At 47.5% G+C, this 259,446-nt stretch overlaps 1 protein-coding gene across 1 annotated transcript; it reads right to left on the reverse strand.

The window, feature by feature from the left end:
- Positions 1 to 37,067: 37,067 nt before the first annotated feature.
- On the reverse strand, positions 37,068 to 197,642 carry LOC106592522 (ectonucleoside triphosphate diphosphohydrolase 1). Its single transcript, XM_045687877.1, has 10 exons — positions 197,295 to 197,642; positions 160,871 to 160,995; positions 71,395 to 71,512; positions 70,696 to 70,846; positions 68,703 to 68,862; positions 64,709 to 64,912; positions 64,070 to 64,327; positions 63,213 to 63,320; positions 61,680 to 61,817; positions 37,068 to 37,402 (listed from the first exon to the last, which is right to left on the reverse strand). Exons 1-10 carry the CDS (start codon positions 197,308 to 197,310, stop codon positions 37,190 to 37,192), a joined length of 1,491 nt encoding a protein of 496 aa, XP_045543833.1. The 5' UTR covers positions 197,311 to 197,642; the 3' UTR covers positions 37,068 to 37,189.
- Between the last annotated feature and the right edge of the window lie 61,804 nt (positions 197,643 to 259,446).

The following is a 259,446-nucleotide window of genomic DNA, read 5'->3' on the forward strand; positions in this document are numbered from 1 at the left end:
CCTCAGTGGTGGGACTGGCTACATGTCTAAAGATGATGGGTTATAACTCTATACCTCAGTGGTGGGACTAGCTACATGTCTAATGATGGGTGGGTTATAACTCTATACCTCAGTGGTGGGAATGGCTACATGTCTATAGATGGGTGGGTTATAACTCCATACCTCAGTGGTGGGACTGGCTACATGTCTAAAGATGGGGGTTTTATAACTCTATACCTTTTTGGTGGGACTGGCTGCATGTCTAAAGGTGGGTGGGTTATAACTCTATTCCTCAGTGGTGGGACTGGCTACAGGTCTAAGGATAGCTGGGTTATAACTCTATACCTCAGTGGTGGGACTGGCTACATGTCTAATGATGGGTGGGTTATAACTCTATACCTCAGTGGTGGGACTGGCTACATGTCTATAGATGGGTGGGTTATAACTCCATACCTCAGTGGTGGGACTGGCTACATGTCTAAAGATGGGTGGGTTATAACTCTATAACTCAGTGGTGGGACTGGCTACATGTCTATAGATGGGTGGGTTATAACTCTATACCTCAGTGGTGGGACTGGCTACATGTCTAATGATGGGTGGGTTATAACTCCATACCTCAGTGGTGGGACTGGCTACATGTCTAAAGATGGCTGGGTTATAACTCTATACCTCAGTGGTGGGACTGGCTACATGTCTAAAGATGGCTGGGTTATAACTCTATACCTCAGTGGTGGGACTGGATACATTTCTATAGATGGGTGGGTTATAAATCTATACCTCATTGGTGGGACTGGCTACATGTCTAATTATGGGTTGGTTATAACTCTATACCTCAGTGGTGGGACTGGCTGCTTGTCTAAAGATGGGTGGGTTATAACTCTGTACCTCAGTGGTGGGACTGGCTACATGTCTATATATGTGTGGGTTATAACTCTTCACCTCAGTGGTGGGACTGGCTACATGTCTAATGATGGCTGGGTTATAACGCTATACCTCAGTGGTGGGACTGGCTACATGTCTAAAGATGATGGGTTATAACTCTATAATTCAGTGGTGGGACTGGCTACATGTCTATAGATGGGTGGGTTATAACTCTATACCTCAGTGGTGGGACTAGCTACATGTCTAAAGATGGCTGGGTTATAACTGTATACCTCAGTGGTGGGACTGGCTACATTTCTAAAGATGGGGGTTTTATAACTCTATACCTCAGTGGTGGGACTGGCTACATGTCTAAAAATGGGTTGGTTATAACTCTATACCTCAGTGGTGGGACTGGCTACATGTCTAAAGATGGGTGGGTTATAACTCTATACCTCAGTGGTGGGACTGGCTACATGTCTATAGATGGGTGGGTTATAACTCTATACCTCAGTGGTGGGACTGGTTACATGTCTATATATGGGTGGGTTATAACTCTAAACCTCAGTGGTGGGACTGGCTACATGTCTAAAGATGGCTGGGTTATAACTCTATACCTCAGTGGTGGGACTGGCTACATGTCTAATGATGGGTGGGTTATAACTATACCTCAGTGGTAGGACTGGCTACATGTCTAAAGATGACTGGGTTATAACTCTATAACTCAGTGGTGGGACTGGCTACATGTCTATAGATGGCTGGGTTACAACTCTATACCTCAGTGGTGGGACTGGATACATTTCTATAGATGGGTGGGTTATAAATCTATACCTCATTGGTGGGACTGGCTACATGTCTAAAGATGGGTGGGTTATAACTCTATAACTCAGTGGTGGGACTGGCTACATGTCTATAGATGGGTGGGTTATAACTCTATACCTCAGTGGTGTTACTGGCTACATGTCTAAAGATGGATGGGTTATAACTCTATACCTCAGTGGAGGGACTGGCTACATGTCTATAGATGGGTGGTTTATAACTCTATACCTCAGTGGTGGGACTGGCTACATGTCTAATGATGGGTGGGTTATAACTCCATACCTCAGTGGTGGGACTGGCTACATGTCTAAAGATGGCTGGGTTATAACTCTATACCTCAGTGGTGGGACTGGCTAAATGTCTAAAGATGGCTGGGTTATAACTCTATACCTCAGTGGTGGGACTGGATACATTTCTATAGATGGGTGGGTTATAAATCTATACCTCATTGGTGGGACTGGCTACATGTCTAATTATGGGTTGTTATAACTCTATACCTCAGTGGTGGGACTGGCTGCTTGTCTAAAGATGGGTGGGTTATAACTCTATACCTCAGTGGTGGGACTGGCTACATGTCTATATATGGGTGGGTTATAACTCTAAACCTCAGTGGTGGGACTGGCTACATGTCTAAAGATGGCTGGGTTATAACGCTATACCTCAGTGGTGGGACTGGCTACATGTCTAATGATGGCTGGGTTATAACTCTATACCTCAGTGGTGGGACTGGCTACATGTCTAAAGATGATGGGTTATAACTCTATACCTCAGTGGTGGGACTGGCTACATGTCTAAAGATAGGGGGTTATAACTCTATACCTCAGTGGTGGGACTGGCTACATATCTATAGATGGGTGGGTTATAACTCTATACCTCAGTGGTGGGACTAGCTACATGTCTAAAGATGGCTGGGTTATAACTGTATACCTCAGTGGTGGGACTGGCTACATTTCTAAAGATGGGGGTTTTATAACTCTATACCTTTTTGGTGGGACTGGCTGCATGTCTAAAGGTGGGTGGGTTATAACTCTATTCCTCAGTGGTGGGACTGGCTACAGGTCTAAGGATAGCTGGGTTATAACTCTATACCTCAGTGGTGGGACTGGCTACATGTCTAAAGATGGGTGGTTATAACTCTATACCTCAGTGGTGGGACTGGCTACATGTCTATAGATGGGGGTTTTATAACTCTATACCTCAGTGGTGGGACTGGCTACATGTCTAAAGATGGGTGGGTTATAACTCTATACCTCAGTGGTGGGACTGGCTACATGTCTAAAGATGGGTGGGTTATAACTCTATACCTCAGTGGTGGGACTGGCTACATGTCTATAGATGGGTGGGTTATAACTCTATACCTCAGTGGTGGGACTGGTTACATGTCTATATATTGGTGGGTTATAACTCTAAACCTCAGTGGTGGGACTGGCTACATGTCTAAAGATGGCTGGGTTATAACTCTATACCTCAGTGGTGGGACTGGCTACATGTCTAATGATGGGTGGGTTATAACTATACCTCAGTGGTGGGACTGGCTACATGTCTAAAGATGACTGGGTTATAACTCTATACCTCAGTGGTGGGACTGGCTACATGTCTATAGATGGCTGGGTTATAACTCTATACCTCAGTGGTGGGACTGGCTACATGTCTATAGATGGGTGGGTTATAACTCTATACCTCAGTGGTGGGACTGGCTACATGTCTAAAGATGAGGGTGTCATAACTCTATAACTCAGTGGTGGGACTGGCTACATGTCTAATGATGGGTGGGTTATAACTCTGTACCTCAGTGGTGGGATTGGCTACATGTCTAAAGATGGCTGGGTTACAACTCTATACCTCAGTGGTGGGACTGGCTACATATCTATAGATGGGTGGGTTATAACTCTATACCTCAGTGGTGGGACTGGCTACATGTCTAAAGATGAGGGTGTTATAACTCTATACCTCAGTGGTGGGACTGGCTACATGTCTAATGATGGGTGGGTTATAACTCTATACCTCAGTGGTGGGACTGGCTACATGTCTAAAGATGGCTGGGTTATAACTCTATACCTCAGTGGTGGGACTGGCTACATGTCTAAAGATGGGGGTTATAACTCTATACCTCAGTGGTGGGACTGGCTACATATCTAAAGATGGGTGGGTTATAACTCTATACCTCATTGGTGGGACTGGCTACATGTCTAAAGATGGCTGGGTTATAACACTATACCTCAGTGGTGGGACTGGCTACATGTCTAAAGATGGGTGGGTTATAAATCTATACCTCAGTGGTGGGACTGGCTACATGTCTAAAGATGGGTGGGTTATAACTCTATACCTCAGTGGTGGGACTGGCTACATGTCTATAGATGGGTGGGTTATAACTCTATACCTCAGTGGTGTTACTGGCTACATGTCTAAAGATGGATGGGTTATAACTCTATACCTCAGTGGAGGGACTGGCTACATGTCTATAGATGGGTGGTTTATAACTCTATACCTCAGTGGTGGGACTTGCTACATGTCTAATGATGGGTGGGTTATAACTCCATACCTCAGTGGTGGGACTGGCTACATGTCTAAAGATGGCTGGGTTATAACTCTATACCTCAGTGGTGGGACTGGCTAAATGTCTAAAGATGGCTGGGTTATAACTCTATACCTCAGTGGTGGGACTGGATACATTTCTATAGATGGGTGGGTTATAAATCTATACCTCATTGGTGGGACTGGCTACATGTCTAATTATGGGTTGTTATAACTCTATACCTCAGTGGTGGGACTGGCTACATGTCTAAAGATGGGAGTTTTATAACTCTATACCTCAGTTGTGGGACTGGCTACATGTCTAAAGATGGGTGGGTTATAACTCTATACCTCAGTGGTGGGACTGGCTACATGTCTAAAGATGGGTGGGTTATAACTCTATAACTGAGTGATGGGACTGGCTACATGTCTATAGATGGGTGGGTTATAACTCTATACCTCAGTGGTGGGACTGGCTACATGTCTAAAGATGGCTGGGTTATAACTCTACACCACAGTGGTGGGACTGGCTACATGTCTAAATATGGGTGTGTTATAACTCTATACCTCAGTGATGGGACTGGCTAAATGTCTAAAGATGGCTGGGTTATAACTCTATACCTCAGTGGTGGGACTGGCTACATTTCTATAGATGGCTGGGTTATAAATCTATACCTCAGTGGTGGGACTGGCTACATGTCTAAAGATGGTTAGGTTATAACTCTATACCTCAGTGGTGGGACTGACTACATGTCAATAGATGGCTGGGTTATAACTCTATACCTGAGTGGTGGGACTGGCTACATGTCTATAGATGGGTGGGTAATAACTCTATACCTCAGTGGTGGGACTGGTTACATGTCTAAAGATGGCTGGGTTATAACTCTATACCTCAGTGGTGGGACTGACTACATGTCAATAGATGGCTGGGTTATAACTCTATACCTGAGTGGTGGGACTGGCTACATGTCTATAGATGGGTGGGTAATAACTCTATACCTCAGTGGTGGGACTGGTTACATGTCTAAAGATGAGGGTGTTATAACTCTATACCTCAGTGGTGGGACTGGCTACATGTCTAAAGATGGGAGGTTATAACTCTATACCTCAGTGGTGGGATTGGCTACATGTCTAAAGATGGCTGGGTTATAACTCTATACCTCAGTGGTGGGACTTGCTACATGTCTAATGATGGGTGGGTTATAACTCTTACCTCAGTGGTGGGACTGGCAACATGTCTAAAGATGGCTGGGTTATAACTCTATACCTCAGTGGTGGGACTGGCTACATGTCTAAAGATGGCTGGGTTATAACACTATACCTCAGTGGTGGGACTGGCTACATGTCTATAGATGGCTGGTTTATAACTCTATACCTCAGTGGTGGGACTGGCTACATGTTTAAAGATGGGGGGTAATAAATCTATACCTCAGTGGTGGGACTGGCTACATGTCAATAGATTGGTGGGTTATAACTCTATACCTCAGTGGTGGGACTGGCTACATGTCTAAAGATGGCTGGGTTATAACTCTATACCTCAGTGGTGGGACTGACTACATGTCAATAGATGGCTGGGTTATAACTCTATACCTGAGTGGTGGGACTGGCTACATGTCTATAGATGGGTGGGTAATAACTCTATACCTCAGTGGTGGGACTGGTTACATGTCTAAAGATGAGTTATAACACCCTCTATACCTCAGTGGTGGGACTGGATACATGTCTAAAGATGGGAGGTTATAACTCTATACCTCAGTGGTGGGATTGGCTACATGTCTAAAGATGGCTGGGTTATAACTCTATACCTCAGTGGTGGGACTTGCTACATGTCTAATGATGGGTGGGTTATAACTCTTACCTCAGTGGTGGGACTGGCAACATGTCTAAAGATGGCTGGGTTATATCTCTATACCTCAGTGGTGGGACTGGCTACATGTCTAAAGATGGCTGGGTTATAAATCTATACCTCAGTGGTGGGACTGGCTACATGTCTATAGATGGGGGGTTATAACTCTATACCTCAGTGGTGGGACTGGCTACATGTCTAAAGATGGCTGGGTTATAACACTATACCTCAGTGGTGGGACTGGCTACATGTCTATAGATGGGTGGGTTATAAATCTATACCTAAGTGGTGGGACTGGCTACATGTCTAATGATGGGTGGGTTATAACTCTATACCTCAGTGGTGGGATTGGCTACATGTCTAAAGATGGGTGGGTTATAACTCTATACCTCAGTGGTGGGACTGGCTACATGTCTAAAGATGGGGGGTTATAACTCTATACCTCAGTGGTGGGACTGGCTACATGTCTATAGATGGGTGGGTTATAACTCTATACCTCAGTGGTGGGACTAGCTACATGTCTAAAGATGGGTGGGTTATAACTCTATACCTCAGCGGTGGGACTCTCTACATGTCTAAAGATGGGTGGGTTATAACTCTATACCTCAGTGGTGGGACTGGCTACATGTCTAAAGATGGCTGGGTTATAACTCTATACCTCAGTGGAGGGACTGGCTACATGTCTATAGATGGGTGGGTTATAACTCTATACCTCAGTGGTGGGACTGGCTACATGTCTAAAGATGGGTGGGTTATAACTCTGTACCTCAGTGGTGGGACTGGCTACATGTCTAAAGATGGCTGGGTTATAACTCTATACCTCAGTGGTGGGACTGGCTACAATTCTATAGATGGGTGGGTTATAAATCTATACCTCATTGGTGGGACTGGCTACATGTCTAATGATGGGTGGGTTATAACTCTATACCTCAGTGGTGGGAATTGGCTGCTTGTCTAAAGATGGGTGGGTTATAACTCTATACCTCAGTGGTGGGACTGGCTACATGTCTAAAGATGGCTGGGTTATAACTCTACACCTCAGTGGTGGGACTGGCTACATGTCTAAAGATGGGTGGGTTATAACTCTATACCTCAGTGGTGGGACTGGCTACATGTCTAAAGATGGGGGGTTATAACTCTATACCTCAGTGGTGGGACTGGCTACATGTCTAAAGATGGCTGGGTTATAACTCTACACCTCAGTGGTGGGACTGGCTACATGTCTAAATATGGGTGGGTTATAACTCTATACCTCAGTGGTGGGACTGGCTACATGTCTAAAGATGAGGGTGTTATAACTCTATACCTCAGTGGTGGGACTGCCTACATGTCTAATGATGGGTGGGTTATAACTCTATACCTCAGTGGTGGGACTGGCAACATGTCTAAAGATGGCTGGGTTATATCTCTATACCTCAGTGGTGGGACTGGCTACATGTCTAAAGATGGCTGGGTTATAAATCTATACCTCAGTGGTGGGACTGGCTACATGTCTATAGATGGGGGGTTATAACTCTATACCTCAGTGGTGGGACTGGCTACATGTCTAAAGATGGCTGGGTTATAACTCTACACCTCAGTGGTGGGACTGGCTACATGTCTAAAGATGGGTGGGTTATAACTCTATACCTCAGTGGTGGGACTGGCTACATGTCTATAGATGGCTGGGTTATAACTCTATACCTCAGTGGTGGGACTGGCTACATGTCGATAAATGGGTGGGTTATAACTCTATACGTCAGTGGTGGGACTGGATACATGTCTAAAGATGAGGGTGTTATAACTCTATATCTCAGTGGTGGGACTGCCTACATGTCTAAAGATGGCTGGGTTATAACTCTACACCTCAGTGGTGGGACTGGCTACATGTCTAAATATGGGTGGGTTATAACTCTATACCTCAGTGGTGGGACTGGCTACATGTCTATAGATGGCTGGGTTATAACTCTATACCTCAGTGGTGGGACTGGCTACATGTCGATAAATGGGTGGGTTATAACTCTATACGTCAGTGGTGGGACTGGATACATGTCTAAAGATGAGGGTGTTATAACTCTATATCTCAGTGGTGGGACTGCCTACATGTCTAATGATGGGTGGGTTATAACTCTATACCTCAGTGTTGGGACTGGCTACATGTCTAAAGTTAGCTGGGTTATAACTCTATAAATCAGTGGTGGGACTGGCTACATGTCTATAGATGGGTGGGTTATAACTCCATACCTCAGTGGTGGGACTGGCTACATGTCTAAAGATGGGGGGTTATAACTCTATACCTCAGTGGTGGGACTGGCTCCATGTCTAAATATGGTTGGGTTATAACTCTATACCTCAGTGGTGGGACTGGCTACATGTCTATAGATGGCTTGGTTATAACACTATACCTCAGTGGTGGGACTGGCTACATGTCTATAGATGGGTGTGTTATAACTCTATACGTCAGTGGTGGGACTGGCTACATGTCTATAGATGGGGGGTTATAACTCTATTCCTCAGTGGTTGGACTGGCTAAATGTCTAAAGATGGGTGGTTTATAACTCTATACCTCAGTGGTGGGACTTGCTACATGTCTAAAGATGGGGGGTTATAACTCTATACCTCAGTGGTGGGACTGGCAACATGTCTAAAGATGGCTGGGTTATAACTCTATACCTCAGTGTTGGGACTGGCTACATGTCTAAAGATGGCTGGGTTATAACACTATACCTCAGTGGTGGGACTGGCTACATGTCTATAGATGGGTGGGTTATAACTCTATACCTCAGTCGTGGGTCTAGCTTCATGTCTAAAGATGGGTGGTTTATAACTCTATACCTCAGTGGTGGGACTGGCTACATGTCTATAGATGGGTGGGTTATAACTCTATACCTCAGTGGTGGGACTGGCTACAAGTCTAAAGATGGCTGGGTTATAACTCTATACCTCAGTGGTGGGACTGGCTACATGTCTATAGATGGGGTGTTATAACTCTATACCTCAGTGGTGGGACTGGCTACATGTCAATAGATTGGTGGGTTATAACTCTATACCTCAGTGGTGGGACTGGCTACATGTCTAAAGATGGCTGGGTTATAACTCTATACCTCAGTGGTGGGACTGACTACATGTCAATAGATGGCTGGGTTATAACTCTATACCTGAGTGGTGGGACTGGCTACATGTCTATAGATGGGTGGGTAATAACTCTATACCTCAGTGGTGGGACTGGTTACATGTCTAAAGATGAGGGTGTTATAACTCTATACCTCAGTGGTGGGACTGGCTACATGTCTAAAGATGGGAGGTTATAACTCTATACCTCAGTGGTGGGATTGGCTACATGTCTAAAGATGGCTGGGTTATAACTCTATACCTCAGTGGTGGGACTTGCTACATGTCTAATGATGGGTGGGTTATAACTCTTACCTCAGTGGTGGGACTGGCAACATGTCTAAAGATGGCTGGGTTATAACTCTATACCTCAGTGGATGGACTGGCTAAATGTCTAAAGATGGGTGGTTTATAACTCTATACCTCAGTGGTGGGACTTGCTACATGTCTAAAGATGGGGGGTTATAACTCTATACCTCAGTGGTGGGACTGGCAACATGTCTAAAGATGGCTGGGTTATAACTCTATACCTCAGTGTTGGGACTGGCTACATGTCTAAAGATGGCTGGGTTATAACACTATACCTCAGTGGTGGGACTGGCTACATGTCTATAGATGGGTGGGTTATAACTCTATACCTCAGTCGTGGGTCTAGCTTCATGTCTAAAGATGGGTGGTTTATAACTCTATACCTCAGTGGTGGGACTGGCTACATGTCTATAGATGGGTGGGTTATAACTCTATACCTCAGTGGTGGGACTGGCTACATGTCTAAAGATGGCTGGGTTATAACTCTATACCTCAGTGGTGGGACTGGCTACATGTCTATAGATGGGGTGTTATAACTCTATACCTCAGTGGTGGGACTGGCTACATGTCTAAAGATGGCTGGTTTATAACTCTATACCTCAGTGGTGGGACTGGCTACATGTTTAAAGATGGGGGGTAATAAATCTATACCTCAGTGGTGGGACTGGCTACATGTCAATAGATTGGTGGGTTATAACTCTATACCTCAGTGGTGGGACTGGCTACATGTCTAAAGATGGCTGGGTTATAACTCTATACCTCAGTGGTGGGACTGACTACATGTCAATAGATGGCTGGGTTATAACTCTATACCTGAGTGGTGGGACTGGCTACATGTCTATAGATGGGTGGGTAATAACTCTATACCTCAGTGGTGGGACTGGTTACATGTCTAAAGATGAGGGTGTTATAACTCTATACCTCAGTGGTGGGACTGGCTACATGTCTAAAGATGGGAGGTTATAACTCTATACCTCAGTGGTGGGATTGGCTACATGTCTAAAGATGGCTGGGTTATAACTCTATACCTCAGTGGTGGGACTGGCTACATGTCTAATGATGGGTGGGTTATAACTCTTACCTCAGTGGTGGGACTGGCTACATGTCTAAAGATGGCTGGGTTATAACTCTATACCTCAGTGGTTGGACTGGCTACATGTCTAAAGATGGCTGGGTTATAACACTATACCTCAGTGGTGGGACTGGCTACATGTCTATAGATGGGTGGGTTATAAATCTATACCTAAGTGGTGGGACTGGCTACATGTCTAATGATGGGTGGGTTATAACTCTATACCTCAGTGGTGGGATTGGCTACATGTCTAAAGATGGGTGGGTTATAACTCTATACCTCAGTGGTGGGACTGGCTACATGTCTAAAGATGGGGGGTTATAACTCTATACCTCAGTGGTGGGACTTGCTACATGTCTAATGATGGGTGGGTTATAACTCTTACCTCAGTGGTGGGACTGGCAACATGTCTAAAGATGGCTGGGTTATAACTCTATACCTCAGTGGTTGGACTGGCTACATGTCTAAAGATGGCTGGGTTATAACACTATACCTCAGTGGTGGGACTGGCTACATGTCTATAGATGGGTGGGTTATAAATCTATACCTAAGTGGTGGGACTGGCTACATGTCTAATGATGGGTGGGTTATAACTCTATACCTCAGTGGTGGGATTGGCTACATGTCTAAAGATGGGTGGGTTATAACTCTATACCTCAGTGGTGGGACTGGCTACATGTCTAAAGATGGGGGGTTATAACTCTATACCTCAGTGGTGGGACTGGCTACATGTCTATAGATGGGTGGGTTATAACTCTATACCTCAGTCGTGGGTCTAGCTTCATGTCTAAAGATGGGTGGGTTATAACTCTATACCTCAGCGGTGGGACTCTCTACATGTCTAAAGATGGGTGGTTATAACTCTATACCTCAGTGATGGGACTGGCTACATGTCTAAAGATGGCTGGGTTATAACTCTATACCTCAGTGGATGGACTGGCTACATGTCTATAGATGGGTGGGTTATAACTCTATACCTCAGTGGTGGGACTGGCTACATGTCTAAAGATGGCTGGGTTATAACTCTGTACCTCAGTGGTGGGACTGGCTAAATGTCTAAAGATGGCTGGGTTATAACTCTATACCTCAGTGGTGGGACTGGCTACAATTCTATAGATGGGTGGGTTATAAATCTATACCTCATTGGTGGGACTGGCTACATGTCTAATGATGGGTGGGTTATAACTCTATACCTCAGTGGTGGGAATTGGCTGCTTGTCTAAAGATGGGTGGGTTATAACTCTATACCTCAGTGGTGGGACTGGCTACATGTCTATAGATGAGTGGGTTATAACTCTATACCTCAGTGGTGGGACTGGCTACATGTCTATAGATGGGTGGGTAATAACTCTATACCTCAGTGGTGGGACTGGTTACATGTCTAAAGATGAGGGTGTTATAACTCTATACCTCAGTGGTGGGACTGGCTACATGTCTAAAGATGGGAGGTTATAACTCTATACCTCAGTGGTGGGATTGGCTACATGTCTAAAGATGGCTGGGTTATAACTCTATACCTCAGTGGTGGGACTTGCTACATGTCTAATGATGGGTGGGTTATAACTCTTACCTCAGTGGTGGGACTGGCAACATGTCTAAAGATGGCTGGGTTATAACTCTATACCTCAGTGGTGGGACTGGCTACATGTCTAAAGATGGCTGGGTTATAACACTATACCTCAGTGGTGGGACTGGCTACATGTCTATAGATGGGTGGGTTATAAATCTATACCTAAGTGGTGGGACTGGCTACATGTCTAATGATGGGTGGGTTATAACTCTATACCTCAGTGGTGGGATTGGCTACATGTCTAAAGATGGGTGGGTTATAACTCTATACCTCAGTGGTGGGACTGGCTACATGTCTAAAGATGGGGGGTTATAACTCTATACCTCAGTGGTGGGACTGGCTACATGTCTATAGATGGGTGGGTTATAACTCTATACCTCAGTCGTGGGTCTAGCTTCATGTCTAAAGATGGGTGGGTTATAACTCTATACCTCAGTGGTGGGACTGTCTACATGTCTAAAGATGGGTGGTTATAACTCTATACCTCAGTGGTGGGACTGGCTACATGTCTAAAGATGGCTGGGTTATAACTCTATACCTCAGTGGATGGACTGGCTACATGTCTATAGATGGGTGGGTTATAACTCTATACCTCAGTGGTGGGACTGGCTACATGTCTAAAGATGGCTGGGTTATAACTCTATACCTCAGTGGTGGGACTGGCTACATGTCTAAAGATGGCTGGGTTATAACACTATACCTCAGTGGTGGGACTGGCTACATGTCTATAGATGGGTGGGTTATAAATCTATACCTAAGTGGTGGGACTGGCTACATGTCTAATGATGGGTGGGTTATAACTCTATACCTCAGTGGTGGGACTGGCTACATGTCTAAAGATGGGTGGGTTATAACTCTATACCTCAGTGGTGGGACTGGCTACATGTCTAAAGATGGGGGGTTATAACTCTATACCTCAGTGGTGGGACTGGCTACATGTCTATAGATGGGTGGGTTATAACTCTATACCTCAGTCGTGGGTCTAGCTTCATGTCTAAAGATGGGTGGGTTATAACTCTATACCTCAGTGGTGGGACTCTCTACATGTCTAAAGATGGGTGGTTATAACTCTATACCTCAGTGGTGGGACTGGCTACATGTCTAAAGATGGCTGGGTTATAACTCTATACCTCAGTGGATGGACTGGCTACATGTCTATAGATGGGTGGGTTATAACTCTATACCTCAGTGGTGGGACTGGCTACATGTCTAAAGATGGCTGGGTTATAACTCTGTACCTCAGTGGTGGGACTGGCTAAATGTCTAAAGATGGCTGGGTTATAACTCTATACCTCAGTGGTGGGACTGGCTACAATTCTATAGATGGGTGGGTTATAAATCTATACCTCATTGGTGGGACTGGCTACATGTCTAATGATGGGTGGGTTATAACTCTATACCTCAGTGGTGGGACTGGCTGCTTGTCTAAAGATGGGTGGGTTATAACTCTATACCTCAGTGGTGGGACAGCCTACATGTCTAATGATGGGTGGGTTATAACTCTATACCTCAGTGGTGGGAATTGGCTGCTTGTCTAAAGATGGGTGGGTTATAACTCTATACCTCAGTGGTGGGACTGGCTACATGTCTATAGATGAGTGGGTTATAACTCTATACCTCAGTCGTGGGTCTAGCTTCATGTCTAAAGATGGGTGGGTTATAACTCTATACCTCAGCGGTGGGACTCTCTACATGTCTAAAGATGGGTGGTTATAACTCTATACCTCAGTGATGGGACTGGCTACATGTCTAAAGATGGCTGGGTTATAACTCTATACCTCAGTGATGGGATTGGCTACATGTCTAAAGATGGCTGGGTTAAAACTCTATACCTCAGTGGTGGGACTGGCTACATGTCTAATGATGGGTGGGTTATAACTCTATACCTCAGTGGTGGGACTGGCTACATGTCTAAAGATGGGGGGTTATAACTCTATACCTCAGTGGTGGGACTGGCTAAATGTCTAAAGATGGCTGGGTTATAACTCTACACCTCAGTGGTGGGACTGGCTACATGTCTAAATATGGGTGGGTTATAACTCTATACCTCAGTGGTGGGACTGGCTAAATGTCTAAAGATGAGGGTGTTATAACTCTATACCTCAGTGGTGGGACTGGCTACATGTCTAAATATGGGTGGGTTATAACTCTATACCTCAGTGGTGGGACTGGCTACATGTCTATAGATGAGTGGGTTATAACTCTATACCTCAGTGGTGGGACTGGCTACATGTCTATAGATGGGGGGTTATAACTCTATACCTCAGTGGTGGGACTGGCTACATGTCTAAAGATGGCTGGGTTATAACTCTATACCTCAGTGGATGGACTGGCTACATGTCTATAGATGGGTGGGTTATAACTCTACACCTCAGTGGTGGGACTGGCTACATGTCTAAAGATGGGTGGGTTATAACTCTATACCTCAGTGGTGGGACTGGATACATGTCTAAAGATGAGGGTGTTATAACTCTATACCTCAGTGGTGGGACTGCCTACATGTCTAATGATGGGTGGGTTATAACTCTATACCTCAGTGATGGGATTGGCTACATGTCTAAAGATGGCTGGGTTAAAACTCTATACCTCAGTGGTGGGACTGGCTACATGTCTAATGATGGGTGGGTTATAACTCTATACCTCAGTGGTGGGACTGGCTACATGTCTAAAGATGGGGGGTTATAACTCTATACCTCAGTGGTGGGACTGGCTAAATGTCTAAAGATGGCTGGGTTATAACTCTGTACCTCAGTGGTGGGACTGGAAACATGTCTAAAGATGGCTGGGTTATAACTCTATACCTCAGTGGTGGGACTGGATACATGTCTAAAGATGAGGGTGTTATAACTCTATACCTCAGTGGTGGGACTGCCTACATGTCTAATGATGGGTGGGTTATAACTCTATACCTCAGTGATGGGATTGGCTACATGTCTAAAGATGACTGGGTTATAAATCTATACCTCAGTGGTGGGACTGGCTACATGTCTATAGATGGGGGGTTATAACTCTATACCTCAGTGGTGGGACTGGCTACATGTCTATAGATGGGGGGTTATAACTCTATACCTCAGTGGTGGGACTGGCTACATGTCTAAAGATGGCTGGGTTAAAACTCTATACCTCAGTGGTGGGACTGGCTACATGTCTAATGATGGGTGGGTTATAACTCTATACCTCAGGGGTGGGACTGGCTACATGTCTAAAGATGGGTGGGTTATAACTCTATACCTCAGTGGTGGGACTGGATACATGTCTAAAGATGAGGGTGTTATAACTCTATACCTCAGTGGTGGGACTGGCTACATGTCTAATGATGGGTGGGTTATAACTCTATACCTCAGTGGTGGGACTGGCTACATGTCTAAAGATGACTGGGTTATAACTCTATACCTCAGTGGTGGGACTGGCTACATGTCTAAAGATGGCTGGGTTATAACTCTACACCTCAGTGGTGGGACTGGCTACATGTCTAAATATGGGTGGGTTATAACTCTATACCTCAGTGGTGGGACTGGCTAAATGTCTAAAGATGAGGGTGTTATAACTCTATACCTCAGTGGTGGGACTGGCTACATGTCTAAAGATGGGTGGGTTATAACTCTATACCTCAGTGATGGGATTGGCTACATGTCTAAAGATGACTGGGTTATAACTCTATACCTCAGTGGTGGGACTGGCTACATGTCTATAGATGGGGGGTTATAACTCTATACCTCAGTGGTGGGACTGGCTACATGTCTAAAGATGGCTGGGTTATAACTCTACACCTCAGTGGTGGGACTGGCTACATGTCTAAATATGGGTGGGTTATAACTCTATACCTCAGTGGTGGGACTGGCTAAATGTCTAAAGATGAGGGTGTTATAACTCTATACCTCAGTGGTGGGACTGGCTACATGTCTAAAGATGGCTGGGTTATAACTCTACACCTCAGTGGTGGGACTGGCTACATGTCTAAATATGGGTGGGTTATAACTCTATACCTCAGTGGTGGGACTGGCTAAATGTCTAAAGATGAGGGTGTTATAACTCTATACCTCAGTGGTGGGACTGCCTACATGTCTAATGATGGGTGGGTTATAACTCTATACCTCAGTGGTGGGACTGGCTACATGTCTAAAGATGGGGGGTTATAACTCTATACCTCAGTGGTGGGACTGGCTAAATGTCTAAAGATGGCTGGGTTATAACTCTGTACCTCAGTGGTGGGACTGGCAACATGTCTAAAGATGGCTGGGTTATAACTCTATACCTCAGTGGTGGGACTGGCTACATGTCTAAAGATGGCTGGGTTATAACTCTATTCCTCAGTGGTGGGACTGGCAACATGTCTATAGATGGGTCGGTTATAAATCTATTCCTCAGTGTTGGGACTGGCTACATGTGTAATGATGGGTGGGTTATAACTCTATACCTCAGTGGTGGGACTGGCTACATGTCTAAAGATCGGTGGGTTATAACTCTATACCTCAGTGGTGGGACTGGCTACATTTCTATAGATGGGTCGGTTATAACTCTATACCTCAGTGGTGGGACTGGCTACATGTCTAAAGATGGCTGGTTTATAACTCTATACCTCAGTGGTGGGACTGGCTACATGTCTAAAGATGGGGTGTTATAAATCTATACCTCAGTGGTGGGACTGGCTACATGTCAATAGATTGGTGGGTTATAACTCTATACCTCAGTGGTGGGACTGGCTACATGTCTAAAGATGGTTAGGTTATAACTCTACACCTCAGTAGTGGGACTGGCTACATGTCTAAATATGTGTGGGTTATAACTCTATACCTCAGTGGTGGGACTGGCTACATGTCTATAGATGGGTGGGTTGTAACTCTCTACCTCAGTGGTGGGACTGGCTACATGTCTAAAGATGGCTGGGTTATAACTCTATACCTCAGTGGTGGGACTGGCTACATGTCTAAAGATGGGGGGTTATAACTCTATACCTCAGTGGTGGGACTGGCTACATGTCTATAGATGGGTGGGTTATAACTCTATACCTCAGTGGTGGGACTGGCTACAAGTCTAAAGATGGCTGGGTTATAACTCTACACCTCAGTGGTGGGACTGGCTACATGTCTAAAGATGGGGGGTTATAACTCTATACCTCAATGGTGGGACTGGCTACAAGTCTAAAGATGGCTGGGTTATAACTCTATACCTCAGTGGTGGGACTGGCTACATGTCTAAAGATGACTGGGTTATAAATCTATACCTCAGTGGTGGGACTGGCTACATGTCTATAGATGGGGGTTATAACTCTATACCTCAGTGGTGGGACTGGCTACATGTCTAAAGATGGCTGGGTTATAACTCTACACCTCAGTGGTGGGACTGGCTACATGTCTAAATATGGGTGGGTTATAACTCTATACCTCAGTGGTGGGACTGGCTACATTTCTATAGATGGGTCGGTTATAACTCTATACCTCAGTGGTGGGACTGGCTACATGTCTAAAGATGGCTGGTTTATAACTCTATACCTCAGTGGTGGGACTGGCTACATGTCTAAAGATGGGGTGTTATAAATCTATACCTCAGTGGTGGGACTGGCTACATGTCAATAGATTGGTGGGTTATAACTCTATACCTCAGTGGTGGGACTGGCTACATGTCTAAAGATGGTTAGGTTATAACTCTACACCTCAGTAGTGGGACTGGCTACATGTCTAAATATGTGTGGGTTATAACTCTATACCTCAGTGGTGGGACTGGCTACATGTCTATAGATGGGTGGGTTGTAACTCTCTACCTCAGTGGTGGGACTGGCTACATGTCTAAAGATGGCTGGGTTATAACTCTATACCTCAGTGGTGGGACTGGCTACATGTCTAAAGATGGGGGGTTATAACTCTATACCTCAGTGGTGGGACTGGCTACATGTCTATAGATGGGTGGGTTATAACTCTATACCTCAGTGGTGGGACTGGCTACAAGTCTAAAGATGGCTGGGTTATAACTCTACACCTCAGTGGTGGGACTGGCTACATGTCTAAAGATGGGGGGGTTATAACTCTATACCTCAGTGGTGGGACTGGCTACAAGTCTAAAGATGGCTGGGTTATAACTCTATACCTCAGTGGTGGGACTGGCTACATGTCTAAAGATGGCTGGGTTATAAATCTATACCTCAGTGGTGGGACTGGCTACATGTCTATAGATGGGGGGTTATAACTCTATACCTCAGTGGTGGGACTGGCTACATGTCTAAAGATGGCTGGGTTATAACTCTACACCTCAGTGGTGGGACTGGCTACATGTCTAAATATGGGTGGGTTATAACTCTATACCTCAGTGGTGGGACTGGCTACATGTCTAAAGATGGGGGGTTATAACTCTATACCTCAATGGTGGGACTGGCTACAAGTCTAAAGATGGCTGGGTTATAACTCTATACCTCAGTGGTGGGACTGGCTACATGTCTAAAGATGGCTGGGTTATAACTCTGTACCTCAGTGGTGGGACTGGCTAAATGTCTAAAGATGGCTGGGTTATAACTCTACACCTCAGTGGTGGGACTGGCTACATGTCTAAAGATGGGGGGTTATAACTCTATACCTCAGTGGTGGGACTGGCTACATGTCTATAGATGGGGGGTTATAACTCTATACCTCAGTGGTGGGACTGGCTACATGTCTAAAGATGGCTGGGTTATAACTCTACACCTCAGTGGTGGGACTGGCTACATGTCTAAATATGGGTGGGTTATAACTCTATACCTCAGTGGTGGGACTGGCTAAATGTCTAAAGATGAGGGTGTTATAACTCTATACCTCAGTGGTGGGACTGCCTACATGTCTAATGATGGGTGGGTTATAACTCTATACCTCAGTGATGGGATTGGCTACATGTCTAAAGATGGCTTGGTTATAACTCTATACCTCAGTGGTGGGACTGGCTACATGTCTATAGATGGGGGGTTATAACTCTATTCCTCAGTGGTTGGACTGGCTACATGTCTAAAGATGGGTGGTTTATAACTCTATACCTCAGTGGTGGGACTTGCTACATGTCTAATGATGGGTGGGTTATAACTCTATACCTCAGTGGTGGGACTGGCAACATGTCTAAAGATGGCTGGGTTATAAATCTATACCTCAGTGGTGGGACTGGCTACATGTCTATAGATGGGGGGTTATAACTCTATACCTCAGTGGTGGGACTGGCTACATGTCTAAAGATGGCTGGGTTATAACTCTACACCTCAGTGGTGGGACTGGCTACATGTCTAAATATGGGTGGGTTATAACTCTATACCTCAGTGGTGGGACTGGCTACATGTCTATAGATGGCTGGGTTATAACTCTATACCTCAGTGGTGGGACTGGCTACATGTCGATAAATGGGTGGGTTATAACTCTATACGTCAGTGGTGGGACTGGATACATGTCTAAAGATGAGGGTGTTATAACTCTATATCTCAGTGGTGGGACTGCCTACATGTCTAATGATGGGTGGGTTATAACTCTATACCTCAGTGATGGGATTGGCTACATGTCTAAAGATGGCTTGGTTATAACTCTATACCTCAGTGGTGGGACTGGCTACATGTCTAATGATGGGTGGGTTATAACTCTATACCTCAGTGGTGGGACTGGCAACATGTCTAAAGATGGCTGGGTTATATCTCTATACCTCAGTGGTGGGACTGGCTACATGTCTAAAGATGGCTGGGTTATAACTCTATACCTCAGTGGTGGGACTGGCAACATGTCTATAGATGGGTGGGTTATAAATCTATTCCTCAGTGGTGGGACTGGCTACATGTGTAATGATGGGTGGGTTATAACTCTATACCTCAGTGGTGGGACTGGCTACATGTCTAAAGATTGGTGGGTTATAACTCTATACCTCAGTGGTGGGACTGGCTACATGTCTATAGATGGGTGGGTTATAACTCTATACCTCATTGGTGGGTCTAGCTACATGTCTAAAGATGGGTGGGTTTTAACTCTATACCCCAGTGGTGGGACTGGCTACATGTCTAAAGATGGGAGGTTATAACTCTATACCTCAGTGGTGGGACTGGCTACATGTCTAAAGATGGCTGGGTTATAACTCTATACCTCAGTGGTGGGACTGGCTACATGTCTATAGATGGGTGGGTTATAACTCTATACCTCATTGGTGGGTCTAGCTACATGTCTAAAGATGGGTGGGTTTTAACTCTATACCCCAGTGGTGGGACTGGCTACATGTCTAAAGATGGGAGGTTATAACTCTATACCTCAGTGGTGGGACTGGCTACATGTCTAAAGATGGCTGGGTTATAACTCTATACCTCAGTGGTGGGACTGGCTACATGTCTAAAGATGGGGGGTTATAAATCTATACCTCAGTGGTGGGACTGGCTACATGTCAATAGATTGGTGGGTTATAACTCTATACCTCAGTGGTGGGACTGGCTACATGTCTAAAGATGGCTAGGTTATAACTCTACACCTCAGTAGTGGGACTGGCTACATGTCTAAATATGGTTGGGTTATAACTCTATACCTCAGTGGTGGGACTGGCTACATGTCTATAGATGGGTGGGTTATAACTCTATACCTCATTGGTGGGTCTAGCTACATGTCTAAAGATGGGTGGGTTTTAACTCTATACCCCAGTGGTGGGACTGGCTACATGTCTAAAGATGGGAGGTTATAACTCTATACCTCAGTGGTGGGACTGGCTACATGTCTAAAGATGGCTGGGTTATAACTCTATACCTCAGTGGTGGGACTGGCTACATGTCTATAGATGGGTGGGTTATAACTCTATACCTCATTGGTGGGTCTAGCTACATGTCTAAAGATGGGTGGGTTTTAACTCTATACCCCAGTGGTGGGACTGGCTACATGTCTAAAGATGGGAGGTTATAACTCTATACCTCAGTGGTGGGACTGGCTACATGTCTAAAGATGGCTGGGTTATAACTCTATACCTCAGTGGTGGGACTGGCTACATGTCTAAAGATGGGGGGTTATAAATCTATACCTCAGTGGTGGGACTGGCTACATGTCAATAGATTGGTGGGTTATAACTCTATACCTCAGTGGTGGGACTGGCTACATGTCTAAAGATGGCTAGGTTATAACTCTACACCTCAGTAGTGGGACTGGCTACATGTCTAAATATGGTTGGGTTATAACTCTATACCTCAGTGGTGGGACTGGCTACATGTCTATAGATGGTTGGGTTATAACTCTCTACCTCAGTGGTGGGACTGGCTACATGTCTAAAGATGGCTGGGTTATAACTCTATACCTCAGTGGTGGGACTGGCTACATGTCTAAAGATGGGGGTGTTATAACTCTATACCTCAGTGGTGGGACTGGCTACATGTCTAATGATGGGTGGGTTATAACTCTATACCTCAGTGGTGGGACTGGCTACATGTCTAAAGATGGGGGATTATAACTCTATACCTCAGTGGTGGGACTGGCTACATGTGTATAGATGGGTGGGTTATAACTCTACACCTCAGTAGTGGGACTGGCTACATGTCTAAAGATGACTGGGTTATAAATCTATACCTCAGTGGTGGGACTGGCTACATGTCTATAGATGGGGGGTTATAACTCTATACCTCAGTGGTGGGACTGGCTACATGTCTAAAGATGGCTGGGTTATAACTCTACACCTCAGTGGTGGGACTGGCTACATGTCTAAATATGGGTGGGTTATAACTCTATACCTCAGTGGTGGGACTGGCTAAATGTCTAAAGATGAGGGTGTTATAACTCTATACCTCAGTGGTGGGACTGCCTACATGTCTAAAGATGGGTGGGTTATAACTCTATACCTCAGTGATGGGATTGGCTACATGTCTAAAGATGACTGGGTTATAAATCTATACCTCAGTGGTGGGACTGGCTACATGTCTATAGATGGGGGGTTATAACTCTATACCTCAGTGGTGGGACTGGCTACATGTCTAAAGATGGCTGGGTTATAACTCTACACCTCAGTGGTGGGACTGGCTACATGTCTAAATATGGGTGGGTTATAACTCTATACCTCAGTGGTGGGACTGGCTAAATGTCTAAAGATGAGGGTGTTATAACTCTATACCTCAGTGGTGGGACTGCCTACATGTCTAAAGATGGCTGGGTTATAACTCTACACCTCAGTGGTGGGACTGGCTACATGTCTAAATATGGGTGGGTTATAACTCTATACCTCAGTGGTGGGACTGGCTAAATGTCTAAAGATGAGGGTGTTATAACTCTATACCTCAGTGGTGGGACTGCCTACATGTCTAAAGATGGGTGGGTTATAACTCTATACCTCAGTGATGGGATTGGCTACATGTCTAAAGATGACTGGGTTATAACTCTATACCTCAGTGGTGGGACTGGCTACATGTCTAAAGATGGCTGGGTTATAACTCTACACCTCAGTGGTGGGACTGGCTACATGTCTAAATATGGGTGGGTTATAACTCTATACCTCAGTGGTGGGACTGGCAACATGTCTAAAGATGGCTGGGTTATATCTCTATACCTCAGTGGTGGGACTGGCTACATGTCTAAAGATGGCTGGGTTATAACTCTATACCTCAGTGGTGGGACTGGCTACATGTCTAAAGATGGGAGGTTATAACTCTATACCTCAGTGGTGGGACTGGCTACATGTCTAAAGATGGCTGGGTTATAACTCTATACCTCAGTGGTGGGACTGGCTACATGTCTAAAGATGGGGGGTTATAAATCTATACCTCAGTGGTGGGACTGGCTACATGTCAATAGATTGGTGGGTTATAACTCTATACCTCAGTGGTGGGACTGGCTACATGTCTAAAGATGGCTAGGTTATAACTCTACACCTCAGTAGTGGGACTGGCTACATGTCTAAATATGGTTGGGTTATAACTCTATACCTCAGTGGTGGGACTGGCTACATGTCTATAGATGGTTGGGTTATAACTCTCTACCTCAGTGGTGGGACTGGCTACATGTCTAAAGATGGCTGGGTTATAACTCTATACCTCAGTGGTGGGACTGGCTACATGTCTAAAGATGGGGGTGTTATAACTCTATACCTCAGTGGTGGGACTGGCTACATGTCTAATGATGGGTGGGTTATAACTCTATACCTCAGTGGTGGGACTGGCTACATGTCTAAAGATGGGGGATTATAACTCTATACCTCAGTGGTGGGACTGGCTACATGTGTATAGATGGGTGGGTTATAACTCTACACCTCAGTAGTGGGACTGGCTACATGTCTAAAGATGACTGGGTTATAAATCTATACCTCAGTGGTGGGACTGGCTACATGTCTATAGATGGGGGGTTATAACTCTATACCTCAGTGGTGGGACTGGCTACATGTCTAAAGATGGCTGGGTTATAACTCTACACCTCAGTGGTGGGACTGGCTACATGTCTAAATATGGGTGGGTTATAACTCTATACCTCAGTGGTGGGACTGGCTAAATGTCTAAAGATGAGGGTGTTATAACTCTATACCTCAGTGGTGGGACTGCCTACATGTCTAAAGATGGGTGGGTTATAACTCTATACCTCAGTGATGGGATTGGCTACATGTCTAAAGATGACTGGGTTATAAATCTATACCTCAGTGGTGGGACTGGCTACATGTCTATAGATGGGGGGTTATAACTCTATACCTCAGTGGTGGGACTGGCTACATGTCTAAAGATGGCTGGGTTATAACTCTACACCTCAGTGGTGGGACTGGCTACATGTCTAAATATGGGTGGGTTATAACTCTATACCTCAGTGGTGGGACTGGCTAAATGTCTAAAGATGAGGGTGTTATAACTCTATACCTCAGTGGTGGGACTGCCTACATGTCTAAAGATGGCTGGGTTATAACTCTACACCTCAGTGGTGGGACTGGCTACATGTCTAAATATGGGTGGGTTATAACTCTATACCTCAGTGGTGGGACTGGCTAAATGTCTAAAGATGAGGGTGTTATAACTCTATACCTCAGTGGTGGGACTGCCTACATGTCTAAAGATGGGTGGGTTATAACTCTATACCTCAGTGATGGGATTGGCTACATGTCTAAAGATGACTGGGTTATAACTCTATACCTCAGTGGTGGGACTGGCTACATGTCTAAAGATGGCTGGGTTATAACTCTACACCTCAGTGGTGGGACTGGCTACATGTCTAAATATGGGTGGGTTATAACTCTATACCTCAGTGGTGGGACTGGCTAAATGTCTAAAGATGAGGGTGTTATAACTCTATACCTCAGTGGTGGGACTGCCTACATGTCTAATGATGGGTGGGTTATAACTCTATACCTCAGTGGTGGGACTGGCTACATGTCTAAAGATGGGGGGTTATAACTCTATACCTCAGTGGTGGGACTGGCTAAATGTCTAAAGATGGCTGGGTTATAACTCTGTACCTCAGTGGTGGGACTGGAAACATGTCTAAAGATGGCTGGGTTATAACTCTATACCTCAGTGGTGGGACTGGCTACATGTCTAAAGATGGCTGGGTTATAACTCTATTCCTCAGTGGTGGGACTGGCAACATGTCTATAGATGGGTCGGTTATAAATCTATTCCTCAGTGTTGGGACTGGCTACATGTGTAATGATGGGTGGGTTATAACTCTACACCTCAGTAGTGGGACTGGCTACATGTCTAAATATGTGTGGGTTATAACTCTATACCTCAGTGGTGGGACTGGCTACATGTCTATAGATGGGTGGGTTGTAACTCTCTACCTCAGTGGTGGGACTGGCTACATGTCTAAAGATGGCTGGGTTATAACTCTATACCTCAGTGGTGGGACTGGCTACATGTCTAAAGATGGGGTGTTATAAATCTATACCTCAGTGGTGGGACTGGCTACATGTCAATAGATTGGTGGGTTATAACTCTATACCTCAGTGGTGGGACTGGCTACATGTCTAAAGATGGTTAGGTTATAACTCTACACCTCAGTAGTGGGACTGGCTACATGTCTAAATATGTGTGGGTTATAACTCTATACCTCAGTGGTGGGACTGGCTACATGTCTATAGATGGGTGGGTTGTAACTCTCTACCTCAGTGGTGGGACTGGCTACATGTCTAAAGATGGCTGGGTTATAACTCTATACCTCAGTGGTGGGACTGGCTACATGTCTAAAGATGGGGGGTTATAACTCTATACCTCAGTGGTGGGACTGGCTACATGTCTATAGATGGGTGGGTTATAACTCTATACCTCAGTGGTGGGACTGGCTACAAGTCTAAAGATGGCTGGGTTATAACTCTACACCTCAGTGGTGGGACTGGCTACATGTCTAAAGATGGGGGGTTATAACTCTATACCTCAATGGTGGGACTGGCTACAGGTCTAAAGATGGCTGGGTTATAACTCTATACCTCAGTGGTGGGACTGGCTACATGTCTAAAGATGACTGGGTTATAAATCTATACCTCAGTGGTGGGACTGGCTACATGTCTATAGATGGGGGGTTATAACTCTATACCTCAGTGGTGGGACTGGCTACATGTCTAAAGATGGCTGGGTTATAACTCTACACCTCAGTGGTGGGACTGGCTACATGTCTAAATATGGGTGGGTTATAACTCTATACCTCAGTGGTGGGACTGGCTACATTTCTATAGATGGGTCGGTTATAACTCTATACCTCAGTGGTGGGACTGGCTACATGTCTAAAGATGGCTGGTTTATAACTCTATACCTCAGTGGTGGGACTGGCTACATGTCTAAAGATGGGGTGTTATAAATCTATACCTCAGTGGTGGGACTGGCTACATGTCAATAGATTGGTGGGTTATAACTCTATACCTCAGTGGTGGGACTGGCTACATGTCTAAAGATGGTTAGGTTATAACTCTACACCTCAGTAGTGGGACTGGCTACATGTCTAAATATGTGTGGGTTATAACTCTATACCTCAGTGGTGGGACTGGCTACATGTCTATAGATGGGTGGGTTGTAACTCTCTACCTCAGTGGTGGGACTGGCTACATGTCTAAAGATGGCTGGGTTATAACTCTATACCTCAGTGGTGGGACTGGCTACATGTCTAAAGATGACTGGGTTATAAATCTATACCTCAGTGGTGGGACTGGCTACATGTCTATAGATGGGGGGTTATAACTCTATACCTCAGTGGTGGGACTGGCTACATGTCTAAAGATGGCTGGGTTATAACTCTACACCTCAGTGGTGGGACTGGCTACATGTCTAAATATGGGTGGGTTATAACTCTATACCTCAGTGGTGGGACTGGCTACATGTCTAAAGATGGGGGGTTATAACTCTATACCTCAATGGTGGGACTGGCTACAAGTCTAAAGATGGCTGGGTTATAACTCTATACCTCAGTGGTGGGACTGGCTACATGTCTAAAGATGGCTGGGTTATAACTCTGTACCTCAGTGGTGGGACTGGCTAAATGTCTAAAGATGGCTGGGTTATAACTCTACACCTCAGTGGTGGGACTGGCTACATGTCTATAGATGGGTGGGTTATAACTCTACACCTCAGTAGTGGGACTGGCTACATGTCTATAGATGGGTGGGTTATAACTCTACACCTCAGTAGTGGGACTGGCTACATGTCAATAGATTGGTGGGTTATAACTCTATACCTCAGTGGTGGGACTGGCTACATGTCTAAATATGGTTGGGTTATAACTCTATACCTCAGTGGTGGGACTGGCTACATGTCTATAGATGGTTGGGTTATAACTCTCTACCTCAGTGGTGGGACTGGCTACATGTCTAAAGATGGCTGGGTTATAACTCTACACCTCAGTGGTGGGACTGGCTACATGTCTAAATATGGGTGGGTTATAACTCTATACCTCAGTGGTGGGACTGGCTACATGTCTATAGATGGCTGGGTTATAACGCTATACCTCAGTGGTGGGACTGGCTACAAGTCTAAAGATGGCTGGGTTATAACGCTATACCTCAGTGGTGGGACTGGCTACATGTCTAAAGATGGCTGGAACATCTCCTTATGGGATGAAGATGTAACATATTCGGGTGAATTAATGCTGATATTAGTGAGGAAGGAAAAGGTTACAGACAGACTGCTTTCAATATGATCCTAAAACCTCTGCTGCATACAGGTAGGCATATGATCCTGCTGCATACAGGTAGGCCTATGATCCTGTTGCATACAGGTAGGCCTATGATCCTGCTGCATATCGTTAGGCCTATGATCCTGTTGCATACAGGTAGGCCTATGATCCTGTTGCATACATTTAGGCCTATGATCCTGCTGCATACAGGTAGGCCTATGATCCTGCTGCATACAGGTAGGCCTATGATCCTGCTGCATACAGGTAGGCTTATGATCCTGCTGCATAAAGGTAGGCCTATGATCCTGCTGCATACAGGTAGGCCTATGATCCTGCTGCATTCGGGTAGGCCTATGATCCTGCTTGCTTTGGACTCCAGTGAACTGACAATGTGACATGATATCCCTAGTTGATATTGACTGCTAACATGAATGACTTTCAGCTCAAAATGTTGGTTCAAAACGCTATTTATTTCTGTATGTTACGTTTTGAAAATGCAACAGCATTTATGGCTGTAATGACAGGCTACATTTGAGCAGCGATTGTGCTTCTTCTCCCTGTGCGTGCATGTGCGGGGGTCGCAAGCTTTGAACCACTCCTTTTTGGGGGTCACAGGTCAAAAGGTTTGGTAATCACCGAGCTACCGAACAGATTGCTGATTTGCTGTACAGCTATAGGATCAGGTGCTGTGCAAATGTCAAATTGTAGGGAGAGAGGATTGCCATAAATAAATATGCAGCTCCAAAAATTGTTTGGTGAACAATAATTTGGATAGTTTGCTTTGCAAGCTCACCAGCAGTGAGCTTGCATAGGCCTACTGCTCTTTTGGTATGTCAAAGCTCTGACGAAGGCCGTTAGGCCGATACGTAAGCTTATTATATATCAGTGATACTATCAAGAACAGTGTGCGGTTTCCTTTTTTTCCTTCATCCCATGTCAAAATTGCTTGAAATCGATACTTTACTTGTGAAGCTTTCATTTGGAAACTGTTAAATTAAATGATTACATAATCAAAATGTGTTATACTCAAGATAATGAAAAGGGCTGTCTGGTAGCCTCAAAAAATAGAAAGCTTTTGTTACCTTGGGACTGACTATACAGTTCTATCTGCATAGTTCTGAGATATTGTGTTACCTTGGGACTGACAATGTGACAATAGCATTTACTTTAACATTTCTGACAGTGTAGTGTTTTTGCTGCTTGCATACCATTATTGCTGGCTAGATTAGCCTACACCATACTTAGAGGAAGATGGCAAAGACGTGTTCTGATTGGTCCATCTGTATTTGTTCAGGCCAGTAATTGGATTGCAGATATAATCATATTGCACCAAGTTCAAATGGGTTAATGCAGATATAACCAAGTTCAAATGGGTTAATGCAGATATAACCAAGTTCAAATGGGTTATATAGCACCAAGGTCTCCACTTGTAGATAGAACCTTCTAGTCCCAAGGTCTCCACTTGTAGATAGAACCTTCTAGTCCCAAGGTCTCCGTTTGTAGATAGAACCTTCTAGTCCCAAGGTCTCCGTTTGTATATAGAACCTTCTAGTCCCAAGGTCTCCGTTTGTAGATAGAACCTTCTACTCCCAAGGTCTCCACTTGTAGTGTCATGACGTTGGCCTGTGGGTAGGTTTATGACCCCCCCATAAATACATTTCTCCCTTCCCTCTCTCTCTTGACTCTACAGAAGGACTCCTGAATAGCCTTTGTTAAACATAGAGAGTCGGGGAACATCAAAAGGTGGGGGGAAAGGAACCATATTTCGGTAATCCAACCAGTTGTAAATATGCGTTGGTACTTAATGAATATGATGTCAGTTCGGTTGTCATCTGAGACATTATGACTGATGACAGGACGACATAAACTGTACCTGGGAAAGTGTACACATTCTAGTTATCAGATTCACATGGAATTGTTGTGCAATTTAAATATGAAACTATTTGTGAAAAGATTCAATGTAATTTTAGCTTCCAAATGAGAGAATTGGGTTTTTATAAGGTTAAAACTCTGCTCACTCAGTGGCCCGCCCATGTGAACAGACATGGGTTGTAAACTATGAAACACACCCTTCTCTCCCTCCACCTTATAAGCCCTTGACGAAAACATAACTTTCTGTTCCGATTATATTATGGCGACAGTCCTATGTTGAAAGTGTTCAGATAATAAGCTGTTCTGGGTACATTAGGGCGAGAGCCCTACGTTAGAAGGACAAAGACCACCTACAGAACTAAGCCAACCTCAGCAAGAACCTAACGAAATTACCATCGAATTTCAATGTGAAGGTGACGACCTCCATGCCGGAAGGATGAATTTCGACTATACCAGCCAGAATATAGAATGAGCATATAGCATGGCAACTTGGTGTGAACTTTGAACTCTTATTCACTCCAGAAGTGATACCTCCTAGCCGTTGAGTTAGCAGCGGCCACTGTAAATGTGGGCTAGGAAAGGACGGAAGACCTATCCCGTCTACCACACAACAACGTTACTACAACATATCCAGTTTACCACCAGAGACACTCTTCAAAGGACAAGGAAGATCTCTGTTGGGCAACACGGCCTTCCATCTACACCCAACCTATTGAAGCGCAGCTCAGAGTAAATATTTATAGCATTTTCCTTTTCCAAATGGGCCGTAATTTAGAATGCATAAGATACTGTATTTACGATAGCATAGCTTCTCCCTTTGTTACTCGAGTATTCACGCTCTTTCACTCAAACCCTACCCCCTCTCTTTGTGTAACCAGCCGTCATATCTGTTCCGTCCACCAGGGACGTTTTCTTTATGACAATTTGTAATCAATGTATGATCCATTCGGTATATGTGATTCTGTGTGATTAGTTAGGTATTAAGTAAATAAATGATTAAACCCAATGTTGTATTGCTGATTGAACTTGTTAGCCAGAGTTCGTGAAGATAACCAAGAATTTACCACTTTCAGGTGAGACTAAACAAGGTGATGACTAGGTATTGACTGCTATTGATGTAAAAGATTATCAGGTCTTTAAGAGTTTATTCGGAAGATAACAGCTCTATAAACATTATTTCGTGGTGCCCCGACTTTCTAGTTAATTATCTACCTGATTAGCTTAATCAGGTAATATTAATTACAGGGAAATTATTTTATAGAATAGCATGTTATATTACTTAATCCGGCATAGCCAAAGACACAACAGTAGATAGAACCTTCTAGTCCCAAAGTCTCAGTTTGTAGATAGAAACTTCTAGTCCCAAGGTCTCCATTTGTAGATAGAACCTTCTAGTCCCAAGGTCTCCATTTGTAGTTGAACAAGTCATTGCATGTATATATTTTTTTTTACTTGACTTGAAAAAATGTGTGACTCGACTTGCTCTTAGAATGCATGACTTGGCCTGGACTCGAGACTCGACCCGTTCTACTTGGGACTCGACTTGAGACTCGTACCTTGTGACTTGAGACTTGCTTGTGACTCAAATAATAGTGATTCTGGCACACACACAAACACATATATACACACCACATTATCAGTGTGTGTGTACCGTTTTCAGTCTCTGTAAAGATGACTTTGATAATGATATTACCTCTCTCTCTCCTGTCTCTTGATGATGGTCGTGGTGATGCTTGTAAGGATGACTTTGATAATGACAGTATACCAGATGCACTAGATGTTTGCTCAGAGAACAGTGGTATTGGAGTTACAGACTTCAGGAAGTTTCAGACGGTTCTGTTGGACCCTCGGGGGACCACTCAGTCTGACCCTCTGTGGGTGGTCCGAGGACACGGAACCGAACTGCTACAGACTGCAAACTCTGACCCTGGCATCGCCTTGGGTACGACCCCTAAACTCTAACCTAAGACCGCATTAACGCTGATCTGGGTGTTGTGTGGTTTTCATGTGCGTGTGCGTGCCTGTGTTTGTGCGCATGTGCGTGCCTGTGTTTGTGCGCGTGTGCGTGCCTGTGTTTGTGTGCGTGTGCGTGCCTGCATTTGTGCTCGTGTGTGTGCGTGTGTTTGTGCGCGTGTGTGTGCCTGCGTTTGTGCGTGTGTGCGTGCCTGCGTTTGTGCGTGTGTGCGTGCCTGTGTTTGTGCGTGTGTGCGTGCCTGCGTTTGTGTGCATGTGTGTGTGTTCTCAGGTTTTGATGAGTTCCGTGCGGTAGACTTCAGTGGGACATTCTACGTGAACACAGACCGTGATGATGACTATGTAGGGTTTGTGTTCTCCTTCCAGTCCAGCAGACGGTTCTACGTTGTCATGTGGAAACAGGTCAGTCAGGGGTACACACACACACACACACACTGACCTCAAACCCTGCCCGGTCAGCCAGTCCTGACCTCTTACCTCAAACCTGTAACTTCAAACCCTGCCAGGTCAGCCAGGCTTACTGGGAGAATAGTCCTTCCAGGGCGTTTGGGAACGCTGGTGTCTCTCTCAAAGTGGTCAACTCAACCTCAGGCCCTGGGGAGGCCCTCCGCAATGCCCTGTGGCACACAGGAAACACCATACAGCAGGTACACAGGAAACACCACACAGCAGGTACACACAGGAAACACCACACAGCAGGTACACACAGGAAACAGCACACAGCAGGTACACACAGGAAACACCATACAGCAGGTACACACAGGAAACACCATACAGCAGGTACACACAGGAAACAGCACACAGCAGGTACACACAGGAAACACCACACAGCAGGTACACACAGGAAACACCACACTGCAGGTACACACAGGAAACACCATACAGCAGGTACACACAGGAAACACCTTACAGCAGGGCAGGTACACACAGGAAACACCACACAACAGGTACACACAGGAAACAGCACACAGCAGGTACACACAGGAAACACCATACAGCAGGTACACACAGGAAACAGCACACAGCAGGTACACACAGGAAACACCATACAGCAGGTACACACAGGAAACACCATACAGCAGGTACACACAGGAAACAGCACACAGCAGGTACACACAGGAAACACCACACAGCAGGTACACACAGGAAACACCACACTGCAGGTACACACAGGAAACACCATACAGCAGGTACACACAGGAAACACCATACAGCAGGGCAGGTACACACAGGAAACACCACACAACAGGTACACACAGGAAACACCACACAGCAGGTACACACAGGAAACACCATACAGCAGGTACACACAGGAAACACCATACAGCAGGTACACACAGGAAACACCATACAGCAGGGCAGGTACACACAGGAAACACCACACAACAGGTACACACAGGAAACACCACACAGCAGGTACACACAGGAAACACCATACAGCAGGTACACACAGGAAACACCATACAGCAGGTACACACAGGAAACACCATACAGCAGGGCAGGTACACACAGGAAACACCACACAACAGGTACACACAGGAAACACCACACAGCAGGTACACACAGGAAACACCATACAGCAGGTACACACAGGAAACACCATACAGCAGGTACACACAGGAAACACACACACACACCTCTAACCCTATAGTAAATCCCTGTGTGTGGGTCCTTAGGTTCGCACACTGTGGCACGACCCCAACAACATGGGCTGGAAGGACTACACTGCCTACCGCTGGCACCTCATCCACCGACCCAAGACCGGTTTCATAAGGTACTTAACTCCAAACCCATAACTCTAACTCTAACCCCTAACTCTAACCCTTAACCCCTAACCCCTAACCCCTAACCCCTAACCCTAACCCTAACCCTAACCCCCATCTCTAACCCCTAACATCTAACCCTAACCCCTAACTCTAACCCCTAACTCTAACCCCTAATCCCTAACCCTAACTCTAACCCCTAACTCTAACCCCTAATCCCTAACCCCTAACTCTAACCCCTAACTCTAACCCCTAACTCTAACCTCTAACTCTAACCCCTAACTCTAACCTCTAACTCTAACCCCTAACCCTAACCCCTAACTCTAACCCCTAATCCCTAACCCTAACCCTAACCCTAACCTCTAACCTCTAACCCCTAACCTCTAACCCTAACCCTAACCCCTAACCCTAACCCCTAACTCTAACCCCTAACCCCTAACCCTAACCTCTAACTCTAATGCTAACCCTAACCCTAACCCCTAACCCTAACCTCTAACTCTAATGCTAACCCTAACCCCTAACCCCTAACCTCTAACCCCTAACCCTAACCCTAACCCTAACCCTAACTCTAACCCCTAACCCTAACCCCTAACCCTAACCCCTAACTCTAACCCCTAATCCCTAACCCTAACCCTAACCCTAACCTCTAACCTCTAACCCCTAACCTCTAACCCTAACCCTAACCCCTAACCCTAACCCCTAACTCTAACCCCTAACCCCTAACCCTAACCCTAACCCCTAACCCTAACCTCTAACTCTAATGCTAACCCTAACCCCTAACCCCTAACCTCTAACCCCTAACCCCTAACCTTTAACCTGTTGGGTCTAGGGGGCAGCATTTGCACGTCTGGATAAAAAAAATGTACCCGATTTAATCTGGTTACTAATCCTACCCAGTAACTAGAATATGCATATACTTATTATATATGGATAGAAAACACTCTAAAGTTTCCAAAACTGTTTGAATGGTGTCTGTGAGTATAACAGAACTCATTTGGCAGGCAAAACCCTGAGACATTTTCTGACAGGAAGTGGATACCTGATGTGTTGTATTGACTTTAAACCTATCCCATTGAAAAACACAGGGGTTTAGGAATATTTTGGCACTTCCTATTGCTTCCACTAGATGTCACCAGCCTTTACAAAGTGTTTTGAGTCTTCTGGAGGGAGATCTGACCGAACAAGAGCCATGGAACGATGATGGCCCATTAGACACCTTGCGCGCGAGTTCATCTTGGGTACCCTCGTTCCAATACGTTATAAAAGAGTAAGCATTCGTCCACCTTGAATATTATTCATGTTCTGGTTAAAAAAGGCCCTAATGATTTATGCTATACAACGTTTGACATGTTTGAACGAACGGAAATATATTTTTTCCCCTCGTTCATGACGAGAAGTCCGGCTGGCTTACATCATGTGCTAACGAGACGGAGATTTTTGGACATAAATGATGAGCTTTTTTGAACAAAACTACATTCGTTATGGACCTGTGATACCTGGAAGTGACATCTGATGAAGAGAATCAAAGGTAATGGATTATTTACATAGTATTTTCGATTTTAGATCTCCCCAACATGACGTCTAGTCTGTATCGCAACGCGTATTTTTCTGGGCGCAGTGCTCAGATTATTGCAAAGTGTGATTTCCCAGTAAGGTTATTTTTAAATCTGGCAAGTTGATTGCGTTCAAGAGATGTAAATCTATAATTCTTTAAATGACAATATAATATTTTACCAATGTTTTCTAATTTTAATTATTTAATTTCTGACGCTGACTTGACTGCCGGTTATTGGAGGGAAACGATTTCCTCAACATCAATGCCATAGTAAAACGCTGTTTTTGGATATAAATATGAACTTGATAGAACTAAAAATGCATGCATTGTCTAACATAATGTCCTAGGAGTGTCATCTGATGGAGATTGTAAAAGGTTAGTGCATCATTTTAGCTGGTTTTATGGTTTTGGTGACCCTGTCTTTGACTTGACAAAACATTACACACAACTCTTGTAAATGTACTGTCCTAACATACTCTAAATTTATGCTTTCGCCGTAAAACCTTTTTGAAATCGTAAAACGTGGTTAGATTAAGGAGATGTTTATCTTTCAAATGGTGTAACATAGTTGTATTTTTGAAAAATTTGAATTTTGACATTTATTTGGATTCAAATTTGCCGCTCTTGAAATGCACCTGCGGTTGATGGAGTGCACCACAGGTGGCACGCTAGCGTCCCACCTAGCCCCAAGAGGCTAACCTCTAACCCCTAACCCCTAACTCTAACCCCTAACCCTAACCCCTAACCCTAACCCCTAACCCCTAACTCTAACCCCTAACTCTAACCCCTAACTCTAACCCCTAACTCTAACCCCTAACCCTAACCCCTAACCCCTAACCCTAACCCCTAACCCTAACCCCTAACTCTAACCCCTAACCCTAACCCCTAACCCCTAACTCTAACCCCTAACTCTAACCCCTAACCCTAACCCCTAACCTCTAACTCTAACCCCTAACTCTAACCTCTAACTTCTAACCTCTAACCCCTAACCTCTAACTCTAACTTCAACAGTAACTCTAACCCCAACAGTAACTCTAAATTTAACCTCTAACCCCAACAGTAAATCTAACCCCAACAGTAACTCTAACCGCAACAGTAACTCTAACTTTAACCTCTAACCCCAACAGTAACTCTAACCCCAACAGTAACTCTAACCCCAACAGTAACTCTAACCCAACAGTAACTCCTAGCCTCATCCACCTACCCAACACTGGCTTCATCAGGTATCTAATTAACCTCTGAACTTTGGCATCTAATCTCTTTGTGTATGTCCAGTCAAACATATGACTATTTTACAGCCATTTAAAGATAAGACTCTCGTTAATCTAACCACACTGTCCGATTTCAAAAAGGCTTTACAACGAAAGCAAAACATTAGATTATGTCAGCAGAGTACCAAGCCAGAAATAATCAGACACCCATTTTTCAAGCCAGCATATAATGTCACCAAAACCCAGAAGACAGCTAAATGCAGCACTCACCTTTGATGATCTTCATCAGATGACAACCCTAGGACATTATGTTATACAATACATGCATGTTTTGTTCAATCAAGTTCATATTTATATCAAAAACCAGCTTTTTACATTAGCATGTGACGTTCAGAACTAGCATACCCCCCGCAAACTTCCGGGGAATTCGCTAACATTTTACTAAATTACTCACGATAAACGTTCACAAAAAGCATAACAATTATTTTAAGAATTATAGATACAGACCTCCTCTATGCACTCGATATGTCCGATTTTAAAATAGCTTTTTGGTGAAAGCACATTTTGCAATATTCTAAGTACATAGCCCAGGCATCACGGGCTCGCTATTTAGACACCCGGCAAGTTTAGCACTCACCATAATCATATTTACTATTATAAAAATTTCATTATCTTTTGTTGTCTTCGTCAGAATACACACCCAGGACTGCTACTTCAATAACAAATGTTGGTTTGGTCAAAAATAATCCATCGTTATATCCGAATAGCGGCGTTTTGTTCGTGCGTTCCAGACACTATCCGAAATAGTAAAGAAGTGTCACGCGCTTGGCGCAATTCGTGACAATAAAATTCTAAGTATTCCATTACCGTACTTCGAAGCATGTCAACCGCTGTTTAAAATCAATTTTTACGACATTTTTCTCGTAGAAAAGCGATAATATTCCGACAGGGAATCTCCTTTTCGGCAAACAGAGGAAAAAATCCCAAAGGCGGGGCGGTCGGGGTCACGCGCATAAGCTAGTGTCTCTTGATCGGCCACTTGAGAAAGGCGATAATGTGTTTCAGCCTGGGGCTGGAATGACGACATTCTGTTTTTTCCCGGGCTCTGAGCGCCTATGGACGACGTGGGAAGTGTCACGTTAGAGCAGAGATCCTTAGTAAATGATAGAGATGGAAAAGAAGTTCAACAAATGGTCAGACAGGCCACTTCCTGTAAAGGAATCTCTCAGGTTTTGACCTGCCATTTGAGTTCTGTTATACTCACAGACACCATTCAAACAGTTTTAGAAACTTTAGGGTGTTTTCTATCCATATGTAATAAGTATATGCATATTCTAGTTACTGAGTAGGAGTGGTAACCAGATTAAATCGGGTATGTTTTTTATCCAGCCGTGTCAATGCTGCCCCCTAGCCCTAACAGGTTTTAAGAACCTGTTCATATAGTCAATACAATCGTGCTATAAACCTGTTATACACCTTTTATAAACCTGTTATACACCTGTTCATATAGTCAATCTGTAATTTTTACATCATTTGAATATGTCAGGTGAGTATTTCATTTGAACATTCTTTCAGAGGGACAGTAAATGACAGCCAGTAAGGTCAGTTTGTTTTATATATCTGAACTTTACTGGAGAATAACAAGCATGACAACATGAGATACATTTTTATAAACATCATGTTCACACACACACACACACACACGTGTCCATATGGTGTCCAGTGTGTCTATATCATCTGTGTCTGGGAGTCGCAACGCGGCCACAGGAATCGGAGACAGAGGAAGAGGAGGAAGAGGAGGAAGAGGAAGAGAGAGATGAAGAACAGGAGGGTGACGTAGCCAGCGTGAGGAAGAGGAGGAGTGTCTGGAGCCTCGGCTGGAATCATATTGGTCAGATTCAGCATGTAGCCCAACGTCCAGCCTGCATCACTACCTGAAATCTATACACACACACACACACACACACACACACACACACACACACACACACACACACACACACACACACACACACACACACACACACACACCACAGTCAGTGTTGAAGACATATTTCAGAAAGGTCAGGATATAGAATCTAAACGATTGGTATTTTTGGTATTTTATTTGGATCCCCATTAGCTGTTGCAAAAGCAGCAGCTACTCTTCCTGGGGTCCACACAGAACATGAACTACATGGACAGAACTACATCCATACATCCACACAGCCTACACATCCACACAGCCTACACATCAATACATCCACACAGCCTACACATCAATACATCCACACAGCCTACACATCAATACATCCACACAGCCGACACATCCACACAGCCTACACATCCACACAGCCTACACATCAATACATCCACACAGCCTACACATCCATACATCCACACAGCCTACACATCAATACATCCACACAGCCTACACATCCATACATCCACACAGCCTACACATCAATACATCCACACAGCCTACACGTCAATACATCCACACAGCCTACACATCAATACATCCACACAGCCTACACATCCATACATCCACACAGCCTACACATCCATACATCCACACAGCCTACACATCCACACAGCCATACATCCACACAGCCTACACATCAATACATCCACACAGCCTATACATCCATACAGCCTACACATCCACACAGCCTACACATCCACACAGCCTACACATCAATACATCCACACAGCCTACACATCCATACATCCACACATCCATACATCCACACAGCCTACACATCCACACAGCCTACACATCCATACATCCACACAGCCTACACATCCATACATCCACACAGCCTACACATCCACACAGCCATACATCCACACAGCCTACACATCAATACATCCACACAGCCTATACATCCATACAGCCTACACATCCACACAGCCTACACATCCACACAGCCTACACATCAATACATCCACACAGCCTACACATCCATACATCCACACATCCATACATCCACACAGCCTACACATCCATACAGCCTACACATCAATACATCCACACAGCCTACACATCCATACATCCACACAGCCTACACATCCATACATCCACACAGCCTACATATCCATACATCCACACAGCCTACATATCCATACATCCACACAGCCTACACATCCATACAGCCTACACATCCATACATCCACACAGCCTACACATGCACACAGCCTACACATCCATACATCCACACAGCCTACACATCCATACATCCACACAGCCTACACACCAATACATCCACACAGCCTACACACCAATACATCCACACAGCCTACACACCAATACATCCACACAGCCTACACATCCACACAGCCTACACATCAATACATCCACACAGCCTACACATCCATACATCCACACAGCCTACACATCCACACATCAATACATCCACACAGCCTACACATCCACACAGCCTACACATCAATACATCCACACAGCCTACACATACACACACAGCCTACACATCCATACATCCACACAGCCTACACATCCACACACAGCCTACACAATATGAGATGCAATTATGGCTCTATATATTACTGTATGCTTTATGGAATTTGTTCTGGATTAGAGGACTGTGAAAAGACCTCTGGTGGGGTAAGTGTGTGCGTCAGAGCTGTGTGTATGTCACGGTTGTCGTCGGGAATGGAGGACCAAAACGCAGCAGGAATGTGGATGCTCATCTTATCATTTATTTAAAATAAAGAGAACACCAAAAACAACAAAACAAAGAACGCACAAACAACAAAACAGTCTTGTAAGGCTCACACAGGCAAAACAAGAAACAATCTCCCACAAACACTAAACCAAACAATTACCCATATATAGGACTCTCAATCAGAGGCAACGAGAAAGCACCTGCCTCCAATTGAGAGTCCAATCCCCCATTAACCTAAACATAGAAATACAACTAACTAGACTAAACATAGAAATACATTAGCATAGAACAGTGCCCAAAAACCCCGGAATACATAAATCAAATACCCTATTACAAAACCACCACCCTGAACCACATAAAACAAATACCCTCTGCCACGTCCTGACCCAACTACAATAACCCCTATTACTGGTCAGGACGTGACAGTGTAAGCTGACTATGCAAACAATTTGGGATTTTCAACACATGAACGTTTCTTATAAAAAGAATAAGTGATGCAGTCAGTCTCTCCTCAACTCTTAGCCAAGAGAGACTGGCAGCATTGTATTAATATCAGCCCTCTGATTACAATGAAGAGCAAGACATGCCTTTGTTCTGGACCAGCTGCAGCTTAACTAGGTGTTTCTTTGCAGCACTTGAACATATGATGGGACAATAATCAAGATAAGACAAAACTAGAGCCTGCAGGACTTGCTTTTTGGAGTGTGGTGTCAAAAAAATCAGAGCATCTCTTTTTTACGGACAGACCTCTCCCCATCTTTACAACCGTTGAATCCTTTGACCATGACAGTTTACAATCTAAGGTAACGCCAAGATATTTAGCCTCCTCAACTTGTTCAACAGCCACACCATTCATTACCAGATTCAGGATATATGCTGAACAGAAATATAAATGAAACATGCATCAAGTCTCACAAAAGAAGGTGGTGAGTAAAGCCCAGTACATCCCTGGGGCTCCCTGCCATCCAGGACCTCTACAGAGGGTGGTGAGTACGGCCCAGTACATCCCTGGGGCTCCCTGCCATCCAGGACCTCTACAGAGGGTGGTGAGTACAGCCCAGTACATCCCTGGGGCTCCTTGCCATCCAGGACCTCTACAGAGGGTGGTGAGTACGGCCCAGTACATCCCTGGGGCTCTCTGCCATCCAGGACCTCTACAGAGGGTGGTGAGTACGGCCCAGTACATCCCTGGGGCTCCCTGCCATCCAGGACCTCTACAGAGGGTGGTGAGTACGGCCCAGTACATCACTGGGGCTCCCTGCCATCCAGGACCTCTACAGAGGGTGGTGAGTATGGCCCAGTACATCCCTGGGGCTCCCTGCCATCAAGAACCTCTATAACAGGCGGTGTCAAAAGAAGGCCTGGAAAATTGTTAGACTCCAGCCACCCAAGCCATTGACTTTTCTCTCTGCTTCCGGAGCATCAAGTCTCACACTAACAGGCTCCTGAACAGCTTCTATCCCCAAACCATTACACTGATAAACAGATAACAGAATGGATACAGGCCTATCTCCTATCCCCAAGCCATTAGACTGATAAACAGATAACAGAATGGATACAGGACTATCTGTCTTCACTGTATTTATTTTTATTTCACTGACTCTATGAACACTCACTGGACTCTTTGCACACACACACACACACACCCACACCCACACACACACTTCATATACACTGCTCCAAAAAATAAAGGGAACACTTAAACAACACAATGTAACTCCAAGTCAATCACACTTCTGTGAAATCAAACTGTCCACTTAGGAAGCAACACTGATTGACAATACATTTCACATGCAGTTGTGCAAATGGAATAGACAACAGGTGGAAATTATTGGCAATTAGCAAGACACCCCCAATAAAGGAGTGGTTATGCAGGTGGTGACCACAGACCACTTCTCAGTTCCTATGCTTCCTGGCTGATGTTTTGGTCACTTTTGAATGCTGGCGGTGCTTTCACTCTAGTGGTAGCATGAGACGGAGTCTACAACCCACACAAGTGGCTCAGGTAGTGCAGCTCATCCAGGATGGCACATCAATGCGAGCTGTGGCAAGAAGGTTTGCTGTGTCTGTCAGCGTAGTGTCCAGAGCATGGAGGCGCTACCAGGAGACAGGCCAGTACATCAGGAGACGTGGAGGAGGCCGTAGGAGGGCAACAACCCAGCAGCAGGACCGCTACCTCCGCCTTTGTGCAAGGAGGAGCAGGAGGAGCACTGCCAGAGCCCTGCAAAATGACCTCCAGCAGGCCACAAATGTGCATGTGTCTGCTGAAACGGTCAGAAACAGACTCCATGAGGGTGGTATGAGGGCCCGACGTCCACAGGTGGGGGTTGTGCTTACAGCCCAACACCGTGCAGGACGTTTGGCATTTGCCAGAGAACACCAAGATTGGCAAATTCGCCACTGGCGCCCTGTGCTCTTCACAGATGAAAGCAGGTTCACACTGAGCACATGTGACAGACGTGACAGAGTCTGGAGACGCCGTGGAGAACGTTCTGCTGCCTGCAACATCCTCCAGCATGACTGGTTTGGCGGTGGGTGAGTCATGGTGTGGGGTGGCATTTCTTTGGGGGGCTGCACAGCCCTCCATGTGCTCGCCAGAGGTAGCCTGACTGCCATTAGGTACTGAGATGAGATCCTCAGACCCCTTGTGAGACCATATGCTGGTGCCGTTGGCCCTGGGTTCCTCCTAATGCAAGACAATGCTAGACCTCATGTGGCTGGAGTGTGTCAACAGTTCCTGCAAGAGGAAGGCATTGATGCTATGGACTGGCCCGCCCGTTCCCCAGACCTGAATCCAATTGAGCACATCTGGGACATCATGTCTCGCTCCATCCACCAACGCCACGTTGCACCACAGACTGTCCACCACAGACGCCACCTCATCAGGAGCATGCCCAGGCGTTGTAGGGAGGTCATACAGGCACGTGGAGGCCACACACACTACTGAGCCTCATTTTGACTTGTTTTAAGGACATTACATCAAAGTTGGATCAGCCTGTAGTGTGGTTTTCCACTTTAATTTTGAGTGTGACTCCAAATCCAGACCTCCATGGGTTGATAAATTGGATTTCCATTGATTATTTTTGTGTGATTTTGTTTTCAGCACATTCAACTATGTAAAGAAAAAAGTATTTTATGAGATTATTTCATTCATTCAGATCTAGGATGTGTTATTTTAGTGTTCCCTTTATTTTTTTGAGCAGTGTACAATGCACCTACTCTGTTGATCATACATCCTGATGCCTAGTCCCCTTCCCCCTGTACATACTGTATCTCCTGACCCTGTATATAGTCCCCTGGTCCCTATACATACTGTATCTACTGACCCTGTATATAGTCACCTGGTCCCTATACATACTGTATCTACTGACCCTGTATATAGTCCCCTGGTCCCAATACATACTGTATCTTCTGACCCTGTATATAGTCCCCTGAGCCCTATACATACTGTATCTACTGACCCTGTATATAGTCCCCTGACCCCTATACATACTGTATCTACTGACCCTGTATATAGTCCCCTGACCCTATACATACTGTATCTCCTGACCCAGTATATTTTCCCCTGGTCCCTATACATACTGTATCTACTGACCCTGTATATAGTCCCCTGACCACTATACATACTGTATCTACTGACCCTGTATATAGTCCCCTGGTCCCTATACATACTGTATCTAGTGATCCTGTATATAGTCCCCTGGTCCCTATACATACTGTATCTACTGACCCTGTATATAGTCCCCTGACCCCTATACATTTTGTATCTACTGACCCTGTATAAAGTCCCCTGGTCCCTATACATACTATATCTACTGACCCTGTATATAGTCCCCTGACCCCTATACATACTGTATCTACTGACCCTGTATATAGTCCCCTGGTCCCTATACATACTGTATCTTCTGACCCTGTATATAGTCCCCTGGCCCCTATACATACTGTATCTACTGACCCAGTATATAGTCCCCCGGTCCCTTTACATACTGTATCTACTGACCCTGTATATAGTCCCCTGACCCCTGTCATGACGTTGGCCACTTTGAGTACAGGGAGGACAGTTGACCCCCTCTCGCCTTGCACCATCCCCCAACTATACCTTCCCCCACCCAGGCCCTGTGTGAAAGGGTTGTAAAAACTCTAAGAGGAGAATCTCTTGCCACATGGCCCATAGAGAGACACAGGAAATTCTTCCAACTTACAGAATTGGGGAGCCAAGCGACATTTGTGTTCTGGAGAAGGTATGAAAGATTGGTGAAGAATCCAGCTACGAACTGGTCCGCTTGGTACAATTTTGTGATACTCAGAAGAGACAATATAGCCATATTACCATAAAACGGTTTATATAATAGCCTCAGCCTTGAGACTTGCATCCACATGGTTGTATAGAATGTATTAATAAGGATAAAGCTATTTGTAATACATTGAGATACTATGTACTGATGTTAATATGATAGAATTATATTTCTGTACCAAGCTTAACTCAGTCATCGGCACGCCCCCATGGACACAGACAGGACCAGGTGTCATGTGACATGTTCACTATAAAACCATAGCCTGATCTACTTTCTTCAGACCCGGCCTCCACTCCATTGCGAGTTGGCCAATAGGTTTGACCATCCAAGTACTCTACTGAAAGTGAACTATACCACGTGGTTAACTTTTAGACTATCGATACCGACAGAATAAGAACAAGTCTTTGATATTAATTATTAGTCTGCAGCTAAGTAAATTATATCATTGAACGCGAAGACCAACGAAACATCCATTCTATGACGACATTAATGAATGACGCTTTGAAAGATCCATTCTAACCGAGAGAGAGAGAGAGATAGAGAACTCTCCAACGGAACGACGCTCCAACAAGGATCTCGACGACACACTGAGCGTAAATATATATTGATTGCAATTGTTCTCAAATGAGTGAGCGTTCATGTGCTAAGGATTAGCATGTCAATTGTTAATATTAATGAACTTTGTGTGTCCTCAGCTGACCGTTTATGACCCTTTGTTAACCTGTTAGGGCTAGGGGGCAGTATTGACACGGCTGGATAAAAAACATACCCGATTTAATCTGGTTACCACTCCTACCCAGTAACTAGAATATGCATATACTTATTACATATGGATAGAAAACACCCTAAATTTTCTAAAACTGTTTGAATGGTGTCTGTGAGTATAACAGAACTCAAATGGCAGGTCAAAACCTGAGAGATTCCTTTACAGGAAGTGGCCTGTCTGACCATTTCTTGAACTTATTTTCCATCTTTATCATTTACTAAGGATCTCTGCTCTAACGTGACACTTCCCACGTCGTCCATAGGCGCTCAGAGCCCGGGAAAAAACAGAATGTCGTCATTCCAGCCCCAGGCTAAAACACATTATCGCCTTTCTCAAGTGGCCGATCAAGGGACACTGGGCTTATGCTCGTGACCCGACCGCCCCCGCCTTTGGGATTTTTTCCTCTGTTTGCCGAAAAGGAGATTCCCTGTCGGAATATTATCGCTTTTCTACGAGAAAAATTTCGTAAAAATTGATTTTAAACAGCGGTTGACATGCTTCGAAGTACGGTAATGGAATATTTAGAATTTTATTGTCACGAATTGCGCCATGCGCGCGACACTTCTTTACTATTTCGGATAGTGTCTGGAACGCACGAACAAAACGCCGCTATTTGGATATAACGATGGATTATTTTGGACCAAACCAACATTTGTTATTGAAGTAGCAGTCCTGGGTGTGCATTCTGATGAAGACAACAAAAGGTAATCAAACTTTTATAATAGTAAATATGATTATGGTGAGTGCTAAACTTGCCGGGTGTCTAAATAGCGAGCCCGTGATGCCTGGGCTATGTACTTAGAATATTGCAAAATGTGCTTTCACCAAAAAGCTATTTTAAAATCGGACATATCGAGTGCATAGAGGAGGTCTGTATCTATAATTCTTAAAATAATTGTTATGCTTTTTGTGAACGTTTATCGTGAGTAATTTAGTAAAATGTTAGCGAATTCCCCGGAAGTTTGCGGGGTTAATCTAGTTCTGAACGTCACATGCTAATGTAAAAAGCTGGTTTTTGATATAAATATGAACTTGATTGAACAAAACATGCATGTATTGTATAACATAATGTCCTAGGGTTGTCATCTGATGAAGATCATCAAAGGTGAGTGCTGCATTTAGCTGTCTTCTGGGTTTTGGTGACATTATATGCTGGCTTGAAAAATGGGTGTCTGATTATTTCTGGCTTGGTACTCTGCTGACATAATCTAATGTTTTGTTTTCGTTGTAAAGCCTTTTTGAAATCGGACAGTGTGGTTAGATTAACGAGAGTCTTGTCTTTAAATAGCTGTAAAAAAGTCATATGTTTGAGAAATTGAAGTAATAGGATTTTTAACGTTTTGAAAATCGCGCCACAGGCTGCCAGTCGCTGTTATGTAGGTGGGACGCAAGCGTACCACCTAGCCCATAGAGGTTAAGTCATTTAGCAGACGCTCTTATCCAGAGCGACTTACAAATTGGTGCATTCACCTTATAATATCCAGTGGAACAACCACTTTACAATAGTGCATCTAAATCTTTTAAGGGGGGGTTAGAAGGATTACTTTATCCTATCCCAGGTATTCCTTGAAGAGGTGGGGTTTCAGGTGTCTCCGGAAGGTGGTGATTGACTCCGCTGTCCTGGCGTCGTGAGGGAGCTTGTTCCACCATTGGGGTGCCAGAGCAGCGAACAGTTTTGACTGGGCTGAGCGGGAACTGTGCTTCCTCAGAGGTAGGGAGGCGAGCAGGCCAGAGGTGGATGAACGGAGTGCCCTTGTTTGGGTGTAGGGCCTGATCAGAGCCTGAAGGTACGGAGGTGCCGTTCCCCTCACAGCTCTGTAGGCAAGCACCATGGTCTTGTAGCGGATGCGAGCTTCGACTGGAAGCCAGTGGAGAGAGCGGAGGAGCGGGGTGACGTGAGAGAACTTGGGAAGGTTGAACACCAGACGGGCTGCGGCGTTCTGGATGAGTTGTAGGGGTTTAATGGCACAGGCAGGGAGCCCAGCCAACAGCGAGTTGCAATAATCCAGACGGGAGATGACAAGTGCCTGGATTAGGACCTGCGCCGCTTCCTGTGTGAGGCAGGGTCATACTCTGTGAATGTTGTAGAGCATGAACCTACAGGATCGGGTCACCGCCTTGATGTTGGTGGAGAACGACAGGGTGTTGTCCAGGGTCACGCCAAGGCTCTTAGCACTCTGGGAGGAGGACACAAGGGAGTTGTCAACCATGATGGCGAGATCATGGAACGGGCAGTCCTTCCCCGGGAGGAAGAGCAGCTCCGTCTTGCCGAGGTTCAGCTTGAGGTGGTGATCCGTCATCCACACTGATATGTCTGCCAGACATGCAGAGATGCGATTCGCCACCTGGTTGTCAGAAGGGGGAAAGGAGAAGATTAATTGTGTGTCATCTGCATAGCAATGATATGAGAGACCATGTGAGGATATGACAGAGCCAAGTGACTTGGTGTATAGCGAGAATAGGAGTGGGCCAAGAACAGAGCCCTGGGGGACACCAGTGGTGAGAGCATGTGGTGCGGAGACAGATTCTCGCCACGCCACCTGGTAGGAGCGACCTGTCAGGTAGGACAGGCGTGGGCGGCGCCGGAGATGCCCAGCTCGGAGAGGGTGGAGAGGAGGATCTGATGGTTCACGGTATCAAAGGCAGCAGATAGGTCTAGAAGGATGAGAGCAGAGAAGAGAGAGTTAGCTTTAGCAGTGCGGAGAGCCTCCGTGACACAGAGAAGAGCAGTCTCAGTTGAATGCCCAGTCTTGAAACCTGACTGATTAGGATCAAGAAGGTCATTCTGAGAGAGATAGCAAGAGAGCTGGCCAAGGACGGCGCGTTCAAGAGTTTTGGAGAGAAAGGAAAGAAGGGATACTGGTCTGTAGTTGTTGACATCGGAGGGATCGAGTGTAGGTTTTTTCAGAAGGGGTGCAACTCTCGCTCTCTTGAAGACGGAAGGGACGTAGCCAGCGGTCAAGGATGAGTTGATGAGCGAGGTGAGGTAGGGGAGAAGGTCTCCGGAAATGGTCTGGAGAAGAGAGGAGGGGATAGGGTCAAGTGGGCAGGTTGTTGGGCGGCCGGCCGTCACAAGACGCGAGATTTCATCTGGAGAGAGAGGGGAGAAAGAGGTCAAAGCACAGGGTAGGGCAGTGTGAGCAGGACCAGCAGTGTCGTTTGACTTAGCAAACGAGGATCGGATGTCGTCAACCTTCTTTTCAAAATGGTTGACGAAGTCATCCGCAGAGAGGGAGGAGGGGGGAGGGGGAGGAGGTTTCAGGAGGGAGGAGAAGGTAGCAAAGAGCTTCCTAGGGTTAGAGGCAGATGCTTGGAGTTTAGAGTGGTAGAAAGTGGCTTTAGCAGCAGAGACAGAAGAGGAAAATGTAGAGAGGAGGGAGTGAAAGGATGCCAGGTCCGCAGGGAGGCGAGTTTTCCTCCATTTCCGCTCGGCTGCCCGGAGCCCTGTTCTGTGAGCTCGCAGTGAGTCGTCGAGCCACGGAGCAGGAGGGGAGGACCGAGCCGGCCTGGAGGATAGGGGACAGAGTAAATCAAAGGATGCAGAGAGGGAGGAGAGGAGGGTTGAGGAGGCAGAATCAGGAGATAGGTTGGAGAAGGTTTGAGCAGAGGGAAGAGATGATAGGATGGAAGAGGAGAGAGTAGCGGGAGAGAGAGAGCGAAGGTTGGGACGGCGCAATACCATCCGAGTAGGGGCAGAGTGAGAAGTGTTGGATGAGAGCGAGAGGGAAAAGGATACAAGGTAGTGGTCGGAGACTTGGAGGGGAGTTGCAATGAGATTAGTGGAAGAACAGCATCTAGTAAAGATGAGGTCAAGCGTATTGCCTGCCTTGTGAGTAGGGGGGAAGGTGAGAGGGTGAGGTCGAAAGAGGAGAGGAATGGAAAGAAGGAGGCAGAGAGGAATGAGTCGAAGGTAGACGTGGGGAGGTTAAAGTCACCCAGAACTGTGAGAGGTGAGCCATCCTCAGGAAAGGAACTTATCAAGGCGTCAAGCTCATTGATGAACTCTCCAAGGGAACCTGGAGGGCGATAAATGATAAGGATGTTAAGCTTGAAAGGGCTGGTAACTGTGACAGCATGGAATTCAAATGAGGAGATAGACAGATGGGTCAGGGGAGAAAGAGAGAATGTCCACTTGGGAGAGATGAGGATTCCAGTGCCACCACCCCGCTGGCTCGATGCTCTAGGGGTATGCGAGAACACGTAGTCAGATGAGGAGAGAGCAGTAGGAGTAGCAGTGTTATCTGTGGTAATCCATGTTTCCGTCAGCGCCAGAAAGTCTAGGGACTGGAGGGTAGCATAGGCTGAGATGAACTCAGCCTTGTTGGCCGCAGACCGGCAGTTCCAGAGGCTGCCGGAGACCTGGAACTCCACGTGGGTCGTGCGCGCTGGGACCACCAGGTTAGAGTGGCAGCGGCCACGCGGTGTGGAGCGTTTGTATGGCCTGTGCAGAGGAGAGAGAACAGGGATAGACAGACACATAGTAGACAAGCTACAGAAGAGGCTACGCTAATGCAAAGGAGATTGGAATGACAAGTGGACTACACGTCTCGAATGTTCAGGAAGTTAAGCTTACGTTGCAAAAATCTTATTGACTAAAATGATACAGTACTGCTGGCTGGTGGAGTAGGCTAGCTAGCAGTGGCTGCGTTGTTGACTTTGAACGTGTAGCTGGCTAGGTAACCTCGGTAGTTTCAGTACTACACCTTGTCATGATACAAAGCAATTACAGGGAGTTAATTGATAAACATGTTTTCAGTTTAATGGTACCCCAAAGACACGACATATATGGAGCCCCCGTGCGAGGAATCTAAGATAGAATTGGACTTTGCTGTGAAATTCTATATATCAATTGTGCAAACAGAATTGTACAAACAGCCTGCTATCTAAACAAAGTGATTGTGTATTTTCCATTGGGTGAAGCTATTTAGAGTGGCTCCGGTCTTATGTCGATAGCAGTGAGGGATAAATTCCAGATTTAGTCCGTTAGGCCAAACGGTACTATTTCTGTCGGTCAATATTATCTTCTAGAGTAAGGTTAGAAATTAGAAGTTAACTGTCCGGTAACTGAGCCGAATAATTTGCCTACCGCACTAAGACAGTATGGGCAGACCGTATGCGTATCTGTATTTAAGTACCGTGTCGCTCCGGTCAGCATAAACGCTAGCAGAATATGCTGAATGGGGTTAAGGTGAGACGTCACTAGAAAACCCACCCTTTCCATAGTGAAAGGACCCTATTTTGGTGCTTGGAAGGATACTCCTGAACCAAGTAGCAATAGCTTAGCATTACGGGCAAGCTAACAGAGAGGGAACATTTCTTCTCCCTGTGCCACGTTTTAATCTCTCCGCCTGGCGCGACGGAAGTCCCGACCTTTGTACTTCACCAGGTGGTGAAGAATTGCCAGTACATCTCTAGGGGAAATCCAAACGTGGAGCACGGTAAAATATCCAGCCAATCACAATTGACTGGATATGACGTCTCACTCAATTTAACTAACAAGTGAAATTGCCAGATTTACCTTTTCAAGTGGATCTTTTAAATAATATCCAAAATTGATTGGGTGTCTACAATGAGACATGATTAACTTTTTCTAAACTTAACTTAGATGAAGCAATGCTCTCAGGTTAATTGAAAGTTAATTCCCAGATAGCCTATACAGGTTTGATATATCATAAATAGATTAATCAGTAAAATCTGCTTTACTAAAGCACATTCAGTAAAACCCATTTCTGACAGGAGTGAATCCCATGTGGCTTCAGCCCCAGGGAGGAGCGTACCCTAGTGGTGAAGGGTCCCAACCTTTGACCTACGGTTTACACTTATGATATCCAATCAATGGAGATTGTATGGATTATCGTCTCATTCAATTTAATAAGTTAAATTGTCCAACATACCTTTCTAGGTTCTTCCAATTAAATGAGACAACTTAAACTTTGCATATTAACCTGGATGAAGCAACCTCTCAGGTAATTCAAGTTTAATACCCAGATAGCCTACCCAGGTAGGACTAATCATTGGCATTGATTAATTCAATTTGCTTTTGCAAATTCATTCACGTCCAACTTCCACAATACTGTACAGTACTGATGGTTCATTAACGTCTATAAATAGATTAAAATCGTCTTTGCAGCTCCCCACATTCCAAAACCAAATTTTGGAAAATTAGGAAAAACATTTTTTCCTTTCAAATGTTCTAATAATGTGCAAGCTATCAGAGGGGGTGGTCCCCACTCGCCCGCTAATTAGTGAACCTCCACCCGTAAATGGATTGATCTCTGACCTCAGCAGCGATAACAACCCTAATTATGCCATTAGTGGAAAAGCAGACAACAATGTTTTCCAAAATCAACCATCGTGCGCAGGCCTCATAAAGGTTCTCTCCAGTCTAGCTCTGATGTCTTGCCATCCGAGATTGCCATCTGTCCAATACCGCAGTGCACAGCTGAAGCACGAGCAGGTAATGGTAGACATAAAGGGACAGGTGGAGAGAACCGGGAAACCAATGACCAATGCAGACAAGGGAAAAATTCTGCTAGCTATGGAACTGCGTTCGAAAACTGAACAATTAAATGTAATTGCAAAAACGTATGACGATGAACAAGCACAAGCTCTTCAACAAAATCGTTTTCTACAGGAACAAAATCATATGCTACAGGAACAACTCGATTTAGCCAAAACTAAATACGATGATGTCCACGCCAAACTAGATAAATTTGAAGAGTTATCTACAAACAGGAGCGCTCAACTTGACAACATGCATGCTGTTTTGTTGAATGTTACTCAAAATAACACGGTTCTCCTCAAAGCACTGCAGACCAAAGACGATCAGTTAATGAACACAGTGACAAAGTTGGATGATAAATCAGCAGAACTTATTGAAGTCGCTGACCAAATGAATGATGAGAGAATTCAGGTGATGAGGATGGAAATATTGATTTCTAAGCAAGCAGAGGAAATCTCATCACTGAATCTCTCGCTCCGTACTCAAGACCTCTATCTGCAAACCATGACAGATAAGTTTGAGACCGAAAGGAGCAGGTGAGACACTCACGTGTCCAAAATCAGTACTCTAAGCGCTCAAGAGGACTCTGCAATGCAGCAGAATTCCACCCTTAGGTACCATCTGGAGGAAATCCAGAATGGTCACGCTCTACAGCGCGACTACCCATCCAAGCAACCGGAGCCCTGTACTCACAGGAGTGAAGACAATAGGTTTCAGACCTTGCCTCCCTCATGTGTCCCTCAGTCTTCTCCTCTTGGCCCTTCGGCACTGAGTAATATGGCGCCTCTTGGTCAAAAACAACAAGGCTTGGCTTCTTCTCTTGGCCTTTCGGCCCCAATTTCTCCACAGGATGAAGCCAACCCTCTCCGCCCGCTTGGCGCGGAATACCTTGACAAACTCGTCAAGAATGTCCCCACCTTTGACCCCGTTCCAGGTCAGCCAAACGATACTGAGACGTTCCTAGCTGACATAGAGGATGCGTTAGATAGCTACCCGAACGCTACGGGTTCTGACAGGGTTTACCTGTTGAAGCGAACGTCGAATAGACACGTGACGAGGTTCATTCGCCTACAACAGCAACACGTGCTAAATGACTACGCTAAACTTGCCACAGCTTTGAAATTAGAATTCAGTGGTTCTGCGACTGGCAAACACGATAGCTCACTGGCTAACACCGTCAAACAAGCTCGGAACGAACACCTACAAGCTTACTATCATAGGCTTCGTTCAGCTTACTTTGGCCTACTCACTGAAACAGGAATGGAAGAGCTGTTACCATTCAAAGAAATGTTTCCGTCGAACATGTATCCCACCTTCATTACCTACTTGGGCCCTGCCGCCCACGTTGGCTTGCCTATCTTACAACTCAGAGAGCTTGCAAGCACAGCTTTTGAGGCATCAAAAGTTCACAACGCTAAGAGCCCTGACCACTCGGTTTTGAAGTTTAACCAGGAGCACTCACTCCAGTTAGAGGGTGCATTATCAGGTATTGGAGCGTCGAGAGATGACGCACAACAACAGTTTCTACCACGAAACCATGATTCCAATAACCTCTGCGGTCGAAATAACTGTAAAGTACGTAGCCATCAACATGACTACCGCTACAATCGACCCGTTCGCTACGTTCCTGCACCCAACCCACAAACAGTGTCAGAGCACAAGGGTAACAAAGGGTTGAAGGACGATCAAAACGTAGACCAATGTTCTCCAGAAGTCCCACTACGGGAAGAACTTAAGCGAGAACAATTTGAGAAAAGGGTAAAAGATAAGTCACAAGGACTAGACAGGGAATTACCGGACACTAGGTCCGCAGGAATTAACACCCATAGCATGGATGTTAAAGTTCAAATTTCTCCCGCTCTCATTCAAGACCCTATCCAGGGCCGGCTTGATCAAGAAACAAGCCCCCGGGCTCTGTCTATAGACTCTGATACAAAAGTTGCGAAGATAAAGGTCAAACGCTTCGTTAACCTCTCTGGGCTAGGCGGGACGAATTCGTCCCACCTACGTAACAGCCACTTGAAGCCTGTGGCGCGATTTTCAAAACCTTAAAAATCCAATTACTTCAATTTCTCAAACATATGACTATTTTACAGCTATTTAAAGACAAGACTCTCGTTAATCTAACCACACTGTCCGATTTCAAAAAGGCTTTACAACGAAAACAAAACATTAGATTATGTCAGCAGAGTACCAAGCCAGAAATAATCAGACACCCATTTTTCAAGCTAGCATATAATGTCACAAAAACCCAGAAGACAGCTAAATGCAGCACTAACCTTTGATGATCTTCATCAGATGACAACCCTAGGACATTATGTTATACAATACATGCATGTTTTGTTCAATCAAGTTCATATTTATATCAAAAACCAGCTTTTTACATTAGCATGTGACGTTCAGAACTAGCATACTAGCAAACTAGCAAACTAGCAAACTTCCGGGGAATTCGCTAAAATTTTACTAAATTACTCACGATAAACGTTCACAAAAAGCATAACAATTATTTTAAGAATTATAGATACAGACCTCCTCTATGCACTCGATATGTCCGATTTTAAAATAGCTTTTTGGTGAAAGCACATTTTGCAATATTCTAAGTACATAGCCCAGGCATCACGGGCTAGCTATTTAGACACCCGGCAAGTTTAGCACTCACCATAATCATATTTACTATTATAAAAGTTTGATTACCTTTTGTTGTCTTCGTCAGAATGCACTACCAGGACTGCTACTTCAATAACAAATGTTGGTTTGGTCCAAAATAATCCATCGTTATAACCGAATAGCGGCGTTTTGTTCGTGCGTTCCAGACACTATCCGAAATGGTAAAGGGTCGTGCGCATGGCGCAATTCGTGACAAAAAAATTCTAAATATTCCATTACCGTACTTCGAAGCATGTCAACCGCTGTTTAACCTCTCTAGGCTAGGCGGGACGAATTCGTCCCACCTACGTAACAGCAACTGCTATCCTGTGGCGCGATTTTCAAAACCTTAAAAATCCTATTACTTCAATTTCTCAAACATATGACTATTTTACAGCCATTTAAAGACAAGACTCTCGTTAATCTAACCACACTGTCCGATTTCAAAAAGGCTTTACAACGAAAGCAAAACATTAGATTATGTCAGCAGAGTACCAAGCCAGAAATAATCAGACACCCATTTTTCAAGCCAGCATATAATGTCACCAAAACCCAGAAGACAGCTAAATGCAGCACTCACCTTTGATGATCTTCATCAGATGACAACCCTAGGACATTATGTTATACAATACATGCATGTTTTGTTCAATCAAGTTCATATTTATATAAAAAAACAGCTTTTTACATTAGCATGTGACGTTCAGAACTAGCATACCCCCCGCAAACTTCTGGGGAATTCGCTAACATTTTACTAAATTACTCACGATAAACGTTCACAAAAAGCATAACAATTATTTTAAGAATTATAGATACAGACCTCCTCTATGCACTCGATATGTCCGATTTTAAAATAGCTTTTTGGTGAAAGCACATTTTGCAATATTCTAAGTACATAGCCCAGGCATCACGGGCTCGCTATTTAGACACCCGGCAAGTTTAGCACTCACCATAATCATATTTACTATTATTAAAGTTTCATTACCTTTTGTTGTCTTCGTCAGAATACACAGCCAGGACTGCTACTTCAATAACAAATGTTGGTTTGGTCCAAAATAATCCATCGTTATATCCGAATAGCGGCGTTTTGTTCGATGCGTTCCAGACACTATCCGAAATAGTAAAGAAGTGTCACGCGCTTGGCGCAATTCGTGACAATAAAATTCTAAGTATTCCATTACCGTACTTCGAAGCATGTCAACCGCTGTTTAAAATCAATTTTTACGACACTTTTCTATTAGAAAAGCGATAATATTCCGACAGGGAATCTCCTTTTCGGCAAACAGAGGAAAAAATCCCAAAGGCGGGGGCGGTCGGGGTCACGCGCATAAGCCAGTGTCTCTTGATCGGCCACTTGAGAAAGGCGATAATGTGTTTCAGCCTGGGGCTGGAATGACGACATTCTGTTTTTTCCCGGGCTCTGAGAGCCTATGGACGACGTGGGAAGTGTCACGTTAGAGCAGAGATCCTTAGTAAATGATAGAGATGGAAAAGAAGTTCAACAAATGGTCAGACAGGCCACTTCCTGTAAAGGAATCTCTCAGGTTTTGACCTGCCATTTGAGTTCTGTTATACTCACAGACACCATTCAAACAGTTTTAGAAAATTTAGGGTGTTTTCTATCCATATGTAATAAGTATATGCATATTCTAGTTACTGGGTAGGAGTGGTAACCAGATTAAATCGGGTATGTTTTTTATCCAGCCGTGTCAATGCTGCCCCCTAGCCCTAACAGGTTAAAATCAATTTTTATGCCATTTTTCTCATAGAAAAGCGATAATATTCCGACAGGGAATCTCCTTTTCGGCAAACAGAGGAAAAAAATCACAAAGACGGGGGCGGTCAGGTCACGCGCCTAAGCCCAGAGTCCCTTGATCGGCCACTTGAGAAAGGCGATAATGTGTTTCAGCCTGGGGCTGGGATGACGACATTCAGGTTTTTCCCGGGCTCTGAGCGCCTATGGACGACGTAGGAAGTGTCACGTTAGAGCAGAGATCCTTAGTAAACGATAGAGATGGCAAAGAAGTTCCAGAAATGGTCAGACAGGCCACTTCCTGTAAAGGAATCTCTCAGGTTTTGACCTGCCATTTGAGTTCTGTTATACTTACAGACACCATTCAAACAGTTTTAGAAACTTTAGGGTGTTTTCTATCCATATGTAATAAGTACATGCATATTCTAGTTACTGGGTAGGAGTGGTAACCAGATTAAATCGGGTATGTTTTTTATCCAGCCGTGTCAATACTGCCCCCTAGCCCTAACAGGTTAAAGCCAAGCCCACTCAAAATCGGAAAAGTCAATCTGCTTCCACCTTGAACAGAAATGGCACATCACGTCGTTGCGAACGACCACTCCACTTTGTGGGGAATATGTCCACTAACCACGAATCTAAACGGCCATACCTGGAAACAGTCCTGGAGGACTGCTTAACTTGTCATGCTCTAATGGAGTCGGGTGCGACAATATCACTCATCTCTCAAACATTGTTTGATGATCTCAAAAGGGCTTTGAAGCCAACTAAACGTTGGTTAAAAGTGGAACGATGCGACACTAAACTTCGAGGGGTCACTCAGACTACCTCGCCTCTCACATTGAGAGTCATGCTGAAACTACACTTCCAGGACGTATCGCTCGTTCACCCTGTGTATGTTACCAGCCTCGAAACTGTAACCCTGCTACTTGGAGCAGACTTGATGGATCGGTTACTCCCATTGATGGATTGGAAAACCAACCAGGTATGGTCACAGGCCACAGTGCCTTCTCCACTGACCACACCGTCTCCCCCTAACGCTAGCTGCAATGCAGTCATTCACGAGGGGTATCTGTCGAAAGCACCCCTTGGGAAAAAGATGTTTAGAAACCTCTTGGTACAGAATCCGATCCACGGAGATAGTACGATATCTCGACACATTACATCAGCCAACCTGATTGACCATTCTTTTCATGATTTCGAGCCAGCTGTCTCTGTGAATAAGCAACTTCCCTCCTCCTTGCAGTCGTGCAATACGATAGTTGAGATGAACTCTTGCCCTTTGGACACTTCCGCAAGCACTGCGGCCGTCTCAGTAAGAAAAACATTGAGGTGCAGAGTATACTCTGTTTCCGATGATACACCTTCTGCTTTGTTGGGGACTGTCACCCCTTACAATGACACTAATGGCGTCAGTCCAGCAACTGACCCGATGACTCCCACTGGTGAAACACTTTGCGATATCACAGACCAATATCCTCGTCTCAGTTCGCAGGTAATGAAGAGGTTGCCATACGTGGACGCGGTGGTGACTGACATGCCTCGACAGCCACTGAGCGTTTTGAAGCACAAACACCAGGAGATTTGGTTGGAAGGTTACAGCCATTCTCATAACAACGCGGCCGCTGACAACTCGTACATAGGGTCCGATCTTCTCGTTTGCGCATCAGACACCAACACCACCCGCTGGTGGGGGGGTCCCGAGACATAAAGTGGGGGAATAGTAGCCCAGACCCATGATGAGCCTCATCGAGGCCGGTGGGGGGGTCAAGACTACGGACAACACCGTACGAGGCCGCCAGAGCATAAATCAAATCTAGTTGTAAACTCCCCTATGAGAACAGTGAGGAGCAGACAGGCCCCTAGACGGGGATTATCTTAGAACACATCTAAGATAGTACTGAGGTGTACCACACTGGTCGTAAAGGAAGTCCAGTGGACTTGTCCACCTCCAAAACAAATGGCATCAATAGTCATTCCTTGCCATGTGTAGGTTCAACTATAATACAACTAGTAAAATGCTCCAATCATGTGTTCCGGTAGATAATATTTCAGAATAAATCGGTAGGATAACTGGTCCCCTTGAGTACCAGTACCAATACTAGCAACAGTCAGTCCAGCTACAGTCAGTAAGAAGGTTAGAGATTTAACCAATCAAATTACCATTGACAACAGCGACATAGGAGTCACTCAGAGTGCAACACGTGGAGGGGAATCTCCAGCCACTCTTCCAATGGTTAACACACATGTCACTAATAAATAGGACCCTCCATTCAGGAGGAAAATTATTAGAAGTCATGAACCATGATCACACCACGTATGACTGGTCCAATACTTAAAGAGTACTTCCGTCGTGAGGTTAACTCCTCCGTGGATAACATAGCTATGAAATAGACTTCATACCTATCGCCACTACAATAGCTGAAGACACAGTGACTTGTAGAAAAACTACTACAGACTCCCTTGACACCAATTCTGACTGACCTCCAGGCATTGACCTGAAAATTACCTGACTACGTCAGACTCATTCTGAACAAGTTGTAATCTGCCCGGATACTTGGTTTTCTTCCTTTGACATGCGCGCTTGTGTAAGCATAAGCGCACATGCACAACGGAACATCCAATTAGGATTTATGCTAGGACCACTTAAGGGCCCAAGCAATATACCAGCCTTAGTAAAGTTGAACATTTACTTCTAGGCCTTTGACTCTACAGCACTCACCAGTTTTCTTCCCAGAAGTCCATAGGTCATCCCTGTAGACTGCCCAAAACTAGTGCATTACAGCTGTAGACTTATCATATAGTTATCAACTTAGGATAGCGCCTAAGCAACACACTAGGTAGGAAAAACCCTAGATATGGCATTAGAGACAATGCCCTGATAATAATTTTGCCAGAACATTGGACGTATATAGAATGCAGTCCAATTAGATGATTTTTTTTGTGAGAACTATATTTTGTATATTTTTTGTTTTGTTTATGCTTTCATTCCTTTTCGGTTCAGTTCCTTTGACACTTAGGAAGTGATAGAGCCATAAACAAAGTCCCCATACAACCATCACTTAGTGCCACAACGCCGCTCATTGGGGAATGAATGTAATTATATATATTTCATGAGTGTGTGTGCGTTGTTAACATATGCCTAAGTTACTGCGCAGATCTTCCAGTCTGGACGACGGGTCCAGAACGGCGACCCCAAATCCGGACACCCACAGCCTATCCTTGTGGCGGCATGCCCGCTGTCAGAGAGCCTACCAAGGTAAACCACCAGAGGGGGGGACCGCAACGGCGATCACCAACCAGGACATCCCCTGGCCCTTCCTGGGGTACTTTGCAGCTTCCAGGGAACCTACCAAGGTACACCACTAGAGGAGACCGCAACGGCGATCACCAACCGGACATCAACTGCCCATCCTTGTGGTGGACTGCTCAGCTTCCAGAGAGCCTATAACAGTTCAACCACCAGAGGGGAATGCAACGATGATCTACCAACGGGACATCAATGGTCATGATTTTATGTTGATTTGTAACTTGCAGGATAAACAAGATCCAAACCACCAGGGGGGGTATGTCATGACGTTGGCCTCTTTGAGTACAGGGAGGACAGTTGACCCCCTCCCGCCTTGCACCATCCCCCAACCTACCTTCCCCCACCCAGGCCCTGTGTGAAAGGGTTGTAAAAACTAAGAGGAGAATCTCTTGCCACATGGCCCATAGAGAGACACAGGAAATTCTTCCAACTCACAGAATTGGGGAGCCAAGCGACATTTGTGTTCTGGAGAAGGTATGGAAGATTGGTGAAGAATCCAGCTACGAACTGGTCCGCTTGGTACAATTTTGTGATACTCAGAAGAGACAATATAGCCATATTACCATAAAACGGTTTATATAATACCTTCAGCCTTGAGACTTGCATCCACATGGTTGTATAGAATGTATTAATAAGGATAAAGCTATTTGTAATACATTGAGATGCTATGAAATGATGTTAATATTATAGAATTATATTTCTGTACCAAGCTTAACTCAGTCATCGGCACGCCCCCAGGGACACAGACAGGACCAGGTGTCATGTGACATGTTCACTATAAAACCATAGCCTGATCTACTTTCTTCAGACCCGGCCTCCACTCCATTGCGAGTTGGCCAATAGGTTTGACCATCCAAGTACTCTACTGAAAGTGAACTATACCACGTGGTTAACTTTTAGACTATTGATAGCGACAGAATAAGAACAAGTCTTTGATATTAATTATTAGTCTGCAGCTAAGTAAATTATATCATTGAACGCGAAGACCAACGAAACATCCATTCTATGACGACATTAATGAATGTCGCTTTAAAAGATCCATTCTAACGGAGAGAGAGAGAGAGAGAGAGAGAGAGAGAGAGAGAACTCTCCAACGGAACGACGCTCTAACAAGGATCCCGACGACACACTGAGCGTAAATATATATTGATTGCAATTGTTCTCAAATGAGTGAGCGTTCATGTGCAAAGGATTAGCATGTCAATTGTTAATATTAATGAACTTTGTGTGTCCTCAGCTGACCGTTTATGACCCTTTGTTAACAAGACACCAGCCATGCCTGTTTTAGCCCACTAGTGCACATTACTCTACCAATTCTTTGTGATGATAATTACTGTTTGTATACTTTATGTAAATTACTTAGTTTAGTAAATAAATGATTTTAAGACAATTGATGTATGGATGACTCTTAGTAAAGACTGGGTTCGTGCAGATACAACAATTTACGACGTTTGGAATGAGACTGGACGCGAGGTAAAATACACCATTTAAACCAGAAGATAATCGGCCTATACTATAACAGAATATAATATATAATGTTATAATATAGGAAAGTTATATTAGGAAAATTATAGCTTTGTAATCTGAATATTTTCCTTGGTGCCCCGATCTCCTAGTTAATTACAATTAAACGATTAATCAGTTTAATCGCGTGATAATAATTACAGGGAGTTAATTGATAAACATGTCTTCAGTTTAATGGTACCCCAAAGACACGACACTGTATATAGTCCCCTGGTCCCTATACATACTGTATCTACTGACCCTGTATATAGACCCCTGGTCCCTATACATACTGTATCTACTGACCCTGTATATAGTACCCAGACCCCTATACATACTGTATCTCCTGACCCTGTATATAGTCCCCTGGTCCCTATACATACTGTATCTACTGACCCTGTATATAGTCCCCTGACCCCTATACATACTGTATCTACTGACCCTGTATATAGTCCCCTGGTCCCTATACATACTGTATCTACTGACCCTGTATATAGTCCCCTGGTCCCTATACATACTGTATCTACTGACCCTGTATATAGTCCCCTGACTCCTATACATTTTGTATCTACTGACCCTGTATAAAGTCCCCTGGTCCCTATACATACTGTATCTCCTGACCCTGTATATAGTCCCCTGACCCCTATACATACTGTATCTTCTGACCCTGTATAGAGTCCCCTGGCCCCTATACATACTGTATCTACTGACCCTGTATATAGTCCCCTGGTCCCTATACATACTGAATCTAAAGACCCTGTATATAGTCCCCTGGTCCCTATACATACTGCATCTCCCGACCCTGTATATAGTCCCCTGGTTCCTATACATACTGTATCTCCTGACCCTGTATATTGTCCCCTGGTCCCTATGCGTACTGTATCTACTGACCCTGTATATAGTCCCCTGACCCCTATTCATACTGTATCTACTGACCCTGTATATAGTCCCCAGGTCCCTATATATACTGTATCTACTGACAATGTATATAGTCCCCTGGTCCCTATACATACTGTATCTACTGACCCTGTATATAGTCCCCTGGTCCCTATACATACTGTATCTCCTGACCCAGTATATAGTCCCCTGACCCCTATACATACTGTATCTACTGACCCTGTATATAGTCCCCTGGTCCCTATACATACTGTATCTACTGACCCTGTATATAGTCCCCTGGTCCCTATACATACTGTATCTACTGACCCTGTATATAGTCCCCTGGTCCCTATACATACTGTATCTCCTGACCCTGTATTTAGTCCCCTGACCCCTATACAGACTGTATCTACTGACCCTGTGTATAGTCTCCTGGTCCCTATACATACTGTATCTACTGACCCTGTATATAGTCCCCTGGTCCCTATACATACTGTATCTACTGACCCTGTATATAGTCCCCTGACCCCTATACATACTGTATCTACTGACCCTCTATATAGTCCCCTGGTCCTTATACATAGTGTATCTACTGACCCTGTATATAGTCTGGTTTCTTTATCATGTTCTTCCTATTTCTACTGTGTTTTGTTCTACTTTAGTATATTGTGTGGTACTGGACTGATATTATTACTGCATTGATGGGAAAACAGCAAAAAAAGGCATTTCATTGTACTTCATTGTGCACGTGACAATAAAACCGTGAAACTTGAAGGCTGATAGCATGACATAAATGCATTTTTAACTACTAACAACATACCAACTCTTAACAGTCATCAGCTATCAGATAACATGTTCATACAGGCCTGTTTATATTGCCAGGTGTGTGTGTGTGTGTGTCTGACCTTCTTGATGAACGTGATGTCTGTCCATGTGTCTGAGGTGAAGTTGTAACCGTCAGTCAGTAGAGACAGGATGTAGCTCCCAGAGAAACAGTACTCTGCCAGATACTTCTCCTTCACATCAGGGTGCTGCTGCTGGATCTGCACACGCACATTACACACCGAGGGCAGTGAGGACTGTGACTGGGAGAAACTGCATGTGTGCTTATGTGTGTCTGTGTATGTATTAATTATGGATCCCCATTAGTTCCTGCCAAGGCAGCAGCTACTCTTCCTGGGGTTTATTATGGATCCCCATTAGTTCCTGCCAAGGCAGCAGCTACTCTTCCTGGGGTTTATTATGGATCCCCATTAGTTCCTGCCAAGGCAGCGGCTACTCTTCCTGGGGTTTATTATGGTTCCCCATTAGTTCCTGCCAAGGCAGCGGCTACTCTTCCTGGGGTTTATTATGGTTCCCCATTAGTTCCTGTCAAGGCAGCAGCTACGCTTCCTGGGGTTTATTATGGATCCCCATTAGTTCCTGTCAAGGCAGCAGCTACTCTTCCTGGGGTTTATTATGGACCCCCGTTTAGTTCCTGCCAAGGCAGCAGCTACTCTTCCTGGAGTTTACTATGGATCCCCATTAGTTCCTGCCAAGGCAACAGCTACTCTTCCTGGGGTCCAGCAACAATACCAGCAGTCATATACAATTTAAAATATTACATAACATTACATTTCATACAAATTTTCCAACACATTAAGTGTGTTCCCTCAGGCCACTACTCTACTATCACATATCTACAATACACTGTGTTCCCTCAGGCCCCTACACTACTACCACATATCTACAACACACTGTGTTCCCTCAGGCCCCCACTCTACTACCACATATCTACATCACACTGTGTTCCCTCAGGCCACTACTCTACTACCCCATATCTACAACACACTGTGTTCCCTCAGGCCACTACTCTACTACCCCATATCTACAACACACTGTGTTCCCTCAGGCCACTACTCTACTACCACATATCTACAACACACTGTGTTCCCTCAGGCCACTACTCTACTACCACATATCTACAACACACTGTGTTCCCTCAGGCCACTACTCTACTACCCCATATCTACAATACACTGTGTTCCCTCAGGCCCCTACTCTACTACCACATATCTACAATACACTGTGTTCCCTCAGGCCCCTACTCTACTACCCCATATCTACAACACACTGTGTTCCCTCAGGCCACTACTCTACTATCACATATCTACAACACACTGTGTTCCCTCAGGCCACTACTCTACTACCACATATCTACAATACACTGTGTTCCCTCAGGCCACTACTCTACTACCACATATCTACAATACACTGTGTTCCCTCAGGCCACTACTCTACTACCACATATCTACAACACAAACCCATCTGTCTGTAGAGTGTGTGTCTTATCGTGTGTGTGTGTGTGTGTGTGTGTGTGTGTGTGTGTGTGTGTGTGTGTGTGTGTGTGTGTGTGTGTGTGTGTGTGTGTGTGTGTGTGTGTGTGTGTGTGTGTATACCTGGGTCCAGGGTGTAGAACAGTAGAGCGCCAGCTTCTCCCTGCTGCTTTCCATAGAGCCTGATGTCAAGTTCAGAAAGTTCATCACAAAGTAGAACGCTGAGAATGCCTGAGAGAGAGAAGAGAGAGGAGAGAGGAGAGAGAGACGAGAGACGAGAGATGAGACAGAGAGGAGAGAAGGGAGAGAGAGGAGAGAAGAGAGAGGAGAGAAGAGAGAGGAGAGAGAGAAGAGAGAGGAGAGAGAGAAGAGAGAGGAGAGAGAGAAGAGAGAGAGGAGAGAGAGGAGAGAGAGAAGAGAGAGGAGAGAGAGAGGAGAGAGAGGAGAGAGAGAGGAGAGAGAGGAGAGAGAGGAGAGAGACAGAGAGAGAAGAGAGAGGAGAGAAGAGAGACGAGAGACGAGAGAGAGAGAGAGAAAGAGAGAGTGAGAAGGAGAGAGAAGAGAGACAGAAAGAAGAGACAGAAAGAAGAGACAGACAGAGAGAGACAGACAGAGAGGGAGAGGGAAGAGACAGACCGAGAGAGACAGAAAGAGAGACAGTTAAATTAAAAAGACAGATGATTCTGAGCATTTTCTCACAACTTTTCTTTCTCATCACTAAGAAGTTTTCTGCATTCAATCCCAGAAGGGGTTACCAAGGGTTTACAAGACCCCGTTGAAGGTGCCCTTTGAAGAACCCTTTTTGGTTCCTGGTAGAACCCTTTTGGTTTCAGGTATAACCCTTTCCACAGAGTGTTCTACATGGAACCCAAAAGGGTTCTACCTGAAACCAAAAAGGGTTATCCTATAGGGACAGCTGAAGAACCCTTGTGGAATCCTTTTTTCTAAGAATGTAGGGTTAGGGTAAAAGTTAAGCTCACCCCAAACGGCCCCTGTAGTGGTGGCTGGTAGACCCTGTTGAAAGAACAGCGACTGAAGCTGCAGCTACTGAAGTTGAAGATTCTTCTGACTACTTCCTGGCACAATGATGCGTTTCCTGCTCCTATGTGAGTGAAACTGTCCCTGGAGATGAGGGGTTTCCCAGCCATGACGCAGGGGCTGGAGTACACGCTAAAGTAGCTTCGATCAACACTATAACCTGGGTGGAAACACGGGTCCAGCACTGAGCTGTCCCCAGACTGACAGACACACAGACACACACAGAGTTATGAGCCAGGGAAACACGGGTCCAGCACTGAGCTGTCCCCAGACTGACAGACACACAGACACACACAGAGTTATGAGCCAGGGAAACACGGGTCCAGCACTGAGCTGTCCCCAGACTGACAGACACACAGACACACACAGAGTTATGAGCCAGGGAAACACGGGTCCAGCACAGAGCTGTCCCCAGACTAAGAGACACACAGACACACACAGAGTTATGAGCCAGGGAAACACGGGTCCAGCACTGAGCTGTCCCCAGACTGACAAACACACAGACACACAGACACACACAGAGTTATGAGACAGGGATCAAAGGTAAAACATCAGGATTAGAGGTCAAGGGTCAAGATTACCTGAGTCTGCTGAGCAAGCGCCAGTTTGAGCGCCTGGTCTTTCCCGTAGCACAGGAAGCTGTGTGTGTAGAGGAAGTAGTCATTTCCATACAGACGGAAGGTCACAGCGTTCTCCGCCGATTCTTCCGCCACATCCTGATTGGCTACAAAGCTGATCTGAGTGGAGGCTCCGCCCAGGTCAAGAGCTCCGGTGGTCCCTGAGCCCTGCAGCGCACACACACACACACACACACACACACACCTGTTTCAGTATATCACTCAGCAGTAGCGGTGCGTGGGTAAAATCACAGGGGAACCCAGAAAAAAATGCCATATTCCAACCTATGTGTTGTGGTAATTGGCATTGTTTACTCTGTAACCTGTTAGTTCACATGCCTTGTGGCCGTGTTATACAGGCCTAAAGGCCCAGACAACAAGACAACACAGTGGCAGAGTAAATTACACCACACCTTCGTTTCATCACAAAACCGGAGAACAACATCTGTCTGCTGAAGTCCTCAAAGCATAATGCAGGAAACAGACAGTTACATGACCTCCAGCAGGGGTCAAGGAAGTTCATGTTTCCCACATTTTCAGACCACTAAACAACTATTGATTTCGATCCAAGGAGAGTTACTGCAAGTCGCAAAGAAACCAGGAGCTCCACTATTCCAGCACCACTTCAACACCAGGAGCTGCCTCCACTATTCCAGCACCACTTCAACACCAGGAGCTGCCTCCACTATTCCAGCACCACTTCAACACCAGGGGCTGCCTCCAATATTCCAGCACCACTTCAACACCAGGAGCTGCCTCCACTATTCCAGCACCACTTCAACACCAGGGGCTGCCTCCAATATTCCAGCACCACTTCAACACCAGGAGCTGCCTCCACTATTCCAGCACCACTTCAACACCAGGAGCTGCCTCTACTATTCCAGCACCACTTCAACACCAGGAGCTGCCTCTACTATTCCAGCACCAGTTCAACACCAGGAGCTGCCTCTACTATTCCAGCACCAGTTCAACACCAGGAGCTGCCTCCACTATTCCAGCACCATGTCAACACCAGGAGCTGCCTCCACTATTCCAGCACCATGTCATCACCAGGAGCTGCATCCACTATTCCAGCACCACTTCAACACCAGGAGCTGCCTCCACTATTCCAGCACCACGTCAACACCAGGAGCTGCCTCCACTATTCCAGCACCACGTCAACACCAGGAGCTGCCTCCACTATTCCAGCACCACTTCAACACCAGGAGCTGCCACCACTATTCCAGCACCACTTTAACACCAGGAGCTGCCTCCACTATTACAGCAGCACTTCAACACCAGGAGCTGCCTCCACTATTCCAGCACCATGTCAACACCTGGAGCTGCCTCCACTATTCCAGCACCACTTCAACACCAGGAGCTGCCTCCACTATTCCAGCACCATGTCAACACCAGGAGCTGCCTCCACTATTCCAGCACCATTTCAACACCAGGAGCTGCGTCCACTATTCCAGCACCATGTCAACACCAGGAGCTGCCTCCACTATTCCAGCACCACTTCAACACCAGGAGCTGCCTCCACTATTCCAGCACCACGTCAACAACAGGAGCTGCCTCCACTATTCCAGCACCATGTCAACAACAGGAGCTGCCTCCACTACTCCAGCACCATTTCAACACCGGGACCTGCCTCCACTATTCCAGCACCATTTCAACACCAGGAGCTGCCTCCACTATTCCAGCACCACTTCAACACCAGGAGCTGGCTCCACTATTCCAGCACCACTTCAACACCAGGAGCTGCCTCCACTATTCCAGCACCACTTCAACAACAGGAGCTGCCTCCACTATTCCAGCACCAGGAGCTGCCTCCATTAATCCAGCACCATTTCAACTTCAACATTTCCTCATTAAATCACCTCTGCTTTATTACATCACCTCTATGTGTTGTTGTCCTTGGCTACCTGGCTATAATACCTGCTCGCTGGCCTAACTTCCTTTCATGGCCAACGTTAGCTAGTTAACATTCACCTTCTCCATCTAGCTACATATTGAACTTCCATCCTCTCAGTCCAGGGGCACCACAATGTATGAGTTAATGGTTGGATCAGAGTTGCAGTTATTATCATTGGCCAGTAGGGAGAATTAAGTAAAACCACAAGTCCAAATCCCTATCTCCATCCATGGCTAATTTAGGAAAGGGACAATTTTAGCTAGCTAGCTACCCAGCCACCACAGGACAACAACACAACGAGATGCAACAATTCAAGTTGTTTCTGTCAATGCTCTCAATGCGATTTGATAGTGGCGACGTCAAATCCAAGCTGTGTTCCCTTGCATTCAATGCTATGGGCGGCAACAATGTCATACTCTTTATGACCAGACAGCATCAGATAGCTGGCCTACAGAGACAGAGAGGCAGTTTCATTCACTCTAATGCTCTTCTCGGGTAAGATACAGGTCATTTTGGAATGACCCTTTCCCTTTTTCCACAAGCAACATTCCGAGATGACCTTTTTTCTTGGCCAGCCCCTAACACAGTTAACACAGATGAAATATGGCAAACCATTCCATTCCTTTTAATAGGTGGCAGTTTAGTTTTGTTTCTATGAACAATTCTTACATATTCCAAGATTTTGACCAAGAAAAGTCCAATGTACTGTTCCCATTTGGGTAAACCAAAATGTTTTATATGTAGGTATCAGTATTTTGTCTCCCCCATAACCCAAACTTCTTATCTTGCCACGTTTTTAAGGAGTTTTGTTTACACACCTTGACAGTATTTTATTATTTACATGGGCTGTTTTAATATTCATCTATCATAAAGATGAAAAAAGTGATTTAATTTAAAACTAGCATTTATTTTGATTAGTCATTTGGGATAATTTAGAGTACTGTTCCATCTTCCATCCCTGGTATGGGATAATGGGATAATTTAGAGTAATGTTCCATCTTCCATCCCTGGTATGGGATAATGGGATAATTTATACTGTTCCATCTTCCATCCCTGGTATGTGATAATGGGATAATTTATACTGTTCCATCTTCCATCCCTGGTATGGGATAATGGGATAATTTAGAGTAATGTTCCATCTTCCATCCCTGGTATGGGATAATGGGGTAATGTGGAGTTGTCACGTCCTGACCAGCAGAGGGAGGTATTGTATTAGTTTTGGTCAGGACGTGGCAGGTTTTTTGTGTGTTAAGTGTTGTGTTGGTGATTAGGACTCCCAATTGAAGGCAGGTGTGTTGAGTTGCCTTTGATTGGGAGTCCTATATAGGAGTGTGTGTTTTTCTTTGGGGTTGTGGGTAGTTGTTCTTGCATTGCGTTTTGTGTGCCTGCAAGACTGTTCCTGTCTTGTATATTGTTTTTGTCCGGTGGATGCATTACTCCTTTTTGGAATTAAAAAATTAGTATCCACATACCCGCTGCGCCTTGGTCCATTTTTGAAGACAGCTGTTACAGGAGTACTGTTCCATCTTCCATCCCTGGTATGGGATAATGGGATAATTTATACTGTTCCATCTTCCATCCCTGGTATGGGATAATGGGATAATGTGGAGTACTGTTCCATCTTCCATCCCTGGTATGGGATAATGGGATAATGTGGAGTACTGTTCCATCTTCCATCCCTGGTGTGGGATAATGGGATAATGTGGAGTACTGTTACATCTTCCATCCCTGGTATGGGATAATTTATACTGTTACATCTTCCATCCCTGGTATGGGATAATGGGATAATTTATACTGTTCCATCTTCCATCCCTGGTATGGGATAATGGGATAATTTAGAGTACTGTTCCATCTTCCATCCCTGGTATGGGATAATGGGATAATGTATACTGTTCCATCTTCCATCCCTAGTATGGGATAATTTAGAGTACTGTTACATCTTCCATCCCTGGTATGGGATAATGGGATAATGAGGTATGTTTCCCTTGCCGTATCCCCCATTCGTCACCGGGGTGCAAACATTATGGATGAGCAGTGTTTCAACACAAAAGAGAAGGTTCTCACCTGTTTCAGTCGGTCACTCAGGTAGTTAACAGTGACCCAGCCGAAGGCTCCCTCCTCCTGGCCTGTGATGATGCGAGCGCCCTGATAGGAGAACGGAGAGGACTGCAATACCTCCTCTACCGACCACAGCACCTGATCAGACAAACTCTGGTTCTCCATCCTAAACACACACGCACGCACACGCACACACGTAACCTTTTTTGGTTAGTCCAGTGTTTTCATATTTACTTCCTGGTTAGTGTCCAGTATTTTCATAATAATTTCCTGGTTAGTCCTATGTTTTCATTTTTACTTCCGAGTTAGTACCCAGTGTTTCCATAATAACTTCCTGATTAGTGTCTAGTATTTTGCTATCAACTTTCTACTCAGTGTCCAATGTTTTAATATTAATATCCAAGTTAGTGTCCAGTGTTTTTAATTAACTTCCTGGTTAGTGTCCAGGTTTTTCATTTGAACTTCTTGGTTAGTGTCTAATGTGTTCATAAAAACTTTCTGGTTAGTGTCCAGTGTTTTTATAATAACTGCCTGGTTAGTGTCTATTCTTTTCATAATAACTTCCTAGTTATTAATCAGTGTTTTCATAATAACTTCCTGGTTAGTGTCTATTCTTTTCATAATAACTTCCTAGTTATTAATCAGTGTTTTCATATTAACTTCCTGGTTAGTGTCCAGTGTGTTCACATGAACTTCCTGGGTAGTGTCCAGTGTTTTCATAAAAACCTCCTAGTTATTGTCCAGTGTTTTTATATTAACTTCCTGGTTATTGTCCAGTAACTTCCTTGTTGTCGTCCAGTGTTTTCATGTTAACTTCCTGGTTAGTGTCTAGTGTTTTTGTAAAAACTTCCTAGTTATTGTCAAGTGTTGTCAAATTAACTTCCTCATTACTGTCCAGCGTTTTCAGAAATTCCTGGTTAGTGTCTAATGCTGCCAATGACTGGAACGAACTGCAAAAATCACTGAAGCTGGAGACTCATCTCTCCCTCACTAACTTTAAGCACCAGCTGTCAGAGCAGCTCACAGATCACTGCACCTGTACATAGCCCATCTGTAAATAGCCCATCCGACTACCTCATCCCCATACTGTATTTATTTATTTATCTTGCTCCTTTGCACCCCAGTATCTCTACTTGCACATTCATCTTCTGCACATCTACCATTCCAGTGTTTAATTGCTATATTGTAATTACTTCGCCACAATGGCCTATTTATTGCCTTAACTTACCTCATTTACACTCACTGTATCAAGACTTTTTCTACTGCATTATTGACTGTATGTTTGTTTATTCCACGTTTAACTCTGTGTTGTTGTTTGTGTCGCACTGCTTTGCTTCATCTTGGCCAGGTTGCAGTTGTAATTGAGAACTTGTTCTCAACTAGCCTACCTGGTTAAATAAAGGTGAAATAAAAAATTAATTAAATTAAAATTGGTTGAGCCTTCTTGGGCATGTGGACCCCAGGATGAGTAGCTGCTGCTTTTGCAACAGCTAATGTGGATCCTAATGAAATACCAAATAACACTGATAGGCTGCAGAGCCGTCTGTTTAGCTGGCTGCTAACCAATAACACTGATAGGCTGCAGAGCCGTCTGTTGAGCAGGCTGCAGAGCCGTATGTTTAGCTGGCTGCTACCCAATAACACTGATAGGCTGCAGAGCCGTCTGTTTAGCTGGCAGCAGAGCCGTCTGTTTAGCTTGCTGTTACCCAACAACACTGATAGGCTGCAGAGCCGTCTGTTTAGCTGGCTGCTACCCAGTAACACTGATAGGCTGCAGAGTTTTCACACATTTTTACAATATAGCCAATTTTGACTTTGTGACTGTACTATCTGGTGGAAATCTTTCAGATCTGAGACGAGAGAAATTGTCTGCCAGATTTGGTGTTTCGTTAAGGGCTCGGAGTGGTCACGCCCCCAAGAAGGCTCAGCCAATCATCCGACGGATAATACTTCCTGCTATCCTACGAAACAACATTTTGCGTCCAGGGGTCAGGGGTACCTGAGCAGCCTCATTCCAGCGGTGGCACCCAGGTAGAGGGGCGTCTCGTGGTGCCTGCTTATGGGGATGAGGCGCTCTGCTTCCTTCATACAGCTCTTCAGAGACGCCCCTGCCTGCCCTGGAAACACAGAGTAGCTGGAGATACCAGCACCTGGACATGAAACACACACACACACACGAAACACACATTTTAACTAGATAACAAATAATATTTTAGTGGTCACATACACATGGTTAGCAGATGTTAATGCGAGTGTAGCGAAATGCTTGTGCTTCTAGTTCTGACAGTGCAGCAATATCTAACAAGTAATATAACCTAACAATTTCACAACTACCTTATACACACAAGTGTAAAGGGATGAATAAGAATATGTACATATAAATATATGGATGAGCGATGGCCATGTGCCATAGGCAAGATGCAGTAGATGGTATAGAATACAGTATATACATATGAGATGAGTAATGTAGGGTATGTAGACATAATTAAAGTGCCGTTATTTAAAGTAACTAGTGATACATTTAAATCCATTTATTAAATGTATTAAAGTGGCCAGAGATTTGAGTCTGTATGTTGGCAGCAGCCACTCTGCTAGTGATGGCTGTTTAACAGTCTGATGGCCTTGGGATAGAAGCTGTTTTTCAGTCTCTCGGTCCCCGCTTGCTAGGTTTGTATAGTGTGTGTGTGTGTGTGTCTACCTTTGACTTTGCAGGCGTGTGTCTGCTGCACTCTTCCAGTGTCATTATCCTTCTCTGCCGGCCACTCGTAGATATACACTGCTGTATGTGAGGAGCCAGCATCCAGGACGATCCCATACTGTGAGATGGAGAGAGAGACATTTTCAACCTCTCTGACCCAGTCTGTAATACCTACATGTTTCAAGCAAACCACCCTAGTCCCTGTACCTAAGAATGAAACCTGTCTAAATGACTACCAAGCCGTAGCACACATCTTCAACCATGACAAGTGTATTTATTCAAGATCCCCATTCGCTGATTGAGAAAGAAAAGGAGAGCCACTAGGAGCTCAGATGAAATAATTTAATAACTGAATAACCAATGTTTGTTCATCAGGGTATAATGACAAACACTGCAGGTCACTAGTTTATAAAGTGGCAAAGAACACACACAGGTGTCTGTAATCATGGCCGGGTGTGGCCTGATATCATTGGTTCATTCTCAGACACACGAATAACATACAAAAACATAAATTGATAGCATACGATCATAGATACAATTTGGCTACATAGGCCTACAAATATTTACAAAGAATAGCAAAATCACAGTAATCACAAAAATGGCTTCAGATCAAAGTCTACGTTGAGACCGAAGGGAGCAAGGTTCTTTAAAATGAAAGATCCAGGCAGCCTCTTGTTTTAACAATAAATTGTTGAGGTCACTCCCTCTCCTAGGGAGGGTGACATGTTCGATGCCAATATAACGTAGTGTTGAAATCTAGTGGTTCGCTTCCAAAACGTGGACTGCACCTGGGGTAGTCTGGGGTGGCATGGTAGCCTTGTGGTTAGAGCGTTGGGCCTGTAACCGAAAGGTTGCAAGTTCAAATCCCCGAGCTGACAAGGTACAAATCTGTCGTTCTGCCCCTGAACAAGGCAGTTAACCCACTGTTCCTAGGCCGTCATTGAAAATAAGAATTTGTTCTTAACTGACTTACCTAGTTAAATAAAGTTGTGTTTTTGCACCTAATGGTGCTACGATGCTCCAAGATTCGTACTTTTAATTTGTGCTTTGTTTTACCCACATAATATTTAGGACAAGGACACGTTATAAGATAAATAACTGCCTTAGTGGAGAATGTGGAAACACCTTTGATTGGGATCTGTTTCCCTGTTTGTGGGTGTTTGAAGGATCTACATTTGTAAGTGCCATTGCATTGAGTACAGCCATTACACTAGTAGTTTACATCCAGTAGAGGCGTAAATAGACGTTGTTCAGGGATATCTTGGGGTGGTAATTCAGAGTGTACCAATTGATCTGAGATTTCTGCTCCATGAGAATACGACCAAGGGAGGGTCCGAAAACACATCACCGATACTGTCATCGGATCTTAGAATGTGCCAATGTTTGTGATCGATTCCTTTCCCAAGTCTAGGTCCAAGAGGCTTCTAAACAGCTTCTACCTCCAAGGCATAAGACTCCTGAACATCTAATCAAATGGCTACCCAGACTATTTGCATTGCCCCTCCTCTTCTACGCTGCTGCTGCTACTCTCTGTTATTATCTATGCATAGTCACTTTAATAACTCTACCTACATGTACATGTTACCTCAATTACCTCGACTAACCGGTGACCCCGCACATTGACTCTGTACCAGTACCCCCTGTATATAGCCTCCACATTGACTCTGTACCGGTACCCCTGTATATAGCCTCTACATTGACTCTGTACCGGTACCCCCTGTATATAGCCTCCACATTGACTCTGTACCGGTACCCCCTGTATATAGCCTCCACATTGACTCTGCACCGGTACCCCCTGTATATAGCCTCCACATTGACTCTGTACCGGTACCCCCTGTATATAACCTCCACATTGACTCTGTACCGGTACCCCCTGTATATAGCCTCCACATTAACTCTGTACCGGTACCCCCTGTATATAGCCTCCACATTGACTCTGTACCGGTACCCCCTGTATATAGCCTCCACATTGACTCTGTACCGGTACCCCCTGTATATAGCCTCCACATTAACTCTGTACCGGTACCCCCTGTATATAGCCTCCACATTGACTCTGTACCAGTACCCCCCTGTATATAGTCTCACTGTTGTTATTTTACTGCTGCTCTTTAACTATTTGTTACTTTTATTTCTTATTCTTTTTAGTTTTTTTTTAGTTTTTTAAATAAACGACATTGTTGGTTAAGGGATTGTAAGTAAATCCAAGTTTATTTGTCACGTGCGGCGAATACAACAGGTGTAGACCTTACAGTGAAATGCATACTTACAGGCTCTAACGAATAGTGCTAAAAGGTATTAGGTGAAAAATAGGTAAGTAAAGAAATAAAACAACAGTAAAAAGACAGTGAAAAAAACAGTAGAGATGCTATATACAGTAGAGAGGCTATATACAGTAGCGAGGCTATATACAGTAGTGAGGCTATATACAGTAGAGAGGCTATATACAGTAGTGAGGCTATATACAGTAGCGAGGCTATATACAGTAGTGAGGCTATATACAGTAGAGAGGCTATATACAGTAGTGAGGCTATATACAGTAGGGAGGCTATATACAGTAGAGGGGCTATATACAGTAGAGAGGCTATATACAGTAGAGAGGCTATATACAGTAGAGAGGCTATATACAGTAGAGGGGCTACATACAGTAGCGAGGCTATATACAGTAGAGAGGCTACATACAGGCACCGGTTAGTCAGGCTGATTGAGGTAGTATGTACATGTAGATATGGTTAAAGTGACTATGCATATATGATGAACAGAGAGTAGCAGCAGCATAAAAGAGGGGTTGGGGGGGCACACAATGTAGATAGTCCGGGTAGCCATTTGATTACCTGTTCAGGAGTCTTATGGCTTGGGGGTAAAAACTGTTGAGAAGCCTTTTTGTCCTAGACTTGGCTCTCCGGTACCGCTTGCCATGCGGCAGTAGAGAGAACAGTCTGTGACTGGGGTGGCTGGGGTCATTGACAATTTTTAGGGCCTTCCTCTGACACCGCCTGGTGTAGAGGTCCTGGATGGCAGGCAGCTTGGCCCCAGTGATGTACTGGGCCGAACGCACTACCCTCTGTAGTGCCTTACGGTCGGAGGCCGAGCAGTTGCCATACCAGGCAGTGATGCAACCAGTCAGGATGATCTCGATGTTGCAGCTGTAGTCCACAATCATCTCCTTAGTCTTGGTCACGTTGAGGGATAGGTTGTTATTCTGGCACCACCCGGCCAGGTCTCTGACCTCCTCCCTATAGGCTGTTGTGTTGTCTGCAAACTTAATGATGGTGTTGGAGTCGTGCCTGGCCATGCAGTCGTGGGTGAACAGGGAGTACAGGAGGGGACTGAGCACACACCCCTGGGGAGCTCCAGTGTTGAGGATTAGCGTGGCAGATGTGTTGCTACCTACCCTCACCACCTGGGGGCGGCCCGTCAGGAAGTCCAGGATCCAGTTGCAGAGGGAGGTGTTTAGTCCCAGGGTCCTTAGCTTAGTGATGAGCTTTGAGGGCACTATGGTGTTGAACGCTGCGCTGTAGTCAATGAACAGCATTCTCACATAGGTGTTCCTTTTGTCCAGGTGGGAAAGGGCAGTGTGGAGTGCAATAGAGATTGCATCATCTGTGGATCTGTTTGGGCGGTATGCAAATTGGAGTGGGTCTAGGGTTTCTGGGATAATGGTGTTGATGTGAGCCATTACCAACCTTTCAAAGCACTTCATGGCTACGGACGTGAGTGCTACGGGTCTGTAGTCATTTAGGCAGGTTGCCTTTGTGAAGCGGGTTACAGCTATCAGCCCTCAACACACTGTTATGCTCAGTAGGTTTCCTGTAAAGATCAGTGTATAGAATACTATCCTCACACAAAATCAGAAGATCAAGGAAGCTGATTTGATGTGTGTCAGATTGCATAGTATATCTCAGATGCTCGGAGCAGGAGTTAAGAAAAGCATGGAACACCTTGAGCTGTTTTGCATCACTCCTCCATAGAACACAAATATCATCAATGTACCGTTTCCAAATAATATTGTTAGGCAAGAAAACATTTATGAGAGGATTGAGAATTGACTGTTCCATGTAACCCACATACAAATTAGCATAGTTAGGAGCCATTTGGAATCCCATAGCAGTACCCTTCGAAATAAAGAAATCATTTAGAAACATGAAGTAGTTGTGTGTGAGTACTATTTCAGCCAATGTTATAATGCAGCACTGGAAGGTAGTTCACTAGGGACACGTTGCAGAAGAAAATGTTTCATAGCTTCAATACCGCCCTCGTGTGGAAAATTAGTGTATAAAGACTCAACATCTGAAGTAACTAACAAAGTGTTATCAGGGAGACGATCAAGAGATTCAATAATAGAGATCACACTGCTGGTGTCCTTTAGGAGGGGAGCTGTTCTGAGACCATACTGCTGGTGTCCTTTAGGAGGGGAGCTGTTCTGAGACCATACTGCTGGTGTCTTTTAGGAGGGGAGCTGTTCTGAGATAATGCTGCTGGTGTCCTTTAGGAGGAGTGGAGCTGTTCGGAGACGATACTGCTGGTGTCCTTTAGGAGGGGAGCTGTTCTGAGATCATACTGCTGGTGTCCTTTAGGAGGGGAGCTGTTCTGAGATCATACTGCTGGTGTCCTTTAGGAGGGGAGCTGTTCTGAGATCATACTGCTGGTGTCCTTTAGATGTGGAGCTGTTCTGAGACCATACTGCTGGTGTCCTTTAGGACGGGAGCTGTTCTGAGATCATACTGCTGGTGTCCTTTACAAAGGAGGGGAGCTGTTCTGAGATCAGACTGCTGGTGTCCTTTAGTAGGGGAGCTGTTCTGAGATCATACTGCTGGTGTCCTTTAGGAGGGGAGCTGTTCTGAGATCATACTGCTGGTGTCCTTTAGGAGGGGAGCTGTTCTGAGATCATACTGCTGGTGTCCTTTAGGAGGGGAGCTGTTCTGAGACCATACTGCTGGTGTCCTTTAGGAGGGGAGCTGTTCTGAGATAATGCTGCTGGTGTCCTTTAGGAGGAGTGGAGCTGTTCGGAGACGATACTGCTGGTGTCCTTTAGGAGGGGAGCTGTTCTGAGATCATACTGCTGGTGTCCTTTAGGAGGGGAGCTGTTCTGAGACCATACTGCTGGTGTCCTTTAGGAGGGGAGCTGTTCTGAGATCATACTGCTGGTGTCCTTTAGATGTGGAGCTGTTCTGAGACCATACTGCTGGTGTCCTTTAGGACGGGAGCTGTTCTGAGATCATACTGCTGGTGTCCTTTACAAAGGAGGGGAGCTGTTCTGAGATCAGACTGCTGGTGTCCTTTAGGAGGGGAGCTGTTCTGAGATTATACTGCTGGTGTCCTTTAGGAGGTGGGCTGTTCTGAGATCATACTGCTGGTGTCCTTTAGGAGGGGAGCTGTTCTGAGATCATACTGCTGGTGTCCTTTACGAGGGGAGATGTTCTGAGATCATACTGCTGTTGTCCTTTAGGAGGGGAGCTATTCTGAGACTATATTGCTGGTGTCCTTTAGGAGGGGAGCTGTTCTGAGACCATACTGCTGGTGTCCATTAGGAGGGGAACTGTTCTGAGACCATACTGCTGGTGTCCTTTAGGAGGGGAACTGATCTGAGACCATAATGCTGGTGTCCTTTAGGAGGGGAGCTGTTCTGAGATCATACTGCTGGTGTCCTTTAGGAGGGGAGCTGTTCTGAGACCATAATGCTGGTGTCCTTTAGGAGGGGAGCTGTTCTGAGACCATACTGCTGGTGTCCTTTAGGAGGGGAGCTGTTCTGAGACCATACTGCTGGTGTCCTTTAGGAGGGGAGCTGTTCTGAGATTACACTGCTGGTGTCCTTTAGGAGGGGAGCTGTTCTGAGATCATACTGCTGGTGTCCTTTAGGAGGGGAGCTGTTCTGAGATCATACTGCTGGTGTCCTTTAGGAGGGGAGCTGTTCTGAGATCATACTGCTGGTGTCCTTTAGGAGGGGAGCTGTTCTGAGACCATACTGCTGGTGTCCTTTAGGAGGGGAGCTGTTCTGAGATCATACTGCTGGTGTCCTTTAGGAGGGGAGCTGTTCTGAGACCATACTGCTGGTGTCCTTTAGGAGGGGAGCTGTTCTGAGATCATACTGCTGGTGTCCTTTAGGAGGGGAGCTGTTCTGAGACCATACTGCTGGTGTCCTTTAGGAGGGGAGCTGTTCTGAGATCATACTGCTGGTGTCCTTTAGGAGGGGAGCTGTTCTGAGACCATACTGCTGGTGTCCTTTAGGAGGGGAGCTGTTCTGAGATCATACTGCTGGTGTCCTTTAGGAGGGGAGCTGTTCTGAGATCATACTGCTGGTGTCCTTTAGGAGGGGAGATGTTCTGAGACCATAATGCTGGTGTCCTTTAGGAGGGGAGCTGTTCTGAGACCATACTGCTGGTGTCCTTTAGGAGGGGAGCTGTTCTGAGATCATACTGCTGGTGTCCTTTAGGAGGGGAGCTGTTCTGAGACCATACTGCTGGTGTCCTTTAGGAGGGGAGCTGTTCTGAGACCATACTGCTGGTGTCCTTTAGGAGGGGAGCTGTTCTGAGATCATACTGCTGGTGTCCTTTAGGAGGGGAGATGTTCTGAGACCATAATGCTGGTGTCCTTTAGGAGGGGAGCTGTTCTGAGACCATACTGCTGGTGTCCTTTAGGAGGGGAGCTGTTCTGAGACCATACTGCTGGTGTCCTTTAGGACGGGAGCTGTTCTGAGATTACACTGCTGGTGTCCTTTACAAAGGAGGGGAGCAGTTCTGAGATCATACTGCTGGTGTCCTTTAGGAGGGGAGATGTTCTGAGACCATAATGCTGGTGTCCTTTAGGAGGGGAGCTGTTCTGAGACCATACTGCTGGTGTCCTTTAGGAGGGGAGCTGTTCTGAGACCATACTGCTGGTGTCCTTTAGGAGGGGAGCTGTTCTGAGATTATACTGCTGGTGTCCTTTAGGAGGGGAGCTGTTCTGAGATCATACTGCTGGTGTCCTTTAGGAGGGGAGCTGTTCTGAGATCATACTGCTGGTGTCCTTTAGGAGGGGAGCTGTTCTGAGACCATACTGCTGGTGTCCTTTAGGAGGGGAGCTGTTCTGAGATCATACTGCTGGTGTCCTTTAGGAGGGGAGCTGTTCTGAGACCATACTGCTGGTGTCCTTTAGGAGGGGAGCTGTTCTGAGATCATACTGCTGGTGTCCTTTAGGAGGGGAGCTGTTCTGAGATCATACTGCTGGTGTCCTTTAGGAGGGGAGCTGTTCTGAGATCATACTGCTGGTGTCCTTTAGGAGGGGAGCTGTTCTGAGACCATACTGCTGGTGTCCTTTAGGAGGGGAGCTGTTCTGAGACCATACTGCTGGTGTCCTTTAGGAGGGGAGCTGTTCTGAGATCATACTGCTGGTGTCCTTTAGGAGGGGAGCTGTTCTGAGATCATAATGCTGGTGTCCTTTAGGAGGGGAGCTGTTCTGAGACCATACTGCTGGTGTCCTTTAGGAGGGGAGCTGTTCTGAGATCATACTGCTGGTGTCCTTTAGGAGGGGAGCTGTTCTGAGACCATACTGCTGGTGTCCTTTAGGAGGGGAGCTGTTCTGAGATCATACTGCTGGTGTCCTTTAGGAGGGGAGCTGTTCTGAGATCATACTGCTGGTGTCCTTTAGGAGGGGAGCTGTTCTGAGATCATACTGCTGGAGTCCTTTAGGAGGGGAGCTGTTCTGAGACCATACTGCTGGTGTCCTTTAGGAGGGGAGCTGTTCTGAGACCATACTGCTGGTGTCCTTTAGGAGGGGAGCTGTTCTGAGATCATACTGCTGGTGTCCTTTAGGAGGGGAGCTGTTCTGAGATCATACTGCTGGTGTCCTTTAGGAGGGGAGCTGTTCTGAGACCATACTGCTGGTGTCCTTTAGGAGGGGAGCTGTGCTGAGATCATACTGCTGGTGTCCTTTAGGAGGGGAGCTGTTCTGAGATCATAATGCTGGTGTCCTTTAGGAGGGGAGCTGTTCTGAGATCATACTGCTGGTGTCCTTTAGGAGGGGAGCTGTTCTGAGACCATACTGCTGGTGTCCTTTAGGAGGGGAGCTGTTCTGAGACCATACTGCTGGTGTCCTTTAGGAGGGGAGCTGTTCTGAGACCATACTGCTGGTGTCCTTTAGGAGGGGAGCTGTTCTGAGATCATACTGCTGGTGTCCTTTAGGAGGGGAGCTGTTCCGAGACCATAATGCTGGTGTCCTTTAGGAGGGGAGCTGTTCTGAGACCATACTGCTGGTGTCCTTTAGGAGGGGAGCTGTTCTGAGACCATACTGCTGGTGTCCTTTAGGACGGGAGCTGTTCTGAGATTACACTGCTGGTGTCCTTTACAAGGAGGGGAGCAGTTCTGAGATCATACTGCTGGTGTCCTTTAGGAGGGGAGATGTTCTGAGACCATAATGCTGGTGTCCTTTAGGAGGGGAGCTGTTCTGAGACCATACTGCTGGTGTTCTTTAGGAGGGGAGCTGTTCTGAGACCATACTGCTGGTGTCCTTTAGGAGGGGAGCTGTTCTGAGATTATACTGCTGGTGTCCTTTAAGGAGGGGAGCTGTTCTGAGACCATACTGCTGGTGTCCTTTAGGAGGGGAGCTGTTCTGAGATCATACTGCTGGTGTCCTTTAGGAGGGGAGCTGTTCTGAGATCATACTGCTGGTGTCCTTTAGGAGGGGAGCTGTTCTGAGATCATACTGCTGGTGTCCTTTAGGAGGGGAGCTGTTCTGAGATCATACTGCTGGTGTCCTTTAGGAGGGGAACTGTTCTGAGATCATACTGCTGGTGTCCTTTAGGAGGGGAGCTGTTCTGAGATCATACTGCTGGTGTCCTTTAGGAGGGGAGCTGTTCTGAGACCATACTGCTGGTGTCCTTTAGGAGGGGAGCAGTTCTGAGACCATACTGCTGGTGTCCTTTAGGAGGGGAGCTGTTCTGAGATCATAATGCTGGTGTCCTTTAGGAGGGAAGCTGTTCTGAGATCATACTGCTGGTGTCCTTTAGGAGGGGAGATGTTCCGAGACCATAATGCTGGTGTCCTTTAGGAGGGGAGATGTTCCGAGACCATACTGCTGGTGTCCTTTAGGAGGGGAGCTGCTCTGAGATCATACTGCTGGTGTCCTTTAGGAGGGGAGCTGTTCTGAGATCATACTGCTGGTGTCCTTTAGGAGGGGAGATGTTCTGAGATCATAATGCTGGTGTCCTTTAGGAGGGGAGCTGTTCTGAGACCATACTGCTGGTGTCCTTTAGGAGGGGAGCTGTTCTGAGACCATACTGCTGGTGTCCTTTAGGAGGGGAGCTGTTCTGAGATTACACTGCTGGTGTCCTTTACAAGGAGGGGAGCTGTTCTGAGATCATACTGCTGGTGTCCTTTAGGAGGGGAGCTGTTCTGAGATCATAATGCTGGTGTCATTTAGGAGGGGAGCTGTTCTGAGATCATACTACTGGAGTCCTTTATTAGGGGAGCTGTTCTGAGATCATACTGCTGGTGTCCTTTAGGAGGGGAGCTGTTCTGAGACCATACTGCTGGTGTCCTTTAGGAGGGGAGCTGTTCTGAGATCATACTGCTGGTGTCCTTTAGGAGGGGAGCTGTTCTGAGATCATACTGCTGGTGTCCTTTAGGAGGGGAGCTGTTCTGAGATCATACTGCTGGTGTCCTTTAGGAGGGGAGCTGTTCTGAGACCATACTGCTGGTGTCCTTTAGGAGGGGAGCTGTTCTGAGATCATACTGCTGGTGTCCTTTTGGAGGGGAGCTGTTCTTAGACCATACTGCTGGTGTCTTTTAGGAGGGGAGCTGTGCTGAGATCATACTGCTGGTGTCCTTTAGGAGGGGAGCTGTTCTGAGATCATAATGCTGGTGTCCTTTAGGAAGGGAGCTGTTCTGAGATCATACTGCTGGTGTCCTTTAGGAGGGGAGCTGTTCTGAGATCATACTGCTGGTGTCCTTTAGGAGGGGAGCTGTTCTGAGACCATACTGCTGGTGTCCTTTAGGAGGGGAGCTGTTCTGAGATCATACTGCTGGTGTCCTTTAGGAGGGGAGCTGTTCTGAGATCATACTGCTGGTGTCCTTTAGGAGGGGAGCTGTTCTGAGATCATAATGCTGGTGTCATTTAGGAGGGGAGCTGTTCTGAGATCATACTACTGGAGTCCTTTATTAGGGGAGCTGTTCTGAGATCATACTGCTGGTGTCCTTTAGGACGGGAGCTGTTCTGAGATTACACTGCTGGTGTCCTTTACAAAGGAGGGGAGCAGTTCTGAGATCATACTGCTGGTGTCCTTTAGGAGGGGAGATGTTCTGAGACCATAATGCTGGTGTCCTTTAGGAGGGGAACTGTTCTGAGACCATACTGCTGGTGTTCTTTAGGAGGGGAGCTGTTCTGATATCATACTGCTGGTGTCCTTTAGGACGGGAACTGTTCTGAGATTACACTGCTGGTGTCCTTTACAAAGGAGGGGAGCTGTTCTGAGATCATACTGCTGGTGACCTTTAGGAGGGGAGCTGTTCTGAGATCATACTGCTGGTGTCCTTTAGGAGGGGAGCTGTTCTGAGATCATACTGCTGGTGTTCTTTAGGAGGGGAGCTGTTCTGAGATCATACTGCTGGTGTCCTTTAGGAGGGGAGCTGTTCTGAGACCATACTGCTGGTGTCCTTTAGGAGGGGAGCTGTTCTGAGATCATACTGCTGGTGTCCTTTAGGAGGGGAGCTGTTCTGAGATCATACTGCTGGTGTCCTTTAGGAGGGGAGCTGTTCTGAGATCATACTGCTGGTGTCCTTTAGGAGGGGAGCTGTTCTGAGACCATACTGCTGGTGTCCTTTAGGAGGGGAGCTGTTCTGAGATCATACTGCTGGTGTCCTTTTGGAGGGGAGCTGTTCTGAGATCATACTGCTGGTGTCCTTTAGGAGGGGAGCTGTTCTGAGACCATACTGCTGGTGTCCTTTAGGAGGGGAGCTGTTCTGAGATCATACTGCTGGTGTCCTTTAGGAGGGGAGCTGTTCTGAGATTACACTGCTGGTGTCCTTTACAAAGGAGGGGAGCTGTTCTGAGATCATACTGCTGGTGTCCTTTAGGAGGGGAGCTGTTCTGAGATCATACTGCTGGTGTCCTTTAGGAGGGGAGCTGTTCTGAGATCATACTGCTGGTGTCCTTTAGGAGGGGAGCTGTTCTGAGATCATACTGCTGGTGTCCTTTAGGAGGGGAGCTGTTCTGAGATCATACTGCTGGTGTCCTTTAGGAGTGGAGCTGTTCTGAGATCATACTGCTGGTGTCGTTTAGGAGTGGAGCTGTTCTGAGACCATACTGCTGGTGTCCTTTAGGAGGGGAGCTGTTCTGAGATCATACTGCTGGTGTCCTTTAGGAGGGGAGCTGTTCTGAGACCATACTGCTGTTGTCCTTTAGGAGGGGAGCTGTTCTGAGATCATACTGCTGGTGTCCTTTTGGAGGGGAGCTGTTCTGAGACCATACAGCTGGTGTTCTTTAGGAGCGGAGCTGTTCTGAGACCATACTGCTGGTGTCCTTTAGGACGGGAGCTGTTCTGAGATTACACTGCTGGTGTCCTTTAGGTTGACGGGAACTGTTCTGAGACCATACTGCTGGTGTCCTTTAGGAGGGGAGCTGTTCTGAGATCATACTGCTGGTGTCCTTTAGGAGGGGAGCTGTTCTGAGACCATACTGCTGGTGTCCTTTAGGAGGGGAGCTGTTCTGAGATCATACTGCTGGTGTCCTTTAGGAGGGGAGCTGTTCTGAGACCATACTGCTGGTGTCCTTTAGGAGGGGAGCTGCTCTGAGACCATACTGCTGGTGTCCTTTAGGAGGGGAGCTGTTCTGAGACCATACTGCTGGTGTCTTTTAGGAGGGGAGCTGTGCTGAGATCATACTGCTGGTGTCCTTTAGGAGGGGAGATGTTCTGAGACCATAATGCTGGTGTCCTTTAGGAGGGGAGCTGTTCTGAGATCATACTGCTGGTGTCCTTTAGGAGGGGAGCTGTTCTGAGATCATACTGCTGGTGTCCTTTAGGAGGGGAGCTGTTCTGAGATCATACTGCTGGTGTCCTTTAGGAGTGGAGCTGTTCTGAGATCATACTGCTGGTGTCCTTTAGGAGGGGAGCTGTTCTGAGATCATACTGCTGGTGTCCTTTAGGAGGGGAGATGTTCCGAGAGCATAATGCTGGTGTCCTTTAGGAGGGGAGCTGTTCTGAGAGCATACTGCTGGTGTCCTTTAGGACGGGAGCTGTTCTGAGATTATACTGCTGGTGTCCTTTAGGAGGGGAGCTGTTCTGAGATCATACTGCTGGTGTCCTTTAGGAGGGGAGATGTTCTGAGACCATAATGCTGGTGTCCTTTAGGAGGGGAACTGTTCTGAGACCATACTGCTGGTGTTCTTTAGGAGGGGAGCTGTTCTGAGACCATACTGCTGGTGTCCTTTAGGAGGGGAGCTGTTCTGAGATTACACTGCTGGTGTCCTTTACAAAGGAGGGGAGCTGTTCTGAGATCATACTGCTGGTGACCTTTAGGAGGGGAGCTGTTCTGAGATCATACTGCTGGTGTCCTTTAGGAGGGGAGCTGTTCTGAGATCATACTGCTGGTGTTCTTTAGGAGGGGAGCTGTTCTGAGATCATACTGCTGGTGTCCTTTAGAGGGGAGCTGTTCTGAGACCATACTGCTGGTGTCCTTTAGGAGGGGAGCTGTTCTGAGACCATACTGCTGGTGTCCTTTAGGAGGGGAGCTGCTCTGAGATCATACTGCTGGTGTCCTTTAGGAGGGGAGCTGTTCTGAGATCATACTGCTGGTGTCCTTTAGGAGGGGAGATGTTCTGAGACCATAATGCTGGTGTCCTTTAGGAGGGGAACTGTTCTGAGACCATACTGCTGGTGTTCTTTAGGAGGGGAGCTGTTCTGATACCATACTGCTGGTGTACTTTAGGACGGGAACTGTTCTGAGATTACACTGCTGGTGTCCTTTACAAAGGAGGGGAGCTGTTCTGAGATCATACTGCTGGTGACCTTTAGGAGGGGAGCTGTTCTGAGATCATACTGCTGGTGTCCTTTAGGAGGGGAGCTGTTCTGAGATCATACTGCTGGAGTTCTTTAGGAGGGGGGCTGTTCTGAGATCATACTGCTGGTGTCCTTTAGAGGGGAGCTGTTCTGAGACCATACTGCTGGTGTCCTTTAGGAGGGGAGCTGTTCTGAGATCATACTGCTGGTGTCCTTTAGGAGGGGAGCTGTTCTGAGATCATACTGCTGGTGACCTTTAGGAGGGGAGCTGTTCTGAGATCATACTGCTGGTGTCCTTTAGGAGGGGAGCTGTTCTGAGATCATACTGCTGGTGTTCTTTAGGAGGGGAGCTGTTCTGAGATCATACTGCTGGTGTCCTTTAGGAGGGGAGCTGTTCTGAGATCATACTGCTGGTGTCCTTTAGGAGGGGAGCTGTTCTGAGATCATACTGCTGGTGTCCTTTAGGAGGGGAGCTGTTCTGAGATCATACTGCTGGTGTCCTTTAGGAGGGGAGCTGTTCTGAGATCATACTGCTGGTGTCCTTTAGGAGGGGAGCTGTTCTGAGACCATAATGCTGGTGTCCTTTAGGAGGGGAGATGTTCTGAGACCATACTGCTGGTGTCCTTTAGGAGGGGAGCTGTTCTGAGATCATACTGCTGGTGTCCTTTAGGAGGGGAGCTGTTCTGAGATCATACTGCTGGTGTCCTTTAGGAGGGGAGATGTTCTGAGACCATAATGCTGGTGTCCTTTAGGAGGGGAACTGTTCTGAGACCATACTGCTGGTGTTCTTTAGGAGGGGAGCTGTTCTGAGACCATACTGCTGGTGTCCTTTAGGACGGGAGCTGTTCTGAGATTACACTGCTGGTGTCCTTTACAAAGGAGGGGAGCTGTTCTGAGATCATACTGCTGGTGACCTTTAGGAGGGGAGCTGTTCTGAGATCATACTGCTGGTGTCCTTTAGGAGGGGAGCTGTTCTGAGATCATACTGCTGGAGTTCTTTAGGAGGGGAGCTGTTCTGAGATCATACTGCTGGTGTCCTTTAGAGGGGAGCTGTTCTGAGACCATACTGCTGGTGTCCTTTAGGAGGGGAACTGTTCTGAGACCATACTGCTGGTGTCCTTTAGGAGGGGAGCTGTTCTGAGATCATACTGCTGGTGTCCTTTAGGAGGGGAGCTGTTCTGAGATCATACTGCTGGTGTCCTTTAGGAGGGGAGCTGTTCTGAGACCATACTGCTGGTGTCCTTTAGGAGGAGAGCTGTTCTGAGATCATACTGCTGGTGTCCTTTTGGAGGGGAGCTGTTCTTAGACCATACTGCTGGTGTCTTTTAGGAGGGGAGCTGTGCTGAGATCATACTGCTGGTGTCCTTTAGGAGGGGAGATGTTCTGAGACCATAATGCTGGTGTCCTTTATGAAGGGAGCTGTTCTGAGACCATACTGCTGGTGTCCTTTAGGAGGGGAGCTGTTCTGAGATCATACTGCTGGTGTCCTTTAGGAGGGGAGCTGTTCTGAGACCATACTGCTGGTGTCCTTTAGGAGGGGAGCTGTTCTGAGATCATACTGCTGGTGTCCTTTAGGAGGGGAGCTGTTCTGAGATCATACTGCTGGTGTCCTTTAGGAGGGGAGATGTTCCGAGACCATAATGCTGGTGTCCTTTAGGAGGGGAGCTGTTCTGAGACCATACTGCTGGTGTTCTTTAGGAGGGGAGCTGTTCTGAGACCATACTGCTGGTGTCCTTTAGGACGGGAGCTGTTCTGAGATTACACTGCTGGTGTCCTTTACAAAGGAGGGGAGCAGTTCTGAGATCATACTGCTGGTGTCCTTTAGGAGGGGAGATGTTCTGAGACCATAATGCTGGTGTACTTTAGGAGGGGAACTGTTCTGAGACCATACTGCTGGTGTTCTTTAGTAGGGGAGCTGTTCTGATACCATACTGCTGGTGTCCTTTAGGACGGGAGCTGTTCTGAGATTACACTGCTGGTGTCCTTTACAAAGGAGGGGAGCTGTTCTGAGATCATACTGCTGGTGTCCTTTAGGAGGGGAGCTGTTCTGAGATCATACTGCTGGTGTCCTTTAGGAGGGGAGCTGTTCTGAGATCATACTGCTGGTGTCCTTTAGGAGGGGAGCTGTTCTGAGATCATACTGCTGGTGTCCTTTAGGAGGGGAGCTGTTCTGAGACCATACTGCTGGTGTCCTTTAGGAGGGGAGCTGTTCTGAGATCATACTGCTGGTGTCCTTTAGGAGGGGAGCTGTTCTGAGACAATACTGCTGGTGTCCTTTAGGAGGGGAGCTGTTCTGAGATCATACTGCTGGTGTCCTTTAGGAGGGGAGCTGTTCTGAGATCATACTGCTGGTGTCCTTTAGGAGGGGAGATGTTCTGAGATCATAATGCTGGTGTCCTTTAGGAGGGGAGCTGTTCTGAGATCATACTGCTGGTGTCCTTTAGGAGGGGAGCTGTTCTGAGATCATACTGCTGGTGTCCTTTAGGAGGGGAGCTGTTCTGAGACCATACTGCTGGTGTCCTTTAGGAGGGGAGCTGTTCTGAGATCATACTGCTGGTGTCCTTTAGGAGGGGAGCTGTTCTGAGATCATACTGCTGGTGTCCTTTAGGAGGGGAGATGTTCTGAGACCATAATGCTGGTGTCCTTTAGGAGGGGAGCTGTTCTGAGACCATACTGCTGGTGTTCTTTAGGAGGGGAGCTGTTCTGAGATCATACTGCTGGTGTCCTTTAGGACGGGAGCTGTTCTGAGATTACACTGCTGGTGTCCTTTACAAAGGAGGGGAGCAGTTCTGAGATCATACTGCTGGTGTCCTTTAGGAGGGGAGATGTTCTGAGACCATAATGCTGGTGTCCTTTAGGAGGGGAACTGTTCTGAGACCATACTGCTGGTGTTCTTTAGGAGGGGAGCTGTTCTGATACCATACTGCTGGTGTCCTTTAGGACGGGAACTGTTCTGAGATTACACTGCTGGTGTCCTTTACAAGGAGGGGAGCTGTTCTGAGACCATACTGCTGGTGTCCTTTAGGAGGGGAGCTGTTCTGAGATCATACTGCTGGTGTCCTTTAGGACGGGAGCTGTTCTGAGATTACACTGCTGGTGTCCTTTACAAAGGAGGGGAGCTGTTCTGAGATCATACTGTTGTTGTTCTTTAGGAGGGGAGCTGTTCTGAGATCATACTGCTGGTGTCCTTTAGGAGGGGAGCTGTTCTGAGATCATACTGCTGGTGTCCTTTAGGAGGGGAGCTGTTCTGAGATCATACTGCTGGTGTCCTTTAGGAGTGGAGCTGTTCTGAGACCATACTGCTGGTGTCCTTTAGGAGTGGAGCTTTTCTGAGACCATACTGCTGGTGTCGTTTAGGAGTGGAACTGTTCTGAGACCATACTGCTGGTGTCCTTTAGGAGGGGAGCTGTTCTGAGATCATACTGCTGGTGTCCTTTAGGAGGGGAGCTGTTCTGAGATCATACTGCTGGTGTCCTTTAGGAGGGGAGCTGTTCTGAGATCATACTGCTGGTGTCCTTTAGGAGGGGAGCTGTTCTGAGATCATACTGCTGGTGTCCTTTAGGAGGGGAGCTGTTCTGAGACCATACTGCTGGTGTCCTTTAGGAGGGGAGCTGTTCTGAGATCATACTGCTGGTGTCCTTTAGGAGGTGAGCTGTTCTGAGATCATACTGCTGGTGTCCTTTAGGAGGGGAGCTGTTCTGAGATCATACTGCTGGTGTCCTTTAGGAGGGGAGCTGTTCTGAGATCATACTGCTGGTGTCCTTTAGGAGGGGAGCTGTTCTGAGACCATACAGCTGGTGTCCTTTAGGAGGGGAGCTGTTCTGAGATCATACTGCTGGTGTCCTTTAGGACGGGAGCTGTTCTGAGATTACACTGCTGGTGTCCTTTAGGTTGACGGGAGCTGTTCTGAGACCATACTGCTGGTGTCCTTTAGGAGGGGAGCTGCTCTGAGACCATACTGCTGGTGTCCTTTAGGAGGGGAGCTGTTCTGAGATCATAATGCTGGTGTCATTTAGGAGGGGAGCTGTTCTGAGATCATACTGCTGGTGTCCTTTAGGAGGGGAGCTGTTCTGAGATCATACTGCTGGTGTCCTTTAGGAGGGGAGCTGTTCTGAGACCATAATGCTGGTGTCCTTTAGGAGGGGAGCTGTTCTGAGACCATACTGCTGGTGTCCTTTAGGAGGGGAGCTGTTCTGAGACCATACTGCTGGTGTCCTTTAGGACGGGAGCTGTTCTGAGATTACACTGCTGGTGTCCTTTACAAAGGAGGGGAGCTGTTCTGAGATCATACTGCTGGTGTCCTTTAGGAGGGGAGCTGTTCTGAGATCATACTGCTGGTGTCCTTTAGGAGGGGAGCTGTTCTGAGATCATACTGCTGGTGTCCTTTAGGAGGGGAGCTGTTCTGAGATCATACTGCTGGTGTCCTTTAGGATGGGAGCTGTTCTGAGATTACACTGCTGGTGTCCTTTACAGGAGGGGAGCTGTTCTGAGATCATACTGCTGGTGTCCTTTAGGAGGGGAGCTGTTCTGAGACCATACTGCTGGTGTCCTTTAGGACGGGGAGCTGTTCTGAGATTACACTGCTGGTGTCCTTTAAGGAGGGGAGCTGTTCTGAGATCATACTGTTGGTGTTCTTTAGGAGGGGAGCTGTTCTGAGATCATACTGCTGGTGTCCTTTAGGAGGGGAGCTGTTCTGAGATCATACTGCTGGTGTCCTTTAGGAGGGGAGCTGTTCTGAGACCATACTGCTGGTGTCCTTTAGGAGGGGAGCTGTTCTGAGATCATACTGCTGGTGTCCTTTAGGATTGGAGCTTTTCTGAGACCATACTGCTGGTGTCCTTTAGGAGTGGAGCTGTTCTGAGATCATACTGCTGGTGTCCTTTAGGAGGGGAGCTGTTCTGAGATCATACTGCTGGTGTCCTTTAGGAGGGGAGCTGTTCTGAGATCATACTGCTGGTGTCCTTTAGGAGGGGAGCTGTTCTGAGATCATACTGCTGGTGTCCTTTAGGAGGGGAGCTGTTCTGAGACCATACTGCTGGTGTCCTTTAGGAGGGGAGCTGTTCTGAGATCATACTGCTGGTGTCCTTTAGGAGGGGAGCTGTTCTGAGACCATACTGCTGGTGTCCTTTAGGAGGTGAGCTGTTCTGAGATCATACTGCTGGTGTCCTTTAGGAGGGGAGCTGTTCTGAGACCATACTGCTGGTGTCCTTTAGGAGGGGAGCTGTTCTGAGATCATACTGCTGGTGTCCTTTTGGAGGGGAGCTGTTCTGAGACCATACAGCTGGTGTTCTTTAGGAGCGGAGCTGTTCTGAGACCATACTGCTGGTGTCCTTTAGGACGGGAGCTGTTCTGAGATTACACTGCTGGTGTCCTTTAGGTTGACGGGAGCTGTTCTGAGACCATACTGCTGGTGTCCTTTAGGAGGGGAGCTGTTCTGAGATCATACTGCTGGTGTCCTTTAGGAGGGGAGCTGTTCTGAGATCATAATGCTGGTGTCCTTTAGGAGGGGAGCTGTTCTGAGATCATACTGCTGGTGTCCTTTAGGAGGGGAGCTGTTCTGAGACCATACTGCTGGTGTCCTTAAGGAGGGGAGCTGTTCTGAGACCATAATGCTGGTGTCCTTTAGGAGGGGAGCTGTTCTGAGACCATACTGCTGGTGTTCTTTAGGAGGGGAGCTGTTCTGAGACCATACTGCTGGTGTCCTTTAGGACGGGAGCTGTTCTGAGATTACACTGCTGGTGTCCTTTACAAAGGAGGGGAGCTGTTCTGAGATCATACTGCTGGTGTCCTTTAGGAGGGGAGCTGTTCTGAGATCATACTGCTGGTGTCCTTTAGGAGGGGAGCTGTTCTGAGATCATACTGCTGGTGTCCTTTAGGAGGGGAGCTGTTCTGAGATCATACTGCTGGTGTCCTTTAGGAGGGGAGCTGTTCTGAGATCATACTGCTGGTGTCCTTTAGGAGGGGAGCTGTTCTGAGACCATACTGCTGGTGTCCTTTAGGAGGGGAACTGTTCTGAGACAATACTGCTGGTGTTCTTTAGGAGGGGAGCTGTTCTGAGACCATACTGCTGGTGTCCTTTAGGACGGGAGCTGTTCTGAGATTACACTGCTGGTGTCCTTTACAAAGGAGGGGAGCTGTTCTGAGATCATACTGCTGGTGACCATTAGGAGGGGAGCTGTTCTGAGATCATACTGCTGGTGTCCTTTAGGAGGGGAGCTGTTCTGAGATCATACTGCTGGTGTTCTTTAGGAGGGGAGCTGTTCTGAGATCATACTGCTGGTGTCCTTTAGAGGGGAGCTGTTCTGAGACCATACTGCTGGTGTCCTTTAGGAGGGGAGCTGTTCTGAGATCATACTGCTGGTGTCATTTAGGAGGGGAGCTGTTCTGAGATCATACAGCTGGTGTCCTTTAGGAGGGGAGCTGTTCTGAGATCATACTGCTGGTGTCCTTTAGGAGGGGAGCTGTGCTGAGATCATACTGCTGGTGTCCTTTAGGAGGGGAGATGTTCTGAGACCATAATGCTGGTGTCCTTTAGGAGGGGAGCTGTTCTGAGACAATACTGCTGGTGTCCTTTAGGAGGGGAGCTGTTCTGAGACCATACTGCTGGTGTCCTTTAGGACGGGAGCTGTTCTGAGATTACACTGCTGGTGTCCTTTACAAAGGAGGGGAGCTGTTCTGAGATCATACTGCTGGTGTCCTTTAGGAGGGGAGCTGTTCTGAGATCATACTGCTGGTGTCCTTTAGGAGGGGAGCTGTTCTGAGACAATACTGCTGGTGTCCTTTAGGAGGGGAGCTGTTCTGAGACCATACTGCTGGTGTCCTTTAGGACGGGAGCTGTTCTGAGATTACACTGCTGGTGTCCTTTACAAAGGAGGGGAGCTGTTCTGAGATCATACTGCTGGTGTCCTTTAGGAGGGGAGCTGTTCTGAGATCATACTGCTGGTGTCCTTTAGGAGGGGAGCTGTTCTGAGATCATACTGCTGGTGTCATTTAGGAGGGGAGCTGTTCTGAGATCATGCTGCTGGTGTCCTTTAGGAGGGGAGCTGTTCTGAGACCATACTGCTGGTGTCCTTTAGGAGGGGAGCTGTTCTGAGATCATACTGCTGGTGTCCTTTAGGAGGGGAGCTGTTCTGAGATCATACTGCTGGTGTCCTTTAGGAGGTGAGCTGTTCTGAGATCATACTGCTGGTGTCCTTTAGGAGGGGAGCTGTGCTGAGATCATACTGCTGGTGTCCTTTAGGAGGGGAGATGTTCTGAGACCATAATGCTGGTGTCCTTTAGGAGGGGAGCTGTTCTGAGACAATACTGCTGGTGTCCTTTAGGAGGGGAGCTGTTCTGAGATCATACTGCTGGTGTCCTTTAGGAGGGGAGCTGTTCTGAGATTACACTGCTGGTGTCCTTTACAAAGGAGGGGAGCTGTTCTGAGACCATACTGCTGGTGTCCTTTAGGAGGGGAACTGTTCTGAGACCATACTGCTGGTGTCCTTTAGGAGGGGAGCTGTTCTGAGATCATAATGCTGGTGTTCTTTAGGAGGGGAGCTGTTCTGAGATCATGCTGCTGGTGTCCTTTAGGTTGACGGGAACTGTTCTGAGACCATACTGCTGGTGTCCTTTAGGAGGGGAGCTGTTCTGAGATCATACTGCTGGTGTCCTTTAGTAGGGGAGCTGTTCTGAGACCATACTGCTGATGTCCTTTAGGAGGGGAGCTGTTCTGAGACCATACTGCTGGTGTCCTTTAGGAGGGGAGCTGTTCTGAGACCATACTGCTGGTGTCCTTTAGGAGGGGAGCTGCTCTGAGACCATACTTCTGGTGTCCTTTAGGAGGGGAGCTGTTCTGAGACCATACTGCTGGTGTCCTTTAGGAGGGGAGCTGCTCTGAGACCATAATGCTGGTGTTATTTAATAGGGGAGCTGTTCTGAGATCATGCTGCTGGTGTCCTTTAGGTGAGGGGAGCTGTTCTGAGATCATACTGCTGGTGTCCTTTAGGAGGGGAGCTGTTCTGAGATCATACTGCTGGTGTCCTTTAGTAGGGGAGGTGTTCTGAGACCATACTGCTGGTGTCCTTTAGGAGGGGAGCTGTTCTGAGATCATACTGCTGGAGTCCTTTAGGAGGGGAGCTGTTCTGAGATCATACTGCTGGTGTCCTTTAGGAGGGGAGCTGCTCTGAGATCATACTGCTGGTGTCCTTTAGGAGGGGAGCTGTTCTGAGATCATACTGCTGGTGTCCTTTAGGAGGGGAGCTGCTCTGAGACCATAATGCTGGTGTCCTTTAGGAGGGGAGCTGTTCTGAGACCATACTGCTGGTGTCCTTTAGGAGGGGAGCTGTTCTGAGACCATACTGCTGGTGTCCTATAGGAGGGGAGCTGTTCTGAGATTACACTGCTGGTGTCCTTTACAAAGGAGGGGAGCTGTTCTGAGACCATACTGCTGGTGTCCTTTAGGAGGGGAGCTGTTCTGAGATCATACTGCTGGTGTCCTTTAGGAGGGGAGCTGTTCTGAGATCATACTGCTGGTGTCCTTTAGGAGGGGAGCTGTTCTGAGATCATACTGCTGGTGTCCTTTAGGAGGGGAGCTGTTCTGAGACCATACTGCTGGTGTCCTTTAGGAGGGGAGCTGTTCTGAGATCATACTGCTGGTGTCCTTTAGGAGGGGAGCTGTTCTGAGATCATACTGCTGGTGTCCTTTAGGAGGGGAGCTGTTCTGAGATCATACTGCTGGTGTCCTTTAGGAGGGGAGATGTTCTGAGACCATACTGCTGGTGTCCTTTAGGAGGGGAGCTGTTCTGAGATCATACTGCTGGTGTCCTTTAGGAGGGGAGCTGTTCTGAGACCATACTGCTGGTGTCCTTTAGGACGGGAGCTGTTCTGAGATTACACTGCTGGTGTCCTTTACAAAGGAGGGGAGCTGTTCTGAGATCATACTGCTGGTGTCCTTTAGGAGGGGAGCTGTTCTGAGATCATACTGCTGGTGTCCTTTAGGAGGGGAGCTGTTCTGAGATCATACTGCTGGTGTCCTTTAGGAGGGGAGCTGTTCTGAGACCATACTGCTGGTGTCCTTTAGGAGGGGAGCTGTTCTGAGACCATACTGCTGGTGTCCTTTAGGAGGGGAACTGTTCTGAGACCATACTGCTGGTGTCCTTTAGGAGGGGAACTGTTCTGAGACAATACTGCTGGTGTTCTTTAGGAGGGGAGCTGTTCTGAGACCATACTGCTGGTGTCCTTTAGGACGGGAGCTGTTCTGAGATTACACTGCTGGTATCCTTTACAAAGGAGGGGAGCTGTTCTGAGATCATACTGCTGGTGTCCTTTAGGAGGGGAGCTGTTCTGAGATCATACTGCTGGTGTCCTTTAGGAGGGGAGCTGTTCTGAGACCATACTGCTGGTGTTATTTAATAGGGGAGCTGTTCTGAGATCATGCTGCTGGTGTCCTTTAGGTTGACGGGAACTGTTCTGAGACCATACTGCTGGTGTCCTTTAGGAGGGGAGCTGTTCTGAGATCATACTGCTGGTGTCATTTAGGATGGGAGCTGTTCTGAGACCATACAGCTGGTGTCCTTTCGGAGGTGAGCTGTTCTGAGATCATACTGCTGGTGTCCTTTAGGAGGGGAGCTGTGCTGAGATCATACTGCTGGTGTCCTTTAGGAGGGGAGATGTTCTGAGACCATAATGCTGGTGTCCTTTATGAGGCGAGCTGTTCTGAGACAATACTGCTGGTGTTCTTTAGGAGGGGAGCTGTTCTGAGACCATACTGCTGGTGTCCTTTAGGACGGGAGCTGTTCTGAGATTACACTGCTGGTGTCCTTTACAAAGGAGGGGAGCTGTTCTGAGACCATACTGCTGGTGTCATTTAGGAGGGGAGCTTTTCTGAGATCATACTGCTGGTGTCCTTTAGGAGGGGAGCTGTTCTGAGACCATAATGCTGGTGTTATTTAATAGGGGAGCTGTTCTGAGATCATGCTGCTGGTGTCCTTTAGGTTGACGGGAACTGTTCTGAGACCATACTGCTGGTGTCCTTTAGGAGGGGAGCTGTTCTGAGATCATACTGCTGGTGTCCTTTAGTAGGGGAGCTGTTCTGAGACCATACTGCTGATGTCCTTTAGGAGGGGAGCTGTTCTGAGATCATACTGCTGGAGTCCTTTAGGAGGGGAGCTGTTCTGAGACCATACTGCTGGTGTCCTTTAGGAGGGGAGCTGCTCTGAGACCATACTTCTGGTGTCCTTTAGGAGGGGAGCTGTTCTGAGATCATACTGCTGGTGTCCTTTAGGAGGGGAGCTGTTCTGAGATCATAATGCTGGTGTTCTTTAAGAGGGGAGCTGTTCTGAGATCATGCTGCTGGTGTCCTTTAGGTGAGGGGAGCTGTTCTGAGACCATACTGCTGGTGTCCTTTAGGAGGGGAGCTGTTCTGAGATCATACTGCTGGTGTCCTTTAGTAGGGGAGGTGTTCTGAGACCATACTGCTGATGTCCTTTAGGAGGGGAGCTGTTCTGAGATCATACTGCTGGAGTCCTTTAGGAGGGGAGCTGTTCTGAGACCATACTGCTGGTGTCCTTTAGGAGGGGAGCTGCTCTGAGACCATACTTCTGGTGTCCTTTAGGAGGGGAGCTGTTCTGAGACCATACTGCTGGTGTCCTTTAGGAGGGGAGCTGCTCTGAGACCATAATGCTGGTGTCCTTTAGGAGGGGAGCTGTTCTGAGACCATACTGCTGGTGTTCTTTAGGAGGGGAGCTGTTCTGAGACCATACTGCTGGTGTCCTTTAGGACGGGAGCTGTTCTGAGATTACACTGCTGGTGTCCTTTACAAAGGAGGGGAGCTGTTCTGAGATCATACTGCTGGTGTCCTTTAGGAGGGGAGCTGTTCTGAGATCATACTGCTGGTGTCCTTTAGGAGGGGAGCTGTTCTGAGATCATACTGCTGGTGTCCTTTAGGAGGGGAGCTGTTCTGAGACCATACTGCTGGTGTCCTTTAGGAGGGGAGCTGTTCTGAGATCATACTGCTGGTGTCCTTTAGGAGGGGAGCTGTTCTGAGACCATACTGCTGGTGTCCTTTAGGAGGGGAGCTGTTCTGAGACCATACTGCTGGTGTCCTTTAGGAGGGGAGCTGTTCTGAGATCATACTGCTGGTGTCCTTTAGGAGGGGAGATGTTCTGAGATCATACTGCTGGTGTCCTTTAGGAGGGGAGCTGTTCTGAGACCATACTGCTGGTGTCCTTTAGGAGGGGAGCTGTTCTGAGACCATACTGCTGGTGTCCTTTAGGACGGGAGCTGTTCTGAGATTACACTGCTGGTGTCCTTTACAAAGGAGGGGAGCTGTTCTGAGATCATACTGCTGGTGTCCTTTAGGAGGGGAGCTGTTCTGAGACCATACTGCTGGTGTCCTTTAGGAGGGGAGCTGTTCTGAGATCATACTGCTGGTGTCCTTTAGGAGGGGAGCTGTTCTGAGACCATACTGCTGGTGTCCTTTAGGAGGGGAGCTGTTCTGAGATCATACTGCTGGTGTCCTTTAGGAGGGGAGCTGTTCTGAGATCATACTGCTGGTGTCCTTTAGGAGGGGAGCTGTTCTGAGACAATACTGCTGGTGTCCTTTAGGAGGGGAGCTGTTCTGAGACCATACTGCTGGTGTCCTTTAGGAGGGGAGCTGTTCTGAGATTACACTGCTGGTATCCTTTACAAAGGAGGGGAGCTGTTCTGAGATCATACTGCTGGTGTCCTTTAGGAGGGGAGCTGTTCTGAGATCATACTGCTGGTGTCCTTTAGGAGGGGAGCTGTTCTGAGACCATACTGCTGGTGTTATTTAATAGGGGAGCTGTTCTGAGATCATGCTGCTGGTGTCCTTTAGGTTGACGGGAACTGTTCTGAGACCATACTGCTGGTGTCCTTTAGGAGGGGAGCTGTTCTGAGATCATACTGCTGGTGTCATTTAGGATGGGAGCTGTTCTGAGACCATACAGCTGGTGTCCTTTCGGAGGTGAGCTGTTCTGAGATCATACTGCTGGTGTCCTTTAGGAGGGGAGCTGTTCTGAGACCATACTGCTGGTGTCCTTTAGGAGGGGAGATGTTCTGAGACCATAATGCTGGTGTCCTTTAGGAGGGGAGCTGTTCTGAGACAATACTGCTGGTGTCCTTTAGGAGGGGAGCTGTTCTGAGACCATACTGCTGGTGTCCTTTAGGACGGGAGCTGTTCTGAGATTACACTGCTGGTGTCCTTTACAAAGGAGGGGAGCTGTTCTGAGATCATACTGCTGGTGTCCTTTAGGAGGGGAGCTGTTCTGAGATCATACTGCTGGTGTCCTTTAGGAGGGGAGCTGTTCTGAGACCATAATGCTGGTGTTATTTAGGAGGGGAGCTGTTCTGAGATCATGCTGCTGGTGTCCTTTAGGGACGGGAGCTGTTCTGAGACCATACTGCTGGTGTCCTTTAGGAGGGGAGCTGTTCTGAGATCATACTGCTGGTGTCCTTTAGTAGGGGAGCTGTTCTGAGACCATACTGCTGATGTCCTTTAGGAGGGGAGCTGTTCTGAGATCATACTGCTGGAGTCCTTTAGGAGGGGAGCTGTTCTGAGACCATACTGCTGGTGTCCTTTAGGAGGGGAGCTGCTCTGAGACCATACTTCTGGTGTCCTTTAGGAGGGGAGCTGTTCTGAGACCATACTGCTGGTGTCCTTTAGGAGGGGAGCTGCTCTGAGACCATAATGCTGGTGTTATTTAATAGGGGAGCTGTTCTGAGATCATGCTGCTGGTGTCCTTTAGGTTGACGGGAACTGTTCTGAGACCATACTGCTGGTGTCCTTTAGGAGGGGAGCTGTTCTGAGATCATACTGCTGGTGTCCTTTAGTAGGGGAGGTGTTCTGAGACCATACTGCTGATGTCCTTTAGGAGGGGAGCTGTTCTGAGATCATACTGCTGGAGTCCTTTAGGAGGGGAGCTGTTCTGAGACCATACTGCTGGTGTCCTTTAGGAGGGGAGCTGCTCTGAGACCATACTTCTGGTGTCCTTTAGGAGGGGAGCTGTTCTGAGACCATACTGCTGGTGTCCTTTAGGAGGGGAGCTGCTCTGAGACCATAATGCTGGTGTCCTTTAGGAGGGGAGCTGTTCTGAGACCATACTGCTGGTGTTCTTTAGGAGCGGAGCTGTTCTGAGACCATACTGCTGGTGTCCTATAGGACGGGAGCTGTTCTGAGATTACACTGCTGGTGTCCTTTACAAAGGAGGGGAGCTGTTCTGAGATCATACTGCTGGTGTCCTTTAGGAGGGGAGCTGTTCTGAGATCATACTGCTGGTGTCCTTTAGGAGGGGAGCTGTTCTGAGATCATACTGCTGGTGTCCTTTAGGAGGGGAGCTGTTCTGAGATCATACTGCTGGTGTCCTTTAGGAGGGGAGCTGTTCTGAGACCATACTGCTGGTGTCCTTTAGGAGGGGAGCTGTTCTGAGACCATACTGCTGGTGTCCTTTAGGAGGGGAGCTGTTCTGAGATCATACTGCTGGTGTCCTTTAGGAGGGGAGCTGTTCTGAGATCATACTGCTGGTGTCCTTTAGGAGGGGAGATGTTCTGAGATCATACTGCTGGTGTCCTTTAGGAGGGGAGCTGTTCTGAGACCATAGTGCTGGTGTCCTTTAGGAGGGGAGCTGTTCTGAGACCATACTGCTGGTGTCCTTTAGGAGGGGAGCTGTTCTGAGACCATACTGCTGGTGTCCATTAGGAGGGGAGCTGTTCTGAGACCATACTGCTGGTGTCCTTTAGGAGGTGAGCTGTTCTGAGATCATACTGCTGGTGTCCGTTTGGAGGGGAGCTGTTCTGAGATCATACTGCTGGTGTCCTTTAGGAGGTGAGCTGTTCTGAGATCATACTGCAGGTGTCCATTAGGAGGGGAGCTGTTCTGAGATAATACTGCTGGTGTCCTTTAGGAGGGGAGCTGTTCTGAGACCATACTGCTGGTGTCCTTTATGAGGGGAGCTGTTCTGAGACCATACTGCTGGTGTCCTTTAGGAGGGGAGCTGTTCTGAGATCATACTGCTGGTGTCCTTTAGGAGGGGAGCTGCTCTGAGATCATAATGCTGTGTCAACTACTGGTGTCCTTTAGGAGGGGAGCTGTTCTGAGATCATACTGCTGGTGTCCTTTAGGAGGGGAGCTGTTCTGAGATCATACTGCTGGTGTCCTTTGTGAGGGGAGCTGTTCTGAGACCATACTGCTGGTGTCCTTTAGGAGGGGAGCTGTTCTGAGATCATACTGATGGTGTCCTTTAGGAGGGGAGCTGTTCTGAGACCATACTGCTGGTGTCCTATAGGACGGGAGCTGTTCTGAGATTACACTGCTGGTGTCCTTTACAAAGGAGGGGAGCTGTTCTGAGATCATACTGCTGGTGTCCTTTAGGAGGGGAGCTGTTCTGAGACCATACTGCTGGTGTCCTTTAGGAGGGGAGCTGTTCTGAGATCATACTGCTGGTGTCCTTTAGGAGGGGAGCTGTTCTGAGATCATACTGCTGGTGTCCTTTAGGAGGGGAGCTGTTCTGAGATCATACTGCTGGTGTCCTTTAGGAGGGGAGCTGTTCTGAGACCATACTGCTGGTGTCCTTTAGGAGGGGAGCTGTTCTGAGATCATACTGCTGGTGTCCTTTAGGAGGGGAGCTGTTCTGAGATCATACTGCTGGTGTCCTTTAGGAGGGGAGATGTTCTGAGATCATACTGCTGGTGTCCTTTAGGAGGGGAGCTGTTCTGAGACCATAGTGCTGGTGTCCTTTAGGAGGGGAACTGTTCTGAGACCATACTGCTGGTGTCCTTTAGGAGGGGAGCTGTTCTGAGACCATACTGCTGGTTTCCTTTAGGAGGGGAACTGTTCTGAGACCATACTGCTGGTGTCCTTTAGGAGGTGAGCTGTTCTGAGATCATACTGCTGGTGTCCGTTTGGAGGGGAGCTGTTCTGAGATCATACTGCTGGTGTCCTTTAGGAGGTGAGCTGTTCTGAGATCATACTGCAGGTGTCCATTAGGAGGGGAGCTGGTCTGAGATAATACTGCTGGTGTCCTTTAGGAGGGGAGTTGTTCTGAGACCATACTGCTGGTGTCCTTTATGACGGGAGCTGTTCTGAGACCATACTGCTGGTGTCCTTTAGGAGGGGAGCTGTTCTGAGATCATACTGCTGGTGTCCTTTAGGAGGGGAGCTGTTCTGAGATCATAAGCTGGTTACTGGTGTCCTTTAGGAGGGGAGCTGTTCTGAGATCATACTGCTGGTGTCCTTTAGGAGGGGAGCTGTTCTGAGACCATACTGCTGGTGTCCTTTGTGAGGGGAGCTGTTCTGAGACCATACTGCTGGTGTCCTTTAGGAGGGGAGCTGTTCTGAGATCATACTGATGGTGTCCTTTAGGAGGGGAGCTGTTCTGAGATCATACTGCTGGTGTCCTTTAGGAGGGGAGATGTTCCGAGACCATAATGCTGGTGTCCTTTAGGAGGGGAGCTGTTCTGAGACCATACTGCTGGTGTCCTTTAGGAGGGGAGCTGTTCTGAGACCATACTGCTGGTGTCCTTTAGGACGGGAGCTGTTCTGAGATTACACTGCTGGTGTCCTTTACAAAGGAGGGGAGCTGTTCTGAGATCATACTGCTGGTGTCCTTTAGGAGGGGAGCTGTTCTGAGATCATACTGCTGGTGTCCTTTAGGAGGGGAGCTGTTCTGAGATCATACTGCTGGTGTCCTTTAGGAGGGGAGCTGTTCTGAGATCATACTGCTGGTGTCCTTTAGGAGGGGAGCTGTTCTGAGACCATACTGCTGGTGTCCTTTAGGAGGGGAGCTGTTCTGAGATCATACTGCTGGTGTCCTTTAGGAGGGGAGCTGTTCTGAGATCATACTGCTGTTGTCCTTTACAAAGGAGGGGAGCTGTTCTGAGATCATACTGCTGGTGTCCTTTAGGATGGGAGCTGTTCTGAGACCATACAGCTGGTGTCCTTTCGGAGGTGAGCTGTTCTGAGATCATACTGCTGGTGTCCTTTAGGAGGGGAGCTGTGCTGAGATCATACTGCTGGTGTCCTTTAGGAGGGGAGATGTTCTGAGACCATAATGCTGGTGTCCTTTATGAGGCGAGCTGTTCTGAGACAATACTGCTGGTGTTCTTTAGGAGGGGAGCTGTTCTGAGATCATACTGCTGGTGTCCTTTAGGAGGGGAGCTGTTCTGAGATCATACTGCTTGTGTCCTTTAGGAGGGGAGCTGTTCTGAGATCATACTGCTGGTGTCCTTTAGGAGGGGAGCTGTTCTGAGACCATACTGCTGGTGTTATTTAATAGGGGAGCTGTTCTGAGATCATGCTGCTGGTGTCCTTTAGGTTGACGGGAACTGTTCTGAGACCATACTGCTGGTGTCCTTTAGGAGGGGAGCTGTTCTGAGATCATACTGCTGGTGTCCTTTTGGATGGGAGCTGTTCTGAGACCATACAGCTGGTGTCCTTTCGGAGGTGAGCTGTTCTGAGATCATACTGCTGGTGTCCTTTAGGAGGGGAGCTGTGCTGAGATCATACTGCTGGTGTCCTTTAGGAGGGGAGATGTTCTGAGACCATAATGCTGGTGTCCTTTATGAGGCGAGCTGTTCTGAGACAATACTGCTGGTGTTCTTTAGGAGGGGAGCTGTTCTGAGACCATACTGCTGGTGTCCTTTAGGACGGGAGCTGTTCTGAGATTACACTGCTGGTGTCCTTTACAAAGGAGGGGAGCTGTTCTGAGATCATACTGCTGGTGTCCTTTAGGAGGGGAGCTGTTCTGAGATCATACTGCTGGTGTCCTTTAGGAGGGGAGCTGTTCTGAGATCATACTGCTGGTGTTATTTAATAGGGGAGCTGTTCTGAGATCATGCTGCTGGTGTCCTTTAGGTTGACGGGAACTGTTCTGAGACCATACTGCTGGTGTCCTTTAGGAGGGGAGCTGTTCTGAGATCATACTGCTGGTGTCCTTTAGTAGGGGAGCTGTTCTGAGACCATACTGCTGATGTCCTTTAGGAGGGGAGCTGTTCTGAGATCATACTGCTGGAGTCCTTTAGGAGGGGAGCTGTTCTGAGACCATACTGCTGGTGTCCTTTAGGAGGGGAGCTGCTCTGAGACCATACTTCTTGTGTCCTTTAGGAGGGGAGCTGTTCTGAGACCATACTGCTGGTGTCCTTTAGGAGGGGAGCTGCTCTGAGACCATAATGCTGGTGTCCTTTAGGAGGGGAGCTGTTCTGAGATCATACTGCTTGTGTCCTTTAGGAGGGGAGCTGTTCTGAGATCATACTGCTGGTGTCCTTTAGGAGGGGAGCTGTTCTGAGACCATACTGCTGGTGTTATTTAATAGGGGAGCTGTTCTGAGATCATGCTGCTGGTGTCCTTTAGGAGGGGAACTGTTCTGAGACCATACTGCTGGTGTCCTTTAGGAGGGGAGCTGTTCTGAGACCATACTGCTGGTTTCCATTAGGAGGGGAACTGTTCTGAGACCATACTGCTGGTGTCCTTTAGGAGGTGAGCTGTTCTGAGATCATACTGCTGGTGTCCGTTTGGAGGGGAGCTGTTCTGAGATCATACTGCTGGTGTCCTTTAGGAGGTGAGCTGTTCTGAGATCATACTGCAGGTGTCCATTAGGAGGGGAGCTGGTCTGAGATAATACTGCTGGTGTCCTTTAGGAGGGGAGTTGTTCTGAGACCATACTGCTGGTGTCCTTTATGACGGGAGCTGTTCTGAGACCATACTGCTGGTGTCCTTTAGGAGGGGAGCTGTTCTGAGATCATACTGCTGGTGTCCTTTAGGAGGGGAGCTGTTCTGAGATCATAATGCTGGTGTCCCCTAATAACTACTGGTGTCCTTTAGGAGGGGAGCTGTTCTGAGATCATACTGCTGGTGTCCTTTAGGAGGGGAGCTGTTCTGAGACCATACTGCTGGTGTCCTTTGTGAGGGGAGCTGTTCTGAGACCATACTGCTGGTGTCCTTTAGGAGGGGAGCTGTTCTGAGATCATACTGATGGTGTCCTTTAGGAGGGGAGCTGTTCTGAGATCATACTGCTGGTGTCCTTTAGGAGGGGAGATGTTCCGAGACCATAATGCTGGTGTCCTTTAGGAGGGGAGCTGTTCTGAGACCATACTGCTGGTGTCCTTTAGGAGGGGAGCTGTTCTGAGACCATACTGCTGGTGTCCTTTAGGACGGGAGCTGTTCTGAGATTACACTGCTGGTGTCCTTTACAAAGGAGGGGAGCTGTTCTGAGATCATACTGTTGTTGTCCTTTAGGAGGGGAGCTGTTCTGAGATCATACTGCTGGTGTCCTTTAGGAGGGGAGCTGTTCTGAGATCATACTGCTGGTGTCCTTTAGGAGGGGAGCTGTTCTGAGATCATACTGCTGGTGTCCTTTAGGAGTGGAACTGTTCTGAGACCATACTGCTGGTGTCCTTTAGGAGGTGAGCTGTTCTGAGATCATACTGCTGGTGTCCTTTAGGAGGGGAGCTGTTCTGAGACCATACTGCTGTTGTCCTTTAGGAGGGGAGCTGTTCTGAGATCATACTGCTGGTGTCCTTTAGGATGGGAGCTGTTCTGAGACCATACAGCTGGTGTCCTTTCGGAGGTGAGCTGTTCTGAGATCATACTGCTGGTGTCCTTTAGGAGGGGAGCTGTGCTGAGATCATACTGCTGGTGTCCTTTAGGAGGGGAGATGTTCTGAGACCATAATGCTGGTGTCCTTTATGAGGCGAGCTGTTCTGAGACAATACTGCTGGTGTTCTTTAGGAGGGGAGCTGTTCTGAGATCATACTGCTGGTGTCCTTTAGGAGGGGAGCTGTTCTGAGACCATACTGCTGGTGTCCTTTAGGAGGGGAGCTGTTCTGAGATCATACTGCTGGTGTCCTTTAGGAGGGGAGCTGTTCTGAGACCATACTGCTGGTGTTATTTAATAGGGGAGCTGTTCTGAGATCATGCTGCTGGTGTCCTTTAGGTTGACGGGAACTGTTCTGAGACCATACTGCTGGTGTCCTTTAGGAGGGGAGCTGTTCTGAGATCATACTGCTGGTGTCCTTTTGGAGGGGAGCTGTTCTGAGACCATACAGCTGGTGTCCTTTAGGAGGGGAGCTGTTCTGAGATCATACTGCTGGTGTCCTTTAGGAGGGGAGCTGTGCTGAGATCATACTGCTGGTGTCCTTTAGGAGGGGAGATGTTCTGAGACCATAATGCTGGTGTCCTTTAGGAGGGGAGCTGTTCTGAGACAATACTGCTGGTGTTCTTTAGGAGGGGAGCTGTTCTGAGACCATACTGCTGGTGTCCTTTAGGACGGGAGCTGTTCTGAGATTACACTGCTGGTGTCCTTTACAAAGGAGGGGAGCTGTTCTGAGATCATACTGCTGGTGTCCTTTAGGAGGGGAGCTGTTCTGAGATCATACTGCTGGTGTTATTTAATAGGGGAGCTGTTCTGAGATCATGCTGCTGGTGTCCTTTAGGTTGACGGGAGCTGTTCTGAGACCATACTGCTGGTGTCCTTTAGGAGGGGAGCTGTTCTGAGATCATACTGCTGGTGTCCTTTAGTAGGGGAGCTGTTCTGAGACCATACTGCTGATGTCCTTTAGGAGGGGAGCTGTTCTGAGATCATACTGCTGGAGTCCTTTAGGAGGGGAGCTGTTCTGAGACCATACTGCTGGTGTCCTTTAGGAGGGGAGCTGCTCTGAGACCATACTGCTGGTGTCCTTTAGGAGGGGAGCTGTTCTGAGACCATACTGCTGGTGTCCTTTAGGAGGGGAGCTGCTCTGAGACCATAATGCTGGTGTCCTTTAGGAGGGGAGCTGTTCTGAGACCATACTGCTGGTGTTCTTTAGGAGGGGAGCTGTTCTGAGACCATACTGCTGGTGTCCTTTAGGACGGGAGCTGTTCTGAGATTACACTGCTGGTGTCCTTTACAAAGGAGGGGAGCTGTTCTGAGATCATACTGCTGGTGTCCTTTAGGAGGGGAGCTGTTCTGAGATCATACTGCTGGTGTCCTTTAGGAGGGGAGCTGTTCTGAGATCATACTGCTGGTGTCCTTTAGGAGGGGAGCTGTTCTGAGACCATACTGCTGGTGTCCTTTAGGAGGGGAGCTGTTCTGAGACCATACTGCTGGTGTCCTTTAGGAGGACGGGAGCTGTTCTGAGACCATACTGCTGGTGTCCTTTAGGAGGGGAGCTGTTCTGAGATCATACTGCTGGTGTCCTTTAGGAGGGGAGCTGTTCTGAGATCATACTGCTGGTGTCCTTTAGGAAGGGAAATGTTCTGAGACCATAATGCTGGTGTCCTTTAGGAGGGGAGCTGTTCTGAGACCATACTGCTGGTGTCCTTTAGGAGGGGAGCTGTTCTGAGACCATACTGCTGGTGTCCTTTAGGATGGGAGCTGTTCTGAGATTATACTGCTGGTGTCCTTTACAAAAGAGGGGAGCTGTTCTGAGATCATACTGCTGGTGTCCTTTAGGAGGGGAGCTGTTCTGAGATCATACTGCTGGTGTCCTTTAGGAGGGGAGCTGTTCTGAGATCATACTGCTGGTGTCCTTTAGGAGGGGAGCTGTTCTGAGATCATACTGCTGGTGTCCTTTAGGAGGGGAGCTGTTCTGAGACCATACTGCTGGTGTCCTTTAGGAGGGGAGCTGTTCTGAGATCATACTGCTGGTGTCCTTTAGGAGGGGAGCTGTTCTGAGATCATACTGCTGGTGTCCTTTAGGAGGGGAGATGTTCTGAGATCATACTGCTGGTGTCCTTTAGGAGGGGAGCTGTTCTGAGATCATACTGCTGGTGTCCTTTAGGAGGGGAGCTGTGCTGAGATCATACTGCTGGTGTCCTTTAGGAGGGGAGATGTTCTGAGACCATAATGCTGGTGTCCTTTATGAGGCGAGCTGTTCTGAGACAATACTGCTGGTGTCCTTTAGGAGGGGAGCTGTTCTGAGACCATACTGCTGGTGTCCTTTAGGACGGGGAGCTGTTCTGAGATTACACTGCTGGTGTCCTTTACAAAGGAGGGGAGCTGTTCTGAGATCATACTGCTGGTGTCCTTTAGGAGGGGAGCTGTTCTGAGACCATACTGCTGGTGTCCTGTAGGAGGGGAGCTGTTCTGAGATCATACTGCTGGTGTTATTTAGTAGGGGAGCTGTTCTGAGATCATGCTGCTGGTGTCCTTTAGGGAGGGGAGCTGTTCTGAGACCATACTGCTGGTGTCCTTTAGGAGGGGAGCTGTTCTGAGATCATACTGCTGGTGTCCTTTAGTAGGGGAGCTGTTCTGAGACCATACTGCTGATGTCCTTTAGGAGGGGAGCTGTTCTGAGATCATACTGCTGGAGTCCTTTAGGAGGGGAGCTGTTCTGGGACCATACTGCTGGTGTCCTTTAGGAGGGGAGCTGCTCTGAGACCATACTTCTGGTGTCCTTTAGGAGGGGAGCTGTTCTGAGACCATACTGCTGGTGTCCTTTAGGAGGGGAGCTGCTCTGAGACCATAATGCTGGTGTCCTTTAGGAGGGGAGCTGTTCTGAGACCATACTGCTGGTGTCCTTTAGGAGGGGAGCTGTTCTGAGACCATACTGCTGGTGTCCTTTAGGACGGGAGCTGTTCTGAGATTACACTGCTGGTGTCCTTTACAAAGGAGGGGAGCTGTTCTGAGATCATACTGCTGGTGTCCTTTAGGAGGGGAGCTGTTCTGAGATCATACTGCTGGTGTCCTTTAGGAGGGGAGCTGTTCTGAGATCATACTGCTGGTGTCCTTTAGGATGGGAGCTGTTCTGAGACCATACTGCTGGTGTCCTTTAGGAGGGGAACTGTTCTGAGACCATACTGCTGGTGTCCTTTAGGAGGACGGGAGCTGTTCTGAGACCATACTGCTGGTGTCCTTTAGGAGGGGAGCTGTTCTGAGATCATACTGCTGGTGTCCTTTAGGAGGGGAGCTGTTCTGAGATCATACTGCTGGTGTCCTTTAGGAGGGGAGCTGTTCTGAGATCATACTGCTGGTGTCCTTTAGGAGGGGAGCTGTTCTGAGATCATACTGCTGGTGTCCTTTAGGAGGGGAGCTGTTCTGAGACCATACTGCTGGTGTCCTTTAGGAGGGGAGCTGTTCTGAGATCATACTGCTGGTGTCCTTTAGGAGGGGAGCTGTTCTGAGATCATACTGCTGGTGTCCTTTAGGAGGGGAGATGTTCTGAGATCATACTGCTGGTGTCCTTTAGGAGGGGAGCTGTTCTGAGACCATAGTGCTGGTGTCCTTTAGGAGGGGAACTGTTCTGAGACCATACTGCTGGTGTCCTTTAGGAGGGGAGCTGTTCTGAGACCATACTGCTGGTGTCCTTTAGGAGGGGAACTGTTCTGAGATCATAGTGCTGGTGTCCTTTAGGAGGGGAGCTGTTCTGAGACCATACTGCTGGTGTCCTTTAGGAGGGGAGCTGTTCTGAGAGAACACTGCTGGTGTCCTTTACAAAGGAGGGGAGCTGTTCTGAGATCATACTGCTGGTGTCCTTTAGGAGGGGAGCTGTTCTGAGATCATACTGCTGGTGTCCTTTAGGAGGGAGCTGTACTGAGATCATACTGCTGGTGTCCTTTAGGAGGGGAGCTGTTCTGAGATCATACTGCTGGTGTCCTTTAGGAGGGGAGCTGTTCTGAGACCATACTGCTGGTGTCCTTTAGGAGGGGAGCTGTTCTGAGATCATACTGCTGGTGTCCTTTAGGAGGGGAGCTGTTCTGAGATCATACTGCTGGTGTCCTTTAGGAGGGGAGATGTTCTGAGATCATACTGCTGGTGTCCTTTAGGAGGGGAGCTGTTCTGAGACCATAGTGCTGGTGTCCTTTAGGAGGGGAACTGTTCTGAGACCATACTGCTGGTGTCCTTTAGGAGGGGAGCTGTTCTGAGATCATACTGCTGGTGTCCTTTAGGAGGGGAGCTGTTCTGAGACCATACTGCTGGTGTCCTTTAGGAGGGGAGATGTTCTGAGACCATAATGCTGGTGTCCTTTATGAGGGGAGCTGTTCTGAGACAATACTGCTGGTGTTCTTTAGGAGGGGAGCTGTTCTGAGACCATACTGCTGGTGTCCTTTAGGACGGGAGCTGTTCTGAGATTACACTGCTGGTGTCCTTTACAAAGGAGGGGAGCTGTTCTGAGATCATACTGCTGGTGTCCTTTAGGAGGGGAGATGTTCTGAGATCATACTGCTGGTGTCCTTTAGGAGGGGAGCTGTTCTGAGACCATAGTGCTGGTGTCCTTTAGGAGGGGAACTGTTCTGAGACCATACTGCTGGTGTCCTTTAGGAGGGGAGCTGTTCTGAGACCATACTGCTGGTGTCCATTAGGAGGGGAACTGTTCTGAGACCATACTGCTGGTGTCCTTTAGGAGGGGAGCTGTTCTGAGATCATACTGCTGGTGTCCTTTTGGATGGGAGCTGTTCTGAGACCATACAGCTGGTGTCCTTTCGGAGGTGAGCTGTTCTGAGATCATACTGCTGGTGTCCTTTAGGAGGGGAGCTGTGCTGAGATCATACTGCTGGTGTCCTTTAGGAGGGGAGATGTTCTGAGACCATAATGCTGGTGTCCTTTATGAGGCGAGCTGTTCTGAGACAATACTGCTGGTGTTCTTTAGGAGGGGAGCTGTTCTGAGACCATACTGCTGGTGTCCTTTAGGACGGGAGCTGTTCTGAGATTACACTGCTGGTGTCCTTTACAAAGGAGGGGAGCTGTTCTGAGATCATACTGCTGGTGTCCTTTAGGAGGGGAGCTGTTCTGAGATCATACTGCTGGTGTCCTGTAGGAGGGGAGCTGTTCTGAGATCATACTGCTGGTGTTATTTAATAGGGGAGCTGTTCTGAGATCATGCTGCTGGTGTCCTTTAGGTTGACGGGAACTGTTCTGAGACCATACTGCTGGTGTCCTTTAGGAGGGGAGCTGTTCTGAGACCATACTGCTGGTGTCCTTTAGGAGGGGAGCTGTTCTGAGATCATACTGCTGGAGTCCTTTAGGAGGGGAGCTGTTCTGAGACCATACTGCTGGTGTCCTTTAGGAGGGGAGCTGTTCTGAGACCATACTGCTGGTGTCCTTTAGGAGGGGAGCTGTTCTGAGACCATACTGCTGGTGTCCTTTAGGAGGGGAGCTGCTCTGAGATCATACTGCTGGTGTCCTTTAGGAGGGGAGCTGTTCTGAGATCATACTGCTGGTGTCCTTTAGGAGGGGAGCTGTTCTGAGACCATACTGCTGGTGTCCTTTAGGAGGGGAGCTGCTCTGAGACCATACTGCTGGTGTCCTTTAGGAGGGGAGCTGTTCTGAGATCATACTGCTGGTGTCCTTTAGGAAGGGAAATGTTCTGAGACCATAATGCTGGTGTCCTTTAGGAGGGGAGCTGTTCTGAGACCATACTGCTGGTGTTCTTTAGGAGCGGGAGCTGTTCTGAGACCATACTGCTGGTGTCCTTTAGGATGGGAGCTGTTCTGAGATTACACTGCTGGTGTCCTTTACAAGGAGGGGAGCTGTTCTGAGATCATACTGCTGGTGTCCTTTAGGAGGGGAGCTGTTCTGAGATCATACTGCTGGTGTCCTTTAGGAGGGGAGCTGTTCTGAGATCATACTGCTGGTGTCCTTTAGGAGGGGAGCTGTTCTGAGATCATACTGCTGGTGTCCTTTAGGAGGGGAGCTGTTCTGAGACCATACTGCTGGTGTCCTTTAGGAGGGGAGCTGTTCTGAGATCATACTGCTGGTGTCCTTTAGGAGGGGAGCTGTTCTGAGATCATACTGCTGGTGTCCTTTAGGAGGGGAGATGTTCTGAGATCATACTGCTGGTGTCCTTTAGGAGGGGAGCTGTTCTGAGACCATAGTGCTGGTGTCCTTTAGGAGGGGAGCTGTTCTGAGACCATACTGCTGGTGTCCTTTAGGAGGGGAGCTGTTCTGAGACCATACTGCTGGTGTCCTTTAGGAGGGGAGCTGTTCTGAGACCATACTGCTGGTGTCCTTTAGGAGGGGAGCTGTTCTGAGATCATACTGCTGGTGTCCTTTAGGATGGGAGCTGTTCTGAGACCATACAGCTGGTGTCCTTTCGGAGGTGAGCTGTTCTGAGATCATACTGCTGGTGTCCTTTAGGAGGGGAGCTGTGCTGAGATCATACTGCTGGTGTCCTTTAGGAGGGGAGATGTTCTGAGACCATAATGCTGGTGTCCTTTATGAGGCGAGCTGTTCTGAGACAATACTGCTGGTGTTCTTTAGGAGGGGAGCTGTTCTGAGACCATACTGCTGGTGTCCTTTAGGACGGGAGCTGTTCTGAGATTACACTGCTGGTGTCCTTTACAAAGGAGGGGAGCTGTTCTGAGATCATACTGCTGGTGTCCTTTAGGAGGGGAGCTGTTCTGAGATCATACTGCTGGTGTCCTGTAGGAGGGGAGCTGTTCTGAGATCATACTGCTGGTGTTATTTAATAGGGGAGCTGTTCTGAGATCATGCTGCTGGTGTCCTTTAGGTTGACGGGAACTGTTCTGAGACCATACTGCTGGTGTCCTTTAGGAGGGGAGCTGTTCTGAGATCATACTGCTGGTGTCCTTTAGTAGGGGAGCTGTTCTGAGACCATACTGCTGATGTCCTTTAGGAGGGGAGCTGTTCTGAGATCATACTGCTGGAGTCCTTTAGGAGGGGAGCTGTTCTGGGACCATACTGCTGGTGTCCTTTAGGAGGGGAGCTGCTCTGAGACCATACTTCTGGTGTCCTTTAGGAGGGGAGCTGTTCTGAGACCATACTGCTGGTGTCCTTTAGGAGGGGAGCTGCTCTGAGACCATAATGCTGGTGTCCTTTAGGAGGGGAGCTGTTCTGAGATCATACTGCTGGTGTCCTTTAGGAGGGGAGCTGTTCTGAGACCATACTGCTGGTGTCCTTTAGGACGGGAGCTGTTCTGAGATTACACTGCTGGTGTCCTTTACAAAGGAGGGGAGCTGTTCTGAGATCATACTGCTGGTGTCCTTTAGGAGGGGAGCTGTTCTGAGATCATACTGCTGGTGTCCTTTAGGAGGGGAGCTGTTCTGAGATCATACTGCTGGTGTCCTTTAGGATGGGAGCTGTTCTGAGACCATACTGCTGGTGTCCTTTAGGAGGGGAGCTGTTCTGAGACCATACTGCTGGTGTCCTTTAGGAGGACGGGAGCTGTTCTGAGACCATACTGCTGGTGTCCTTTAGGAGGGGAGCTGTTCTGAGATCATACTGCTGGTGTCCTTTAGGAGGGGAGCTGTTCTGAGATCATACTGCTGGTGTCCTTTAGGAGGGGAGCTGTTCTGAGACCATACTGCTGGTGTCCTTTAGGAGGGGAGCTGCTCTGAGACCATACTGCTGGTGTCCTTTAGGAGGGGAGCTGTTCTGAGATCATACTGCTGGTGTCCTTTAGGAAGGGAGATGTTCTGAGACCATAATGCTGGTGTCCTTTAGGAGGGGAGCTGTTCTGAGACCATACTGCTGGTGTCCTTTAGGAGGGGAGCTGTTCTGAGACCATACTGCTGGTGTCCTTTAGGAGGGGAGCTGTTCTGAGATTACACTGCTGGTGTCCTTTACAAAGGAGGGGAGCTGTTCTGAGATCATACTGCTGGTGTCCTTTAGGAGGGGAGCTGTTCTGAGATCATACTGCTGGTGTCCTTTAGGAGGGGAGCTGTTCTGAGATCATACTGCTGGTGTCCTTTAGGAGGGGAGCTGTTCTGAGATCATACTGCTGGTGTCCTTTAGGAGGGGAGCTGTTCTGAGACCATACTGCTGGTGTCCTTTAGGAGGGGAGCTGTTCTGAGATCATACTGCTGGTGTCCTTTAGGAGGGGAGCTGTTCTGAGATCATACTGCTGGTGTCCTTTAGGAGGGGAGATGTTCTGAGATCATACTGCTGGTGTCCTTTAGGAGGGGAGCTGTTCTGAGACCATAGTGCTGGTGTCTTTTAGGAGGGGAACTGTTCTGAGACCATACTGCTGGTGTCCTTTAGGAGGGGAGCTGTTCTGAGACCATACTGCTGGTGTCCATTAGGAGGGGAACTGTTCTGAGACCATAGTGCTGGTGTCCTTTAGGAGGGGAACTGTTCTGAGACCATACTGCTGGTGTCCTTTAGGATGGGAGCTGTTCTGAGATTACACTGCTGGTGTCCTTTACAAAGGAGGGGAGCTGTTCTGAGATCATACTGCTGGTGTCCTTTAGGAGGGGAGCTGTTCTGAGATCATACTGCTGGTGTCCTTTAGGAGGGAGCTGTTCTGAGATCATACTGCTGGTGTCCTTTAGGAGGGGAGCTGTTCTGAGATCATACTGCTGGTGTCCTTTAGGAGGGGAGCTGTTCTGAGACCATACTGCTGGTGTCCTTTAGGAGGGGAGCTGTTCTGAGATCATACTGCTGGTGTCCTTTAGGAGGGGAGCTGTTCTGAGATCATACTGCTGGTGTCCTTTAGGAGGGGAGATGTTCTGAGATCATACTGCTGGTGTCCTTTAGGAGGGGAGCTGTTCTGAGACCATACTGCTGGTGTCCTTTAGGAGGGGAGCTGTTCTGAGACCATACTGCTGGTGTCCTTTAGGAGGGGAGCTGTTCTGAGACCATACTGCTGGTGTCCTTTAGGAGGGGAACTGTTCTGAGACCATACTGCTGGTGTCCTTTAGGAGGGGAGCTGTTCTGAGACCATAATGCTGGTGTCCTTTATGAGGCGAGCTGTTCTGAGACAATACTGCTGGTGTTCTTTAGGAGGGGAGCTGTTCTGAGACCATACTGCTGGTGTCCTTTAGGACGGGAGCTGTTCTGAGATTACACTGCTGGTGTCCTTTACAAAGGAGGGGAGCTGTTCTGAGATCATACTGCTGGTGTCCTTTAGGAGGGGAGATGTTCTGAGATCATACTGCTGGTGTCCTTTAGGAGGGGAGCTGTTCTGAGACCATAGTGCTGGTGTCCTTTAGGAGGGGAACTGTTCTGAGACCATACTGCTGGTGTCCTTTAGGAGGGGAGCTGTTCTGAGACCATACTGCTGGTGTCCTTTAGGAGGGGAGCTGTTCTGAGACCATACTGCTGGTGTCCTTTAGGAGGGGAGCTGTTCTGAGATCATACTGCTGGTGTCCTTTAGGAGGGGAGCTGTTCTGAGACCATACAGCTGGTGTCCTTTCGGAGGTGAGCTGTTCTGAGATCATACTGCTGGTGTCCTTTAGGAGGGGAGCTGTGCTGAGATCATACTGCTGGTGTCCTTTAGGAGGGGAGATGTTCTGAGACCATAATGCTGGTGTCCTTTATGAGGCGAGCTGTTCTGAGACAATACTGCTGGTGTTCTTTAGGAGGGGAGCTGTTCTGAGACCATACTGCTGGTGTCCTTTAGGACGGGAGCTGTTCTGAGATTACACTGCTGGTGTTATTTAATAGGGGAGCTGTTCTGAGATCATGCTGCTGGTGTCCTTTAGGAGGGGAGCTGTTCTGAGATCATACTGCTGGTGTCCTTTAGGAGGGGAGCTGTTCTGAGATCATACTGCTGGTGTCCTTTAGGAGGGGAGCTGTTCTGAGATCATACTGCTGGTGTCCTTTAGGAGGGGAGCTGTTCTGAGACCATACTGCTGGTGTCCTTTAGGAGGGGAGCTGTTCTGAGATCATACTGCTGGTGTCCTTTAGGAGGGGAGCTGCTCTGAGACCATACTGCTGGTGTCCTTTAGGAGGGGAGCTGTTCTGAGATCATACTGCTGGTGTCCTTTAGGAGGGGAGCTGTTCTGAGACCATAATGCTGGTGTCCTTTAGGAGGGGAGCTGCTCTGAGACCATACTGCTGGTGTCCTTTTGGAGGGGAGCTGTTCTGAGATCATACTGCTGGTGTCCTTTAGGAGGGGAGCTGTTCTGAGATTACACTGCTGGTGTCCTTTACAAAGGAGGGGAGCTGTTCTGAGATCATACTGCTGGTGTCCTTTAGGAGGGGAGCTGTTCTGAGACCATACTGCTGGTGTCCTTTAGGAGGGGAGCTGTTCTGAGATCATACTGCTGGTGTCCTTTAGGAGGGGAGCTGTTCTGAGATCATACTGCTGGTGTCCTTTAGGAGGGGAGCTGTTCTGAGACCATACTGCTGGTGTCCTTTAGGAGGGGAGCTGTTCTGAGATCATACTGCTGGTGTCCTTTAGGAGGGGAGCTGTTCTGAGATCATACTGCTGGTGTCCTTTAGGAGGGGAGCTGTTCTGAGATCATACTGCTGGTGTCCTTTAGGAGGGGAGCTGTTCTGAGACCATACTGCTGGTGTCCTTTAGGAGGGGAGCTGTTCTGAGACCATACTGCTGGTGTCCTTTAGGAGGGGAGCTGTTCTGAGACCATACTGCTGGTGTCCTTTAGGAGGGGAGCTGTTCTGAGATTATACTGCTGGTGTCCTTTAAGGAGGGGAGCTGTTCTGAGATCATACTGCTGGTGTCCTTTAGGAGGGGAGCTGTTCTGAGATCATACTGCTGGTGTCCTTTAGGAGGGGAGCTGTTCTGAGACCATAGTGCTGGTGTCCTTTAGGAGGGGAGCTGTTCTGAGACCATACTGCTGGTGTCCTTTAGGAGGGGAGCTGTTCTGAGATCATACTGCTGGTGTCCTTTAGGAGGGGAGCTGTTCTGAGATCATACTGCTGGTGTCCTTTAGGAGGGGAGCTGTTCTGAGACCATAGTGCTGGTGTCCTTTAGGAGGGGAGCTGTTCTGAGACCATACTGCTGGTGTCCATTAGGAGGGGAACTGTTCTGAGACCATACTGCTGGTGTCCTTTAGGAGGGGAGATGTTCTGAGACCATAATGCTGGTGTCCTTTATGAGGCGAGCTGTTCTGAGACAATACTGCTGGTGTTCTTTAGGAGGGGAGCTGTTCTGAGACCATACTGCTGGTGTCCTTTAGGACGGGAGCTGTTCTGAGATTACACTGCTGGTGTCCTTTACAAAGGAGGGGAGCTGTTCTGAGATCATACTGCTGGTGTCCTTTAGGAGGGGAGCTGTTCTGAGATCATACTGCTGGTGTCCTTTAGGAGGGGAGCTGTTCTGAGATCATACTGCTGGTGTTATTTAATAGGGGAGCTGTTCTGAGATCATGCTGCTGGTGTCCTTTAGGAGGGGAGCTGTTCTGAGATCATACTGCTGGTGTCCTTTAGTAGGGGAGCTGTTCTGAGACCATACTGCTGATGTCCTTTAGGAGGGGAGCTGTTCTGAGATCATACTGCTGGAGTCCTTTAGGAGGGGAGCTGTTCTGAGACCATACTGCTGGTGTCCTTTAGGAGGGGAGCTGCTCTGAGACCATACTTCTGGTGTCCTTTAGGAGGGGATCTGTTCTGAGACCATACTGCTGGTGTCCTTTAGGAGGGGAGCTGCTCTGAGACCATAATGCTGGTGTCCTTTAGGAGGGGAGCTGTTCTGAGACCATACTGCTGGTGTCCTTTAGGAGGGGAGCTGTTCTGAGACCATACTGCTGGTGTCCTTTAGGACGGGAGCTGTTCTGAGATTACACTGCTGGTGTCCTTTACAAAGGAGGGGAGCTGTTCTGAGATCATACTGCTGGTGTCCTTTAGGAGGGGAGCTGTTCTGAGATCATACTGCTGGTGTCCTTTAGGAGGGGAGCTGTTCTGAGATCATACTGCTGGTGTCCTTTAGGATGGGATCTGTTCTGAGACCATACTGCTGGTGTCCTTTAGGAGGGGAGCTGTTCTGAGACCATACTGCTGGTGTCCTTTAGGAGGGGAGCTGTTCTGAGATCATACTGCTGGTGTCCTTTAGGAGGGGAGCTGTTCTGAGATCATACTGCTGGTGTCCTTTAGGAGGGGAGCTGTTCTGAGACCATACTGCTGGTGTCCTTTAGGAGGGGAGCTGCTCTGAGACCATACTGCTGGTGTCCTTTAGGAGGGGAGCTGTTCTGAGATCATACTGCTGGTGTCCTTTAGGAAGGGAGATGTTCTGAGACCATAATGCTGGTGTCCTTTAGGAGGGGAGCTGTTCTGAGACCATACTGCTGGTGTTCTTTAGGAGCGGAGCTGTTCTGAGACCATACTGCTGGTGTCCTTTAGGATGGGAGCTGTTCTGAGATTACACTGCTGGTGTCCTTTACAAAGGAGGGGAGCTGTTCTGAGATCATACTGCTGGTGTCCTTTAGGAGGGGAGCTGTTCTGAGATCATACTGCTGGTGTCCTTTAGGAGGGGAGCTGTTCTGAGATCATACTGCTGGTGTCCTTTAGGAGGGGAGCTGTTCTGAGATCATACTGCTGGTGTCCTTTAGGAGGGGAGCTGTTCTGAGACCATACTGCTGGTGTCCTTTAGGAGGGGAGCTGTTCTGAGATCATACTGCTGGTGTCCTTTAGGAGGGGAGCTGTTCTGAGATCATACTGCTGGTGTCCTTTAGGAGGGGAGATGTTCTGAGATCATACTGCTGGTGTCCTTTAGGAGGGGAGCTGTTCTGAGACCATAGTGCTGGTGTCCTTTAGGAGGGGAACTGTTCTGAGACCATACTGCTGGTGTCCTTTAGGAGGGGAGCTGTTCTGAGACCATACTGCTGGTGTCCATTAGGAGGGGAACTGTTCTGAGACCATACTGCTGGTGTCCTTTAGGAGGTGAGCTGTTCTGAGATCATACTGCTGGTGTCCGTTTGGAGGGGAGCTGTTCTGAGATCATACTGCTGGTGTCCTTTAGGAGGGGAGCTGTTCTGAGATCATAATGCTGGTGTCCCCTAATAACTACTGGTGTCCTTTATTAGGGGAGCTGTTCTGAGATCATACTGCTGGTGTCCTTTAGGAGGGGAGCTGTTCTGAGACCATACTGCTGGTGTCCTTTATGAGGGGAGCTGTTCTGAGACCATACTGCTGGTGTCCTTTAGGAGGGGAGCTGTTCTGAGATCATACTGCTGGTGTCCTTTAGGAGGGGAGCTGTTCTGAGATCATAATGCTGGTGTCCCCTAATAACTATTGGTGTCCTTTATTAGGGGAGCTGTTCTGAGATCATACTGCTGGTGTCCTTTAGGAGGGGAGCTGTTCTGAGACCATACTGCTTGTGTCCTTTAGGAGGGGAACTGATCTTAGACCATTATGCTGGTGTCCTTTAGGAGGGGAGCTGTTCTGAGACCATACTGCTGGTGTCCTTTAGGAGGGGAGCTGTTCTGAGACCATACTGCTGGTGTCCTTTAGGAGGGGAGCTGTTCTGAGACCATACTGCTGGTGTCCTTTAGGAGGGGAGCTGTTCTGAGACCATACTGCTGGTGTCCTTTAGGAGGGGAGCTGTTCTGAGACCATACTGCTGGAGTCCTTTAGGAGGGGAGCTGTTCTGAGACCATACTGCTTGTGTCCTTTAGGAGGGGAGCTGTTCTGAGATCATGCTGCTGGTGTCCTTTAGGAGGAGGGGAGCTGTTCTGAGACCATACTGCTGGTGTCCTTTAGGAGGGGAGCTGTTCTGAGACCATACTGCTGGTGTCCTTTAGGAGGGGAGCTGTTCTGAGATCATACTGCTGGTGTCCGTTTGGAGGGGAGCTGTTCTGAGACCATACTGCTGGGGTCCTTTAGGAGGTGAGCTGTTCTGAGATCATACTGCTGGTGTCCGTTTGGAGGGGAGCTGTTCTGAGATCATACTGCTGGTGTCCTTTAGGAGGGGAGCTGTTCTGAGATCATAATGCTGGTGTCCCCTAATAACTACTGGTGTCCTTTATTAGGGGAGCTGTTCTGAGATCATACTGCTGGTGTCCTTTAGGAGGGGAGCTGTTCTGAGACCATACTGCTGGTGTCCTTTATGAGGGGAGCTGTTCTGAGACCATCCTGCTGGTGTCCTTTAGGAGGGGAGCTGTTCTGAGATCATACTGCTGGTGTCCTTTAGGAGGGGAGCTGTTCTGAGATCATAATGCTGGTGTCCCATAACTATTGGTGTCCTTTATTAGGGGAGCTGTTCTGAGATCATACTGCTGGTGTCCTTTAGGAGGGGAGCTGTTCTGAGACCATACTGCTTGTGTCCTTTAGGAGGGGAGCTGTTCTGAGATCATAATGCTGGTGTCCCCTAATAACTACTGGTGTCCTTTATTAGGGGAGCTGTTCTGAGATCATACTGCTGGTGTCCTTTAGGAGGGGAGCTGTTCTGAGACCATACTGCTGGTGTCCTTTATGAGGGGAGCTGTTCTGAGACCATCCTGCTGGTGTCCTTTAGGAGGGGAGCTGTTCTGAGATCATACTGCTGGTGTCCTTTAGGAGGGGAGCTGTTCTGAGATCATAATGCTGGTGTCCCCTAATAACTATTGGTGTCCTTTATTAGGGGAGCTGTTCTGAGATCATACTGCTGGTGTCCTTTAGGAGGGGAGCTGTTCTGAGACCATACTGCTGGTGTCCTTTATGAGGGGAGCTGTTCTGAGACCATCCTGCTGGTGTCCTTTAGGAGGGGAGCTGTTCTGAGATCATACTGCTGGTGTCCTTTAGGAGGGGAGCTGTTCTGAGATCATAATGCTGGTGTCCCCTAATAACTATTGGTGTCCTTTATTAGGGGAGCTGTTCTGAGATCATACTGCTGGTGTCCTTTAGGAGGGGAGCTGTTCTGAGACCATACTGCTTGTGTCCTTTAGGAGGGGAACTGATCTTAGACCATTATGCTGGTGTCCTTTAGGAGGGGAGCTGTTCTGAGACCATACTGCTGGTGTCCTTTAGGAGGGGAGCTGTTCTGAGACCATACTGCTGGTGTCCTTTAGGAGGGGAGCTGTTCTGAGACCATACTGCTGGTGTCCTTTAGGAGGGGAGCTGTTCTGAGACCATACTGCTGGTGTCCTTTAGGAGGGGAGCTGTTCTGAGACCATACTGCTTGTGTCCTTTAGGAGGGGAGCTGTTCTGAGATCATGCTGCTGGTGTCCTTTAGGAGGAGGGGAGCTGTTCTGAGACCATACTGCTGGTGTCCTTTAGGAGGGGAGCTGTTCTGAGACCATACTGCTGGTGTCCTTTAGGAGGGGAGCTGTTCTGAGATCATACTGCTGGTGTCCGTTTGGAGGGGAGCTGTTCTGAGACCATACTGCTGGGGTCCTTTAGGAGGTGAGCTGTTCTGAGATCATACTGCTGGTGTCCTTTAGGAGGGGAGCTGTTCTGACATAATACTGCTGGTGTCCTTTAGGAGGGGAGCTGTTCTGAGACCATACTGCTGGTGTCCTTTATGAGGGGAGCTGTTCTGAGACCATACTGCTGGTGTCCTTTAGGAGGGGAGCTGTTCTGAGATCATAATGCTGGTGTCCCCTAATAACTACTGGTGTCCTTTATTAGGGGAGCTGTTCTGAGATCATACTGCTGGTGTCCTTTAGGAGGGGAGCTGTTCTGAGACCATACTGCTGGTGTCCTTTAGGAGGGGAGCTGTTCTGAGATCATACTGCTGGTGTGCTTTAGGAGGGGAGCTGTTCTGAGATCATACTGCTGGTGTCCTTTAGGAAAGGAGCTGTTCTGAGACCATACTGCTGGTGTCCTTTAGGAGGGGAGCTGTTCTGAGACCATACTGCTGGTGTCCTTTAGGAGGGGAGCTGTTCTGAGATCATACTGCTGGTGTCCTTTAGGAAGGGGAGATGTTCTGAGACCATAATGCTGGTGTCCTTTAGGAGGGGAGCTGTTCTGAGACCATACTGCTGGTGTCCTTTAGGAGCGGAGCTGTTCTGAGACCATACTGCTGGTGTACTTTAGGACGGGAGCTGTTCTGAGATTACACTGCTGGTGTCCTTTACAAAGGAGGGGAGCTGTTCTGAGATCATACTGCTGGTGTCCTTTAGGAGGGGAGCTGTTCTGAGATCATACTGCTGGTGTCCTTTAGGAGGGGAGCTGTTCTGAGATCATACTGCTGGTGTCCTTTAGGAGGGGAGCTGTTCTGAGATCATACTGCTGGTGTCCTTTAGGAGGGGAGCTGTTCTGAGACCATAGTGCTGGTGTCCTTTAGGAGGGGAGCTGTTCTGAGACCATACTGCTTGTGTCCTTTAGGAGGGGAACTGATCTTAGACCATTATGCTGGTGTCCTTTAGGAGGGGAGCTGTTCTGAGACCATACTGCTGGTGTCCTTTAGGAGGGGAGCTGTTCTGAGACCATACTGCTGGTGTCCTTTAGGAGGGGAGCTGTTCTGAGACCATACTGCTGGTGTCCTTTAGGAGGGGAGCTGTTCTGAGACCATACTGCTGGTGTCCTTTAGGAGGGGAGCTGTTCTGAGACCATACTGCTGGTGTCCTTTAGGAGGGGAGCTGTTCTGAGACCATACTGCTGGTGTCCTTTAGGAGGGGAGCTGTTCTGAGATCATGCTGCTGGTGTCCTTTAGGAGTAGGGGAGCTGTTCTGAGACCATACTGCTGGTGTCCTTTAGGAGGGGAGCTGTTCTGAGACCATACTGCTGGTGTCCTTTAGGAGGGGAGCTGTTCTGAGATCATACTGCTGGTGTCCGTTTGGAGGGGAGCTGTTCTGAGACCATACTGCTGGGGTCCTTTAGGAGGTGAGCTGTTCTGAGATCATACTGCTGGTGTCCTTTAGGAGGGGAGCTGTTCTGACATAATACTGCTGGTGTCCTTTAGGAGGGGAGCTGTTCTGAGACCATACTGCTGGTGTCCTTTATGAGGGGAGCTGTTCTGAGACCATACTGCTGGTGTCCTTTAGGAGGGGAGCTGTTCTGAGACCATACTGCTGGTGTCCTTTAGGAGGGGAGCTGTTCTGAGATCATACTGCTGGTGTCCGTTTGGAGGGGAGCTGTTCTGAGACCATACTGCTGGGGTCCTTTAGGAGGTGAGCTGTTCTGAGATCATACTGCTGGTGTCCTTTAGGAGGGGAGCTGTTCTGACATAATACTGCTGGTGTCCTTTAGGAGGGGAGCTGTTCTGAGACCATACTGCTGGTGTCCTTTATGAGGGGAGCTGTTCTGAGACCATACTGCTGGTGTCCTTTAGGAGGGGAGCTGTTCTGAGATCATAATGCTGGTGTCCCCTAATAACTACTGGTGTCCTTTATTAGGGGAGCTGTTCTGAGATCATACTGCTGGTGTCCTTTAGGAGGGGAGCTGTTCTGAGACCATACTGCTGGTGTCCTTTAGGAGGGGAGCTGTTCTGAGATCATACTGCTGGTGTGCTTTAGGAGGGGAGCTGTTCTGAGATCATACTGCTGGTGTCCTTTAGGAAAGGAGCTGTTCTGAGACCATACTGCTGGTGTCCTTTAGGAGGGGAGCTGCTCTGAGACCATACTGCTGGTGTCCTTTAGGAGGGGAGCTGTTCTGAGATCATACTGCTGGTGTCCTTTAGGAAGGGAAATGTTCTGAGACCATAATGCTGGTGTCCTTTAGGAGGGGAGCTGTTCTGAGACCATACTGCTGGTGTTCTTTAGGAGCGGAGCTGTTCTGAGACCATACTGCTGGTGTACTTTAGGACGGGAGCTGTTCTGAGATTACACTGCTGGTGTCCTTTACAAAGGAGGGGAGCTGTTCTGAGATCATACTGCTGGTGTCCTTTAGGAGGGGAGCTGTTCTGAGATCATACTGCTGGTGTCCTTTAGGAGGGAGCTGTTCTGAGATCATACTGCTGGTGTCCTTTAGGAGGGGAGCTGTTCTGAGATCATACTGCTGGTGTCCTTTAGGAGGGGAGCTGTTCTGAGACCATACTGCTGGTGTCCTTTAGGAGGGGAGCTGTTCTGAGATCATACTGCTGGTGTCCTTTAGGAGGGGAGCTGTTCTGAGATCATACTGCTGGTGTCCTTTAGGAGGGGAGCTGTTCTGAGATCATACTGCTGGTGTCCTTTAGGAGGGGAGCTGTTCTGAGACCATAGTGCTGGTGTCCTTTAGGAGGGGAGCTGTTCTGAGACCATACTGCTGGTGTCCTTTAGGAGGGGAGCTGTTCTGAGACCATACTGCTGGTGTCCTTTAGGAGGGGAGCTGTTCTGAGACCATAATGCTGGTGTCCTTTAGGAGGGGAGCTGTTCTGAGACCATACTGCTGGTGTCCTTTAGGAGGGGAGCTGTTCTGAGACCATACTGCTGGTGTCCTTTAGGAGGGGAGCTGTTCTGAGACCATACTGCTGGTGTCCTTTAGGAGGGGAGCTGTTCTGAGACCATACTGCTGGTGTCCTTTAGGAGGGGAGCTGTTCTGAGACCATACTGCTGGAGTCCTTTAGGAGGGGAGCTGTTCTGAGACCATACTGCTGGTGTCCTTTAGGAGGGGAGCTGTTCTGAGATCATGCTGCTGGTGTCCTTTAGGAGGAGGGGAGCTGTTCTGAGACCATACTGCTGGTGTCCTTTAGGAGGGGAGCTGTTCTGAGACCATACTGCTGGTGTCCTTTAGGAGGGGAGCTGTTCTGAGATCATACTGCTGGTGTCCGTTTGGAGGGGAGCTGTTCTGAGACCATACTGCTGGTGTCCTTTAGGAGGTGAGCTGTTCTGAGATCATACTGCTGGTGTCCTTTAGGAGGGGAGCTGTTCTGACATAATACTGCTGGTGTCCTTTAGGAGGGGAGCTGTTCTGAGACCATACTGCTGGTGTCCTTTATGAGGGGAGCTGTTCTGAGACCATACTGCTGGTGTCCTTTAGGAGGGGAGCTGTTCTGAGATCATACTGCTGGTGTCCTTTAGGAGGGGAGCTGTTCTGAGATCATAGCGGGTGTCCCCTAATAACTACTGGTGTCCTTTATTAGGGGGAGCTGTTCTGAGATCATACTGCTGGTGTCCTTTAGGAGGGGAGCTGTTCTGAGACCATACTGCTGGTGTCCTTTAGGAGGGGAGCTGTTCTGAGATCATACTGCTGGTGTGCTTTAGGAGGGGAGCTGTTCTGAGATCATACTGCTGGTGTCCTTTAGGAAAGGAGCTGTTCTGAGACCATACTGCTGGTGTCCTTTAGGAGGGGAGCTGCTCTGAGACCATACTGCTGGTGTCCTTTAGGAGGGGAGCTGTTCTGAGATCATACTGCTGGTGTCCTTTAGGAGGGGAGATGTTCTGAGACCATAATGCTGGTGTCCTTTAGGAGGGGAGCTGTTCTGAGACCATACTGCTGGTGTCCTTTAGGAGGGGAGCTGTTCTGAGACCATACTGCTGGTGTCCTTTAGGACGGGAGCTGTTCTGAGATTACACTGCTGGTGTCCTTTACAAAGGAGGGGAGCTGTTCTGAGATCATACTGCTGGTGTCCTTTAGGAGGGGAGCTGTTCTGAGATCATACTGCTGGTGTCCTTTAGGAGGGGAGCTGTTCTGAGATCATACTGCTGGTGTCCTTTAGGAGGGGAGCTGTTCTGAGATCATACTGCTGGTGTCCTTTAGGAGGGGAGCTGTTCTGAGACCATACTGCTGGTGTCCTTTAGGAGGGGAGCTGTTCTGAGATCATACTGCTGGTGTCCTTTAGGAGGGGAGCTGTTCTGAGATCATACTGCTGGTGTCCTTTAGGAGGGGAGCTGTTCTGAGATCATACTGCTGGTGTCCTTTAGGAGGGGAGCTGTTCTGAGACCATAGTGCTGGTGTCCTTTAGGAGGGGAGCTGTTCTGAGACCATACTGCTGGTGTCCTTTAGGAGGGGAACTGTTCTGAGACCATACTGCTGGTGTCCTTTAGGAGGTGAGCTGTTCTGAGACCATACTGCTGGTGTCCTTTAGGAGGGGAGCTGTTCTGAGACCATACTGCTGGTGTCCTTTAGGAGGGGAACTGTTCTGAGACCATACTGCTGGTGTCCTTTAGGAGCGGAGCTGTTCTGAGATCATACTGCTGGTGTCCTTTAGGAGGGGAGCTGTTCTGAGATCATACTGCTGGTGTCCTTTAGGAGGGGAGCTGTTCTGAGATCATACTGCTGGTGTCCGTTTGGATGGGAGCTGTTCTGAGACCATACTGCTGGTGTCCTTTAGGATGTGAGCTGTTCTGAGATCATACTGCAGGTGTCCATTAGGAGGGGAGCTGTTCTGAGATAATACTGCTGGTGTCCTTTAGGAGGGGAGCTGTTCTGAGACCATACTGCTGGTGTCCTTTATGAGGGGAGCTGTTCTGAGACCATACTGCTGGTGTCCTTTAGGAGGGGAGCTGTTCTGCGATCATACTGCTGGTGTCCGTTAGGAGGGGAGCTGTTCTGAGATCATAATGCTGGTGTCCCTATACTACTGGTGTCCTTTATTAGGGGAGCTGTTCTGAGATCATACTGCTGGTGTCCTTTAGGAGGGGAGCTGTTCTGAGATCATACTGCTGGTGTCCTTTAGGAGGGGAGCTGTTCTGAGATCATACTGCTGGTGTCCTTTAGGAGGGGAGCTGTTCTGAGACCATACTGCTGGTGTCCTTTAGGAGGGGAGCTGTTCTGAGATCATAATGCTGGTGTCCCCTAAAAACTACTGGTGTCCTTTATTAGGGGAGCTGTTCTGAGATCATACTGCTGGTGTCCTTTAGGAAGGGAGCTGTTCTGAGACCATACTGCTGGTGTCCTTTAGGAGGGGAGCTGTTCTGAGATCATACTGCTGGTGTCCTTTAGGAGGGGAGCTGTTCTGAGATCATACTGCTGGTGTCCTTTAGGAGGTGAGCTGTTCTGAGATCATACTGCTGGTGTCCTTTAGGAGGGGAGCTGTTCTGAGACCATACTGCTGGTGTCCTTTAGGAGGGGAGCTGTTCTGAGATCATACTGCTGGTGTCCGTTTGGAGGGGAGCTGTTCTGAGACCATACTGCTGGTGTCCTTTAGGAGGTGAGCTGTTCTGAGATCCTACTGCTGGTGTCCATTAGGAGGGGAGCTGTTCTGAGATAATACTGCTGGTGTCCTTTAGGAGGGGAGCTGTTCTGAGACCATACTGCTGGTGTCCTTTATGAGGGGAGCTGTTCTGAGACCATACTGCTGGTGTCCTTTAGGAGGGGAGCTGTTCTGAGATCATACTGCTGGTGTCCTTTAGGAGGGGAGCTGTTCTGAGATCATAATGCTGGTGTCCCTTAATAACTACTGGTGTCCTTTATTAGGGGAGCTGTTCTGAGATCATACTGCTGGTGTCCTTTAGGAGGGGAGCTGTTCTGAGACCATACTGCTGGTGTCCTTTAGGAGGGGAGCTGTTCTGAGATCATACTGCTGGTGTCCTTTAGGAGGGGAGCTGTTCTGAGATCATACTGCTGGTGTCCTTTAGGAGGGGAGCTGTTCTGAGATCATACTGCTGGTGTCCTTTAGGAGGGGAGCTGTTCTGAGATCATACTGCTGGTGTCCTTTTGGAGGGGAGCTGTTCTGAGACCATACTGCTGGTGTCCTTTAGGAGGGGAACTGTTCTGAGACCATACTGCTGGTCTCCTTTAGGAGGGGAACTAATCTTAGACCATTATGCTGGTGTCCTTTAGGAGGGGAGCTGTTCTGAGATCATACTGCTGGTGTCCTTTAGGAGGGGAGCTGTTCTGAGACCATACTGCTGGTGTCCTATATTAGGGGAGCTGTTCTGAGACCATACTGCTGGTGTCCTTTAGGAGGGGAGCTGTTCTGAGACCATACTGCTGGAGTCCTTTAGGAGGGGAGCTGTTCTGAGATCATACTGCTTGTGTCCTTTAGGAGGGGAGCTGTTCTGAGATCATAATGCTGGTGTCCTTTAGGAGGGGAGCTGTTCTGACATAATACTGCTGGTGTCCTTTAGGAGGGGAGCTGTTCTGAGACCATACTGCTGGTGTCCTTTATGAGGGGAGCTGTTCTGAGACCATACTGCTGGTGTCCTTTAGGAGGGGAGCTGTTCTGAGATCATACTGCTGGTGTCCTTTAGGAGGGGAGCTGTTCTGAGATCATAATGCTGGTGTCCCCTAATAACTACTGGTGTCCTTTATTAGGGGAGCTGTTCTGAGATCATACTGCTGGTGTCCTTTAGGAGGGGAGCTGTTCTGAGACCATACTGCTGGTGTCCTTTAGGAGGGGAGCTGTTCTGAGATCATACTGCTGGTGTCCTTTAGGAGGGGAGCTGTTCTGAGATCATACTGCTGGTGTCCTTTAGGAGGGGAGCTGTTCTGAGATCATACTGCTGGTGTCCTTTTGGAGGGGAGCTGTTCTGAGACCATACTGCTGGTGTCCTTTAGGAGGGGAACTGTTCTGAGACCATACTGCTGGTCACCTTTAGGAGGGGAGCTGTTCTGAGACCATACTGCTGGTGTCCTTTAGGAGGGGAGCTGTTCTGAGACCATACTGCTGGAGTCTTTTAGGAGGGGAGCTGTTCTGAGACCATACTGCTTGTGTCCTTTAGGAGGGGAGCTGTTCTGAGATCATGCTGCTGGTGTCCTTTAGGAGGAGGGGAGCTGTTCTGAGACCATACTGCTGGTGTCCTTTAGGAGGGGAGCTGTTCTGAGACCATACTGCTGGTGTCCTTTAGGAGGGGAGCTGTTCTGAGACCATACTGCTGGTGTCCTTTTGGAGGGGAGCTGTTCTGAGACCATACTGCTGGTGTCCTTTAGGAGGGGAGCTGTTCTGAGACCATACTGCTGGTGTCCTTTAGGAGGGGAGCTGTTCTGAGATCATACTGCTGGTGTCCATTTGGAGGGGAGCTGTTCTGAGACCATACTGCTGGTGTCCTTTAGGAGGTGAGCTGTTCTGAGATCATACTGCTGGAGTCCTTTAGGAGGGGAGCTGTTCTGAGATAATACTGCTGGTGTCCTTTAGGAGGGGAGCTGTTCTGAGACCATACTGCTGGTGTCCTTTATGAGGGGAGCTGTTCTGAGACCATACTGCTGGTGTCCTTTAGGAGGGGAGCTGTTCTGAGATCATACTGCTGGTGTCCTTTAGGAGGGGAGCTGTTCTGAGATCATAATGCTAGTGTCCCCTAATACCTACTGGTGTCCTTTATTAGGGGAGCTGTTCTGAGATCATACTGCTGGTGTCCTTTAGGAGGGGAGCTGTTCTGAGACCATACTGCTGGTGTCCTTTAGGAGGGGAGCTGTTCTGAGATCATACTGCTGGTGTCCTTTAGGAGGGGAGCTGTTCTGAGATCATAATGCTGGTGTCCTTTAGGAGGGGAGCTGTTCTGATTTCATACTGCTGGTGTCCTTTAGGAGGGGAGCTGTTCTGAGATCATACTGCTGGTGTCCTTTAGGAGGGGAGCTGTTCTGAGACCATACTGCTGGTGTCCTTTAGGAGGGGAGCTGTTCTGAGATCATACTGCTGGTGTCCTTTAGGAGGGGAGCTGTTCTGAGATCATACTGCTGGTGTCCTTTAGGAGGGGAGCTGTTCTGAGACCATACTGCTGGTGTCCTTTAGGAGGGGAGCTGTTCTGAGATCATACTGCTGGTGTCCTTTAGGAGGGGAGCTGTTCTGAGACCATACTGCTGGTGTCCTTTAGGAGGGGAGCTGTTCTGAGACCATACTGCTGGTGTCCTTTAGGAGGGGAACTGTTCTGAGACCATACTGCTGGTGTCCTTTAGGAGGGGAGCTGTTCTGAGACCATACTGCTGGTGTCCTTTAGGAGGGGAGCTGTTCTGAGACCATACTGCTTGTGTCCTTTAGGAGGGGAGCTGTTCTGAGATCATACTGCTGGTGTCCTTTTGGAGGGGAGCTGTTCTGAGACCATACTGCTGGTGTCCTTTCAGAGGTGAGCTGTTCTGAGATCATACTGCTGGTGTCCTTTAGGAGGGGAGCTGTGCTGAGATCATACTGCTGGTGTCATTTAGGAGGGGAGCTGTTCTGAGATCATACTGCTGGTGTCATTTAGGAGGGGAGCTGTTCTGAGACCATACTGCTGGTGTCCTTTAGGAGGGGAGCTGTTCTGAGATCATACTGCTGGTGTCCTTTAGGAGGGGAGCTGTTCTGAGACCATACTGCTGGTGTCCGTTTGGAGGGGAGCTGTTCTGAGACCATACTGCTGGTGTCCTTTAGGAGGTGAGCTGTTCTGAGATCATACTGCTGGTGTCCTTTAGGAGGGGAGCTGTTCTGAGACCATACTGCTGGTGTCCTTTATGAGGGGAGCTGTTCTGAGACCATACTGCTGGTGTCCTTTAGGAGGGGAGCTGTTCTGAGATCATACTGCTGGTGTCCTTTAGGAGGGGAGCTGTTCTGAGATCATAATGCTGGTGTCCCCTAAAAACTACTGGTGTCCTTTATTAGGGGAGCTGTCCTGAGATCATACTGCTGGTGTCCTTTAGGAGGGGAGCTGTACTGAGACCATACTGCTGGTGTCCTTTAGGAAGGGAAATGTTCTGAGACCATAATGCTGGTGTCCATTAGGAGGGGAGCTGTTCTGAGACCATACTGCTTGTGTTATTTAATAGGGGAGCTGTTCTGAGATCATGCTGCTGGTGTCCTTTAGGAGGACGGGAGCTGATCTGAGACCATACTGCTGGTGTCCTTTAGGAGGGGAGCTGTTCTGAGACCATACTGCTGGTGTCCTTTAGGAGGGGAGCTGTTCTGAGATCATGCTGCTGGTGTCCTTTAGGAGGAGGGGAGCTGTTCTGAGAACATACTGCTGGTGTCCTTTAGGAGGGGAGCTGTTCTGAGATCATACTGCTGGTGTCCTTTAGGAGGGGAGCTGTTCTGAGACCATACTGCTGGTGTCCTTTAGGAGGGGAGCTGTTCTGAGATCATACTGCGGGTGTCCTTTAGGAGGGGAGCTGTTCTGAGACCATACTGCTGGTGTCATTTAGGAGGGGAGCTGTTCTGAGATCATACTGCGGGTGTCCTTTAGGAGGGGAGCTGTTCTGAGACCATACTGCTGGTGTCATTTAGGAGGGGAGCTGTTCTGAGACCATACTGCTGGTGTCCTTTTGGAGGGGAGCTGTTCTGAGACCATACTGCTGGTGTCCTTTCGGAGGTGAGCTGTTCTGAGATCATACTGCTGGTGTCCTTCAGGAGGGGAGCTGTTCTGAGACCATACTGCTGGTGTCATTTAGGAGGGGAGCTGTTCTGAGACCATACTGCTGGTGTCCTTTTGGAGGGGAGCTGTTCTGAGACCATACTGCTGGTGTCCTTTCGGAGGTGAGCTGTTCTGAGATCATACTGCTGGTGTCCTTTAGGAGGGGAGCTGTTCTGAGACCATACTGCTGGTGTCCTTTATGAGGGGAGCTGTTCTGAGACCATAATGCTGGTGTCCTTTAGGAGGGGAGCTGTTCTGAGATCATACTGCTGGTGTCCTTTAGGAGGGGAGCTGTTCTGAGATCATAATGCTGGTGTCCCCTAAAAACTACTGGTGTCCTTTATTAGGGGAGCTGTTCTGAGATCATACTGCTGGTGTCCTTTAGGAGGGGAGCTTTTCTGAGACCATACTGCTGGTGTCCTTTAAGAGGGGAGCTGTTCTGAGATCATACTGCTGGTGTCCTTTAGGAGTGGAGCTGTTCTGAGATCATACTGCTGGTGTCCTTTAGGAGGTGAGCTGTTCTGAGATCATACTGCTGGTGTCCTTTAGGAGGGGAGCTGTTCTGAGACCATACTGCTGGTGTCCTTTAGGAGGGGAGCTGTTCTGAGATCATACTGCTGGTGTCCGTTTGGAGGGGAGCTGTTCTGAGACCATACTGCTGGTGTCCTTTAGGAGGTGAGCTGTTCTGAGATCCTACTGCTGGTGTCCATTAGGAGGGGAGCTGTTCTGAGATAATACTGCTGGTGTCCTTTAGGAGGGGAGCTGTTCTGAGACCATACTGCTGGTGTCCTTTATGAGGGGAGCTGTTCTGAGACCATACTGCTGGTGTCCTTTAGGAGGGGAACTGTTCTGAGACCATACTGCTGGTCTCCTTTAGGAGGGGAACTGATCTTAGACCATTATGCTGGTGTCCTTTAGGAGGGGAGCTGTTCTGAGATCATAATGCTGGTGTCCCCTAATAACTACTGGTGTCCTTTATTAGGGGAGCTGTTCTGAGATCATACTGCTGGTGTCCTGTAGGAGGGGAGCTGTTCTGAGACCATACTGCTGGTGTCCTTTAGGAGGGGAGCTGTTCTGAGATCATACTGCTGGTGTCCTTTAGGAGGGGAGCTGTTCTGAGATCATACTGCTGGTGTCCTTTAGGAGGGGAGCTGTTCTGAGATCATACTGCTGGTGTCCTTTTGGAGGGGAGCTGTTCTGAGACCATACTGCTGGTGTCCTTTAGGAGGGGAACTGTTCTGAGACCATACTGCTGGTCACCTTTAGGAGGGGAGCTGTTCTGAGACCATACTGCTGGTGTCCTTTAGGAGGGGAGTTGTTCTGAGACCATACTGCTGGAGTCTTTTAGGAGGGGAGCTGTTCTGAGACCATACTGCTTGTGTCCTTTAGGAGGGGAGCTGTTCTGAGATCATGCTGCTGGTGTCCTTTAGGAGGAGGGGAGCTGTTCTGAGAAGATACTGCTGGTGTCCTTTAGGAGGGGAGCTGTTCTGAGATCATACTGCTGGTGTCCTTTAGGAGGGGAGCTGTTCTGAGACCATACTGCTGGTGTCCTTTAGGAGGGGAGCTGTTCTGAGATCATACTGCGGGTGTCCTTTAGGAGGGGAGCTGTTCTGAGACCATACTGCTGGTGTCATTTAGGAGGGGAGCTGTTCTGAGATCATACTGCGGGTGTCCTTTAGGAGGGGAGCTGTTCTGAGACCATACTGCTGGTGTCATTTAGGAGGGGAGCTGTTCTGAGACCATACTGCTGGTGTCCTTTTGGAGGGGAGCTGTTCTGAGACCATACTGCTGGTGTCCTTTCGGAGGTGAGCTGTTCTGAGATCATACAGCTGGTGTCCTTTAGGAGGGGAGCTGTTCTGAGACCATACTGCTGGTGTCATTTAGGAGGGGAGCTGTTCTGAGACCATACTGCTGGTGTCCTTTTGGAGGGGAGCTGTTCTGAGACCATACTGCTGGTGTCCTTTCGGAGGTGAGCTGTTCTGAGATCATACTGCTAGTGTCCTTTAGGAGGGGAGCTGTTCTGAGACCATACTGCTGGTGTCCTTTATGAGGGGAGCTGTTCTGAGACCATACTGCTGGTGTCCTTTAGGAGGGGAGCTGTTCTGAGATCATACTGCTGGTGTCCTTTAGGAGGGGAGCTGTTCTGAGATCATAATGCTGGTGTCCCCTAAAAACTACTGGTGTCCTTTATTAGGGGAGCTGTTCTGAGATCATACTGCTGGTGTCCTTTGGGAGGGGAGCTTTTCTGAGACCATACTGCTGGTGTCCTTTAGGAGGGGAGCTGTTCTGAGATCATACTGCTGGTGTCCTTTAGGAGGGGAGCTGTTCTGAGATCATACCGCTGGTGTCCTTTAGGAGGTGAGCTGTTCTGAGATCATACTGCTGGTGTCCTTTAGGAGGGGAGCTGTTCTGAGACCATACTGCTGGTGTCCTTTAGGAGGGGAGCTGTTCTGAGACCATACTGCTGGTGTCCTTTAGGAGGGGAACTGTTCTGAGACCATACTGCTGGTCTCCTTTAGGAGGGGAACTGATCTTAGACCATACTGCTGGTGTCTTTTAGGAGGGGAGCTGTTCTGAGATCATAATGCTGGTGTCCCCTAAAAACTACTGGTGTCCTTTATTAGGGGAGCTGTTCTGAGATCATACTGCTGGTGTCCTTTAGGAGGGGAGCTTTTCTGAGACCATACTGCTGGTGTCCTTTAGGAGGGGAGCTGTTCTGAGATCATACTGCTGGTGTCCTTTAGGAGGGGAGCTGTTCTGAGACCATACTGCTGGTGTCCTTTAGGAGGGGAGCTGTTCTGAGATCATACTGCTGGTGTCCGTTTGGAGGGGAGCTGTTCTGAGACCATACTGCTGGTGTCCTTTAGGAGGTGAGCTGTTCTGAGATCCTACTGCTGGTGTCCATTAGGAGGGGAGCTGTTCTGAGATAATACTGCTGGTGTCCTTTAGGAGGGGAGCTGTTCTGAGACCATACTGCTGGTGTCCTTTATGAGGGGAGCTGTTCTGAGACCATACTGCTGGTCTCCTTTAGGAGGGGAACTGATCTTAGACCATTATGCTGGTGTCCTTTAGGAGGGGAGCTGTTCTGAGATCATAATGCTGGTGTCCCCTAATAACTACTGGTGTCCTTTATTAGGGGAGCTGTTCTGAGATCATACTGCTGGTGTCCTGTAGGAGGGGAGCTGTTCTGAGACCATACTGCTGGTGTCCTTTAGGAGGGGAGCTGTTCTGAGATCATACTGCTGGTGTCCTTTAGGAGGGGAGCTGTTCTGAGACCATACTGCTGGTGTCCTTTAGGACGGGAGCTGTTCTGAGATTACACTGCTGGTGTCCTTTACAAAGGAGGGGAGCTGTTCTGAGATCATACTGCTGGTGTCCTTTAGGAGGGGAGCTGTTCTGAGACCATACTGCTGGTGTCCTTTAGGAGGGGAGCTGTTCTGAGATTACACTGCTGGTGTCCTTTACAAAGGAGGGGAGCTGTTCTGAGATCATACTGCTGGTGTCCTTTAGGAGGGGAGCTGTTCTGAGACCATACTGCTGGTGTCCTTTAGGAGGGGAGCTGTTCTGAGATCATACTGCTGGTGTCCTTTACAAAGGAGGGGAGCTGTTCTGAGATCATACTGCTGGTGTCCTTTAGGAGGGGAGCTGTTCTGAGACCATACTGCTGGTGTCCTTTAGGAGGGGAGCTGTTCTGAGATTACACTGCTGGTGTCCTTTACAAAGGAGGGGAGCTGTTCTGAGATCATACTGCTGGTGTCCTTTAGGAGGGGAGCTGTTCTGAGACCATACTGCTGGTGTCCTTTAGGAGGGGAGCTGTTCTGAGATCATACTGCTGGTGTCCTTTAGGAGGGGAGCTGTTCTGAGACCATACTGCTGGTGTCCTTTATGAGGGGAGCTGTTCTGAGACCATACTGCTGGTCTCCTTTAGGAGGGGAACTGATCTTAGACCATTATGCTGGTGTCCTTTAGGAGGGGAGCTGTTCTGAGATCATAATGCTGGTGTCCCCTAATAACTACTGGTGTCCTTTATTAGGGGAGCTGTTCTGAGATCATACTGCTGGTGTCCTGTAGGAGGGGAGCTGTTCTGAGACCATACTGCTGGTGTCCTTTAGGAGGGGAGCTGTTATGAGATCATACTGCTGGTGTCCTTTAGGAGGGGAGCTGTTCTGAGATCATACTGCTGGTGTCCTTTAGGAGGGGAGCTGTTCTGAGATCATACTGCTGGTGTCCTTTTGGAGGGGAGCTGTTCTGAGACCATACTGCTGGTGTCCTTTAGGAGGGGAACTGTTCTGAGACCATACTGCTGGTCACCTTTAGGAGGGGAGCTGTTCTGAGACCATACTGCTGGTGTCCTTTAGGAGGGGAGCTGTTCTGAGACCATACTGCTGGTGTCATTTAGGAGGGGAGCTGTTCTGAGACCATACTGCTGGTGTCCTTTTGGAGGGGAGCTGTTCTGAGACCATACTGCTGGTGTCCTTTCGGAGGTGAGCTGTTCTGAGATCATACTGCTGGTGTCCTTTAGGAGGGGAGCTGTTCTGAGACCATACTGCTGGTGTCCTTTATGAGGGGAGCTGTTCTGAGACCATACTGCTGGTGTCCTTTAGGAGGGGAGCTGTTCTGAGATCATACTGCTGGTGTCCTTTAGGAGGGGAGCTGTTCTGAGATCATAATGCTGGTGTCCCCTAAAAACTACTGGTGTCCTTTATTAGGGGAGCTGTTCTGAGATCATACTGCTGGTGTCCTTTAGGAGGGGAGCTTTTCTGAGACCATACTGCTGGTGTCCTTTAGGAGGGGAGCTGTTCTGAGATCATACTGCTGGTGTCCTTTAGGAGGGGAGCTGTTCTGAGATCATACTGCTGGTGTCCTTTAGGAGGTGAGCTGTTCTGAGATCATACTGCTGGTGTCCTTTAGGAGGGGAGCTGTTCTGAGACCATACTGCTGGTGTCCTTTAGGAGGGGAGCTGTTCTGAGATCATACTGCTGGTGTCCATTAGGAGGGGAGCTGTTCTGAGATAATACTGCTGGTGTCCTTTAGGAGGGGAGCTGTTCTGAGACCATACTGCTGGTGTCCTTTATGAGGGGAGCTGTTCTGAGACCATACTGCTGGTGTCCTTTAGGAGGGGAACTGTTCTGAGACCATACTGCTGGTCTCCTTTAGGAGGGGAACTGATCTTAGACCATTATGCTGGTGTCCTTTAGGAGGGGAGCTGTTCTGAGATCATAATGCTGGTGTCCCCTAATAACTACTGGTGTCCTTTATTAGGGGAGCTGTTCTGAGATCATACTGCTGGTGTCCTGTAGGAGGGGAGCTGTTCTGAGACCATACTGCTGGTGTCCTTTAGGAGGGGAGCTGTTCTGAGATCATACTGCTGGTGTCCTTTATGAGGGGAGCTGTTCTGAGATCATACTGCTGGTGTCCTTTAGGAGGGGAGCTGTTCTGAAATCATACTGCTGGTGTCCTTTAGGAGGGGAGCTGTTCTGAGACCATACTGCTGGTGTCATTTAGGAGGGGAGCTGTTCTGAGACCATACTGCTGGTGTCCTTTTGGAGGGGAGCTGTTCTGAGACCATACTGCTGGTGTCCTTTCGGAGGTGAGCTGTTCTGAGATCATACAGCTGGTGTCCTTTAGGAGGGGAGCTGTTCTGAGACCATACTGCTGGTGTCATTTAGGAGGGGAGCTGTTCTGAGACCATACTGCTGGTGTCCTTTTGGAGGGGAGCTGTTCTGAGACCATACTGCTGGTGTCCTTTCGGAGGTGAGCTGTTCTGAGATCATACTGCTAGTGTCCTTTAGGAGGGGAGCTGTTCTGAGACCATACTGCTGGTGTCCTTTATGAGGGGAGCTGTTCTGAGACCATACTGCTGGTGTCCTTTAGGAGGGGAGCTGTTCTGAGATCATACTGCTGGTGTCCTTTAGGAGGGGAGCTGTTCTGAGATCATAATGCTGGTGTCCCCTAAAAACTACTGGTGTCCTTTATTAGGGGAGCTGTTCTGAGATCATACTGCTGGTGTCCTTTGGGAGGGGAGCTTTTCTGAGACCGTACTGCTGGTGTCCTTTAGGAGGGGAGCTGTTCTGAGATCATACTGCTGGTGTCCTTTAGGAGGGGAGCTGTTCTGAGATCATACCGCTGGTGTCCTTTAGGAGGTGAGCTGTTCTGAGATCATACTGCTGGTGTCCTTTAGGAGGGGAGCTGTTCTGAGACCATACTGCTGGTGTCCTTTAGGAGGGGAGCTGTTCTGAGACCATACTGCTGGTGTCCTTTAGGAGGGGAACTGTTCTGAGACCATACTGCTGGTCTCCTTTAGGAGGGGAACTGATCTTAGACCATACTGCTGGTGTCTTTTAGGAGGGGAGCTGTTCTGAGATCATAATGCTGGTGTCCCCTAAAAACTACTGGTGTCCTTTATTAGGGGAGCTGTTCTGAGATCATACTGCTGGTGTCCTTTAGGAGGGGAGCTTTTCTGAGACCATACTGCTGGTGTCCTTTAGGAGGGGAGCTGTTCTGAGATCATACTGCTGGTGTCCTTTAGGAGGGGAGCTGTTCTGAGACCATACTGCTGGTGTCCTTTAGGAGGGGAGCTGTTCTGAGATCATACTGCTGGTGTCCGTTTGGAGGGGAGCTGTTCTGAGACCATACTGCTGGTGTCCTTTAGGAGGTGAGCTGTTCTGAGATCCTACTGCTGGTGTCCATTAGGAGGGGAGCTGTTCTGAGATAATACTGCTGGTGTCCTTTAGGAGGGGAGCTGTTCTGAGACCATACTGCTGGTGTCCTTTATGAGGGGAGCTGTTCTGAGACCATACTGCTGGTCTCCTTTAGGAGGGGAACTGATCTTAGACCATTATGCTGGTGTCCTTTAGGAGGGGAGCTGTTCTGAGATCATAATGCTGGTGTCCCCTAATAACTACTGGTGTCCTTTATTAGGGGAGCTGTTCTGAGATCATACTGCTGGTGTCCTGTAGGAGGGGAGCTGTTCTGAGACCATACTGCTGGTGTCCTTTAGGAGGGGAGCTGTTATGAGATCATACTGCTGGTGTCCTTTAGGAGGGGAGCTGTTCTGAGATCATACTGCTGGTGTCCTTTAGGAAGGGAGCTGTTCTGAGATCATACTGCTGGTGTCCTTTTGGAGGGGAGCTGTTCTGAGACCATACTGCTGGTGTCCTTTAGGAGGGGAACTGTTCTGAGACCATACTGCTGGTCACCTTTAGGAGGGGAGCTGTTCTGAGACCATACTGCTGGTGTCCTTTAGGAGGGGAGCTGTTCTGAGACCATACTGCTGGTGTCATTTAGGAGGGGAGCTGTTCTGAGACCATACTGCTGGTGTCCTTTTGGAGGGGAGCTGTTCTGAGACCATACTGCTGGTGTCCTTTCGGAGGTGAGCTGTTCTGAGATCATACTGCTGGTGTCCTTTAGGAGGGGAGCTGTTCTGAGATCATACTGCTGGTGTCCGTTTGGAGGGGAGCTGTTCTGAGACCATACTGCTGGTTTCCTTTAGGAGGTGAGCTGTTCTGAGATCCTACTGCTGGTGTCCATTAGGAGGGGAGCTGTTCTGAGATCATACTGCTGGTGTCCTTTAGGAGGGGAGCTGTTCTGAGATCATAATGCTGGTGTCCCCTAAAAACTACTGGTGTCCTTTATTAGGGGAGCTGTTCTGAGATCATACTGCTGGTGTCCTTTGGGAGGGGAGCTTTTCTGAGACCATACTGCTGGTGTCCTTTAGGAGGGGAGCTGTTCTGAGATCATACTGCTGGTGTCCTTTAGGAGGGGAGCTGTTCTGAGATCATACCGCTGGTGTCCTTTAGGAGGTGAGCTGTTCTGAGATCATACTGCTGGTGTCCTTTAGGAGGGGAGCTGTTCTGAGACCATACTGCTGGTGTCCTTTAGGAGGGGAGCTGTTCTGAGATCATACTGCTGGTGTCCGTTTGGAGGGGAGCTGTTCTGAGACCATACTGCTGGTGTCCTTTAGGAGGGGAACTGTTCTGAGACCATACTGCTGGTCTCCTTTAGGAGGGGAACTGATCTTAGACCATACTGCTGGTGTCTTTTAGGAGGGGAGCTGTTCTGAGATCATAATGCTGGTGTCCCCTAAAAACTACTGGTGTCCTATATTAGGGGAGCTGTTCTGAGATCATACTGCTGGTGTCCTTTAGGAGGGGAGCTTTTCTGAGACCATACTGCTGGTGTCCTTTAGGAGGGGAGCTGTTCTGAGATCATACTGCTGGTGTCCTTTAGGAGGGGAGCTGTTCTGAGACCATACTGCTGGTGTCCTTTAGGAGGGGAGCTGTTCTGAGATCATACTGCTGGTGTCCGTTTGGAGGGGAGCTGTTCTGAGACCATACTGCTGGTGTCCTTTAGGAGGTGAGCTGTTCTGAGATCCTACTGCTGGTGTCCATTAGGAGGGGAGCTGTTCTGAGATAATACTGCTGGTGTCCTTTAGGAGGGGAGCTGTTCTGAGACCATACTGCTGGTGTCCTTTATGAGGGGAGCTGTTCTGAGACCATACTGCTGGTCTCCTTTAGGAGGGGAACTGATCTTAGACCATTATGCTGGTGTCCTTTAGGAGGGGAGCTGTTCTGAGATCATAATGCTGGTGTCCCCTAATAACTACTGGTGTCCTTTATTAGGGGAGCTGTTCTGAGATCATACTGCTGGTGTCCTGTAGGAGGGGAGCTGTTCTGAGACCATACTGCTGGTGTCCTTTAGGAGGGGAGCTGTTATGAGATCATACTGCTGGTGTCCTTTAGGAGGGGAGCTGTTCTGAGATCATACTGCTGGTGTCCTTTAGGAAGGGAGCTGTTCTGAGATCATACTGCTGGTGTCCTTTTGGAGGGGAGCTGTTCTGAGACCATACTGCTGGTGTCCTTTAGGAGGGGAACTGTTCTGAGACCATACTGCTGGTCACCTTTAGGAGGGGAGGTGTTCTGAGACCATACTGCTGGTGTCCTTTAGGAGGGGAGCTGTTCTGAGACCATACTGCTGGTGTCATTTAGGAGGGGAGCTGTTCTGAGACCATACTGCTGGTGTCCTTTTGGAGGGGAGCTGTTCTGAGACCATACTGCTGGTGTCCTTTCGGAGGTGAGCTGTTCTGAGATCATACTGCTGGTGTCCTTTAGGAGGGGAGCTGTTCTGAGATCATACTGCTGGTGTCCGTTTGGAGGGGAGCTGTTCTGAGACCATACTGCTGGTGTCCTTTAGGAGGTGAGCTGTTCTGAGATCCTACTGCTGGTGTCCATTAGGAGGGGAGCTGTTCTGAGATAATACTGCTGGTGTCCTTTAGGAGGGGAGCTGTTCTGAGACCATACTGCTGGTGTCCTTTATGAGGGGAGCTGTTCTGAGACCATACTGCTGGTGTCCTTTAGGAGGGGAACTGTTCTGAGACCATACTGCTGGTCTCCTTTAGGAGGGGAACTGATCTTAGACCATACTGCTGGTGTCTTTTAGGAGGGGAGCTGTTCTGAGATCATAATGCTGGTGTCCCCTAAAAACTACTGGTGTCCTTTATTAGGGGAGCTGTTCTGAGATCATACTGCTGGTGTCCTTTAGGAGGGGAGCTTTTCTGAGACCATACTGCTGGTGTCCTTTAGGAGGGGAGCTGTTCTGAGATCATACTGCTGGTGTCCTTTAGGAGGGGAGCTGTTCTGAGACCATACTGCTGGTGTCCTTTAGGAGGGGAGCTGTTCTGAGATCATACTGCTGGTGTCCGTTTGGAGGGGAGCTGTTCTGAGACCATACTGCTGGTGTCCTTTAGGAGGTGAGCTGTTCTGAGATCCTACTGCTGGTGTCCATTAGGAGGGGAGCTGTTCTGAGATAATACTGCTGGTGTCCTTTAGGAGGGGAGCTGTTCTGAGACCATACTGCTGGTGTCCTTTATGAGGGGAGCTGTTCTGAGACCATACTGCTGGTCTCCTTTAGGAGGGGAACTGATCTTAGACCATTATGCTGGTGTCCTTTAGGAGGGGAGCTGTTCTGAGATCATAATGCTGGTGTCCCCTAATAACTACTGGTGTCCTTTATTAGGGGAGCTGTTCTGAGATCATACTGCTGGTGTCCTGTAGGAGGGGAGCTGTTCTGAGACCATACTGCTGGTGTCCTTTAGGAGGGGAGCTGTTATGAGATCATACTGCTGGTGTCCTTTAGGAGGGGAGCTGTTCTGAGATCATACTGCTGGTGTCCTTTAGGAGGGGAGCTGTTCTGAGATCATACTGCTGGTGTCCTTTTGGAGGGGAGCTGTTCTGAGACCATACTGCTGGTGTCCTTTAGGAGGGGAACTGTTCTGAGACCATACTGCTGGTCACCTTTAGGAGGGGAGCTGTTCTGAGACCATACTGCTGGTGTCCTTTAGGAGGGGAGCTGTTCTGAGACCATACTGCTGGTGTCATTTAGGAGGGGAGCTGTTCTGAGACCATACTGCTGGTGTCCTTTTGGAGGGGAGCTGTTCTGAGACCATACTGCTGGTGTCCTTTCGGAGGTGAGCTGTTCTGAGATCATACTGCTGGTGTCCTTTAGGAGGGGAGCTGTTCTGAGACCATACTGCTGGTGTCCTTTATGAGGGGAGCTGTTCTGAGACCATACTGCTGGTGTCCTTTAGGAGGGGAGCTGTTCTGAGATCATACTGCTGGTGTCCTTTAGGAGGGGAGCTGTTCTGAGATCATAATGCTGGTGTCCCCTAAAAACTACTGGTGTCCTTTATTAGGGGAGCTGTTCTGAGATCATACTGCTGGTGTCCTTTAGGAGGGGAGCTTTTCTGAGACCATACTGCTGGTGTCCTTTAGGAGGGGAGCTGTTCTGAGATCATACTGCTGGTGTCCTTTAGGAGGGGAGCTGTTCTGAGATCATACTGCTGGTGTCCTTTAGGAGGTGAGCTGTTCTGAGATCATACTGCTGGTGTCCTTTAGGAGGGGAGCTGTTCTGAGACCATACTGCTGGTGTCCTTTAGGAGGGGAGCTGTTCTGAGATCATACTGCTGGTGTCCATTAGGAGGGGAGCTGTTCTGAGATAATACTGCTGGTGTCCTTTAGGAGGGGAGCTGTTCTGAGACCATACTGCTGGTGTCCTTTATGAGGGGAGCTGTTCTGAGACCATACTGCTGGTGTCCTTTAGGAGGGGAACTGTTCTGAGACCATACTGCTGGTCTCCTTTAGGAGGGGAACTGATCTTAGACCATTATGCTGGTGTCCTTTAGGAGGGGAGCTGTTCTGAGATCATAATGCTGGTGTCCCCTAATAACTACTGGTGTCCTTTATTAGGGGAGCTGTTCTGAGATCATACTGCTGGTGTCCTGTAGGAGGGGAGCTGTTCTGAGACCATACTGCTGGTGTCCTTTAGGAGGGGAGCTGTTCTGAGATCATACTGCTGGTGTCCTTTATGAGGGGAGCTGTTCTGAGATCATACTGCTGGTGTCCTTTAGGAGGGGAGCTGTTCTGAGATCATACTGCTGGTGTCCTTTTGGAGGGGAGCTGTTCTGAGACCATACTGCTGGTGTCCTTTAGGAGGGGAACTGTTCTGAGACCATACTGCTGGTCACCTTTAGGAGGGGAGCTGTTCTGAGACCATACTGCTGGTGTCCTTTAGGAGGGGAGCTGTTCTGAGACCATACTGCTGGAGTCTTTTAGGAGGGGAGCTGTTCTGAGACCATACTGCTTGTGTCCTTTAGGAGGGGAGCTGTTCTGAGATCATGCTGCTGGTGTCCTTTAGGAGGAGGGGAGCTGTTCTGAGACCATACTGCTGGTGTCCTTTAGGAGGGGAGCTGTTCTGAGACCATACTGCTGGTGTCCTTTAGGAGGGGAGCTGTTCTGAGACCATACTGCTGGTCTCCTTTTGGAGGGGAGCTGTTCTGAGATCATACTGCTGGTGTCCTTTAGGAGGGGAGCTGTTCTGAGACCATACTGCTGGTGTCCTTTAGGAGGGGAGCAGTTCTGAGACCATACTGCTGGTGTCCTTTAGGAGGGGAGCTGTTCTGAGATCATACTGCTGGTGTCCGTTTGGAGGGGAGCTGTTCTGAGACCATACTGCTGGTGTCCTTTAGGAGGTGAGCTGTTCTGAGATCATACTGCTGGAGTCCTTTAGGAGGGGAGCTGTTCTGAGATAATACTGCTGGTGTCCTTTAGGAGGGGAGCTGTTCTGAGACCATACTGCTGGTGTCCTTTAGGAGGTGAGCTGTTCTGAGATCATACTGCTGGAGTCCTTTAGGAGGGGAGCTGTTCTGAGATAATACTGCTGGTGTCCTTTATGAGGGGAGCTGTTCTGAGACCATACTGCTGGTTTCCTTTAGGAGGGGAGCTGTTCTGAGATCATACTGCTGGTGTCCTTTAGGAGGGGAGCTGTTCTGAGATCATAATGCTAGTGTCCCCTAATACCTACTGGTGTCCATTATTAGGGGAGCTGTTCTGAGATCATACTGCTGGTGTCCTTTAGGAGGGGAGCTGTTCTGAGACCATACTGCTGGTGTCCTTTAGGAGGGGAGCTGTTCTGAGATCATACTGCTGGTGTCCTTTAGGAGGCGAGCTGTTCTGATTTCATACTGCTGGTGTCCTTTAGGAGGGGAGCTGTTCTGAGATCATACTGCTGGTGTCCTTTAGGAGGGGAGCTGTTCTGAAACCATACTGCTGGTGTCCTTTAGGAGGGGAGCTGTTCTGAGATCATACTGCTGGTGTCCTTTTGGAGGGGAGCTGTTCTGAGACCATACTGCTGGTGTCCTTTAGGAGGGGAGCTGTTATGAGATCATACTGCTGGTGTCCTTTAGGAGGGGAGCTGTTCTGAGATCATACTGCTGGTGTCCTTTAGGAGGGGAGCTGTTCTGAGATCATACTGCTGGTGTCCTTTTGGAGGGGAGCTGTTCTGAGACCATACTGCTGGTGTCCTTTAGGAGGGGAACTGTTCTGAGACCATACTGCTGGTCACCTTTAGGAGGGGAGCTGTTCTGAGACCATACTGCTGGTGTCCTTTAGGAGGGGAGCTGTTCTGAGACCATACTGCTGGTGTCATTTAGGAGGGGAGCTGTTCTGAGACCATACTGCTGGTGTCCTTTTGGAGGGGAGCTGTTCTGAGACCATACTGCTGGTGTCCTTTCGGAGGTGAGCTGTTCTGAGATCATACTGCTGGTGTCCTTTAGGAGGGGAGCTGTTCTGAGACCATACTGCTGGTGTCCTTTATGAGGGGAGCTGTTCTGAGACCATACTGCTGGTGTCCTTTAGGAGGGGAGCTGTTCTGAGATCATACTGCTGGTGTCCTTTAGGAGGGGAGCTGTTCTGAGATCATAATGCTGGTGTCCCCTAAAAACTACTGGTGTCCTTTATTAGGGGAGCTGTTCTGAGATCATACTGCTGGTGTCCTTTAGGAGGGGAGCTTTTCTGAGACCATACTGCTGGTGTCCTTTAGGAGGGGAGCTGTTCTGAGATCATACTGCTGGTGTCCTTTAGGAGGGGAGCTGTTCTGAGATCATACTGCTGGTGTCCTTTAGGAGGTGAGCTGTTCTGAGATCATACTGCTGGTGTCCTTTAGGAGGGGAGCTGTTCTGAGACCATACTGCTGGTGTCCTTTAGGAGGGGAGCTGTTCTGACATCATACTGCTGGTGTCCGTTTGGAGGGGAGCTGTTCTGAGACCATACTGCTGGTGTCCTTTAGGAGGTGAGCTGTTCTGAGATCCTACTGCTGGTGTCCATTAGGAGGGGAGCTGTTCTGAGGTAATACTGCTGGTGTCCTTTAGGAGGGGAGCTGTTCTGAGACCATACTGCTGGTGTCCTTTATGAGGGGAGCTGTTCTGAGACCATACTGCTGGTGTCCTTTAGGAGGGGAACTGTTCTGAGACCATACTGCTGGTCTCCTTTAGGAGGGGAACTGATCTTAGACCATTATGCTGGTGTCCTTTAGGAGGGGAGCTGTTCTGAGATCATAATGCTGGTGTCCCCTAATAACTACTGGTGTCCTTTATTAGGGGAGCTGTTCTGAGATCATACTGCTGGTGTCCTGTAGGAGGGGAGCTGTTCTGAGACCATACTGCTGGTGTCCTTTAGGAGGGGAGCTGTTCTGAGATCATACTGCTGGTGTCCTTTATGAGGGGAGCTGTTCTGAGATCATACTGCTGGTGTCCTTTAGGAGGGGAGCTGTTCTGAGATCATACTGCTGGTGTCCTTTTGGAGGGGAGCTGTTCTGAGACCATACTGCTGGTGTCCTTTAGGAGGGGAACTGTTCTGAGACCATACTGCTGGTCACCTTTAGGAGGGGAGCTGTTCTGAGACCATACTGCTGGTGTCCTTTAGGAGGGGAGCTGTTCTGAGACCATACTGCTGGAGTCTTTTAGGAGGGGAGCTGTTCTGAGACCATACTGCTTGTGTCCTTTAGGAGGGGAGCTGTTCTGAGATCATGCTGCTGGTGTCCTTTAGGAGGAGGGGAGCTGTTCTGAGACCATACTGCTGGTGTCCTTTAGGAGGGGAGCTGTTCTGAGACCATACTGCTGGTGTCCTTTAGGAGGGGAGCTGTTCTGAGACCATACTGCTGGTCTCCTTTTGGAGGGGAGCTGTTCTGAGATCATACTGCTGGTGTCCTTTAGGAGGGGAGCTGTTCTGAGACCATACTGCTGGTGTCCTTTAGGAGGGGAGCAGTTCTGAGACCATACTGCTGGTGTCCTTTAGGAGGGGAGCTGTTCTGAGATCATACTGCTGGTGTCCGTTTGGAGGGGAGCTGTTCTGAGACCATACTGCTGGTGTCCTTTAGGAGGTGAGCTGTTCTGAGATCATACTGCTGGAGTCCTTTAGGAGGGGAGCTGTTCTGAGATAATACTGCTGGTGTCCTTTAGGAGGGGAGCTGTTCTGAGACCATACTGCTGGTGTCCTTTATGAGGGGAGCTGTTCTGAGACCATACTGCTGGTGTCCTTTAGGAGGGGAGCTGTTCTGAGATCATACTGCTGGTGTCCTTTAGGAGGGGAGCTGTTCTGAGATCATAATGCTAGTGTCCCCTAATACCTACTGGTGTCCATTATTAGGGGAGCTGTTCTGAGATCATACTGCTGGTGTCCTTTAGGAGGGGAGCTGTTCTGAGACCATACTGCTGGTGTCCTTTAGGAGGGGAGCTGTTCTGAGATCATACTGCTGGTGTCCTTTAGGAGGGGAGCTGTTCTGAGATCATAATGCTGGTGTCCTTTAGGAGGGGAGCTGTTCTGATTTCATACTGCTGGTGTCCTTTATGAGGGGAGCTGTTCTGAGATCATACTGCTGGTGTCCTTTAGGAGGGGAGCTGTTCTGAAACCATACTGCTGGTGTCCTTTAGGAGGGGAGCTGTTCTGAGATCATACTGCTGGTGTCCTTTTGGAGGGGAGCTGTTCTGAGACCATACTGCTGGTGTCCTTTAGGAGGGGAGCTGTTCTGAGACCATACTGCTGGTGTCCTTTAGGAGGGGAGCTGTTCTGAGACCATACTGCTGGTGTCCTTTAGGAGGGGAGCTGTTCTGAGACCATACTGCTGGTGTCCTTTAGGAGGGGAGCTGTTCTGAGACCATACTGCTGGAGTCCTTTAGGAGGGGAGCTGTTCTGAGACCATACTGCTGGTGTCCTTTAGGAGGGGAGCTGTTCTGAGATCATGTTGCTGGTGTCCTTTAGGAGGAGGGGAGTTTTTCTGAGACCATACTGCTGGTGTCCAATAGGAGGGGAGCTGTTCTAAGATCATACTGCTGGTGTCCTTTAGGAGGGGAGCTGTTCTGAGACCATACTGCTGGTGTCCTTTAGGAGGGGAGCTGTTCTGAGATCATACTGCTGGTGTCCTTTAGGAGGGGAGCTGTTCTGAGACCATACTGCTGGTGTCCTTTAGGAGGGGAGCTGTTCTGAGACCATACTGCTGGTGTCCTTTAGGAGGGGAGCTGTTCTGAGATCATACTGCTGGTGTCCTTTAGGAAGGGAAATGTTCTGAGACCATAATGCTGGTGTCCTTTAGGAGGGGAGCTGTTCTGAGACCATACTGCTGGTGTCCTTTAGGAGGGGAGCTGTTCTGAGACCATACTGCTGGTGTCCTTTAGGACGGGAGCTGTTCTGAGATTACACTGCTGGTGTCCTTTACAAAGGAGGGGAGCTGTTCTGAGATCATACTGCTGGTGTCCTTTAGGAGGGGAGCTGTTCTGAGACCATACTGCTGGTGTCCTTTAGGAGGGGAGCTGTTCTGAGATCATACTGCTGGTGTCCTTTAGGAGGGGAGCTGTTCTGAGATCATAATGCTGGTGTCCTTTAGGAGGGGAGCTGTTCTGATTTCATACTGCTGGTGTCCTTTATGAGGGGAGCTGTTCTGAGATCATACTGCTGGTGTCCTTTAGGAGGGGAGCTGTTCTGAAACCATACTGCTGGTGTCCTTTAGGAGGGGAGCTGTTCTGAGATCATACTGCTGGTGTCCTTTTGGAGGGGAGCTGTTCTGAGACCATACTGCTGGTGTCCTTTAGGAGGGGAGCTGTTCTGAGACCATACTGCTGGTGTCCTTTAGGAGGGGAGCTGTTCTGAGACCATACTGCTGGTGTCCTTTAGGAGGGGAGCTGTTCTGAGACCATACTGCTGGTGTCCTTTAGGAGGGGAGCTGTTCTGAGACCATACTGCTGGAGTCCTTTAGGAGGGGAGCTGTTCTGAGACCATACTGCTGGTGTCCTTTAGGAGGGGAGCTGTTCTGAGATCATGTTGCTGGTGTCCTTTAGGAGGAGGGGAGTTTTTCTGAGACCATACTGCTGGTGTCCAATAGGAGGGGAGCTGTTCTAAGATCATACTGCTGGTGTCCTTTAGGAGGGGAGCTGTTCTGAGACCATACTGCTGGTGTCCTTTAGGAGGGGAGCTGTTCTGAGATCATACTGCTGGTGTCCTTTAGGAGGGGAGCTGTTCTGAGACCATACTGCTGGTGTCCTTTAGGAGGGGAGCTGTTCTGAGACCATACTGCTGGTGTCCTTTAGGAGGGGAGCTGTTCTGAGATCATACTGCTGGTGTCCTTTAGGAAGGGAAATGTTCTGAGACCATAATGCTGGTGTCCTTTAGGAGGGGAGCTGTTCTGAGACCATACTGCTGGTGTCCTTTAGGAGGGGAGCTGTTCTGAGACCATACTGCTGGTGTCCTTTAGGACGGGAGCTGTTCTGAGATTACACTGCTGGTGTCCTTTACAAAGGAGGGGAGCTGTTCTGAGATCATACTGCTGGTGTCCTTTAGGAGGGGAGCTGTTCTGAGACCATACTGCTGGTGTCCTTTAGGACGGGAGCTGTTCTGAGATCATACTGCTGGTGTCCTTTTGGAGGGGAGCTGTTCTGAGACCATATTGCTGGTGTCCTTTAGGAGGGGAGCTGTTCTGAGATCATACTGCTGGTGTCCTTTAGGAGGGGAGCTGTTCTGAGATCATACTGCTGGTGTCCTTTAGGAGGGGAGCTGTTCTGAGATCATACTGCTGGTGTCCTTTAGGAGGGGAGCTGTTCTTTGATCATACTGCTAGGTTCCTTTAGGAGGGGAGCTGTTCTGAGATCATACTGCTGGTGTCCTTTAGGAGGGGAGCTGTTCTGAGACCATACTGCTCGTGTCCTTTAGGAGGGGAGCTGTTCTGAGATCATACTGCTGGTGTCCTTTAGGAAGGGAAATGTTCTGAGACCATAATGCTGGTGTCCTTTAGGAGGGGAGCTGTTCTGAGACCATACTGCTGGTGTCCTTTAGGAGGGGAGCTGTTCTGAGACCATACTGCTGGTGTCCTTTAGGACGGGAGCTGTTCTGAGATTACACTGCTGGTGTCCTTTACAAAGGAGGGGAGCTGTTCTGAGATCATACTGCTGGTGTCCTTTAGGAGGGGAGCTGTTCTGAGACCATACTGCTGGTGTCCTTTAGGAGGGGAGCTGTTCTGAGATCATACTGCTGGTGTCCTTTTGGAGGGGAGCTGTTCCGAGACCATACTGCTGGTGTCCTTTAGGAGGGGAGCTGTTCTGAGATCATACTGCTGGTGTCCTTTAGGAGGGGAGCTGTTCTGAGATCATACTGCTGGTGTCCTTTAGGAGGGGAGATGTTCTGAGATCATACTGCTGGTGTCCTTTAGGAGGGGAGCTTTTCTTTGATCATACTGCTAGGGTCCTTTAGGAGGGGAGCTGTTCTGAGATCATACTGCTGGTGTCCTTTAGGAGGGGAGCTGTTCTGAGACCATACTGCTGGTGTCCTTTAGGAGGGGAACTGTTCTGAGACCATACTGCTGGTGTCCTTTAGGAGGGGAACTGTTCTGAGACCATACTGCTGGTGTCCTTTAGGAGGGGAGCTGTTCTGAGATCATACTGCTGGTGTCCTTTAGGAGGGGAGCTGTTCTGAGACCATACTGCTGGTGTCCTTTTGGAGGGGAGCTGTTCTGAGATCATACTGCTGGTGTCCTTTTGGAGGGGAGCTGTTCTGAGACCATACTGCTGGTGTCCTTTAGGAGGGGAGCTGTTCTGAGATCATAATGCTGGTGTCCTTTAGGAGGGGAGCTGTTTTGTGATCATACTGCTGGTGTCATTTACAAAAGAGGGGAGCGGTTCTGTGATCATACTGCTGGTGTCGTTTACAAAAGAGGGGAGCTGTTCTGTGATCATACTGCTGGTGTCCTTTAGGAGTGGAGCTGTTCTGAGACCATACTGCTGTTGTCGTTTACAAAAGAGGGGAGCTGTTCTGAGATCATACTGCTGGTGTCCTTTAGGAGGGGAGCTGTTCTGAGACCATACTGCTGGTGTCCTTTAGGAGGGGAGCTGTTCTGAGATCATACTGCTGGTGTCCTTTAGGAGGGGAGCTGTTCTGAGACCATACTGCTGGTGTCCTTTAGGAGGGGAGCTGTTCTGAGACCATACTGCTCGTGTCCTTTAGGAGGGGAGCTGTTCTGAGATCATACTGCTGGTGTCCTTTAGGAAGGGAAATGTTCTGAGACCATAATGCTGGTGTCCTTTAGGAGGGGAGCTGTTCTGAGACCATACTGCTGGTGTCCTTTAGGAGGGGAGCTGTTCTGAGACCATACTGCTGGTGTCCTTTAGGACGGGAGCTGTTCTGAGATTACACTGTTGGTGTCCTTTACAAAGGAGGGGAGCTGTTCTGAGATCATACTGCTGGTGTCCTTTAGGAGGGGAGCTGTTCTGAGACCATACTGCTGGTGTCCTTTAGGAGGGGAGCTGTTCTGAGATCATACTGCTGGTGTCCTTTTGGAGGGGAGCTGTTCCGAGACCATACTGCTGGTGTCCTTTAGGAGGGGAGCTGTTCTGAGATCATACTGCTGGTGTCCTTTAGGAGGGGAGCTGTTCTGAGATCATACTGCTGGTGTCCTTTAGGAGGGGAGCTGTTCTGAGATCATACTGCTGGTGTCCTTTAGGAGGGGAGCTGTTCTTTGATCATACTGCTAGGGTCCTTTAGGAGGGGAGCTGTTCTGAGATCATACTGCTGGTGTCCTTTAGGAGGGGAGCTGTTCTGAGACCATACTGCTGGTGTCCTTTAGGAGGGGAGCTGTTCTGAGATCATACTGCTGGTGTCCTTTAGGAGGGGAGCTGTTCTGAGACCATACTGCTGGTGTCCTTTTGGAGGGGAGCTGTTCTGAGATCATACTGCTGGTGTCCTTTTGGAGGGGAGCTGTTCTGAGACCATACTGCTGGTGTCCTTTAGGAGGGTAGCTGTTCTGAGATCATACTGCTGGTGTCCTTTATGAGGGGAGCTGTTTTGTGATCATACTGCTGGTGTCATTTACAAAAGAGGGGAGCTGTTCTGTGATCATACTGCTGGTGTCGTTTACAAAAGAGGGGAGCTGTTCTGTGATCATACTGCTGGTGTCCTTTAGGAGTGGAGCTGTTCTGAGACCATACTGCTGTTGTCGTTTACAAAAGAGGGGAGCTGTTCTGAGATCATACTGCTGGTGTCCTTTAGGAGGGGAACTGTTCTGAGACCATACTGCTGGTGTCCTTTAGGAGGGGAGCTGTTCTGAGGTCATAATGCTGGTGTCCTTTAGGAGGGGAGCTGTTCTGAGATCATACTGCTGGTGTCCTTTATTAGTTGAGCTGTTCTGAGATCATACTGCTGGTGTCCTTTAGGTGGGGAGCTGTTCTGAGATCATACTGCTGGTGTCCTTTAGGAGGGGAGCTGTTCTGAGTGCATACTGCTGGTGTCCTTTAGGAGGGGAGCTGTTCTGAGACCATACTGTTGCTGTCCTTTACAAAGGAGTGGATTCAACATGTCAATACCTCTCACAAATACAACTAGCGATGAAGTCAATCTCTCCTCCACTTTGAACCAGGAGAGATTTACATGCATATTATTAATGTTAGCTCTCTGTGTATATTTAAGGGCCAGCAGTGCTGCCCTGTTCTGAGCCAATTGCAATTTTCCTGTCCCTATTTGTGGCACCTGTAACACACGACTGAACACTAGTCCAGGTACGACAAAGCTAGGGCCTGTAGGACCTGCCTTGTTGATAGTGCTGTTAAGAAGGCAGAGCAGCACTTTTTTTTAGACAGACTTCTCCCCATCTTAGCTACTGTTGTATCAATATGTTGTTACCATGACAGTTTACAATCCAGGGTTACTTCAAGAGGTTTAGTCTCCTCAACTTGCTCAATTTCCACATAATTAATTTCAAGATTTGGTTGAGGTTTAGGGTTTACTTAACCTGTTAGGGCTAGGGGGCAGTATTGACACAGCCAGATAAAAAACGTACCCGATTTAATCTGGTTACTACTCCTGCCCAGTAACTAGAATATGCATATAATTATTGGCTATGGATAGAAAACACCCTAAAGTTTCTAAAACTGTTTGAATGGTGTCTGTGAGTATAACAGAACTCATATGGCAGGCCAAAACCTGAGAAGATTTCAAGCAGGAAGTGGCCTGTCTGAGAAGTAGTGTTTCATCTTGGCTCTTTTTATTGAAGACTCAGGATCTGTGCAATAACGTGACACTTCCTACGGCTTCCATAGGCTATCAGAGCCCGGGAAAAAGCTGAACGATATCGAGGCAGGCTCTGGCTGAAACACTTTATCGCTTTTGGCAAGTGGCCACCCAGAGTACTATGGGCTTAGGCGCGTGCCCGCGTCGACCGAATGCTTTCTTTTCCTTTGTATGTTTACCTAAACGCAGATTCCCGGTCGGAATATTATCGCTTTTTTAACAGCGGTTGACATGCTTCGAAGTACGGTAATGGAATATTTAGAATTTTTTGTCACGAATTGCGCCATGCTCGCCACCCTTATTTACCCTTTAGGATAGTGTCTTGAACGCATGAACAAAATGCCGCTATTTGGATATAACGATGGATTATTTTGGACCAAACCAACATGTGTTATTGAAGTAGAAGTCCTGGGAGTGCATTCTGACGAAGACAACAAAGGTAATAACATTTTTCTTATAGTAAATCTGACTTTGATGAGTGCTAAACTTGCTGGGTGTCTAAATAGCTAGCCCTGTGATGCCGGGCTATCTACTGAGAATATTGCAAAATGTGCTTTCACCGAAAAGCTATTTTAAAATCGGACATATCGAGTGCATAGAGGAGTTCTGTATCTATAATTCTTAAAATAATTGTTATGCTTTTTGTGAACGTTTATCGTGAATAATTTAGTAAATTCACCGGCAGTGTTCGGTGGGAATGCTAGTCACATGCTAGTCACATGCTAATGTAAAAAGCTGGTTTTTGATATAAATATGAACTTGATTGAACAAAACATGCTTGTATTGTATAACATAATGTCCTAGGGTTGTCATCTGATGAAGATCATCAAAGGTTAGTGCTACATTTAGCTGTGGTTTGGGTTTATGTGACATTATATGCTAGCTTGAAAAATGGGTGTCTGATTATTTCTGGCTGGGTACTCTGCTGACATAATCTAATGTTTTGCTTTCGTTGTAAAGCCTTTTTGAAATCGGACAGTGTGGTTAGACTAACGAGAGTCTTATCTTTAAAATGGTGTAAAATAGTCCGATTTTTTTTAAATTGAAGTAATAGCATTTCTAAGGTATTTGAATAACGCGCTACTGGATTCAACTGGCTGTTGAGTAGGTGGGACGCAAGCGTCCCACCTAGCCCATAGAGGCTAATGATTTCGCCCAAATACAATGCTTTTATTTTTTTATATTTTATATAGGACTAACTTATTCTGTAACTGCCGTCGTATGAAGTAGACCAAGGCGCAGCGGGTTGAGTGCTCATTTTAACGTTTTATTTTAATAAACTAGAACACTTAACAAAAAATAACTAAACGAACGACAGCTAAACAGTTTTGCAGGCTAACCCTAGCAGTGCAAAAACAACTTCCCACAAAGGGACAGGTGAAAACAGGGCTACCTAAGTATGACTCCCAATCAGCAACAACGATGTACAGCTGTTCCTGATTGAGAGCCATACCAGGCCAACACAAAGAAATACACAACATAGACAAAGCATAGAAATACAAAACATAGAACATAACCAAAAACCCCAGAATACTCTAAACAAACACTCCTCTACATAAACACATATCCCAACAAACCCCAAACCACATAAAACAAACACACCCTGCCACTTCCTGACCAAACTACATTAACAAATAACCCCTTTACTGGTCAGGACGTGACATATCCTTTGCCACCCATTCAGAAACTATCTGCAGCTCCTTTGTTGCTGTCATTTCAGTCACTGTGGTAGCTGACGTGTTTAGTATTGAGTCATCCGCATACATAGACACACTGTCTTTACTCAAAGCCAGTGGCATGTCATTAGTAAAGATTGAAAAAAGTAAGGGGCCTAGAATGCTGTCCTGGGGAAATCTGATTTCCGGATGCTGGAGTGAGAAGTCGTGCTGTTCTTCGTTCCGCGGGTAATATCACATTTCATTTCATTACATTACAACGGAACGATCTGATTAGTGTAATGTTAGCTAGCTAGCTACATAGTTGTCTTTGCATCAAGGATAAATGTGTAGCTACTAGGTGTAGGTGTAGCTTTGAGAAACTAACTTTGAGAAACTAACAAGGTTAGCTAGCCAGCTAGCCAGCTGTATTCGTTCGTTCGCGCCGTTTTCCCAAACGGCGTCAACATCACAACACCACAGCCACTGCTAGCTAGTCAACTTTACCAACTAGCAGTACTGTAGAAACTAAATACATTACAACGGAACGATTTGATTAGTGTAACATTAGCTAGCTACATAGTTGTCTTTGTATCAAAGATAAAGGTAAACGCAGCCACTGCTAGCTAGCCAACGCTACCAGCTAGCAGTACTGTATCATTTTTAGTCAATAAGATTTTTGCAACGTAAGCTTTCGAGTTGTGTAGTCCACTTGTGTAGTTAGCAGGACTGACTTTGTGTTAGCTAGCCAACGTTTAATCATGTAGACCCTACTAAAAAAAGGCTAATAGAGAAGAGTCTTGCTACCTGCACTTCAGGTAGTCAGTGATGGACATGTCCTGTTCAGCATCAAACAGTGAGTCAACCTCTGGAGAAAGAGACTGGCGTGTTCCTGATATCAACTTGGCAAACTCGTTCAGGTTATCACCAAATGGCATCTGCTTCTCTGGGACATGGACAAAAATACTATTCGAAAACATTTTAAAAATGTAATATTGTCATTCAAAGAATTATAGATTAACATCTCGTGAATGCAACCGCATTGCCAGATTTAAAAATAACTTTACTGGGAAATCACACTTTGCAATAAACGAGGTGCTATGCTCAGAAAAATAGGCTAGGCGATACAGGTTAGCGCCATCTTGGAACCATCTAAAATCAAATATACTATTGTAAATATTCCCTTACCTTTGATTGTCTTCATCAGAAGGCACTTCCAGGAATTCCCAGGTCCACAACAAATGTAGTTTTGTTCGAAAAAGTTAATAATTTATGTCCCAATAGCTCCTTCTTGTTAGCGCGTTCCGAAGGCTACTCATAATGTACGAGGCGCGCCGGACTTGTCATCACGAATGTGCAAAAAATATATATTTACGTTCGTTCAAACATGTCAAACGTTGTATAACATAAATCTTTAGGGCCTTTTTCAATCAGAGCTTCAATAATATTCAAGGCGGACGATTGCATTGTCTTACTAAACGTTTCGGAACAAAAGGGTACCCATGGGCGCCCGCGTCATAGTAGTAATGGCCCTCCCCTATGACCAACTTTCCAGGCCTCTCGTTCGGTCAGTTTTTACCGGAGAAGACTCAAACCACTTTGTAAACACTGTTGACATCTAGTGGAAGCCTTAGGAAGTGCTAAATGAATCCTAACTCATGGTGTGTTTCATAGGCAAAGTGTTGAAGGTGATTCCACAAATCAGATTTCCACTTCCTGCATGGAATCTTCTCAGGTTTTGGCCTGCCATATGAGTTCTGTTATACTCACAGACACCATTCAAACAGTTTTAGAAACTTTAGAGTGTTTTCTATCCAAAGCTAATCATTATATGCATATTCTAGTTTCTGGGCAGGAGTAATAACCAGATTAAATCGGGTACGTTTTTTATACGGCCGTGAAAATACTGCCCCCTATCCATAACAAGTTAATTACTTCTGTGTTATGAAAGGAACTAGACACGGACACAAATGATCCATTGATAGTTTGTTGTAACCAAGTATTGGTGCTAACCATGTGTTATTGGATGCTAGCATGCTAGTTAGCTACGGCGTCATAGGATACGGTGCACTGGGTGAGTTTCACGGAAGAATACTGTACCAAGTTATCTAGCTAAATAAACTAAGTTTGAGCCTATTCCTGGAAACATTGAACCACTGTAGTTTACAGCAATTATAATTTCTAGGTGGAAGTTGGAATAGTTATATTTGAGTGTTTCAGTGAATGGTTAGTGAGGGAGGCCCTGCTCTCTCGCTTCCCCATTTGTTTAGTTAATTTTCATTCCAATCTCCTTTGCATTAGCGTATCCTCTCCTGTAGCCTGTCAACTATGTGTCTGTCTATCCCTGTTTATCCTCTCTGCACAGGCCACACAAACGCTTCACACCGCATGGCCGCTGCCACTCTAACCTGGTGGTCCCAGCGCGCACGACCCACGGGGAGTTCCAGGTCTCCGGCAGCCTCTGGAACTGCCGGTCTGCGGCCAACAAGGCAGAGTTCATCTCAGCCTATGCTACCCTCCAGTCCCTCGACTTCTTGGCGCTGACGGAAACATGGATTACCACAGAAAACACTGCTACTCCTATTGCTCTCTCCTCGTCTGACCACGTGTTCTCGCATACCCCGAGAGCATCTGGTCAGCGGGATGGTGGGACTGGAATCCTCATCTCTCCCAAGTGGACATTCTCTCTTTCTCCCCTGACCCATCTGTCTATCTCCTCCTTTGAATTCCATGCTGTCACAGTCTCTAGCCCATTCAAGCTTAACATCCTTATAATTCATCGCCCTCCAGGTTCCCTTGGAGAGTTCATCAATGAGCTTGACGCCTTGATAAGTTCCTTTCCTGAGGGTGGCTCACCCCTCACAATTCTGGGTGACTTTAACCTCCCTATGTCTACCTTTGACTCATTTCTCTCTGCCTCCTTCTTTCCACTCCTCTCCTCTTTTGGCCTCACCCTCTCACCGTCCCCCCCTACTCACAAGGCAGGCAATACGCTTGACCTCATCTTTACTAGATGCTGTTCTTCTACTAATCACACTGCAACTCCCCTCCAAGTCTCCGACCACTACCTTGCATCCTTTTCCCTCTCGCTCTCCTCCAACACTACTCACTCTGCCACTACTCAGATGGTATTGCGCCGTCGCAACCTTCGCTCTCTCTCTCCTGCTACTCTCTCCTCTTCCATCCTATCATCTCTTCCCTCTGCTCAAACCTTCTCCAACCAATCTCCTAATTCTGCCTCCTCAACCCTCCTCTCCTCTCTTTCTGCATCCTTTGACTCTCTATGTCCCCTATCCTCCCGGCCGGCTCGGTCCTCCCCTCCTGCTCCGTGGCTTGATGACTCATTGCGAGCTCACAGAACAGGGCTCCGGGCAGCCGAGCGGAAATAGAGGAAAACTAGCCTCCCTGCGGACCTGGCATCTTTTCACTCCCTCCTCTCCACATTTTCTTCCTCTGTTTCTGCTGCTAAAGCCACTTTCTACCACTCTAAATTCCAAGCATCTGCCTCTAACTCCAGGAAGCTCTTTGCCACCTTCTTCTCCCTCCTGAATCCTCCTCCCCCTCCCCCTCCTCCCTCTCTGCGGATGACTTTGTCAACCATTTTGAAAAGAAGGTTGACGACATCCGATCCTCGTTTGTTAACTTCTTGGGGCTATGTGGGACGCTAGCGTGCCACCCGTTGTGCACCCTATCAACAGCAGGTGCATTTCAAGAGCGGCAAATTTGAAACCAAATAAATGTCAAAATTCAAATTTTTCAAACATACAACTATCTTACACTCTTTGAAAGATAAACATCTCCTTAATCTAACCACGTTGTCCGATTTCAAAAAGGTTTTACGGCGAAAGCATAAAGTTAGATTATGTTAGGAGAGTACATTGACAATAGCTGTGTGTAATGTTTTGTCAATTCAAAGACAGGCGTCACCAAAACCATAAAATCAGCTAAAATGACGCACTAACCTTTGACAATCTCCATCAGATGACACTCCTAGGACATTATGTTAGACAATACATGAATTTTTTGTTCTATCAAGTTCATATTTATATCCAAAAACAGTGTTTTACTATGGTGTTGATGTTCAGGAAATCGTTTCCCTCCAATAACCGGCAGTCAAGTCAGCACAACAAATTAAATAATTAATATTAGAAAACATTGGTAAAATATTATATTGTCATTTAAAGAATTATAGATTTACATCTCTTGAACGCAATCGACTTGCCAGATTTAAAAATAACCTTACTGGGAAATCACACTTTGCAATAATCTGAGCAATGCGCCCAGAAAGATACGCTTTGCGATACAGACTAACCGCAATGTTGGAGAGATCTAAAATCAAAAATACTATGTAAATAATCCATTACCTTTGATTCTCTTCATCAGATGTCACTTCCAGGAATCCCAGGTCCATAACGAATGTAGTTTTGTTCAAAAAAGCTCATAATTTATGTCCAAAAAGCTCCATGTTGTTAGCACATGATCTAAGCCCGCCGGACTTCACTTCATGAACGAGGGGAAAAAATATATTTACGTTCGTTCAAACATGTCAAACGTTGTATAGCATAAATCATTAGTGCCTTTTTTAACCAGAACATGAATAATATTCAAGGTGGACGAATGCATTCTCTTTTAAAACGTATTGGAACGAGGGTACCCAACATGACCTCGCGCGCCAGAGTCTAATCGGCCATCACCGTTCCAAGGCTCTTGTTCGGTCAGATCTCACAGTAGAAGACTCAAAACACTTTGTAAAAGCTGGTGACATCTAGTGGAAGCAATAGGAAGTGCCAAAAGATTAATAAACCCCTGTGTGTTTCAATGGCATAGGCTTAAAGGTAATTCAACACATCAGGTATCCACTTCCTGTCAGAATCTGTCTCAGGGTTTTGCCTGCCAAATGAGTTCTGTTATACTCACAGACACCATTCAAACAGTTTTAGAAACTTAAGGGTGTTTTCTATCCATATATAATAAGTATATGCATATTCTAGTTACTGGGTAGGATTAGTAACCAGATTAAATCGGGTACGTTTTTTTATCCAGCCGTGAAAATACTGCCACCTAGCCCCAACAGGTTAAGTCAAACGACACCGCTGGTCCTGCTCACATTGCCCTACCCTATGCTTTGACCTCTTTCTCCCCTCTCTCTCCAGATGAAATCTTGCAACTTGTGACGGCCGGCCGCCCAACAACCTGCCTGCTTGACCCTATCCCCTCCTCTCTTCTCCAGACCATTTCCGGAGACCTTCTCCCTTACCTCACCTGGCTCATCAACTCATCATTGACCGCTGGCTACGTCCCTTCCGTCTTCAAGAGAGCGAGTGTTGCACCCCTTCTCAAAAAACCTACACTCGATTCCTCCGATGTCAACAACTACAGACCAGTATCCCTTCTTTCTTTCCTCTCCAAAACTCTTGAGCGTGCCGTCCTCGGCCAGCTCTCTTGCTATCTCTCTCAGAATGACCTTCTTGATCCAAATCAGTCAGGTTTCAAGACAGGTCATTCAACTGAGACTGCTCTTCTCTGTGTCACGGAGGCTCTCCGCACTGCTAAAGCGAACTCTCTCTCCTCTGCTCTCATCCTTCTAGACCTATCTGCTGCCTTTGATACTGTGAACCATCAGATACTCCTCTCCACCCTCTCCGAGTTGGGCATCTCCGGCGCGGCTCACTCTTGGATTGCGTCCTACCTGACAGGTCGCTCCTACCAGGTGGTGTGGCGAGAATCCGTCTCCGCACCACGTGCTCTCACCACTGGTGTCCCCCAGGGCTCAGTTCTAGGCCCTCTCCTATTCTCGCTATACACCAAGTCACTTGGCTCTGTCATATCCTCACATGGTCTCTCCTATCATTGCTACTCAGACTACACACAATTAATCTTCTCCTTTCCCCCTTCTGATAACCAGGTGGCGAATCGCATCTCTGCATGTCTGGAAAACATATCAGTGTGGATGACGGATCACCACCTCAAGCTGAACCTCGGCAAGACGGAGCTGCTCTTCCTCCTGGGGAAGGACTGCCCGTTCCATGATCTCGCCATTACGGTTGACAACTCCATTGTGTCCTCCTCCCAGAGTGCTAAGAGCCTTGGCGTGACCCTGGACAAGTGACGGTGACCCGATCCTGTAGGTTCATGCTCTACAACATTCGCAGAGTACGACCCTGCCTCACACAGGAAGTGGCGCAGGTCCTAATCCAGGCACTTGTCATCTCCCGTCTGGATTACTGCAACTCGCTGTTGGCGGGGCTCCCTGCCTGTGCCATTAAACCCCTACAACTCATCCAGAACACCGCAGCCCGTCTGGTGTTCAACCTTCCCAAGTTCTCTCACGTCACCCCGCTCCTACGCACACTCCACTGGCTTCCAGTTGAAGCTCGCATCTGCTACAAGACCATGGTGCTTATCTACGGAGCTGTGAGGGGAACAGCACCTCCGTACCTTCAGGCTCTGATCAGTCCCTACACCAAAGAAGGGCACTGCATTCATCCACCTCTGGCCTGCTCGCCTCCCTACCTCTGCGGAAGCACAGTTCCCGCTCAGCCCAGTCAAAACTGTTCGTTGCTCTGGCACCCCAATGGTGGAACAAGCTCCCTCACGACGCCAGGACAGCGGAGTCAATCCCCACCTTCCGTAGACACCTGAAACCCCACCTCTTTAAGGAATACCTGGGATAGGATATAGTAATCCTTCTAACCCCCCCCAAAAGATATAGATGTACTATTGTAAAGTGGTTGTTCCACTGGATATCATAAGGTGAATGCACCAATTTGTAAGTCGCTCTGGATAAGAGCGTCTGCTAAATGACGTAAATGTAAATGTAAATGTAACTGGATTTTGTTGGAGAGGCTCCCATTAACCTGTTTGGGCTAGGGGGCAGTATTGAGCATTTTTGAAAAAATATGTGCCCATTTTTAACTGCCTCCTACACCAACTCAGAAGCTAGAATATGCATATTATTGTTCAGGTTTGGATAGAAAACACCCTAAAGTTTCTAAAACTGTTTGAATGGTGTCTGTGAGTATAACAGAACTCCTATGGCAGGCAAAAACCTGACACGGTTTCATGCAGGAAGTGGCCTGTCTGACAAGGAGTCGTGCGTCTTGCATCTGTTTATTGAAGAGTAAGGATCTTAGCTGTAACGTGACAATTCCCAGGGCTCCAATAGGCTCTCAGAACCCGGGAAAAACCTGAACGATGACGAGGCAGCCTCTGCCTGAAACAGATTATCGCCTTATCCAAGTGGCCGATCAGAGGACCATTGAATGAGGCGCGTGCACGATTCGCCCCCGTGGAGAAATTTCATTCGGCTGTTTAGCTTATTGCAGATTCCCGGTCGGAATATTATCGCTTTTCTACGAGATAAATGGCATAAAAATTGGTTTTAAACAGCGGTTGACATGCTTCGAAGTACGGTAATGGAATATTTCGACATTTTTTGACACGCCATGCGCCATGCGCACGACCGTTATTTACCATTCGTATAGTGTCTAGAACGCACAAACAAAACAGAGGATATTTGGATATAACGATGGATTATTTGGGACCAAATCTACATTTGTTATTGAAGTAGAAGTCCTGGGAGTGCATTCTGACGAAGAACAGGAAAGGTAAGAACATTTTTCTTTTAGGAAATAGGATTTTGGTGAAGGCTAATCTTGCCGGGTGTCTAAATAGCTAGCCGGGCTATGTACTTAGAATATTGCAAAATGTGCTTCATCCGAAAAGCTATTTTAAAATCGGACATATCGAGTGCATAGAGGAGTAATGTATCTATAATTCTTAAAATAATTGTTATGCTTTTTGTGAACGTTTATCGTGAGTAATTTAGCAAAATGTTAGTAAATTCCCCGGAAGTTTGCGGGGGGTATGCTTTTTCTGAACGTCACATGCTAATGTAAAAAACTGTTTTTTGATATAAATATTAACTTGATTGAACAGACATGCATGTATTGTATAACATAATGTCCTAGGTGTGTCATCTGATGAAGATCATAAAAGGTTAGTGCTGCATTTAGCTGTGGTTTGGGTTTTTGTGACATTATATGCTAGCTTGAAAAATGGGTGTCTGATTATTTCTGGCTGGGCACTCTCCTGACATAATCTAATGTTTTGCTTTCGTTGTAAAGCCTTTTTGAAATCGGACAGTGTGGTTAGATTAAGGAGAGTCTTGTCTTTAAATAGCTGTAAAATAGTCATATATTTGAGAAATTGAAGTAATAGTATTTCAAACGATTCAAAAATCGCGCCACTGAATTCAGGTGGCTGTTACGTAGGTGGGACGAATTCGTCCCGCCTTGCCCATAGAGGTTAAAGAACACCCTCTGTGTTCTGTTCGACAGGCAACTCCTTATCCACAACATAGTAGGGTGTGTAAAGCCATAACACATATGTTTTTCCAACAACAGACTGGGATCGAGAATGTCAAAAGCCGCACAGAAGTCTAACAAAACAGCCCCCACAATTTTTTATCGTCAATTTCTCTCAGCCAATCATCAGTCATTTGTGTAAGTGCTGTGCTTGTTGAATGTCCTTCCCTATAAGTGCGTTGAAAGTCTGTTGTCAATTTGTTTACTGTAAAATATCATTTTTCCAAACGTTTACTAAAACACAATTTTTCCAAACGTTTACTAAGGGGTGGTAACAGGCTGATTGATCGGCTATTTGAGCCAGTTAAGGGGGATTTACTATTCTTGGGTAGCGAAATGACTTTTGCTTCCCTCCAGGCCTGAGGGCACACACTTTCTAGTAGGCTTAAATTGAAGATGTGGCAAATAGGAGTGGCAATATCGTCTGCTCTTATCCTCAGTCATTTTCCATACAGATTGTCAGACCCCGGTGGCTTATCATTGTTGATAGACAATAATACTTTTTTCACCTCTTTCACACTGACTTTTCAGAATTCAAAAGTACAATTCTTGTCTTTCATAATTTGGTCCGATATACTTGGATGTGTAGTGTCAGCGTTTGTTGCTGGCATGTCATCCCTAAGTTTGTTTATCTTGCCAATGAAAAAGTAATTCAAGTAGTTGGTAATATCAGTGGGTTTAGTGATGAATGATCCGTCTGATTCAATGAATGATGGAGCCGAGTTGGCTTTTTCCCCAAAATGTAATTTAAGGAGCCCCAAAGCTTTTTACTATCTTTTTACTTGGCCCCATGTTTTGGGATGTAGATGTGGACATCCACCAGGCTCTGGAGAAGGAACCCACGCCTGCTACCTGCCCAGCTGAGTGCATCTACTTTCCCACAGGGGTAAGGGCTAGGCTGTTGACCTGTGTGCACACATCCCTCGTCGCTGTACACCCAGATATCACCCGCACCAGCCAATTCAATCCATCTCCGCTAAGTACTGGTGGCCCACCTTGGCGCAGGACATCACCCTCTACGTCCAAACAGCATTTCCCGGTACACTCCAGAATCTCCTTCCCATGCCTCAGTGGTCTTGGTCTCATCTGTCCATAGACTTTGTCACTGATCTCACCCTCTTTTCATGTTTCCCTCTTCAGGCCGGTGGTTCCTGGTCCCCTGGCTGATGCCGTCCCCCGCGACACTCCTCCGCCTCCCCTGGACATCGATGGGACCCCTGCCTATGCCGTCAGGTCCCTCCTGGACTCCCGACGTCCCTACTGGACGTTGTGGTGGTTGTGGGGGTCAGCTTCAGTACCTGGTGGACTGGGAGGGCTACGTTCCAGAGGTGCACTGTTGGGTCCCGGTGGCCGACATCCTGGACCCCAATATCGTCCGTGATTTTCATCTACGCCGTCTAGACCGGCCCGCTCCTCACCCTCGGGACCATACTCCTGGTTGGTGTGGTTCTGTGGCTAGGGCCGCACGACGGGGGGGTACAGTCACGCCTACTCTCACTGCCCCTCTCCAGAGCTCGACGTCACCAGTCTACTAACTACTAGCCCTGGCACAATCATTACGCACACCTGCTCCCCATCATTACGCCATCAGACATTTTTTAAATCCTATGGTCACTTTATGGATGCTACAGTCTCGTTTTAATCCGACGTCTAAAATGTGAGCTAGATAGGCGCAGAAAATACTCTGAAAACTCAATTGTCAACGGCCCTGTTGAGATATCCGGTATGTGGTTCTTGGTAACGGACAGCTCATGACGAGAGGTGGGGAATGTGCTGTGTACCTTTTCATAAACATTGGTGTCATATTGGCTTAGATATGATGGTAGGGAGATTTAAATTCAACATTGAGCTTCAACCAATGCATAATATAGTCTACAATATTATGGATTTTTCCATCGCAGCCACAGAATCTGAAAAAGCTATCGCAAACATTTATTGTACCTCGTTGCCATAACAACCACATATGGTACCTTGTACTTCTGTAGGAGAGGCTTGTTCTGCAATACTGCTGTTGTCACCAGGGCAACTATCGCTGTGATACCAAGCACAGGGATGATGATCACAGCCTTATGCCAGGCGTTCTTTCCTTTCGTCTCTGTGGAAGAGGGAGAGGAGGAGAGATGGGGAGAGAGGGAGAAGAGAGGGAAGAGAAGAGAGAAGGGAGGGAGAGAGAGAGAGGGAGGGAGAGAGGGAGAGAGGGAGGAGAGACGGAAGAGAAGAGAGGAGGGAGAGAGAGAGGGAGGGAGAGAGGGAGGAGAGAGGGAAGAGAAGAGAGGAGGGAGAGAGAGAGGGAGAGGAGGAGAGATGGGGAGAGAAGAGAGGAGGGAGAGAGAGAGGGAGAGGAGGAGAGATGGGGAGAGAAGGAGGAGAGATGGAAGAGAAGAGAGGAGGGAGAGAGAGAGGGAGGGAGAGAGGTAGGAAGAGAGGGAGAGGAGGAGAGATGGGGAGAGAGGGTGAGAGGGAGGAGAGAGGGAGGAGAAGAGAGGAGGGAGAGAGAGAGGGAGGGAGAGAAGGAGAGAGGTAGAAAGAGAGAGGGGAAGTTGAGGAGAGTTAGCATTTTCCAACCAGCTGCTGATGATGTCACATCTGTATTATTGATGACAGGAGGGTTATGAGTGTTATTGTTGATACTGTTGTTGTTGCAGTTGTTGTTGTGTAACTAGGGACTAGTTCTAAATGTGTTGAGGTAGAGAGGGTGAAGGTTGGGGAAGAGAGGGAGGAGGGTAGGGGAAGAGAGGGAGAGAGGGATAGAGGAGGGTAGGGAAGAGAGGGAGGAGGGTGGGGAAGAGAGGTAGAGAGGGTGAAGGGTGGGGAAGAGAAGGAGGAGGGTAGGGAAAGAGAGGGAGGAAGGTCTGGGAAGAGAGGGAGAGAGGGATAGAGGAGGGTGGGGGAAGAGAGGGAGAGAGGGATAGAGGAGGGTGGGGGAAGAGAGGGTGGGGGGGTAGGGGGAGAGAGGGAGGAGGGATACAGGAGGGTGGGGGAAGAAAGAGAGAGAGGGAGGAGGGTAGGGGGGAGAGATGGAGGAGAATAGGGGAGAGAGGGATAGAGGAGGGTAGGGGGGAGGGGGAGAGAAGGAAGAGGGTGGGAGGAGAGAGAGAGAGAGAGGGAGAGAGGGATAGAGGAGGGTAGGGGTAGAGGGGGAGAGAAGGAAGAGGGTGGGAGGAGAGAGGGAGAGAGGGATAGAGGAGGGTAGGGGAAGAGGGGGAGAGAAGGAAGAGGGTGGGAGGAGAGAGGGAGAGAGGGATAGAGAAGGGTAGGGGTAGAGGGGGAGAGAAGGAAGAGGGTGGGAGGAGAGAGGGAGAGAGGGAGAGAGGGAGAGAGGGAGGAGGGTGGGAGGAGAGAGGGAGAGGGGGATAGAGGGATAGAGGCAGGATGGTAGGAGGAGAGAGGGAGAGAGGGAGAGAGGGATAGAGGCAGGAGGATAGGGGAGAGAGGGAGAGAGGGATAGAGGCAGGAGGATAGGGGAGAGAGGGATAGAGGAGGGTAGGGGAAGAGGGGGATAGAGGGAGAGAGGGTGGGAGGAGAGAGGGAGAGAGGGATAGAGGCAGGAGGGTAGGGGAAGACATGAGACAGGAGAGATTGACATGCATATTGTTAATGTTTGCTCTCTGTGTGCATCCAAGGGCCAGCCGTGCTGCTCTGATCTGAGCCAATTATAATTGTCCTAAGTCCCTCTTTGTGGCACCTGACCACACGACTGAACAGTATTCCAGGTGATACAAAACTAGGGCCTCTAGGACCTGCCTTGTTGATAGTGCTGTTAAGAAGGTAGAGCAGCGCTTTATTATGGACAGACTTCTCCCAATCTTAGCTACTGCTGCAACATAGAGAGCATCCTGACTGATTGCATCACTGCCTGGTATGGCAACTGCTCAGTCTCTGACCGCAAGGCACTACAGAGGGTAGTGCGTACGGCCCAGTACATCACTGGGGCTAAGCTGCCTGCCATCCAGGACCTCTACACCAGGTGGTGTCAGAGGAAGGCCCTAAAAATTGTCACTGACTCCAGCCACCCTAGTCATAGACTGTTGTCTCTGCTACCGCACGGCAAGTGGTACCGGAGTGCCAAGTCTAGGTCCAAAAGGCTTCTTAACAGCTTCTACCCCCAAGCCATAAGAGTCCTGAACATCTAATCAAATGGCTACCCAGACTATTTGCTTTTTTCTTTTTTTTTGTAGCGGAGAGAAAATCGTACTCTTTGATGATTGGCTGTTGTGTCTTGTGATGACGTCATGTGTTGGGCTCATTCATTAATCTGTGCTAAAATGGGTTCATACTGTGCTAATGGTTCACTGTTACGCGCTTTTACAATGGATAGAATGGAAATTCTTAAAACATTGTAATGATCTAGAAGTGCTAAATTGGGTGCACTTACTAAAAATATAAATGAGATCACAGTTTATGGTTGATGATAGAAATGTGGAATTGGTTTACCAGCCGAGGAGGCAGAAAAGGATCAGGTTTATTACCAGCCGAGGAGGCAGAAAAGGATCAGGTTTATTACCAGCCGAGGAGGCAGAAAAGGATCAGGTTTATTACCAACAGAGGAGGCAGAAAAGGATCAGGTTTATTACCAGCCGAGGAGGCAGAAAAGGATCAGGTTTATTACCAGCCGAGGAGGCAGAAAAGGATCAGGTTTATTACCAGCCAAGGAGGCAAAAAACGATCAGGTTTATTACCAGCCGAGGAGGCAGAAAAGGATCAGATTTATTACCAGCCGAGGAGGCAGAAAAGGATAAGGTTTATTACCAGCTGAGGAGGCAGAAAAGGCTCAGGTTTATTACCAGCCGAGGAGGCAGAAAAGGATCAGGTTTATTACCAGCCGAGGAGGCAGAAAAGGATCAGGTTTATTTTGCATCCACATTGGACACATGGATGGAAGAAGCACATCAATGCTCAGCTGTTAACAAAACTGATGCGGAGGTCCAGCCAAGGGACAGTATCGCAAATATCTAATCAAAATGTGGAAATGAATCACAACACAGCAGGCGCTCAGGACAATCCACCACATCTTATATCAGGCTCAATTTGGAGGCTGAAAAGGCAGCCTTATTGGTTAAAGTTGAAACATTGAAAAGGAAACAACTATTGGAGAAACAAGAGCCTCAACTCAAATCATAAATGGAAGAATTAGAGCTTGAAGCTGAAATATGGTCTAAAAGTGCTAAGCTGAATGTATCCCTTTTTTCAGCACGTCTGTGCATACCACACAGGGCCAGGGTCAAAGTAGTATGTTGCAAGAAAGTGCTACCACCACATACAGCTCTGTTCATCGTACGTCAACTAACACACAGGCGGAGCCTGTTGTAAGACCAAAAGATGAGCAGCTGCAACATCCAACTAGGAGAAGAAGGCCTATCAACCCAGATCAGGGTGGAGCCGACAACATCGGCACTGTTGTCAACATTCTGCTACACCAAAATGCTTTCACTGAAATGCTGGTAAAGCAGCAACGGTTGTCCTCATTACCACCTCTTAGTGCACCTGTGTTTAGGGTTAGGGTTAGGAGCAATTCACGAGAGATCTAGTCTGAAGTTGCCAAGATATGGAGGCTAACAGAGGTTATGCAGAGGTCAAAAGGCTTCTGAAAAAAAACACTTTGGAGATGACTATAGAATCACCACAGCTCACATTGACAAGGCTCTAAGCTGGCCACCAATCAGGGTTGAAGATTCTGAATCCCTACAAGACCATTGGTCTCTCTTGAACTGACAGTTCTTTTGTTTTCTTCATGGTGTTGGATGACAAAGGGATATTGCATGTGTGTTACATCATTTTTATACCCTAGTGAAACAGGAAGTGATGTAATGGCTCAATATAGTTCCTTAAGACTTAGGTAAACTTAAATAAGTGGAATTTAATTCCTGGTTTAATTTTGGTTGATGTTATTTACAATAATCTTTAAGGGTGCCATTAATTGTAAAATCTTGATTTGGAGGACATTGATTTTTTATTCAATCAATAAATTATTTTGGTGGGTTCCATTAAAACATTAATAAAGTACAGTATTTTGATTTTATCTCTCTTATTAGATTGTTTATTTTTTTAAAGTATTGTTTGTGCATTGCCAGTAAGGGGTGGCAGTAATTTTGGAGCCCACTGTATATGCCTACTGCTTAGGAATGAGGATATTGAATTTCCTAACGACCACCTTGTGGCAGTACAGCATGCTCTCAACCTGAAAAAGAAGCTTGACAAGAATCCTCAGTTCTGTGAGGACTACACCAAGTTCATAGCAGACATTCCGGACAAAGGCTTTGCAGTGCCAAGAGACTCACAGAATGACAGCAGCAAGAAAGTTTGGTATATTCCACACCATGGAGTATATCTTCCCTAAAAGCATAAGCTGAGGGTGGTATTTGACTGTGGTGCAACCTATTGTGAAGGATAATTTTATGTTTGTGCTTTTCTAATAACCACTTAGACTGGGTTCATGTAAGTGACTGGTTGATCATGTCTGGGTGGAATCCTCACTACCCGTAGAAGCTATTTGGCTGTACGCCTAGAACATTGTTTTGAGAACCGAAAGGGATGTCACAGGTATTGGTCGGTCACAAGCATGAACCAAAAGTTAATGATGAATTAATTATGAATAATGTAAATCATGCAAATATAACTTGTCTGTGAAAGAAGTATTTAAGAGAACTAAAGGGAATGCCCAGGCGGAGCTCCCGGGCCGACATGTACTATGGTGCATTGAGGGTTAACCCTAACCCTAACCCCAACCACAACCCTAACCCCAACCCTAACCCTAACCCTAACTAAAGGGAATGCCCGGGCAGAGCTCCCGACCGACATGTACAATGGTGCATTGAGTTTGTTGGAACCTCCCCAGCTTGCTCGTAATGAAGAATTATTCATTTTTAAGATTGACTTCAGATGTCCCTGCTGGTATTTGCCACGACAATTTGGCAGTACCAACTAGATGATTGATTCTGCCTGCATAGCATTCCAGTGAGGGTCTGCGAGGGATACCAATAGCGCGTTTTATGAAGTGTGAGGGAAATTCCCATCTGACCGAAAGATGACAAGGACCCACCCAGACCAGACCCTTACTCTAAGCTGCACAGGACGAGACACATAATTCGACAACAATTGAGGGACAAGGCGACTGAATTTCAGTAAGTCAATTTAACCTCTTGTCGTTCGCCTAGGATAGGGGGCGCTACAGCGATTTTTGAAAAAAATGTGTGCCCATTTTAAACGGCCTCCTACTCAAACTCAGAAGCTAGGATATGCATATAATTAATACTTGTGGATAGAAAACACCCTAAAGTTTCTACAACTGTTTGAATGGTGTCTGTGAGTATAACAGAACTCATATGGCAGTCAAAACCCCGAGACCAATCGTAACAGGAAGTGGAATTCTGAATTGCGTTCAGAACTAGCATACCCACCGCAAACAAAATCAGACATAGCGATTGCATAAAGGAGTTCTGTATCTATAATTCTTAAAATAATTGTTATGTTTTTTGTGTACGTTTATCGTGAGTAATTTAGTAAATTCACCGGAAGTTTGCGGTGGGTATGCTAGTTCTGAACGTCACATGCTAATGTAAAAAGCTGGTTTTTGATATAAATATGAACTTGATTGAACAAAACATGCATGTATTGTATAACATAATGTCCTTGGAGTGTCATCTGATGAAGATCATCAAAGGTTAGTGCTGCATTTAGCTGCGGTTTTGGTTTTTGTGACATTATATGCTAGCTTGAAAAATGGGTGTCTGATTATTTCTGGCTGGGTACTCTGCTGACATAATCTAATGTTTGGCTTTCGTTGTAAAGCCTTTTTGAAATCGGACAGTGTGGTTAGATTAACCTCAATGGGCTAGGTGGGACGCTGGCGTCCCACCTACGTAACAGCCACTTGCAGCCTGTGGCGCGATTTTCAAAATCTTAAAAATCCTATTACTTCAATTTCTCAAACATATGACTATTTTACAGCTATTTAAAGACAAGACTCTCGTTAATCTAACCACACTGTCCGATTTCAAAAAGGCTTTACAACGAAAGCAAAACATTAGATTATGTCAGCAGAGTACCAAGCCAGAAATAATCAGACACCCATTTTTCAAGCCAATTTGGCAGTATGTCCAGAACATGAGCAGAATGAGAGGAATAGAGAGAGGGAGGATAGAGAAAGAGAAGATAGAGAGAGGATAGAGAGAGGGAGGATAGAGGAAGAGAGGAATAGAGAGAGAAATAGAGGGAGGATGATAGAGAGAGGGATAGAGAGAGGAATAGAGAGAGGAATAGAGGGAGGAGGATAGAGAGAGGTATAGAGAGAGGTATAGAGAGAGAGAGGGATTGAGAGAGGTATAGAGAGAGGGATAGAGAGAGGAATAGAGAGAGGAATAGAGGGAGGAGGATAGAGAGAGGAATAGAGAGGTAGAGAGAGGGATAGAGAGAGGTATAGAGAGAGGTATAGAGAGAGAGAGGAATAGAGAGAGGGCTAGAGAGAGGGATAGAGAGAGGAATAGAGAGAGGGAGAGAGAGGGATAGAGGGAGGGGGATAGAGAGATGAATAGAGAGAGGAATAGAGAGAGAGAGGAATAGAGAGAGTGATAGAGAGAGGAATAGAGAGAGGTATAGAGAGAGAGAGGAATAGAGAGAGGGATAGAGAGAGGGATCGAGAGAGGAATAGAGAGAGGGATAGAGGAAGGATAGAGAGAGGGATAGAGAGAGAGAGGTATAGAGAGAGATATAGATAGAGGTATAAAGAGAGGATAGAGAGGAATAGAGAGAGGGATAGAAAGAAAGGGAAAGAAGAGAGAGGGAGAGAAATAGAGAAAGGGAGGGAGAGAGAGGGAGAGAGAGGGGGAGAGGGAGAAAGAGGGTGAGAGGGAGAGAGAGAGAGAGAACGGGTGAGAGGGAGAGAGAAAGGGAGGGAGAGAGGGAGAGAGAGGGGGAGAAGGAGAAAGAGGGTAAGAGGGAGAGAGAGGGTGAGAAAGGGAGAGAGGGAGAGAGAAAGGGAGGGAGAGAGGGAGAGGGAGAAAGAGGGTGAGAGGGAGAGAGAAAGGGAAAGGGAGCAAGAGAGAGAGAGAGAGAGAGAGAGAGAGAGAGAGAGAGAGAGAGAGAGAGAGAGAGAGAGAGAGAGAGAGAGAGAGAGAGAGAGAGAGAGAGAGAGAGAGAGAGAGAGAGAGAGAGAGAGAGAGAGAGAGAGCTAACAGTTAACTATGTGGGGAGAGAGGGAGAGAGAGAGCTAACAGTTAACTATGGGGGGAGAGAGGGAGAGAGAGAGCTAACAGTTAACTATGTGGGGGAGAGAGGGAGGGAGAGAGCTAACAGTTAACTATGTGCGGGAGAGAGGGAGAGAGAGAGCTAACAGTTAACTATGAGGGGGAGAAAGGGAGAGAGGGGAGAGAGAGCTAACAGTTAACTATGTGGGGGAGAGGGAGAGAGAGGGAGCTAACAGTTAACTATGTGGGGGAGAGGGAGAGAGAGAGCTAACAGTTAACTATGTGGGGGAGAGAGGGAGAGAGGGAGAGAAAGCTAACAGTTAACTGTGTGAGAGAGAGAGGGAGAGAGAGAGTTAACAGTTAACTGTGTGAGAGGGAGAGAGAGAGCTAACAGTTAACTGTGTGGGGGAGAGAGGGAGAGAGAGAGAGAGCGAGGGAGAGAGGGAGCTAATAGTTAACTGTGTGAGAGGGAGAGAGAGAGCTAACAGTTAACTGTGATATGATTGATCTTTTCTAGAACCAGGAGGTTGGTCCATCTAAAAAGAACAGAGTTGCAGCCCTGTGTGTGTGTTTGTGCATTTCAGAGGAAGAGGCGCTGATATACAGAGTTTGGCATTTCCTCTCCAAGCCCGGGCACTGCAGGCTGTCGGCATGGAAACCAGCTGAAGTGTGTGTGTGTCTGTGTGTTAAACCCTGAAAGGGGCTAATTAGGGGGAACCAATGTCTGGCTCTAAGCAACATGTGTGTTTGTGTTTGTGTTTGAGGAAGAGGAAGTTGGGACTCCATTCGTTAGTTGTTTGTTTATGTTGGAGTGTGATTGGTCAGGCAGTTTGAGAAATCATCATTGTTACCGATTGGAATTCCCTGTGTGTGTGTGTGTGTGTGTGTGTGTGTGTTGTGTGTGTACACACACACACACACACACACACACACACACACACACACACACACACACACACACACACACACACACACACACACACACACACACACACAATATCTTAGTGTTCCATTCTCTATAAGTTTCTAGCCTGTCTTCCAGCAGTATATCAGCCTTAGACCCCATGTGGGTTAGCCTGTCTTCCTACTGTAGTTCTGTCAGCCTTAGACCCCATGTCGGTTAGCCTGTCTTCCTGCAGAATATCAGCCTTAGATCCCATGTGGGTTAGCCTGTCTTCCTGTTGTAGTTCTGTCAGCCTTAGACCCCATGTGGGTTAGCCTGTCTTCCTGCAGTATATCAGCCTTAGACCCCATGTGGGTTAGCCTGTCTTCATGCAGGATATCAGCCTTAGACCCGATGTGGGTTAGCATGTCTTCCTGCAGTATATCAGCCTTAGATCTCATGTGGGTTAGCCAGTCTTCCTGCTTATATCAGCCTTAGACCCCATGTGGGTTAGCCTGTCTTCCTGCTGTAGTTCTGTCAGCCTTAGACCCCATGTGGGTTAGCCTGTCTTCCTGCTGTAGTTCTGTCAGCCTTAGACCCCATGTGGGTTAGCCTGTCTTCCTGCTGTAGTTCTGTCAGCCTTAGACCCCATGTGGGTTAGCCTGTCTTCCTGCAGTATATCAGCCTTAGACCCCATGTGGGTTAGCCTGTCTTCCTGCTGTAGTTCTGTCAGCCTTAGACCCCATGTGGGTTAGCCTGTCTTCCTGCTGTAGATCTGTCAGCCTTAGATCCCATGAGGGTTAGCCTGTCTTCCTGCAGTATATCAGCCTTAGATCCCATGTGGGTTAGCCTGTCTTCCTGCTGTAGTTCTGTCAGCCTTAGACCCCATGTGGGTTAGCCTGTCTTCCTGCAGTATGTCAGCCTTAGATCCCATGTGGGTTAGCCTGTCTTCCTGCTGTAGTTCTGTCAGCCTTAGACCCCATGTGGGTTAGCCTGTCTTCCTGCAGTATATCAGCCTTAGACCCCATGTGGGTTAGCCTGTCTTACTGCAGTATATCAGCATTAGACCCCATGTGGGTTAGCCTGTCTTCCTGCAGTATATCAGCCTTAGACCCCATGTGGGTTAGCCTGTCTTCCTGCAGTATATCAGCCTTAGAACCCATGTGGGTTAGCCTGTCTTCCTGCAGTATATCAGCCTTAGACCTCCTGTGGGTTAGCCAGTCTTCTTGCAGTATATCAGCCTTAGACCCCATGTGGGTTAGCCTGTCTTCCTGCTGTAGTTCTGTCAGCCTTAGACCCCATGTGAGTTAGCCTGTCTTCCTGCAGTATATCAGCCTTAGACCCCATGTGGGTTAGCCTGTCTTCCTGCTGTAGTTCTGTCAGCCTTAGACCCCATGTGGGTTAGCCTGTCTTCCTGCTGTAGTTCTGTCAGCCTTAGATCCCATGTGGGTTAGCCTGTCTTCCTGCAGTATATCAGCCTTAGACCTCATGTGGGTTAGCCAGTCTTCCTGCAGTATATCAGCCTTAAACCCCATGTGGGTTAGCCTGTCTTCCTGCAGTATATCAGCCTTAGACCCCATGTGGGTTAGCCTGTCTCCCTGCAGTATATCAGCCTTAGACCCCATGTGGGTTAGCCTGTCTTCCTGCAGTATATCAGCCTTAGACCCCATGTGGGTTAGCCTGTCTTCCTGCAGTATATCAGCCTTAGACCTCCTGTGGGTTAGCCAGTCTTCTTGCAGTATATCAGCCTTAGATCCCATGTGGGTTAGCCTGTCTTCCTGCTGTAGTTCTGTCAGCCTTAGACCCCATGTGGGTTAGCCTGTCTTCCTGCTGTAGATCTGTCAGCCTTAGATCCCATGAGGGTTAGCCTGTCTTCCTGCAGTATATCAGCCTTTGATCCCATGTGGGTTAGCCTGTCTTCCTGCTGTAGTTCTGTCAGCCTTAGACCCCATGTGGGTTAGCCTGTCTTCCTGCTGTAGATCTGTCAGCCTTAGATCCCATGAGGGTTAGCCTGTCTTCCTGCAGTATATCAGCCTTTGATCCCATGTGGGTTAGCCTGTCTTCCTGCTGTAGTTCTGTCAGCCTTAGACCCCATGTGGGTTAGCCTGTCTTCCTGCAGTATGTCAGCCTTAGATCCCATGTGGGTTAGCCTGTCTTCCTGCTGTAGTTCTGTCAGCCTTAGACCCCATGTGGGTTAGCCTGTCTTCCTGCAGTATATCAGCCTTAGACCCCATGTGGGTTAGCCTGTCTTCCTGCAGTATATCAGACTTAGACCCCATGTGGGTTAGCCTGTCTTCCTGCAGTATATCAGCCTTAGACCCCATGTGGGTTAGCCTGTCTTCCTGCAGTATATCAGCCTTAGACCTCCTGTGGGTTAGCCAGTCTTCTTGCAGTATATCAGCCTTAGACCCCATGTGGGTTAGCCTGTCTTCCTGCTGTAGTTCTGTCAGCCGTAGACCCCATGTGGGTTAGCCTGTCTCCCTGCAGTATATCAGCCTTAGACCCCATGTGGGTTAGCCTGTCTTCCTGCAGTATATCAGCCTTAGACCCCATGTGGGTTAGCCTGTCTTCCTGCAGTATATCAGCCTTAGACCTCCTGTGGGTTAGGCAGTCTTCTTGCAGTATATCAGCCTTAGACCCCATGTGGGTTAGCCTGTCTTCCTGCTGTAGTTCTGTCAGCCTTAGACCCCATGTGGGTTAGCCTGTCTTCCTGCAGTATATCAGCCTTAGACCCCATGTGGGTTAGCCTGTCTTCCTGCTGTAGTTCTGTCAGCCTTAGACCCCACGTGGGTTAGCCTGTCTTCCTGCTGTAGTTCTGTCAGCCTTAGATCCCATGTGGGTTAGCCTGTCTTCCTGCAGTATATCAGCCTTAGACCCCATGTGGGTTAGCCTGTCTTCCTGCTGTAGTTATGTCAGCCTTAGACCCCATGTGGGTTAGCCTGTCTTCCTGCTGTAGTTATGTCAGCCTTAGACCCCATGTGGGTTAGCCTGTCTTCCTGCAGTATATCAGCCTTAGACCCCATGTGGGTTAGCCTGTCTTCCTGCTGTAGTTCTGTCAGCCTTAGACCCCATGTGGGTTAGCCTGTCTTCCTGCTGTAGTTCTGTCAGCCTTAGACCCCATGTGGGTTAGCCTGTCTTCCTGCAGTATATCAGCCTTAGACCCCATGTGGGTTAGCCTGTCTTCCTGCTGTAGTTCTGTCAGCCTTAGATCCCATGTGGGTTAGCCTGTCTTCCTGCTGTAATTCTGTCAGCCTTAGTCCCCATGTGGGTTAGCCTGTCTTCCTGCAGTATATCAGCCTTAGATCCCATGTGGGTTAGCCTGTCTTCCTGCTGTAGTTCTTTCAGCCTTAGACCCCATGTGGGTTAGCCTGTCTTCCTGCTGTAGATCTGTCAGCCTTAGATCCCATGAGGGTTAGCCTGTCTTCCTGCAGTATATCAGCCTTAGATCCCATGTGGGTTAGCCTGTCTTCCTGCTGTAGTTCTGTCAGCCTTAGACCCCATGTGGGTTAGCCTGTCTTCCTGCAGAATGTCAGCCTTAGATCCCATGTGGGTTAGCCTGTCTTCCTGCTGTAGTTCTGTCAGCCTTAGACCCCATGTGGGTTAGCCTGTCTTCCTGCAGTATATCAGCCTTAGACCCCATGTGGGTTAGCCTGTCTTCCTGCAGTATATCAGACTTAGACCCCATGTGGGTTAGCCTGTCTTCCTGCAGTATATCAGCCTTAGACCCCATGTGGGTTAGCCTGTCTTCCTGCAGTATATCAGCCTTAGACCTCCTGTGGGTTAGCCAGTCTTCTTACAGTATATCAGCCTTAGACCCCATGTGGGTTAGCCTGTCTTCCTGCTGTAGTTCTGTCAGCCTTAGACCCCATGTGGGTTAGCCTGTCTTCCTGCAGTATATCAGCCTTAGACCCCATGTGGGTTAGCCTGTCTTCCTGCTGTAGTTCTGTCAGCCGTAGACCCCATGTGGGTTAGTCTGTCTTCCTGCAGTAGTTCTGTCAGCCTTAGATCCCATGTGGGTTAGCCTGTCTTCCTGCAGTATATCAGCCTTAGACCCCATGTGGGTTAGCCTGTCTTCCTGCTGTAGTTATGTCAGCCTTAGACCCCATGTGGGTTAGCCTATCTTCCTGCAGTATATCAGCCTTAGACCCCATGTGGGTTAGCCTGTCTTCCTGCTGTAGTTCTGTCAGCCTTAGACCCCATGTGGGTTAGCCTGTCTTCCTGCTGTAGTTCTGTCAGCCTTAGACCCCATGTGGGTTAGCCTGTCTTCCTGCAGTATATCAGCCTTAGACCCCATGTGGGTTAGCCTGTCTTCCTGCTGTAGTTCTGTCAGCCTTAGATCCCATGTGGGTTAGCCTGTCTTCCTGCTGTAGTTCTGTCAGCCTTAGACCCCATGTGGGTTAGCCTGTCTTCCTGCTGTAATTCTGTCAGCCTTAGTCCCCATGTGGGTTAGCCTGTCTTCCTGCAGTATATCAGCCTTAGATCCCATGTGGGTTAGCCTGTCTTCCTGCTGTAGTTCTGTCAGCCTTAGACCCCATGTGGGTTAGCCTGTCTTCCTGCTGTAGATCTGTCAGCCTTAGATCCCATGAGGGTTAGCCTGTCTTCCTGCAGTATATCAGCCTTAGACCCCATGTGGGTTAGCCTGTCTTCCTGCTGTAGTTCTGTCAGCCTTAGACCCCATGTGAGTTAGCCTGTCTTCCTGCAGTATATCAGCCTTAGACCCCATGTGGGTTAGCCTGTCTTCCTGCTGTAGTTCTGTCAGCCTTAGACCCCATGTGGGTTAGCCTGTCTTCCTGCTGTAGTTCTGTCAGCCTTAGATCCCATGTGGGTTAGCCTGTCTTCCTGCAGTATATCAGCCTTAGACCTCATGTGGGTTAGCCAGTCTTCCTGCAGTATATCAGCCTTAAACCCCATGTGGGTTAGCCTGTCTTCCTGCAGTATATCAGCCTTAGACCCCATGTGGGTTAGCCTGTCTTCCTGCTGTAGTTATGTCAGCCTTAGACCCCATGTGGGTTAGCCTATCTTCCTGCAGTATATCAGCCTTAGACCCCATGTGGGTTAGCCTGTCTTCCTGCTGTAGTTCTGTCAGCCTTAGACCCCATGTGGGTTAGCCTGTCTTCCTGCTGTAGTTCTGTCAGCCTTAGACCCCATGTGGGTTAGCCTGTCTTCCTGCAGTATATTAGCCTTAGACCCCATGTGGGTTAGCCTGTCTTCCTGCTGTAGTTCTGTCAGCCTTAGATCCCATGTGGGTTAGCCTGTCTTCCTGCTGTAATTCTGTCAGCCTTAGTTCCCATGTGGGTTAGCCTGTCTTCCTCCAGTATATCAGCCTTAGATCCCATGTGGGTTAGCCTGTCTTCCTGCTGTAGTTCTGTCAGCCTTAGACCCCATGTGGGTTAGCCTGTCTTCCTGCAGTATATTAGCCTTAGACCCCATGTGGGTTAGCCTGTCTTCCTGCTGTAGTTCTGTCAGCCTTAGATCCCATGTGGGTTAGCCTGTCTTCCTGCTGTAATTCTGTCAGCCTTAGTTCCCATGTGGGTTAGCCTGTCTTCCTCCAGTATATCAGCCTTAGATCCCATGTGGGTTAGCCTGTCTTCCTGCTGTAGTTCTGTCAGCCTTAGACCCCATGTGGGTTAGCCTGTCTTCCTGCTGTAGATCTGTCAGCCTTAGATCCCATGAGGGTTAGCCTGTCTTCCTGCAGTATATCAGCCTTAGACCCCATGTGGGTTAGCCTGTCTTCCTGCTGTAGTTCTGTCAGCTTTTGACCCCATGTGAGTTAGCCTGTCTTCCTGCAGTATATCAGCCTTAGACCCCATGTGGGTTAGCCTGTCTTCCTGCTGTAGTTCTGTCAGCCTTAGACCCCATGTGGGTTAGCCTGTCTTCCTGCTGTAGTTCTGTCAGCCTTAGATCCCATGTGGGTTAGCCTGTCTTCCTGCAGTATATCAGCCTTAGACCTCATGTGGGTTAGCCAGTCTTCCTGCAGTATATCAGCCTTAAACCCCATGTGGGTTAGCCTGTCTTCCTGCAGTATATCAGCCTTAGATCCCATGTGGGTTAGCCTGTCTTCCTGCTGTAGTTCTGTCAGCCTTAGACCCCATGTGGGTTAGCCTGTCTTCCTGCTGTAGTTCTGTCAGCCTTAGATCCCATGTGGGTTAGCCTGTCTTCCTGCAGTATATCAGCCTTAGACCTCATGTGGGTTAGCCAGTCTTCCTGCAGTATATCAGCCTTAAACCCCATGTGGGTTAGCCTGTCTTCCTGCAGTATATCAGCCTTAGATCCCATGTGGGTTAGCCTGTCTTCCTGCTGTAGTTCTGTCAGCCTTAGACCCCATGTGGGTTAGCCTGTCTTCCTGCAGTATATCAGCCTTAGACCCCATGTGGGTTAGCCTGTCTCCCTGCAGTATATCAGCCTTAGACCCCATGTGGGTTAGCCTGTCTTCCTGCAGTATATCAGCCTTAGACCCCATGTGGGTTAGCCTGTCTTCCTGCAGTATATCAGCCTTAGACCTCCTGTGGGTTAGCCAGTCTTCTTGCAGTATATCAGCCTTAGACCCCATGTGGGTTAGCCTGTCTTCCTGCTGTAGTTCTGTCAGCCTTAGACCCCATGTGGGTTAGCCTGTCTTCCTGCAGTATATCAGCCTTAGACCCCATGTGGGTTAGCCTGTCTTCCTGCTGTAGTTCTGTCAGCCTTAGACCCCACGTGGGTTAGCCTGTCTTCCTGCTGTAGTTCTGTCAGCCTTAGATCCCATGTGGGTTAGCCTGTCTTCCTGCAGTATATCAGCCTTAGACCCCATGTGGGTTAGCCTGTCTTCCTGCTGTAGTTATGTCAGCCTTAGACCCCATGTGGGTTAGCCTGTCTTCCTGCAGTATATCAGCCTTAGACCCCATGTGGGTTAGCCTGTCTTCCTGCTGTAGTTCTGTCAGCCTTAGACCCCATGTGGGTTAGCCTGTCTTCCTGCTGTAGTTCTGTCAGCCTTAGACCCCATGTGGGTTAGCCTGTCTTCCTGCTGTAATTCTGTCAGCCTTAGTCCCCATGTGGGTTAGCCTGTCTTCCTGCAGTATATCAGCCTTAGATCCCATGTGGGTTAGCCTGTCTTCCTGCTGTAGTTCTGTCAGCCTTAGACCCCATGTGGGTTAGCCTGTCTTCCTGCTGTAGAACTGTCAGCCTTAGATCCCATGAGGGTTAGCCTGTCTTCCTGCAGTATATCAGCCTTAGACCCCATGTGGGTTAGCCTGTCTTCCTGCTGTAGTTCTGTCAGCCTTAGACCCCATGTGAGTTAGCCTGTCTTCCTGCAGTATATCAGCCTTAGACCCCATGTGGGTTAGCCTGTCTTCCTGCTGTAGTTCTGTCAGCCTTAGACCCCATGTGGGTTAGCCTGTCTTCCTGCTGTAGTTCTGTCAGCCTTAGATCCCATGTGGGTTAGCCTGTCTTCCTGCTGTAGTTCTGTCAGCCTTAGACCCCATGTGGGTTAGCCTGTCTTCCTGCTGTAGTTCTGTCAGCCTTAGATCCCATGTGGGTTAGCCTGTCTTCCTGCAGTATATCAGCCTTAGACCTCATGTGGGTTAGCCAGTCTTCCTGCAGTATATCAGCCTTAAACCCCATGTGGGTTAGCCTGTCTTCCTGCAGTATATCAGCCTTAGATCCCATGTGGGTTAGCCTGTCTTCCTGCTGTAGTTCTGTCAGCCTTAGACCCCATGTGGGTTAGCCTGTCTTCCTGCAGTATATCAGCCTTAGACCCCATGTGGGTTAGCCTGTCTCCCTGCAGTATATCAGCCTTAGACCCCATGTGGGTTAGCCTGTCTTCCTGCAGTATATCAGCCTTAGACCCCATGTGGGTTAGCCTGTCTTCCTGCAGTATATCAGCCTTAGACCTCCTGTGGGTTAGCCAGTCTTCTTGCAGTATATCAGCCTTAGACCCCATGTGGGTTAGCCTGTCTTCCTGCTGTAGTTCTGTCAGCCTTAGACCCCATGTGGGTTAGCCTGTCTTCCTGCAGTATATCAGCCTTAGACCCCATGTGGGTTAGCCTGTCTTCCTGCTGTAGTTCTGTCAGCCTTAGACCCCACGTGGGTTAGCCTGTCTTCCTGCTGTAGTTCTGTCAGCCTTAGATCCCATGTGGGTTAGCCTGTCTTCCTGCAGTATATCAGCCTTAGACCCCATGTGGGTTAGCCTGTCTTCCTGCTGTAGTTATGTCAGCCTTAGACCCCATGTGGGTTAGCCTGTCTTCCTGCAGTATATCAGCCTTAGACCCCATGTGGGTTAGCCTGTCTTCCTGCTGTAGTTCTGTCAGCCTTAGACCCCATGTGGGTTAGCCTGTCTTCCTGCTGTAGTTCTGTCAGCCTTAGACCCCATGTGGGTTAGCCTGTCTTCCTGCTGTAATTCTGTCAGCCTTAGTCCCCATGTGGGTTAGCCTGTCTTCCTGCAGTATATCAGCCTTAGATCCCATGTGGGTTAGCCTGTCTTCCTGCTGTAGTTCTGTCAGCCTTAGACCCCATGTGGGTTAGCCTGTCTTCCTGCTGTAGATCTGTCAGCCTTAGATCCCATGAGGGTTAGCCTGTCTTCCTGCAGTATATCAGCCTTAGACCCCATGTGGGTTAGCCTGTCTTCCTGCTGTAGTTCTGTCAGCCTTAGACCCCATGTGAGTTAGCCTGTCTTCCTGCAGTATATCAGCCTTAGACCCCATGTGGGTTAGCCTGTCTTCCTGCTGTAGTTCTGTCAGCCTTAGACCCCATGTGGGTTAGCCTGTCTTCCTGCTGTAGTTCTGTCAGCCTTAGATCCCATGTGGGTTAGCCTGTCTTCCTGCAGTATATCAGCCTTAGACCTCATGTGGGTTAGCCAGTCTTCCTGCAGTATATCAGCCTTAAACCCCATGTGGGTTAGCCTGTCTTCCTGCAGTATATCAGCCTTAGATCCCATGTGGGTTAGCCTGTCTTCCTGCTGTAGTTCTGTCAGCCTTAGACCCCATGTGGGTTAGCCTGTCTTCCTGCAGTATATCAGCCTTAGACCCCATGTGGGTTAGCCTGTCTCCCTGCAGTATATCAGCCTTAGACCCCATGTGGGTTAGCCTGTCTTCCTGCAGTATATCAGCCTTTTACCCCATGTGGGTTAGCCTGTCTTCCTGCAGTATATCAGCCTTAGACCTCCTGTGGGTTAGCCAGTCTTCTTGCAGTATATCAGCCTTAGACCCCATGTGGGTTAGCCTGTCTTCCTGCTGTAGTTCTGTCAGCCTTAGACCCCATGTGGGTTAGCCTGTCTTCCTGCAGTATATCAGCCTTAGACCCCATGTGGGTTAGCCTGTCTTCCTGCTGTAGTTCTGTCAGCCTTAGATCCCATGTGGGTTAGCCTGTCTTCCTGCTGTAGTTCTGTCAGCCTTAGACCCCATGTGGGTTAGCCTGTCTTCCTGCTGTAATTCTGTCAGCCTTAGTCCCCATGTGGGTTAGCCTGTCTTCCTGCAGTATATCAGCCTTAGATCCCATGTGGGTTAGCCTGTCTTCCTGCTGTAGTTCTGTCAGCCTTAGACCCCATGTGGGTTAGCCTGTCTTCCTGCTGTAGATCTGTCAGCCTTAGATCCCATGAGGGTTAGCCTGTCTTCCTGCAGTATATCAGCCTTAGATCCCATGTGGGTTAGCCTGTCTTCCTGCTGTAGTTCTGTCAGCCTTAGACCCCATGTGGGTTAGCCTGTCTTCCTGCAGTATGTCAGCCTTAGATCCCATGTGGGTTAGCCTGTCTTCCTGCTGTAGTTCTGTCAGCCTTAGACCCCATGTGGGTTAGCCTGTCTTCCTGCAGTATATCAGCCTTAGACCCCATGTGGGTTAGCCTGTCTTCCTGCAGTATATCAGCCTTAGACCCCATGTGGGTTAGACTGTCTTCCTGCAGTATATCAGCCTTAGACCCCATGTGGGTTAGCCTGTCTTCCTGCAGTATATCAGCCTTAGACCTCCTGTGGGTTAGCCAGTCTTCTTGCAGTATATCAGCCTTAGACCCCATGTGGGTTAGCCTGTCTTCCTGCTGTAGTTCTGTCAGCCTTAGACCCCATGTGGGTTAGCCTGTCTTCCTGCAGTATATCAGCCTTAGACCCCATGTGGGTTAGCCTGTCTTCCTGCAGTATATCAGCCTTAGACCCCATGTGGGTTAGCCTGTCTTCCTGCAGTATATCAGCCTTAGACCCCATGTGGGTTAGCCTGTCTTCCTGCAGTATATCAGCCTTAGACCCCATGTGGGTTAGCCTGTCTTCCTGCAGTATATCAGCCTTAGACCTCCTGTGGGTTAGCCAGTCTTCTTGCAGAATATCAGCCTTAGACCCCATGTGGGTTAGCCTGTCTTCCTGCTGTAGTTCTGTCAGCCTTAGACCCCATGTGGGTTAGCCTGTCTTCCTGCAGTATATCAGCCTTAGACCCCATGTGGGTTAGCCTGTCTTCCTGCTGTAGTTCTGTCAGCCTTAGACCCCATGTGGGTTAGTCTGTCTTCCTGCTGTAGTTCTGTCAGCCTTAGATCCCATGTGGGTTAGCCTGTCTTCCTGCAGTATATCAGCCTTAGACCCCATGTGGGTTAGCCTGTCTTCCTGCTGTAGTTATGTCAGCCTTAGACCCCATGTGGGTTAGCCTGTCTTCCTGCAGTATATCAGCCTTAGACCCCATGTGGGTTAGCCTGTCTTCCTGCTGTAGTTCTGTCAGCCTTAGACCCCATGTGGGTTAGCCTGTCTTCCTGCTGTAGTTCTGTCAGCCTTAGACCCCATGTGGGTTAGCCTGTCTTCCTGCAGTATATCAGCCTTAGACCCCATGTGGGTTAGCCTGTCTTCCTGCTGTAGTTCTGTCAGCCTTAGATCCCATGTGGGTTAGCCTGTCTTCCTGCTGTAGTTCTGTCAGCCTTAGACCCCATGTGGGTTAGCCTGTCTTCCTGCTGTAATTCTGTCAGCCTTAGTCCCCATGTCGGTTAGCCTGTCTTCCTGCAGTATATCAGCCTTAGATCCCATGTGGGTTAGCCTGTCTTCCTGCTGTAGTTCTGTCAGCCTTAGACCCCATGTGGGTTAGCCTGTCTTCCTGCTGTAGTTCTGTCAGCCTTAGATCCCATGAGGGTTAGCCTGTCTTCCTGCAGTATATCAGCCTTAGACCCCATGTGGGTTAGCCTGTCTTCCTGCTGTAGTTCTGTCAGCCTTAGACCCCATGTGAGTTAGCCTGTCTTCCTGCAGTATATCAGCCTTAGACCCCATGTGGGTTAGCCTGTCTTCCTGCTGTAGTTCTGTCAGCCTTAGACCCCATGTGGGTTAGCCTGTCTTCCTGCTGTAGTTCTGTCAGCCTTAGATCCCATGTGGGTTAGCCTGTCTTCCTGCAGTATATCAGCCTTAGACCTCATGTGGGTTAGCCAGTCTTCCTGCAGTATATCAGCCTTAAACCCCATGTGGGTTAGCCTGTCTTCCTGCAGTATATCAGTCTTAGATCCCATGTGGGTTAGCCTGTCTTCCTGCTGTAGTTCTGTCAGCCTTAGACCCCATGTGGGTTAGCCTGTCTTCCTGCAGTATATCAGCCTTAGACCCCATGTGGGTTAGCCTGTCTCCCTGCAGTATATCAGCCTTAGACCCCATGTGGGTTAGCCTGTCTTCCTGCAGTATATCAGCCTTAGACCCCATGTGGGTTAGCCTGTCTTCCTGCAGTATATCAGCCTTAGACCTCCTGTGGGTTAGCCAGTCTTCTTGCAGTATATCAGCCTTAGACCCCATGTGGGTTAGCCTGTCTTCCTGCTGTAGTTCTGTCAGCCTTAGACCCCATGTGGGTTAGCCTGTCTTCCTGCAGTATATCAGCCTTAGACCCCATGTGGGTTAGCCTGTCTTCCTGCTGTAGTTCTGTCAGCCTTAGACCCCACGTGGGTTAGCCTGTCTTCCTGCTGTAGTTCTGTCAGCCTTAGATCCCATGTGGGTTAGCCTGTCTTCCTGCAGTATATCAGCCTTAGACCCCATGTGGGTTAGCCTGTCTTCCTGCTGTAGTTATGTCAGCCTTAGACCCCATGTGGGTTAGCCTGTCTTCCTGCAGTATATCAGCCTTAGACCCCATGTGGGTTAGCCTGTCTTCCTGCTGTAGTTATGTCAGCCTTAGACCCCATGTGGGTTAGCCTGTCTTCCTGCAGTATATCAGCCTTAGACCCCATGTGGGTTAGCCTGTCTTCCTGCTGTAGTTCTGTCAGCCTTAGACCCCATGTGGGTTAGCCTGTCTTCCTGCTGTAGTTCTGTCAGCCTTAGACCCCATGTGGGTTAGCCTGTCTTCCTGCAGTATATCAGCCTTAGACCCCATGTGGGTTAGCCTGTCTTCCTGCTGTAGTTCTGTCAGCCTTAGATCCCATGTGGGTTAGCCTGTCTTCCTGCTGTAGTTCTGTCAGCCTTAGACCCCATGTGGGTTAGCCTGTCTTCCTGCTGTAATTCTGTCAGCCTTAGTCCCCATGTGGGTTAGCCTGTCTTCCTGCAGTATATCAGCCTTAGATCCCATGTGGGTTAGCCTGTCTTCCTGCTGTAGTTCTGTCAGCCTTAGACCCCATGTGGGTTAGCCTGTCTTCCTGCTGTAGATCTGTCAGCCTTAGATCCCATGAGGGTTAGCCTGTCTTCCTGCAGTATATCAGCCTTAGATCCCATGTGGGTTAGCCTGTCTTCCTGCTGTAGTTCTGTCAGCCTTAGACCCCATGTGGGTTAGCCTGTCTTCCTGCAGTATGTCAGCCTTAGATCCCATGTGGGTTAGCCTGTCTTCCTGCTGTAGTTCTGTCAGCCTTAGACCCCATGTGGGTTAGCCTGTCTTCCTGCAGTATATCAGCCTTAGACCCCATGTGGGTTAGCCTGTCTTCCCGCAGTATATCAGCCTTAGACCCCATGTGGGTTAGCCTGTCTTCCTGCAGTATATCAGCCTTAGACCCCATGTGGGTTAGCCTGTCTTCCTGCAGTATATCAGCCTTAGACCTCCTGTGGGTTAGCCAGTCTTCTTGCAGTATATCAGCCTTAGACCCCATGTGGGTTAGCCTGTCTTCCTGCTGTAGTTCTGTCAGCCTTAGCCCCCATGTGGGTTAGCCTGTCTTCCTGCAGTATGTCAGCCTTAGACCCCATGTGGGTTAGCCTGTCTTCCTGCTGTAGTTCTGTCAGCCTTAGACCCCATGTGGGTTAGTCTGTCTTCCTGCTGTAGTTCTGTCAGCCTTAGATCCCATGTGGGTTAGCCTGTCTTCCTGCAGTATATCAGCCTTAGACCCCATGTGGGTTAGCCTGTCTTCCTGCTGTAGTTATGTCAGCCTTAGACCCCATGTGGGTTAGCCTGTCTTCCTGCAGTATATCAGCCTTAGACCCCATGTGGGTTAGCCTGTCTTCCTGCTGTAGTTCTGTCAGCCTTAGACCCCATGTGGGTTAGCCTGTCTTCCTGCTGTAGTTCTGTCAGCCTTAGACCCCATGTGGGTTAGCCTGTCTTCCTGCAGTATATCAGCCTTAGACCCCATGTGGGTTAGCCTGTCTTCCTGCAGTATATCAGCCTTAGATCCCATGTGGGTTAGCCTGTCTTCCTGCTGTAGTTCTGTCAGCCTTAGACCCCATGTGGGTTAGCCTGTCTTCCTGCTGTAGTTCTGTCAGCCTTAGATCCCATGAGGATTAGCCTGTCTTCCTGCAGTATATCAGCCTTAGACCCCATGTGGGTTAGCCTGTCTTCCTGCTGTAGTTCTGTCAGCCTTAGACCCCATGTGAGTTAGCCTGTCTTCCTGCAGTATATCAGCCTTAGACCCCATGTGGGTTAGCCTGTCTTCCTGCTGTAGTTCTGTCAGCCTTAGACCCCATGTGGGTTAGCCTGTCTTCCTGCTGTAGTTCTGTCAGCCTTAGATCCCATGTGGGTTAGCCTGTCTTCCTGCAGTATATCAGCCTTAGACCTCATGTGGGTTAGCCAGTCTTCCTGCAGTATATCAGCCTTAAACCCCATGTGGGTTAGCCTGTCTTCCTGCAGTATATCAGTCTTAGATCCCATGTGGGTTAGCCTGTCTTCCTGCTGTAGTTCTGTCAGCCTTAGACCCCATGTGGGTTAGCCTGTCTTCCTGCAGTATATCAGCCTTAGACCCCATGTGGGTTAGCCTGTCTCCCTGCAGTATATCAGCCTTAGACCCCATGTGGGTTAGCCTGTCTTCCTGCAGTATATCAGCCTTAGACCCCATGTGGGTTAGCCTGTCTTCCTGCAGTATATCAGCCTTAGACCTCCTGTGGGTTAGCCAGTCTTCTTGCAGTATATCAGCCTTAGACCCCATGTGGGTTAGCCTGTCTTCCTGCTGTAGTTCTGTCAGCCTTAGACCCCATGTGGGTTAGCCTGTCTTCCTGCAGTATATCAGCCTTAGACCCCATGTGGGTTAGCCTGTCTTCCTGCTGTAGTTCTGTCAGCCTTAGACCCCACGTGGGTTAGCCTGTCTTCCTGCTGTAGTTCTGTCAGCCTTAGATCCCATGTGGGTTAGCCTGTCTTCCTGCAGTATATCAGCCTTAGACCCCATGTGGGTTAGCCTGTCTTCCTGCTGTAGTTATGTCAGCCTTAGACCCCATGTGGGTTAGCCTGTCTTCCTGCAGTATATCAGCCTTAGACCCCATGTGGGTTAGCCTGTCTTCCTGCTGTAGTTATGTCAGCCTTAGACCCCATGTGGGTTAGCCTGTCTTCCTGCAGTATATCAGCCTTAGACCCCATGTGGGTTAGCCTGTCTTCCTGCTGTAGTTCTGTCAGCCTTAGACCCCATGTGGGTTAGCCTGTCTTCCTGCTGTAGTTCTGTCAGCCTTAGACCCCATGTGGGTTAGCCTGTCTTCCTGCAGTATATCAGCCTTAGACCCCATGTGGGTTAGCCTGTCTTCCTGCTGTAGTTCTGTCAGCCTTAGATCCCATGTGGGTTAGCCTGTCTTCCTGCTGTAGTTCTGTCAGCCTTAGACCCCATGTGGGTTAGCCTGTCTTCCTGCTGTAATTCTGTCAGCCTTAGTCCCCATGTGGGTTAGCCTGTCTTCCTGCAGTATATCAGCCTTAGATCCCATGTGGGTTAGCCTGTCTTCCTGCTGTAGTTCTGTCAGCCTTAGACCCCATGTGGGTTAGCCTGTCTTCCTGCTGTAGATCTGTCAGCCTTAGATCCCATGAGGGTTAGCCTGTCTTCCTGCAGTATATCAGCCTTAGATCCCATGTGGGTTAGCCTGTCTTCCTGCTGTAGTTCTGTCAGCCTTAGACCCCATGTGGGTTAGCCTGTCTTCCTGCAGTATGTCAGCCTTAGATCCCATGTGGGTTAGCCTGTCTTCCTGCTGTAGTTCTGTCAGCCTTAGACCCCATGTGGGTTAGCCTGTCTTCCTGCAGTATATCAGCCTTAGACCCCATGTGGGTTAGCCTGTCTTCCTGCAGTATATCAGCCTTAGACCCCATGTGGGTTAGCCTGTCTTCCTGCAGTATATCAGCCTTAGACCCCATGTGGGTTAGCCTGTCTTCCTGCAGTATATCAGCCTTAGACCTCCTGTGGGTTAGCCAGTCTTCTTGCAGTATATCAGCCTTAGACCCCATGTGGGTTAGCCTGTCTTCCTGCTGTAGTTCTGTCAGCCTTAGCCCCCATGTGGGTTAGCCTGTCTTCCTGCAGTATATCAGCCTTAGACCCCATGTGGGTTAGCCTGTCTTCCTGCTGTAGTTCTGTCAGCCTTAGACCCCATGTGGGTTAGTCTGTCTTCCTGCTGTAGTTCTGTCAGCCTTAGATCCCATGTGGGTTAGCCTGTCTTCCTGCAGTATATCAGCCTTAGACCCCATGTGGGTTAGCCTGTCTTCCTGCTGTAGTTATGTCAGCCTTAGACCCCATGTGGGTTAGCCTTTCTTCCTGCTGTAGTTCTGTCAGCCTTAGATCCCATGTGGGTTAGCCTGTCTTCCTGCTGTAGTTCTGTCAGCCTTAGACCCCATGTGGGTTAGCCTGTCTTCCTGCAGTATATCAGCCTTAGATCCCATGTGGGTTAGCCTGTCTTCCTGCTGTAGTTCTGTCAGCCTTAGACCCCATGTGGGTTAGCCTGTCTTCCTGCAGTATATCAGCCTTAGACCCCATGTGGGTTAGCCTGTCTTCCTGCAGTATATCAGCCTTAGACCCCATGTGGGTTAGCCTGTCTTCCTGCTGTAGTTATGTCAGCCTTAGACCCCATGTGGGTTAGCCTGTCTTCCTGCAGTATATCAGCCTTAGACCCCATGTGGGTTAGCCTGTCTTCCTGCTGTAGTTATGTCAGCCTTAGACCCCATGTGGGTTAGCCTGTCTTCCTGCAGTATATCAGCCTTAGACCCCATGTGGGTTAGCCTGTCTTCCTGCTGTAGTTCTGTCAGCCTTAGACCCCATGTGGGTTAGCCTGTCTTCCTGCTGTAGTTCTGTCAGCCTTAGACCCCATGTGGGTTAGCCTGTCTTCCTGCAGTATATCAGCCTTAGACCCCATGTGGGTTAGCCTGTCTTCCTGCTGTAGTTCTGTCAGCCTTAGATCCCATGTGGGTTAGCCTGTCTTCCTGCTGTAGTTCTGTCAGCCTTAGACCCCATGTGGGTTAGCCTGTCTTCCTGCTGTAATTCTGTCAGCCTTAGTCCCCATGTGGGTTAGCCTGTCTTCCTGCAGTATATCAGCCTTAGATCCCATGTGGGTTAGCCTGTCTTCCTGCTGTAGTTCTGTCAGCCTTAGACCCCATGTGGGTTAGCCTGTCTTCCTGCTGTAGATCTGTCAGCCTTAGATCCCATGAGGGTTAGCCTGTCTTCCTGCAGTATATCAGCCTTAGATCCCATGTGGGTTAGCCTGTCTTCCTGCTGTAGTTCTGTCAGCCTTAGACCCCATGTGGGTTAGCCTGTCTTCCTGCAGTATGTCAGCCTTAGATCCCATGTGGGTTAGCCTGTCTTCCTGCTGTAGTTCTGTCAGCCTTAGACCCCATGTGGGTTAGCCTGTCTTCCTGCAGTATATCAGCCTTAGACCCCATGTGGGTTAGCCTGTCTTCCTGCAGTATATCAGCCTTAGACCCCATGTGGGTTAGCCTGTCTTCCTGCAGTATATCAGCCTTAGACCCCATGTGGGTTAGCCTGTCTTCCTGCAGTATATCAGCCTTAGACCTCCTGTGGGTTAGCCAGTCTTCTTGCAGTATATCAGCCTTAGACCCCATGTGGGTTAGCCTGTCTTCCTGCTGTAGTTCTGTCAGCCTTAGCCCCCATGTGGGTTAGCCTGTCTTCCTGCAGTATATCAGCCTTAGACCCCATGTGGGTTAGCCTGTCTTCCTGCTGTAGTTCTGTCAGCCTTAGACCCCATGTGGGTTAGTCTGTCTTCCTGCTGTAGTTCTGTCAGCCTTAGATCCCATGTGGGTTAGCCTGTCTTCCTGCAGTATATCAGCCTTAGACCCCATGTGGGTTAGCCTGTCTTCCTGCTGTAGTTATGTCAGCCTTAGACCCCATGTGGGTTAGCCTTTCTTCCTGCTGTAGTTCTGTCAGCCTTAGATCCCATGTGGGTTAGCCTGTCTTCCTGCTGTAGTTCTGTCAGCCTTAGACCCCATGTGGGTTAGCCTGTCTTCCTGCAGTATATCAGCCTTAGATCCCATGTGGGTTAGCCTGTCTTCCTGCTGTAGTTCTGTCAGCCTTAGACCCCATGTGGGTTAGCCTGTCTTCCTGCAGTATATCAGCCTTAGACCCCATGTGGGTTAGCCTGTCTTCCTGCAGTATATCAGCCTTAGACCCCATGTGGGTTAGCCTGTCTTCCTGCAGTATATCAGCCTTAGACCCCATGTGGGTTAGCCTGTCTTCCTGCAGTATATCAGCCTTAGACCTCCTGTGGGTTAGCCAGTCTTCTTGCAGTATATCAGCCTTAGACCCCATGTGGGTTAGCCTGTCTTCCTGCTGTAGTTCTGTCAGCCTTAGACCCCATGTGGGTTAGCCTGTCTTCCTGCAGTATATCAGCCTTAGACCCCATGTGGGTTAGCCTGTCTTCCTGCAGTATATCAGCCTTAGACCCCATGTGGGTTAGCCTGTCTTCCTGCAGTATATCAGCCTTAGACCCCATGTGGGTTAGCCTGTCTTCCTGCAGTATATCAGCCTTAGACCTCCTGTGGGTTAGCCAGTCTTCTTGCAGTATATCAGCCTTAGACCCCATGTGGGTTAGCCTGTCTTCCTGCTGTAGTTCTGTCAGCCTTAGACCCCATGTGAGTTAGCCTGTCTTCCTGCAGTATATCAGCCTTAGACCCCATGTGGGTTAGCCTGTCTTCCTGCTGTAGTTCTGTCAGCCTTAGACCCCATGTGGGTTAGCCTGTCTTCCTGCTGTAGTTCTGTCAGCCTTAGATCCCATGTGGGTTAGCCTGTCTTCCTGCAGTATATCAGCCTTAGACCTCATGTGGGTTAGCCAGTCTTCCTGCAGTATATCAGCCTTAAACCCCATGTGGGTTAGCCTGTCTTCCTGCAGTATATCAGCCTTAGATCCCATGTGGGTTAGCCTGTCTTCCTGCTGTAGTTCTGTCAGCCTTAGACCCAATGTGGGTTAGCCTGTCTTCCTGCAGTATATCAGCCTTAGACCCCATGTGGGTTAGCCTGTCTTCCTGCAGTATATCAGCCTTAGACCTCCTGTGGGTTAGCCAGTCTTCTTGCAGTATATCAGCCTTAGACCCCATGTGGGTTAGCCTGTCTTCCTGCTGTAGTTCTGTCAGCCTTAGACCCCATGTGGGTTAGCCTGTCTTCCTGCAGTATATCAGCCTTAGACCCCATGTGGGTTAGCCTGTCTTCCTGCTGTAGTTCTGTCAGCCTTAGACCCCATGTGGGTTAGCCTGTCTTCCTGCTGTAGTTCTGTCAGCCTTAGACCCCATGTGGGTTAGCCTGTCTTCCTGCAGTATATCAGCCTTAGACCCCATGTGGGTTAGCCTGTCTTCCTGCAGTATATCAGCCTTAGACCCCATGTGGGTTAGCCTGTCTTCCTGCAGTATATCAGCCTTAGACCTCCTGTGGGTTAGCCAGTCTTCTTGCAGTATATCAGCCTTAGACCCCATGTGGGTTAGCATGTCTTCCTGCTGTAGTTCTGTCAGCCTTAGACCCCATGTGGGTTAGCCTGTCTTCCTGCAGTATATCAGCCTTAGACCCCATGTGGGTTAGCCTGTCTTCCTGCTGTAGTTCTGTCAGCCTTAGACCCCATGTGGGTTAGCCTGTCTTCCTGCTGTAGTTCTGTCAGCCTTAGATCCCATGTGGGTTAGCCTGTATTCCTGCTGTAGTTCTGTCAGCCTTAGACCCCATGTGGGTTAGCCTGTCTTCCTGCTGTAATTCTGTCAGCCTTAGTCCCCATGTGGGTTAGCCTGTCTTCCTGCAGTATATCAGCCTTAGATCCCATGTGGGTTAGCCTGTCTTCCTGCTGTAGTTCTGTCAGCCTTAGACCCCATGTGGGTTAGCCTGTCTTCCTGCTGTAGATCTGTCAGCCTTAGATCCCATGAGGGTTAGCCTGTCTTCCTGCAGTATATCAGCCTTAGATCCCATGTGGGTTAGCCTGTCTTCCTGCTGTAGTTCTGTCAGCCTTAGACCCCATGTGGGTTAGCCTGTCTTCCTGCTGTAGTTCTGTCAGCCTTAGATCCCATGTGGGTTAGCCTGTCTTCCTGCTGTAGTTCTGTCAGCCTTAGACCTCATGTGGGTTAGCCTGTCTTCCTGCTGTAGTTCTGTCAGCCTTAGATCCCATGTGGGTTAGCCTGTCTTCCTGCTGTAGTTCTGTCAGCCTTAGACCCCATGTGGGTTAGCCTGTCTTCCTGCAGTATATCAGCCTTAGACCTCCTGTGGGTTAGCTAGTCTGCCTGCAGTATATCAGCCTTATACCCCATGTGGGTTAGCCTGTCTTCCTGCTGTACTTCTGTCAGCCTTAGTCCCCATGTGGGTTAGCCTGTCTTCCTGCAGTATATCAGCCTTAGACCCCATGTGGGTTAGCCTGTCTTCCTGCTGTAGTTCTGTCAGCCTTAGACCCCATGTGGGTTAGCCTGTCTTCCTGCTGTAGTTCTGTCAGCCTTAGATCCCATGTGGGTTAGCCTGTCTTCCTGCAGTATATCAGCCTTAGACCTCATGTGGGTTAGCCAGTCTTCCTGCAGTATATCAGCCTTAGACCCCATGTGGGTTAGCCTGTCTTCCTGCAGTATATCAGCCTTAGACCCCATGTGGGTTAGCCTGTCTTCCTGCTGTAGTTCTGTCAGCCTTAGATCCCATGTGGGTTAGCCTGTCTTCCTGCTGTAGTTCTGTCAGCCTTAGACCCCATGTGGATTAGCCTGTCTTCCTGGTGTAGTTCTGTCAGCCTTAGACCCCATGTGGGTTAGCCTGTCTTCCTGCTGTAGTTCTGTCAGCCTTAGATCCCATGTGGGTTAGCCTGTCTTCCTGCAGTATATCAGCCTTAGACCTCATGTGGGTTAGCCAGTCTTCCTGCAGTATATCAGCCTTAAACCCCATGTGGGTTAGCCTGTCTTCCTGCAGTATATCAGCCTTAGACCCCATGTGGGTTAGCCTGTCTTCCTGCTGTAGATCTGTCAGCCTTAGATCCCATGAGGGTTAGCCTGTCTTCCTGCAGTATATCAGCCTTAGATCCCATGTGGGTTAGCCTGTCTTCCTGCTGTAGTTCTGTCAGCCTTAGACCCCATGTGGGTTAGCCTGTCTTCCTGCAGTATATCAGCCTTAGATCCCATGTGGGTTAGCCTGTCTTCCTGCTGTAGTTCTGTCAGCCTTAGACCCCATGTGGGTTAGCCTGTCTTCCTGCAGTATATCAGCCTTAGACCCCATGTGGGTTAGCCTGTCTTCCTGCAGTATATCAGCCTTAGACCCCATGTGGGTTAGCCTGTCTTCCTGCAGTATATCAGCCTTAGACCCCATGTGGGTTAGCCTGTCTTCCTGCAGTATATCAGCCTTAGACCTCCTGTGGGTTAGCCAGTCTTCTTGCAGTATATCAGCCTTAGACCCCATGTGGGTTAGCCTGTCTTCCTGCTGTAGTTCTGTCAGCCTTAGACCCCATGTGGGTTAGCCTGTCTTCCTGCAGTATATCAGCCTTAGACCCCATGTGGGTTAGCCTGTCTTCCTGCTGTAGTTCTGTCAGCCTTAGACCCCATGTGGGTTAGCCTGTCTTCCTGCTGTAGTTCTGTCAGCCTTAGATCCCATGTGGGTTAGCCTGTCTTCCTGCTGTAGTTCTGTCAGCCTTAGACCCCATGTGGGTTAGCCTGTCTTCCTGCTGTAATTCTGTCAGCCTTAGTCCCCATGTGGGTTAGCCTGTCTTCCTGCAGTATATCAGCCTTAGATCCCATGTGGGTTAGCCTGTCTTCCTGCTGTAGTTCTGTCAGCCTTAGACCCCATGTGGGTTAGCCTGTCTTCCTGCTGTAGATCTGTCAGCCTTAGATCCCATGAGGGTTAGCCTGTCTTCCTGCAGTATATCAGCCTTAGATCCCATGTGGGTTAGCCTGTCTTCCTGCTGTAGTTCTGTCAGCCTTAGACCCCATGTGGGTTAGCCTGTCTTCGTGCAGTATGTCAGCCTTAGATCCCATGTGGGTTAGCCTGTCTTCCTGCAGTATGTCAGCCTTAGATCCCATGTGGGTTAGCCTGTCTTCCTGCTGTAGTTCTGTCAGCCTTAGACCCCATGTGGGTTAGCCTGTCTTCCTGCAGTATATCAGCCTTAGACCCCATGTGGGTTAGCCTGTCTTCCTGCAGTATATCAGCCTTAGACCCCATGTGGGTTAGCCTGTCTTCCTGCAGTATATCAGCCTTAGACCTCCTGTGGGTTAGCCAGTCTTCTTGCAGTATATCAGCCTTAGACCCCATGTGGGTTAGCCTGTCTTCCTGCTGTAGTTCTGTCAGCCTTAGACCCCATGTGAGTTAGCCTGTCTTCCTGCAGTATATCAGCCTTAGACCCCATGTGGGTTAGCCTGTCTTCCTGCTGTAGTTCTGTCAGCCTTAGACCCCATGTGGGTTAGCCTGTCTTCCTGCTGTAGTTCTGTCAGCCTTAGATCCCATGTGGGTTAGCCTGTCTTCCTGCAGTATATCAGCATTAGACCTCATGTGGGTTAGCCAGTCTTCCTGCAGTATATCAGCCTTAAACCCCATGTGGGTTAGCCTGTCTTCCTGCAGTATATCAGCCTTAGATCCCATGTGGGTTAGCCTGTCTTCCTGCTGTAGTTCTGTCAGCCTTAGACCCCATGTGGGTTAGCCTGTCTTCCTGCAGTATATCAGCCTTAGACCCCATGTGGGTTAGCCTGTCTCCCTGCAGTATATCAGCGTTAGACCCCATGTGGGTTAGCCTGTCTTCCTGCAGTATATCAGCCTTAGACCCCATGTGGGTTAGCCTGTCTTCCTGCAGTATATCAGCCTTAGACCTCCTGTGGGTTAGCCAGTCTTCTTGCAGTATATCAGCCTTAGACCCCATGTGGGTTAGCCTGTCTTCCTGCTGTAGTTCTGTCAGCCTTAGACCCCATGTGGGTTAGCCTGTCTTCCTGCAGTATATCAGCCTTAGACCCCATGTGGGTTAGCCTGTCTTCCTGCTGTAGTTCTGTCAGCCTTAGACCCCATGTGGGTTAGCCTGTCTTCCTGCTGTAGTTCTGTCAGCCTTAGATCCCATGTGGGTTAGCCTGTCTTCCTGCAGTATATCAGCCTTAGACCCCATGTGGGTTAGCCTGTCTTCCTGCTGTAGTTATGTCAGCCTTAGACCCCATGTGGGTTAGCCTGTCTATCTGCAGTACATCAGCCTTAGACTCCATGTGGGTTAGCCTGTCTTCCTGCTGTAGTTCTGTCAGCCTTAGATCCCATGTGGGTTAGCCTGTCTTCCTGCAGTATATCAGCCGTAGACCTCATGTGGGTTAGCCAGTCTTCCTGCAGTATATCAGCCTTAGACCCCATGTGGGTTAGCCTGTCTTCCTGCATTATATCAGCCTTAGACCCCATGTGGGTTAGACTGTCTTCCTGCTGTAGTTCTGTCAGCCTTAGATCCCATGTGGGTTAGCCTGTCTTCCTGCTGTAGTTCTGTCAGCCTTAGACCTCATGTGGGTTAGCCTGTCTTCCTGCTGTAGTTCTGTCAGCCTTAGATCCCATGTGGGTTAGCCTGTCTTCCTGCTGTAGTTCTGTCAGCCTTAGACCCCATGTGGGTTAGCCTGTCTTCCTGCAGTATATCAGCCTTAGACCTCCTGTGGGTTAGCTAGTCTGCCTGCAGTATATCAGCCTTATACCCCATGTGGGTTAGCCTGTCTTCCTGCTGTACTTCTGTCAGCCTTAGTCCCCATGTGGGTTAGCCTGTCTTCCTGCAGTATATCAGCCTTAGACCCCATGTGGGTTAGCCTGTCTTCCTGCTGTAGTTCTGTCAGCCTTAGACCCCATGTGGGTTAGCCTGTCTTCCTGCTGAAGTTCTGTCAGCCTTAGATCCCATGTGGGTTAGCCTGTCTTCCTGCAGTATATCAGCCTTAGACCTCATGTGGGTTAGCCAGTCTTCCTGCAGTATATCAGCCTTAGACCCCATGTGGGTTAGCCTGTCTTCCTGCAGTATATCAGCCTTAGACCCCATGTGGGTTAGCCAGTCTTCCTGCAGTATATCAGCCTTAGATCCCATGTGGGTTAGCCTGTCTTCCTGCTGTAGTTCTGTCAGCCTTAGACCCCATGTGGGTTAGCCTGTCTTCCTGCTGTAGTTCTGTCAGCCTTAGACCCCATGTGGGTTAGCCTGTCTTCCTGCTGTAGTTCTGTCAGCCTTAGACCCCATGTTGGTTAGCCTGTCTTCCTGCTGTAGTTCTGTCAGCCTTAGATCCCATGTGGGTTAGCCTGTCTTCCTGCAGTATATCAGCCTTAGACCTCATGTGGGTTAGCCAGTCTTCCTGCAGTATATCAGCCTTAAACCCCATGTGGGTTAGCCTGTCTTCCTGCAGTATATCAGCCTTAGACCCCATGTGGGTTAGCCTGTCTTCCTGCTGTAGATCTGTCAGCCTTAGATCCCATGAGGTTTAGCCTGTCTTCCTGCAGTATATCAGCCTTAGATCCCATGTGGGTTAGCCTGTCTTCCTGCTGTAGTTCTGTCAGCCTTAGACCCCATGTGGGTTAGCCTGTCTTCCTGCAGTATATCAGCCTTAGATCCCATGTGGGTTAGCCTGTCTTCCTGCTGTAGTTCTGTCAGCCTTAGACCCCATGTGGGTTAGCCTGTCTTCCTGCAGTATATCAGCCTTAGACCCCATGTGGGTTAGCCTGTCTTCCTGCAGTATATCAGCCTTAGACCCCATGTGGGTTAGCCTGTCTTCCTGCAGTATATCAGCCTTAGACCCCATGTGGGTTAGCCTGTCTTCCTGCTGTAGTTCTGTCAGCCTTAGACCCCATGTGGGTTAGCCTGTCTTCCTGCAGTATATCAGCCTTAGACCCCATGTGGGTTAGCCTGTCTTCCTGCTGTAGTTCTGTCAGCCTTAGACCCCATGTGGGTTAGCCTGTCTTCCTGCTGTAGTTCTGTCAGCCTTAGATCCCATGTGGGTTAGCCTGTCTTCCTGCAGTATATCAGCCTTAGACCTCATGTGGGTTAGCCAGTCTTCCTGCAGTATATCAGCCTTAGACCCCATGTGGGTTAGCCTGTCTTCCTGCATTATATCAGCCTTAGACCCCATGTGGGTTAGACTGTCTTCCTGCTGTAGTTCTGTCAGCCTTAGATCCCATGTGGGTTAGCCTGTCTTCCTGCTGTAGTTCTGTCAGCCTTAGACCCCATGTGGGTTAGCCTGTCTTCCTGCTGTAGTTCTGTGTGCCTTAGATCCCATGTGGGTTAGCCTGTCTTCCTGCAGTATATCAGCCTTAGACCTCCTGTGGGTTAGCCAGTCTGCCTGCAGTATATCAGCCTTATACCCCATGTGGGTTAGCCTGTCTTCCTGCTGTACTTCTGTCAGCCTTAGTCCCCATGTGGGTTAGCCTGTCTTCCTGCAGTATATCAGCCTTAGACCCCATGTGGGTTAGCCTGTCTTCCTGCTGTAGTTCTGTCAGCCTTAGACCCCATGTGGGTTAGCCTGTCTTCCTGCAGTATATCAGCCTTAGACCTCCTGTGGGTTAGCCAGTCTGCCTGCAGTATATCAGCCTTATACCCCATGTGGGTTAGCCTGTCTTCCTGCTGTACTTCTGTCAGCCTTAGTCCCCATGTGGGTTAGCCTGTCTTCCTGCAGTATATCAGCCTTAGACCCCATGTGGGTTAGCCTGTCTTCCTGCTGTAGTTCTGTCAGCCTTAGACCCCATGTGGGTTAGCCTGTCTTCCTGCTGTAGTTCTGTCAGCCTTAGATCCCATGTGGGTTAGCCTGTCTTCCTGCAGTATATCAGCCTTAGACCTCATGTGGGTTAGCCAGTCTTCCTGCAGTATATCAGCCTTAGACCCCATGTGGGTTAGCCTGTCTTCCTGCAGTATATCAGCCTTAGACCTCATGTGGGTTAGCCAGTCTTCCTGCAGTATATCAGCCTTAGACCCCATGTGGGTTAGCCTGTCTTCCTGCAGTATATCAGCCTTAGACCCCATGTGGGTTAGCTTGTCTTCCTGCTGTAGTTCTGTCAGCCTTAGATCCCATGTGGGTTAGCCTGTCTTCCTGCTGTAGTTCTGTCAGCCTTAGACCCCATGTGGGTTAGCCTGTCTTCCTGCTGTAGTTCTGTCAGCCTTAGATCCCATGTGGGTTAGCCTGTCTTCCTGCTGTAGTTCTGTCAGCCTTGGACCCCATGTGGGTTAGCCTGTCTTCCTGCTGTAGTTCTGATAGAAGTTAGCATGTTTTAGGGGTATGATATAAAATTCTAACCTCCCCTGTTATTGTAATGATGAGAAGTTAGCATGTTTTAGGGGTATGATTTTAAATGCTAACATCCCCTGTTATGGTAATGGTGAGAAGTTAGCATGTTTTAGGGGTTTGATATAAAATGCTAACCTACCCTGTTATTGTCATGGTGAGAGGTTAGCATGTTTTAAGGGTATGATATAAAATGCTAACCTCACCTGTTATTTTAATGGTGAGAGGTTAGCATGTCTTGGGGGTATGATTTAAAATGCTAACCTCCCCTGTTATGGTAATGGTGAGAGGTTAGCATGTTTTAGGGGTATGCTATAAAATGCTAACCTCCCCTGTTATGCTAATGGTGAGAAGTTAGCATGTTTTAGGGTACCTTCAGAAAGTATTCACACCCCTTGACTTTTTCCACATTTTGTTGTTTTACAGCCTGCATTTAAAATGGATTAGATTCATATATTTAGTCACTGACCTACACAAAAAAACTAATAATGTCAAAGGAGAATTCTAATTATTTTCTTCAAATTAATTAAAAATGAAAACCTGAAATGTCTTTAGTCAATAAGTATTCAACTCTTCCATTATGGCAAGCCTAAATAAGTCCAGGATAAACATTTGCTTAACAAGTCACTTACTGTAATAAGTTGCATGGACTCACTCGGTGTGCAACAACATACAATTATCTGTAAGGTCCTTCAGTCGAACAAAGATGGAGCTTTTCAATTAGCCGAAATACATGCTAAGAGCCGACAACAACAACAATGCATGTGGTGGTATAAAATTGGGAAAATGTCAATGCCAATTATGAATGATCATCAAAAGCAGACATTGACTATAAAGTTATTAAATACACTGTGGATGGTGTATCAATAACCCCCCCCCCGATATATAGCCTCCACATTCACTCTGTACCGTAACACCCTGTATATAGCCTCCACATTGACTCTGTACCGTAATACCCTGTATATAGCCTCCACATTAACTCTGTACCGGTTCCCCCCGGTATATAGCCGCCACAATGACTCTGTACCGTAACACCCTGTATATAGCCTCCACATTGACTCTGTACCGTAATACCCTGTATATAGCCTCCACATTGACTCTGTACTGTAATACCCGGTATATAGCCTCCAATTGACTCTGTACCGTAATACCCTGTATATAGCCTCCACATTGACTCTGTACCGTAATACCCGGTATATAGCCTCCACATTGACTCTGTACCGGTACCCCTGTATATAGCCTCCACATTGACTCTGTACCGTAATACCCTGCATATAGCCGCCACATTGACTCTGTACCGTAATACCCGGTATATAGCCTCCACATTAACTCTGTACCGGTACCCCCTGTATATAGCCTCCACATTGACTTTGTACCGGTACCCCCTGTATATAGCCTCCACACTGACTCAGTACCAGTACCCCCTGTATATAGCCTCCACATTGACTCTGTACTGGTACCCCCTGTATATAGCCTCCACATTGACTCTGTACCGGTTTCCCCCTGTATATATTCTCCACATTGACTCTGTACCAGTACCCCCTGTATATAGCCTCCACATTGACTCTGTACCGGTACCCACTGTATATAGTCTCCACATTAACTCTGTACCGGTACCCCCTTTATATAGCCTCCACATTGACTCTGTGTCGGTCGGTACCCCCTGTATATAGTCTCCACATTAACTCTGTACCGGTACCTCCTGCATATAGCCTCCACATTGACTCTGTACCGGTACCCCCTGTATATAGCCTCCACATTGACTCTGTACCGGTACCCTCTGTATATAGCTTCCACATTGACTCTGTACCGGTACCCCTGTATATAGTCTCCACATTAAAAGAATGCTGAACCTAAAGAAACTAACCTCAACCCTCACAGATGGTCTCTCATCTAGTCACTTCCTGTTAAAACAGGACACTCTGACTGACATGACTCAGCAACAGGAAGTTGGCTTCCTCTTTGAGAAAGCAAAGCATTATGGGAGCTTGGAGGACAGACATCATACCACACATACTAACCTAAAACGATCCTCAAATCTCTGAAGCCCCTTAGAACACCTAACCCTAACACAAAACCAGACACTGAACCTAACTCTACATTCATTAGAACCCTCAGGCACCTGCTGTAGAACACTCAGACACTATTTAGAACATTCTGCAATGATTTAGAACATTCAGACACTATTTAGAATATTCCGACTGTATTTAGAACATTCAGACACTATTTAGAACATTCAGATACTATTTACAACATTCAGACACTATTTAGAACATTCAGGGACCATTCAGAACATTCAGACACTATTTAGAACATTGAGACACTATTTAGAACATTCAGACACTATTTAGAACAGTCAGACACTATTTAGAACATTCAGACACTATTTAGAATATTCAGACTGTATTTAGAACATTCAGACACTATTTAGAACATTCAGGGACCATTTAGAACATTCAGACACTATTTAGAATATTCAGGGACCATTTAGAACATTCAGGGACTATTTAGAACAGTGTCCTGCGTTCCATTGACCTTTACTGCATCAATTGTAACGTTGTCACGGTAATGTCACACCAAAGGAAGTGGTGTGTGTGTGTGTGTCAGGCAGAGCTGTAATCCTACCTCTCTGTTCAGCCATGGTCTGTATCGCTTAGCAGTGATATAATAGTCTTTCTATTCTCTCTCCCTCTCCCCTCTTGCTCTCTATAACCTTCCCCCCTCCCTCTCTCTCCCCTCTTCTCTCTGACACAAACGGCTCTCTTTGCTCTCTTTCTTTCTTCCTTCCTTTCCTCTCTCCTCTCTCTCTTCTCCTCTCTTTCTCTCCCCTCCTTCCCTACCTCGCTCTCTTTAACACACACTGCTCTCTCCTCCACCCTTACGCTGCACCTCTATCTATCAACAGGCTCTTTATTAGAACAAGCTGCCAGCCTCCTCTCTCTACCATCCTCCCCCTCTCTCTACCCCCTCTCTCTTCTCTCCTCCCTCTTCCCTCCTCCCCCTCTCTCTACCCTCCTCCCCCTCTCTTTTCTCTCCTCCCGCTCCAACCTCTCAACACTCCCTCCTCTCTCTTCTCTCCTCCCCTCCCCCCTCTCTCTACCCTCCTCTCTCTTCCCTCCTCCCCCTCTCTCTACCCTCCCCCCTCTCTCTACCCTCCTCCCCCTCTCTTTTCTCTCCTCCCACTCCAACCTCTCAGCACTCCCTCCTCTCCTCCCCTCTCCCCTCTCTCTTCTCTCCTCCCCTCTCTCCTCTCTTTTCTCTCCTCCCACTCCAACCTCACCTCAACACTCCCCCCTCTCTCTTTTCTCCTCACCTCTCTCTTCTCTTCTCTCCTTCCACTCCAATCTCACCTCAACACTCCCCCTTTCTCTTCCCTCCTCCTCCTCCTCTCTCTTCCCTCCTCCTCATCCTCCTCTCTCTTCCCTCCCCCTCTCTCTTCTCTCCTCCCACTCCAACCTCTCAACACTCTCCCCTCTCTCTTCTCTCCTCCCCCTCTCTACCCTCCATTAAAATGCAAATCAATTTATAACATTTTTGACATGCGTTTTTCTGGATTTTTTTGTTGTTATTCTGTCTCTCACTGTTCAAATAAACCTACCATTAAAATGATAGACTGATTATTTCTTTGTCAGTGGGCAAACGTACAAAATCAGCAGGGGATCAAATACTTTTTTCCCTCACTGTATAATCATATTTTAACCCTTTCTCTTTGGTGTTTCTTCAATGTTTCCTAATTATTCATTTTGATAGTCTGAAAGTGATTATTCAGCTCTTTTAGTTCCTCAAACACACAGACTGGTTGACTAATAACAAAAGGGGAAGGGTTAAGAAGACAGACAGACAGAGAGATGGTGGGAGAGAGTGAGACAGTCAGAGAGAGTGAGAGAGAGGCAGAAAGATTGAGACAGAGAGGGTGGGTGGGGGTGATGAGAGGGAAAGAGAGACAGAGATACAGAGAGGAGAGAACATTGTTAGTGTCACACCCTGACCTGAGAGATCCTTTATATGTCTCTATTTAGGTTTGATCAGGGTGTGATTTTGGGTGGGCATTCTATGTCTGTTTTTCTATGTTTGGGATTGCTTTGTTTCGGCCTGGTATGGCTCCCAATCAGGAACAGCTGTTCATGGTTGTTGCTGATTGGGAGTCATACTTAGGCAGCCTGTTTTTCCTTTGGGTTTTGTGGGTGAATGTTTTCTGTTTATTTTTGTAACCTCTACTCCTCTACTCCTGCTTTAAGCAGCAGTTTCTGTAGTGTAGTGGTTATCACATTAGACTAACACGCGGTGGCCAGTCGTGTATAGCCGTAGCACCATTTTGATGACCTTTTCTGCCATTTTGAGAAATGGTTCGATCCCACCCAGGGACATGATTATTTATAATACTTATAACACTTAAAACATGATTATATATAATACTTCTAACACTTAAAACATGGATCACATGATAGCACAGTTTACCCTGTTTATTCAAATAAATATTAGAGTTTATTCCCTCAGGATTTGGTACACTGTACTTAAAAAAATAATAATTACATAAAAAGTTTAAGAAAGTTTAATCAGTTTATGGATTTTTTTCAATTCTTTATTATAATAACGTTTATTACCTCAGACAAAATTGTTTTACAGGAGAGGAGGAGACTGACTGTGATTAACTCGTTTTACAGGAGAGGAGGGGACCCACTGTGATTCACTAGTTTTACAGGAGAGGAGGGGACCCACTGTAATTAACTAGTTTTACAGGAGAGGTGGGGACGCACTGTGATTAACTAGTTTTACAGGAGAGGAGGGGACCCACTGTGATGAACTAGTTTTACAGGAGAGGAGGGGAGCCACTGTGATTCACTAGTTTTACAGAAGAGGAGGGGGCCCATTGTGATTAACTAGTTTTACAGGAGAGGAGGGGACACACTGTGATTCACTAGTTTTACAGGAGAGGAGGGGACCCATTGTGATTAACTAGTTTTACAGGAGAGGAGGGGGCCCATTGTGATTAACTAGTTTTACAGGAGAGGAGGGGACCCGCTGTGATTAACTAGTTTTACAGGAGAGGAGGGGACCCACTGTGATTAACTAATTTTACAGAAGAGAAGGGGACCCGCTGTGATTAACTAGTTTTACAGGAGAGGAGGGGACCCACTGTGATTAACTAGTTTTACAGGGGAGGAGGAGACCCACTGTGATTAGCTAGTTTTACAGGAGAGGAGGGGACCCACTGTGATTAACAAGTTTTACAGGAGAGGAGGGGACCCACTGTGATTAACTAGTTTTACAGGAGAGGAGGGGACCCACTGTGGTTAACTAGTTTTACAGGAGAGGAGGGGACCCACTGTGGTTAACCTGTTAGGGCTAGGGGGCAGTATTGACACGGCTGGATAAAATACGTACCCAATTTAATCTGGTTACTACTCCTGCCCAGTAACTAGAATATGCATATAATTATTGGCTTTGGATAGGAAACACCCTAAAGTTTCTAAAACTGTTTGAATGGTGTCTGTGAGTATAACAGAACTCATATGGCAGGCCAAAACCTGAGAAGATTCCATGCAGGAAGTGCCCTGTCTGACAATTTCTTGCCCTTCTTGATTATCTCTATCCATTACAGAGGATCTCTGCTGTTACATGACACTTCCTACGGCTCCCATTGGCTCTCAGAAGGCGGCAAAAAGCTGAATCGTGGCTTTGCAGGCTCTGGCTGAAAAAAAGTAGCGCGTTTGGGTAGTGGCTGGTTACAGTACTGTGAGACTCAGGCGCGTGCCCGAGTCGACCTCATGCTTTGTTTTCTTTCGTCTGTTTACCTAACCGCAGATTCCCTGTCGGAATATTATCGCTTTTTTACGAGAAAAATGGCATAATAAATGGATTTTAAACAGCGGTTGACATGCTTCGAAGTACGGTAATGGAATATTTAGAATTTTTTTGTCACGAATTGCGCCATGCTCGTGACCCTTCTTTACACTTCGGATAGTGTCTTGAACGCACGAACAAAACGCCGCTATTTGGATATAACAATGGATTATTTTGGACCAAACCAACATTTGTTATTGAAGTAGCAGTCCTGGGAGTGCATTCTGACGAAGAACACCAAAGGTAATCAAACTTTTCTAATAGTAAATCGGAGTTTGGTCAGGGCTAAACTTGGTGGGTGTCTAAATAGCTAGCCGTGATGGCTGGGCTATGTACTCAGAATATTGCAAAATGTGCTTTCACCGAAAAGCTATTTTAAAATCGGACACCTCGATTGCACAAAGGAGTTCTGTATCTATAATTCTTTAAATAATTGTTATGTTTTTTGTGAACGTTTATCGTGAGTAATTTAGTAAATTCACCGGAGGTTTGCGGGGGGTATGCTAGTTCTGAACGTCACATGCTAATGTAAAAAGCAGTTTTTTGATATAAAAATGAACTTGATTGAACAAAACATGCATGTATTGTATAACATAATGTCCTAGGTGTGTCATCTGATGAAGATCATCAAAGGTTAGTGCTGCATTTAGCTGTCTTCTAGGTTTTTGTGACATTATATGCTAGCTTGAAAAATGGGTGTCTGATTATTTCTGGCTGGGTAATCTGCTGACATAATCTAATGTTTTGCTTTCGTTGTAAAGCCTTTTTGAAATCGGACAGTGTGGTAAGATTAACGAGAGTGTTGTCTTTACAATGGTGTAAAATAGTCATATGTTTGAGAAATTGAAGTAATAGCATTTCTAAGGTATTTGAAAATCGCGCCACGGGATTACACTGGCTGTTGCGTAGGTGGGACGTAGGTGGGCCGACTGTGATTAACTAGTTTTACAGGAGAGGAGGAAACCCACTGTGATTCACAGGTTTACAGGAGAGGAGACCCACTGTGATTAACTCGTTTTACAGGAGAGGAGGGGACCCACTGTGATTAACTAGTTTTACAGGAGAGGAGGGGACCCACTGTGATTAACTAGTTTTACAGGAGAGGAGGGGACCCACTGTGATTCACTAGTTTTACAGGAGAGGAGGGGACACACTGTGATTAACTAGTTTTACAGGAGAGGAGGGGACCCACTGTGATTAACTAGTTTTACAGGAGAGGAGGGGACCCACTGTGATTAACTAGTTTTACAGGAGAGGAAGGGACCCACTGTGATTAACTATTTTACAGGAGAGGAGGGGACCCACTGTGATGAACTAGTTTTACAGGAGAGGAGGGGACCCACTGTGATTCACTAGTTTTACAGGAGAGGACGGGACCCACTGTGATTCACTAGTTTTACAGGAGAGGAGGGGACCCACTATGATTAACTAGTTTTTAGGAACCTCACCATAGTCGGCACGGTGCGAAAGAACAAGCCCGAGCTCCCTCCCGCGCTGCTCCAGTCAAAGGGCAGACAGGTCTCGTCCTCCAGGTTCGCCTTCACGCCCACCGCCACTCTGGTGTCCTACCTGGCAAAGAGAAATAAGAACGTGCTACTCCTGAGCACGCTGCACACGGAGGCCGACGTTAGCGATCGCCGCGACCGGAAGCCGGCCCTCATCGTAGACTACAACCGCAACAAGGGCGGCGTGGACAACCTAGACAAGGTGGTCGGCACCTACAGCTGCAGACGGATGACTGCCCGCTGGCCCCTGGTCATCTTCCACAACATCCTCGACGTGTCCTCCTACAACGCCTTTGTCATATGGCGAGAGATCAAGCCCGACTGGATGCCTCGGAAGCGGAACAAGAGGAGGGTGTTCCTGGAGCAGCTGGGAAAGGCGCTTGTCAAGCCCTTGATACAAAGAAGGCAGCGTCTCCCCCGCACCGAAGCCGCGTCCGCGCTTGTCAAAGTCCTGCAGAGTGCCGACCGCGACGCGGCTCCTCCGCCAGCCCGGGAGCACGCCGCTGGCCCGGACGCCGCTGGCCCGGCCGCCGCCCCGCTAGTGGCGAGTAAGAGGAAGAGGTGTCAGCTCTGCCCGCCCAAGAAGGACACCAAGACACACACGGCGTGCTGCAGGCGTAAGAAATACATCTGCAAAGGCTGTTCGCACGCCTACTGTCACACTTGTGCCCTCTGGGCCTTTAGCCGAGACGGGACAGGGTGACCCGCCTGGGGACACGGGGAGTAGGCAGAATGGGAGGACAACGGGAGGGTTATACAACAACAAACACACACAATATCCACATCAAAGGGAAGGTAGTGTAGGAATGGGGGCGTTTTTAGAATCCATACCCAAACTCACACGGGGGCCCAAGGGCAGTACGGGGGGGCCACCTGGCTGTTCGCGAACAGGGCCCTTGGTCGGAATGTGGCGCGTGTGAGAGTGGATCCAGCTATCAGTAGTGTAGCAACCCACGTATCAGTTATTCAACATTTGATGTTCTACCCAACGTAATAATACAGGGAAGTACTTATATGTCAATTTGGGTTGTTAGAAGAGTTTACATTTATCAACAACACTGGGGAAGAGGTATCAGCTACAGCTATATCCAGCATGACTATTATGGGTAACCTGTTCATCTTTGTTGCAACAATGTACTTGTCTCTATGTGTGCATCTGTACGGAAAGCCCAGTGTCATCAGTGATGGACCTGTACTTGAAGAAGACTACCTGGGTGTGGATGGGGGACTTGACCTTGACGGAGAACATCATGGTATGGATGGGGGACCTGAGTTTGACGGAGAAGACGGGGTTGTGAACCGAGGCCCTGAGTTTGACAGACCCCGATTACAAGGGAGATCTAGAGTGTCCCGCTCTATCCAAGGTGGTTCGAATGACCACTCTATGCCTGACCTCATTGGGGTAGAGAAAGGTTATTGCTACAGGAACATTTGTAGGCAATTTGACACCTGGAACGTAACTTACCGGGTGACATTGATGAAACCATACCAAGTGTATAAACTTGATGGTAAATGTCTGCCTATCACTCTAGTGCACTACTACGGAAAAGGAAAGCCTGACGTCTCAGTGTTCTCTGTGGTGTTTAACTGGAAGACAACGTCTACTCAGTCTCTATTACCCAGTGTATCACAATACAAGGCAGGTGCACAGCTCTTGGTGAACTGTGCATCTGGAAGAGACATGGATGGCCCCGGAACAGCCGTGGTAGATCGGCCTTACTACGCAGCCTGTCCTGTGGACTGTACCGGATACAATGTGAACACTGGCGCCAGACTACATTCCCTGGGTCTCAGTGTACTGAAGACTGAAGGTGTGAGGATGATGGACCCAGCATCGGTCTCACTGAATCTGACACTGCTCCGTGAAAGTATGGGGGAGATGTAATTATCCTAACAGTTGAAATGTTATATTGTATTCATTTGGTAATATGGACCTCTTTTATCAATAAAGTACTTGACAGTTGCTTGTCTGAGCATACTTTATTTGTACTTGCATTCAACAGTATTATAAACTATAACATGGCTATAATGTTAGTATAATGGTGCTATTTACAAGTGTAGCTGTACATTTCACTTTCCATGTCATTACCTAAAGCATAGTGGTTAATAACATGTCCATAATAGCCTCATACCCAAGCCCTCTCAGTGAGCAAGCCTGGAAACCTTATGGGCTCCTGTGGCTTCTGTCAAGCTCTGTGTGATTGATGATGCATTCCTTTAGGCCCGCACTATCATGACTCAGTGAGCAAGCCTGGAAACCTTATGGGCTCCTGTGGCTTCTGTCAAGCTCTGTGTGATTGATGACGCATCCCTTTAGGCCCGCACTATCATGACTCAGTGAGCAAGCCTGGAAACCTTATGGGCTCCTGTGGCTTCTGTCAAGCTCTGTGTGATTGATGACGGATTCCTTTAGGCCCGCACTATCATGACTCAGTGAGCAAGCCTGGAAACCTTATGGGCTCCTGTGGCTTCTGTCAAGCTCTGTGTGATTGATGACGCTTTCCTTTAGGCCCGCACTATCATGACTCAAGTGAGCAGAACTGTGTGTCTTTGACAATAGGGGCCAAATCGATATATTAATGACTATACTGATGTCTCTCAAGAAGCAGAACAGATTGTATAATGGCACATGGGAAATCACAGTCTTTCTATGCACTCAGATGTGGTAATACAGCAAAGGAAAATGACAGTAGTGACGACTCAGACATTGACTTTGTCAGTGACAGCACATGCAGAGAGCTGCAGTTCAACCCTGTTACAGTTGAAGATGTCCAGTTGCTGTGCACTAGGCTGAAGGTGCAGTGTAAGAAGAGGTCTCTCAGTCATACTGCGTCTGGTGTGTTAGGTGCTCCTTGTAAGAATGTGAAAATAAAAGCTGACGGAAATTGTTTCTTCAGAGCGGTCAGTGAAGCACTATGTGGTACAGAGGAGTACCATGAACCGATTAGACATGTGGTGGTGCAGCAGCTACAGAGCAAACAACATAGGTATAGGACCATCCTGAGAATGTGTTACCGTTCAGTGTCAGAGTACATTACGGAGTCCAAAATGAATTGTGTAGGTAGTTGCGCGACCGAAGTGGAGATTTCAAGCCGCTGCAGACATGTTGGGTGTAAGCATATATACATACTATACCAACCGTTGGATTGAATACAGATCTAATGGTTTAGAGGTGTCTAAGCAGGGCATATATTTAGAGAATAGTTGGAACCATTATGAGACAGTTGTTTGTGTCAAGAGGCCTCAGTCTCAGTCTTGTTACGGTTACTGCCAGGTTTATGAGATTGAGAACAGCGGTATACCACAAGCAGTTAGGTCCTCAGGCTCCAAATCATCCGATTCCGAAAACAGTTGGAACTCGGCCATGGCAGGTGACTACGAGGATTGGATGTGTGATGATTATCAGGACTATTGTCAAGAGGACTATACCCATGACCGAGATACACCCGATGCTGACACAGAGGATACCAGAGACCAGGAGGCTGAAACTAGTCCCCATGATCGTTCAACCGATAGTCTTGTGGACTACGATATTTTCGACTCCGAGGAGTCAGACTACGAGGTCCACACCCAAGACGTCGATAGTGAACAGCTCTACTGTGAACAGGTTGACGACGAAGATGTGGTATACTGCGAAGAGGTCTATGGTGAAGAGGTTGACACCGGCGCTGTCGTGGAATGTGAACAAGTCTATGATGACGAAGTGGTGGACTGTGGTGATGCGGTGTACGACGAAGAGGTTTACGATGACAAAGTGGTGGACAGCAACGAAGGATACGATGAAGAGGGTGGCGAGAGACAGGTTTACTGTGAAGAGGGTGGCGACTCGATTCGAGCTGTGCAAGATTCGGGAAAGCAACATCAGATGGAAAGCATGCTTAATTGGTCTATACTGAACACATCATGGCATTCCTTCCTAGAATGGCTGGGGGAGCGCTGGTGGGGATCACTCTCTAAAGAGCAGATTATCACATTCATGGATACAGCTAACAGTCGCAAAGGGGACATTGTCGTCGCAGCACACTTCGGGGGCATGCAAGGAGGAGTGTGTTCTATTATGGTGAAGACACAGGATTCAGTCATGACCTTTACTGTTGTTATTAGTCGAGGCAGGTACATCTGTACCGATATGGCACAAGGTCTATTTTCAACTCCTATTGACATTATGAAAGTTCTGGTGCGTAAACTGGGAGAAGGACACTTGCTACGTAGACCCAGGTGGATGGCTCATAACCCCAAATACTTTGCTATGACACAAATAGTGGACGAGCTGTGCTATGTTGTAAAGCTGATGAAAGACTCATGGTGGGAAGCTACATTCCTCAGTTTGGAATTGTCCCCACCACATGGTAAAGTGATAGAGCTTCTACAAATGAGGACAGACATGTACACCAACCCAGCTGCCGCAATCCATTATATGAATGAGGACAGTTTGGGATACCTGTTTGATATTGTAACTGCCAAGGGAAAGAGATTCAAGGTGACGTTTGATAACTTGGGGTTTACGATTGGGACAGGTGCACGCTTTCCAGATATCACATCTGTACTTTCCCGCATCTGCCGCCTTGAAGATGCAACCTTTGTAGCCCGACCAAAGAACGACGAAGACCTGGAACGTCACCCAGGTGTGACAGATGCCAGAAACACTATCTAGAGAAGGAAATATATAGGTGGAGAGCATATGTAATCACTGTCATATAGCTTGGTAAATATGCCATTACAAAGTGCTTGTGGTGTATTATTCAATGTTCAGATCCTTATGTGAATAAAGACAATAATATTCTGAGCAAGAATACCAGGTCACATTTATTTACAGAGTATATTACATTTAAATACATCCATACCAAAACTAGGACATAGTGGTAGCTCAAAAAGGAATAAATGGGTTCCGTGTAGTCAGGTCCCAACACATTGCAACCTAGTCATGTCCATCTTCATCATCTCCATCTCCATCCTCACCATTTCCATCCTCACCGTCTCCATCCTCATAATCTCCATCCTCATAATCAGCCATATACTTGAGAGAAAGAGACATAACCGCATTACCAACAAGTCATACACACAATCAAAAGTGTAATCACTGTATACACACCATATCTACCATATCTGAATCACAAGAACTATGACACACACACACACGCACACCGAGGCTGGAGGTCCTTAACCTGTTGGGGCTAGGGGGCAGTATTTGCACGGCTGGATAAAAAAATGTACCCGATTTAATCTGGTTACTAATCCTACCCAGTAACTAGAATATGCATATACTTATTATATATGGATAGAAAACACCCTAAAGTTTCTAAAACTGTTTGAATGGTGTCTGTGAGTATAACAGAACTCATTTGGCAGGCAAAACCCTGAGACATTTTCTGACAGGAAGTGGATACCTGATGTGTTGCATTACCTTTAAACCTATGCCATTGAAAAACACAGGGGCTGAGGAATATTTTGGCACTTCCTATTGCTTCCACTAGATGTCACCAGCCTTTACAAAGTGTTTTGAGTCTTCTGGAGGGAGATCTGACCGAACAAGAGCCATGGAACGATGATGGCCCATTAGACACCTGGCGCGCGAGTTCATGTTGGGTACCCTCGTTCCAATACGTTATAAAAGAGAATGCATTCGTCCACCTTGAATATTATTCATGTTCTGGTTAAAAAAGGCCCTAATGATTTATGCTATACAACGTTTGACATGTTTGAACGAACGTAAATATATTTTTTCCCCTCGTTCATGAAGTGAAGTCCGGCGGGCTTAGATCATGTGCTAACAAGACGGAGATTTTTTGACATAAATGATTAGCTTTTTTGAACAAAACTACATTCGTTATGGACCTGTGATACCTGGAAGTGACATCTGATGAAGAGAATCAAAGGTAATGGATTATTTACATAGTATTTTCGATTTTAGATCTCCCCAACATGGCGGCTAGTCTGTATCGCAACGCGTATTTTTCTGGGCGCAGTGCTCAGATTATTGCAAAGTGTGATTTCCCAGTAAGGTTATTTTTAAATCTGGCAAGTTGATTGCGTTCAAGAGATGTAAATCTATAATTCTTTTAATGACAATATAATATTTTACCAATGTTTTCTAATTTTAATTATTTAATTTGTGGTGCTGACTTGACTGCCGGTTATTGAAGGGAAACGATTTCCTGAACATCAACGCCACAGTAAAACGCTGTTTTTGGATATAAATATGAACTTGATAGAACTAAAAATGCATGCATTGTCTAACACGATGTCCTAGGAGTGTCATCTGTTGGAGATTGTAAAAGGTTAGTGCATCATTTTAGCTGATTTATGGTTTTGGTGACGCCTGTCTTTGAATTGGCACAACATTACACACAACTCTTGTAAATGTACTGTCCTAACATACTCTAAATTTATGCTTTCGCCGTAAAACCTTTTTGAAATCGTAAAACGTGGTTAGATTAAGGAGATGTTTATCTTTCAAAGGGTGTAAAATAGTTGTATGTTTGAAAAATTTGAATTTTGACATTTATTTGGATTCAAATTTGCCGCTCTTGAAATGCACCTGCTGTTGATAGAGTGCACCACAGGTGGGACGCTTGCGTCCCACCTAGCCCATAGAGGTTAAATGAAACTCAACTGTGAATTGTTACAATGTATGACTTTCTTTGAACATGTGTCAATAAAAACTCACCAGACTCTCAGTACATTGTTCCCTTGTCATTTATTCACATACATAGAAAGGAACTAAATATAAAACAGACCATGTGTTATATAACAAGTGTTTAGAATGGCACGTAGGGTCTATTCTTGAGGGACTGTCTTCCGAAGGCCCCAGTGCAGACCATCTGCTAATCTCTATTGCTGATGTAGCTCCTGACAAAATGGAGAGTGTAACCACAATGTAAGAAACATTTAGGGTTCCTTGTAAAATATAATAATAGCCAGACCTATTAAGTAAAGGTTTCCCAATGATCTCAGGGGAGCCCTGAGGGGTTGGTGACTGCCTGCGTGGTCGAACTGCGGTACAGCCCCGAGCTCCCCTTTGCCCCTCGGCTGCATGGGCTGAGACTTTTGGGGGGAGAGGCTGGAGGTCCTTAAATGAAACTCGACTGTGAATTGTAAGAGTTGATGCTTCTGCTGAAGTAGTCACGAGCTGTGGAGGGGATGGGCACGGCCTCGGGGATGTCTCGCGGATCATCAACCGTGGCCACTTCGTGCTTCCCCTTTAGCACGGTTGACGTCAGCACCATGGTCACCACATACATGATGTAGATTATGATGTTGAACACTGCGATGGCGCACTGCATGTTATGCAACCTTTGTGCGTCGCTGATCATAGGTTGGTAAAGCAGCTCCATGCAACCCGCGATCACAGCCATGAACAGCTCAATGTTCATCATGACGAGGCACGCAATCACGGTCCTGGTGCTCCTGACGGCCTCTGGATTCTTGTAGGGGCCTTCGGAGTCGTCCATTTTGCGCTTGCTCTTGGAGGCGAAGTAGCTGAGTACTATGCTCACCACCATGGCAAGACAGCCAAGCGTGATGAGGGCAATCCCCGAGTGGATGTACGCGTACTCGTAGTCAGGTCTGCCTTGGGAAGAGGGAGTCGTACTCGAGTCTGAGTCCTGCCTGCATGTGGTCCTTGTACCATGCTTGTTGTTGATGAAGTAGAGAATGTTGTTGGGGATGGTAAGAAACCCCATGGTGAGAGATGTGATGACAGCGATGGAGGCTCCCAGCTTGCCCCTGAAACGGGCAGCGCTCAGTATGTTGCCGTTTGGAATCCCTAACTTTCTGCTGTTAAACAGCTCCTTGCTCGCGGATATCAGAGACTCGACGCCTCCCATGATTGGTTTCTTGCGATTCATATCTCTAATCTCTAACGGGGGATCTCTCGATCCTTGTTCCCAGCTTCTGCTTTGTACTTCTTTACTTACTGACGGTGCAATACTACGGGTAACTTTAGCCGTGCCACTTTCTGTTTCTCACAAAGGGATACGGTTATCACAGCAACCTACCGCTCATATAACATTTAATACAATGAAGCTCCAGGACCCCGTGATCGAGTTCCAGGGCTCCGGTGGTGAGCTGTGTGCAAAGTCGACAGCTGACCACCGTTGGTACAAGGTCAAGGGTATCACCAGAACCCTAACTTCTATCATGTGCTGCAGGAAGCGCTCAGACGGGCACAATATGATAAGCATGGATCTGTTCACCAGGGTTGTGAAGGACCTGAACGCCAACCCCGAGAGCTCGCTCGAGTGGCTGCCTGAGTACCTAAGAAGCCTTAACGCTCCCGATTCCAAGGGGTCTGCATTCAAGGAAGCGCTGCTGCAACTGTTCAGGTGTAGAGCCCTGACTCCAGACGCCTGCAGACATCTGTGGGACAGGAGCCGTATGTCCACAGGCATAGGCGTTGCGGTAGACTCGCAGTGCAAGGGCGTGTTTAACGGAAAAAAGAGACTGTGTGACGTAGGACCCGTGTCCCGCCTCATTCTCACACAGCTCAAGGCTCTGCGTCTCGCTCCCATTTGCGCAGGCCTCAAGGTTGCCGGGGTGCCAACGCCCGACAGGCTCCTTAAATCCGGATCCTACACGTACCACAACGGCTGTACGCCAGGCTGCAAGTCCATCCGCTGCACATGGGGCTTCTACACCGAGGTGGACCTAGTGGCACACGACACCGTAACCGGAAACGTAGCACTGCTGGAGCTTAAGACCAGGAACAAAGACATTCTTGACCAGGCCACGTTGTGGCGATACAACACGCAACTGTGGCTTATGTGGCTGATGTTCTCACTCACGTACCCCAGCATGGCAGAGAGGTCTGCCGCGTATCTGGTGATAGTCAGGCCAGGCACCAACCAGGTTACCATACGGAGTTGTTTAAGGCCAACGATCTCTAAGACTATGCGACGCAAGTTCCCGTGGCTGACCTGTTTCTGCTCCCAGGTGCTCAACTCTCTGGCTCCTACGTGTGTGAACATGAGAGTCGAGAGAATCGAGACCAGCAGAGCGTCAAATGCAAGGGGAGAGTCCTCTCGATTAGAGCCTACCGATCTGTGTTACAGGAACATACTTTTCAACCAAGCGAAAGTGAACACCAGGAACAGTGTACCGGTGATAATCACCTGAGACGCCGACGCAGTCTTGCCTGTTTGGAATCGACCAGGGTGAAGAGGAATAATCGTACATGTTGCGTCCATGCTAGCAACACAATAGCACCATTGCAACCCATCCAAACAGGGCTCGCGTCACCAGCACTAGAGCACTTCGTTGTAGCAGGGCTCATTGGCCACCGAGGGCTCCAACCGTACAGCATTTACCCACCAAGGTGCACGAAAACTCCAACCAAGGGTGACCCAGGGCTACATATTGCCCGGCTACACTGTCCCTCTAGACAGACTTCACACCTACTCAGTCCCGCTCCCGCTCAACTGAATAACGCATTGACCGACATGGGGTTGAAACACAAGGCCATTCACGCGATGTTCGCAAACCCTCATTTGGCGCCGTTTGAATTGATCGACAGACCGTGGCAAAAACAGGATTGGACTCTGATAGACCATCTCATGGTAATCCACAAAGTGAAGGACACTGACTATATCTGGAATGATCCTCAGACGTCCATAGTTAGCATGGCCAGAACCCTGGCGAGTTATTACATCTGGGAAAGGACAGGCAGTCAGTGTGTAGTCCTTGTAAAGGACAGAGCGAAAGCTCCGAAGCCGGCAGTGAGGGAGATGAGACTAAACCGTCCCCCCGTACCTCACATTGACTTCTGTAAGCGCAATCTGTGCGCCATGGAATACACCATGATGAAGCTTTTGGCCGACATGGGTATGAAAAACAAGTTGTTTCTAGTGACCGGCGCCAAGGGAGACTCCTCTGGCGATCAGCTCCTAGAGGGAACCTCGGTCGATAACCTGGTGTCTTTCCACCAGAAGTACCTGGACTACCAGGAGTACCAGGACGACTGTCTATTCGGCAACACGCTCGAAGATCTGAACTCCCCTGAGGGTGAACTGTCAGACCTAGATGCCAGTTATGCCGACGGCTCGATAGACAGGCCTGAGGGACACGAGGGTGTCTTTGTGGCAACCTTCGCGGACCCTGAGACTATACAATTGTCTACACTGAGAGACGCCTGTCTCGCGTGTACGAGCACAGAGGCCAACACGCTGCTCGTGGAGTTGGCAAACGTTCTGAAAGGTAGTGTGACCGTGTGCACAGGAGACTCGGACCTGGTGGCCGTGCTGACGGCTTGTGGCCGCGAGGGCATTACTATGAGGCTAGACAACAAGAGCTACCGGGAGGAGCGTGACATGCACATGTCGATCTTCGGGGAGCTGCTTTTTGACATTCCTGACAACCGCACACCCAAGCTTCAGTTTAGGGACTTGGCTTCAAGTGACGATAGGTTCCGAGTGCTCTGCGACATCGGCGCTGAGGACGAATACCTGCTTCGAAGGGAACACGACTCATTCGAGGTCATTCTGGACAAGCACTGTAACATCAACTTTAAGACAACAGTAGCTATTGTCATGACGTTGGCCTGTGGGTAAGGTTTATGACCCCCCCATAAATACCTTTCTCTCTTCCCCTCTCTGAATCTACTGAAGGACGTGAATAGCTTGTGTTAAATATAGAGAGTCTGGGAACATCAAACAAATGGTGAAAAGGAACCATATTTTGGTAATAAAACCAGTTGGAAATATGCTTGGGAACGTAATGAGTATGTATGTCAGTTCGGTTGTCATCTGAGACATTATGACTGATGACAGGACGACATAAACTGTACCTGAGAAAGTATACACCCTCTAGTTATCAGAGTAACATGGAATTGTTATGCAATTGAAATGTTTGATATTGAAATTGTTTGTTAGGAGATTAAATGTAATTTTAGCTTCCAAATGAGAGAATTGGGTTTTCATAAGGAAAGTGCCCTGCTTGATCAGTGGCCCAGCCTGTGAAGAGACAGGGGTTATAAACGATGAAACACATCCTTCCCCCTCTCCACTATATAAGCCTTTGACGAAAAGGTAACCATTGTTCCAGTACGTGAGGTCTGCAACCTCTACGTTAGAAGGACACACGTCAAGTACAGAACTAAGCCAACCTTGGCGTGAGCTTTGGTGGCGAATGGTATGAACTTTGAGCTTATTCACTACAGAAGTGATACTTCCTAGCCGTTGAGTTAGCAGCGGCCGCTGTAGACGGGGGCTAGGAAAGGACGGACGACGGATCCAGTCTAACAGACAGACGAAGATACCACCACGTATCCAAGTTTATTCGGAAGATAACGGCTCTATAAACGTTCTTCCGTGGTGCCCCGACTTTCTAGTTAATTACATTTACATGATTAGCTTAATCAGGTAATATTAATTACAGAGAATGGATTTTATAGGTTAGCATGTCATATAACTTAATCCGGCATAGCCAAAGACACGACACTATGTACCTGTACCTAGTCGGAATCAGGGGATCTCTCTACCGCACCTTCCTGTCTAGGTTTTTCGAGTCGAACGCCCGGGACAGATTGGATCAGTTGGGGCTCATTGTAGACAAGGGCTGTGTCAGTACAAATACGGTGTGTTACATCTTCGAAACGCTATGCCCGGCATCTGACCAGAGTCCGCTATCCGGCTCAGAATCGGATACCCCACCGTGTACCGGTGAGAAAAGGATGATCTTGTGTCAGCAGGAGGACGAGGTCCCGGGGCCATACCTAGACGACAGCTCGCAATATAGGATGGTCATGAGCAAAGACCAGAAACATGTCATGAACGGCCTCAAGCTGTTGAGTAATGCCTACGTGAATGGGATGGTACCGAGGGGCAGTTACGGCCGTTTCTTGAGGGTGAACCGAGCAGGCAGGCACTTTTTCCTATGTATCAAAGGAGATGTAATCCGAGACTAGACAGAGCGAAGGGAAAAGCTCTTTTTCATGGCGCTGTGTGGGACCGACTACAACATAGTTCCGATGGGACTGGGAATTAAGAGATTGATGACCGGAGTGGTGACCAACTACAAGGCCTTTTCCTCTTGGTGCCGAGAGCTGAAGAGTCTACTCTGGAGCTTCGGGGGCGCTTCTTCTCAGGACTGCGACTATTACAAAATGGGTATGAAGCTGGCCGGGTTCACAAAGGTCCCAGCAACGATTCGGGCTAAGTACTGGACCGTGGTGAATTACCAATTAATGGCTAAGACAATGAAATACGTCTGCGAACTGTGGACCCTGAAGAAACCGAGACCCGGATCCGAGTACGGCTTCTCTTTGTGCGACGGTGTAGTCCGATTCGACTGCGACAACGACTCACTCACAGTAGACGAAGCATTGTGAAATGTACCTCGCGGTGACAAAATGGGATCTTGATGTGGGATCTTAATGATAAAGAAGGCAGAATGCACGGGCACTAAGGAGAAGAATGTGATCTGTAATACAAGTCTGTGTTGTGTACAATTATAAACTATATCACCTGGACTGTCTGTGAGAGTGTTTTCTATGCCATACTCTTTGTGACATGTGTTCCACCAATATTCATTTCAACTCTATGAGTTATAGGCTGAGTTATAAGGGTTATGTTTTCATCCCGTCTTAGGACCTCACAAGGGTCCTTGTTCCATGTCGTCAGTGCTCAACTAGGGCCCTGTACCAATGTTTATCTTTTGAACAACTTATTATACTTGGAATAAAATAACATAGTGTATGTGTGATTGTTTGTGGTATATCCATCATGCTCATTGACTCCACTAGACAATAGGATAATCAACCAGGGACATATGTGTAATGCACACCTTATTTTTTGTAAAGGTCAGGACATTTTAGGGTGCCTATCATCCTATGGACCTTTATACAAATAAGTAAAGGACTCCTATGGCAATAAAGGGAAACATCAAAACATTTATTTTCACCAGTGTTTATTTCCTTTGTAATACACAGATGAACAACATGGGTTGGTACAGGACTCACTCACTGTACTATACATACACAAAGACATCGTTCATTTGCATGGTTAAAATGTTCGGAATATCAAACACATGCATGTTAAAGGAAGACACTACCAAGGCGATGAACTTTCGGTTCGGTTCAGGGATGGTAGTGTCCCTGATCATGTCTTCCAGTTGCTTAATCATAGCATTGTCATTGTTGCGGTTTAACCAGAAGTCTGCACGTTCTTCTGGAAGCAGTTGGTCGTGAGGCACTAGTACGTCTAGCACGGACATGATAACCGTGATCCTCCGGCTGCAAGCGGGTATCATAATCATGGACCATATATCGTGGACCTTGTCACCGAGTGCAGTGCACACCTTGTCTGTCAATTTCACAACGGGAGGATCTTTCCTGACTGAAACACAGACACAGGAGCGTAGTTTAGTTATAGAGATGGTGATGATCCATTCATCCAGGCCCTCTTTTCACTATATGTGGTTGTACTCACCGAACTTTCCCAGTGGTTTGTTTTTTTGCAGGTCATCATATAAAAAACGATCCGTTTTATTTAACATCTTGAGGAATTTCGCCGCTAGTTCCTCGGTCTGGAGGCAGTGGTCAATGAGCTCATGCATCATCTTAACCTGATTACCCTTACTGTGAAAATAACTGAGTAGATTCGCATCATCAGGGTTGTTTGTCAGGACCTCATCCACGATAGGTCTGATGTAACAATGCCTCTCGGCTATGTCATCCTTGTAACTCTTCAACAACTGGCAATTCATTATACAGAAAGTGGAGGTTGTATCTAGTGAATTTATATCTAGTGAATAGTGGAACATTGGTGCTCCCACTTTATAATAAATAACATATTCATAAATAACGGAACAATAGCAACATGTGGTGTCACTTCAACTTGTTTATTTCGTTTGTAATACAAGGATACACATCATGGGTTGTTACAGGGCCCAGTTGTACTATGCAAACAGAACGACATCTTCCATTGACATAATGTTCGGAATGTCAAACACATGCATGTTAAATGAAGACACTACCAAGGAGATGAAGTTGCGGGACGGCTCGGGGATGGTAGTGTCCCAGCACATCTCTTCCAGTTGCACAATCATAGCTTTGCAATCGTTGCTGTTTACCCGGAACTCTGCATATTCTTTGGGAAGCAGTTGGTCATAAACGTACATTACGTCTAGCGTTGGCATGATAGACGTGATCCTCTGGTTGTAGAAGGGTATCATAGTCATCAACCATAGATCGTGGACCTTATCACCGAGTGCCATGCGCACCTTGTCTGTCAATGTCACGACGGGAGGATCTTTCCTCACTGAAACAAATACACAGAACGTGATTTAGTGTAAGAGCAAGTGTCGATCCATTACAGCCCTTACCATTACAACCCTTACGCTCACTGTACATGTGTTTATACCCACCGAAACTTCCCTGTGGCCCGTGGTTTTGCAGGTCATAGTATAAGCAGGGATGTGTTTCACATAACACCTTGAGGAATCTCTCGGCTCTTTCCTCGGTCTTGAGGCAGTGTTCAATGACCTTATGCATCATCGTAACTGTATTGCTCTTACTGTGAAAAGACCCGAGTAGATTCTCACCCTCGGGGTCTTTTGTCAGGACCTGATCGGAGATACTTCTGAAGCCCCGATGCCTCTCGGCTATGTCCTCCTTGTAACTGTTCAATAACTGGCAATTCATTTTACAGACCAGAGGTTGTTAATAATGGAACTGTGTTGAGCTGCATGTCTCTATATATATAAATATATATATATGGTAAAGTCTGAATCGTGGCATGATACATCACCCATGGTTGTATGAATGTTCTCTCGTAGAAGTACCCTTGGTTGGATACATTTGGTTGGATACATGAGCCCTGTTTGGATGTATGGTCCTCGGTGGGAAAGGTGAGCCCTTGCTGTATGAAGTGCGTTTTAACCTGTTATGGCTAGGGGGCAGTATTTTCACGGCTGGATAAAAAACGTACCCGATTTAATCTGGTTACTACTCCTGCCCAGTAACTAGAATATGCATATAATTATTGGCTTTGGATAGAAAACACTCCAAAGTTTCTAAAACTGTTTGAATGGTGTCTGTGAGTATAACAGAACTCAAATGGCAGGTCAAAACCTGAGAGATTCCTTTACAGGAAGTGGCCTGTCTGACCATTTCTTGAACTTCTTTGCCATCTCGAACTTTTACAAAGGATCTCTGCTCTAACGTGACACTTCCTACGTCTTCCATGAGCGCTCAGAGCCCGGGAAAAACCTGAATGTCGTCATCCCAGCCCCAGGCTGAAACACATTATCGCCTTTCTCAAGTGGCCGAGCAAGGGACTGTGGGCTTAGGCGCGTGCCCTGGCCGCCCCCGTCTTTGTGATTTTTCCTCTGTTTGCCGAAAAGGAGATTCCTGGTCGGAATATTATCGCTTTTTTACGAGATAAATTGCATAAAAATTGATTTTAAACAGCGGTTGACATGCTTCGAAGTACGGTAATGGAATATTTAGAATTTTTTTGTCACGAATTGCACCATGCGCACGACCCTGATTTACCATTTTGGATAGTGTCTGGGACGCACGAACAAAACGCCGCTATTCGGATATAATGATGGATTATTTTGGACCAAACCAACATTTGTTATTGAAGTAGCAGTCCTGTGAGTGCATTCTGATGAAGACAACAAAAGGTAATCAAACTTTTATAATAGTAAATCTGATTTTGGTGAAGGCTAAACTTGCCGGGTGTCTAAATAGCTAGCCCGTGATGGCTGGGCTATGTACTTAGAATATTGCAAAATGTGCTTTCACCAAAAAGCTATTTTAAAATCGGACATATCGAGTGCATAGAGGAGTTCTGTATCTATAATTCTTAAAATAATTGTTATGCTTTTTGTGAACGTTTATCGTGAGTAATTTAGTAAATTGTTAGTAAATTCCCCGGAAGTTTGCTAGTTCTGAACGTCACATGCTAATGTAAAAAGCTGGTTTTTGATATAAATATGAACTTGATTGAACAAAACATGCATGTATTGTATAACATAATGTCCTAGGTGTGTCATCTGATGAAGATCATCAAAGGTTAGTGCTGCATTTAGCTGTCTTCTGGGTTTTTGTGACATTATATGCTAGCTTGAAAAATGGGTGTCTGATTATTTCTGGCTGGGTACTCTGCTGACATAATCTAATGTTTTGCTTTCGTTGTAAAGCCTTTTTGAAATCGGACAGTGTGGTTAGATTAACGAGAGTCTTGTCTTTAAAATGCTGTAAAATAGTCATATGTTTGAGAAATTGAAGTAATAGCATTTCTAAGGTATTTGAAAATCGCGCCACGGATTACACTGGCTGTTGCGTAGGTGGGACGATTTCGTCCCGCCTAGCCCAGAGAGGTTAACGGCCTCTTCAGCTAGGAGCATCAGCTTGTTATCATCTTGCTGTAATATATAATCGTACTTCTGCCTTGTCCTTGGGTTGCATGTTCGCAGTAGTGTGGTGGTCCTTCTCAGCATGATGGACATCATTATCATTGTATGAGGCTAGAGCCTCTTCACTCAGAGAGTCCAAGGCTTTAACGGCCTCTTCAGCTAGGATCATCAGCCTGTTATCATCTTGCTGTAATATATAATCGTACATGTCTGCCTTGTCCTTGGGATTCATGTTCGCATGGGGTTCTTCTAGGATGGTCTCCATAGTCTTGAGAATATCTTTCAGGTTACGATCTATATCTTCTAATAGAGCGTCATCAACAAACACCTTGACCCTTGTATCGTCAGGGCACACTGTCAAAGGGTACATTGATACCAAGGTAGCCTGTACAACCACAGCAATGAATATCAATAGTCTGGTCATGGTAACTGTAGCATCACAAGTCCGACCTGTGCATTTGTTTAATAACAGTTATTGTAATGTCACCATAGCTCCGAATCGGACAACCGATACAAAGGTAGGTCTGTTAGTGAATGTTGAAGGTGAGGACGTGCCCAGCGCTGTTCTCTACATCAGCCTGTTTATCCTAACACTACTAGTTTATCCCAAGAATACTTACTCATTTCATCCAGCCAGCCAGCTCTGGTCCTCTGTTATGTGTTATGTGACTCTTCCCTTAGCTTTCCTCTACCAACTACGGTCGGTCTGTCATTCTGCAAAAACTAAAAAGTAGGCAGCTCTTCCCTGCCATTGTTAGATGGAAGACATTGATTCACACGGTTCGAAAGATTCTAACGGGTTCGGTGACTCTCAGTAGGACTCAGGTATTAACTAATATATGCTCCCAAATGTACCTCTAAGGTCTAGACAAAAAGAGTAGTTGGGAACAGTAATGGCGAGCAGGGTTAACAGTGTAGGTGAACAAGGCACCGGGCAACATGCTGGGTCAATAAGGGATGTCAACGTGAAACGACTGTTTCAAGCTTGGATAGGGCACACTCCTGCTAACCTGGACATGTCATTTGAAGAGTTTCTGCTCATGTCATCACGGGAAACTAATGCCTTTGGTGTTGAGTTCGCTACAAAGCACAGCGAAATGATCAGGAGGATTCTCATTAGCTATACTGGCTCTGTCAATATCATACACGCCTTGTCTGGAGTCAGGGACACTAGACACACCAGTCGACTCGGGTACGGAGTCGGGGAGACTAGACTCCACAGTCCACTCGGACACGACCGATACAACAGCGACGTGGACCAACACGGTGCTACTGGGTATGACTATGATGACCAGGATAGATTGTACGCAGAGGAGTTTGACGTGGACGATGATCTCACAGACTACATCACTGAGATAAGGCTTCAAGAGGGGTTGAAAGGAGGCCATGCTAGTCATAGCAGAACACACCAGTGAGCTTAGCTTCTAGTAGCCTGGCGACCTTGGTGCTGGGGTTCAACTACAAGCAAACCTATAAGGACCAGTAAAACTCTCTGTTATAGATCACACAAGGGAAGGACTCGATATGGAGAAGATTGACACCCGTGTAAAAGCGTTCCTAGATAGGCACGGTCACACGAATGACAGTTCCAAGTTCCTGGGGATGAAGCTTCTAGTGTTTACAGCTTTGCCGGTGAACGCTCTACGTGCCATGGGTGTCACTGAGAAGTTCATATGTGACCATAAACAACTTGTACAAAATGTCACCCAGAAGTGGCTGGGCCCACATGTGCAGATGCAGCAAGATGAGCAGGTAGAGCAAGTACAGCAGCAACAAAGAGGAGAGCGGAAAGCTAGACCATGGATGCAGGAGCACAATCGTGCCACCGCATGCTCCACCAGCCCTGATTTTGCTTATCGCACTCCAGCTGTGCCAGCTGATACGGTATGTGCCACTTATCAGCAAAAGCTCGGGGACAATTGCTGCGGACACTCTGTGGGAGCTAACCATGTACGGGATCATTGTCCCGAAGCGAGTTGCGCTGAACCATCTCAAAGCAAACAGCAGCTGAGCTCAGAATGTAGAAGGGATATGCGGCTGAGGTCTGATGTTACAAAGGACATGAACCAGCCCAGGTCTGCTGTCAGAAAGGGCATGGGCCAGATGAGGTCCGATGCGGATCATTGGGGGTTAGAGTAGCACCAGGTGAAAATATTGAACCAACATCATCGCAATCATGCATATGAGAAGAGACAGGCTTACTCTGAACAGAGTGCTCATTCCTCCAACCATGGGTAGCATTTGAGAAAAGGATGGATGTCTCACCGAAAAGGTTTAGATAAAAGGCAGTTGGGTTGGGAAGCAGACCTGTACTGAACAGTCTCCTTTGGTCTATATCATATTTAACCTCTCTTGGGTCGGCGGGACGAAATCGTCCCACCTACGTAACAGCCAGTGGAATCCTGTGGCGCGTTATTCAAATACCTTAGAAATGCTATTACTTCAATTTCTCAAACATATGACTATTTTACACCATTTTAAAGACAAGACTCTCGTTTATCTAACCACACTGTATTTATAAATTGTTTGTCACGAATTGCGCCATGCGCACGACCCTGATTTACCATTTTGGATAGTGTCTGGGACGCACGAACAAAACTCCGCTATTCGGATATAACGATGGATTATTTTGGACCAAACCAACATTTGTTATTGAAGTAGTAATCCTGGGAGTGCATTCTGACGAAGACAACAAAAGGTAATCAAACTTTTATAATAGTAAATCTGATTTTGGTGAAGGCTAAACTTGCCGGGTGTCTAAATAGCTAGCCCGTGATGGCTGGGCTATGTACTTAGAATATTGCAAAATGTGCTTTCACCAAAAAGCTATTTTAAAATCGGACATATCGAGTGCATAGAGGAGTTCTGTATCTATAATTCTTAAAATAATTGTTATGCTTTTTGTGAACGTTTATCGTGAGTAATTTAGTAAATTGTTAGCAAATTCCCCGGAAGTTTGCGGGGGGTATGCTAGTTCTGAACGTCACATGCTAATGTAAAAAGCTGTTTTTTGATATAAATATGAACTTGATTGAACAAAACATGCATGTATTGTATAACATAATGTCCTAGGTGTGTCATCTGATGAAGATCATCAAAGGTTAGTGCTGCATTTAGCTGTCTTCTGGGTTTTTGTGACATTATATGCTAGCTTGAAAAATGGGTGTCTGATTATTTCTGGCTTGGTACTCTGCTGACATAATCTAATGTTTTGCTTTCGCTGTAAAACCTTTTTGAAATCGGACAGTGTGGTTAGATAAAGGAGAGTCTTGTCTTTAAAATGCTGTGAAATAGTCATATGTTTGAAAAATTGAAGTTTTTGTATTTGAGGAATTTGTAATTCGCGCCACGCCTATCATTGGATATTGGAGCAGGTGTTCCGCTAGCAGAACGTCTAGATGTAAGAGGTTAAGAGCAGACTCAACTCATAACACACAACATCCTAATCATTTGGTTAAGGCGCACCCTTCAGTCAACCCGTTTATCTGTGCAGAGTGAAAGCCACTCAACAGGTGCTGCATCTGGGTTGCTCACACCAGCCGTGCCTGATACAGGACTCCGCTAGCTGCAGCTGTAATGAATTATACCACAGCCCCAGTCTCAGCTCTAACCCACACCCCGACCAGCTGCTCCACCACTGGGAGCACTACTACCCTTACCTTGTCACGAACTGAAAAGAGGTATACCCCTCTCACTATACCAAGTCACAGCACGACCACGACTAGACACCACCCTTTACAGTTGTGTGAGAACCCAGGCCATTGCAACCCGTTCCTAAAGTACATCATCGACATCGAGTATGAGGATGAACAGCTTCGAATCTACACCAAAGGTGACCGGGATACTGACGAGGATGACACTGATTCCGAGGAGTCGTACGAGCACGAAACTGACACTAGGGATGAGGGTCCCTTCATGGAAGAAGAGGAAGAGTGTTATTGGTCAGACCCAGACATTGATCCCGCTCTCAGAAGCTTTCACGAGGATGAGGTTGCGTACCGACGTAGTAATGGCCTAGACTTCTACGACCAAGGTGACGGTGGGGTTTGGTATAACCCTGATGGATACATCAAGATTGAAGGAAGAGCGACAGGAGTTGTGTTTGAAGATGAATAGCACCATTGTTTGCAAACCCTTGTGCTTATATATTATAACCTCAGATTGCTAATAATAAAGACACTCTCCATATGATTTGTACACATTGGGAATTGTTTATTGAATCACTGTGCCCTCAGATTGCTAATAATAAAGACACTCTCCATATGATTTGTACACATTGGGAATTGTTTATTGAATCTCTGTGCCCTCAGATTGCTAATAATAAAGTCACTCTCCATATCATTTGTACACATTGGGAATTGTTTATTGAATCACTGTGCCCTCAGATTGCTAATAATAAAGACACTCTCCATATAATTTGTACACATTGGGAATTGTTTATTGAATCACTGTGCCTGTTGATTGTTATTGATATTTGCTACTTGTATTAAACCTCACCACCTAGGCTGATAGACGTCTCACGGCTGTATATCTCGTCTCTGGTGTGGCATAGAAGTAAGAACGCTGAAAGCATATCGTCTCTGGTGTACTCTCCCTGTACAGACTTCTTGCCACCGGTTGTCACGATGCTACCCTTCGCTGACTATGAGATGGTTACCATTGACATTTCTTCTCTCAATTTCCCCAGTAGCATTTTCCCCTGCTCGGCGTGAGCCTTGTCAGTGAGCCGATCCACAGGTAGGGCTATGATGTCACGTGTCTCCAACACACCAGCCATTATATCTGTGGCGACATTAACCTCTCTGGGCTAGGCAACAGCCAGTGTAATCCCGTGGCGCGATTTTCAAATACCTTAGAAATGCTATTACTTCAATTTCTCAAACATATGACTATTTTACACCATTTTATAGACAAGACTCTCGTTAATCTAACCACACTGTCCGATTTCAAAAAGGCTTTACAACGAAAGCAAAACATTAGATTATGTCAGCAGAGTACCCAGCCAGAAATAATCAGACACCCATTTTTCAAGCTAGCATATAATGTCACAAAAACCCAGAAGACAGCTAAATGCAGCACTAACCTTTGATGATCTTCATCAGATGACACACCTAGGACATTATGTTATACAATACATGCATGTTTTGTTCAATCAAGTTCATATTTATATCAAAAAACAGCTTTTTACATTAGCATGTGACGTTCAGAACTAGCATATCCCCCGCAAACCTCCGGTGAATTTACTAAATTACTCACGATAAACATTCACAAAAAACATAACAATTATTTTAAGAATTATAGATACAGAACTCCTTTGTGCAATCGAGGTGTCCGATTTTAAAATAGCTTTTCGGTGAAAGCAATATTCTGAGTCCATAGCCCAGCAATCACGGCTAGCTATTTAGACACCCACCAAGTTTAGCCCTGACCAAACTCCGATTTACTATTACAAAAGTTTGATTACCTTTGATGTTCTTCGTCAGAATGCACTCCCAGGACTGCTACTTCAATAACAAATGTTGGTTTGGTCCAAAATAATCCATCGTTATATCCAAATAGCGGCGTTTTGTTCGTGCGTTCAAGACACTATCCGAAGTGTAAATAAGGGTCACGAGCATGGCGCAATTCGTGACAAAAAAAATCCAAATATTCCATTACCGTACTTCGAAGCATGTCAACCACTGTTTAAAATCAATTTTTATGCCATTTTTCTCGTAAAAAAAGCGATAATATTCCGACAGGGAATCTGCGTTTAGGTAAACAGACGAAAGAAAACAAGGCATGGGGTCGACGCGGGCACGCGCCTGAGTCTCACAGTACTGTAACCAGCCACTACCCAAACGCGCTACTTTTTTTCAGCCAGAGCCTGCAAAGCCATGATTCAGCTTTTTGCCACCTTCTGAGAGCCCATGGGAGCCGTAGGAAGTGTCACGTAACAGCAGAGATCCTCTGTAATGGATAGAGATAATCAAGAAGGGCAAGAAATTGTCAGACAGGCCACTTCCTGCATGGAATCTTCTCAGGTTTTGGCCTGCCATATGAGTTCTGTTATACTCACAGACACCATTCAAACAGTTTTAGAAACTTTAGGGTGTTTTCTATCCAAAGCCAATAATTATATGCATATTCTAGTTACTGGGCAGGAGTAGTAACCAGATTAAATCGGGTACGTTTTTTATCCAGCCGTGTCAATACTGCCCCCTAGCCCTAACAGGTTAACTCCTTTTTGTGAGCGCCTATACATGAACACGTCCATGTTGGAGCCCATCTTGTTGCTGGAGCCAGCACCCTTGGAGGTTCCCATGGTCGACTCGAGCATCCTAGTGTTTTTAGTGGCCTCGGATAACACTGCCCATCCCAGGGACATTACTGTGTCACAGTAATAAAGGGTTTCTCTATTGATCGCAAACACCGTACTGAGAACCATTGCGAGTTTGTCTTGGCACCAACGTGCTTTCCTAGCATGTACTTGTTGTTGATATGTGACCACTTGCTGTAGAACAGGACCTTGAACCCCGAGCGCACTACGGTGTTCTCGATTAGATGTTTGACATCGACCAGTGCGTTGACGTAGGTGTTTTGTTCAAATACCACGATAACAGGCACTTCCTTCCACATTACTCTGGGCATCACAACTTTCAGTAGTCTGATGTGAGCACTTAGAAGAGCGGCGTTCACACGAGTAACCTGATCCAAATCGCGTATCTCCAGTTCCTCCAGGGCCATAACCTGAGAGAAAAGGATAGAGATAGTACATTAGACATATCAGTTATAAACACATTGCTATTGATAGAGCTATTGCTGAAGAGAGCACAAGAACGACTCTAGCCACTATGTTGTGTCCAGCTTGCACAGCTGCTCGTGAGTCCGTGGCAGCATTGATGACGGCTCCATGGGAGTACCTCCTTTCACAGTACGAGTTCATAATAGTGTTCGCCTCCTTCCAGCGCAACATTATCTTCTACTCTAACATGGATCACGGCCAGCTGAAAACCTTATATAGGCAGATCATATCTTTCTCACCTGCTAGGATACTCATGGTCGACGCCTTAATCTCAGTTTACACCAAAGGCCGACTCGGTAATCACCTACACTGTGATTCGTTTGATGTGCCCTGTGAGTTGGCGAGGACGATAACACTTGCCATAGGCAACCAGGTCCCGGAGCAGTTCATACACGAGTGCATCTCAAGCTGTCACTGGAAGGGGTACGGCGATATGGTGCTTGCGGCGTTCGCTTCAGCTGAATCGATTCGCAGCAGACCCCTTAACCTCTATGGGCTAGGTGGGACGCTTGCGTCCCACCTACTCAACAGCCAGTTGAATCCTGTGGCGCGTTATTCAAATACCTTAGATATGATATTACTTCAATTTTTCAAAAATATGACTATTTTACACCATTTTAAAGATAAGACTCTCGTTAACCTGTTAGGGCTAGGGGGCAGCATTGACACGGCTGGATAAAAAACATACCCGATTTAATCTGGTTACCACTTCTACCCAGTAACTAGAATATGCATATACTTATTACATATGGATAGAAAACACCCTAAATTTTCTAAAACTGTTTGAATGGTGTCTGTGAGTATAACAGAACTCAAATGGCAGGTCAAAACCTGAGAGATTCCTTTACAGGAAGTGGCCTGTCTGACCATTTGTTGAACTTCTTTTCCATCTCTATCATTTACTAAGGATCTCTGCTCTAACGTGACACTTCCCACGTCGTCCATAGGCGCTCAGAGCCCGGGAAAAAACAGAATGTCGTCATTCCAGCCCCAGGCTGAAACACATTATCGCCTTTCTCAAGTGGCCGATCAAGAGACACTAGCTTATGCGCGTGACCCCGACCGCCCCGCCTTTGGGATTTTTTCCTCTGTTTGCCGAAAAGGAGATTCCCTGTCGGAATATTATCGCTTTTCTACGAGAAAAATGTCGTAAAAATAGATTTTAAACAGCGGTTGACATGCTTCGAAGTACGGTAATGGAATACTTAGAATTTTATTGTCACGAATTGCGCCATGCGCGTGACACTTCTTTACTATTTCGGATAGTGTCTGGAACGCATACGAACAAAACGCCGCTATTCGGATATAACGATGGATTATTTTGGACCAAACCAACATTTGTTATTGAAGTAGCAGTCCTGGGTGTGTATTCTGACGAAGACAACAAAAGGTAATGAAACTTTTATAATAGTAAATATGATTATGGTGAGTGCTAAACTTGCCGGGTGTCTAAATAGCGAGCCTGTGATGCCTGGGCTATGTACTTAGAATATTGCAAAATGTGCTTTCACCAAAAAGCTATTTTAAAATCGGACATATCGAGTGCATAGAGGAGGTCTGTATCTATAATTCTTAAAATAATTGTTATGCTTTTGTGAACGTTTATCGTGAGTAATTTAGTAAAATGTTAGCGAATTCCCCGGAAGTTTGCGGGGGTATGCTAGTTCTGAACGTCACATGCTAATGTAAAAAGCTGGTTTTTGATATAAATATGAACTTGATTGAACAAAACATGCATGTATTGTATAACATAATGTCCTAGGGTTGTCATCTGATGAAGATCATCAAAGGTGAGTGCTGCATTTAGCTGTCTTCTGGGTTTTGGTGACATTATATGCTGGCTTGAAAAATGGGTGTCTGATTATTTCTGGCGTGGTACTCTGCTGACATAATCTAATGTTTTGCTTTCGTTGTAAAGCCTTTTTGAAATCGGACAGTGTGGTTAGATTAACGAGAGTCTTGTCTTTAAATGGCTGTAAAATAGTCATATGTTTGAGAAATTGAAGTAATAGGATTTTTAAGGTTTTGAAAATCGCGCCACAGGATAGCAGTGGCTGTTACGTAGGTGGGACGAATTCGTCCCGCCTAGCCTAGAGAGGTTAATCTAACCACACTGTCCGATTTCAAAAAGGCTTTACAACGAAAGCAAAACATTAGATTATGTCAGCAGAGTACCCAGCCAGAAATAATCAGACACCCATTTTTCAAGCTAGCATATAATGTCACATAAACCCAAACCACAGCTAAATGTAGCACTAACCTTTGATGATCTTCATCAGATGACAACCCTAGGACATTATGTTATACAATACATGCATGTTTTGTTCAATCAAGTTCATATTTATATCAAAAACCAGCTTTTTACATTAGCATGTGACTAGCATGTGACTAGCATTCCCACCGAACACTGCCGGTGAATTTACTAAATTACTCACGATAAACGTTCACAAAAAGCATAACAATTATTTTAAGAATTATAGATACAGAACTCCTCTATGCACTCGATATGTCCGATTTTAAAATAGCTTTTCGGTGAAAGCACATTTTTCAATATTCTCAGTAGATAGCCCGGCATCACAGGGCTAGCTATTTAGACACCCAGCAAGTTTAGCACTCATCAAAGTCAGATTTAATATAAGAAAATTGTTATTACCTTTGTTGTCTTCGTCAGAATGCACTCCCAGGACTTCTACTTCAATAAGAAATGTTGGTTTGGTCCAAAATAATCCATCGTTATATCCAAACAGCGACGTTTTGTTCGTGCGTTCTAGACACTATCCTAAAGGGTAAATAAGGGTGGCGAGCATGGCGCAATTCGTGACAAAAGAATTCTAAATATTCCATTACCGTACTTCGAAGCATGTCAACCGCTGTTTAAAATCAATTTTTATGCAATTTTTCTCATAAAAAAGCGATAATATTCCGACCGGGAATCTGCGTTTAGATAAACAGACAAAGGAAAATAAAGCATTCGGTCGAAGCGGGCACGCGCCTAAGCCCATAGTACTCTGAGTGGCCACTTGCCAAAAGCGATAAAGTGTTTCAGCCAGAGCCTGCCTCGATATCGTTCAACTTTTTCCCGGGCTCTGAGACCCTATGGAAGCCGTAGGAAGTGTCACGTTATTGCACAGATCCTGAGTCTTCAATAAAAAGAGCCAAGATGAAACACTACTTCTCAGACAGGCCACTTCCTGCTTGAAATCTTCTCAGGTTTTGGCCTGCCATAGGAGTTCTGTTATACTCACAGACACCATTTAAACAGTTTTAGAAACTTTAGGGTGATTTTTATCCAAAGCCAATAATTATATGCATATTCTAGTTACTGGGCAGGAGTAGTAACCAGATTAAATCGGGTACGTTTTTTATCTGGCTGTGTCAATACTGCCCCCTAGCCCTAACAGGTTAAGTACTTGGTCGTTATCAAAGAGAGCCTAAGGGAAAGAGGATCTCTTCACACCATCATATCTCTAGCGGTTACCGGGTGGATGGTGAAACTCTCAGACTCCAAATGCACATGCGGCACCTGGGGTCAGGCCGTGGAACTGATCTCGTGCTTCGTACCAGACACCGAGACAACGCTGACGATCCAGGACGAGGCTCGTATAAGAGCTTACTCGTATAAGAGCACCCTGTTAGACCTGAGTCCGCCTCCAAACTCATCGTCTCGTGGCCGGGAACACAAGAACTTAGATTACGGATACATGTTTAGAGACCTTCTGGTATCGGTCTTTGATTCGGCTGATGACGTGACAACTCACCACTAGCTTTCCGCTTGTCAACTCCACAGCACAGCACACGCCGGCACAGGATTTAGAGCCTCCTCCGAATGTTGGGTCGAGACACAGGTACGCTCTGACCACAGACTTCCGACTCATGTATTCCAGGGTGACACTGTTATTCGACAGGAACTTGTTTATGACCGAGGCCTCGAAGGGAGTGCTGTTGTCCGTCTTGGTATCCGTGGATGACGTGCTGCTGCTACCCGTGACTTCGCTCTCGAATCCTTTCGGCGTGACCATGTTCATTAGCTCCTTCAGATGGTTGTCTACGGATATATGTTGTGGACAGTACACTCCGAGGCAGAAGCAGGTCGGTCCCGGTTCCCTTTCGTGATACCTACACTTGAAGCTCTGCGACACAACGTGGTACGTGGGCTCCCCGTCGTCCCCGCGGATATCCGCCACTTTGTTCAGCCACGGAGTGTTGTTGACATGACTTGTGATGTGCACTTGCTTTCGCCCTCTGAATGCAATGTTCGGCAGCACAGCCAGTAGCACCTTAGAATTAACAAAGCTCACTTCGTCCACCAGAATGAGATCGGCGCTCTGTCCTCTGCTAGCCTGGGAAGAGACAACACATGGAGAGATGTGAGTGGTTACGCAATACTGTTGTCATGCCATTCATTCAAGATAATAACACCGGTGATTGTACGGTACGGTTCATATTGTCAAGAAAGAGAGTGGAGAGGAAGGTGCTATTGGAGGAAGTGAATAGACAGAAGAAGGAGAAGAATAGCAAGAAGAAAAGGAAAGCAGCGGAGCCCGATAGTTAGCGGACCCGGGATGAACCATTCACACATAGAGTTAATAGAGGATCCCCAATGGGTTTCCTACTGTGTTGAGAATGAATGCTCTTTCAGAGATCACATTCAGGGGCATGTGTGCAGAACACACTGCAGCAGACACGTGTGCTCAGGTTCCAGTTGCTCCTTGATACAAACCATGGTAACTCGAACCCGGTATCAGACTGGGTCCTTTGGCTCTTCCTGTCCCGTTGCGGCTCTGCTCGTGTTTCACAAACCTGAGTTGGAGTTCAGAGGTCCGTACTACATACCCGACAAAGGGGATCCTGTCGAAATGGGTTATGGTGCGAAAGAATATCAACCAGCGAAGGGGGTGTGCTGCTCGGATGGGGACGGTGACCATATAATAATCAAAGCCAGCCTGTCTGTCATAGTGGCATTGTTCTCAACAGCGCTGTCCGAAGGATTCCGTACTCAATATGATATAATCGACCAGAGTCAGGGTGTGAACACTTCGACAGGTACCCCGTCCTTGCCAAGGATGGCAAAGATATTCGAGCTGGCTGAGGTGATATAGCTTAAGACCAAGCCCGAGCTGCCTTGCTCACTAGAGATATCTTTGGTTGTAAAGGAGGCCGCGTTGAAGACCGCCGTGTCCATATCTACCCTGTTCAACTCGCGTAGAGACATGATCAAGCGGTTCATGAAGAGAGTAACGTGCAGGTACAACGACAAACACGCAAAGAGAGTGGACTTTTATACCATGGTGGTAATGTTGGCGTTATGTTTCTTCCCATATTTAAAGCATCGTGTACTGTGTGACCTATTTAACAACAGGACCTTGGTGATTATGTGCTTCCACAAGACTCGTACCAGACACAACCAGTGGTCTACACTCTCGACTCACGTCCACCTGCACGTCAACCAGCCTGAGTTTGTAAACAGGGTGCTGTCCACCAGCCGTCTCGACCGGGGGCTGCCGATCGTGGTTACTGTAACCTTGACCAAGTACATTGCGGAAGCTAGCTACTCTGACAGAGACAGTGCTATGGCTCACATCCAGACTCCCGGGGATCGCAGGGATCGACTCGAACAATGCGAGGTTACAAATGAGCCTGAGACGGGAAAGGTCTCCTCGCTACACGAAATCAAGCCTAAGCGAATCATGGGGAAAAGGAGGACACCTTGCTCGGCTGGATATTACGAAACACACGAGGGCAGAGTGGATGGGAAGGTGATGCGTTTAAAGTGGCAATAGCAGTGGCAATCGAGGCCACTTTTGCTCTGTGTATATGTTGTCAATGCTGTTGTGTTCACATTAGTGCACAAGGCATGTGTTATTCTATGTCATATACAATAATAAAAGTGTATTCACAACCCATTACACTATGTCGTCTCCTTGGTTGTTTAATTCATATGAGGGTACTTAGTAAAGGAAATGAATGGAAGCCATTGATTCATGTACAGTCATTGTACTTTATTCAGATATTGCTGCATAGATATAAACACCACAGGTTCACGTGAGTCTGGTGTCCATAGTGTCAAAGTGGTACAGGTGATTCATCGGGTTGTCTTTCACCTGGTGATTTAGCAAACCTTTTCTTCTTCTTCTTCTTTTGCATGCAGACGGGTCTTTTCCAAGTAATTGTAGCATTACTCTTAGGTTGTTGCTTAGGGCGCACAGCCTGCTGACTCTGCCGACTCTGTCTCGTTGCCGTGTAATCACAGAGTAATGTTTCGTATTTGTCAGCAGAGCATCTTGAGCGCTCCGAGTTGTACTTTTCCAGTGCCTCGCGTTTCCACTGTAAGTTGACAATTTTGGTTATGGGAGCGTCACCGAACTGCACCAGTGCGTCGTACGAGTGCTCAGGGCCGGATCTGATGACTCTATCAGCGAAGTCTCTCCTGAACGCTATCCCGCAGTGCAAGCAGTTCCAAAACTCGTGAGAAGGGCATGTATGCCAAGGCTGCCGCTCCTGGACACACGGAATGTGTTGCACCTGTGAGCTCAGGCTCTCGGGACAATCTGAAGCCAACGTGATCTTGGTCAAAGACGTAGATGCCTTCACAGGCCATGTCCTTTGGGGAGTCTCCCATTCGTACGTAGACATGATCCAGCTGTCGAAGCGTACAGTAGGCAGTTATGTGGGAGAATAACCATATGAGAGAAGCTATCTTTCTGTTATAAGTGGTAGGTTGTACGGTTTTGTGCAACTGTAGCTCTACCCCCTTGTCCAAGGGTAAAGCGATCGTAGAGACTCTCTTGGACACGGCTATGTTCTTCACCAGACCTGAGGCAGTCTGTATAGGGAAGCCCGATGCTATCAAGTGCTTGAATAACACCACTCTCTCAGCCGTGCAGTTATATCTCAAGTTGTATCTACGGACTGGGCCTATCATCGCCATGCACATGGAAGAGAGCAGCTTATCGTTGGTGCCTGTGGAAGCTGTTGACATTAGGTTCATTCTCAGATCTTCCACTTTCAACAGAGCCCTGAGGCTGTCCAGCTCCGCTTCGGGGTACTGCCCAGACAGGAACTGGGCTCTCTCCCGACTCCTATTCAGAGATCCGTAAAATTGGTAGAGGCAACGCAGGGGATAGGAGCTCAGATATCTAGGTGTCTCTAGCTCCTCCAGTGTGTGGCTATGCGATTAGAGTTGGTGGAATATGTCTTTACCCAACGTCTTCTGCTTGGTTATCTCATCACGTCTCTTCAGGGACTCCAACTGCTCTAGGAACTTGATGAGTTTCAGACTTTCACCCGCGCATCGATCATCGTTGGTGGCATCGGTTAGGAAAACGCTGCCACAAGGTCCGGCTCGCACCATTTCATCGCTGTCATCGATCCGGAATTAACCTCTATGGGCTAGGTGGGACGCTAGCGTCCCCCCCGTGGTGCACTCCATCAACAGCAGGTGCATTTCAAGAGCGGCAAATTTGAAACCAAATAAATGTCAAAATTCAAATTTTTCAAACATACAACTATTTTACACCCTTTGAAAGATAAACATCTCCTTAATCTAACCACGTTTTACGATTTCAAAAAGGTTTTACGGCGAAAGCATAAATTTAGAGTATGTTAGGACAGTAGATTTACAAGAGTTGTGTGTAATGTTTTGTCAATTCAAAGACAGGGTCACCAAAACCATAAAACCAGCTAAAATGATGCACTAACCTTTTACAATCTCCATCAGATGACACTCCTAGGACATTATGTTAGACAATGCATGCATTTTTAGTTCTATCAAGTTCATATTTATATCCAAAAACAGCGTTTTACTATGGCATTGATGTTGAGGAAATCGTTTCCCTCCAATAACCGGCAGTCAAGTCAGCATCACAAATTAAATAATTAAAATTAGAAAACATTGGTAAAATATTATATTGTCATTTAAAGAATTATAGATTTACATCTCTTGAACGCAATCAACTTGCCAGATTTAAAAATAACCTTACTGGGAAATCACACTTTGCAATAATCTGAGCACTGCGCCCAGAAAAATACGCGTTGCGATACAGACTAGTCGTCATGTTGGGGAGATCTAAAATCGAAAATACTATGTAAATAATCCATTACCTTTGATTCTCTTCATCAGATGTCACTTCCAGGTATCACAGGTCCATAACGAATGTAGTTTTGTTCAAAAAAGCTCATCATTTATGTCCAAAAATCTCCGTCTTGTTAGCACATGATCTAAGCCCGCCGGACTTCACTTCATGAACGAGGGGAAAAAATATATTTACGTTCGTTCAAACATGTCAAACGTTGTATAGCATAAATCATTAGGGCCTTTTTTAACCAGAACATGAATAATATTCAAGGTGGACGAATGCATACTCTTTTATAACGTATTGGAACGAGGGTACCCAACATGAACTCGCGCGCCAGGTGTCTAATGGGCCATCATCGTTCCATGGCTCTTGTTCGGTCAGATCTCCCTCCAGAAGACTCAAAACACTTTGTAAAGGCTGGTGACATCTAGTGGAAGCAATAGGAAGTGCCAAAATATTCCTCAGCCCCTGTGTTTTTCAATGGCATAGGTTTAAAGGTAATACAACACATCAGGTATCCACTTCCTGTCAGAAAATGTCTCAGGGTTTTGCCTGCCAAATGAGTTCTGTTATACTCACAGACACCATTCAAACAGTTTTAGAAACTTTAGAGTGTTTTCTATCCATATATAATAAGTATATGCATATTCTAGTTACTGGGTAGGATTAGTAACCAGATTAAATCGGGTACATTTTTTTTATCCAGCCGTGCAAATACTGCCCCCTAGCCCTAACAGGTTAACACGAGTCCGCGGCTTCAACGGGGATGTCTTTCTGTCCGAACATGAACTGCTCGTGCCTGAGCGTGAAGTGGTAGCACATAATCTTCCTCCTCACTTCTTCCCAGGTATCGACCGTGATGTCCGTTTCAAATAAACACTCGGGACACTCCTTGGTGTCCATAGCCAGCTGCGGCACCATGGGGTACCGGAGCAATAGCGAAAGGAAGTCCTGTAGCGAATCCAAGGTGTTGAGGGACTCTTCGTGAGAGCACGTCATGACATCTCTGCCCAGCTTCGCGTACACACTGACTGCCTCTGACAGTGTAAGCGGTTGATTTGGGGTACCGACTATGGTTTCTCCCTTCTCTACGCCTCGGCACGTGAGCCACACTGTGTACTCGTTCACCTGTTTGTCACAAGGTTCTTCCGGTGTCGATGATGACCGCTTGGGCTCCTCAAATGAGTCTAGGAATTGCTCCAGTTGTGAGTCAATCTCTCCCAGTAACCTCGCTCTGCACGCCAAGTCGTACAGGTCGATCACTGTCGTTGTCATTCTCTGCCCTTCCTGATGCTCGAGATCAGAGCCTCTAGCGCTCCCGGGGCTACAGTGTCTACGATCTGTCTCTGCCCCTCCCACTCCGCTAGACACAACATGAGTCCTATCCATCTGGGGTCTCGTGAGCACGCTGGGTGATTCACGTCGCTTCTCTTGGAAACACAGGGCCAAAGTGTCGTTAGTTGGGCAAATGCCGATACTCCAGCGTAACAGATAAACATACATTTACATTACATTTACATTACATTTACATTTACATTTCTTAATTAACTTCTCTGGCAACGGGTAGTGAGAGGTAGGCCTGTCGTGTCCCGCCCAACGCAAGCTGGCCTCTCTTTCTAGGTTGGGCCGTAACTCCCTGAACGCGTAGGATAGTGCGCCCGCTCTCTTCCTACAGCCCGTGGTAACGACGATGCAGCGACTGACCTCCCGAGCTAGTTTAAGAATTTCCTCTCACCCCTCGTGTACCACGATGGCAATCCTTGGCTTTATAGGATATACAGCCGGGGATACTCTGTCGGCTAGGCAAAGTGTTACCATTACCGTGTTAAGAACATTAGACCCAGTGGCGTCTGACTGGCCGTGTACAAACACGGGTCTCAGTCCACACCCGTAAACAAGTACGGTGTAAACATCGTACATCACGGAGAAGAACTTGTGAGGTTTGTAATACTTCACTAGCCTGCCCTTGTTGTCCAATTTCGCCCTGGTCCTGTAGTCCTCGTTGTGGACGGGTTCGAAGAACACATGTCCTCCGTCACCAGGGAGCCTGGGGATGAACTCAATTTCCAGACATGAATTGAGGATCATGAAACATGAAACTCCCCTCTCACGTCACTCACAGTTCACCATAATGCGCCCCGGGGTCCCATCGTCTGCTACGTCGTCTTGGTCTTTTTTGTTGTCACGACCTTTGACGTCTTCGTCTTCTACACTTTCTTCAGATCCGCTCTCGTCGTGATCATCAACCACTCGGGATCCGTTTTCCTCGTCTGCTTGGGCATTGTCTTTGTCGTCTTCATCTTCTACACTTTCTTCCGACCCGCTCTCCTCGTGATCATCAACCCCCTCGGATCTGCTTTCCTTCTCAGAGTCCCCATCCGAGGACTCTCCGCTGCTGTCGGAGACCCCTGGTTCGCTTTCATCGTAGCTCACGACTTCACCTTCCTTACGTCTAGCAAAGGACTCCTTGTAGTCGATCAGGTACCAAAACCTCTCTCGCCTAGGTATCAGTTTCCCATCAGAACACCTCTTCCATTCTCGCAGCTGCTTGCCATACCAAAAGCGACCCGCAGTCTCGAGCGGGTGCCTCCGTGAAGTCCGTGTGCCCAGACTCCCATCTGTACTTTAACTCGGACACCTTGGTGCAAAAAACCTGGGTCCCTCTTTGACCACGGTAAGGGTTTCTTCCAGGTTTCAGGGCCTCTAATTCCCTTTGGTAGACAGCGCAGCTTACAGAACTCACTAAGTGAATGGTTGCAACGAACGTGTACCTCCGAACAGTCAATCTCCCCACATTTCACGCTGTCCAGGGGTGTCTTGATGACAGCGTGCACGCCTGCTTCCCCTTGCATCGCTGACACTTTCAATGTCCCTGGGTTCGAATGTAACACCAGGTTCCCGGATGAGTTGACACGAATAACCCCTTTAGACTTTGCGAGCAGAGCGGTCACGTCCTCCCTACTGCAGCAAGGCTTTTTACAGGAGATGAGATATCCGGTGCTACTTGTTTTCAGAACGTCTAAACCTGGGGGTAACGTGTGAGTCCACCGTTGTGTACCGGAGTCAGCTTCGGGCGTGAAGACAGTCACAGTTCAAGATCTGAATGGTCCCGTTGCACCCGCAAACCAGGCCAGTGCCCGCTGCAGGTACTTGTAGACCCCGCGTCTTAGGCATTGTATCTCGAGCTCTTCGTGAACCTCTCGCGAGAGCATTCTACACGCTAGGGCCTCTACAAACTCTGAAGCTGAGCATACCTCTTTGTGGTAAATCAGACTCACGTCAACAGGACTGTCCCGCTTGGTGCCATCGCCGTGGCCATTGCAACCGTGACATGGGGACGCGTACCACTCTCCGGGCTCGACTATCAGGATTAGGTTGGAGATGGGCACCAGAGCATCACGTCTGAACTTAGCGAGTCCTTTGTTCACCACCTTAGAAGTACTTCTCGTCCAGACCTTTTTGCTAGGGCACGTCAGCACCCGGGAGCACAGGTCGTCGAATCCTTTCCATGCAGCGGGGTCTCGGATTCGAGCCGTCCTAGAGTCGAGCTCCACACGCCCGAGCACCGGGAGCATTCCTATCACCCGTTTGCCTTGAGAACTAGTCAGCCGCAAAGGAACACTGGCAGGAGGAGCATCACACAGCCACTTTACAGTAGCTACGTGAGAACCCAGGCTCCCTATCGTGTTCAGGTTCTTGGAAAGAGGGTATTCCTGCTCCCAGTCCTGATCCTGCGACGCCTCACCGGGGGCCTTGTTGAACGTCCACTGAGTAGCTATCAGTCTTTTCCAAGACCTCTGGTTCGCCTCGTACCCCTCTAAGGGGTCCTGGCCTCCGCTGTGCATGAACATGTCGTTGATCACGGAGCTCTTATTTTTACACTTGATGCGTTCTCTGGAGTCTATCGTATCGGGACCTGGCCACTCTGGGTCCTCTTTCTTCAACACTTCCGTTCTGTACAGAGAGCTGCTCTCTACGACTATTGCCACGGACTCGAGCTTCTGCACCAATGGCCCCTCGTCCCACAGGTAAAACAGTGGGACCTCGGACGCGAACGCTACAGTGTAACCGTCTACCACCGTGGTGCCAGTGTATCGGTTGACACCGTAGGACCTGCTCGCTAACCGCATGAACGACCAATCACCCAGACTGCTCCTGGCCTTACTCAGGAAGAACTCTACCTCTGCCTCTGTGAGTGGAAGACTCGTCCGCGTCCCTCGTCCACACCGATGATCCTCTGTGTCTAGTGAGCGTGATCAACTTGAACATGGGGAAGCAGTTTACCCTGCAGCTTTCCGCCAAATGGCTCAGGAGAGCGTAGACTGGAGACAGCTCGCCCCTGCCGTGCACGGTGAACTCGTAGTCAAGCATCACGTCTCCTACGGCCATGTCCGGCACGCACGGGTGAACTGATCTGTAGAACCAGGTCAGACAGGCGCTCACATCAAAGTTCCTCTTGGCGCCCCGTGTGACAGAGACCCTGGCGCAGTGTCCCAGTAGCACTGCCTCGTCTAAGCACGCCTCGTAAACGGAGCCGCATTCGCCTGGAGCCCTGTCTGCCCTAACCATGTAGTAGTGATTCGGGTAACACTTGACTGTGAGGTTGAGATTGTATTCCGACGGGGTAGGAGAGCATGTCTTCGTCACTCTCGTCCAAATCGGTTTCTTTCGCTATCTCGATAGAAGGGAAGAACTCTCCATCTCCTATGGTGGACAGGGCCACCGAGGAGCCGAGCTTCTGCCTTTGCAACCTAAGCCAAGATCTTTTGTACAGAGGCCGTTTACAGCCAGGGTCTGCAATATCGGGGTCGTCGACGGCCACGTCGAACAGGCACTGTTGTACCTTCCTGCGACAGGTCTTGAAGAGACTAAAGAGTTTATGTTCCTCGTAGCCTCTCGCGTCCTCACTACATACGGCCTGCTCGATCCTTGACATCTCCACGACTATACCCCCATCGGCAAAGGAACCCGAGTCGACTTTGGCCCTGCCGGTCTTGGGAGAGTAATTGAGTTGAAAGAAGCAGTCGTTATCGAGTAACCGCGTTTGCAGGGAACTGGGTCTTTTCTCTGGTACAATGACACAGAAGTCATCGGTAAGCAATGTAGGTTCCCCTGCCCAGCTGGATTGGGGTACAACTCCGTTCGTTTTTCGGGATCTTCAACATGGCTCTGCTGTGTCCGTGCTTGGAGTTGAAGACCCCGCAAGCCCTCAATATTCTCAGGTTAACCAGCCCCAGAGTCCGTATACCGATCGTGATCCACTTGAAACTTGCTTTGCAACCTTGCCCGCGCCCAAACAGGACCAAATGTCCCGTTCTCTGTCCGGTCCTGGGAACGGTGCCGATGACTGTGGATATGTTTGCTATGACTCGATCTTCATCGTCCGTGTCATCCTCGGCTTCACCATCAGAGCTACAGCACTCGCTGTCTTCCTCACGGGTGTAGTTACTTTCCTCCTCACCTGTGTCTTTGCTTTCCTCATCCTCATCTCCCTGACTGTCCTCCCAATTGTAATCTTCGGTGTCTCCCTGGCTGGAGTCATCGCTGTCCTGTCTTTGCTCACTTTCCTCCCCGTTGCTATCCCAGTTGCTGTCATCCTTGCTATCTTTGCTAGCTAACCCGTTTCGAATTTGCAATATCTCACCTTCCAGCTCCTCGCACATTACCTCCTCAGCACCCGAAAGTTCCAAGTCCACAAGATCGGAGTGGACTCTTGGGTTCGCAGACACGATCTTTCTGAGTTCTGACAAGATCGAAAGGGATTTCACCGTCAACCTGAAACAGCTCTTATCCGAGGCGACGAATGATTCCTTCAGACACAGGTAGGACAAAAGCAGAGTCTGAGCCTCTCTCAAACTCAGGGTGGCCATGAACGAAAGCTGAACAGGGCTGCTAGCGAGCTCTGATGGGGAGACACTTAGTTGCCTGAAGACATTGAACGCGTACATGATGGCGACACAGCCCGCGAAACGTAACACCCTCGGTGCAACTATGTCCATTGTTTCAGGCAACAGGCATACCGATTGATTGAAGATGTGACTGCTTGACCTAAACCCTCTCGGTAGGACCCTTTCATACGCCGAGTGTCTTGTGACGTGTAGCGTCGGCACCTCGCTTTTCAAACCTTCTTTCCCCAGGTGACCGTCTTCCTCACCCCGGCAAAGGTTGCAGTGGATCACGACAGGAGGCATGCCCGGGATACCCCTCTCAACTCTAAACAGACAGCGATCACACGGGAACCATTCCGTTATATAGCCGCTCGGAGCCGACATCTTACTTGTCCTTAACTGAACCGTCCCTCGGTCTCCCTTTGTCATGCTAGCCATAGTCTTGGGTACGATCACCACAGCGTCTCTCAATAGGTGTCTCAACACCACAACGTCCTGGTTCTCTGCAAGAATAGAGAACCCCGAGGGGAGTCTGGTCATGTCTCTCAAAGACGCTAAGCCCTCGTGATTATAGTGGCTAAGGGGGCTCGAGTATCGATCTGTGAGAGCCTCGGGTTTAATCTCCCGGGGGATGCATATATCTGGTAGAGCCGAGCCTGACTCTAGAGGGTCCAGGTCTCTCATATCAAAGCATTTGCCTTGATCAGGCAGAACACATTTAACCTCTATGGGCTAGGTGGGACGCTTGCGTCCCACCTACTCAACAGCCACTTTAAGCCTGTGGCGCGATTTTCAAAACCTTAAAAATCCTATTACTTCAATTTCTCAAACATATGACTATTTTACAGCTATTTAAAGACAAGACTCTCGTTAATCTAACCACACTGTCCGATTTCAAAAAGGCTTTACAACAAAAGCAAAACATTAGATTATGTCAGCAGAGTACCAAGCCAGAAATAATCAGACACCCATTTTTCAAGCCAGCATATAATGTCACAAAAACCCAGAAGACAGCTAAATGCAGCACTCACCTTTGATGATCTTCATCAGATGACAACCCTAGGACATTATGTTATACAATACATGCATGTTTTGTTCAATCAAGTTCATATTTATATCAAAAACCAGCTTTTTACATTAGCATGTGACGTTCAGAACTAGCATACCCCCCGCAAACTTCCGGGGAATTCGCTAACATTTTACTAAATTACTCACGATAAACGTTCACAAAAAGCATAACAATTATTTTAAGAATTATAGATACAGACCTCCTGTATGCACTCGATATGTCCGATTTTAAAATAGCTTTTGGTGAAAGCACATTTTGCAATATTCTAAGTACATAGCCCAGGCATCACGGGCTCGCTATTTAGACACCCGGCAAGTTTAGCACTCACCATAATCATATTTACTATTATAAAAGTTTGATTACCTTTTGTTGTCTTCGTCAGAATGCACTCCCAGGACTGCTACTTCAATAACAAATGTTGGTTTGGTCCAAAATAATCCATCGTTATATCCGAATAGCGGCGTTTTGTTCGTGCGTTCCAGACACTATCCGAAATGGTAAAGAAGTGTCGCGCGCATGGCGCAATTCGTGACAATAAAATTCTAAATATTCCATTACCGTACTTCGCATGTCAACCGCTGTTTAAAATCAATTTTTACGCCATTTTTCTCGTAGAAAAGCGATAATATTCCGACAGGGAATCTCCTTTTCGGCAAACAGAGGAAAAAAATCACAAAGGCGGGGGCGGTCGGGTCACGCGCATAAGCCCAGAGTCCCTTGATCGGCCACTTGAGAAAGGCGATATTGTGTTTCAGCCTGGGGCTGGAATGACGACATTCTGTTTTTTCCCGGGCTCTGAGAGCCTATGGAAGACGTGGGAAGTGTCACGTTAGAGCAGAGATCCTTAGTAAAAGATAGAGATGGAAAAGAAGTTCAAGAAATGGTCAGACAGGCCACTTCCTGTAAAGGAATCTCTCAGGTTTTGACCTGCCATTTGACTTCTGTTATACTCACAGACACCATTCAAACAGTTTTAGAAACTTTAGGGCGTTTTCTATCCATATGTAATAAGTATATGCATATTCTAGTTACTGGGTAGGAGTGGTAACCAGATTAAATCGGGTATGTTTTTTATCCAGCCGTGTCAATACTGCCCCCTAGCCCTAACAGGTTAAGTCTGAACTGGATGCCCAACATGCTGTCCCCTATAGCCAGAGCGCACAGTGTGCGGACTATCTCCTCTCGGCAGCCTTCGTCAAAGATCAGACATATATCAGTCTTCAACGAGGAGACCAAGCTGTACAGAGATACACCGTCTGTCGTGTAGATGTAGCCCGATAGCACCTTCAGGCCTCGAATGTCACGCTCCTTGACCGTGTAACGCATCTGCCAGTTTGAACACAAGCCTGCCGCGGTACCTTGTGAGTCTGAGCGTCGACAGATCACCAGGGAAGGAAGGGCTGGCGCTCCGCCACCTTGTATCCTAAACGCCACGTCTGAGAACACGGATAGGGTCTCCTCAAAGACAGCAAATGCAGTCTCACCAAACGACAGTTTCCTGGGGAGACTGAGGTCTGTGTAATTCTCGATTTGGACGATATGTCCTCTGCTGTCAGCGGTTGTGAACGTACCCGGGCCGGTCCGCACCCTGTACACGTTATTGCATATACTGAGGGGTGACATATCAAGAGACCTCTTGAGTTCCCCTTCGTACAAGAACATGCACCTCATCATGAACCTAGATATCCATTTAGGATCTAACTGGGCGAATACATCACTGTGGGAGCCGAAAAGCACGAGAGTTCATCTTCCGTGAGCCGGATCTTTCGCCATTTGAGACAGGTGTAGATGTAGAAGATGTACTTATCACACATACGAACAAGAGGTCTCGCACTACACTTTTTTGGCCTCATCGCAAGGATAGAGTCGTATACAGCACTACCGGGCACGCTTGTATCAATGCAATGGCCAGCGTGAAGGAAACCCTTTCGCTCTGGAAGAGGGCTGACACCTTTGATCATTCTCTCCCCTTGAGAGACACGTTGACCAGAGTGGTTAAAGATATCTTCTCAAAATACGACAATGTCTTCAGGGCCGAGGCGATGTCCTTTGCCACCAGGATCTGACTGATCTTCTCATGAAGCAGGATAGGTGGTTGAGCATCGATGAAGTTACCTTCATGCTCATGGCACACGAAAGGATCCCAGTCGTGATTACAGAGCACTCCTACCCTATCTATGAGCTAGGATGTTCTCATTTCCTTATCAAAGGCTATCATTATGAACCTGTGGTGCATGTTTAAGCCTCACATCTATATTAGATGCTAGAGGTTATATATAATGATGTCTTGCTACCTATTGTGTTTGAATGATATGAGATCAATGTAAAATAAACAACCATTGAGACACACTCTACTATGGTATTCCATCTTTAACCTGTTAGGGCTAGGGGGCAGTATTTACACGGCCGGATAAAAAACGTACCCGATTTAATCTGGTTATTACTACTGCCCAGAAACTAGAATATGCATATAATTATTGGCTTTGGATAGAAAACACCCTAAAGTTTCTAAAACTGTTTGAATGGTGTCTGTGAGTATAACAGAACTCATATGGCAGGCAAAAAACTGAGAAGATTCTGTACAGGAAGTACCCTCTCTGACCATTCCTTGGGCTTCTTGGCTCTGTTTATTGAACATTTAGGATCTTTGCTGTAACGTGACACTTCCTACGGCTCCCATAGGCTCTCAGAACCCGGGAAAAAGCTGAATGATGTAATTCCAGCCGCTGGCTGAAAAACTTTAGCGCCTTTGGTTAAGTGGTCTATCAGAGGACAATGAGCTGAGGCGCGTGCACGAGTCGACACCATGTTTTTATTTTCTCTCTCTTTGTACTAAAACACAGATTCCCGGTCGGAATATTATCGCTTTTTTACGAGAAAAATTGCATAAAAATTGATTTTAAACAGCGGTTGACATGCTTCGAAGTACGGTAATGGAATATTTAGAATTTTTTGTCACGAAACGCGTCGGGCGCGTAACCCTTATTTACCCTTTCGGATAGTGTCTTGAACGCACTAACAAAATGCCGCTATTTGGATATAACTATGGATTATTTGGGACCAAACCAACATTTGTTATTGAAGTAGAAGTCCTGGGAGTGCATTCTGATGAAGAACAGCAAAGGTAATAACATTTTTCTTATAGTAAATCTGACTTTGGTGAGGGCTAAACTTGGTGAGGGCTAAACTTGGTGGGTGTGTAAATAGCTAGCCCTGTGATGCCGGGCTATCGGACATAGCGAGTGCATAAAGGAGTTCTGTATCTATAATTCTTAAAATAATTGTTATGTTTTTTGTGAACGTTTATCGTGAGTAATTTAGTAAATTCACCGGGGGTTTGCGGGGGGTATGCTAGTTCTGAACATCACATGCTAATGTAAAAAGCTGGTTTTTGATATAAATATGAACTTGATTGAACAAAACATGCATGTATTGTATAACATAATGTCCTAGAAGTGTCATCTGATGAAGATCATCAAAGGTTAGTGCTGCATTTAGCTGTGGTTTGGGTTTATGTAACATTATATGCTAGCTTGAAAAATGGGTGTCTAATTATTTCTGGCTGGGTACTCTGCTGACATAATCGAATGTTTTGTTTTCGTTGTAAAGCCTTTTTGAAATCGGACAGTGTGGTTAGATTAACGAGAGTCTTGTCTTTAAAATGGTGTAAAATAGTCATATGTTTGAGAAATTGAAGTAATAACATTTCTAAGGTATTTGAATAACGCGCCACAGGATTCCACTGGCTGTTACGTAGGTGGGACGATTTCGTCCCACCGACCCCAGAGAGGTTAATGTACATATCATAAACACGGGACTACAATTGAAGTATCATAACGCACAGACAGTTTGAAATAAACACCAGGAACACATATTGAAACCATAAGCTACTCTATATACATCTCAGTATACATTATAATACAAGCTGTGGTCTTCTAACACTAGTCTAGGACTGCTTCCCTTTTCAACATGGTTGTCCTTATGAGGTACACTCACAGCAACAGGCAGTGGTCCTTGTGAGACTCCAGGCAGTGGTCCTTGTGGGACTCCAGGCAGTGGTCCTTGTGGGACTGCAGGCAGTGGTCCTTGTGAGACTCCAGGCAGTGGTCCTTGTGAGACTCCAGGCAGTGGTCCTTGTGAGACTCCAGGCAGTGGTCCTTGTGGGACTCCAGGCAGTGTTCCTTGAGAGACTGCAGAAGCTTGGTTCGGGCCACGTAGGCAAGCCTCGGTTAACATTTTCTTGGTCTGCAGAGCTTTAGCTATGCGCCCTTCTGGCACGTGAGTGTTACCCTTAAACACATGTGATACCTCAGCCAGTGCTGGAAGCCTTTCGAGAACGGGCTCCACTATGGTAACCTTGTTCCATTTGAAACACTGGTTGTGAATCTGTATGTAGAACGGCCCGTAGGGTTGAACGTTTGAGCCCACGGTGTGCAGGGTCACATCTTCGTACTCGCCAGAGCCTAGTATAGTATCCCAAGTACTAGCTACGGATATCAGTTCGGGTGTGAATGCACACAGGTTGTAGACAGTATACAGTAGGTTGTCAGTATCAGAGTTAAACTGCCTCTGGACCGGAATAGGCATGTCCCGTCTTTTCCCCTTTTGCCTGCCTTCTGTATTAAAGAGACTTGTGTAGCTTTCAACCAAAATCATCTTCACATTACCTGGTAGAAAGTGAAGCAATCCCAGCTGGTCCATTGTCCTGTGAATGGTAGCTAACCCTTCGGTATCTCCCCCCATTGGATCCCGATTTTGCCACATGTATATAGTGTCGACTATGCACCCAATGAAGTCCACTCTGAATCCAGTACTCACTCGCCATATCCTCGCAGGTTGTATAGACTTCATAGTGAAGCCCAGAACCCGGAGAGTTAGGATCTGTACTCGTAGGAGGCATTGTAGTACATAGTAAGCAAGGATTAACTTTTCCGTCTCGGTCATAATGGCCATTCCATTCACACACCCTAGGTTCCACTCTCCGACTGCCTGGCCAACAAACACCCCTACCCCTGAGTGATCGCTAAAGGGGACTGTCATCATATGCAGGGCGAAGGTCCTGCTCACAAAGGGGTGCACCTGGAGAGAGGTGTGCATATCCAAGATATCTTGTAGAAGTTTCCCCTCGGAAAACACCCTGTGTACCAACAGGCCGGTTACGTTTTGGATGGTACAGACTGGTCCCAGGTACAAGGTGTCTGAACTTCTAACCACCAGTAGTTTGGCGTAATCACTCCTAGTCAGAGTTGGGTAGTCGCTGATAATCAGCTCGACATGTTTAAATCCCTTATTCGGAGGGGTCGCTACATTCACCGCGTGGTACGTTTGAATGTGAGTCTCACAGCTCAGTGTACTACGGGGAATCCTGCTCCTGTAACTCATGTTGACAGGATAGCTCAGGTTACTATAGCGTGGTTTAATGGATTCAACACCAAGCTTCCAGTTTACTTTATGACACATGGGATCACTGCGTAACAGTCCTACCACCGGGGGCAGATCTTTCGGTGTCAACCAACAACAGCGCAGTGGTGGATGTGTCAGATCTAAACAAGGATTAGTTATGGGGCTGACATGCTTCGGGGCCTGGTTAATCATTCTATCTTTCAACCTTGCTTCGGCCATACCGACACATGTGACATAGACCATCTGCTGATATTGTTGAATTCCGATATTCACCAGGGTGGCTTTGTTAAACCCAATCGATTTCCACCGCAAGTTAAATTTCATGAAGTCATCTAGTTGGCCACCTACCGATTCAAAACCTGTGTCCATGTCTGGAGGCACATTATCTTTATCGGTTAGCCCTCTGTCAACATTCATTTGCAGATTATCTCCCACCACCATAGGTTTCTTTAGCCGAGACGGGCCAGGTTTGGCAGAGTATATATACTGTCCCCCCTGATGGGTCATCTGCTGATTCATCTGGGGCACCGCAGGTTCTTGGTATACACGTACCATACCTGCTGGAGCAGGTGTTTCAGACACAAGGGCTACTTTCTCATCACACGGAATCTGTGGGGTTTGCTGCTGATACTGTGACAGAGTCAGTTCACTAGCATTGTCTATGGTCGCAGCCCGTAATCCGTTATGTATAGTCATCTTGAGTGTCTGAGGATTAGAACTATACTGTCCTCTGAAACAATCAAACAGCAAGGTAGAATTTTCTGAATCACTGGACCTGTAATCAGGCTTGGTGCTGTTATAGAAGTGGTTCCTGTTGCTATAACGGGAGCCCGTGTCAGACTGTACCCTTGAACTGATGAACCTCTCAGAAGCAAAGCTGTGAGGGTGTTCCACAAGGAATGCCCCGATGTCATCACTTGTCCACAGTGGTGTAGACGCTTCTCCTTGGATCAGTTGCTCGTAGTACACATTCTCGCTTCTAGTGTCTGCGGTCAAGTGTAGGTCTGTCGAGATTTCTGGCAGAGAATCCTTCTCTATATCACAATCGGACTGTCTCACATTGTAGGCGTCGAGGTACATGGCTTTTGTCTCTTTGGCAGATGCTGGAAGAGCGGAGGACCTTGAGGAGCCAGCAGGTTCCCGGATAACCTCTCTGCTTAGCAGTGGTATGTGTTTTACACCACTATCTGAGTCATCAATATGAGGCATCTTTTGTGCAAGGCCAGATATAACCCTGCTGTTAGAACGCTTATTCTTACATAATGTCCTAGGGTTGTCATCTGATGAAGATCATCAAAGGTTAGTGCTGCATTTAGCTGTCTTCTGGGGTTTTGTGACATTATATGCTAGCTTGAAAAATGGGTGTCTGATTATTTCTGGCTTGGTACTCTGCTGACATAATCTAATGTTTTGCTTTCGCTGTAAAGCCTTTTTGAAATCGGACAGTGTGGTTAGATAAAGGAGAGTTTTGTCTTTAAAATGCTGTGAAATAGTCATATGTTTGAAAAATGGAAGTTTTTGTATTTTTGAGGAATTTGTAATTCGTGCCACGCCTATCATTGGATATTGGAGCAGGTGTTCCGCTAGCGGAACATCTAGATTTAAGAAGTTATTAAGCACAGACTGCTTTGCGATGCACACCCTTACAGCCGAACTTAGAATGTCTTCAATGTGCAACCTGGGGATTGGAAGACTCAAACAGTGCGTAGACACCTGTCCCTCAGTCAGTGTATTTGTTCTGGGTGACAGATCTAAAGTGTTGGATGAAGCGACCGTGTATCTCTCCAAGATCTCGTGGCATAGACAGTGCTTTGCCAGGAATGTGTATAGAGGTTCAGGTTTTCTGTTTAGAACAGGGTCTATCTTTGGGTTCCATGTAGACATCCCTGTGTGCAACTCCAGATACGAAGGGATAGACATATTACGTTTCCTGGTACTTCGTCTGTCTTGAAATCTCCACCATAGCTTCAAAAACCTGAATGAATCGGCATCTTGTTCGAAGACCATGGTACTCGTTTCTTCTTTGAGGTGATTGAACACATAGGTAGCGATACTGTGTCTAGCAATAGCGGTGTCATGGAACAGGTAGCGTTTGTTGCGCACAAGGTCCAAAAAGAACAGTACAAAGTAAGGTGTGTGCATAACAGCCAGGTGCTCCAAGCGACTTAGGGTCAAGTCCTCCCCAGGACTCCAGCCTCGGGACGTTTTTGGATTTGTATTGACTAAGTTATACTTTAACCGTTCTGCATCTACGGTCACCAACATGTACTTGCACAGTATGCAGGTATCCCCTGTCGTGTCTTTGGGGTACCATTAAACTGAAGACATACACTCGATCCCTCCGATGTCAACAACTACAGACCAGTATCCCTTCTTTCTTTTCTCTCCAAAACTCTTGAACGTGCCGTCCTTGGCCAGCTCTCCTGCTATCTCTCTCAGAATTACCTTCTTGATCCTAATCAGTCAGGTTTCAAGACTGGGCATTCAACTGAGACTGCTCTTCTCTGTGTCACGGAGGCTCTCCGCACTGCTAAAGCTAACTCTCTCTCCTCTGCTCTCATCCTTCTAGACCTATCTGCTGCCTTTGATACTGTGAACCATCAGATCCTCCTCTTCACCCTCTCCGAGTTGGGCATCTCCGGCGCGGCCCACGCTTGGATTGCGTCCTACCTGACAGGTCGCTCCTACCAGGTGGCGTGGCGAGAATCAGGTTAAGCCTGTGGCGCGATTTATCAAAACCTTAAAAATCCTATTTTACAGCTATTTAAAGACAAGACTCTCGTTAATCTAACCACACTGTCCAATTTCAAAAAGGCTTTACAACGAAAGCAAAACATTAGATTATGTCAGCAGAGTACCAAGCCAGAAATAATCAGACACCCATTTTTCAAGCCAGCATATAATGTCACCAAAACCCAGAAGACAGCTAAATGCAGCACTCACCTTTGATGATCTTCATCAGATGACAACCCTAGGACATTATGTTATACAATACATGCATGTTTTGTTCAATCAAGTTCATATTTATATCAAAAACCAGCTTTTTACATTAGCATGTGACGTTCAGAACTAGCATACCCCCCGCAAACTTCCGGGGAATTCGCTAACATTTTACTAAATTACTCACGATAAACGTTCACAAAAAGCATAACAATTATTTAAAGAATTATAGATACAGACCTCCTCTATGCACCCGATATGTCCGATTTTAAAATAGCTTTTTGGTGAAAGCACATTTTGCAATATTCTAAGTACATAGCCCAGGCATCACGGGCTAGCTATTTAGACACCCGGCAAGTTTAGCACTCACCATAATCATATTTACTATTATAAAAGTTTGATTACCTTTTGTTGTCTTCGTCAGAATGCACTCCCAGGACTGCTACTTCAATAACAAATGTTGGTTTGGTCCAAAATAATCCATCGTTATATCCGAATAGCGGCGTTTTGTTCGTGCGTTCCAGACACTATCCGAAATGGTAAAGAAGGGTCGTGCGCATGGCGCAATTCGTGACAAAAAAATTCTAAATATTCCATTACCGTACTTCGAAGCATGTCAACCGCTGTTTAAAAATCAATTTTTACGCCATTTTTCTCGTAGAAAAGCGATAATATTCCGACAGGGAATCTCCTTTTCGGCAAACAGAGGAAAAAAATCACAAAGGCGGGGGCGGTCGGGTCACGCGCCTAAGCCCAGTGTCCCTTGATCGGCCACTTGAGAAAGGCGATAATGTGTTTCGGGCTGGGATGACGACATTCTGTTTTTTCCCGGGCTCTGAGCGCCTATGGACGACGTAGGAAGTGTCACGTTAGAGCAGAGATCCTTAGTAAAAGATAGAGATGGAAAAGAAGTTCAAGAAATGGTCAGACAGGCCACTTCCTGTAAAGGAATCTCTCAGGTTTTGACCTGCCATTTGAGTTCTGTTATACTCACAGACACCATTCAAACAGTTTTAGAAACTTTAGGGTATTTTCTATCCATATGTAATAAGTATATGCATATTCTATTTACTGGGTAGGAGTGGTATCCAGATTAAATCGGGTATGTTTTTTATCCAGCCGTGTCAATACTGCCCCCTAGCCCTAACAGGTTAATAGAGTGTCTGGTGAAGCACCGAGAGCTGATCTCAGGCCCTAACGTTTGGTCTCCTAGAACTCAAGCCTATGTTCACTTTGAGCAGCACAAGCACGGAACGTTTGCAGTTCTAAAGCCCAGCGACTCGACGGTGGTTCAGTTACTGGGAAAGCTACTACCCGTCTACTGCAGGTTGTGCTTCTTGTCCGAGTGTCATGACCGAGCGATGGCTGCTGCTCATGCTTTACTGGCTCGTCTGACAGTATCAAGGAACTTGAGGGGTGAGGTTTCTGAATTTGAAAACAGAACCCTGGTCTACCTGATAGATAGTCTCTCGGTGACACCTCCCTCGGAATGGGGAGAGGTCTGTCACTCATCTGACGTATCGACTGAGACCAAGATCGCAGTTGAGCTCCTCTGGTCTCATTTGGTGCTAGTGTATGCTGGCAACCGCAAGCTCCTGCTGTGTAATCTTGAACTCTTCTTCGCCAGATCCCAAGACTCCCTGCATCTGTGTCCCAGCTGCGCTATTTGTGCACGGTAAACCTGACCCATTCTCTCAGAACAAGGACCGATGTTGTCGCCAACGGCTGTTGTGCACAAGAAAGTGTCCCGTTCTTCCACTCGACTCATACCCCAGGTGTAAATGGGACACTCGTAGATCCAGAGTGCCTGCTATCAACCACCTATACAAATCTCGAGTGTCCCGCCTTTGCTGGCTGGGAGCCTTGTGGATCCTCGATATGGAGTGCAACAAAGGCACCCTTCACTGACTTTACAAAGCCGAACCACACAGACTGTAGGCCGAATGTCATATTTCAACCCGAGGCAATGTCCCACTACAGCTACGTAGCCTGTCCAGGGAGAACAAATGACACGCTCAGGACCGAAGGGAGCTGCCTGGTAGAGTTGGACAACAACGTGCTCCTCCACGTGCTGCACGTAAACACGGTTGGCAATCAGAAGTTCAATGCGACCATTGTCTCCAAACATCTCAGAAGGTACGCTCAGATACAGTCCAACACCACTAAAACCAAGCTGCTGAGCAGACTGAGGTTCGTGTCAGACAAGAAGAGGCTCTGCTCCCAACACGGCTATAAAAACACCCGCATAGAGTTCTCGTCCAACCCCAGCCGCATCTACACCTCCAACGCCAAGTACCTGCTACAGCCCTGCTTCAGAGGGATGTTCGAAACCATAGCCTTATCCCAGGGAACCTGCATGGTGTCGACTAAGCCGTTCACGGTTAGCAACGAGAACCTGACCTGCTACATATACGGCGTGGCCAGCCCTTTAACCGTGGTGATCCTCATGAAGAACACAAAGAAGCATTTCCACACACCCTTCTTCTTCTCCTCAGTCAACGTGGCTGGTGAGGAAACCAGACATCAGCTATTCTCATCCATGTCTATCAACTCGCAAAAGGTGAGGGACGTAGCCAAAGAACTCCCTACGGCACTGGCTAAAGTGGCAACGTTGGTCGAGATACACAGCCATCTCAACAGGCTGTGCTGCAAGCTTGCTCAGGAGCGACGCGGCATGCTGACATCACAGGAGAAGATGTGTCTGGTGTACCTCACGGAGACATACTTCATAGAAGTGACAGACCGCAGTCACCCGAAATACTGGCCTGCATACAGAGAGGTGGTGCGAGGCGCATTCGTCGAACGGTACCATAGCAAGCTTTCTTCGTTCCAGGATAAGGTTCTAACAAATTACCATATGAAGAACCCAGAGTTTATCAACTTGGTCTCCTGGCTCCTCGACAATCCCAGTTCTCTGAATGACAAAATCATAGTCGCACACGAGGCGTACCTGAGAGAGGAGGGTAAAGTGAACGCTAGGGTGGAGCTGATCGCAACCGTCGACTGTCACCTCACCCGAAACCCCAAGTGTTGCCGACCTCGCGGTCTCCCCAGCTTCAAGGACATTGATTTTACAAACCTGGGATACAGTCGACAGACCATACAACTCGCTTTAACCTCTATGGGCTAGGTGGGACGCTAGCGTGCCACCCATGGTGCACTCCATCAACAGCAGGTGCATTTCAAGAGCGGCAAATTTGAATCCAAATAAATGTCAAAATTCAAATTTTTTAAACATACAACTATTTTACACCCTTTGAAAGATAAACATCTCCTTAATCTAACCACGTTTTACGATTTCAAAAAGGTTTTACGGCGAAAGCATAAATTTAGAGTATGTTAGGACAGTACATTTACAAGAGTTGTTTGTAATGTTTTGTCAAAGATAGGGTCACCAAAACCATAAAACCAGCTAAAATGATGCACTAACCTTTTACAATCTCCATCAGATGACACTCCTAGGACATTATGTTAGACAATGCATGCATTTTTAGTTCTATCAAGTTCATATTTATATCCAAAAACAGCGTTTTACTATGGCATTGATGTTGAGGAAATCGTTTCCCTCCAATAACCGGCAGTCAAGTCAGCGTCACAAATTAAATAATTAAAATTAGAAAACATTGGTAAAATATTATATTGTCATTTAAAGAATTATAGATTTACATCTCTTGAACGCAATCAACTTGCCAGATTTAAAAATAACCTTACTGGGAAATCACACTTTGCAATAATCTGAGCACTGCGCCCAGAAAAATACGCGTTGCGATACAGACTAGACGTCATGTTGGGGAGATCTAAAATCGAAAATACTATGTAAATAATCCATTACCTTTGATTCTCTTCATCAGATGTCACTTCCAGGTATCACAGGTCCATAACGAATGTAGTTTTGTTCAAAAAAGCTCATCATTTATGTCCAAAAATCTCCGTCTTGTTAGCACATGATCTAAGCCAGCCGGACTTCTCGTCATGAACGAGGGGAAAAAATATATTTACGTTCGTTCAAACATGTCAAACGTTGTATAGCATAAATCATTAGGGCCTTTTTTAACCAGAACATGAATAATATTCAAGGTGGACGAATGCATACTCTTTTATAACGTATTGGAACGAGGGTACCCAACATGAACTCGCGCGCCAGGTGTCTAATGGGACATCATCGTTCCATGGCTCTTGTTCGGTCAGATCTCCCTCCAGAAGACTCAAAACACTTTGTAAAGGCTGGTGACATCTAGTGGAAGCAATAGGAAGTGCCAAAATATTCCTCAGCCCCTGTGTTTTTCAATGGGATAGGTTTAAAGGTAATACAACACATCAGGTATCCACTTCCTGTCAGAAAATGTCTCAGGGTTTTGCCTGCCAAATGAGTTCTGTTATACTCACAGACACCATTCAAACAGTTTTAGAAACTTTAGAGTGTTTTCTATCCATATATAATAAGTATATGCATATTCTAGTTACTGGGTAGGATTAGTAACCAGATTAAATCGGGTAAAAAAAATTTATCCAGACGTGCAAATGCTGCCCCCTAGCCCTAACAGGTTAACTAAATCGCTCTGCACCTCAACAAAGCGGCCGTTTTCTAAGGTCAGGAAAGTCATCGAGTCATCAGTGGCGAGCCAATGCCAAGAGACACATACTTAACAAAGGACTTGTGAGATGTATAGAGTAGAGGGGTCTCTCGGGCAGCAACATCATCAATGGCAAGTGAGAACCCAAACATCGGCTACCGGGTAGCGCCCTCGGTTGCTTCTAGATCGTCCATTCTAAGGGTATGGCATATAGTGAACGCACACTTTGAATCCCTACTGACAAGAGCGGAAGGGTCTACCACCAAGAGCAGGGCTGAGATCAACATACAGTGTCAAGTGAAGGAGCTGCGAGACCTAATGGGAACGTGTAGCAGCCGCCTGAAGACTAGAGAGTCATACATATCGGAACTACAGAAACAGGACACTGGTGCCCAGAACAACTGCCAGCTGCGTCAAAGGTCGTCCTCAGACCTGACAGGAGAATGGCATTTTCTGTACATGGAAGACAATAGTGTCTTCGGCTACATGCAGTTGGTTCCAGAAATGGTCTCGGTCACCAGCGACCCCGGTCACGGAAAAGGATCTACCTTTGTGAAGCGGGCCGAATTCACTATCCCAGCTGCAGTGATGAGAGAGGCGAATGAGACCCTGTGTCATGAGGATGCCAGTCAAGCTGACCGCAGTTGCGAGTACGCACTGTGTCCCTGTTGTCAGATAACTTTCAAGTCTTCTGAATTCTGGAAGCATGCCTTGTTTGAGATAGCGGAGAGAGGTAACAGAGTGCCAGCCTGGCAATCCTTGCATAGATCAGATACGCCTAGGTGGATAGTGGACCGAGGTGCTGGTTGGAGCAACCCTATTTACAGACCCAGAGGTTTACATAGTACTTGCGAGATCGGACAGAGTTTCGCTGAGCTAAACCTCAACCACTTCCTCTCCGATTCAGATTTCTCTTGAGCGCTTGACAGCACATTTGACTTTCTGGCTTTACAGTTGAGAACCTGAAACATGTTATCCTACTCGTATCATCCTAGCGCTATGCTCTTCCCCGCACCTGCTCCTCCTCAACCTCACATGCCTCAGCCTCAGCAGCAGCAGCAGCAGCAGCAGCAGCAGCAGCGGCAGCAGCAGCAGACCGTTCACGATTCCGATGGTAGATTTCTGGAAACCATACGAGAAGACTTGGTGACCCTAGACTACCTGATTGGAGTTGCGTTGCTAGACAAAGAGTATGCTTTTGTGCAATACAGGCCCACAGAGAAACACAAACAGTGCGCAGGGCTAAGGATCGACCCTGTTCAGCAAATCAACATGTTCATTCAGGTGCTGCGAGACAGGTCCATACCGATAGAGACATTGCTATATACGCTCATTCCATCAGCTAAAAAGTCTTTCTGGATACGTGTGTCACTAGCAGACCTGACCGAGCTCAGCTTGGAACCTCTCTGGATGATAAAGGGGAAAGTTCAGCTGTGCCCGAAACAGTAGTGGGTCACGATTACAATTGACGACCAGTCGCTCCTGCCCTGCGTCCTTAACCCTCAGTCCAAGCTGCTCTTGTCACACCACAAAAGAAATGGAATGGAGCAATTACTAAGATTGGCCAATTACTAACAGGTCAGCATCAGGATGAGAGCACGGATGAAGAGTATGATGACCACATCTCTCATAGTGAGCAACACGAAACATGTGGCAAGTGCAAGGAGGACAGGGCTCTGGTTAGACTAAAGCGCAAAGTGTGTAAAGTCAAAGAGGCACCCGTGACTGGCACCGTGATGTTACATAAGAGACGCAAAGTCCTTGTGGGTGGTTATAAAGTGAGCCCAGGCTCTGAACCCGATGTGCGAGACGAGACAAAAGACAAAGAACTATGCAGTACAACACATGTGGGACACACAACCTTTAATCGTGGCATGCAAACCAGAATGAAATCAAGACAACATCAACAGGTGAAAAGAGGAATGAACACTATGTACAATAGAACAATGAGATCCCGTTTCCTCTACAAAAATCCAAACCCAGTCACCCTGAACCAGGGCTCCCGATATCAATCGCCTCAATGTCCTTCGTCTGTCCCTGAAGTGCCGCACACGGAATGACAAGCCTCGGTGGCTAGCGGTATCACCCCGCACCACAGCACGTTCTATGTTGCAGCTTCCTCCCCTGATCACCTAGGGCAGAAGAGTCCTGAGGGGTCTATGAGTCATTGTGTCTCTGCTGCAGTGGAGCAGCGTCTCGGTGACCCCGACTCAGCTTCTGTAGTGATCCCTTCTGTGGACATCTTGCCAGTTGTAAACCAAAGGTCTCCTTTGCGATCTCAGCCGCTGGAGCCTCAAAGGAACCCGGTTGCTCAGCTACGTGGGGCTGAGGAGCTAAGGAGTCGGCGTTGCTCGCTGATGTAGCCGAGAGAAACCCACTCATGCACTCGGCCGCAATATCCCATTGGTCCTTTTCATCTTCACATTTAACATCGGAAGGCCTGAGACCCAGCTTGTTTGCCAAAAGTAACCCATACGCGGTCGGGTGCAGTGTGTCCCGGGTGAGCATAATGTCATTGACTGTGAGGGAAGAGTCTGGCTTTCTCCCAGATAGGCTGTCTGCGAAGGTTACACCGGAGGTGTTCAGGAGTGTCACCAGCATACAGTGGAGAACATGCACCGGTGACCCGGATTGTAGCTCTCTCACTGTATCCCTGTTGTTGTACTGGATTGTATTGTGTCTCCTGTTGAACTGGCTGAATCCGGACAGAGCGCTCCTCCAGAAAGTGGTCCACATGCTCAAGGTCTCTTCCAGATGGGACACACTGACAGAAGAGGGGTAGTTGCACACGAGTTTAACGTCCGAGCCGAGCTCTGTGACGGGCTCATTGGATTTAGTCTCATTGCCCTGGCCGATGGCATGTTTCAGCTGCCTTGTGACCCTCTCAGCCATCTGCAGCAAACCTGGGTCCTTACAATCACGCTTGAGCCGTTCCAATGCCAGGCAAGGGTGCCTGGTCACTTCACCCAGAAACTGCCTCACTAGCAGAACCTCTTTGCCTTCTGAGACCCTTGACGCCATCATTTTACTGAGGCTGTGCGAGACACTTGCGGACTTGTGCTCTGAAACAGTAGTCCCGACCCCGGATCTCAGAAACACATCTGGTAGATCGGCCGTGTTCAGGCCAAACATGTCGAGCTGCTGGTCGCTGGCCAGGAAGCGGGACAGGTTGTCAAGTAACGGTTTGCCAAATGAGTTGCCCGCTGCCGAAATCCCTACACGCTGCTGCTCCCCGTGGGACGAAAGCATCACATCAGCCAGATGTGTCAAGGAGGACCGGTCTACGCTTGTGCTGGTATACATGTGTCTGCTAGAGGCCATTGTCAGCCCCTGTATGATCTTGCGAAAGAGAGTAGCCCAGCTCTTCACCGTTTGATGGGCGCTCTTGGCCAAAGAGGACAGATTGGAACCCCCTGACCAGCAACTATCCCACATTGAGATGTGTCTGTACAGGACCCCGTCCTCTGTGGTCGTAACGAGGTCCGTCTCAGTGTCGTAGAAGGCCAGACAAGTCGAGGCATTGCACTCGGGTATGACTGGGCACCGACCGTGTTCGAAGGTCTTCATCACACCCCACAGGGCCACGGTTGACATTTTTAACTCTGTTTCCTTGATCGGTTCTCGCTTGAGCGTGATGTCCCATTTGACACAATCTCTGATGATCTTACAAACCACAGAGACCTGTGTCTCAGGGACGGAATAGCTCATCAGCAGTTTCAGAGTGTCAGCAAGGTGGTCGAGCGGCACATCCAACAACGAAGGCAAAGCCCTCTCGTGAGCCTCTCATTCCTGTACGCCTTCAGCAGCGGCATCGGGGGGGCTGAGACCATCCTTTACAGTCCTGAAGCAAGGTGCTCGTGGCTTGCGTCTACCCTTGCCCATGTACTCGCCTATGGCTACGCTACCAGGTCTACACTCGTTCTCGGTTCTCCTCCGTTTACGTCGGGTATAGCTATCATCATCATCATCATCATGCTTCCTGTACTTCTCCCTGTGGACTGTGGGGTTTGACGACACTAAGTTGGTTACGGTAGCTTTACCCGATAACCCCAGGCCAAGAGCTCTGAGTTTCTTCCAGGGCAGGAACATGCAGGGCACAAAGCCAGCCAATACAGTCCAGCGTAACAGCCAGTTGAATCCTGTGGCGCGATTTTCAAAACCTTTGAAATGCTATTACTTCAATTTCTCAAACATATGACTATTTTACAGCTATTTAAAGACAAGACTCTCGTTAATCTAACCACACTGTCCGATTTCAAAAAGGCTTTACAACGAAAGCAAAACATTAGATTATGTCAGCAGAGTACCAAGCCAGAAATAATCAGACACCCATTTTTCAAGCCAGCATATAATGTCACCAAAACCCAGAAGACAGCTAAATGCAGCACTCACCTTTGATGATCTTCATCAGATGACAACCCTAGGACATTATGTTATACAATACATGCATGTTTTGTTCAATCAAGTTCATATTTATATCAAAAAACAGCTTTTTACATTAGCATGTGACGTTCAGAACTAGCATACCCCCCGCAAACTTCCGGGGAATTCGCTAACATTTTACTAAATTACTCACGATAAACGTTCACAAAAAGCATAACAATTATTTTAAGAATTATAGATACAGACCTCCTCTATGCACTCGATATGTCCGATTTTAAAATAGCTTTTTGGTGAAAGCACATTTTGCAATATTCTAAGTACATAGCCCAGGCATCACGGGCTCGCTATTTAGACACCCGGCAAGTTTAGCACTCACCATAATCATATTTACTATTATAAAAGTTTGATTACCTTTTGTTGTCTTCGTCAGAATGCACACCCAGGACTGCTACTTCAATAACAAATGTTGGTTTGGTCCAAAATAATCCATCGTTATATCCGAATAGTGGCGTTTTGTTCGTGCGTTCCAGACACTATCCGAAATAGTAACGAAGTGTCGGGCGCATGGCGCAATTCGTGACAATAAAATTCTAAATATTCCATTACCGTACTTCGAAGCATGTCAACCGCTGTTTAAAATCAATTTTTACGCCATTTTTCTCGTAGAAAAGCGATAATATTCCGACAGGGAATCTCCTTTTCGGCAAACAGAGGAAAAAATCCCAAAGGCGGGGGCGGTCGGGTCACGCGCCTAAGCCCAGTGTCCCTTGATCGGCCACTTGAGAAAGGCGATAATGTGTTTCAGCCTGGGGCTGGAATGACGACATTCTGTTTTTTCCCGGGCTCTGAGCGCCTATGGACGACGTGGGAAGTGTCACGTTAGAGCAGAGATCCTTAGTAAATGATAGAGATGGAAAAGAAGTTCAAGAAATGGTCAGACAGGCCACTTCCTGTAAAGGAATCTCTCAGGTTTTGACCTGCCATTTGAGTTCTGTTATACTCACAGACACCATTCAAACAGTTTTAGAAAATTTAGGGTGTTTTCTATCCATATGTAATAAGTATATGCATATTCTAGTTACTGGGTAGGAGTGGTAACCAGATTAAATCGGGTATGTTTTTTATCCAGCCGTGTCAATACTGCCCCTTAGCCCTAACAGGTTATACAATACATGCATGTTTTGTTCAATCAAGTTCATATTTATATCAAAAAACAGCTTTTTACATTAGCATGTGACGTTCAGAACTAGCATACCCCTCGCAAACTTCCGGAGGAATTTGCTAACAATTTCCTAAATTTCTCACGATAAACGTTCACAAAAAGCATAACAATTATTTTAAGAATTATAGATACAGAACTCCTCTATGCACTCGATATGTCCGATTTTAAAATAACTTTTTGGTGAAAGCACATTTTGTAATATTCTAAGTACATAGCCCAGGCATCACGGGCTAGCTATTTAGACACCCGGCAAGTTTAGCACTCACCAATATCAGATTTACTATTATAAAAGTTTGATTACCTTTTGTTGTCTTCGTCAGAATGCACTCCCAGGACTGCCACTTCAATAGCAAATGTTGGGTTGGTCCAAAATAATCCATCGTTATATCCGAATAGCGACGTTTTGTTCGTGCGTCCCAGACACTATCCAGATGGTAAAGAAGGGTCGTGCGCATGGCGCAATTCGTGACAAAAAAAATCTAAATATTCCATTACCGTACTTCGAAGCATGTCAACCGCTGTTTAAAATCAATTTTTATGCCATTTTTCTCGTAGAAAAGCGATAATATTCCGACAGGGAATCTCCTTTTCGGCAAACAGAGGAAAAAATCACAAAGACGGGGGCGGCCAGGTCACGCGCCTAAGCCCAGAGTCCCTTGATCGGCCACTTGAGAAAGGTGTTTCACCCTGGGGCTGGGATGACGACATTCAGGTTTTTCCCGGGCTCTGAGCGC

Source organism: Salmo salar, chromosome ssa01 (genome assembly GCF_905237065.1).
Source record: "Salmo salar chromosome ssa01, Ssal_v3.1, whole genome shotgun sequence".
Taxonomy (NCBI): Eukaryota; Metazoa; Chordata; class Actinopteri; order Salmoniformes; family Salmonidae; genus Salmo; species Salmo salar.

Bases quoted from the DNA above. Each gene is read 5' to 3' on its own strand.
- LOC106592522 (XM_045687877.1), bottom strand. The intron at 71,513-160,870 runs GTACCATATGTG...TCCATCTCACAG, and splicing joins CTCTCCTACAGAAGTACAAG to TATGGGATCGTCCTGGATGC. The intron at 68,863-70,695 runs GTACCCCTGACC...GTGTGTGTTTAG, and splicing joins GCTGGAATGAGGCTGCTCAG to GATGGAGAACCAGAGTTTGT.